Source organism: Leucopleurus acutus (assembly GCF_964270905.1).
Source record: "Leucopleurus acutus genome assembly, chromosome: 3".
Taxonomy (NCBI): domain Eukaryota; kingdom Metazoa; phylum Chordata; class Mammalia; order Artiodactyla; family Delphinidae; genus Leucopleurus; species Leucopleurus acutus.
The window spans coordinates 17,920,346-18,191,915 of NC_139145.1; the positions used below are offsets into that span (position 1 = coordinate 17,920,346).

The window sequence follows — 271,570 nt, forward strand, 5'->3', positions numbered from 1 at the left end:
GCAAGGATCTCATTCAAATTTGAGAAATTAAAACATTTACAGACAAGCAAAATCTAAGAGAATTCAGCACCACCAAACCAGCTTTACAACAAATGCTAAAGGAACTTCTCTAGGCAGGAAACACAAGAAAAGGAGAGACCTACAAAAACAAACCCAAAACAATTAAGAAAATGGTAATAGGAACATACATATCGATAATCACCTTAAATGTAAATGGATTAAATGCTCCAACCAAAAGACACAGACTGGCTGAATGGATACAAAAACAAGACTCGTATATACGCTGTCTACAAGAGACCCACTTCAGACCTAGGAACACATACAGACTGAAAGTGAGGGGATGGAAAAAGATATTCCATGAAAATGCAATTCAAAAGAAAGCTGGAGTAGCAATACTCATATCAGATAAAATAGACTTTAAAATGAAGCATGTTATAAGAGACAAGGAAGGACACTACATAAAGATCAAGTCAATCCAAGAAGAAGATATAACAATTGTAAATATCTATGCACCCAATATAGGAGCACCCCAATACATAAGGCAAATAGTAACAGCCATAAAAGGGGAAATCAACAGTAACACAATCATAGTAGGGGACTTTAACACCCCACTTTCACCATTGGAGAGATCATCCAAAATGAAAATAAATAAGGAAACACAAGCTTTAAATGATACATTAAACAAGATGGACTTAATTGATATTTACAGGACATTCCATCCAAAAACAACAGAATACACTTTCTTCTCAAGTGCTCATGGAACATTCTCCAGGATAGATCATATCTTGGGTCACAAATCAACCCTTGGTAAATTTAAGAAAACTGAAATCGTGTCAAGTATCTTTTCTGACCACAACGCTATGAGACTAGATATCAATTACAGGAAAAAAATCTGTAAAAAAATACAAACACATGGAGGCTAAACAATACACTACTTAACAACCAAGAGGTCACTGAAGAAATCAAAGAGGAAATCAAAAAATACCTAGAAACAAATGACAATGAAAACGCGATGACCCAAAACCTATGGGATGCAGCAAAAGCAGTTCTAAGAGGGAAGTTTATAGCAGTACAATCCTACCTCAAGAAACAAGAAAAATCTCAAATAAACAACCTAACCTTACACCTAAAGCAATTAGAGAAAGAAGAGCAAAAAACATCCAAGGTTAGCAGAAGGAAAGAAATCATAAAGATCAGATCAGAAATAAATGAAAGAGAAATGAAGGAAACAGTAGCAAACATCAATAAAAGTAAAAGCTGGTTCTTTGAGAAGACAAACAAAATTGATAAACCATTAAACAGGCTCATCAAGAAAAAAAGGAAGAAGACTCAAATCAATAGAATTAGAAATTAAAAAGGATAAGTAACAAACTGACACTGCAGAAATACAAAGGATCATGAGAGATTACTACAAGCAACTATATGCCAATAAAATGGACAATCTGGAAGAAATGGACAAATTCCTAGAAATGCACAACCTTCCAAGACTGAACCAGGAAGAAATAGAAAATATGAACAGACCAATCACAAGCACTGAAATTGAAACTGTGATTAAAAATCTTCCAACAAACAAAAGCCCAGGACCAGATGGCTTCACAGGCGAATTCTATCAAACATTTAGAGAAGAGCTAACACCCATCCTTCTCAAACTCTTTCAAAATATAGCAGAGGGAGGAACACTCCCAAACTCATTCTATGAGGCCACCATCACCCTGACACTAAAACCAGACAAACATATCACAAAAAAGAAAACTACAGACCAGTATCACTGATGAACATAGATGCAAAAGTCCTCAACAAAATACTAGCAAACAGAATCCAACAACACATTAAAAGGATCACACACCATGATAAGTGGGGTTTAGCCCAGGAATGCAAGGATTCTTCAATATATGCAAATCGATCAATGTGATAGACTATATTAACAAATTGAAGGAGAAAAACCATATGATCACCTCAATAGATGCAGAAAAGGCTTTCAACAAAATTCAACACCCAATTATGATAAAAACTCTCCAGAAAGTAGGCATAGAGGGAACTTTCCTCAACATAATAAACGCCATATATGACACACCCACAGCCAACATCGTCCTCAGTGGTGAAAAACTGAAACCATTTCCACTAAGATCAGGAACAAGATAAGGTTGCCCACTCTAACTACTATTATTCAACAAAGTTTTGGAAGCTTTAGCCACAGCAATCAGAGAAGAAAAAGAAATAAGAATCCAAATCGGAAAACAAGAAGTAAAGCTGTCACTGTTTGCAGATGAAATGATACTATACATAGAAACTCCTAAAGATGCTACCAGAAAATTACTATAGCTAATCAATGAATTTGGTAAAGTAGCAGGATACAAAATTAATGCACAGAAATCTCTTGCATTCCTATACACTAATGAGGAAATATCTGAAAGTGAAATTAAGAAAACACTCCCATTTACCATTGCAACAAAAAGAATAAAATACCTAGGAATAAACCTACCTAAGGAGAAAAAAGACCTGTATGCAGAAAAGTATAAGACACTGATGAAAGAAATTAAAGATGATACAAGTAGATGGAGAGATATACCATGTTCTTGGATTGGAAGAATCAACATTGTGAAAATGACTGTACTACCCAAAGCAATCTACAGATTCAATGCAATCCCTATCAAAATACCACTGGCATTTATCACAGAACTAGAACAAAAAAATTCATAATTTGTGTGGAAACATAAAAGACCCCAAAGAGCCAAAGCAATCTTAAGAAAGAAAAACGGAGCTGGAGGAATCAGGCTCCCTGACTTCAGACTATACTACAAAGCTACAGTAATCAAGACAGTATGGTACTGGCACAAAAACAGAAATATAGATCAATGGAACAGAATAGAAAGACCAGTGATAAACCCACGCACATATGGTCACCTTATGTTTGATAAAGGAGGCAGGAATATACAGTGGAGAAAAGACAGCCTCTTCAATAAGTGATGCTGCGAAAACTGGACAGCTACATGTAAAAGAATGAAATTAGAACACTCCCTAACACCATACACAAAAGTAAACTCAAAATGGATTAAAGACCTAAATGTACAGCCAGACACTATCAAACTCTTAGAGGAAAACATAGGCAGAATACTCTGTGACATAAATCACAGCAAGATCCTTTTTGACCCAGCTCCTAGAGAAATGGAAATAAAAACAAAAATAAACAAATGGAACCCAATGAAACTTAAAAGCTTTTGCACAGCAAAAGAAATCATAAACAAGACCAAAAGACAACCCTTAGAATGGGAGAAAATATTTGCAAATGAAGCAACTGACAAAGGATTAATCTCCAAAATTTACAAGCAGCTCATGCAGCTCAATATCACAAAAACAAACAACCTAATCCAAAAATGGGCAGAAGACCTAAATAGACATTTCTCTAAAGAAGATATACAGATTAACAACAAACACATGAAAGAATGCTCAACATCATTAATCATCAGAGAAATGCAAATCAAAACTACAATGAGATATCATCTCACACAGGTCAGAACGGCCATCATCAAAAAATCTAGAAACAATAAATGCTGGAGAGGGTGTGTAGAAAAGGGAACTCTTTTGCACTGTTGGTGGGAATGTAAATTGATACAGCCGTTATGGAGAACAGTATGGAGGTTCCTTAAAAAACTAAAAATAGAACTACCATACGACACAGGAATCCCAATACTGGGCATATACCCTGAGAAAAACATAATTCAAAAAGAGTCATGTACCACAATGCTCATTGCAGCTCTATTTACAATAGCCAGGACATGGAAGCAACCTGAGTGTCCAACGACAGATGAATGGCTATAGAAGATGTGGCACATATGTACAATGGAATATTACTCAGCCATAAAAAGAAACGAAATTTAGTTATTTGTAGTGAGGTGGATGGACCTAAAATCTGTCATACAGAGTGAAGTAAGTCAGAAAGAGAGAAACAAATACCGTATGCTAACACATATATATGGAATCTAAAAAAAAAATGATTCTGATGAACCTAGGGGCAGGACAGGAATAAAGATGCAGATGTAGAGAATGGATTTGATGATATGGTGAGGGGAGGGGAAGGGTAAGCTGGCACAAAGAGAGAGAGTAGCACTGACATAAATACACTGTGAAATGTAAAATAGATAGCTAGTGGGAAGCAGCTACATAGCACAGGGAGATCAGCTTGGTGCTTTGTAACCACCTAGAGGGGTGGGATAGGGAGGGTGGAGGGAGACGCAAGAGGGAGTGGATATGGGGATATATGTATACATATGGCTGATTCACTTTGTTATACAGCAGAAACTAACACAACATTGTAAAGCAATTATACTCCAATAAAGATGTTAAAAAAAAAAGAACAGAACTGTGAGAAGAAAATCGATAACTGCAGTTGAGATTTTAATGCCTCCTACTCAATAATAGACAGAATAAGTAGACAGAAAATCAGGAAGAATATTGAACACTTGAACAACATTACCAAGCAACTTAAACTGATTGCTGTTTACAGAAGAACATACAAGAACAGCAGAATGCACATTCATTTCAAATGCACGCTCAAGAACAGCAGAATACACATTCTTTTCAAATGCACATTCAAGATAGACTATATTCTAGGCTATAACACAAGTCTTAGTAAATTTAAAAGGACTCAAGTCACAGAAAGTATATTCTTTGACCAAAAAGGAATTGAATTAAATGTAATTAACAAAGGTATCTGGAAAATCCCCAATTATTTGGAAGCTAAATAATACACTTCTAAATAACTTATGGGTGAAAGAAAAAATAATCAAGGAATTAAAACATATTCTAATTTGAATATAATGAAAACACAACATATCAAAATATGTGGGATGCAGCTAAAGTGGTACTTAGAAGAAATTTTATAGCAGTAAATGCCTATATTAGAAAAAAAGTAGATCTCAAATCATATACTCACATTGATGACCTCAGCTTCTACCTTAAGAAACAAGAACAGCAAATGAAACCCAAAGTAAGCAGAAGAAAGGAAATGATACTATTCAGAGCAGAAAATAAATGAGGTATACAACAGAAAAACAATACAGCAAAACAATGAACCAAAAATCTTGTTCTCTGAGAAGATAAAAAAATTTAATCAACTTCTAGACAGACTAATCAGGAAAAAAGAGAGAATATGCAAATTACCAATATCACAAATGAGAGAGGTGACATTAATACAAGTTCTAAAGATATCAAAAGGATAATAAGGAAATACCATGGACAACTTTATGCCAATCAATTGACAATAGATAACATGGAAAATTTTCTTAATATATACAAACTACCAAATCTCATGAAAGTAGAAACAGATAACCCGAATAGCCCAATATCTATCAAAGAAATTGAAACTGTTGTTAAAAGCCTTCCCATCAGGAGTAAGACAAGGATGTCTGCTTTCACCATTGCTATTTAATATTGTATTGGAAATGCTAGACACTGCAATGAGGCAAGGGAAAGAAATAAAAGGCATTAAATTAAAAGGAAACAGTAGAACCATCTTTATTCAGAGATGACATGACCCCCTATATACAAAATCCTAAAGAATCCACAAATAAACTACTAGAGCTATTAAACAAATTTTCAGTAAAGGTGCAAAAATACAAGCTCAAGACACAAAAATCAGTTGTTTTTCTATATATTAGCAATTAACACTCTGAAAAAGAAATTAAGAAAACAATACAATTTATTTTTTACATTTATTCTTTTATTTATATTTATTTATTTTGGCTGCATCAGGTCTTAGTTGCAGCATGCGGGATCTTCGTTGAGGTATGTGGGATCTTTCGTTGCAGGGCGCGGGCTCTTTGTTGCAGTATGTGGGCTTCTCTCTAGCTGTGGCGTGTGGGTTTTCCCTTCTCTAGTTGTGGCGTGCAGGCTCCAGGGCATGGGGGCTCTGTAGTTGTGGTGCGTGGGTTCCAGAATGCGTGGGCTCTGTAGTTTGCGGCACGTGGGTTTTCACATTGAGGCATGTGAGCTCAGCAGTTGTGGTATGCAGGCTTAGCTGACCTGCGGCATGTGGGAACCTAGTTCCCCGACCAGGGATCGAACCTGCATCCCCTGTATTGGAAGGCAGATTCTTTACCACTGAACCACCAGGGACGTCCCTATTTATTTTTTAAATTAAAAAAAATTTTCTTGGAGTATAGTAGATTTACAAAATTGTGTTTGTTTCAGGTGTACAGCAAAGTGATTCAGTTATACATGTACATATATTTTTTAGATTCTTTTCTCATATAGGTTATCACAGAATATTGAGTAGAGTTCCCTGTGCTATACAGTAGGTCCTTGTTGGTTATCTATGTTATATATAGTAGTGTGTGTATGTTCACCCCAACTCCTGATTTATCCCTCCCCCCACCATGTTTCCCCTTTAGTATCCATAAGTTTGTTTTCGGTATCTGTAACTCTATTTCTGTTTTGTAAATAAACACATTTGTATGATTTTTAAAAATTAGATTCCAAATATGAGTGGTATCCTATGATATTTGTCTTTCTTTGTCTGACTTACTTTACTCAGTATGATAATCTCTAGGTCCATCCATGTTGCTACAAATGGCATTATTTCATACTTTTTTATGGCTGAGTAATATTCCATTGTATATATGTACCACATCTTCTTTATCCATTCCTGTCAATGGACAGAGGTTGCTTCCATGTCCTGGCTATTGTATAGTGCTGCAATGAACATTGGGGTTCATGTATCTTTTCGAATTATGGTTTTCTCCGATATAGGTCCAGGAGTGGGATTGCTGGATCATATGGTAGCTCTATTTTTAGTTTTTTAAGGAATCTCCCTACTGTTCTTCATAGTGGTTGTACCAATTTACATTCCCACCGACAGTGTAGGAGGGTTCCCTTTTCTCCACACCCTCTCCAGCATTTATTGTTTGCAGATTTTTTTGATGATGGTCATTCTGACCGGTGTGTGGTGATACCTCATTGCAGTTTTGATTTGCATTTCTCTAATAATAGTGATGTTGAGCATCTTTCCATGTGCTTTTTGGCCATCTGTATGTCTTCTTTGGAGAAATGTCTGTTTAGATCTTCTGCCCATTTTTTGATTGGGTGGTTTGTTTTTTTGACATAGAGCTGCATGAGCTGTTTGTATATTTTGGAGATTAATCCTTTGTCGGTTGCTTCATTTGAAAATATTTTATCGCATTCTGTGGGTTGTCTTTTCATTTCATTTATGGTTTCCTTTGCTGTGCAAAAGCTTTTAAGTTTAACTAGGTCCAATTTATTTATTTTTGTTTTTATTTTCATTACTCTAGGAGGTGGCCCCAAAAAGATCTTGCTGTGATTTATGTCAAAGAGTGTTTTGCCTAAGTTTTCCTCTAAGAGTTTTATAGTATCAGGTCTTATATTTAGGTCTTTATTCCATTTTGATTTTATTTTTGTGAATCGTGTTAGAGAATGTTCTAATTGCATTCTTTTACATGTATCTGTCTAGTGTTCCCAGCACCACTTACTGAAGAGACTGTCTTTTCTCCATTGTATATTCTTGCCTCCTTTGTTGTAGATTAATTGACCACAGGTGCGTGGGTTTATCTCTGGACTTTCTATTCTGTTCCATTGACCTATATTTCTGTTTTTGTGCCAGTACCATACTCTTTGATTACTGTAGCTTTGTAGTATAGTCTGAAATCAGGGAATCTGATTCCTCCAGCTCCATTTTTCTTTCTCAGTATTGCTTTGGCTATTTGAGGTCTTTTGTGTTTCCATATAGATTTAAAATCTTTTTGTTCTAGTTCTGTGAAAAATGTCACTGGTAATTTGATAGGGATTGCATTGAATCTGTAGATTGCCTTGGGTATTATAGTCATTTTGACCATATTGATTCTTCCAATCCAAGAACATGGTGTATCTTTCCATTTGTTTGTATCGTCTTCTATTTCTTTCATCAACGTCTTATAGTTTTCAGAGTACTGGTGTTTGTCTCCTTAGGTAGGTTTATTCCTAGGTATTTTATTCTTTTTGATGTGATGGTAAGGGAATACAATTTATAATAGCCTCCAAAAGAAGAAAATATCTGAGAATAAATTTAACCAAGAAGGTAAAAGACTTGTACACTGCAAACTATAAAATATTGTTGAAAAGAAATGAAAGAAAACCTAAATAAAATGAATGATATTTTATGTTCATAGATTAAAAGATTTAATATCATAAAAGTGGCAATACTACTCAAAGTGATCTATATATTTAATGCGATCCTAACCAAAATTCCAATGGCCGTTTTTGCAGATATCAAAAACCCATCTTAAAATTCATATGGAATTGTGAAAACAAAGCTGGAGAACTCACACTTCCTGATTTCAAAACTTACGATAAGCCACAGTAATCAAAACAGTGCAGTATTGGCATAAGGACAGACATACAGATCAATGAAACAGAATCAAGGGTCCAGAAATAAACCCATAGATGTATGGCCAGTTGATTTTTGAAAAGGGTGTTGAGATCATTCAATGGGGAAAAACAGTCTCTTCAGCAAATGGTGCTGGAATAACTGGATATCCAAATGCAAAAGAAGTTGGACCCCTTACCTTGCACCATATGCAAAAATTAACTCAAAATGGATCAGAGACCTGTATATAAAAGCTAAAAGTAAGAAACTCTTAGGAGAAAACATAAGGGGAAAGCTTCATGACATTAGATTTGGCAGTGGATTTGTAAATATGACACCAAAAGTGTGAGCAACAAAAGAACAAATGGATAAAACTGGAGTTCACCAAAATTAAAAACTTGTGTGCAGCAAATGGCATTATAAAGAATATGAGGGCTTCCCTGGTGGTACAGTGGTTAAGAATCCACTTGCCAGTGCAGGGGACACGGGTTTGATGCCTGGTCTGGGAAGATCCCACATGCCGCGGAGCAACAAAGCCTGTGTGCCACAACTACTGAGCCTGTGCTCTAGAGCCCACGAGCCACAACTACTGAAGCCTGTGTGCCTAGAGCCTGTGCTCCACAACAAAAGAAGCCACTGTGATGAGAAGCCCACACACTGCAACGAAGACTAGCCCCTGCTTGCTGCAACCAGAGAAAGTCCACACACAGCAACAAAGAACCAATGCAGCCAAAAAAATAATAATAATAAAATAAAGAATACTAAAAAGACAAATTACAGAATGGTAGAAAATATTTGCAAATCATGTGTCTGATATAGGTCTAGTATCCTGAATATATAAAGAACTCCTACAATTCAGCAACAAAAAGACAAACAACCCAATTTAAAAACTAAACAGGCAAATTACTTGAACAGACATTTCCCCAAGGAAGATCTGCAAATGGCCAACAAGCACATGAAAAGGTGGTTAACATCATTAGTCATTAGGGAAATACAAATCAAAACCACAATGAGATACCACTTCACATCCACAAGGATGGCCATAATCAACAAACGGAAAGTAATGAGTGTTGGTGAGGATGTGAAGAAACTGGAACCCTTGTTCATTGCTAGTGGGGATGTAAAATGGTCAGCTGCTATGGAAAACAGTTTGGTGCTTCCTCAGTAAGTTAATCATAGACCCAGCAGTTCTACTCCTAGTTATATACCTAAAAGAAGTGAAAACAGGTACTCAAACAAATACTTGTACATGAATGATCACAGCAGAACTATTCACAATAGCCAAAAGGTGGAAACATCCTAAAAGTCCATCAACAGATGAATGGATAAATAATTGTGGTATATACATACAATGGAATATTATTCACCCATAAAAAGCAATGAAGTACTGATATATGCTACAACATGGATGAACCTCAAAAACGTTAAGTGAAAGAAGCCAGACACGAAAGGTCACATACTATATGATTCCATTGATATGAAATATCCAGGATAGGTACATCTGTAGAGCTAGAAACAGATTAGTGGCTGCTAGGGGCTGGGGGAGGGCAGAGTTGGGAGCAACTGCTTAAGGGGTATGGGGTTTTATTTTGCGGTAATAAAAATGTTTTGGAACTAGATAGAGGTTGTGGTTACACCACCTTTGTAATTTACCATATTAACAGACTAAAAAAGAAAAACCATATGATCATCTCAAGGATGCCAAAAAGTATTGGACAAAGTTCAAAACCCATTCCTGATTAAAAACCCTCAGCCATCTAGGAATAGAAAGGAAGTTTCCCAACTTGATAAAGGGCATCTGTGAGAAACCTACAGCTCATATCATACCAAATAGTGAAAAACTGAATGTGTTCCCCCTAAGATCATGAAAAGGCAAGGATGTCCACTCTTATTACTTCTATTCAACACTGTACTGGAGGTTTCACTAGTGCAATGAGGTAAGAAAAAGAAATAAAAGGCACCCAGATTGAAAAGGAAGAAATATAACTATTTTTATTTGTAAATGATGTGATCATCTATGTTGAAATTCCTTTAAAAGCACTGTAACTAATAAATGAGTTTGGCAAGGATGCTGTGTACAAGATCGATATGCAAATATCAACTGCATTTCTATTTACCAGCAACAAGACACTGAAAATTGAAATTTAAAAATATGATTTACAATAGATAAAAAAGTACTGAAGGCTAAAGTTGAGAAAAGATGTGCAAGAGTACCTGGAAAAGTATAAAACATTTCTGAGTGAAATTAAGGATCTAAATAAATGTCTGTTCATACATCAGAAAATTCAATATTCTTGTCAATTCTCCCAAATTGATCTATAGATGGTAGAAATTGGCAAGCTGATTCTCAAATTTATTTCAAAATGCAAGGGAATGAGAACATCTAAAACTACTTTGGAAAAGTAGAACAAAGTTGGAGTACTTACACTTCCTGTCTTCAAGACTTATTTTAAAGCTATAGTAATCAAGAGAGTGGGGTGCTGAAATCAAGATAGACCAAGCGATCACTGGAATACAATAGAGAGGCCAGAAACAGAGCCACAAGTTTATGGTCAATTGATTTTTTAAGAAAATGTAAATGCAATTCAGTTAAGAAAGATGGTCATTTCAATAAATGGTGTTGAATAATTGGTTATCTGATGCAAAAAAACTGATATTGATACATTCTTCCCATCGTAAGCAAAAATTAACTCAAAATGGATCACAGATTAAGACCTATAAAGTTTCTAGAAGAAAATATGGGAGAAAAATCTTTGTAACCTTGGGTTAGGTAAAAATTCCTTAAGCACCAAAACATAATTGAAAAGAAAAAATTGATAAAGTGGACTTCATCAAAATTAAACACTCTGTTCTTCAAAAGACACTGTGAAAAGAATAAATGACAGTCACATAATAAGGGGAAAATTTATAAATCACTTACTGATAAAGAACTTGTATCCAGGGCTTCCCTGGTGGCGCAGTGGTTAAGAATCCTCCTACCAATGCAAGGAACACGGGTTCGAGCCCTGGTCCAGGAAGATCCCACATGCTACAGAGCAACTAAGCCCGCGCGCCACAACTACTGAAGCCCGCGGGCCTAGAGCCCATGCTCTGCAACGAAGAGTATCCCCCACTCACTGTAACTAGAGAAAGCCTGCACGCAGCAATGAAGATCCAACACAGCCAAAAATAAAAATAAATAATAAGATTTATAAAGAACTTGTATCCAGAATATGTAAGGAACTCTCAAAAAGTAATAAGAAACAAACCTGATTTTTAAATATGCAAAATATCTGAACAGACATTTCATCAAAGAAGATACACGGACGGCAAATAGGCATAAGAAAAGATGTCCAAATAATTAGCCATTAGGGGAATGAAAATTGAAACCACAATGAGATCCCTCTCCACAACTATTAGAACAGATAAAATGAAAAAGACTGACAATACCAAGTGTAGCAAGGATGTCGAGAAAGTGGAACTTCCATACATTGCTATGGGGTTCAACCATTTTGGAAAAGAATTTGGCAGTTTCTTTAAAAGTTAAACATGAACTTGCCACATTACCTAGCCATTCCACTCCCACGTATTTATCTAAGAAAAATGAAAGCAGGTATCCATACAAAGATTTGCATGTAAGTGTTCATAGCAGCTTTATTTATAATAGTCCCAAAGCATAAAGAACCCATATGTCCATCAGCAGATGCAATGGATACATGTATTTGATTTTTATTACTTTGTAACAAATACCATAAGCTTAGAATACAATTACCGAAAACTTAAACAAATTAATTATCTCTCAGTTTCTTTGGGTCATGATCCTGGAACATTTTGGTTGGGTACTCCGCTCAAGGACTCACCAGGTTGAAATCAGGGTGCCAGCAGGGCTGCCATCTCATCTAGGCCTTAGGTTCCTCTTCCTACTTCACTGCTGGCTGGCAGAATTCAATCCCTTGCAGTTGCAGGACTGAGGCCCTCAGCTCTAAGAGGCCACCCACCTTCTGTACAACATGGCAGTTTGCACCTTCATGGCCAAAAGGAGAGGCTTTAAACCTGTCTGACTTCCAGAAGAACCCAATTAGGTCAGGTCCACACAGAATAATCTCCCTTTTCATTAATTCACAGTCAACTAGCCAGTGACCTTAATTACATCTGCAAAATCCCTTCTGGCATATAATGTAACCTAATAGCCTAAAATCTCATATTCACAAGTCCCTCTCACTGGAGGGGAGGGGATTATCCAGCACATGTACCCCAAGGAGTGGGAATCCTGGGGGTCATCTTAGAATGCTGTCTACCACATAAACAAGTTGTGGCACATCCAACCAACAGGAATCCTGCTCAGCAATGAAAGGGAAGAAACTGTTGATACACACAACAACATAGATATACTTTAAAATAATTTTGATGAGTGAAAGTAGCTAGATGGATATTTTGATTGCGGTGATGGATTCATGAGTGTTTACATGTTTACATGTGTCATGAGTGTCTACTGTATGTCAGTTATACACATGTTTAAAAAAGAAGTTTATAAAATGTGATATTCAATAGTTATTAGAAAACATTTAAGTATGTTTTTCAACTTTTCAACTAATTTTTATGAAATTGAAATACAGATTAGTTATTTATGATGACACAATATTCAAACTGAGGTGTGCTATAAGCACAAATGCATATCTGATTTTAAAGACCATATGAAAAAGGAATGTAAAATATATCATTGGTAACTTTTACATTGATTACATGTTGGAATGATAATACTTTGGATATGTTTGGTTAAATAAACATAGTTGTTAGTTGTGTTACTAATCTTTTTTTTTTTTTTTTTTTTTTTTACAAAAAGAAAAGTATTCCCTTATTTCCCCTGTGTGGAAATGTGAAACATTTATTTTAGATATCAGACAAGAACAGAGAGAAGTAATCCAATTTTACTGCAGCAGTATAAAAATCATCCTTTCACCACAGTGTAAGATTTAAGTTAATCTGCACAAGGGTACACATTATATAAAATGTAGTAAGATTACTGCTGCCCTGCCAAGTACTTCCAGTCCCTACCCAGGTCCTACTGCAAGACTGGTGGTCCCAATAGTTTCATGGAAGCAAATCATTAAAAATAATAATAATAAAGCAATTAAAAAGACAAATCAAAATGCCTCAGTGACCATATATCCAACTCAAACTTTATCTATTTAAATGTTACATTTGCTTCCCACTAATAAATCTTTATTTCACTCAAACTTGAACAATAAATCTTCCATACTGAAGTATCTTCCTTGCCTAACTAATTCAAAGGAAAAAACCAAAATGATTAGTAAAGAAAAATGTAGGGATTAACACACCCTCTTGTTTTAAATATTTTTAAGGTTTAAAAATTGTTTAAAGTTTTAAATTTCTAGTAAGAAAACATTATCTGAATGAATACCCTAATGGCAAACCACTGTAAAATGTTTCAGCTGCATTTGGAGCAGAGGGGTAGGGATTATCTTCAAAGCACCCCAGCTTTCTTCATGAGAAGATCAGAGGTACACTGGTTTGTATTATTGCGACATCCATTAGGTGATCTAAGTTGCTTTTTCTTCAGCAGGGGCTTTATTTGTCAGAAGGGCATTATGCTTGACCTCCAAATTTGGCCGACAATTTACTGATGAGATTCATAACCTTTGGGTTGCTCTGATATTTTGACATATTTGCCGGGTTCTGAGCCACATCCTGGAAGGCCACCATAACTTCTGGATCCTGCATGGCTGCAAGAACCTCTGGATCACTAAGAATTTCATTGAGCCCAGGCATTCCTGCCATTCCAGGCATGCCCCCTCCCATTCCAGGCATTCCTCCAGGAAAATTACCAGGCATTCCGCCAGGAAAGCCACCTGGAAAAGAGCCATACTGAGCTCCTGATTGTCGTCTGGCTTCTTCCTCCCTCTGGGCTCTCTCATGTTCTTCCCGAGCCTTCTTGACCCTTTCTATTCTTTCTTTGATCTCTCGCTCTTCACGTTTTCGCTCATACTTTCTCCGATGTTCAGCAATTTTCTGGGCCCTTGGTTGAACTTCTTTCAGCATTGCACTAGCATCTTCATCATAATCCAGCTTACAGGCAAGGGCAAGATCATGGGCAGCTTCTTCCCAATGGCCCAAAAGTCTGTGTGCTTTCCCTCGCCACTTGTATGGCTGAGCAGAATCAGGATTTATTTCAATAGCTCTGTCACAGTCTCGGATGGCAGCATTTGGCTTCTGTAATTTGATGAAGACACTCGCTCTCTTGGCATAAAGAATGGCCAAACGAGGATTTAGCTTGATGGCATCTGTGAACAAGTCAATGGCTTTCTGTAGTTCACCATCATTTAGGGCATCAATGGCAGCCACTTTTTTATCATTTGCCTGATCCATCATCTCCTCAGTTATCTCTACATTTTCATCTCCCATTTCTTGAGGGGCATCAGTGTCTGGTTCAATCACACCTTCATTGTCAATTTCTAGATCACTCTCCTCACTTGATGGTTCGTCTGTCTTTATGTTTTCCTCCGCCTTCCTACTATCTGTTTTTTCTTCCTTGGTATTTTCTTCCAATTTAGTTTTATGAGTAGCAGGTGGTATTTTACCCCCCATGTTTGCGGGGGTCCATGGTCCGGAGGCGGCGGGAGGCAGCAGTAGGCGGCGGGCACGGCACAGGCTGCGGCCCGATCCCAAGCCCGGGCTAGCTCAGCGTGACCGCGTAAAGGCTGTGTTACTAATCTTAATTTCACCTTTTTTAATGTGGCTACAAGAAAATTTCAAATTACCCATAGGGCTCCATGATATTTCTACTGGACAGTGCTGCTCTAGATCAAACTGCTTGGTTAGGGAAGTACGGGGGATAGACAAACAAGTTCACTGACATCAGAAGGAGACCAAATTCAGAACATGGGACACTCTACAGGACAAATGCCCCCTTTTCTCTAAGAAATCAATGGAATGAAGACCAAAAAACCCCTAAAAATACCCAAAAGGTGGGGGGGGAGGACTATTTATAGAATAAAAGAGACTTAAGAGTTATAAAAATCAAGTGCAATGTGTGAAACTTCCTAGGATCCTGATTTGAACAAACCAACTATAAAAAATATTTCTGAATTAATTGGGGCATCTGATTATAGACTGGCTATTAGATAATAATCAGAAATTATTATTAATTTCATTAGGTGTGTCAATGGCATGATGCTAATAAATAAAATCCCTATCAGTTCCTTGATGCATATCATAGTTATGACAGGGGAAATGATAGGGTGTCTTGGATTTGCTTTAAACACCTAACAGAACAGAGTACAAGTAAAGGAAGATGGGCTGTGAGCTAACAGTGTGGGATCTGGGAGATGAATTCATGGGGTTCATGTTTATCCTATTCTTTACATGTTTAAGTTTTTGAGAATTTCCATAAAAAAAAAGTTTTACTACAAAGCTACAGTAATCAAAACAGTATGGTACTGGCACAAAAACAGAAATATAGGTCAATGGAACAGAATAGAGAGTCCAGAGATAAACCCACACACCTATGGTCACCTAATCTATGACAAAGGAAGCAAGAATACACAATGGAGAAAAGACAGTCTCTTCAATAAGTGGTGCTGGGAACACTAGACAGCTACATGTAAAAGAATGAACTTAGAACACTCCCTAACACCATACACTATAATAAACTCCAAATGGATTAAACATCTAAATATAAGGCTGGATACTATAAAACTCTTAGAATAAAACATAGGCAGAACACTCTTTTTTTTTTTTTTCGGTACGCGGGCCTCTCACTGTTGTGGCCTCTCCCGCTGCGGAGCACAGCCTCCGGACGTGCAGGCTCAGTGGCCATGGCTCACGAGCCCAGCCACTCCGCGGCATGTGGGATCCTCCCAGGCCAAGGCACGAACCCGCGTCCCCTGCATCGGCAGGCAGACTCTCAACCACTGCGCCACCAGGGAAGCCCGGCAGAACACTCTTTGACATAAATCGCAGCAAGATCTTTTTGGAGCCACCTCCTACAGTAATGCAAATAAAAACAAAAATAAATAAATAGGACCTAGTTAAACTTAAAAGCTTTTGCACAGCCAAGGGAACCATAAACAAAATGAAAAGACAACCCACAGAATGGGATAAAATATTTTCAAATGAAGCAACCGACAAAGGATTAATCTCCAAAATATACAAACAGCTCATGCAGCTCTATGTCAAAAAAACAAACCACCCAATCAAAAAATGGGCAGAAGATCTAAACAGACATTTCTCCAAAGAAGACATATAGATAGCCAAAAAAGCGCAAGAAAAGATGCTCAACATCACTAATTATTAGAGAAATGCAAATCAAAACTACAATGAGGTCACCTCACACCGGTCAGAATGACCATCATCATAAAAATCTGCAAACAACAAATGCTGGAGAGGGTGTGGAGAAAAGGAACCCTCCTACACTGTTGGTGGAAATTTAAATTGGTGTAGCCACTATGGAGAATAGTATGGAGGTTCCTTAAAAAACTAAAAATAGAGCTACCATATGATCCAGCAATCCAAATCCTGGGCAAATATCCAGAGAAACGCATAATTTGAAAAGATACATGAACCCCAATGTTCATTGCAGCACTATACAATAGCCAGGACATGGAAGCAACCCAGATGTCCATTGACAGAGCAATGGATAAAGAAGATGTGGTACATATATACAATGGAATATTGCTCAGCCATAAAAAAGAATGAAATAATGCCATTTGTAGCAACATGGATGGACCTAGAGATTATCATACTGACTGAAGTAGGTCAGACAGAGAAAGACAAATATCATATGATATCGCTTATATGTGGAATCTAAAAAAAGGGTACAAATGAACTTATTTACAAAACAGAAATAGAGTTACAGATGTAGAAAACAGACTTATGGTTACTAGGGGGTAAGCGGGGGGGAGGGATAAGTTGGGAGACTGGAATTGACATATACTCAATACTATGTATAAAATAGATAACTAATAATGACCTACTGTATAGCACAGGGAACTCTACCCAATACTCTAATGGCCTACATGGGAAAAGAATGGACACATGTATATGTATAACTGATTCACTTTGCTGAACACCTGAAAGTAACACAACATTGTAAATCAACTATACTCCAATAAAAATTAAAAAAAAAAAGTCTGTGACTTTCTCCCTGAAAGTCGCAGGGGGTCTGGGTGCCATGTGACCCTGGGCTGCCCTCCCTGTCTGAGCCAGGGGTGAAAATGGCCACAGGAAGGAATGAGGGCATTCCTCATTAAGGTGAGTAGCCACTGATCATATTTATTATATGCAATGTGCTGTTAATGACTCTGCTCATGAAATTGGTTATATATGGTGCAATAACCTAACTTGTTCCTTCTTCTTACACACTATTTGCAAAATATAAGTACATTTTCCCTGGCAAACATTTCAGAATTGCAACATGCAGACACTTAAAGTCCTTTTCTTCATCCAAAGTGCTAAAAGAATTTAGCTGCATTTATGCAGAAACATCTGTTCTCAAAGCATAGGCCACTGGGGGCCTGCAATTGACATCAGGGGAGCAGCTGTCACACACACTGTTGTCTCAGCCTCCTTAACCCTTTCGACAATCCCCCTTGCACACGTTCACACAAACCACCAAGTGTGCAATGTTTTATTCTTAAGGGGTTTGTCAGAGCAGCCGGTTGTCAGAACTCCTGAGCTGGGGAGCCTTCCCACATGACTGATGGATACTGCCATTAAACGTGAAGGAAGTGGAGAGTTCAATCATCCTCATGGAAATATGTCACAAGTGGATTGCACCTCCCGATCAGGGCTCCAGATCATGGATAACCTTCTCTGAGGATCAGAGCCAGGCACATATCCAAATCCGCCTGCCCAGGTGGTGTCTAGGTGTGTGAGTGTGCAGGGTGACCTGCCCTGCCCCTCGGAGCCTGGGGTCCTCCCTCTTGGCTCCTGTGCCTTGCTCTCTAGTGTTTTTGTTCTGCTGAAGATTGGCAGGGAAACTGGGCAGTGGCTGGTTCAGAAGGCCCAGAGAGCCCTCCTGAGCTGTGCTCCCAGCCTTGTGCAGGATGGCAGTGACAGAGTGGCCCAGTGCCTGTCCTCAAGCTGCTCACAGCCAAGATGCAGAGAGCAGGCACTGAGCTGCCAGGGTCTCTCGTGCCAGGGTCCTGGACCCTTGCTCCTTCTTCCTTGCTTACCTGACCACCACATTTTGCCTAACTGCTGTTTGATCTTCCATAGCAGCTGAGGTATAGCCTCCTCCTGGAAGGCTCTCTTGAGTTGACCCTGACTATGGCCCTCTCTCACCCACACATGAGGTAGGGGACACTGCCGCCCTGCACCTGCACCAGGGCCTGCTGCAGAGCAGTACCCCGGTGATCTGGTGGTTTGATTAACTTAGTGGTCTCCAAAGTAGGAAGTGTGTCCCCAGAGTAAAGACCAACATGAGGAACTTGGGAAGAAAATGTGAGAACTCCTTTTAACATTTTAGCATTCACTTAAAGTGATTTTGTTATGAAATGTTTGTTACATAAAAAGATTATCTGTAACATATAAGTTATGAAGCATGATAAAAAAGTTAGATGCCTGGAGGCCCTCCACCCAGTCGGGCGGTGGAATGTTGTCAACCCCTCCTGTGCTATCCTCCCAACGCACCCTACTTTCATCATTCCCACTATCTGGAATTTTTTTTTATCAACTCATATAACTTAACAGCAAAAAACAATGTTTTTTTTTTAAACAAACAATTTGATTTAAAAATGGGCAGAATATCTGAATAGATATTCTTCTAAAGAAGACATACAGATGGTCAATAGTTATATGAAAAGATGTTCAACATCGCTAATCATCAGGGAAATGCAAATCAAATTCACAATGAGATATCACCTCACAAGTGTTAGGGTGGCTACTATAAAAAAGACAAGAAATAACAAGTGTTGGTGAGGAGGTGGAGAAAAGGGAACCCTTGTGCACTATTGGTGGGAATTTAAATTGGTGCAGCCACTTTAAAAAACAGCATGGACGTTCCTAAAAAATTAAAAATAGAACTACCATATGATCCAGAAATTCCACCCAAAGGAAACAAAAACACTGACTTAAAAAGATATCTGCCCCCTCCCGTTCATTGCAGAATTATTCACAATAGCCAAGACATGGAAACAACCTAAGTGTCCATCAGTGGGTTAATGGATAAAGAAAATGTGGTATATTTATATATATACAATGGAATATTATGCAGACATAAAAAAAGAATAAAATCCTACCATTTGTGACAACATGGATGGACCTTGAGGGCATTATGTTAAGTGAAATAAATCAGACAGAGAAAGACAAATACTGTATGATCTCACTTATATGTGGAATCTAAAACAAAACAAAACAGAACAAAAAAGTTGAGCTCATAGATACAGAGAACAGATTGGTGGTTGTCAAGGTGGGGGTGGGGATGAGTGAAATGGGTCAAAGGGACAAACTTCCAGTTATAAAATAAATAAGTCCTGGGCATGTAATGTACAGCATGCTGACTATAGTTAACAAAACTGTATTGTATATTTGCAAGTTGCTAAGAGTATATATCTTACAAGAAAAAAATTTATCCCAGAAATACGTATCCCTAAACAATATACTGTATGGTTTAATTGCTTTTAAGTTTTATAAAAAAATGGTGTGTGGACTTCCCTGGTGGCGCAGTGGTTAAGAATCCGCCTGCCAATGCAGGGGGACACGGGTTCGAGCCCTGGTCTGGGAAGATCCCACGTGCCGCGGAGCAACTAAGCCTGTGCGCCACAACTACTGAGCCTGTGCTCTAGAGTCACGAGCCACTACTGAAGCCCGTGCGCCTAGAGCCCGTGCTCCGCAACAAGAGAAGCCACCACATTGAGAAGCCCGTGCACCGCAACAAACAGTAGCCCCTGCTTGCTGCAACTAGAGAAAGCCCATGGGCAGCAATGAAGATCCAACACAGCCAACAAAAAATTAAAAAAAAGGCGTCGTTCTGTACACAGTACTAGTGACTTGATTTTTTGCACTTACCATGATGGATGAAGATTACATCCATACAATGCTTCTAAGAGTCTGCTCTCTGACTGTTCATATGTGAGTGTTCCATAATTTCTTTTTCCATTTTCCTGCCAATGGAACATAGGTTGGTTCCAGTTATTGCTGCTTAGAGCAGGGGTCTAGGAGTACATCCACACACAATTCTCTTGGGGACACATCAGCAGTGGAACTGCTCCTTTGCAGGATATGCTACAAGTATATATATTCAACCTCACTGGATAATTCTCAGCTGTTTTGCAAACTGGTCGTACCAATTTACACTCCCACACATAGATCAGAAGGGTTTCTACTGATCCACATTGTCTCCAGCATTTATTACCACACATATTAAATTTGCTTATTGAATGAGTGTGCAGTAGTGTTTCTTTCTTAAATATTTGATAGAATTCACTGGGAAAGCCACGTGACATTTTCTTTCTGGGAAAGTTTTTAATTATAAATTCAATTTCTTTAACAGAAATAGAATTGTTCAGATTTTCTACTTCTTCTTGTGTCAATTTTGGTTTTGTCTTTCAAGGCATTTGTTCCTTTTATCAAATGTATTGATATAAACTATTTCATAAAAATCCCTTGTTATCCTTTTAATGTCTGTAGAATATTGATAAATTGTATTTTCGCCTAGTTAGTCTTAGAATTTATCAATTTTATTAACCTTTTCAAAAGGTTTTTTTCTCTACTGTTAGTTTTCTATTTCACTTATTTCCATTCTAATGAGAATGTTTATAAACAACCTGACACACCCTGCCTGATAGATAGTAAGCACTCAGAGAGGCACTCCTGGTTGAGCCCAGCTCAGCCATGAAAGTGGGCAGCTGCTTAGCATGTGGGTGGTCAAATGAATGGACAGACAGGTGGCTGAGCAGAGAGTAGAGGCCTCATAAAGACAGAAAAGAGGGCAGGCCACACTGCTTAAGAATAGCCCAGGCTGTAAACATCTCCGACCATAAACAGCATAGACCAAGTGCCAAGGCCCACACTGGCTAGATTACCCTGCAAAGTCCACTTAAATCCCTGAGCCTCTGTTTCCTCAGAGGAAAGGAAAGTAGACGGAAGTTGCTATGAGGCCACCGGTACACAGCTGCTGGCACTGTGCAGGTGCTTCAACCATCAAAGACAGAAGTGGCCATTTAATTACTATTTTTTAGCCAGACTCATGTACTTTTGAATGTTGCCTGGATTTAAAAACAAAAAATGAACAATTTACTGACCAAATTAACCAAGTACATAATGACTCTGCCGGGGCAATATTTAGCTGATTCCAAGAGGCTGCATTCCTTCCAGTCCTTGGTGAGATCCCTTGTTCATAAGGCAGGAATTCACCAATTAGGATGATCCCTGGTGCCAGGACTGAAAGGCCTTTAACTGACAACACTGGAGCCTGTGTTAGCTTTACTCAAAAATAATAAAACGAAGGTGACACCCCCCCACCCCAAGTTCATGGACCTTTCACAGGTTAGTCCATAAGACTCTTCCTGGCTAAGTTTATGTGGTTTGGCAGTTTGGGGTATACCTGGTGGTGCCTGGGGTAGTATGACCCTAAGGAAATCACGGAGATGACATGACACACACGAGAGGGCTCCTTTCTACAGGCCCCGGCCCCAGGGAGCTCTGCAGGGCAAAGGAGGGTCAGGCCACTTTTCGTCATCATTACCAAAAGTGAGGGATGCATGCTGGGTCACCAGGAAGGGAAGGGAATAAGCACGGAGTGGATGCCTCTTTTGCACCAGGCACCGGCATTATGGGCCCCATTTGGTGTTTGAAATCCAAAGTGATCCTGGGAGTGTAAGAGCAGTCACCCAGTGAGGAAGCAGTGGGTTCAAACCCCAGTCTCTGTGACCTGGGTGCCTTGTGCTATCTCTGGTTCCCTGGGGAATCTTTGGGGGCCCTGCATGAAAGGGGCATGGTGGGGCACCTTTGCAGAAAAAGAGAACCCTCTGAGGTAGAGCCAGGCCCACAGGGCCAGGCCCAAAGGCCAAGGGTGTATTGACAGTAACAGGAAGGAGACTGGGAATGATGCCTGAAGGATGGGAAGGGAAATGGAGGCCAGAGCCTAAAATTTCCAGAGGATGCCTGACGAAAGCCTTCAGCCCCAGGTTCCTCAGCCTCTCCCCGCAAAACCCCTCCCCTCATGCTCCTGGCAGATGCCCTGGCCTCCAGGAGGGCACGGGACACACAGTCCGAAGGTGACATGCATCACAGTTGGTAATTTTAAAGCAATTTCAACCCAAAACAGTTAACCTGAATCAAGTTTTGAGAAAGGAGTCCAATAAACCCAGGTTATCAGAGAAAATTCATGTAGATCCTTCAAAACAACAAAGGAAATATCAACCAAAAAATATGAAGAAACCATTGTGGATTAAACAGACTCTAACAGACACGACAAACAAGGGCAATACCTGATCACTGATTGGATCTTGGATATAAAAATAAGACCCATAAAACATCACTGGGGCAACTGTTGAAAGCTGACTATGGACTGTTTATGAGAAATGTGTTAATGTTAAGTTTCTTGAGTGTGATACTTGAATAGAGGTTTTATAGGAGAACATCCTTGTTCTAAGGGGATGCTGATGTCTTTAGGCAAAGGGCATGATTCCAGTAACTAACTCTTCAATGGTTCAGCAAAAGTAATGAGCAATGAGATAAAGCACATGCTCCAAGATATTAACAAGTGAGGTATTTAGGTGAAGAGTACATCATTCTTTATGAAGCTTTCCAAGTAAAAAGTTTGGGGAGATCTCTGGGCCCCCATAGTTAACAGCAATCAGCTAAATCCAAACCTCTCCATAAAGATGAACCAAAAGAGCAAATAAAAGCACCCACACCCAGGCCTGGAACATGATCAGGAGGCAGGCTGCTGCCTACCTGAAATTGGTATGAAAGAGACCCAACTTGCAGAGCCTGCTCCAGAGCCCGCTGGAATTGAGGGTCAGGCAGAGACCACGTGGGAAAGAGGAGCAGGGAGCTAGGTCCAAGACCTTAGAAAAAATAACACCAGAAGGAGAAAGTCCCACCTGCATGGGGAAATTCTGAGAGCAGGTCTGAGACCAGGGGGGATCAAGGCACTGAATACTAGGGAATTGAAAGGGGACAAAGTGTGTGGGACCAGAGGCGGCTGTCTTGGAACTGTCCTGCTTCTAGGAGATGTGGCTCTGAAGTAGAGGCCCTTGGAGGTTTGGTGATAGTAGATAGGAAGAAGTAGCATGGAAATTCAAGGACCTACAGAAGCAAAAGTAAACACAGAAGACACATAACCATCCCAAAGCCTTAAAGACACCAAGTAGGGATACTGCGCTTCTCTAAACCAACAGAAGAGGGAATTCTTGAACTAAGAAACCTGATGTTATCCATATGACCAACTCCTGCCTACATTCATTTTATTATTACCAGTCCCAGCTAACCTAAAGACATTTCTAAGTTAACAGAAGGTAACAGACAATACCCATACAAACCAATTTAAGGTTGACAACCATTTAAGAATGACAATCATTCTCCCCACAAATCAATTCACAGGGGAACAATTTAATAATGCCCCAACTTGAACTGCCTTAAGAAAAGATTCATATATGAAAAATAACATCTGAAGTATAAATTTGATATGGACCAAAAAATAGGTAAACGTGAAACTAGAGTTTCCCAAACTCAGGAAAGAAAATGAAAGACAAAATCAACTCAGAACTGAACACTAAATTAGAAGCTCTCTTAGGGAGAATAGATTTGACTGAAAATTTTTTAAATGCTCATTGAGGAAATGAATGAAAACAAGCACAAAACAGCAGTGAAGAGAACCATAAAGAAAGTGATAGATATAGAAGACAGGCAAAAAAAAAAAAAAAGATCTAGCATACAGACATATTACTGGAAGAAAAAAATTTTAACATTTAAAATTATTATCCAAGAAAACTTTCTGGAAATGAAAGAAGACTTGACTCTGCATAGTCAAAGCCCCCACTTATACTTGAGAAAACATCTCGAATGCTCAACTCCAAGACTTTTCCTAGTAAAATGATTAGACGTTAAAGGTAAAGAAAAAAATAATCCTTTGGAGCTCTAAGAAAAATGATCAAGTCACTCACGAAGGGAAGGAAGGCATGTTTATTTCAGACTTCTTGTCAACAACACGTAAGAAATACCATCCAGAGCAGCATTTTAACAAACTCAAGGAAAGAAAGTGTAGGTCAGGATCCTATAACCAGCCAAGCTATCCTTCAAGTATCAGGGTTACAGAAAACATATTGAACATGAAAGAAATCAGGGACTATTGAACTCATGAGCCCTTCCTGGAAAACCCATTGGAAGCTAAGCTTTATCAAACCAAGAGATGACTGGGGAAACTTTAGCAAAAAGAAATATTAGCAAACAGAATCCAACACCATTGTGGTGGACAGACTCTAGGGTGACCATGATCCCTATATCTCCTGGTATTCATGCCTTGGGTGCGGATGGAACCTTTGACATTCCTCTAGCCAACAGAATATAGAAAAAGTGATGGGATATCACCTCCTGATTCCCCTGCACAGGACTCTGTCTAGCAAATTTACTCTAGAGGCTCTCTTTGCTGGCCTGATAAAGAGGCCATGCTGGGGAAGCCCATGTGGCAAGAACCACAGGTGGTCCCCAGGAACTGTGGGTGGCCTCCAGAAGCTGAGAGCAGACTCCAACCACCAGCAAACACTTAAGCTGTCAGTCCTGCAACCACAAAGAACTGAAGTTGGCTAACAACCATATGAGTGGAAAAGCTAATCCATTCCTAGTTAAGCCTCTGGATGAAAACCCAGTCCTGGCTAACACCAGCAGGAACCCAGCTAAGCCACGCCTGAACTTCAAATCTACAGAAACTATGAGATGATATATGTGTGTTGTTTTAAGCCACTACATTTATGATAATGCATTACACAGCCATAGAGCAATAGATAGCTAATCCAACCATATCAAAATATATCATGCCTAGTGGTTTCTATTCCATGAATGCAAAGATGGCTTAATATTCATATTAATAAATTTTGTGTCTTATTGTTTGCCTCACTCTCATCCCAGACCTGATATTAGGAAATCCATTAATATCATTCATCTTATTAATTATGCTAAGGAGAAATATCATAATTGTCTCCACAGATGTCTTCAACAAAAATCTATACCCATTCCTTACTTTAAGAAACCACCCAATAAAATAGAAATTAATGGATACTCCATATATATATATATATATGTGTGTGTGTATATATATATATTCGTACCCTAAAGTCAGCATCCTTCTTAGTGGAATAAGTATTAGAGGTCTTTTTACTAAGGTCAAGAGCAAGGTAAGAGTGCCTATTATATCCAATATTTAATACTGAATTAGAGGTTTTTAGCTAATTTAATTAGATAAGAGAAAGCAATTAGATGCATAAAAATCAGTAAAGAAGTAAAACTATTTCAATTTTCACATGACAGAATATATGAACTATCTAACAGAGTCTAACAACAAAATAAATTTAATGAGGTAGATAGATATAAAATAATATACACGTAGACAATAAGAAGTTACAAGATATAATGGAAAAAAACCTTTTATAATAGCAACAAACAAGGTAAAATACTCATGAATAAACCTGACAAAGAATGTGAAGAAAACTTCTAAATGCTCCTGAAAGTGGTCTTGAACAAGTAAAAGGTTAAATAGTCTTGAACACAAAGGAAGACATTCCTTGTTTTTGGATAAGATGACTCAACTTCATAAAAACATCAATTATCCTGAAGTTATACATAAATTTAATACGATCCTAACAAGAGATACCAGCAACATGTTGGAATAGCTAGGAAATCCCTGAAATTAAAAGCAGTGGAAGGAGGATTAGCCCTACCAGATATCAAAACACAATAATGGGTATTGAGTTCAATCTCTTTCCTCTGTTGCAATAGTTGTAGATAGTCTTCCTTGCTGTTCATACACACACACACACACACACACACACACACACACACACACACACTGTAATTCCTACGTGTGAGACCAGCATATGATGGGACAGAGGTGTGAGACAGACTAGAAAGCCCAGAAATAGGTCCAACTGCATTTGGATGTTTAGTATATGATACAGGTGTATTTCAGATCACTTGGAGAAAAGATGGCCTTTTAAATAAATCGTGTTGGGATAGAGGGATAGACATTTGGAAAAAGATTACATTGGATCTGTTAAACTAAGTACAAAACCAAACGAGTATTGGAAAACATAGGTGAATTCCATTACAACTGAGTGTGAGAAAAGCCTTTCTAACTAGGATTCAAAATCTAGATGCAATAAATGAAGGATGATTAAATCAACTATCTAAAAATAGAAAGCTTTTAATGGCAAAACCCACCATAAACAAGTTAAAAAAAACCTGGGAGAAATAGTTGCAATATAACAAAGATAAAGCACTAAATAAATATCTCTAATATGTATTTTGAACAAATTTTTAAATCCAAGTTAAAGAATCTCCCCAAATGCAAAAGGAAATGGACAAAATATATGGACAGGCAATTCACAGAAAAAGGTACTCAGATGACTCGTAAACAAATGAAAAGCTGTCTAATTTCACTCATAATAATAGGAATGTAAATTAAGATGCACTGAAATACTATTTACTGGCTCTTAGATCCACGAGGGTGTGGGAGAAATAGACACTGTGATACCTTGCTGGTAGGAGTGCAAAATTTGGGAAGAGGGGAATCGAGAATAGTTAACAAAATAAATATTTATTTACTCTTCCTTCTTGGAATTAATAATATGCTTCCACAAACACAAGCAACCGATAGGCAAGGTTATCCATTACTCCACTATTTTTAATAGCAAAGGCCTGAAAAAAACCAAATGCCCATCCATAAGACAGTTGAATAAGTAGGGAACAGCCTCAGAATGGAGTACTATGTGGCTCTACAAAAGAATGAGGGAAGTCTCTGTGAACTGGTAAAAAGATATTTTTAACTGAAAAAACCAAGGCACAAAAAAGATGTACATGCTAACTTTTGTAATAATGCATGAGTGGCTTATTTTGCAAAAGAGACCCAGCAAGAATAAACCAGAAATGATTTCAAATGATTACCCATGGTATGGGAACAAGAAGGAAGAAACAGGGATGGGATTGAGACTTCTAAGTACAGCTTTTCTTCTTTTCTTTTTCTTTTTTTTAGTTTTGACCTTTGGACCATGTAAAACAAATGTTTTACATATTCAAAAAATAAAAGTATATCATAAAGACTAAAGGGAAAAAAACCCACCAAACTGTGTGCAAACACAAACAGATGAAACTAATGGTATATCAAATTGAGAACATACTCACATAGTGATGACTTTAACAGCCAAAGAAATCCTGAACTTGACCTGGTAGATTTTGATTGGTAGTGGTTTGGATGTAGTGATTCTGAAACTATTCTGGGTGTATTCTAGGATTAAGCAAATTATTACATATATTTGTATTCTGTGGGAACCAGGTTCTTACTGTGGGAGAAAGGACATGGAAACATTAACTTTTAGTTTTAAAAAAAGAGCTCTTGGCTCAGTCCACTGAGAAGGCCTAGAGCCAATGACGCAAGGTAGCAATGAGCACATCTAATGCCCAGATACTGGTTTCTAACCCCACTCCCAAGCCCCACTGAAAGACACCAAGGCTTCTTGAGAAATGGCTGACTCTAGGTCTGAGTCAAAGTACAAGTGAGAGCTGGAATAATATTCAAAAACTTATGGGAACATGTCAAAGGATGCAGAGACCAACCTGAACACCCAGCCCAAACAGCCAGCATCTCTTCTCTACAAATTCGGGGCAGGCAGGTACTCCTTCCCCTGCCGGGTGCAGGGAGATCTGAGATTGGCGCCCAGAAGGATGCAGGAAGTGGGGCAGTGCTTGAGACCAAACCAGTCTCTCTTGTCCACCGCAGCTAACAACTCCACCACCTGCCGAAGACCCTGCCCTTCTCATGCCCCTGGCCTTGCCAGGATGGCAGACTCCACATCCAGCAGCCAGTTGTCTCATCCTTGAAAACCCCTGCTCCCTCTCCTGCCCCCTGCAGTCCTCTCCACCCACCTCAGGGAAGTCCTTTCAATACTCACAACTCTAAACCCTCCAGGGTCTGCCCACTGCACCCAGAGGAAAATTCAAACTCCACAGCTCACATAACTGGCTCTGTTCCAGCTCCTCCCACCCACCACCTGTGCCTGCTTCAGGGGCCTTGCACCCTCAGATCTTTTTGTGGGAGTTCACATCACAGCCAGTGGTCACTGCTCAGAGACACACTCCCTGACCAGGATAAGGCTCCCCACCCCCCTCCCCCAGTCCCTACCCTAATTACCCGGTTTTATTTTCTTCCTACCACTTACCTTCTGCCATGACCTTGGTTTTTCCCTTGATTACTTGTTCAGCTTCCTTCTCCCACACCTGCTTGTAAGCACTCACTGGGGCCAGGAGCAGATACCATACAGTAGGAGCTCCATGGATGCTCTAGGCGAGTGAGCCAACAACCCCAGCCACTCCCCTGACTCAGTGGCTGGGGTATGGCTTTTGGAACCAGTCCTACCACCGTTGAAACCCCAGCTTTGCCACTTCATGGTCCTGAGACCTTGAATAAGTCCTGTCACCTCTCTAAGCCTCGGTTACTTCAACTCTAAGATGGGGACACAGCACCTGCCCTGCAGGAAAATCTTCCCAGGAAAGACACTTCTCTGACTCCTGAGGCTCAGCAGAACACCTGCCTCAGGGGCCCAGGAGGCAGGGGCGGGGGAGCAGGGGTGAGCCTCTCCACCACCCCAAGCTGGCTTGTCTGTCTTTTCAACATTTCTCCCCACGCTGAGCCTGGGGCAGGGTCGGGAGCCTCCCCTTGCCTCTTCCCCTCCCCGCCTCCCTTTCCCCACCTGAACACAGAGAGGAGTGGACTACGGGTTCCCTGGCCCTGCCTGCCGTCACTGAGTGAGGGACACACCCAGAACCCGGAGCTGACCCCACTGTCCCTGCAGGCTCTCTGGCGGCAGCATTGATCCTTTCCTCAATCCGATCCCAGCTTCAGAGACAACACCACCCTCTTCTCCCACAGACAAGGCCCTTTCCCTTCTTCGCAACCACTCGGCAGGTCAGCCTTACTGTTCCTATTTCGCAGCTCGGGAAACTGAGGTCTAGTGTTGTGGAGGCCTTGGGTCCAGGCTGGCTTTTCTTTCCTGCCACCCGAACAACTGAGGAAGCTTGCTGCTCGCGCCGAGTCAAGTGGAGGGGCGCGCGCGGCACAGCCGGGTCTCTAGCCACGGCGGCTGGGGGTGTGCCCTCCGCCGGTCCCCTCCCGGTCGCCACCCCTGCCCACGCACCCGCGCCCCTCGGGGCACACTCCCCGCGCGCCTCGCAGCCCCTCCCATCTTCCACCACCACTGCCGCGAGGGCTGCACACTCCCGCGCGCCGTGGCTTCACGGCCGGCCGGCCGGCCACGCGTACTGTCACCCGCGCGTCCACTTGTGCCCCAGGTCAACCCTGCGCGTCCCCGCGCAGCGGCCCGGACACCCGCCGTCCCGTCAGGCTCGCAGCCCCGCACCTCCGCGTCGCGACCTACCAGGCACTCGCGCCCCGCCGCCGCCGCAGCCCCTCCCAGCGCCCCTGCCCGCAGCGCCCGTGTCCCGCCCGGCCGTGCCCCAACTCACCGGCTCCCGGTGCGCCCAACCCCAGAGCCCGACCCATGGGCAGCGCCCGCCGCGCCCGCTGCCAGCCGCGGCGCTGCGGACCCGGGCCGCTGCCCGCTGCCTGCCGCCCGCGCGGCTCCTGGGCGCAGCCCGCCTTGCGCTGGCGGCCGGCCCTGTAGCAGCGCGGCGCGGCGTCCCCTCGCGGCAGCAAGGGGAAGCGCAGGGCGGGCAGGGCGAGGGGTGGGGCTGCGGGAGCCCCTGCCGGGCGGTCCCATTCCCATTCCCTCCTGAGGCCTCCCATACCCGAGGTGTCCCTGCTCACCAGGCCTCTCCTCTGCTGCAGGCCTCAGGGTCAAGGCCACACGTCCTGACTTGCATTCAGAACCCTCAGCTGTGACTCGCCTCCCACCCCCGTGGAGGGGGACCCACTACAAGCATCAGATGCCAACCCCCTCTGCCACAGCATGGCTCCTGCTGGACTCTGCACCTGAACTGCCCCCCCACCGACTCCCTCACCTGGAAAACCCCTGGCACCCTAAAATCTGGTTCACCTCTTTTCCTCAAGGCTAGGCTCTGGCCACCCCTCTGGACTCTCCTCCTGAGGTGGCTACTGAACTGTGGTTTGTCTGTGCCCCTGTGTCTGGTGGGCACAGGGTGGGCATCAAAGGTTGAGGAAGAGTGCTCATCAACCCCCAAGCGGCTTCTGTAGGGGAGGTGGTCCTGGGAACTGGCCCACTGGGAGGGTGGGTCACCACTGTGAAGACACTGGGCTACTAAGAGGATAACTAAGAGGATAACCGGTGTGCTATTTCACTTTTAGAATGGAAGAGGGCGCCTGAACAAGATCCAGTGACCTTTCTCAGCTGGCTCCACCTGGACATTAAATGTGTCCTGGTTTGTCCCAGTGTAGAGGTCAGGATATCTGTCTTCTGCTTTAGTCAGGACCTGCCTGAGGAGATGTGGCAGGTCACCCAACCCAACTAGCTTTAGCAAAAATAATTTATTGGCTCATGAAGCATTAAAAGTCCAGGTATTCTGCTTTCAGGAATAGTTAGATGCAGACGCTTAAACATTATGAATAGGAATCCACCTCTCCCATCTCCCAGAGCTTCTATGGCAGAATGGCCCCTAGCAGCCCTGGGTTGACACCCTCAGAAAGAGCACACGTGCCTGATATTCCCAAGAGAGCCCAGAGCTGACGCACGGGCTCTGAGGAGGCCAGTTCTGGCTATTTCCAAAGACCTGAAGAATGAGGGTTACAGGCCTGGGTGTTGCTTCCCTGGAGCTGAGGGTGAAGTAGCCCTTGTGCTAAGCCTGATGATGGAGCAGGGCTCTGCTCTAGCATGCCCCTGCTCTAGCATGCCCCAAGGGCTGTTTCCAGGAGACTGGACAAATGAAAACAACAGAGTCCAGCCAGTATCTTGCACAGTTGGCAAAACTGAGGCCTGGAGACAGCAGGCATCTGCCTGGGGCTCATAGATGTATTAGGGCAGGTGGGTTGGTTGAGCTGGGCAGGGAAGCAGCAGGGCCTTGTGACAAGGCTAGGGCCAGAGGCTGGTCCCAGTGAGGGTCATGCCTGAAACCAGTGCTGATGACCAGGCTGTGGTGCAGGGGAAGAAGAAACAGAGGCAGGTTGGGGGAGGTTCCCAGCACAAAGATTCACCTCAGGGCTTAGGCGCTAAGGCCAGTCCCGAGGCCAGTGGGTCTTCTCTGATTCTCACCCCATGCCCCAAACCCTCAGGTCAGGCCTCAGAGACATGCTGGGGTTCTAGGGAGAGAGGGCTGCATGAGAGGACTCAGAAGAGCTGGCCCACTCACCCGTGACACGCTGAGGCCCGAGCAGCACTTCAGGGCCCCCTCACAGACTGTAGCTCAGAGGAGGAGGGCCAGTCTCTCCCTATCCCACCCCACCCCTCTCTGTGAGCAAAGGCTTGGGGACCACTGAGGCACTGCTGTCATGCTGGGTGCAGGGTTGGGGCTGCTTGGAGTCGGGGCAGTGCTTGGTGTGGTGGAGGAACTGAAACCTGTGAACTTGCTTGTGGCCACAGCACATGTCCCAACTGCCTGAGTGAGGCAGGGCTATGCCTGGGACAGGGAAGAAGGCCATGTCTCCTGAGGTCTCCTGCATCCTGTCTCGCTGCCCCGGAGGTCAGGTATGTGTTGAGAGTACAGCATGTGCTGCAGTCACCACCTCCCAGCAGCTCCTTCAGCCAAGCCTCGAGGCCAGCAGGGAGTTCTGCTCTGAGCTGTCCCCAGCTTGGCGGACACTGGCTGCAGGTGCCGTGGCTAGACCCTGGGAGAGGTCTGGCCCCATGCAGGCACCACATTTTCCTGGGCCCCTCCCCAGCCTACCTGCATCCATCAAGTCCCTTTGGCCTGTGCTGCCCCAGCCTACCTTCCCACTCAGAATATGCCCAGGGACTAGTCCCCGGAGTGTCCGGTGTTGGGACAGAGGGTGAGCAATCCCGAGAGCTATCATCTCAGTCTACTCTGCCCCAGCCCCGCCTGGGACACACCTCTAGTGGATATTTCCTGAGGGCCTATGTGTGCTCTGCACCATGCCGGACTAGGATACCGCAGCGAGCAGGACATGGGGTTCTTGCCACCTCAGAGCCCACAGTTTAGGGAGAGGAGACTGAAAACTAACCACACAAACAAAAGAATAATAAAAATGATAATTGCAGAGAATCCTAAGTGCCATGAAGTCACCAATACAGGGTGAGGTCTTTGAGTGTGTCCGGGGCTACTTTAGATGGAAGGGCTCAGGTAAGGTCCCTCTTGACACATGGGGTTTGGGCTGAGACCCTAAGGAGGAGTCAGCCCTACAACGTCTGTGGGAACATTGTCCTTAGCAGAGAGGATAGCAGGAGCAAAGACCCTGTGGCCAGCTTACACTCCTCTTTTGTGAGAAAGACAGGAGGCAGTTGTGCCTGGAGAGGAGGAGAGGGTGCGGGAGAGTACAGAAGCCCAGGCGGAAGGGGCCAGGGTCAGGTCGGGGCCTCCTGGGGGTAAGGAGCTGGGACTCTGTTCTTTGCGTGTGGCCCAGGGGCGGGCTCCACCTCAAATCTGTCAGCAGCCCCTCTAGCCGGAGGTGTACTGGTCTTGACGCCCATGAGACCTTTCCCAGCAGCCCCAGTCACTGCCTTGGTTGCCCATGGTCCAGATGGCACCTCCCACCCACATACGGCTCTGGGACCACCTGAATTTGTCCCACCAGCCCAACACTGGGATGGCGGGGCTGGGGTCCTTGTCCACTGAGGAGGCCACTGCTGGAGCTGCTGCACTGAAGTACACATGAGGGAGGGAGGCAGGCAGGGGACATCTGAGAAGCACAGACCCGGGGCAGGGGCAGGGGGCTGGGGGACTGGGTGATGGGAAGATGAGGAGAAAGTGTGAGAAATCAGAGGCAGCTGGGGTCTGGCCAGGGTGGTTGGGGGATTTGCTGAGACTATGGGGCCAGGGAGCTATTAGGGGACATCTGGAGGCAGCTGGATCTGTGGGTGCAGTCTGAGGTAGGCCCTCATAGGTGAAGGAAGGAGATCCTGTGGTCCCAGCTGCTGTAGACACTCAGACAGTAGCCAGAGCCTGTGAGGGCCCCTGCAACATGTCTGCCCCAACTCTTGGCCCAGCTGGAGCAGGTGACTCAGGAACGAGCCTGACACCAAGCGGGCTGCCAAGCACCGGCACCAATAATCAGAGAACAGTGAGGACAATTTTGGCCTCTGGCCAGTGCATTTTATTAGTGAAACCCACAACTCATCCATTCTTGGATCTGGTGAAAACTCATCCTCTCCCGCTGCCCCCGAGGTCAGATCTGTGTTGCGGGTACAGCATGTGCTGCAGTCATCACCTCCCAGCAGCTCCTTGAGCCGAGCTGGCTCTGGTGAAAACTCTGCAAACTTACTATGAGGGCAAATCTCCAGGGGAAAGTCATCACATGGCCAGCCACTGGTGGGGGGTAACCGTTATGGACTGAACGTGTCCCACTCAAATTCATATGTTGATTGTGAATCTCTATATTGTACACCTGCAACTTATATAATATTGTACATCAACTATACTTCAATTAAAAATCTACTATGTATCATATAAATGAACTGCAAGGATATATCGTACAGTACAGGGAATATAACCAATACTTTATAATAACTTTAAATGAAGTATAATCTATAAAAATTTGGAATCACTATGTTGTACACCTGAAACTAATATAATATTGTAAATCAACTATACCTCAATTAAAACACAGTTCATATGTTGAAATCCTAAGCCCCAAGGTATTTGGCGGTGGGGCCTTTGGGAGGTGAACAGGTCATGAAGGTAGAGCCCTCATGAACAGGATTATCACCCTTATAAAAGGGACCCCACAGAGCTCCCTTGCTCCCTCTGCCAGGTGAGAACACAGTGAGAAGGTGGCCACCTGCAACCTGAAAGATGGCTCTCACCAGAACCTGACCATGCTGGTACCCTGATCTCAGACTTCCAGCCTGCAGAACTGTCAGAGAAATTTCTGTTATTTATAAGCCTTCTGGTCTGTGGTACTTTGTACAGCAGCCTGAGTGGACTAAGACAGTCACATTTAATGATTGTGTATAGACCAGGGCCCTGACCATCCACTGAGTCTGGGCAGGGATCAGGGAGGAGAGAGAGAGTGTGTATGCATGTATGCGTGTGCTTGTAATATGTGAGTGTGTGTGGCATGTGTAGTGCATGTGTGTGGGAAGTGAGTGTAGGTCTGGTCCCTATCACAAAGCTCCAGGCTTGGCTGGCTGAGGACAAAGGCTGGCATTACAGATGGAGGGGGGGGGGTCCCTGGAAGCGGGGCGGGAGATGAGGTGCAGGTGGTTCATGTAGGAGAGGATCCCAGGGAGCTGGGGAAAAGAGGGAGAGTGAGATAGGGAAGGGTGGACAGCCCATAAAAGGTGCATTGTTCAGATGGTTACTGTCATGGCTGATAAAGGCCTAGACCCTTTAAGGAACTGTACAGGAAGTGTCTCAGCATTCTCCTGCTGGGCAGAGAATTTATCCATGTCCCCTCTACTTCCAGGTTGCTCCTGCATGAAGGCTGAGTGTACAAGCAAAATTCCTGAGGCAGAAAAGCATGAGCTTGAGGCTGGCCACCCCAGCACACGCACAGTGCCATCCACCCACCTGTGCTGAATGCAAGCAGGTGAGACTGAGTCTCGGAGTACAAAACTTGCCTGCCACAGGCCCCCGTGGGACACTCAGATTCCCTCAGGTCACCCCCTTTCCCATCCCTCCCAGAGTCCCCTTGCCTGCAGGCAGCACTTCTGCCAGCTAGGTGGCATAGCTGGGGGTGGCCACCCCTGCTGACTCCTTTCACTGCCTACTGGTTCAGTGGCACGAGGAGCCCAAAGTGGCCCAAAGGAGAGACTGAGGTTCGGAGGAGGCATTATTGGGTCCTGGGGGCAGTGTCCAGCAGAGCCTAAATCTGCAGGCCTGGAAAACACCTCCTGAGGGTACTCAGCTCCCAAACTTAGGGGAAAGTATGTGACATGATGGGCCCACCAGGTTCTTGTCAGGGGACTGATGGCATAAACCTCCCCTTCCGTCCTAAGTGCCCTTGGCACCTGCCACAACTTGAGATCTCATTTATCCAAGATGTCAAATGTCACTGTGCTTAGGAATCACCTGGAGCACATGAGGAGAGGCAGCGCCCCAAGACCCCCATCAAGACTCAGGTTTAGGGGCCTAGGTGGCCCCACAGTCTGTGCTTGTAACAAGAGCCCCAGGTGATGCTGATGCAGGCAGAAGATGGGTCACACTTCAAGAAATGCTTATTAAAAAGGGTACAGGGTGGGGGCTTCCCTGGTGGCGCAGTGGTTGAGAGTCCGCCGGCCGATGCAGGGGACGCGGGTTTGTGCCCCGGTCTGGGAAGATCCCACATGCCACGGAGCGGCTGGGCCTGTGAGCCATGGCCGCTGAGCCTGCGTGTCCGGAGCCTATGCTCTGCAATGGGAGAGGCCACAACAGTGAGAGGCCCGCGTACCGCAAAAAAAAAACCAAAGGGTACAGGATGATCCCTCCCATTTTTGGTGGGCAGAATAATGGCCCCCACAGATGCCCAAGTCCTAATCCCCAGAACCAGTCAATGTGTGACCTTACACGGTAAAAGGAACTTTGCAGGTGTGACTTAGTTAGGACTTTGAGATGGGGACGTTACCTTGGATTATCAGGGTGAGCCCCATATAATCAATGGGTGCTTAAAGGCAGAAGAGGGAGACAGAAGAAGAGTCAGAGAAAGATGTGAGTATGGAAGCAGGGTCAGATGCTACTCTGCTGGTTTTGAAGACGGAGCAAGGGGCCAAGAGCCAAGGAATGTGGGAGGCCTCTAGAGGCTGGAAAAGGCAAGGAAACGAATTCTCCCCTAGAACCTGTAGCAGGAACCAGCCTTTCTGACACCTGCTTTAAGCTCAGTGAGACCCATGTGAGACTTCTGATCTACAGAACCGTAAGAAAATAGACTTGCATTGTTTTGAGCCCCTGTTTGTGGTAATCTGCAATAGTGGTAACGGGAAACTCGGACACCATTCCGCAAGAGAGGCATGGAGAAGGCAGGCAACTTATGCAGGTGGCACAACAGGGCGGGGGCCCAAACCCTGCATGCTTCCCATTAACTGCCCTGGGGGCGGGGTGGGAGGCAGGCAGGTCAGGATCAAGCTGCTGCCCGCTGAAGGGCCCACAACTGGGCAGAGTGGATGTGTTATGGACCCTCCCTGGGAGCTCATTTACAACACAGATGCCCAAGACCTTGGACTCAGAGGATCTGTGTGGGGCCCAGGAATCTGCATCACAGCATCAAAATGGTTTACCGACCTTCAATTGTTTAGAAGTTATCAGCAGAAAAAGCACAGAAGGTGGTTTTAGGACATCCAAATATCCCAAATGTGACATTGGCAACCTTGATCATGTAAAAGTGTGTGTGAGCAATGTGGCAGTGGAGCCCAGGTTTAACACCCATCTGGTCTAGTGGGACCCACAGAGGCTGCCACAGAGGCAGTGACGTGTGGTTACAGCTGCATTGTAGCAGGCTCACTCCAGTGTGGGGTAAAGGCCGGGCTGTGGCTGGACAAGAGTGGAAGCCAGGAGCCCCTCTAGGCCGTCACAGCCACTGCTGAGCTATCTGTTGGAGATGGAGCCAAAAGGATTGGAGCCTCCTTTACCCAGGCAACTTCTTGTCCTTAGTTGTCAGCTCAGCTGGATTAAGTATTTGTGTCTTATTAATGGGACACGGGAGCCTCTCAGCAGGCGTTTGCTGAAAATGAAGGAGTTGCATGAGGGGAAGAGGGAACAGGAGGGGTCCTGGAAGTGGGGACCCCTGGGAAGCATCCTGGCCCGGCAGAGGAGTCCCGACATAGTCCTGTAGAAGGATGCATTTTGATTTTGTGCAGAGGCGGCAGTGTGTCCATGGGGAGTGGGGCTTTCTGCCTCCAGCTAGGCTGCTGGGCTGTTTCTAGACCAGTGGGTTTGGGAAGAGCCTCGGCCAGGCTGTCTGCCTATGCTCAGCAGGGCTCAGCCTCGTTCCACAGGCCCACAGCACACACAAGCCCCAAGTCCTCTCACTGCCACCGCCACACCGCCTTAGTCTTTCCTGGTCTGATGGGTCCAAGGTGGCCCCTCACGGCTGTCACACCCTGCACTTCTCTGCTAGCTCACCCTCACGCGTTTGAAATTTGCTGCCTCCTGCTCTTCCCAGAATAGGCCCTGCCACTAACCAAAGGAAGCTCTTTTCTATTTAGTTTTCTGAGAGTCTAAAACCAAAACAAAAATACGTTATTTATTGAAACAGTTTCAATAAACACCCTTGCATTAGTGAATAAACAATACAATCTTGGATTCAGTTAGCATCTATGAAAAGGGCATAATCTTGATCTGTCTTTATTCAATTTTGGAATCAAGATTAATCCAGCCTCCTAAACTGAGTTGGGTGGCTTTGAAAATCTTGGATAAGTTAGTTTGTTTCTTGAAAATGAGTAAAAATTGATCTGTAAGATTAATTTCTTCTGGAGAGTATTTGGGGGTGGGAGGGTACCCTTTGATTACCATTTCACTTTCTCTGACAGCCACTGATCCACTCAAGTTTTCTGGAGGCCACCCAGAGCACACCCGCTCCTCTGGCCTCAGACCCCATTTTTGCATGCTCTCTGGCTGTGGGAGCTTGTTTTCTTCCTGCCTCCATTTCCCCGACTTTAAGATGGAGATGATACTGACCTCATGGAACTGTTGAGAAGATTAAATAAGCTCGTATGTGTGATGTGCATAGTACCATCATTCCTTGAGACAATTTCAGTGCTTTATATATCTATAGAAATTTGTCTACTTCTTGTAGATGATCACATTTATTAGAATACTGTATATTTTCTGTCTATAATAACTTCCCTTTTCCACTTTGTCACTTGCATATTATTTCTTGATCATATCTCTAGAAGTTTATCTAGCTTATTAATCTTTCAGATTTGCTGATTTTTTTCTCTCATTTTTATTTTCTAGTTTCTTGTCCCTGTCCTTATCTTTATTATTACTCCTTTTCCGTCTTTAGGCTTGCTCTGTTGCTCTTTTGTCAATCTCCTGACTTGAACATTGAACTCATTAAAAAAAACTGTCCTGTTTTTCATAAATGTATTTAAGCCTTAGCTGGGTCAAATTTGGCATGCAGTGTTTTTCTGAGGTCATGCACTTTTAGGAATTTCATAATTTTTCTTATGATTTCCTCTTTCACCTAGATTGCTTTTAGAGTATTGTTTAGTTCCCAGATATGTGAGATCTTTTCAAATTTATTTTGAAATTTATTGCACTATCACAGAAAAAGTTGTGTATTTTTAACTTTGGAATTTATTGAGGCGTCCTCTGTGGCCTGGTATATAGTCAATTTCCTTTAAATTCTATGTGTGATCAAAAGGAATTTGCCTATTGGGTATAATATTCCCTATGAGTCCAAGTTTAATAACTGTGGCATTCCAGTCTTCTAGATCTCTGCTAATTTTTCACTTGCTTGACCTGTCAATTTCTGAGAGGAGTGCATTCAAATTTCCACTACATTTTATAAGTTATTTCTCCCCAGGGTACTGTCAATCATTACACACACACACACACACACACACACACACACACACACACAGAGATTCTTTAGTAGGTTTCTCTGATGTCATGTGGACACATTTATCCACACGAATGCTGCCTATTATAAACACTACTAACATATCCACATTTAATAAAGTATTTATTTATGTATATTTCTATGTATACTTCTTTGTCTTTAAAGTACATGCATATACCTCATTATACACGAGTTTACAGACACTAAAAAAGTCTGGGGGACTTCCCTCGTGGCGCAGTGGTTAAGAATCTGCCTGCCAATGCAGGGCACACAGGTTTGAGCCCTGGTCTGGGAAGATCCCACATGCTGTGAAGCCACTAAGCCCATGCGCCACAACTACTGAGCATGTGCTCTAGAGCCACGAGCCACAACTACTGAGCCCATGCGCCTAGAGCCCATGCTCTGCAACAAGAGAAGCCACCGCAGTGAGAAGACTGTGCACTGCAATGAAGAGTAGCCTCTACTCACCGCAACTAGGGAAAGGCCACGCACAGCAACGAAGACCCAATGCAGCCATAAATAAATAAATAAATTTGTTAAAAAAAATCTGGTTGCATGTAAAAACAATCAATGGGGGGAAATTAGTGACTATATGCCAGCATAAATGTGTGTATACAGGAACATATGCATCTATATAAGCAAATGTGCATACAGGAACATATGCATCTATATAAGCAAATGTGCATGCATGCATGTATAGCTGTATGTATGCAGAGAAGGCTCAAGCACATGTGGTAAGATGTTAACCTTTGGGGAACTGGGGTGAGGAAAGGTATACAAGAACCCTTTGGACTATTTTTGCAACTTTTCTGTCAGTCTGAAATTATTTCAAAATAAAAAGTTAAAAACTTAATGAAGTCAGTAGAAAGGACTGGAAGGAATCAGCTTTAAGGAACTTCCCTGGCCACAGTTACAGCAATTTAAGTCTCCAAAAGAATGACTGGAAATACTCAAAGAAAGAGAAAGTCAGAAATATAAACCTTCTTGTGATACCATTTGAGGTAGGGATTGAACCCACACCTTACTCTTGAGCACTGGTTGCTGAAGGTAAGGAACAACACGTGGAGCCTGCCTTTCAGCCAGAGCTGATCTGGGAAGCTCTCCCTGAGACCAGAGTGACAGCGAATGATGTCAGTGGGATGGCTGAACTAAGCCATTGTAAAATTCCTGCTCATGGCAAGGATTATCATCTGGGGTTAACTGCATGAGATATGTGGTGGATGGGGCCCCTGCCAAAGTAAGCCCATGTGGATGACTTTCTAGTCATGAGAAAAACACAACTGTGTGACAGAGGATTGGACTGGCATCATCCGAACCCAGAGGTCAATTTTAGCATCAGTGACAGCGGGTCAAAAAGATATGAAATGTCTTCTGGTGTGAGTTCATATAAAGAACACACTATCACTTAAATGTATTATAACCAAAAGATGTGGGTGTATCTATCAAACCTTTGGATATGCATTCCAGATCCAAGAAATACTGGAGATGGACAGCATGGTCAATGCAACCCCGTGGAAGCAGCCACACAGAGCTAGAGAGTACACATCCTGCAGGCCAACCTGCCTGACAATCCTGGTGTCACGGAGGATTAAAAGATTCTTAAGAACATGACAACCAGAAACCAGATACCAGGAATGTAAGAGCTTCAACTAGATCCTGGCAGGACACACTAGTAAAAGGACTTTGGGGACACTAGGGAAATCCCAAGACCCTGGGTATTAAACCAGATGAAAACTTACCGACATGGACAGCTGGAGACCATTAACTGAAAAATGTAGGTTATAAAATGCATGTACAGTGTGACCTCATCTGGGCAAAAAGCAAAACAAAAAATCATCTAGATATGTATGTGTCCATAGAAAACTATCTGAAAGATATACAATAAAGTATCAAGTGGTCATCTCTGGATGGGGGAATATGTTGTGTTTAGTTTCTCATTCTTGATTGTGTCTTCACACATATCTCTTTTTATTTAAAAAAGGGAGCAGATGGGATGAGAGGAGGTGGAGAGAATGAGTATAGACTGCTCTTCATTTCCGTTGTGAAGGGGAGCAACTCAAGTTAAGCAGCTTTTTCTTTTTAACACAGGTGACATAAAGGTAGGAAGTGATGGAGCAGAGGTGGGGAGAGTGACGACACAGGACAGAGATGATTGTAGGAGTGAAGTTCCTGAAAGGGGCTGAGGGTCAGCTCCTGTGGGAGCAGGGAGGGTGGGTGAGGGGAGGAAGAGGCAGGCCTTCACTTGCTGCATTCTATTCCTTTGTCAAGTACCGTTAGGGAGCCATCTTTGAGAATATCTGAGAACAAACACGTACAGCTGAGTGTTCTGGTCAAGTAGTTATTTTTTTAAATAGCATCTTTAGTATGATAATTTGCTGCTTAAAAACACCCAAGAAATCAACTTTAATGTGGAGAGGTGGACAAACTTAACTATTAGTGAAATTCTGTATGCAACTCTAGCCCAGATTAAAATCAAAAATAAAAACAAAGTAGCCTGACTGCTATTAGCTAAAAAAAGGCAAGGTATGTTCAAGGTGATAAACTGTGCTGGATGGACACAATTCTGTAATCAACAGGCTACTGGAGGGCAGCTTGGCCCCTTGTGGAATCACAGTTGCGTGCACTTCAAAACATCACTTCTTTATTCATGTGGAAAGAAAATAAGGCCAACACTTGTTTCTACCCTGCTCCCCTGCCCACTCACTCACTTGTGGACACTGAGATAGCAACTGGTCACATTTCTAAGTGGCCACAAGATCTCAAAGGTGTAGACATGAAGGGGAAGCTGAAGCTCACCACCTTCTCCTCCCAAGAGAAAATAAAAGAATGAACTCTGAGAACCAGTGCCCGGTGCCAAACTCATTTCTTTTCTTGAAGTAAGTAGATCAGAGACACCTGCTGAAGTGTCTTCATGATTTCTTTGAGGTGTCCATTAAGATTCTTCTTCCTGACCTCATGGCAAGGTAACACTCCACATGAGCTGAATGACAAGCCATTGGGCTGAGAACCCTACAGAGGAGGCTGGCAAAGTGCTGGCCACATGGCTCCTGTCACTGTGACTGCTGGGTCTGCCTAAAGGCTCCATCCTGCCGCTCAAGGTTATTAGTCACCTTGTGGATAAATTTTCAGAAGGCCTGTTCATGCTCATAAAACTGACGGATGTCACAAGCTGGCAGACAGAATGCTTATGAAGAATGACAGAATCAGGATTAACTGCAACATCACAAAATCCAGTAATTTTGCTGGATTACAGGCTGCGAGTGTGATGTGGCTGTTAAAGCTAAGGCCACCTGAGACTGTGTTCATTAGTGGGGCCTTGTTTGGAGGGCGTGTGCTCAGGCTGTATCTGAAATACTACGTTCACTTCTGGGCCCATGTTCTTAGGGTGCACTGAGGTGGTGAGGCTCTGGGGGCTTTTTCATATGAAAGAGGGTTGGGAGAACTTTGAGTTTAAGCTAGAGAAGGGAAGTCTTGGAGCTCACTTTTCCAACTAATGTATTAAAGCCTGTCTCATAAAGGTGGATCAGACTCACTCTATTTCACCAGAAGGAAAGACGTGGGACCAATGGGTGGAAGTTGTGGGAACCAGGTTTTGGTTCAGTTAAAGAAAGAACTTTCTAACAGTCAAAACTACAAAAAATTCAGTGGGAGGAGCATTCTCTTCACTAAAACCATCTGAGCAGAGGCTAGATAACCTCTTCAGGTTGATTCCTACCCTGAATGGCAGTATGAACTAGAGAACCTCTTCATCCATTCCCACTCTCTATGAAATCTAAGTGTGTAGACAAAATAAAGCCAAGAATTTATTTCAAAACTCAGCACAGAACTACTTCTTTAAAATGAAGAGATTCATTTAATCACATCTATGTTTCTATGAAGTCTGTATTATAAGCCTATAGTTCCTACCCTGCACCTAAGTTCCATGTGGAAGGAATACTGTAAATGATCCATTTCACTGAACTGAGACTCAATATGCTCTTTTTGACACAGAACAAGAACACTGACTTGTGCTGGGGCTCAGAGTAAAAATGTCCCTATTTATACCCAAGATCTGTATGTAAAAGTGTCAGAACCACTAAGAGCAGAAAAGGCCAGCAGAACTCTCCTTCAGGCTCTGCTTCCCTCTAAGACCACAAAGCATCTAGAAGCTGCTTCTAGAAAGGGGCTCTTAACACGGTATCCACCAGGGTTCAGGATTCCTCAGAAAGTTTGGCAAAATTTTGTGCTCATGGCCTTTTTCTAAGGAGAGGATCACAGTTTTCATCAGACTCTCAAAGGTGTTCACGACTATAAGAAGAGTAAGATCTGCACGAGTGTGACAGCACTCTGAGGGCAATTCTGCTGCTCCCTTCCTGATGTGGGTCAGGGGCTGCAGCTTCCTCACTGTTGTGCAGGGGGTTAGAGAACTGATTCTGGATTTCCCTTCCAACACTAAAACCCCACAGCACAGAAATAGCACAGCAAACACCCTTGTTCACAAGGACCCCTGAGCCCTGAGGACACAGCAAATGAAAGGTTCCCAATGGCCATGACAGGCACATCCCTCTTAAATCATGGTCACATTTGGCTTCAAAGAGATGTCACTGGCCAATCTGTCACTGTTATTATGGATTTTATTACCACCTTTCCTGATTAAAGACCAAAAATATCAAATAACCACCTTATTGTCAAAGGTAAGCTTACACTTAAATTCACACAAGTAGCTACAGAATCTTCAGGAAAGTATATCCTAAGTTATTCTGAAATACTACCCCTTCTCCCACCAAAAAAAAATCCCACCCACCTACATGTACCATTTAAGTCAATAAATTAAAAGTATTTTAGTACTATCTACTCTGAAAGTAGGAAGGGGGTAAGATAGAGAAATGGAACCTAGATCATTTTCAAGAGAAATGTTTTCCTTTTCTAGAAACCTTTAAAATTAAGATTGATACTCATCCATCTGGAATGATTCTAGTCCTTAAAGCAGTGAAGAGAGTGAGCCATTGTGGGCCCTTCTATTCCTATGGTTTTAAGTAGTAAACATCCTAAAGTGCCTCAAAACCAGAAGCAAAATGAAAGAGGCTCATCCATGCACAAAACCACAAGCACAATGCTGGAGAGGGTGTGGAGAAAAGGGAACACTCTTGCACTGCTGGTGGGAATGTGAATTGGTACAGCTACTATGGAGAACAGTATGAAGGTTCCTTAAAAAAACTACAAATAGAACTACCATATGACCCAGCAATCCCACTACTGGGCATATACCCCGAGAAAACCATAATTCAAAAAGAGTCATGTACCAAAATGTTCACTGCAGCTCTATTTACAATAGCCCGGAGATGGAAACAACCTAAGTGTCCATCATTGGATGAATGGATAAAGAAGATGTGGCACATATATACAATGGAATATTACTCAGCCATAAAAAGAAACGAAATTGAGCTATTTGTAATGAGGTGGATGGACCTAGACTCTGTCATACAGAGTGAAGTAAGTCAGAAGGAGAAAGACAAATACCGTATGCTAACACATATATATGGAATTTAAGAAAAAAAATTGTCATGAAGAACCTAGGGGTAAGATGGGAATAAAGACACAGACCTACTAGAGAATGGACTTGAGGATATGGGGAGGGGTAAGGGTAAGCTGTGACAAAGCAAGAGAGTGGCATGGACATATATACACTACCAAACGTAAAATAGATAGCTAGTGGGAAGCAGCCGCATGGCACAGGGAGATCAGCTTGGTGCTTTGTGACCACCTAGAGGGATGGGATAGGGTGGGAGGGAGGGAGATGCAAGAGGGAAGAGATATGGGAACATATGTATATGTATAACTGATTCACTTTGTTATAAAGCAGAAACTAACACACCACTGTAAAGCAATTATACTCCAATAAAGATGTAAAAAAAAACAAAACCCACAAGCACACAAGCACCATTAACGATTTGAAGTAATACAAGGAAAGACTGACGGATTGGTGGATTCTTCTGGCCACACCTTGTGAGAAAACAATTACTCCGAATACTCGGTTTTGCACTGCATGTTTTTGAAAACTCAGATTCAGGAATCTGCAGAATATTTTCAGTAAGAGATCTAACAGAAATGTTTTGCTTTTCAATTTAAAAACATTTGCTAATATTGATTGAAATGATGACACTCCAATATCTACCTGTGTTCATGTTAAATCTGTAATCAGAGATGGTGATGTAGAAATACACAGTCAACTGTCACTTAAAAACACACCACAAAAATTGGACATGCTATACACTTCTCTTTTAAAATGTATTTGTATTATTTTCACCAATCAAAACACACATAATATATTTTATTATAAAACATTAGGCAATGTTACTTTTGAGATATGCAATCTGAAAGGTCACACCTGTGTTTACTACCAGTGTGAAACACCAGAGGAGTTACATTAGCAATCAACCAGACAAATTCATCATACATCATTACCATGACTTACACAGCATCAAATCTGGATTAAACCAGTATCCCATTCAGTGTTTCAACTATGGACTCTGGGTGTCAGTAAGGGGCCCTGCCAAGGGTTTTCTCCTTTCAGCACTGCGGCTCTGAGTTTCAGGGTGCAGAGATAAACACAGAGCCCTGTTTCCATCTCCTGTTTCCACAGCTGATCAACACTGAGCAGGATGTGTTTCGAGAATGCTCTCCTACTCTGACAGACTCTGTCTGCTCTCTGGAACCTGTACTTGAAATCAAGACCTGACATAGGGGAGGCAGTCACTTCCTTTTTAACAAAAAACTAAGTCAACAAACAAAACGAACCTAGTCCAAATTCCAGGCTAATAATAAATTACCTGGTTTATAAAAATATGTGTCCAAAATAGTTACTTCAGGGTTGTGTACAATATAAATTACAAAAATAAAATAGAAAAGATGAAAAATTGAGCATAATTTTTCAGTTCTTTATCCAACATCAGCATTTATCTATGGAGAGCAGTTTGAAACCATCTGCACTGCACCAGGGCCCTGGCACATCTCGGCTCAGGAGGGAGGACCCTGAAGTGGGGTGAGGTATTTCTATGGAGCTCGGCTGTCTGCAGCCCTGTGGCCTGTCCTAGGTGCACTCACTGATCTCTGATGGAAGGTGGTCTTGGCAGGAAACCCGTCCACACCATCACGGACTCCATCCGTGAACACACAGAGGAATGAGTGAGCAGAAAGCCAATCTGTGCGGCACCTAGCTCCACTTACAAATGACGCCTGGCTGAATGTACAATCACCCAGCGAAACCTTGATGCGCCCTCAGCATCCCTGTGCTGCATATACATAAGCCTAGGACAGATAATGTATTTTTAAAACTCTCACCTTTGTTTTTCTCTTTAAAGATAGATTTAGTAAAGTCTTTTTAAAGAATGTGTATTAGAGAGGAGGCCATTTTAAGATGTTTATATATGTATAGTGATAACTTGCTTCACAATACCATCAGGCCTCCAAAACCAAAATAATCCTAAGCCATGTAATAGGTGTTTCTGCCTCAATTCAAGTTAGTATTTCCATCTTATAGTTGAATGTGTCTAAACCTCACAATATAAAACTATTTATTACTTCAATATTAATTTTGTTCATCAAGGGTTCCAGTTTCCAGTGATAAGACCAATAAGATACAACTGGTGTAGAGATAATCATATATTTTAGATAATATTTATAATAAACTTTCTTATCAAAGTTCCTCCTCAGAACACATTCTATAGAATGTGAACAATGTTGATTCAATAGCTTCCAAAATAATTAAACACAAGATATGAATTTGTAACAGAATAAGCTCAAGGGAAAAGCATTATGAGCACAGGTAGCCGTATGTGACCATCATAACTCCATTTCTGCAATGACACTTCAATACCCAGTATTTTACTGAACTTTGAATGATTTCCATATCAGTCTGAAAGTATCAATTTCAGGTGAGCAGTTTAAAAATCAGAAAATGTTCAATAGTTAATTATTACCCTTTAGGGTATTTCCTCCATATCCCTCAGAAGTTTTTCCAGAACATTCATGGATTTCCCTTAGGAAAAGGAAATGCCTCCACAAAGTGGAAAACAAACCATAAACAGGCATTCTGAATCAGTCTGCTTCCTAAAACAGACCAAAGGGGGATTTATGTGGTTTCTTTCAGAGAAGAAAGTCGAGTAAGAATGCTGTGTTGGAAGAGGGAAACTCTGCCTTGTGAAATCACGTATCTCACCTTGAGTGACAGAAGGTAAGAAAGGACCCAGTCCAGGCTCAAGCAAAGCAAGCACTTAGTAAGTGACTGCAATCATCTTCAGTGATCACTTCATAAAATTCTACTCTAACAGCAGGTGATGGGTTCAAGAATCTATTTGCCATCATATTATTGACATAGGTATTAGGTGGCTAATAAAGAAGGTGAAGTTCTAGGTAGCATTTTAAATTAATAAGTCCAGAAGACCAAGAAAAAAGAGATAGGGAAGATAGGATTTTAAAGGTATATATGTTTTAAGCAGCACAAAACAAAACTTAAAATTTTATCATGCAGTAAAGCTGAATGTACAGTCACCCAGACTAAGACAATTTAGAGAAAACAAAGTGTCCTGGTCTTAGCAGTGGTAATTCTCAGCCCCAAACATGACAAATTTAAGAAAAGTTACATTTTAAATTTATAGATTTAATTATATTCCTTCTGAAATACGAAAGAAAATAACTCATACCCTAAAAGAAGGTAATATATGATAATATGATGGTAGCCAATTAATACACATAAATCTATTTTTCTGGACAGACACCAAATTACTTAAGAGGATTAAGAGACAATTCTAGAAGCAGCACTACCTTGAAGATTATTTGGCTTTATAAATACTGATTTCCAAAGTGCTAGAGGGCAAGTCTGAGCAAGCATTTGTGGTCACATGCATATAAGTCCCAACGGTTACTGAGGATGAGAAACTGTCACTATTACTGTACAACTTAAGAAAAAATTCATCTATTCTAATTGCTCACCTGAAATGACCTTGAACAAAATCTCTAAAAGTGTGGTTTGCACTTTTTTTCTTTAGACATAATCTGCTTCATTTTATAATCTAAGCAAGGCAAGCCTAGTACGACTGAGTAGGGGCAAGGCATCGTGTTTCTTACATGCAGAACATGGAGTTTTTCTATTTGGTTCCATCAACTCCCAAGTATTTCAGGCCCATGGAAGCGAGAGTTCCTTCACTGATGACAAGCTTGCTATTTCTAACTTATCATCGACAACCTTCAAGGGGTCCTGTTGAGGCATCCAGACTGCTGTCTGTGTCTGAGGCCAGCGTCTGCTCAGTGGACATGGATGAAATGTCATTGATAGACGACGACTGAGAAGGAGTGGCGTTGCTACTTACTGCTGCATCTGTGCTAAGAAAACCAAATATAATAAAATCTGAGGCACGACATTGCTGCAAATCCAGGCAACGAGACTTCAGGTCATTTCTCAGCTCTGTCCTTTTGTAGTTTCCTATACTATTAGTATAAACAAGAAGTTACTTGACTATATATTTTGAACTTTTCCTGGAGTCTTTCTTTAGGCTCAAAATCCCAATTATTCCTCCGTCTTTCCCTGCAATATTCTCTTTCTTCCCAGTGGCTAAACATCGTACATGTACTCATGTATAATCATGTTATTAACTTCTTTAAAAATACCTGCTGGTTTTAAAAAGATATTAAAAGAAAATTGCTGAATTTATCCTAAAACTATCAGTATCACAAAAGGCTTAAGCCCAAGTAGGATTCAAGTGTCATTAGACATTTCAATTATAATCATAAACACTTAGTCCAAGGAAAAAAGCATCAACCTTTGAAAAATTCTTTTGCAATAAAAATACCTTCTAAAAGAAGGATTACATGCAAATTAAAAAAGGAAAAAAAATTAGTGGACTCTTGTTCATTTTATTTTTGCTTTCTAAATCCCCAAAGCTGACATGTTAAGGCAAATGAAACTATCCTATTTCCTACTATCTATATTTTAGTCTGGTTTGAACAAAAACAAAACATCCAGGTTCCCAGAGGTAAGTCTTAAATTTGTGCTGAGTTAACAACGAGCACCTAAATTCGTATTGAAGTTATATAATCTCTAGACACTTGACACATTTGTCATGCTGAATATAAAATTCAAGAATAAGAAGCAGTCCAACATGTACTTACGTGTGTGTGTGTGCATACACTTTCCAGTGGGAGTGGAGTGAGAAAATAAATATAACTAAAGAGTTTTGTTTAAGTAGAACCCTACAGGACACCATATATACTATGTCTTTAATACTCATACAATTACCTAATTGTCAGACTTCTACCACTAAGTAAAACATGTAGAAAGATGAGAGAATTATATGAACAATTTTCTCAAAAGAAAACCCAATTCCATTTTATCTAGATTCACATTAATTTTTGTTTTTAACTGGTTAGGGGCAGTACAACGAGGGTCATGCACATTGAAAAGGCTTTAAATTCAATTTCCTTATCTATTAACAAAACTGACAGCAGCTGTTACAAGGATGAAACAAGAATGTTTATAATATAGTTGGTTCGTTGCCTGGCACAACAGTAAAATGTTAGCTGCCACCACCAGGACAAACCGAAAAGGAGAAGACTATTTCACATAAGGAGTTTTCAAATCCAATGCTGGTCAAGCTGGCACTTAACACACTGTTGCCACTTATAAAAAATGAATAGGGAAAGAAAAATATTATGCAGTCAAACTATTAAAGCAATCACTAACCTGAAGGTTGATCTTTCACAACACCATTCTTGCTTCTTTCTTCCCAATCCATTACTTCTTTGTAAATTAGCTCTTCAAATAGAAATGCAAGTTAAAATGCTTCATCAGTTTCTTTGCATCTCAAAATACTGCTTCCAAATCAATTGGAACCACTCCAAGGGCACTGTGATGTGCTATTTTTAATTGTGATAGACAATTAAGTAATATAGTTTACCTAGACCAAAATATAATTTGATCCATTATATCTCTTCAACCCAGCTATTAAGACAGCCAGGGACTTCCCTGGTGGCGCAATGGTTAACAATCTGCCTGCCAATGCAGGGGACATGGGTTCGATCCCTGGTCCGGGATCCCACATGCTGCAGAGCAGCTAAGCCCATGTGCCACAACTACTGAGCCTGTGCTCTAGACCCCGCAAGCCATAACTACTGAGCCCACGTGCCACAACTACGGAAGCTTGGACATCTAGAGCCCGTGCTCCACAAGAGAAACCACCGCCTGTGCGCTGCAACAAAGAGTAGCCCCCACTCGCCGCAACTAGAGAAAGCCCGCACGCAATCAAGACCCAACACAGCCAAAAAAAAAGACAGCCAAAAATGTATGGTAGCTCTGGATCCATGATGCGGGTTTTACAAAGTGGGGGTGAGGGAGAGAGAATGAGAGAGACACACAGAGGGAGAGAGGTGGGGAGAGAGGGAGGGAAAGTACTAGCAAAGTGGCTCTAACAGAACAGTTTAAGTACTGGATACTCTCACATCTTTTTGCACATGTTTTCCTCCATCTTTACTGTGGTTCTCCAAATATAACCCCTCCAGATTGGTCAGAAATTAATCTAATTACCTAAGTTTTTTCTTGGCTTCAATCTCAGTTTTCCTCAATTTTCATTTGTAAGAAAAACTAATTACCTATTAACTAAGCAGCTTCCTAAAATTTTGCTATTCATGAAATAAAATTAGCATATTGCAAGCAGTTAGTGAGGCCTATGGGTGTGTGCACATGCAGGTTGTTGGTATCCCTATATCCCGGGGAGGGGCTCTTGGGAAGGACACATCACCATGTTTGACTTGCGCTGACCATAGTTCTCAATTACTACTGATTCTTCTTTTTAATGAAAAATTTTTAGTTCAGCCTCTTTTTTACTGGTTTAGTTTGCTGTGGGTTGTTTGGTTAATCTTAGAGTGGTAATAATAACTATCTGCATATTTTTGATCTGCAATTTTCCCCAAACTCTTATTTTAAAACACATATATAACTACATGGCTTACAAATACAGCAGAAGTTCACATGACCCCAGTGGGGTCTCCCACGTCTGCTTTACAGAGACCTGTGAACTGGGGTTACTCAACAATTTGCAACATGTTGTCAAGGTAAGTGTGATACAATCACTGAGTTTAGTTTACAAACAAAGATTTGATAATGTAAGATTGTGTGAAAAAGCCTTTATTTTTCTCTTTTGAAGCAAATAATATGCAATTCATACACGTTCCTCTCTAATTCTGTTATCTTCAAGTTCTTTTTCTACTGGGAAATAGGAAGAGAGAGGATAAATGGGCTTCAGGGTTTCTCAACCCTCTCTTAGAAAGGCTATTGTCAAAAAGTGCAGGCAGGAAGCAGAGGCAAGTGTTTTTTCTTGATGCCACATCGAAGTGAAATTAGAACAGACTAAGCCACACAATGATTTCATATTTGCACAGTATAGAACACTTCACAGATACCTCTGCTTTGCCTACCTGTATACAATGTTGGCAACATACACTTTTCTAAAAATCTTGCCCCATTGCAAGAAATGTCATAAGTAACAATCAAAATAAGTTCCGTCTTTACCTTTCCATTCTTCAATTGCATGTTCTCTTTCTTCCAACTGGGCATCATAAATTTGAGGTGGTGGCTAAAAGTTAAATTACAGCTAAAGTCAATAGTTAAAAAAATAATGAGGCATGAAGAAAAAGAATCACTTTGTAAGACTTCTAAAATATTTATAATATGGATGTAGTTTCATTAAATACTTGGCTTATTAAAGATTTCTTTATAAGTACGATTTCCATCAGTTTCAGAATCAAAATAATTGAGGAAAAGTTAACCAAAAAAATAGAGCATTATAGTCCTCTTAATAATCACACTCTAAAGACATCTGCCCAAATGTAATTATAAAATTAGTAATCACAGGCTGCTTCTTAGAGATCCACCCTGGACAAGGTACTGTGCTATGAAATACAGAAGCTGCAAAACATATTTCAGGTTTATATTTCTTCCTGTTAGAACTCCCAAACTCAACCCCCAATTCATAAATGGACTGCTTCAAAAATTTGCTTAAAATCATGTGTTTATAAATCAAATTCTTTTCATATAAAACAATGTTTAAAATGGTGGTTAAATGCATAGGCCAAGACATAATAATGAGCATGCCACTATGTGGTTATTTCACTTCCAACTAAAGACCATCCATACCAATGCTGCTACAGAAAAATGCACATGAGCACCAAACTCAGAAGTGGAACCCCCCTAGCAGGTACCTCTGGGGAAGGATGAACAAACTTGTGATTTTCAGGAAGTTTCTTAGCCTGACTGGGTGCCTAAACAAGATGATGTAAAGCAAAGCCCAAGGCACAGTGCCAGGTACACAAATGGATGCCTAAAAAAGGTGATATTATGATCACACATCAGCATCTGCATAAATGAAGATAATTATATCACCACAGCATAAGCATGTTCACTCCTGAGGTACTCTGAGTAGAGCCCCACTAACAAGAGTCCCAAAAGGGGTTGTGAGCCATGTTACATGGCCTCGTTGTAATCAGGAGTCCTTTTAAATCTAGGACTTTATGTACCCATTCCAGACTAACAGACAGAAGGTCCAAGGAAATGTATGCCCTGCCTTTACACATAAGTCTTTTCAAAATAGATGCTTACCGCTTCTGCTTCAGCAGGGTCATACCAAACAGTGATATAAGGGTGACGCAAAGCTTCATCTACAGAGATTCGCTTGTCGGGATCTATCACTAACATTTTTGATAGTAAGTCTCTGGCTTGACTTGCTAGGGTAAAAACAAATATTAGATTAATAAAGTAATACCGTTAACCTGAAAATCACACAATAAAGAACTAAATGTGATAGCAGAGACAGAACAAAAATATATTAACTTTGAGAAATTGTTGATAGCTTCAAGATTATTAGAGTCTTTTTCTTTAACAGTAAGTCAAGCAGCCACTTCCACTATAAACCAGGCTTTCAAATGTGCTTTCAGCTTCTGAATTTGGAAGGGAGAAGGACAGGGCACAAGGCTGAGAAGCCACATCCAGGGAGGGTGCAGGAGCTAAGCTAAGGGTGTCACTGCCAAGAATGCAGGCATGAAGCAGAGGCAAGTGTTTTTTCTTGATGCCACATCGAAGTGAAATTAGAACAGACTAAGCCACACAATGATTTCATATTTGCACAGTATAGAACACTTCACAGATACCTCTGCTTTGCCTACCTGTATACAATGTTGGCAACATACACTTTTTTTAAAATCTAGAGATTAGTAGTTAGAAAAAAATCCAACAACTTCGATAACTTGGTTAAATATAAGGCTCACCTAGGTTTTAGCAATTAAAATTCACTAGTATAGGCAAAGAAGAGATGGGGCTTTTCTGAATGAGGCACAGTTTATCTTGATGTAGAGAGAAACAAATCTATTCTTTCCCTTAAAACACTTAGTGATAAGCACAGGAGAAGGGGAGAAGGAGCCTTTTAAAATTTCTGACTGTTCAACTGGGCTAGAATCTGTATTCAAGTATTCTTTATACCTGAAAACTGTTTGAATTCCATTTGCTGTAATTAACATAAGAGTCTTTCAGACTGATGTAAATATTTTGACCACAGGCTTCAGTTACGTCACTTTATTGAGGACAAAACTTCTAGGTCTTTAAGCTTTCTTTCTGAAATGCCTTCATTTTACCTGTAAATGACTTTGAGGGTTTCAACTATTTTGTCTCTCAATGTTCACAGGTTTTAGAATGCAAACATAAAGTGAAAGCTTCACCCAGTATAAGAAAAAATGATATCTTACTTTTAATTTTGTCTCGTTCAGATTCTGATGGGAATATCCAATCTGGAAAGAGTTCTTCAAATTTGATTCCAGGATACTTTGGTCTGTTTTCTACGTAATTCCTCACAGTTGGCTGAAGTTTCTTCATGAAATCTGCAGATGGTGTTCCTAGCTGCTCAATAACTTTATTCCACTGATCAATATCTAAGGAGTCTCTTGAGGAAAATACAACTGAAATGCCTTATATTCATATTACATAAAGTAGCATCATTCAAAGAAAAACTTAAATTATATTTATACTTATCAACAAGTAATTAACCAGGCCACCTCACTGGGTCAGCAGAAGCATTCTGAAATAATATTCGAAAAAGGTTTGGGCTCCAAGTTAAGACTATTTAAAAAAAACTCTGCATCTTTATAAACTCTGATCAGTTTATTAAATCAACACGATGAAGTCTATATGCCTTCCCATTCTAGATCAAAATAAAGTTATCTTGTAACTGAAGAATACTTATGACTGAAAGGCTTAAACATGAAATTAGGTAGTAATTATATAGGCAAATTGAAATCAGTTCTCATAATAAAACTATGTTAGATCTAAAGCTCCCTAAAGTAGAGAGACCTATCTGATTGCTCAATTTACAGCTGGGAGCCACCCCTGCGAGGCAGGCCTGGAGGGATGGGGTGCATGAGGGGGTGGGCAGGAGCCAAGGCTCTGGACTTTCTGAGCTCTCACCATGTCCTTTCCCACTGTAGCTGTGCTTACATTGAGCGGTGACAGCTTTGAGAGGTCATTCTGTTTTACTTGGCACTGACCCGGACCATCACTGCAATACAAAGGAGTGTGTTTCATTTCCTTTCAAAGTATATGACCTGGGTTTCAGACTCCATTGTGTATTAGACACTCACTAGGTGTCAGGCAGTCAATCTCCCTTGGGTCTCACCTTCCTATTTGTAAAATGCAGACAATACCAGCTTTGCCTCTTTCACTTGGGGCTTGAGATAACTGGCAGGATGAATGTGGAAAGGGATTCTATTGATAAAACCATAAAAATTATACAAGAGAACGCAAGCCAGAGGAATCAAATAAACAGCATCTTTAAAAAGTGACTAATTGAGGTATGTCTTAGAAAAATAAAATGACATCACTGTGAAAGAACCTAGGGAACAGACACATGTTCTTTAAAGAACAAAGGAGGAGGCCCTCTCGCTTCCTGTAATGTCTTTCTTCTTGCTGGTACACCATCCACTGGAGGATTCCATCACCAATCAAACAATTTTTTTTCTCCCATCTTAAAGCAACAGCCACTCTCCTTTGGCTGAACATCGTAGCTTAGCTACCATTCCCATTTGCAGCAAAACAGAGTTGTCTATACTTGTATCTCTAACTCCCAGTCTCTCATATTCTCTCTTAAACATCCTCTCATCAGGCTTTTCCCCCATCACTTCATGAAAACTGCGCCCATCAAAGTTGCAGGTGACCACCCCTCAATTCTCAGTCCTCACCTTTTTGACAGTGTCAGTGAGCCTCCCTCAGTAACCTGCTTCCTGGCCTCCAGGGTCCCTTGCTCTCTGGGAGGTGCCTGCCTAAAGCTTTCTCTTTCTCTTAGGCCATGTTGGGACAGGAGTTCCTTTTCTACCTCAGGTTACGAATCTAAAACAAATCTCTGAGAACTGCAATCTGGTTTCTGGAATCTTTTTCTATCTAATGTTGGAAAAAGTTAGCAAAATTGTCTTTGGAAAATGATGTAATCTCTGTGTATGTTCTGAGAATGACAGTAGGTGACGTTATACATAAAATTATTATTACTGACATTGCAAGATGTTAATATGTAAATTAAGAATTTTAAATTACTTAATAGTGTACCAAAGAGTTCCTACACTTTTCATTTCTGTACTTTCTGAAGAAAACCTTAATTAATTAAAGAAAGGAAAGTCACAAAATGAATTAAAAATTGAGACAAACTGAATGTTAAGTAGATACTTCTAATTATGTATCTTTAGGGCATTCCCTGGCAGTCTGGTGGTTAGGACTCTGCGCTTTCACTGCTGTGGGTCCAGGTTCAATCCCTGGTGGGGGAACTAAGATCCCACAAGACTTGTGGCATGGCCATCAATCAATCAATCAATCAACCAATCTTTAGAATACATCAACTTTTCCCTTTTTAAATGAATTTATTTGCAAATTAAAGATCTCCTTTTTTACATATTGAACCAACTGAATCTAAGGTAAGGCTATGGAAAATTGCTAGAAAATTTATTAGAACAAAATAAAATGCTGTATTTAACTTCACATAAAATCTGTGATGTGAAAAATGTCAAGGAAGGTAAATAAAATGATAGGAATAAAATCTTTTCATTCCAGGTCTGTGTTGTGAAGAATTTATATTACAAATAAACCAACCTCATAAAACTATAAAAAACTAAAATTACTTTAATAAAATACATATAAAACATGACTATATAACTTAATTTCTTTTAAAGATAACCATCAATCTGCCAGCAGAGACCACTTTCATAACAAAAAACAAAATCAAAAGACTAATGAAAATTTTAGGTGGTTAGAACACAAATGAAAAAGGGTATACGTGAAAAACCATGTTAGAGCAAAAAATATTGAAGATGGAAGAATATGAGGAATATGAGAAAAGAAAGCTATTGAAACTATCATATATCTATTCTCCTTTATGCTATATATCATTAATATGATTTGCTGACCACAGTATAAGTTAACTTTTTGCATTTTATATTTATTTAAATGTCTGTTAAACTTCCCCAGTGTGTCACAAAATAACCTAAGTGGATCTTCTAAAATTTTCTACAAAATGTCAGAAGAGTAACAAAACAAAAAAATGTAGCAAATATTGTTTCTCACAAACTTTTTACTTTAATCTTTTTCATTTAGGTCTTTATGTAGTGTGCTTCAGTTCTTACTTTGGAGGAAAATATTTTAATTCATCTTGGTAACTAATGAAATAGTATATTAAACAAATTAAACAAATTACAAATTATTGGCCTATTAAATTTAGACAACAACTTTCTAGATAGCTAAATTAACTGAATTAACTAAACAGAATTTTCATTTAAATATCAGAATACATTTGTCAAAGAGTAAATACATTTCTTATAAGCTATTTTTAATAAAATTAAGAACTAATATAAATTGGTTTAACTTAATTCTATGCCTCAATAAAATTGTTACAGGTAGTCAAGCAAAAAAGAAACATAAAATTGAACCATTTGGTGTGTGACACTAATTTAACAAACATAATCAAGACCCCCTTAGAATACAGTCTAGAATTATGACATTTTCCTTTTGACCTCCTGCTGCCCTTGGTATTTATGGAAAACATGGCCGGGAAGGTCCCCCGGGGAAGGATACGATCAGTGCCTTGGAATATCACACAACCTTTCACCAGCTCTCCCATGATGCAACCCACTGACCAGATATCAACTGAAAATAAAGTGAAATGACAAAATTATGAAGTGCCATGAACAAAACAAAGGTGAGGAAAAGGATTCTAACAGTGTACTAAACACACAAACAAGGAAAATAAATTGCTAGTAACGGGTGAACTTTTTTACACAGTATGAAATATTGCTGACCTCTATTTTGGCCTTCGGTTTGCAGCAATCTGGGCTTTTAGTGCCAAAGAGTCCAATACTTTACAGCTTCAGAAACAAACAAAGTCCCAGAAACAAGAAGTGCCTGTCCCCACAAAGCTGTTTCCAGGCACATGCCCACCCGTGCCCCCAGCCTTTGTGGTTAGTGCTGGGTCTCTCCCTGTGAAGGATACAGTCTCTTCCTGGGAACAGGACTTTATGGAGGACCATTTCTGCCATGATGCACCCGACAGACCAGATGTCCACTACCAAACACCAGGTGATTAAAACCAGCCAGAGACCCTCCAACACATGTCCTTTCTCAAACCCCCTCCCAAACAAAGACAAACCCAGCTTGTCAGCAGGACTTTTGTAAAATATGAACACCATGCCTCCAGAATGATCCTTTTTAAACTGTCAAGTCAGCAGGGCCTCACAGGGACAGGCTTGTCTGGGCTCCAGGTGAGGGCCAGAGGTGCCCCAGCTTCTGGCTGTTCACCATCTTCTGTGGGGGCCCAGCTGAATTACAGGCCTCAGGTGACCAGGCAGAGGGCTATTTATTGCCCCTGCTGCTGGGGGTGGGGTGAGAGAACTAACAGGGGACCTAATTTTCTCTCATGTCCACAGAGGACTGGAAGCCCACAGAGCTGTGTCTCTCAGAATGGGAGCACAGGTTATAAAACATCTGAATAAACTTGAAGCACAACTCATTTCAGATGACTTAGGCAAACTTTCAGATTCTTTTTTTTAACACGTGAATGTGATTTAGTTCTTTTTGACAAATTTTTCAAAAGTTAAGCTTCAAAGAGCTCTGATATTGCTTGAATAAGTTTTGCTGTGAAAAAAATACCAATTTTACACACAAAAAGCACATGTTGTATTATTCCATTTATATCAAGTTCAAAAATAAGCAAAATCAATCTCTGCTGCTGGAAATCAGGATAATGGCTTCCTTTGGGGATTGAGACCCAGAGCGGGGCTGGGGGAGGCCTTGGGTGCTGCTGGGGAGGCCTTGGGTGTGCTCCCATTGAGCTGCACACTCGGGATTTGCATACGTTTCTGTAAGTATGTTATACTTTGATAAACATTCAAAAATATTAACTTTAAAAGTGAATTTTTAAAGTGGATAATTTTAGCCAATGGAAATATAAAATTAATTATTTCTCATCTGTGAACTATGATAACCTATGTATAACACAGCCTCCACATTATACTTCATACAGTTCACAGGAAAGAGAAAAAAACTAGTGATGACGAACAGCACTATTTTTACACATCTCGGCCTCTTCCAGTTCTGTCTGTACTCACCGTTCTCTTTGTAGCCCATGCCCAGGATGACTTCAGGTGCCCGATAATACCGCGTTACCACGTAGGGGGTCATCATAAAGTTGGTGCATGCTGTGCGAGCCAGGCCAAAGTCAAGGATCTTAAGGGTACAGTCTGACTTTACTACAATGTTGCTAGGTTTCAAATCCTAGGGCAGAAATGATTTAAATTAATAAAAGGAACCAAAGCATGCTAAGTAAACAATCTCACATTGGTAAGGATTTGTGAGGTATGTGAGAGTGCTGGGAGAAGGAGAAAAGTTAGAATTGAACCCTGGGATTTTGGAACCATTTTGGAAAATCCTACTCTCATATTGAAACTAATACAAATCAGCCTAGAGAGGCCATATGGTTGCCCTTACCCCTGTGTGGAAACCTTCATGACACTCCTTTGCTTAAAACCTTCGGAGAACTTCCACAACGCCCTCTCCTCCCTCACTCCACGTCTGGTCATCCTTCAGTTCCCAACACTCTGGCTCTTCCCTGCTGTCCAATACAAATATAACTCAACCCACATGTGTAATTTACATTTTCTAACAGCCACCTTAAAAAAAGTGACTAGAAAAGGTAAAATTAATTTTAATAATATTTTCCTTTACTCCAATACAGTGTATTTCCAGAATATTCATTTTAAAATGTAACCAACATATAAAAATTATTAATGAGATATTTTACATTCTTTTTGTTTGGTACTGTCTTTGAAATCCAGTGTTTATTTATAATTATAGCCACATTCTGAGTACTTAATAGCCTCAGGTGGCTAGTGGCTATAATACTGGACAGCACATGGCTAGAATTCTCTGACCCTGGAATCTTCCAAAGGCTTCTTCTTTCCTTGGAAGAAGAATCCCATGATTACCAACCCCAACTTCCCACCCTTCCCTGGGACCTACCACTCCCCACCACACATACTACCCTCAAAGTCCCTCCTCTGCCCCTCCCAGCATGGGCTCTGTAAGAGGAGGCCTCAAGGGTCTCTCTGTGCTTTCAGCTCTTAGCCCGGAGTTTGGCACAGCAAACTCTCAGAAAATGTTTGCTGAGTGAATGTACACATCATACTCCACCACACTCTCAACACAACCTATCACTTCTGCGGTTTTTTCCGTCATAACTCTAGGGACTTTCTCCACGGTCATCCCCCACATCCCAGACCCTTCCTCAGGCCACAGGAATTTGACTCTTGCCTTGGACTCCAGCCTGCAAACTCACCCTAGAAACTATGACTTCTAAACAATCCACATCTATTCTTTTCACAAGTGCTTTCCAATGTGTAGCTACAACGTCAAACTGCCAAGTCACACCACACAGTAAGACCGTCACTTTTAGTGACGTTTCAGGCCCAGCACCTGGCTGAAACTTTCCAATCGATGTGTCACCAACGGGCATAGGTGTGTCTTGAGTGATGGCTGCCAGGTGTTATTGGGATAAGCAGAAAAACACTTAAAAATTACATCAGCTAAAATTATGTTTCATTACTGCTAAGCACTCTCTTTCTAAACATCCGGAATTCAGTAAAATATAACATAAATATATATCGCTTAAAAACATAATTAAAATTCCCACCAAGCCCATGCAGATGCACTGGTCCCTGGCTGGCCCCAGAGCACTTCTGCTGTGCATGTCCCGATGTGGAGATGTGCTGTGGGGAGCACTGCCAACTCACCCACAGCTGCTATTCTGCACAAAGGAAAGCAAGCGAAGAATCAGCCCCACGCTCAAACCAGTGACCCCTTCCTGTGAGAAAGCAGTAATACAGCTAAGGTAAAACAAACCAATCTGTTTCTAGATTCCTTTTTTAAAACCAAAGAGTATGGCAAGAACAGGCATTTCATAATACAAATTACTAACACATAAAATAATGCTCAACTTCATGAAAATTAAAAACCCAAATGACAAGGAACAATTTTTAGTCTCTCTTCTGGCAATGAGGAAAAGAATGGCAATATCCAGTGCTGGAGGAAGAAGCAGAAACAGACCCTTCCTTACACTGTTGGTGGGGACGTCAATAGGTGCTTTCTTTTTAGGAGACTGATGTTTTTAAAAATTTGAGACGTCTATACTTTACCACCAGCAGCCCCTGAAATCCAACCTGGCCCTGAACTAACACAGCGCCACATGAACAAGGATGATTAGAGTAGTGCCACCGGCCAGTCTGATGAACTGCTGTGTGATTAGTAGACATGCCCATTCCAGCCACCTCCACCTGTCAGAAAATTGTCCTCTTGCACTGATTTTGTTGGAACAATGCACTTTACTGCCATCTGCTGGAAAACTGTGATAATAAAATGCAAACCAAGCTGTCAAATGTGTGGCTTGTTGTCCTGGCAGGACTGGGAGAGGCAGCCCCGCCTCCCAACGCTTGCGGATGGGAAGGTGCTTAAAGAGGTCTCAGGGCGCCTGAGGGCTCCCCACATGCACAGCCGCTCTCCCACCAGTCTCCACACACAACCAGAAGAAGCTTTCCACAAACGAACTGGACTTGTAGTTTGAAGATGGCAGAGTAAAGACAGTTCTGCCCCTTCAAATCTTGAAAACCACTCCAAACAAGAAACACACATTAAAATAAAAATGACACCTAAATTTGGGGGCTTGACCCAGAGTGCGGGGATGGCATCACTGGGGCAGCCAATAAGGGTGCACAAAATATCTGCAACCAAAAAAGGGCAAGAGCAGAGGAGTGGAAGGTTGAGGCCGTTGCTATTCCTGGTCAGTTCTCGGTATAGAACCCACTGACTGAAGAGGTGTCCCTGCACATTGTAACAAGCGTCCACTGCCTTGATTTCCCCACAGGTACCTATGACCCCTTACTCAGGTGACTGTACCTGGGAACAGCAGTCATTTGGAGAAGTGTTAGACACAAGTTCTAAGTGGATACTGAAAGTCAAAGACCCAAAGCAACATCATGCCTCCTCTAGCTGGTGGTGGGGGGTGAGTTGTGGAGGCCAGGTAATAAATGGAGACTGGTCCAGATCTCTTCCAGCTATATTATGACACAGGCCTAGGGCAAAACTGTGAAAGAATATTGCTGTTCACCTCACATGAGTGTGAATGGTTTCTGATCGTCTTTTCTAATCAGTATGGAAGAATGCATCTGCCCAGTCAAAGGCTACATGCCACACCTGAGGCCTTATTAATCTGCTCTAGCAACGACACCGTGTCCAGCACAAGCAGCTGCAATCAGGACTACTGATCAGCTAAGGCTCGATGGTCTACATTCTCTAGCATCCATCTAGTTTCTTCAAGGGCTGGACTAGTGAATTAAACTGAGCTATGAGGGACCACCATCCTCGCATTCTTTGGGTTTTAATGGCAGCATTAATCTCCTCCATTCTCCCCCACCTCCCAGAGTTCAATAATGTTTTTGATGTACTATCTTGAGGGGGGCAGTTTCAGGTTTCCACTTGGCCTTCCCCATCATAACTCTTACCTCACAGACCAGAGAACCAATGTAGGGGTCACTCTGCTAAGAGTACCAACTGCCAACTGTATCAGTTCCAATCACACACTTGAGGACTGGGGAGATGACTGTTGGGTGGGTCCATGGACCCTGTGGCCCATTGTGAGCCACCAGACTTAGACCCCTCAGGAATGAAGGTCTGGGTCACACTCAGGTAAGGCACAGAGACCTGCCAAGGTGATGGCTGAGGGTATGAATAATGGAGAATGGAGAGAATGAGTACCTGTTGTGGCTCCAAGGTCAACTGTAGTGAAAGGGGCTATAGTTGGTCCCTTCCCCTCAGGAAGGGAGGCCCACAGGGAGCCTGAGGGGGCTGGTCCTGACCTGTGTGGAGAAGCAGAGCTGAGGGGGGCAAGGGTGGATGGTGGTAGCCATGAAAATGCGTACCTGGCTCTCTGCTGTGGGACTGCAACTGACAGACACCCCACTGAGGTACCCTGACCCTCCCCTTTGCTTATGACAAGGCCACACACCCCACAGTGGCTCTTGGCTAATGACTGCATGGGGAAGGAGGTCCATTCTTATGAGACACCAGATTCCTCGGACGGGCAGCTCCCAACCCTCCTTCGTGCCCTCTCTACTCCAAGGGGTCAGACTGGGCTGACCCCTGTCAGCTTCCCCACCTCCACTGACTCACTCCCTCTGTTCTTCCTCACAGGCCTTCTCCCCATGCATCTCTTGCATGTCTAATGCCATCGTGCTACACTAATGCCTTCAATGAAAAACCCCACATGCTCTATGGGGAGGGAAGGCAGCAGAAAGGAATAAATGACTTGGCTGAGTAGAGTAAATTCCAACCTCAGTGAGTGGCCCACAGTGAAATAATGTGGACCACAACACCTGGGAAGGGCTTAGGAATTGAACGACAAGTACTGTGGAAGGCAGGATGGGGCAGGGAGCAGGACACTGAGGGATCTGGGGTGGGGGAAGGTTCACAGAAAGGTAAAGGTAGACCTCCCAGATCCACACAGAGGTGTTGGTTCCTCCTTTACTCCTACTGGCCTATTATCTAGAAAAACTGAAACCAAGTTTCCAGACTCAGGCCTCAAGCACAATACCAACAGATCTGCTGGTATGAGGCACAGGAAGGGCATGGGTGAGGGGCCCAGCCTGAAGACAGGGTGCTGTAGCGAAGGTCTGCATTTTGCCACATGAGAACTTCAGCCCCACCCCACACAGCCTTTCATACCAGCAGCCAGACTGCTCTCCCTCAGTCAAGAGACCGGAGCCTTTTCTAGAGAAACTAAATGATGTCCAGAGAAAAGACCTGCAAACAGAGACACCTGTGGCTATGTGTTGCTCTAGAGAAAAACCCCTCATTCAACAATCCCAACCCATGCACTTCCACTTGGCCTTCTAATCCTTCAGTCTTAAATAGGACCAGTGACAAAAGGTCACCAGACGTTTGAGGAAAACCTCACACGTGACAGCGAGAGACCAAATGCACTAAAACAAACAAACAAAACAAAACAAAATAAAACCTCAGGGGAAAGGAAAACACTGCAGGCAGCAATAAGAAAACTTCAAAGGGACTTCCCTGGCAGACCAGTGGTTAAGACTCCCAATGCAGGGTGCATGGGTTCGATCCCTGGTCGGGGAACTAAGATTCCGCATGCCACACAGTGTGCCTAAAAACAAACAAGAAAAACCCAGAAAACAAACTTCAAAGAAATTCTAGCCTTGTAGAGATGATAGTGTCTCCATGCAAGAAGAATAAAATGCTATTTACCACAGCCAAGACATGGAAGCAACTTAAGCGCTTATCAACAGACGACTGAATAAGATGTGGTATGTGTGTGTGTATATGGAATTACTCAGCCATAAAAAAAGGAATGAAATACTGCCATTTGCAGCAACATAAATGGACCTAGAGAATATTATACTTAGTGAAATAAGTCAGAGAAAGACAAATACTATATGATATCACTTGGAAGCTAAAAACTGATACAAATTAATATATATACAAAACAGAAACAGACTCACAGATATAGAAAACAAATTTGTGGTTAACAAAAGGGAGAGGGGGGGCTTCCCTGGTGGCGCAATGGTTGAGAATCCGCCGGCCGATGCAGGGGACACGGGTTCGTGCCCCGGTCCAGGAAGATCCCACATGCCGCGGACCGGCTAGGCCCGTGAGCCATGGCCGCTGAGCCTGCGCGTCCGGAGCCTGTGCTCCGCAATGGGAGAGGCCACAACAGTGAGAGGCCTGCGTACCGCAAAAAAAAAAACAAAAACAAAAACAAAAGGGAGAGGGGAGAGGGGTATGGGATTAACAGATACAAATTAACAGATACAAATTAGGGGTATGGGATTAATAGATACAAACTACCATATATAAAGTAGGTAAGCAACAGGGAAATACTGTATAGCACAGGGAATTACACCCATTATCTGGTAATATGGAATGTAATCTGAAAAAATACTGAATCACTATGCTGTACACCTGAAACTAACACAATATTGTAAATTAGCCATACTCCAATAAAAAAAAGAACAAAATGCTATAAAAAGGAACTTTTAAAAATAAAAAAGAGCTCCAACTAACTCGTACTTCAGAGAAAGACAGAATAAAGAACACAGTAAAGAAGGTATTCTGAAAGAAATAATAAAAAATTTTCCAGAACTCTATGGCATGTTCTTCCAGACTGAAGTGCCCACCACAATTAATGAAAAAAATTTCCATATCAAGGCATATCATCCTAACATTTCAGAATACAAGAAATAAAGAAACTTTAAAAAATGTTTCCAGAGATAAAACAAAACCCAAAACAGGGCACTTGCAAAGGATCAGTAATAAGAATGGCATTAGAAAGTTCAAAAGCCATACAACACTACACAACAGGGTACTGTATTTACACCTTAGAGGGGAACTGATTTGTAACTAAGAATTTTCTATCCAACTGAATTATTAATCATGTGAGAGGGCAGAATAAAGAGTTTCAGCTATCTGAGGCCTCAAAAATTTTACTTCCCATGCATCACTTCTGGGGAAGCTATTGGAGGATGTGTCCCACCAAAACAAAGGAGAGATAGGGATCAGGAAGTGGGCTCCAACTCCAGAGAGAGGTGAAGGAAATCCCCAGGAAAACGCTGGAGCGAGGTCCAGGATAAGGTCTCTGCATCAGGTATGGGGGCAGCCAGTCCAGATGTGAGCAGGGCTGAGGCGCCAGGAGACAATCAAGGTGATGGAACAGCTAAGACATTTGGATACAGTGAGAGAAGACTTAGATACCTGGCAGAAACCTTAGGGTTTAATTAGCAATAAGGATGTGGAAAACTGCTCCCTCCTTAAAACAAACAACAAAGACCAAAACTCTAACAAATAAAAGACAAGTGTTGTTAACTCTAGGGACAAAAAGTTGAAAGGAAAAGAAATATAATCATGGTGTAAATATAGGCTTAGCTGTGAAAAGCGTTTATAGGGTCATGATGACGTAAAACACACTATGGACATTGATCCAAACCAATTACATTGTAACTATACTGGGAGGACAGGGGGACAGGAAAGGTGGCAGGTGAGGGGCACGATTGGTGAAAAAGAGCTAAGTCAGTACCTTATGTCCCAAACTGAAGAAAGATCAACAAATAGAGATCTCATCATATTATTTCAAGATATGGAGATAAACACCAAAATAACAGCTAAAAGAACTGAAAGAATTTGTTCTGGGGAGAGAGATATAAGAGGGAGGAGGTGGGGGCTCTTTTTTAGTAAGTATTTGTAAAACTATTTGATCCTTGATAAAAATACAAAATTCAGCAAGTTGTAGAACAATATATGTACAAGATGATCCTGTTTTTGAAAAATATAAGTTAAAAAGGACGTTAGTATAGACAGATATGTTGGTATTAGCATCAGTAAGAAAATGTGTCAGTGTAAAGTTAGGAAGGAAACACACCCAACTGCCATCACTGGCCTCCTCCAGGTGACAGTTGTGGGCTGGGGACTTCCATTCAATTTTTTGAATTATACAAGGTAAAAATTGGTGGGATTACAGGTGTTTTATTTTTCAAGTAATTAAATTTTATGTTTAGAACAAAACCATCTTAGTAAGCAAAACCGAATGTGTGTATTTATGCCTATCGTATAGTATACAGAAAAAAGGACAGGAAAAGTTCACAGAAAACCGTTAACAGGCTTAAAGGGATAACTGCGGTTCATCACCTCTTGGGACCTGGAGGGGTGGTGGGTGTGCAAACAGGTGCCTTATCTACCTTTCCCACAATGACCACGTGGTACTTTCACAGCAGACACAAAGTCTGGCAGACCCACAAATGTGTGAACAGGAGGGCATAAGACAAGGGGAGGGAGACCCAGTGGGGAGGTAAATGGGATGGAGAGGTGGTTGGCAGAATCATGCTGGGCAAACCAAAACTTTCTTGGACCTTCTGGTCCACAGGTATGGGCCTAAACCGCAGGGATGGAACATCACCTAACACAGGCACGTGCATGCTGCAGCTCTTACAAGACCCCCTAAAATGGGAGGATATTGCTGCCCCATGTATATCTGGGCCCAAGAGGGGAGATACAAGCAAGACAAACTGTTTCCTTTTACAAAATTAATAAGGCCTAACATAATGAAGCCTAATAATCTGGGAACTTATTCTCAGTTAAGACTTTAATACAAAATGTATTTAAGAGAAATTAGGAGTGCCTTAATTTATATAAAGGTTTGTAAATATTTTTGAAGAGAAAGAGAATGTTATGCTGGGAAATCTTTATTTTTAATTAAAAAGACCAATGTTACTATTTTTAAAGCAAGTTTGTCAACAGTATTTATATAATTTAAACTGAACACTTGGCGGCAGCAAAGGCTGTATTTTAAATGACTGAAGACTGGTCAGGACTCTTTGTGCCAGGCGCCCAACAGGCACTGGGAGGGCCAGGACTGGCCTCAGGCTACAGACCTCACTCAGGCCTCAGGCCTCATGCTCACAAGGGGCAAGAGTTTGGCCCTCTCTGGATTGGTGGGCTCTGCTACTGTGTTAGGTCTCTGATCAGTGGCTGTGATGGAAACAGTCTTTCCTGGCACCCAACAGATCCAAAAGAATTACTACTACTACACCATCAAAAATCTCTCTATTCTTTTTTGTATGAAAAGGCTTCATTGTTTTTGTCTCACTATCTTCTTCCCCCCCACAGATTTCAGTTCAGAGAAAATACAACTTCTTGCTGTTGAAACATAATATTGAAAGACAGTCTGTCAACAAAATTAGTATAGTAATAATTTAAGGAATGCTAAGAATGTTTTCAATAAAACTATCTCTGCCTCTAGTCTCACTCAACATTATAGTTGCTAAAAAAACAAACAAACAAAAAACCAAACAAAAAAACACAACTCTATCATAATCTGCCCACACAGCAGTACAAGTGAAGAAAATAACAAAAACTCATAAAACCAGCTTAGAGAATATCTCTCTGGTTTTTAAATATGTACCCCCTGACAGGCAACACCATCATTCAAATTCCAGCCTTGGCCTATTCAAAAGATCTGCCTGGAACCTTTCCGAAAGCTCCCACCAGTATGGCTGGGATGCTGGAGTGGTAGAATTTTACGATGTAAGCAATGAACACTTGGGCCATAATTCACATAAGACTTCTCAAGCAACTGTATCATATACTACTTGGCCTCTAACTTTCCCCCACCCCAAATCCAAATTCCTTGCTCACTAAAAATGGGATTTCAAATATGGAAAAACTATTAACACCAGGTAAATCTGGGTAAAGAGTAAAGTTCTTTGTCCTATTCTTGCAATTTTTCTCTAAGTTTTAAGTTACTTTCAAATAAAAACTTAAAAAAAAAAAGAAGTATTTTTCTGCAGTACTAGTCTGAACAGCTGGCTCATGCCTGCATCCAGGGTGGCTCACATGGGCCCAGGCAAACCAGGCATTCCACAAATGTCTTCTAATCTCAACTATATTTGGAAGAGTAACATGATCCCATAGTTTATTTGGATTTTCGACATTGACAAATTTTTAAAAAATATTATGTTCTTTTGTAACTGGAGATTATGACAACGAAATGATTGTGATTAAAAAACAAAACTAAACAATATGGTATCACTACTTACTCTATGAATTATACCAGCTGAATGTAGATGTTTAATACCACAGAGCATCTGGTAAAGAAGGTAGGACATTCTTTCATGGTCCAACTCCATATGAATAACCTGACATAAGTTAGCATCCATTAATTCCATAACCAAATACCTGGGGAAATAAATGATCAGCCATGTACACATGAAAATTATCCAAAATTCCTTTATGGTTATTAAACTAGAATTTTTATGAAATAGTAATAACTTACCACCTAGTCACTGCACTGGCTAAAGTAAAAAGATAACTTGTTTTCCCTAAACATTTATAAGGTATCTTGAAAAGAAGCAAATGTATAATGAAAGTTTGTAAAAGTTTTCAAAAAATGAAAACAACTAACAACAAAATGCCTTTCAAGTTAAATACAAAACAATTTTTATATCATAGTAAATAGAATCTCAAACATTCAAATTCTCCTATATTTAAACATTTTTGCTAGTGGATCATTCTTACCAATATAGAAACCATGCTGTTATTGCTCTCATCTTAAGAAAACTTTGACCTTACTTCCCCCACCAGCTACCATCCTATATTTTTGCTCCCTATGCAAGCAAAACTCCCCAAAGAGGTGTCTATACTTATCATCTCCAATTTTTTCTCCCATTTTTCCTTAATCCCACTTTAATCAGGCTTTTGCCCCCACCACTTTGCTGAAACTGTCCTCAAGGCTCCATGTCGGCCTTCCGTGTTGCTAAATCCAGTGGCCAGTCCTACAATCCTGGCTGACTGTGCCCTTTTCCTATCCCCAGCTTCTTACTGTTGAAGTGCCAGCACTCGGTCCTTGGTCTTCTTTTCTCTAACTGTACTTACAATCTTGGTGATCTCTGGTCTCTGGTCTCAAGACTTTAAATACCATCTATAGACTGACAACTACCAAATTAATACCTTCAACCCAGACCCCCTTGCTGAACTCCAGGCTCATTTATCTAACTGCCTATTTCACAGTTCCACTTGGGTGTCCAACAGACATCTTGAACTAAAACTGAGTTCCTTCTACCCTGCCTCGCAATCTGTTCTGACTGTAGCCTTCCACATCTCAGTTGAGAGCACTTTTATCCTTCTGGTGCTCAGGCCAAAACTCCAAGTGTTGCTCTCAGCTCCTCTTTCTCTCATACCACACATCCTCTCTAGGAGCAAACACTGGGGTTCTACCTTCAAAACAGTGTCAGCATCCTATCTCTTGCCTTTACCATCACTATCACCCCTCTGGTCTAAATGCAGCCATCATAATCTCACCTGAATTGCTGCAATAGCCTCCTGACTGGTCTTCTGTGTCCTACTTCTAACAGTGGGTTCTCGACCCAGAAACCAAGGTTATTCTTTTAAAACATAAGTCAGATAAGCTTACTCTTCCTGCTGAAAGTCTTACTGACTTGTAAAGGAAAATCCTTACAGTGGCCTAGAGGCCCAGCAGTGTCTGGCCCTGTCACTTCTTTGAACCCACCTCTTCAACTTTCCTCTGCTTCTTCTGATCCAGCCACACTGGCTCTTGCTGTTCTTATAACACACCAGGCACACTCCCTCTTCTGCTCCTTTACACTGCCTGTTCCTTCTATCTTGATACTACCTTCCCCCAAATATCTGTAGGACTAACCTCCTCACTTCCTTGAAGGCTTTCTTCACATGTCACCAATCCAGTGAGGTCCTTCCCTAACTACTCTACTTAAAGTTGCAACCTGACTCCTAACGCCCAGCACTTCTGAACCCCCTTACCCAGCTCCATTTCTTCTACAACATTTGCCACACATCCTAATGAATGACATCATTTCCTTATTTGTTATGTTGACTGTCTATCTTCCCTGGCTTTCCTGCAAGCTCTAGGAAGAAATATGACCACCTGCGATTCTTAAAAAATGAAAGGGATTTTTGCTGTTTTGGTCACTAAAGTATGCCAAGTTCAAGAGACTGTCTAGCACACAGTTGGCAATCAAATATTTGTTTGGTTTTTTTTTTGGCCTCACCGTGTGGCTTGCAGGCTGAAAGCATGGCGTCCCAACCACCACACTGCCAGGGAATTCCTGGCAATCAAATATTTGTTGAATGAATGAATGAATACATGAATAAATTTAGGATAAAGTTGTGTATTATATCTCAATAATAAATTAATATCTCATTTCATCATTACTAAGATAATTCTATTTCACATTTTGGAAGTTTAATGACTTACCCATTTCAAATAATAATTATAAACACCTAAACCCTACAATCTTGGGGACTAGAGAAAAACATGTTATATTTTATATTTCAGTAAAGGAAATCAGCAGCATTAATGGCACTGTCTGCTCTGAAGAATTATTTTCAGTCATCCTTTATCTGTTGTAGAAATGATAACCATCTAGGCACAAATAGTTGAATACTATTATTCATTTTCCTTAATATTTCTCTTCCACAGAGAAAAGTGGCTAGGATATCATTTAAAAATGTGTTCTCACCTATATTTCCTAAGTAAAAAAAGGAGTTACTTTCTTTTCTAAATTTTCACTCTTTGATGAGCAGTGTATTACTGAATAAAAATTATACTTACACATCTTGAAATTCTTCTAGAGTTTTCTGTGGTGTAAACACATTTAACAAACTAATTATCTGAAAAGAGAAAATTATATCTCAGCATGTCAAATGACTCTACTTGATTATAAAAATTAAGTTTAACATTAAAGTGTGTTAAAACTAGAAAAAAAATCACAGCAGAGCTTTGTATTTATTATTATTGTTATTGCTTTTACCAAAACATTCTATTACACAGCATTTGAAAAAAGCTAAATGATTAGGATTCTCAACTTGGAAATAATATGCACTTTTAATCAAATCACTTTTATGTGTCCCCAGTAACTTATTACTATAGAATTTTAACACATAATGTCTTTCTAGCTCTGAACATAAAAAAGTAGCAATTACAAGTAGAAAAACACTAAATAAAGCAATATGTTAACTCTGAAAACTTAAATACAATATCCAAATTTCTAAAAAGTTTTGAAATGTAAAGGCTAAGCTTATATTTTTGGTATGATAAAGATGAAATGCCTCATAGCATTACCTATTAACATTACCTTTATGTAAGGAGGATTCAAGAACGGACCCCACCACAGGCCTTGGTCCTGGCACCCCAATGGTTAAACAATGAATTCTGCTGCTTGAGCATCAAACACATGTCCTCAATCATTTCAAATGACTGAGGGAAAGATGAATTATTCAGTATATAGGATTGGAGTGGCTGGCTAGCCAAGGGGGAAAAAACTAGATTCATACTTCAATCTTTACACCAAGATAAACTCAAAATGGAACAAAAATTTAAATCTAAAACATGAAACCATGAAACATTAAAATATGAATAAACATTTATACAATTCTGGTGTAGAAAAGCCTTTTCTAAGCATGACAGGAAACCTAGGAGATTTGATTATGTTAAACACAACAACAAAAATCAGTATGACAAAAACAACCTAAATTAGGTCAGATGGAAAAGTGAGGGTTGACAGCTTTAATATACAAAGATCTTCTATAAATGCATAAGAAAGAAACCAACAGTCCTAGAGAAAAATGGACAAAGGCCATGAAAAACAAACTCTCAAGAAATAAAAATAAATGGCTAATAGAGATATGGAAAGAAAATCAACCTCACAAATAAAAATAAGGTATCATTTGTCATCTATCAGTTTGGTAAGGTAAAACAAATCAACAGTATGTAGCTCTGGGGTATTTTGAAATAAAAGACATACTCAGATACTCAATAAAAGTGTAAAATTGACAGTCTTCCTTGAGGTTAATTTGTCAGTATATATTATTAAAACCAAAAGTGTGCATAGTCTTTGACCCAGCTATCTTGGCCAAGGAATTCACCTGGACAAGTGTGCAAAGATGCAATGTATAAGGATGTTCACTGCAGCACTGCTTATAATAGCAAAAAACTGGAAACAATCTAAATATCTGATAATAGGTGATTGGTTAAATGAATAACTGTGCATCTGTACTATGTAGCCATTTAAAAAATGGTTTATATCTATGTTCATTAATGTATATGAGATCTAGCAACATTCCACTAGGGAAAAAGCAGGATGTGTAATAACATAACTGAGCTTATTTATGTATGTGTGTATATATATGCATAAGAATGCTCACCAAAATGTTAATGATAGTGGGTGGTGGGATTCAAAGATTTTTCTTTCTTGTTTATACTGTTTGAATTAAAAATAATAATAAACATATTTTTTTGTAACCTGAAAAAAAAACTTTTTTACTTTTTGTTTTAAACCTGTAAAATAAAGCATGCATTGGAGAATTTAAAAACAAACTCAAACCACAGACTCAAAAGATTGAACCTATCTTAGTTTTGTGTTTAATGTCCCTACACCAGAAAAATCCAGCATAAATGTTACAACAAAAGGAGCCATACAGAGTTGAGTGTACTTTTAAATACTTATCCCCCCCACCCCGTAACAAAAAGAGGTCACATGGGAGGGGATCTCCAAAGCCCCTGCCAGACTTAACATTTTATAATTTTATAACATAGCAAGGTTATCAAAATCATGTTCAAAATAATGCTCAGGCATCAGTAGTAGAACATAAAATGGGCCTGAGTACCTCATTTTCTAGAGATATACTGTTTTTCCTTAAAATTTACAATGCTTTGATTTCTGTAGAGATGCCAAGTACAACTATCTTGAATATAACATCATCTAATAACATTTATTTAAATAAATGTGAATATGTAAAAGCTACTTATAGAACAACGTTTTTCTAAAAAGTATTTGGATATTTCTCAATTTGCCAGGTCAATACTGTTGCCATTTTATACACAGGGAAACAGTGAAAACCAAATGGTTACAAGGTTAATTGACATTCCCATCTGTGTTGAGTGACCTAAATTCCTATGGACAATGATGCCTCTTGCTGACTTCAATATCTCCAATGTTGATTGAAAATTCTGTCAATAAAATATAACCATTTAAATAGTATTTTTATCACTAGTTTACCCTAGGTCTAAACTCATTGTATCTCCAAAGACCCAGATGATTATGGCAGCATTGACAACATTAAAGTATTAGAGGAAATATAGACATAACTTACATTTTTATGATTGACACATTTTAAGAGGACAAGTTCACGATAAGCTCTCTTTGCATGAGTCTGATTCTGAAAAGGACGGCTTAGTTTCTTGACTGCAACATTTATCCCAAGAACTGTATCAAAAGCAGCACTATAATTAAGAAATATAATAGGCAACCCATTAGGATGATTTTGGAATATACAGCAATGCAGAATGTACATTCAATGTATTATCTTTTTAAATGAATAACAAATAAGGAAAAATCTGCTTGCTTCCACTCTGGTACTTCTGCACATTAAGAGCAAGGTGAGTTGGCTAAGCGTGCAGGACGAACGGACTCCTCTGCAGAGGCGCCACCATGGCAGCTGAAGCTAGGATGGGATTCAGCAATCTTTGCACATGGACGTCTCATTATATTAGTTGAGATTATTATGTTCAGAACCAAGTAATTTAATACAGAGCATGTAAGACTGCCCAGAAAACAAAATCTTCAGTTTAAATATGCCAATAAGTTGAAAAAAAGTCACTGGTATCACAGAATGAAATATAAGTATATTTTGGAGTATCACAGTGGAGAAAATGGTTTGAACTCATGAGACGGATATAATAAATCTAGATTTTGATTGATTGTGTTTTTCCCAGATGTAAGAATCTAAAAGGAAAACAGAAGCCAAAATCTCAGTTCATGGTAAATCCCCAAGATACAAAATCCCTAACATAAGCAATTGCTATACATAAAATTCTGCTAGAAATACCTCCTCATACTACTATGGTTAAGAAATAAAATCTTCTAGGATCTTTGTTTCCAGAATCTCAAGTTCCCAGCTGAAATTTATGATTAATTTTCCTCCAAAAAATAGACAGGAAAAATTGAGTACCTTCTGTACTAGTTTCAAGCTAGCACTAACAGTATGATTGCTGTCACTGTTACCTTTTGGCTCCTCATCAGGGGTTAAAAGCTGCTAAAGACCATCTGAGAACCTAAGCACCATTTAAAATACTGTTTCTATTTATTTATTCTATTCAGTTTATAACACTGTTTACACTTATTCACTTCTATAAATTTTTTTTGCCAAAAAACCCAAACTTAATTCAATTTTAACTTTTTAAAATTAAAGGCTGTCTGCTGTAGCATTTGGTTAAGAATTATTAGAAGCTTCCTGTTACTTTGGAATTACTTTTTCTTTAATTCACATTATGTGTTCATGTATACACAGATGTAAAATCACATGCCCAGGGACTTCCCTGGTGGTCCAGTGGTAAAGAATCCGCCTTCCAATTCAGGGGACTTGGGTTCAATCCCTGGTTGGGGAACTAAGATCCCACATGCTGTGGGGCAACTAAGCCCGTGTGCCACAACTACTGAGCTCACATGCCGCAAACTGCAGAGTCCACGTGCTCTGGAGCCTATGGGCCACAAGTAGAGAGAAGCCCGCATGCCACAAGGAAAGATCCCACACGCCTCAATGAAGACCCTGCGTGCCACAACTAGGGCCTGACGCAGCCAAAAAAATAATAAAGAAAATTAATTAATTAATTAAAATCACATGCCCATATGCAAATGTAATATTCATATGGATTATAAAATGTCAAAAATAAATCTATTTGTGAAACAAATCATTAATTAATACATGCACATGTGATCTGTACATATATATATATCTATCTATCTATCTCAGTCTTGAGAATTTAAAAACAGACACACCTTTTTTGGTCTCAAAAGTTTTTGTCCAGGAGAAGGCGGAAGATGGCGGAAGAGTAAGACGCGGAGATCACCTTCCTCCCCACAGATACACCAGAAATACATATACACGTGGAACAACTCCTACAGAACACCTACTGAAGGCTGGCAGAAGACCTCAGACCTCCCAAAAGGCAAGAAACTCCCCACGTACATGGGTAGGGCAAAAGAAAAAACAGAGACAAAAGAATAGGGATGGCACCTGCACCAGTGGGAGGGAGCTGTGAAGGAGGAAAAGTTTCCACACACTAGGAAGCCCCTTCGCGGGCGGAGACTGCGGGAGGCGGAGGGGGGAGCTTCGAAGCTGCGGAGGACTGCACAGCAACGGGTGCGGAGGGCAAAGCGGGGAGATTCCCGCACAGAGGATCGGTGCCGACCGGCACTTACCAGCCCGAGAGGCTTGTCTGCTCACCCGCCGGGGCGGGCGGGGCTGCGAGCTGAGGCCGAGCGCAGGGAGAGGACTGGGGTTGGCGGCTTGAACATAGCCTGAAGGGGTTAGTGCACCACAGCTAGCCGGGAGGGAGTCCGGGGAAAAAGCCTGCACCTGCCGAAGAGGCAGGAGACTTTTCCTTCCCTCTTTGTTTCCTGGGGCGTGAGGAGAGGGGTTTAAGAACGCTGCTTAAAGGAACTCCAGAGACGGGCGCGAGCCGCGGCTAAAAGCGCGAACCCCAGAGACGGGCGCGAGCCGCAGCTGAAAGCGCGGACCCCAGAGACGGGCGCGAGCCGCGGCTGAAAGCGCGGAATCCAGAGACGGGCGCGAGCCGCGGCTGAAAGCGCGGAATCCAGAGACGGGCGCAAGCCGTGGCTAAAAGCGCGGACCCCAGAGGCGGGCGGGAGACGTTAAGGCTGCTGCTGCCGCCACCGAGGGGCCTGTGTGCGAGCACAGGTCACTCTCCACACCCCTCTTCCACGGAGCCTGTGCAGCCCGCCACTGCCAGGTTCCCGGGATCCAGGGACAACTTCCCCGGGACAGCGCACAGCGCGCCTCAGGCTGGTGCAAAGTCACGCCGGCCTTTGCCACCGCAGGCCCGCCCCGCACTCTGTGCCCCTCCGTCCCCGCCGGCCTGAGTGCGCCAGAGCCCCCAATCAGCGGCTCTTTTAACCCCATCCTGTCTGAGCAAAAAACAGACGCCCTCCAGCGATCTACACGCAGTGGCAGGGCCAAATCCAAAGCTTAGCCCTGGGAGCTGTGAGAACAAAGAAGAGAAAGGGAAATCTCTCCCAGCAGCCTCAGAAGCAGCGGATTAAAGCTCCACAATCAACTTGATGTACCCTGCATCTATGGAATACCTGAATAGACAACCAATCATCCCAAATTAAGGAAGTGGACTTTAGGAGCAAGATCTATGATTTTTTTCCCCTTTCCTCTTTTTGTGAATGTGTATGTGTATGCTTCTGTGTGAGATCTTGTCTGTATAGTCTTGCTTCCACCATTTGTCCTAGGGTTCTATCCGTCCATGTTTTTTTTAAATTTTTTTTCTTAATAATTAATTTTAATAACAATATTATACTTTACCTTCGTTCTTTCTTTCTTTCTTTCCGTCCTTCCTTCCCTCCTTTAGACAACGAATCATCCCAAATTGAGGAGGTGGTCTCTGACAGCAAGATTTAGGATTTTTCCCCATTTACCTCTTTTAGTGAGGGTGTATGTGTATGCTTCTGTGTAAGATTTTGTCTGTATAGCTTTGCTTCCAACATTTGTCCTAAGGTTCTTTCCGTCCCTTTTTTTTTTTTTCTAAATAAGAATTTTTTAATTCAATAACTTTATTATACTTTATTTTATTTTTACTGTATCTTCTTTCTTTCTGTCTTTTTTCCTTCTTTCCCTCCTTCCTTCCTTCCTCCCTCCCTCCCTCCCTCCTTTCTTTCCTTCTTGCCTTCTTTCCTTCTTTGCTTCTTTCTTTCTTTCTTCCTTCCTTCCTACCCTCCTTTCCTTCTTTCTTTCCTCATACTTCTACTAATTCCCTCTACTTTTTCTCCCTTTTATCCTGAGCCGTGTGGATGAAAAGCTTTTGGTGCTCCAGCCAGGAGGCAGGGCTCTGCCTCTGAGGTAGGAGAGCCAACTTCAGGACACTGATCAACAAGAGACCTCCCAGCTCCACATAATATCAAACGGCGAAAATCTCCCAGAGACCTCCATCTTAACACCAGCACCCAGCTTCACTCAACGACCAGCAAGCCACAGTGCTGGAAAACCTATGCCAAACAACTAGCAAAACAGGAACACAACCTCACCCATTAGCAGAGAGGCTGCCTAAAATCATAATAAGGCCACAGACACCCCCAAACACACCACCAGACGTGAACCTGCCCACTAGAGAGACAAGATCCAGCCTCATCCACCACAACACAGGCACTAGTCCCCTCCACCAGGAAGCCTACACAACCCACTGAACCAACCTTAGCCACTGGAGACAGACATCAAAAACAGGAGGAACTACGAACCTGCAGCCTGCAAAAAGGAGACCCCAAACACAGTAAGATAAGCAAAATGAGAAGACAGAAAAACACACAGCAGATAAAGGAGCAAGATAAAAATGCACCAGACCTAACAAATGAAGAGGAAATAGGCAGTCTACCTGAAAGAGAATTCAGAATAATGATAGTAAGGTTGATCCGAAATCTTGGAGATAGAATGGACAATAGATTGGACAAAATGCAAGAATCAGTTAACAAGGACCTAGAAGAACTAAAGATGAAACAAGCAACGATGAACAACACAATAAATGAAATTAAAAGTACTCTAGATGGGATCAATAGCAGAATAACTGAGGCAGAAGAACGGATAAGTGACCTGGAAGATAAAATAGTGGAAATAACTACTGCAGAGCAGAATAAAGAAAAAAGAATGAAAAGAACTGAGGACAGTCTCAGAGACCTCTGGGACAACATTAAACGCACCAACATTCGAATTATAGGGGTTCCAGAAGAAGAAGAGAAAAAGAAAGGGACTGAGAAAATATTTGAAGAGATTATAGTTGAAAACTTCCCTAACATGGGAAAGGAAATAGTTAATCAAGTCCAGGAAGCACAGAGAGTCCCATACAAGATAAATACAAGGAGAAATACGCCAAGACACATATTAATCAAACTGTCAAAAATTAAATACAAAGAAAGCATATTAAAAGCAGCAAGGGAAAAACAACAAATAACACATAAGGGAATCCCCATAAGGTTAACAGCTGATCTCTCAGCAGAAACCCTACAAGCCAGAAGGGAGTGGCAGGACATACTGAAAGTGATGAAGGAGAAAAACCTGCAGCCAAGACTACTCTACCCAGCAAGGATCTCATTCAGATTTGATGGAGAAATTAAAACCTTTACAGACAAGCAAAAGCTGAGAGAGTTCAGCACCACCAAACCAGCTTTACAACAAATGCTAAAGGATCTTTTCTAGGCAGGAAACACAAGAGAAGGAAAAGACCTATAATAACGAACCCAAAACAATTTAGAAAATGGGAATAGGAACATACATATCGATAATTACCTTAAATGTAAATGGACTAAATGCTCCCACCAAAAGACACAGATTAGCTGAATGGATACAAAAACAAGACCCTTATATATGCTGTCTACAAGAGACCCACTTCAGACCTAGAGACACATACAGACTGAAAGTAAGGGGATGGAAAAAGATATTCCATGCAAATGGAAGCCAAAAGAAAGCTGGAGTAGCAATTCTCATATCAGACAAAATAGACTTTAAAATAAGGACTATTAAAAGAGACAAAGAAGGACACTACATAATGATCAAGGGATCGATCCAAGAAGAAGATATAACAATTGTAAATATTTATGCACCCAACATAGGAGCACCTCAATACATAAGGCAAATACTAACAGCCATAAAAGGGGAAATCGACAGTAACACATTCATAGTAGGGGACTTAAACACCCCACTTTCACCCATGGACAGATCATCCAAAATGAAAATAAATAAGGAAACACAAGCTTTAAATGATACATTAAACAAGATGGACTTAATTGATATTTATAGGACACTCCATCCAAAAACAACAGAATACACATTTTTCTCAAGTGCTCATGGAACATTCTCCAGGATAGATCATATCTTAGGTCACAAATCAAGCCTTGGTAAATTTAAGAAAATTGAAATTGTATCAAGTATCTTTTCTGACCACAACGCCATGAGACTAGATATCAATTACAGGAAAAGATCTGTAAAAAATACAAACACATGGAGGCTAAACAATACACTACTTAATAATGAAGATATCACTGAAGAAATCAAAGAGGAAATCAAAAAATACCTAGAAACAAATGACAATGGAGACACAACGACCCAAAACCTGTGGGATGCAGCAAAAGCAGTTCTAAGCGGGAAGTTTATAGCAATACAAGCCCACCTTAAGAAGCAGGAAACATCTCGAATAAACAACCTAACCTTGCAGCTCAAGCAATTAGAGAAAGAAGAACAAAAAAACCCCAAAGCTAGCAGAAGGAAAGAAATCATAAAAATCAGATCAGAAATAAATGAAAAAGTAATGAAGGAAACAATAGCAAAGATCAATAAAACTAAAAGCTGGTTCTTTGAGAAGATAAACAAAATAGATAAACCACTAGCCAGACTCATCAAGAAAAAAAGGGAGAAGACTCAAATCAATAGAATTAGAAATGAAAAAGGAGAGGTAACAACTGACACTGCAGAGATAAAAGAGATCATGAGAGATTACTACAAGCAACTCTATGCCAATAAAATGGACAATCTGGAAGAAATGGACAAATTCTTAGAGAGGCACAACCTGCCAAGACTGAATCAGGAAGAAATAGAAAATATGAACAGACCAATCACAAGCACTGAAATTGAAACTGTGATTAAAAACCTTCCAACAAAGAAAAGCCCAGGACCAGATGGCTTTACAGGCGAATACTATCAAACATTTAGAGAAGAGCTAACACCTATCCTTCTCAAACTGTTCCAAAATATAGCAGAGGGAGGACCACTCCCAAACTCCTTCTACGAGGCCACCATCACCTTGATACCAAAACCAGACAAGGATGTCACAAAGAAAGAAAACTACAGGCCAATATCACTGATGAACATAGATGCAAAAATCCTCAACAAAATACTAGCAAACAGAATCCAACAGCACATTAAAAGGATCATACACCATGATCAAGTGGGGTTTATTCCAGGAATGCAAGGATTCTTCAATATACGCAAATCTATCAATGTGATAAACCATATTAACAAATTGAAGGAGAAAAACCATATGATCATCTCAATAGATGCAGAGAAAGCTTTTGACAAAATTCAACACCCATTTATGATAAAAACCCTGCAGAAAGTAGGCATAGAGGGAACTTTCCTCAACATAATAAAGGCCATATATGACAAGCCCACAGCAAACATCATCCTCAATGGTGAAAAACTGAAAGCATTTCCACTAAGATCAGGAACAAGACAAGGTTGCCCACTCTCACCACTATTATTCAACATTGTTTTGGAAGTTTTAGCCACAGCAATCAGAGAAGAAAAGGAAATAAAAGGAATCCAAATCGGAAAAGAAGAAGTAAAGCTGTCACTGTTTGCAGATGACATGATCCTATACATAGAGAACCCTAAAGATGCTACCAGAAAACTACTAGAGCTAATCAATGAATTTGGTAAAGTGGCAGGATACAAAATTAATGCACAGAAATCTCTGGCATTCCTATATACTAATGATGAAAAATCTGAAAGTGAAATCAAGAAAACACTCCCATTTACCATTGCAACAAATAGAATAAAATATCTAGGAATAAACCTACCTAAGGAGACAAAAGACCTGTATGCAGAAAATTATAAGACACTGATGAAAGAAATTAAAGATGATACAAATAGATGGAGAGATATACCATGTTCTTGGATTGGAAGAATCAACATTGTGAAAATGACTCTACTACCCAAAGCAATCTATAGATTCAATGCAATCCCTATCAAACTACCACTGGCATTTTTCACAGAACTAGAACAAAAAATTTCACAATTTGTATGGAAACACAAAAGACCCCGAATAGCCAAAGCAATCTTGAGAACGAAAGAAGGAACTGGAGGAATCAGGCTCCCTGACTTCAGACTATACTACAAAGCTACAGTTATCAAGACGGTATGGTACTGGCACCAAAACAGAAAGATAGATCAATGGAACAGGATAGAAAGCCCAGAGATAAACCCATGCACATATGGACACCTTATCTTTGATAAAGGTGGCAGTAATGTACAATGGAGAAAGGACAGCCTCTTCAATAAGTGGTGCTGGGAAAACTGGACAGGTACATGTAAAAGTATGAGATTAGATCACTCCCTAACACCATACACAAAAATAAGCTCAAAATGGATTAAAGACCTAAATGTAAGGCCAGAAACTATAAAACTCTTAGAGGAAAACATAGGCAGAACACTCTATGACATAAATCACAGCAAGATCCTTTCTGACCCACCTCCTAGAGTAATGGAAATAAAAACAAAAATAAACAAATGGGACCTAATGAAACTTCAAAGCTTTTGCACAGCAAAGGAAACCATAAACAGGACCAAAAGACAACCCTCAGAATGGGAGAAAATATTTGCAAATGAAGCAACCGACAAAGGATTAATCTCCAAAATTTACAAGCAGCTCATGCAGCTCAATAACAAGAAAACAAACAACCCAATCCAAAAATGGGCAGAAGACCTAAATAGACATTTCTCCAAAGAAGATATACAGACTGCCAACAAACACATGAAAGAATGCTCAACATCATTAATCATTAGAGAAATGCAAATCAAAACTACAATGAGATATCATCTCACACCAGTCAGAATGGCCATCATCAAAAAATCTAGAAACAATAAATGCTGGAGAGGGTGTGGAGAAAAGGGAACACTCTTGCACTGCTGGTGGGAATGTGAATTGGTTCAGCCACTATGGAGAACAGTATGGAGGTTCCTTAAAAAACTACAAATAGAACTACCATATGACCCAGCAATCCCACTACTGGGCATATACCCTGAGAAAACCAAAATTCAAAAAGAGTCATGTACCAAAATGTTCATTGCAGCTCTATTTACAATAGCCCGGAGATGGAAACAACCTAAGTGCCCGTCATCGGATGAATGGATAAAGAAGATGTGGCACATATATACAATGGAATATTACTCAGCCATAAAAAGAAATGAAATTGAGCTATTTGTAATGAGGTGGATAGACCTAGAGTCTGTCATACAGAGTGAAGTAAGTCAGAAAGAAAAAGACAAATACCGTATGCTAACACATATATATGGAATTTAAGAAAAAAAATATCATGAAGAACCTAGGGGTAAAGCAGGAATAAAGACGCAGACCTCCTAGAGAACGGACTTGAGGTTATGGGGAGGGGGAAGGGTGAGCTGTGACAGGGCGAGAGAGAGTCATGGGCATATACACACTAACAAACGTAGTAAGGTAGATAGCTAGTGGGAAGCAGCCGCATGGCACAGGGATATTGGCTCGGTGCTTTGTGACAGCCTGGAGGGGTGGGATAGGGAGGGTGGGAGGGAAGGAGACGCAACAGGGAAGACATATGGGAACATATGTTTATGTATGACTGATTCACTTTGTTATAAAGCAGAAACTAACACACCATCGTAAAGCAATTATACCCCAATAAAGATGTTAAAAAAAAAAAAAAGTTTTTGTCCAATGAGCCAAATGGACCAATTCTGAATATCTGAGCAGACTCATGCTTCCCCATTCCTAGTTCCAACTCCAGGAGGAGCTACCTTCAGTTATTCCTGGCTTTACTTCTTTTAGTAATATCTCAACTCCAAAGAATATACTTTTATCACTATTTCCTCATTTATCAACTTCAGAAATTAGCTATTTACTCCCCATTACGAACACTGAGGATTTAGTCACTTCATTGAAACCCCCAACTCCTCCTAGTTTTTTGTTCTCATGTTATTGTTATTATTATTTGTTGTTGTTGTTGGTACGCGGGCCTATCACTGTTGTGGCCTCTCCCGTTGCGGAGCACAGGCTCCGGACGCGCACGCTCAGCGGCCATGGCTCACGGGCCCAGCCGCTCCGCGGCATGTGGGATCTTCCCAGACCAGGGCATGAACCCGTGTCCCCTGCACTGGCAGGCGGACTCTCAACCACTGCGCCACTAGGGAAGACCTCTCATGTTATTTTTAACTTTTCCCTTGGTCACCCTTGTAACTTTAAATAACATGCCTAAACTTGCTGCATCAACTTTCAAAGGAACCTCTTGCTCCCCACTATGTAAAATGAGAATATTACACTTCATCTCCTTTTTCCTCCAGCTCTCTAATCTCTTTTCCTCCAATTTCTGTCTTAAATGGTCAAGTTTAATAACACATCTTTCAATCCCTATAATTAAATCTTCTGTGTTTCTTCCTTAGGATGTGTCTAAAAGTTGAAAATCGACTTACAGAGTGTATGTATGTATGTGCACACATGTAAACATTACTAATTTCAGAGCGAGGATTACATTTCATTTCTAAAGATCACATGACCCTTGCCACTCATAAGAGAATGTGATTGTTTCCAGCATTAAGGTTAAATGGATTCTCTTCTAACATTCCGTAAGTTCTCAAACATCATGCTGCTTTAAATTTGTTTTATTCTTAGATCGTGACTTTTTCTAACTTTTCTACCACAAGTTTCTAATAAACTTTTTTTTTCTTATTAAGAGAAGACAAATATACCTCTTTAGAGCTGTCACTAGTACTTCTTACCTCCTTACTCACATTATCTATTGTTTGGAATCTATTCCATTTTTCAGAAAGACATTTTTCTTGGGGTTTCAAGGCCTGATGTGTACCTATCGCCCTGGGATTTCTTTTCTCTGGCTTCCACTGTTTCTGGTGTTACACGTTCTTGTATTCTTTCTTGTTGGAATACACTCTCAAGGAATTTCCTCAGAAAAAAAGGGCATGGAAGATAAATTATCTTACTCTTCCTTTATCCTTGATTGATAGTTTGTCTTCTAAGCTCGAAATCAATTTTCTCTCAGAGCTCCAATGATTTCCAAAGTTGAGTGCTGTTGGTGAGAAGGCGTATGCCTGTCTGGTATTCATTCTTTTGCTTCCTTTTTTGTTCCTCGTCTTAATGATTTATTACAAAGAACCATGTTTTGTCAACAACCCCAAAGCGCTCCCCCCCACTAATCACTATCCTTCCTGCCGCCCAAAGACAATAACTACTTCTGACTTTATTTTTATACTATAATTAAATATATTTATTTGGCTGTGCTGGGTCTTAGCTGCTGCACGCAGGATCTTCAATCTTCATTGCGGCATGCAGGATCTTTTAGTTGTGGCATGTGGGATCTAGCTCCCTGACCAGGGATGGAACCTGGGCCCCCTCCATTGGGAGCATGGAGTCTTAGCCACTGGACTACCAGGGAAGTCCCCTACTTCTGACTTTTATCATAATCACTTCCTTGCTTTTACCAGCTAAACATGTATCTTCAAGCCCCTGCATCATTTATTTTTGCCTGGTTTTTGAAACTGTCTATGTCTGACTTCTTTCACTCAACATTATATTTGTGAGGTACATCCGTTGTTGTGTGAAGCTATAACGCATTCTGTGTCATCGCTATAATATTCCTTTGTTATGATTATATGACATAATGTTGATAGATACATTGGTTGTTTTCAGTTTACAAGCAAAAAACATGGTCATAAACATTCTTGTACATGGTTCTGGGCATGCATTTCTGATGAGTAGATAGCTAAAAGTGGTATTACATATAGTTTATTTTAGTAGATAATGCCAAACTGTTTTCTGAAGTGGTTTGTTCTATCAATTTCTAGGCATTTGATTTTTTTGTCGTATATTGACCCTGTGTCCTGCAAGAGGGCCAAGTTTAACAAAAGGGAGATCACAAGGGAAGGGGTGGGGGGGCACTAATCCAATCACGAGAACCCTTTAGAAGCAGAGTTTGTTTTGGCTGGTGGGAAGAGGGGAAAGTCAGAGAGATCTGAATCCTGAGAAGGACTAGACATGTTGTTGCCTTTAAGATGGAAGGGGGGTCACGTGAGAAGGAATGTGGGAGCCTCTAGGAGCAGAGTGGCCCCTGGCTGATAGAGAGCAAGGGAATGGAATGGAGACCTCTGACCTACAGCTGCAAGGAACTGGGTTCTGCGAAGAATCTGAACGCACTTGAAAGCAAATTCTTCCCCAGAGCCTCCAGATAAGAGCCCAGTCCAGTGACACCTTGATTTCAGCCTTGTGAAATGCCAAGCAGAGAACCCAGCGAAGCCCACCCAGATTTCTGGCCTACAGAACTATGAAATTATAAATGGTTGTTGTTCTGCTTTAAACCACTAAGTTTATGGTAATTTGTTACGCGGCAATAGAAAACAAATACATCCTCTCTTCCATATTTTTCTACCCTTTTGTCTCCCCAGGCTTCATTCTGGATACTTTTTTCCTCACCTATCTTTCAGATCACAATTCTCTCTTCAGTTATATCTAATATGTTTTTAAACCCACCCATTAACTTCATAATTCAATTACTATGTCTTATAGTTCTATAATTTCTATTTAGTTGTTTTAAGTTTTCATTTTCCACCAAAACTTTTTCATACTGTCTTTTATCATCCGGAACATAACATCATAACTCTTTGGAAGTCTGGATCCAATAATGCCAATAACCCCTGTGGATCTGTTTCTTTTCTCTGTTGTTTGTGCTGGATTTTGTGAATGTTGTCCAATCTCCTTGTGTGACTAGTTATTTCTGATTACGTCTTGCACCTTGAACTTGCAAAACTGTTTGCTATCTAGAAATAATTTGATATCCAGTATGATCTATCTTCCTCCAGGTAGAATTTACATTTATTTCTGCTGGGTACCTGGGGGCACTAGCAATTTGGGCTCACCTCACTTTGGGTTCAGCAAATGAGATGATGTGAAGTTAAGTGGCAGTTCCTGCAAGGGCCAGTTTCTTTTTGGTTCATCCTTACTTCTAGGATGCAGCCCTTTATCGGACCCAGTTAAAGCAAAGGAAGTTCACTAAGCCCCTTTAGAGGGCCCTGGACGCCAAACCCTGTCTCCTATAGCCCCACAAGGCAGTCCAAAGGACTCTAAGTCTCCCAGCTGCCCACTCCAGAATTTTCAAATGCCCTCAAGGGAAAGAACACCCCAAATCCTGGGCTCCTCTTACTAGGCTTCTCCTTCTCCAGATACTGGCCTAATAATTCTTCATTTACTTACTCGCTCTCTAGGGGCAAATGCTGAGCATGGGGGTAGGGGTGGGAATGTTGGGAGCCAACTAGCAAAACTGTTTCATAGACACACTTTTAATTAACATCCCTACTTCTAGCCACCCGTTTCATCTTCGTTTTTTGTATCTGGCATCTGTATACTCACAACCTCTTTGGAGTTCTACTATAGATAGGTTCTCTTCTTTGTGGCAAATGTCTTACCTACTTATTCTCACTTCCTCTGCAGAAACTTGTTAAATGCTCTCATATCCACTGATTACTGCTCTCCTGTCTCTTTGTTTAGGTGTCTGATCTTAAATTAGAAGTTCCAAACTATACATTTTAGAGGTGTAACTATAAAGACACAATGATTTGCCCAAGGTCACTAAGAACTACTGCTATGAGGATCTGAGCTGGACTTAGAACTCAGTTCTCCTGAATCATAGCCTTCCTATGCCTTATAGCATATATCTTCTTTATCACAAAAATTTTGTTGTGGACATTATGTTTATTTATATATACTAACAGAAAACAAAACAGTATAAGAACAGGCCAACATTCATGCTTGTACAGAACTAGAGGAAGCAAAAAGGGATAAGAGCTATACCAACCATTTCATGTTAAGGTTGTAACTGTCACTTCTAAGCATTGTCAGATCTAATATTACACTTTTTTTTTAAACACTTCATAAAAGATGCTCAACATTGTTGATTATTAGAGAAATGCAAATCAAAGCTACAATGAGGTACCACCTCATAGCAGTCAGAATGGCCACCATTAAAAAGTCTACAAGGGACTTCGTGGTGGCACAGTGGTTAGGAATCTGCCTGCCAATGCAGGGGACACGAGTTCGAGCCCTGGTCTGGGAAGATCCCACATGCCGCGGAGCAACTAAGCCCGTGCGCCACAACTACTAAGCCTGCGCTCTAGAGCCCGCAAACCCCAACTACTGAGCCCACCCGCCTACAGCCCATGCTCCACAACAACAGAAGCCACCACAATGAGAAGCCCACACACCACAATGAAGAGCAGCCCCTGCTCGCTGCAACTAGAGAAAGCCCGCACGCAGCAATGAAGACCCAATGCAGCCATAAATAAATAAATAAATTTATATATATATAAAAAGTCTACAAATAACAAATGCTGGAGAGGGTGTGGAGAAAGGGAACCCTCCTACACTGTTGGTGGGAATGTAAGCTGGTACAGCCACTATGGAGAACAGTATGGAGGTTCCTCAAAAAACTAAAAATAGAGCTACCATATGATCCAGCAATCCCACTCCTGGGTATATATAAAGACAAAACTATAATTCAAAAAGATACATGCACCCCTATATTCATAGCAGCACTATTCACAATAGCCAATACATGGAAACAAAGTAAATGTCCATCTACAGATGAAAGGATAAAGAAGATGTGGGACATATATACAATGGAATACTACTCAGCCATAAAAAAGAACGAAATAATGTCATTTGCAGCAACATGGATGGAACGAGATTATCATACTAAGTGAAGTAAGTCAAAAAGAGAAAGACAAATACCATATGATATCACTTATATGTGGAATCTAAAATATGACACAAATGAACCTTTATGAAACAGAAACAGACTCACAGACATAGAGAACAGACTTGCGGTTGCCAAGGGGGAGAGAGGTGGGAGAGGGATGGATTGGGAATTTGGGGTTAGCAGATGCAAACTATTATATGTTAGAATGGATAAATGACAAGATCCTACTGTATAGCACAGGGAACTATATTCAATATTCTACGATAAACCATAATGGAAAAGAATATTTTAAAAAAAGAATGCATATATACATATAACTGAACCATTTTGCTGTACAGCAAAAATTAACAACATTGTAAATCAACTATATTTCAATTAAAAAATTTTTTAATAAAAGCAGAAAAAAAAAGTTAAGCACTTCGTAGAACTGTTTCATAAAACAAATAGTCCTTACTACTTTGGTTAAACAGCTTGACATTTTAGAAGGAGAGAGAAAAAGTGAATATATATATATATGAAAGAAATGTACACATATTTTCCCCATAGAGCTTTAAAACCTTGAATTACTTAATTCTACTAATAACTTAATTTTATAAATACTTCAAATGATAAACATTTTAAAACTTACTTCCTAATTATTTTACTAACAGTTTTAATGAACAACAAAAACATAGAAACAAATAAATCAGATAACTGTAAAAACAATTCAAAATTAGGAGTCAGAATATTTTATTTGGACCCCAGCTCCTCCTTTTAATCCTGTATCAATACCTGCACTTTGGTTTACCTGCACACCTGTCCCTATATCTTTATCAAGCTCTAGTTTAAATAGATGATTAACAAGTTTTGTAAACCATTCATTATTGCTACTATGATATTTTACTTCTCAAAAATGTAAAAACACATGTATATTAGTTTCCTATTGTTGCTATAACAAATTAGCACAGATTTACTGATTTAAGACACAAATTTATTATCTTACAGTTCTGGAGTGTGTGTGTGTGTGTGCACACATGTGCACGTGTGCATCAATCAAACCAATCACATACTCCTTGGTTCGATCAGAGAGAAGGCTCTATTCCAAGCATGAGGTGAGATTATCTGAAGTTCCACAGATAAGTCTCAAAAGATCAGGGATAGTGTCAGGACAGGGACAGAAGAGCAGGGTTTCAGAGGAGACTCCAACCAGGAGATGCAGTGGGGACAAAAGTGATGGGCGTGGGAAAGAACCTGTCATATTTGCAGAGAAGGGACCATTGGAGATAAGAAGTTATCTAAAAGTTAGGGCTTGATGGTGGGTATACTCAAGCCCTTCCATCACTGATGAGGAAGAAAGGAGTCTAACTGGCACCATTCATAGTTTCTTGCTCTATCTACACAGCAGAACAAGGTAAAAGATCCTCTCCTTGAACCGTGTATAAAAAGAACACTTTTCTTTTAAGGACCTTAAAGCATAATGCCAATATCCAAGACTCTGTGCAAAACAGAGCCAGGAAAAAATCCTCTGAAGACATGTGGGGGAAGTATCACAGGAAACGTTTCTCTCTTGTCAGTCTGGGACTACCATTGCCTGCACCACCACTGCTGCAGTTCAATGGTACCACAAAGCCTCAAGCCTAGAAGGAAGGTGAGGAGTAGTCACCCACCTTCCCGGCTGAGAGGAAGCCAGCACAGGCTCTGGTAGAAAGTAGCAGTAAAGTAATAATGGAAACCAGGTCTCCAACCATCTAGGCCCAGCTCTCGTGACGGCACCTCCTCTAAAAGCCAAAAGAAAACATCCCAGAAGTCTAAGAATAATTTTCATAATTGCACAGACATTTCTAAAAGAAAGTATCAATAATCTGAATCAAGTTAACTAACCTCTTTTCCATGCATCAGTAAAGTTAACCCAACTAAAAGGTTTTGATCTGGTAATGAATAACTGGCTTGGGTTACAAAGTTAAGTGAATAATTACATCAAAGATCACAAAATAAACTCTAGCTGTGCAAAAGGCTCATTAAGAGCTATTTTAATCAGTTCAAAGACTTCTTTCTTGAGCAGAAAAGCGTGAAACCCAGTTTTTGATCCTTCCTTAAAATCAAAATTCAGGCTATGGAAGTGGGAATTTGCAAGACGTGAAATTTAGGATGGTGTTAAAATTTTAGCCTCTACATGTATGTGAGGTGAAAGTTGCTCATACAAATGTTAATAGAATTGTCATAAAATTATTTAAATGAAAATACTAAGAGTTAAGTGAAAGTACAGTTAAGACTATATCAATATGTAACGTAAGTTACAAGAAAATGACAACATATTTTAATGCATAATATAACATGAAAATATTACATATAATACTATAGTATCAGGGGTTAAATATCCATTAAAAATGACAAATATCCTTAAGTTAAGGCACCTTTCAGTTTACATTTTTTTTCAAAAAAAATTTTTTTAAGGGGGGATTCACATAAACATAAAATGAACCATTTTAAAGTGAACAATTCAGTAGCATTTAGCACATTCACAGTGTTGTGCAATCACCACCTTTAAGTAACCCCAAAAGATTTTCATCACCCCAAAAGGAAACTCCATACCCATTATGAAGTTGCTCCCCATTCCTCTCTCCCCCTTGCCCTTGTTACCACCAATCTGCATCTTTCTCTATGGATTTACCTACTTTGGATATTTCACATAAATGGACTCATATAATAATACTACCTTTTATGTTTGGCTTCTTTCACTTAGCATGTTTCTGAGGATCATCTATGTTGTAGCATATATCAGTGCTTCATTTTTTTTATGAATAATATTCCATGTATGTATATAACACAGCTTGTGTATCCATTCATTTATTGATGGACATTTGGGCTGTTTCCACCTTTTGGCTATTGAGAATAGTGCTGCTATGAACATTTGTATACAAGTCTTTTTTGAACATCTGTTTTTAATTCTTTTGGGAATACATCTAGGGATATTTACTGGGTCATGTAATAATTCTATGTTTAACTTGTTGAGGAACCGTCAAACTGTTTTCCACAAGTGGCTGCACCATTTTACATTCTCGCTGGCAGTGTATGAGGGTTGTAATTTCTTCACATCCCTGCCAATCTTTGTTATTTTCCATTTTGTTGATTATGACCACCTAGTGGGTATGAAGTAGTACCTCACTGTGGTTTTGATTTGCATTTCCCAAATGGCTAACAATGAGCATCTTTTCATGTGTTTATTGGCCATAAATCTTCTTTGGGGAAATGTCTATTCAAGTCCTTTGCCTGTTTTTTGTTTTTTTTTTTTAATTGGGTTGTTTGATGAGAACCTACTGTATAGCACAGGGAACTCTACTCAGTGCTCTGTGGTGACCTAAATGAGAAGGAAATCCAAAAAGGAAGGGATATATGTATACGTATAGCTGATTCACTTTGTTATACAGCAGAAACTAACACAACATTGTAAAGCAACTATACTCCAATTAAAAAAAAAAAGATGCTTTTACCTAAAAATAAATAAATTGGGTTGTTTGTCTGTTTGCTGTTGAGTTGTAGGAGTTCTTTATATTCTGAATATTAGACTCTTACCAGATACACGATTTGCAAATATTTTCCCATTTGTGGGTTGTTTTTTCACTCTCTTGACAGTGTTCTTTGATACACAAAAATTTTTAATTTTGATAAAGTCCAATTTCTTCTTTTGTTGCTCATGCTTTTGGTGTCATTTCTAAGAATTCAAAGTCATGACGCTTCCCCCTTTGTTTTCTTCTAAGAGTTTTATGGTTTTAACTCTTACATTTAGGTCATCGATCAATTTTGAGTTAACCTTTTACATGATGTGAAGTAGGAGTCCAACTTCATTCTTTTGTATGTGGGTATCCAGTTGTCCCAGCACCATTTGTTGAAGAGACTGTTCTTTCCCCACTGAATAATCTTGGCATCCTTTTTGAAAATCAACTGGCCACAGATGTATGGGTTTATTTCTGGACTCTTAGTCTTTAAAATTCTTTAAAAATTCAGAACTTTCCATCTTATAATTCTACCACTGCTTTTACCAGAGGAGGTTTAGCTTATAACTGTTTATTTGGGAACTTTCATTTCAAAACTAGAATTTTTTTAATGAAAAATATACACCCATAATGAGTAAATTCATTATTAAACACTTCTTTAAAAAACAAAGATAGGAAGTAGGATATGAAAACTGGAAATCAAAACTAATCTCTGAAAAACAGTATTTTTTAAAGTAGCATGTAATTTTATTGTCATTTACCATGCTGTAATGAAGTCATTAATTTTAACTGCAAAACCCTTGTAAAGCTCTCCATTATACAATTAATTATGAATTTCTAGTCAAGCTCTTAATGTGGTTATTACATTAAATGTCCTTGATATCAGTCTTGCTTAATTCCCTATGTCAAATTACCATCCAGTTCCAAATAAGAGATGGGTTATAAATCAAAAGAATATTTTACTGTCTAGAACTTTTTATTAACATCAAAGTATCCTAATATGAACCATCCATTCACTTTAAAACTTTCCTGGCACACTGGATTTAAGTACCAATATAGCATGTTATCAATTGGAAGTTAAGATCACCACTATTTTAGATGCAAGCCAGGCATTCCTTCCAAACAGCCCCTTCCCCCCTCATTAGTTTTTCTGGGAATCTCTGAACTACCACCTCCTCTCAGCTTCCAGGGCCTCTAACTACCTAAGCCAAAGAAAACAACTAACTTCCCTGATCACATATCTCTACAACAGAGGATCAATTACTAACCACTGATGCAGATTCTCTAAACTCAACATCTCTAATAAAAATATAAACTCTCCTACCAGACCATCCAAGAGTTCTCTTTTATCTTGAATCCCCTTTACCTACAAGCTGTAATCATTGGGTATTTAGCTTTACCACAGTTCCTTTTAGATGCAAAGACAATCTTGTTTTTACTAACCAAAAAAAGAAGAAAAGATTTGCCAAAAAACTAAGGGATAAAAAGCTTGGGAAGTGCTGATAACTGTAGTCTAGAAAACATGTGAAAAACTTTACCTTTAGCTGGCCAGTGATGTCGCGGCAGCTGACTGTCTTACCAAGCAAGAGACTAAGGTTCAGGGTCAGACCAACGGTTCTGACGTTCTGGGCTGGACACATAGTTGAAGTGAGACACCAAGGAAGAGACGGCCAGCCCAACCCCTCATACGGCATCCCTTCCTGGTTAATCCATGGGGTGATAATGACACTGACTGGCCTCATCCTGCCAATGAAGGGCAAGGCACTGCAATGACGGCGCCTAGAAATGAATAGGAGTGATTGGGAATAAAAGGGGGAGGGGGGGAAAGGTGGCCAGGATGAAGAAATGAATAAAACTCCAAATTTCTGTTACAACTCACTGTCATACCTATTACTCTAATATCATAATGACAGGGGGAATGGAAAAGAAAAAAAAGAGAAAAGAAACAAAGAAAAAAGAAAAATTGCTACCTATTTAAATTTACGCAGCATTCTAAGAATTTGAGCTTGTATCCTACAATCTGACTATATGTAACTAAAGCAAGAGGTTGATTCAATTTAGCTTATAAACCTATAGCAAAGAAAAGGGTATTTTTATCATCAGTGTTTCTAAATTCTGACGACTTAGATCTATTAAGTTTTTATTACAACAAAAACTCAATCTACACTACTGAAACAGACCATACTTACCAGACAATTCCTTGGGCTCCAGAACCAATTGGTTTCAACTGCTGGTAACGTTTTAGGACAGTGAAAGTTGAATCTGCCACTTGTACACTGTAAAACTGACTATCACATTTACTGTCACTCATGATGTAGTGTCATATAATATTCCGAAGAGCTGGCACAGTCGTCAGATTCCTTGAAAGAGAAACAGAATGAACATGGATTCTTACTGAAATTATACATGCATAGCTCACTTAATAGTGTTTCAAATTCATTGGTATATAAGACAATGTGGCTGTAAGTTGGTAAACTGAGTTAGACCAAGTTCTGAACTTAAGCAACATGCAAAAAATGCAAAGACATTTTAATGGTACAAGATTATCATGAAAGGAAGGAATTCTGAGACCCTGCATGACCACATCTTAAGGGATTGGATTAGGAAATAACCACCTTTGGAGAAAAGAATTTGTACATTTTTATTAGCCATGACAAGACTACATCACTATGTGATTCCCATCAGCTTGCTTCCTGTGGGACCAGATTACACCGTGCTGTCTCAACCAGATATGGAGGCACTCTGGAGATGCTGCAAAATGAACGTCTACAATTCATTCATGCAGAAAAACAAATGGACCAGTCTTCTGCTGTGTCCCCAAATTCAGGTTAAAGTGACGAACTAGAAAGCAAGTCCGATGCCAAAGTGATTGTAAAAGTGGTAAGTTAAAGAACAACGGGGTGTTGGAGGCCTGGTGACACCTGTGTGTGCCGTGGATGCTCCTGAGTGCGCTCCTACCTTGTGAGGTGGTCCCGGAGCCGGCCTACATTCCTAAAACCCTACATCACTAGTGGGCTTCAATACAGACAGCCATAGACGGAGAACTCTGTCATAAGCTACAGTCAATAACATGGACACTATGTTATCCACGAGGCATGAATATAAACTGGAAGCCCCAGAGCAGCCTTTCTGTGGTTTAGATAGTAGGCTGAGATTCCTACGCTGCAGGAGCCTGTATGATTTTATACAGAAAACAAAGCAAACAGAAATCGGCAGGCAGCTACCTTTACTCCGTTCCCTGGCTCTTGTCTGATAATGTTTATTCAAAAGTTAGCAAGCTATTTATATCGGTCATTTCTTAAAAATTAAAAAGCCAACAATAAAATCATTTAGGTAAATATTCTACACTGCTTACAAACACAGAATTTAAATTTTATTCTACAGCTTCCCCAAATTCCTGCTTGTTTGTTCTAACACCTAATATTTAATATCTACCCACTGAGTTTTTGGAGTGATGATATGTGTTTCAACACAATGATGTCTAGGACTTCCATTAAACATGGAAATTGATTAACAACAAGACTGAACAAAGAATTTAAATCAAATGAATAGTTTCTCCAACTGACTGTTGCTTCATGTTTTACCATTCTCAGGGCAGTGGCTGAGGCACAGCTGGTAGGCACAGCAGCCATTTTGACCAAGAGCCATTGCACACTGGCTGGGGATTGCGTCTGGGAGGCCAGCGTTGCACTAGATAAACTAACACACTGCTCACAACAACCGACAGGAATTATCAGCCCTGTGTTACACTGGAGTGACCCAAGGCTTAGTGAGCTGGCCAAGCCATGCTGCTGTGAGAAGGGGACCCTAAGCTCTAGGAGGGGAGGGATAGGTCTGTCTTGTTCATGGTGGCACCCTGTACTCCCAGGACAGGAGGACAGGGAGGGCCTGGCCCCTGGGACAGAGTGACCATTCAATATACCTCTGCTGATCAGACCCATAACACTGCAGCTAATGATTCCCTCACGATGCTGCTCTATTTTACTGACATCTGAAGGAGCATCTTTTTCTTAATTTATTTATAGTTTTTAAGAGGCCGAGACAATTCATCTCAACATTTACGGGGTATCTTTGTACAAGAAAGTGATAAATAATATAGAAGACATATATCAAGATCAAACAGGTATTGGTCTTGAAGCAGCCCCTACTTCACTATTTGGGGGAGAAGTGTGAGGAATGAGTCTATTATCTACATTGTAATATAAGTTATAAAGAGGTAAGGGCCATAAGCAAAATAGAAACAAAGCTGAAAGGCAAAAGAGGTCCTACCCACAAGCAGGAGTGCAGAAAACAAGAAGAGCTTCATGGAGGAGGTGGCATTTGCCCTGGATAGTTTTGCCAGAGACAGAGTAGAAGCACAGAACTCAAACTGACTGTGCTCAGACATGGTGAATTGCTCAGCTTGACTAGTGGAGTAAAAATGCAAAGGATCAGAGACAGACTCAGCGAGAAGGCAGGAGCCACTACAACCTGCTATTTCTTGGCCATGTTGTAATGCACCAGCAATACTGGTCATTCATAAAGCATTTCTTGAGCACCACTGTGGACCAGGTCCTTTGCCAGAACCTGCCTTCTGCGTTTCAAGCTTACAGAGAGCGTACACTGCGGGTATACTCAGAAGAGATCGGATGCAAGGAGAGCCCTAAACCCAGAAGAATGGAGGTTTAGGGTGAAGGGATAGGAAGTAGCATGTGCAGAGAGCTGGAGGTGCCTTCTAAGCATGACAAATCATTTGAGATTTGATTCTGCTGGGTCATGGGGGGAAAAAACTGGAGAGAAAACAAGGCCAGATCACCCCAGGCCCTGGAAGCCGCTCGGAGCCATCTGGGCCTGGGCCTGAGGGCTGTAGAGCCATCAAAGCACGAGAGGCATGGGTTCACACTTGCTTTTCAGAGAGGTCATTCGGGAAGCTGAGAAAGGGTTGGATTCGAATGGGTAGGACTCAAAACAGGCAGACCTGACAAAAATGGCAGGATTGTGGCAGGTGGAGAAAAGAAGGAAATGCACGGCTTGGAGGAAGAATGTACGTGACTTGTTGCCCTGCAGGAGATGGGGAGAAACAAAGGTGAAACAGCTGGAGGTAAGCAAGAGATAGCTGAGTTGGAAAGTACGGCTTTGGACAAGTTAAGTCTGAAGTGGCCAAGGGACAGTATGACAGGCCTAGGCTGCTGACCTACTCCAGGATCCACTCCTCCCTTCATTTTAGTAACAGAAGCCACCCTGTTCCAGCTGGACAAATGGCTACCCAACTAGAGATGACATCTGGTCACTTTCCTGGCAGCCAGCTGTGGCCAGATGACCAACCTTTAGCTAATGAGATGTGAGCAGAAGTGATGTATGCTACTCCCAGATCATTTTTTTAAACAGAAAGCTGCTTGCCTTTCAATCTATCTTTCTCCCTTGCTGTTGGCTGAGGGATCAGCAGTCATAGATCCAGGGATGGAAGTCACATGCTGAAGATGCTAGAGTCACCCACCAGCCTGAGTCTGGAATGACCTTGTGGCACTGAGGTGGCCCCCATTCTGGTCCACCTGCCCACATTGAGATTGGCACAAATTAATCTCAACCTTGTTGAGCAACTCTGGAATTCTCTCTGCTACAGCTGTTGTAACCTGTACTCAGACTGGTACAGTATTAGGTTAGCTTTTGTGAATTTGGGGAGTACATTACATTATTAGGTCAATAATTAACATAATTTCATCTCAAGATTTTAAATAATTTTAAAATTAAAATAAGTTTCCCTTATTAGGCAGAAAAAAAAAAATCACCTAAGACAGAATCTGTCAAAGCCACCTCCTCTGTCAATCTTGGGCTTCATGGGCTTCATGAGAGCAAGAGAAAGAACCCCAAACCAAACTAAGAAAGCATGTAATTTAGCTATTAATGAAATCAACTCTCTCTTGAGATTGTATTTCAACAAAATGGACCTCAACCTGGTTTCAGAAGACAATTGAGAGGTGTTAAGAATTCTTCATGCAACCACATTACCAACACATTAAGAATTCTTCATGCAACCACATTACCAACACACTGAAGGTGCAGTCCCTGCCTTAACTTCCCTCACCAGAAGATGCTGGTTCCTCACCTCGGTTCCCAGCAGTGGGACCCAGTGCCTACCGTGTTCACTGTCACTCGGCTTCTGCAGGTCTGCCTCCCTCTGCCAGGTCAGAAGCTCCTCAAAAGCAGGGAGGGCCTGTCTTCCCTCTCATAAGACATTGTTCAATGCCCACCATTTTTCCACTGAAAAAGCTCCTAGAAGAACACACTCTGCTCCTACAGACCTAACTGTGGTGAGTGGGTGCCTTGAGGTTAGGAATTGGCAAAGCCTTTGCTAAAGGCATCTGGCTCATGTCCACACTCTCCCCACTTACCATACTGCTTTGATGAATGCTTGTTTAATGAAATGCTCTAATCGAAAATCTCTATTTCTCCAAGACTGGAGACCTGTAAAATCTACCCACTCTATAAATAAACATTGGGCAGGAGAAACCTTCCTACCTGTTTAGAGCCTAGAGTAAGAAATGCTTTAAAAATTTTTTTCTCTACCTCTAGTATTCTAAATATAAGCAATTCAGGTACTATAAATATTAAATCTGATTAACTTTTCTAAATAGAAAAATTAGCTCTAACTACAGCTTTACATAGTTATAAAATTTTAAAGTGGGAAAGAACAGTGGAGAGCATACAGTCTGAGTCTTGTGGGGATGACAGCTACCATTTACTGAGTTCTCCTAACAAACTCCTGACGGCCTCCTGTGTGCCAAGCATGAGGTACCAGCTGTCAATGGAGTACTAATTGGACAGTCCCTTCCCTCAAACCACCAACTGCATATTTATCACACCACGTAGGAGGTGTCCTAGGGGAATGCACAGGCTGCATGGCAGAAGCCCAGCAGAGTAGTGTCCAGAGGGCAGAGTGAGAGAACAAGTGGAATGTGTGAGTGAGAGATGGATGTAAAGGAAGGCTTCCTGGAGGAGGCAAGACCTGCGTGCAAGTTAAGTATCAACCTAGGTGTGACGAAACAGGTACTTTCACACATGATGGTGAGAACTATAAATTAGTAAAACATTTTTTGGAAGCAAAATAGGTAATACCTAAGGAAAAATTTAAATGCACAAGACTCCTAACCTGGCAACTACAATTCTATAAATGTATCTGACAAATACATGTGTACAAATATTCAAAGATATTTGTGCAAGGATGTTTGTAGCACTGCTTGTAACAGGCAAAAAACTAGAAATAACCTAAAAAGTACCCTTGGAATGACTGAATAAATTACGGCACAAAAGTATAATAAAGCCATTAAAAACAATGCAGGGACTTTATGCATTGATATGGAAAGATGTCTAAGATATATAAGGAAATAAAGCAAGTTAAAGAAGACTGCATACAGTAAATTCCAATGTATGGAAAAATACACAAACACATGCACACACACACACACACACACACACAATATGCTAGCAAGTGCAGAGAAACAGTGGGAAATGAGACTTTCATTCTTGCCATTATAACTTTCTGTTCTTTTTTTTTAAACTATGCACATATTTCACATTTTAAAAACTAAACAAACACTTTTAAAAGAAAAGTTGCAAAATGGTCACTCTGACACCTTTACAGAGAATGGATTTGAGGCAGATGAGACTGGAGGCAGGAAGGCAAGTGGGCCAGGCTCTGAGTACACAGTTATACACCTTCTCCTAACAGCCTGTGAGGTGCGTGGTACTGTCCTCACTCTGCAAATGAGGAAACAAAACTGAGACAGTAAGGAACTTGCCCAAATTCTCAGCTGGAAAGTGGCACGGCCTGGATTTGAATTGAGGTGTATTTGACTACTATATCCATGTTTTTCCCAATATACTACTGTAATATCTCTAATTTTACTTAGAAAGTAAAGTGACTGTCCAAGGCCTGGTCAAGACCAGGCCAGAATAACGCAGATCTTCACATCTCATCTTGTTGTCTTCACCCCACTAAGACACTTTCTTCTGATGATGAAGATAATTCAGTGATCCATAGACTCAAACCTTTAATCACACTAATGTTTCAGAATACCCAGGACATTCAATATTTAAATTAACTGACTGCTGTGATTAAAAGCAGATTTTCACAATCACCCTCTTTGTTTCAATGCTTGCTGCTGAAAGTTTTAATCAAATTGTTTTTTCCTACTTTAATTCATATTAAAAATAGCATAGCACAACAACTTAATCTTTCTTGGATAACCAAAATCTTCACAGCACCTCAGGGCCATTCTTCTGAACATCAGTTCTTAAGTTACAGTACATACTATGATACAGAATTGGTTATTATGTCACTCACAGGGACGTGAGTGACTCCAGCAAGGATTCTTCCTGCCAGCTCCTTGTAGTTGTCAGTCTCCCCATCTCCAGGTCCAATGCCCGATACCCAGTGTTGTGAGTAAAGGCCTCATTGATCCCCAGACATACCAATAGCCAAAGTGCTCTCCCAGCCTCCATTCCTGATACCTCCAAACCACTGTATATATACCACATTAGAAAGAAAGATCTGTCCACTTGAAAACCTTTACATGAATGCTTATAGCAGCTATATTTGTAATAGTTCAAAACTGGAAACAATCCAGATGTCCTTCAGTGGGTGGGTGGTTAAACAAATTGCTGTATGTCAATACCATGGACCATCACCCAGCAATAAAAATGATCGAACTACTGATATACATTACAACTTGGGTGGGTCATAAGGGTATTATGAAATTTTAGTGACAATTTTTAGTGATAAAAGCCAATTTCACAAGGTCCATAGGACATAATTCCATTTATACAACATTCTTGCAATGAAAATTACCTATATTATAGAGATATAGAACAGGTTAGTGGTCACCAGGGGTTATGGATGGCGGGGGGCAAGGCGGGTGGTGTGGTTATAAACGGGTAGTACAAGGGAGATCTTTGGGATGATGAAATAGTTCTGTATCTTGATGGCAAAGGTGGTGATTATATGAACCTCCACATGTGATAAAATGACATAGAACTGTACAAGCATTGTACCAATGCTAACTGCCTGATGCTGGTATCATACTATAGTTACATAAATATACAACCATTGGTGGAAACTGGGTGAAGAGTGTACAGGACCTCTCTGCTATTTTTGCAACCTCTTGTGAATCTATAATTATTTCAAAATAAGGAATTAAAAGAGATTTGTTGAAAATATGCAGTCATCATACTGCTCTCCTGTTTAAATTCCTTCAGTAGTGACCGACTGCCTTGACAGTAAAATGCTAATTCTTATAACAGCAGAGGAGTTCTGCAGGGCCTCTGGCCCACTCTTCGGCACTATCAAACCACCTGGGAGCAGCAGACCCCAGCTACTGCATACCTCAGGTCTCTGCCTGAGCTGTCCCATCTGCCTGAGATGACTTCCCTCCCCCTTTTGCTCTCCTGGCCAAACTTCATCCTCCAAAGCCTAGTGCAAGCACCTGCTTCTCCTGCAAGTTCTCCTCTATAGGCTTTCCTTTCAAACTGTGCAGGGCATGTCCCTTTTTTGGCACCACATCATGTATTCATTTGCATTGCAAGTCTATCTCTACTTCTACCTGTGAGCTCCTCAAGGGCAGAAAATGTGTCTGATCTACTTCTCAATCCTTTACTAAGTACACAGTGGGTGCCCAGGAAATATATGTTAAGGCAAAACTAAGCAGGAGAGTAAATGTGGTAAGGCAGCTTCGTGCAATGGCTAAGATTAGGACTCTGGAGTCAGAGAGCAGTGGGTCTGCCATTTATCTGGGTGAGTGAACTTGGGCAAGCAATTACACTCATGCGTAGAACGGGAATAACTGCACAATCAACCTCAGAGGAAAACTAGCACAGTGTCTAGCACAGGGCAAGGTCTCAACGTCAGCTGACCTTAAGACACCCATTCTACTTATCCCAACAAATGTCTGCATTCTGCAAATGTGAATAAAAATCTGGTAAGTGCAAAAGCTGATGACGTGGTTAATACTGGTGAGCACCTCAGTGAAAGACACAATAGACAGGAGGCAATGCACAGAATTTACTTTTCATTCTAGCGTGTGGTAGGCAGATGATGTTTCAGGAAATTTTTGAATTTTTTTTTTTATACAGCAGGTTCTTATTAGTTATCTATTTTATATATATTAGTGTATATATGTCAATCACAATCTTCCAGTTCATCCTACAACCATCACTCCCCCTCCCTGCTTTCCCCCCTTGGTGTCCATATATTTGTTCTCTACATCTGTGTCTCTATTTCTGTCTTGCAAACGGGTTCATCTGTACCATTTTTCTAGATTCCACATATATGTGTTAATATACGATATTTGTTTTCCTCTTTCTCACTTACTTCACTCTGTACGACAGTCTCTATGTCCATCCATGTCTCTACAAATGACCCAATTTCGTTCCTTCCATTGTATATATGTACCACATCTTCTTTATCCATTCGTCTGTCAATGGGCATTTAGGTTGCTTCAATGACCTGGCTATTGTAAATAGTGCTGGAATAAACATTGAGGTGCATGTGTCTTTTTGAATTGTTTTTCTCTGGGTATATGCCCAGTAGTGGGACTGCTGGGTCATATGGTAATTCTATTTTTAGTTTGTTAAGGAACCTCCATACTGTTCTCCATAGTGGCTGTATCAATTGACATTCCCACCAAAAGTGCAAGAGGGTTCCCTTTTCTACACACCCTCTCCAGCATTTGTTGCTTGTAAATTTTCTGATGATGCCCATTCTAACTGGTGTGAGGTGATACCTTATCATAGTACTGATTTGCATTTCTCTAATAATGAGTGATGTTGAGCACCCTTTCATGTGTTTGTTGGCAATTTGTTTATCTTCTTTGGAGAAATGTCTACTTAGGTCCTCTGCCTATTTTTTTATTGTGCTGTTTGTTTTTTTAATATTGAGCTGCATGAGCTATTTATATATTTTGGAGAATAATCCTTTGTTGATTCATTTGCAAATATTTTCTCCCATTCTGAGGGTTGTCTTTTCGTCTTGTTTATAGTTTCCTTTGCTGTGCAAAAGCTTTTAAATTTCATTTGGTCCCATTTGTTTATTTTTGGTTTTATTTCCATTAATCTGGGAGGTTGGTCAGAAAAGATCTTGCTGTGATTTAAGTCAAAGAGTATTCTGCCTATGTTTTCCTCTAAGAGTTTCATAGTGTCCGGTCTTACATTTAGGTCTTTAATCCATTTTGAGCTTATTTTTGTGTACGGTGTTAGGGGGTGTTCTAATTTCATTCTTTTACATGTAGCTGTCCAGTTTGCCCAGAACCACTTATTGAACAGGCTGTCTTTTCTCCATTGTATATTCTTGCCTCCTTTATCAAAGATAAGGTGACCATATGTGCGTGGGTTTATCTCTGGGCTTTCTATCCTGTTCCATTGATCTATATTTCTGTTTTTGTGCCAGTACCATACTGTCTTGATTACTGTAGCTTTGTAGTATAGTCTGAAGTCAGGGAGCCTGATTCCTCCAGCTCCGTTTTTCCTTCTCAAGAGTGCTTTGGCTATTCAGGGTCTTTTGTGTTTCCATACAAATTGTGAAATTTTTTGTTCTACTTTTGTGAAAAATGCCAGTGGTAGTTTGATTGGGATTGCATTGAATCTGTAGATAGCTTTGGGTAGCATAGTCATTTTCACAATATTGATTCTTCCCATCCAAGAACATGGTATATCTCTCCATTTGTTTGTGTCATCTTTGATTTCTTTCATCAGTGTTTTACAGTTTTCTGAGTACAGGTCTTTTACCTCCTTAGGTAGGTTTATTCCTAGGTATTTTACTCTTTTTGTTGCAATGGTGAATGGGGCTATTTCCTTAATTTCTTTCTTATCTTTCATTGTTAGTGTATAGAAATGCAAGAGATTTCTGTGCATTAATTTTGTATCCTGCAACTTTACCAAATTCATTGGTTAGCTCTAGTAGAGTTCTGGCGGCATCTTTAGGATTCTCTACATATAGTATCATGTCATCTGCACACAATGACAGTTTTACTTCTTTTCCAACTTGTATTCCTTTTATTTCTTTTTCCTCTCTGATTGCTGTGGCTAGGACTTCCAAAACTATGTTGAATAAAAGTGGTGAGAGTGGATATCCTTGTCTTGTTCCTGATCTTAGAGGAAATGCTTTCAGTTTTTCACCATTGAGAATGATGTTTGCTGTGAGTTTGTCTCATATGGCGTTTATTATGTTGTGGTAGGTTCCCTCTATGCCCACTTTCTGGAGAGGTTTTTTTTTATCATAAATTGGTGTTGAATTTTGTCGAAAGTTTCTCTGCATCTATTGAGATGATCATGTGGTTTTTATTCTTTAATTTGTTAATATAGTGTATCACATTGATTGACTTGCATATATTGAAGAATCCTTGCATCCCTGGGATAAATCCCACTTGATCATGGTGTATGATCCTTTTGACTGCTGTTGGATTCTGTTTGCTAGTATTTTGGTGAGGATTTTTGCATCTATATTCATCAGTGATATTGGTCTGTAATTTTCTTTTTTTGTAGTACCTTAGTCTAGTTTTGGTATCAGGATGATGGTGGCCTCATAGAATGAATTTGGGATTGTTCCTTCCTCTGCAATTTTTGGAAGAGTTTGAGAAGGATGGGTGTTAGCTCTTCTCTAAATGTTTGATAGAATTCACGTGTGAAGCCATCTGGTCCTCGACTTTTGTCTGTTGGAAGTTTTTTTTTTTTTTTTTTTTGCAGTACATGGGCCTCTCACTGCCGTGGCCTCTGCCGTTGCGGAGCAACAGGCTCCGGACACGCAGCCTCAGTGGCCATGGCTCACGGGCGCAGCCGCTCCGCGGCATGTGGGATCTTCCCGGACCGGGGCACGAACCCAGGTCCCCTGCATCGGCAGGTGGACTCTCAACCACTGCGCCACCAGGGAAGCCCTGTTGGAAGATTTTTAATCACATTTTCAATTTCATTGCTTGTGATTGGTCTGTTCATATTTTCTATTTCTTCCTGGTTCAGTCTTGGAAGGTTATACCTTTCTAAGAATTTGTCCACTTCTTCCAGGTTGTCCATTTTATTGGCGTAGAGTTGCTTGTAGTAGTCTCTTATGATGCTTTGACTTTCTGCGATGCCTGTTGTAACTTCTCCTTTTTCATTTCTAATTTTATTGCTTTCAGTCCTCTCCCTCTTTTTCTTGATGACTCTGGCTAAAGGTTTATCAATTTTGTTTATCTTCTCAAAGAACCAGCTTTTAGTTTCATTGATTTTTTGCAATTGTTTTCTTCATTTCTATTTCATTTATTTCTGCTTTGATTTTTATGATTTCTTTCCTTCTACTAACTTTGGGTTCTGTTTGTTCTTCTTTAATTGCTTTAGGTGTAAGGTTAGGTTGTTTATTTGAGATGTTTCTTGTTTCTTTAGGTAGGATTGTATTGCTATAAACTTCCCCCTTAGAACTGCTTTTGCTGCATCCCATAGGTTTTGGATCATTGTATTTTCATTGTCATTTGTTTCTAGGTATTTTTTGATTTCCTCTTTGATTTCTTCAGTTATCTCTTGGTTATTTAGTAACGTATTGTTTAGCCTCCATGTGTTTGTGTTTTTTACATTTTTTCCCTGTAATTTATTTCTAATCTCATATTGTTGTGGTCAGAAAAGATGCTTGATATTATTTCAGTTTTTTTAATTTACCAAGGCTTGATTTGTGAACCAATATATGATCTATCCTGGAGAATGCTCTGTGTGCACTTGAGAAGAAGTGTAATCTGCTGTTTTAGATGCAATGTCTTATAAATATCAATTAAATCTATCTGGTCTATTGTGTCATTTAAAGCTTGTGTTTCCGTATTCATTTTCTGTCTGGATGATCTGCCCATTGATGTAAGTGAGGTGCTAAAGGCCCCCACTATTATTGTCTTCCTGTTGATTTCCTCTTTCATAGCTGTTAGCATTTGCCTTATGTATTGAGGTGCTCCAATGCTGGGTGAATATGTAATTGTTATATCTTCTTCTTGGATTGATCCCTTGATCATTATGTAGTGTCCTTCCTTGTCTCTTATAACATGCTTCATTTTAAAGTCTATTTTATCTGATATGAGTATTGCTACTCCAGCTTTCTTTTGATTTCCATCTGCACGGAACATCTTTTTCCATCCCCTCACTTTCAGTCTGTATGTGTCCCTAGGTCTGAAGTGGTTCTCTTGTAGACAGCATATATATGGGTCTTGTTTTTGTATCCATTCAGCAAGACTGTGTCTTTTGGTTGGGGCATTTAATCCATTCACATTTAAGGTAATTATCAATATGTATGCTCCTATTACCATTTTCTTAACCGTTTTGGGTTTGTTTTTGTAGGTCCTTTTCTTATCTTGTGTTTCCCAGTTAGAGGAGTTACTTTAGCATCTGTTACAAAGCTGGTCTGGTGGTGCTGAATTCTCTTAGCTTTTGCTTGTCTGTAAAGTTTTTGATTTCTCCATCAAATCTGAATGAGATCCTTGCTGGGTAGAGTAATCTTGGTTGTAGGTTCTTCCGTTTCATCACTTTAAATATATTGTGCCACTCCCTTCTGGCTTGTAGAGTTTCTGCTGAGAAATCAGCTGTTAACCTTAGGGGAGTTCCCTTATATGTTATTTGTCGTTTTTTCCTTGTTGCTTTTAATAATTTTTCTTTGTCTTTAATTTTTGTCAGTTTGATTACTATGTGTCTCAGCGTGTTTCTCCTTGGGTTTACCCTGCCTGGGACTCTCTGCACTTCCTGGACTTGGATGGCTATTTCCTTTCCCATGTTCGGGAAGTTTTTGACTATAATCTCTTCAAATATTTTCTCAGGTCCTTTCCCTCTTTCTTCCCCTTCTGGGACCCCTATAATGCGAATGTTGGTGCGTTTAATGTTGTCCCAGAGGTCTCTTGGGCTGTCTTCATTTATTTTCATTCTCTTTTCTTCATTCTGTTCTGCGGCAGTGAATTCCATCATTCTATCTTTCAGGTCACCGATCCATTCTACTGTCTTAGTTTTCTGCTACTGATTCCTTCTAGTGCATTTTTCATTTCAGTTACTGTATTGTTCATCTCTGTTTGTTTGTTCTTTAATTCTTCAAGGTGTTTGCTCTTTAATTCTTCTAGGTCTTTGTTACACATTTCTTGCATCTTCTCGATCTTTGCCTCCATTCTTTTTCAGCGCTCCTGGATCATCTTCACTATCGTTATTCTGATTTCTTTTTCTGGAAGGTTGCCTATCTCCACTTCACTTAGTTGTTTTTCTGGGGTTTTACCTTGTTCCTTCACCTGGTACACAGTCCTCTGCCTTTTCATTTTGTCTGTCTTTCTGTGAATGTGGTTTATGTTCCACAGGCTGCAGGACTGTAGTTCTTCTTGCTTCTGCTGTCTGCCCTCTGGTGGATGAGGTTATCTAAGAGGCTTGTGCAAGCTTCCTGATGGGAGGGACTGGTGGTGGGTAGAGCTGGGTGTTGCTCTGGTGGGCAGAGCTCAATAAAATTTTAATCTGCTTGATGGGTGGGGCTGAGTTCCCTCCCTGTTGGTTGTTTGGCCTGAAGCAACCCAGCACTGGAACCTACAGGCTTGAACTTCTGCTGCCAGTGTCCTTGTCCCTGTGGTGAGCCAAAGCTGCTCACTGCCTCTGCAGGAGACCTTCCAACACTAGCAGGTAGGTCTCGTTCAGTCTGCTATAGGGTCATTGCTTCTTCCCCCTGGGTCTTGATGCACACACTACTTTGTGTGTGTCCTCCAAGAGTGGAGTCTCTGTTTCCCCCAGTCCTGTTGAAGTGCTGCAATCAAATCCCGGTAGCCTTCAAAGTCTGATTCTCTGGGAATTCCTCCTCCTGTTGCCGGACCACCAGGTTAGAAAGCTTGATGTTGGGCTCAGAACCTTCACTCCTGTGGGTGGACTTCTGTGGTATAATTGTTCTCCAGTTTGTGAGTCACCCACCCAGCAGTTATGGGATTTGATTTTATTGTGATTGCACCCCTCCTACCATCTCACTGTGGCTTCTCCTTTGTCTTCAGATGTGGGGTATCTTTTTTGGTGAGTTCCACTGTCTTCCTGTCAATGACTGTTCAGCAGTTAGTTGTGATCCCAGTGCTCTTGCTAGAGGGAGTGAGCACATGTCCTTCTACTCTGCCATCTTCTCAGGAAATTTTTAGAAGACACCCACTTTCCAACATATAATAGTAGTTATGTTTCTGAGAGTTAAGAATTGGAAAAATGGATTTTCTTTTTTTCGGTACGCGGGCCTCTCACTGTTGTGGCCTCTCCCGTTGCGGAGCACAGGCTCTGGATGCGCAGGCTCAGCAGCCATGGCTCACGGGCCCAGCCGCTCCGCGGCATGTGGGATTTTCCCAGATCGGGGCACGAACCCGTGTCCCCTGCATCGGCAGGTGGACTCTCAACCACTGCGCCACCGGGGAAGCCCGGAAAAATGGATTTGATTCTAGAATCAGAGCTGGAGGATTTACTACCTGGGTTGCACCCTCATGCTTAGATATGCTGAAATCAAACTAGTAGCAGCATCAGTTTAGATATACAATATTTAAATAGTCAAACAAATTAAATCATTTACAATTCTGTAGAAATACATGTGTGTGTATGTTTATGTGTGTGTATATATATATTTTTTTCTTTTTTAAGGAAAAGGAGTTTTTTAAAAGCAATCATTCTCAATTATTCTTTCTCTTAAAATCATTGTAGGGGAGTGGAGATATGTTTTTTAAACAAATTGTTCTAAAAAAACCATATGTTTTTAAAACGAATCCCCAAGTTTTTCCTACACTGGCCTATGGAAAGACAAAGTAACAGGTGGTTTTCACACTGTTCATTCTCCTAATAGCTAAATAATTCAGCTATAGAAATATTCAAATAACAACTTCACAATGGGCAAGAACCCGTTTAACATAATGAGAGTTAATATTAATGTCTCTCTTTTTTTTTTTTTTTTTTTTTGCGGTACGCGGGCCTCTCACTGCCGTGGCCTCTCCCATTGCGGAGCACAGGCTCCGGATGCGCACGCTCAGCAGCCACGGCTCACGGGCCCAGCCGCTCCACGGCATGTGGGATCCTCCCGGACCGGGGCACGAACCCGTGTCCCCTGCATCGGCAGGCGGACTCTCAACCGCTGCACCACCAGGGAAGCCCAATGCCTCTCTTTTAAGGGGAAAAAAAAACTGCCTCATTTGTAATCCATATATCCTTAGAATCTATTTTTACTATTCCTGAAATGTTTCAGTGTATGTAGTCTTTGCTTAAGAAAGGGTCTAAGGCAAAATTAGCTGGGGAGAAAAAGGAGTAGAATACTTTATAGAATCCAAAAACAAAAAAAGAACCAAGAAACCAAATGACATTAAATAAAATCAAATCTGTTGAATTTCACCATCAAATGTTTAGTAAATTTCCTTAGCTGTAAGGAATTCCTATGCTAAAATGGAGACAATTCTTGCTCTTTTTTTTTTTTTGCAGTACGCGGGCCTCTCACTGCTGTGGCCTCTCCCGTTGCGGACCACAGGCTCCGGACGCACAGGCTCAGCGGCCTCGGCTCACGGGCCCAGCCGCTCCGCGGCATGTGGGATCCTCCCAGACCGGGGCACGAACCCGCGTCCCCTGCATTGGCAGGTGGACTCTCAACCACTGCGCCACCAGGGAAGCCCCGCTCATTATTTTGATATCTATTAATTTACATCCCAACATTTTCCAAAGAGGATTTGAGGCACCTTTTAACAATACTTTAACTGGCAATCCAAAGGCCAATAAAAAATGTGAAAAGATCTACAGTCCTTTCTAAAAAATGAGTTCTTGCCGGGCAAAAGGTATACAAACTTGTCCCCGAAATAATATGCCCTCTTAATGAATCAATGGGTCCAGGCACTGAGCATCAACAGCGGTTAACATCATAGTGTGAGCCAACAAGGACTACTTGCCTCTAGAGGAAGCGTGCACCCCCTTAGGAAGGCACCCTGGATCCAACCAAACCTCGCCTAGATCCAACTACAATTTTTCAAGAAATACAGAGGAACAAGAAATTACATTGGAGAGGTACAATCAGTAAAATCCCAATAATGGAAAAGCTATTGCTTCAACAAATAAACTACAAGGAAAAGAAAAAAAGAAATAAAGGGGGATCTACAGATTAAAAGAAATTTAAAAGACATATGAACTTATCACAATGTATGGACCTTATCTGGATCCTGATTCCAATGAAGAAACTATTAAAGAAACTATAAAATTTATGAGACAACTAGAAATTTGCATGCTGACTGGCTATTTGATGATATTAAGGAATTATTGCTTTTCAAAGTTTAAAAGACTCCTTATCTTTTAGAACATAAACTGAAAAATTCATGGATGAAATGACATCATAGTTAGGATTTGCTTGAAAATAATAGGTGGGGTGAGGTGTATGGATGGAATTAGGGACAAACAAGATTGGCCATTGAGTTGGTAATTGTTAAAGCCAGATACTACTCTGTCTACTTCCGTATATGTTTGAAATTCCTCATAATAAACAGTTAAAGACTGATGTTGAAACTAGTTCATACAATCACAGAAGGCCAAATACAAATTTAATTTTCCTTAATTCTTAGGGAAAATTATGTAAAAATGTCACCTTCTTAACCAAGTATAACTACATATTTAGATTGGAAATAGCTGCCCTACTGCCAAATCAATAGTCTTAAGAAAAAAATGTGGTTTTGTTTTACCTTAGGCATCATGAAATAAATTGGCTTACTCACTGTTAATTGCTTCATCTGGCACTTTTCTCTATCCAGAAATTTAAGAAATTTGATTTTAAATAGACAAATTGAGGTGTATCCTCTAACATTTATTTAGGGAGGCCAAATAAACATATTTTAATCTGTCAACAAATTATTTAAAGTGGTATCCTGAAAATTAAATCCTCAGGAGTGGATTCTCCTCAGGAGACTCAGGAGAATCAAAACTTTTCAGAGAAGACTATGCCAAAATAGTATTATTTTTAACCCTGCAGAATCCTTTTGAAGGGGAAAAAAAAGGGTTAAATGAAGGGAAACATTATCTAAATTGGATGTTGTTCTTCCAGAACAAATGAAGAGCCAAAAGAGAATACTCAGAGCTGAGGGACCCAGGAAAGAATGCTGATCTGGGGGATACCTGGGTTCAAATTTCACTTTCCAGCTGCTTGCTATGAAACAAGACTGCTGAAACTCTGGGAGCCTCTGTTTCCTCCTCTGCAGAAATGGGCTTCATAGCTGCTATCACAGAACTCCAGTGACAATTAAATGAGAGTACCTGGACAAATAGGGCCTAGCTCCTCTGGCCTTGGGCTACCTTTCCAGCTCATTGCAACTCTTCCCTCCTATACAACCTGCACTGGAGGTCGACAATCCTGCAACAAAGCTGAATGAGGTCTGTATTTTGCTTGTTTCACAGCATTTAAAACTTTAAAATTAGCTACTGCCAACATTTCAAAATCAAGAGAGTGTAGATACAAACGTCGAGTTCTGACTTCTTTCTAAAAATTGCTGGGTGAGCTGGGTCTGGTTCTCCAGGGTCCCCACTACTCCAAGCTCTCTTACACCTGGCCCAACAGGCTGATTTTGACCCCACATTGGTCTAAAGTTCTTCCTTCACCCTGCCCTTTCCCACTTCTTGCCTCCCCCACCTGACAAGTTTCTCATCACCATTCAAGGCTCAACTCCAGCACCAGCCATCACCTCCTCCAAGTTTCCATGGCACAGCCCCCCCTCTACAGCCAGCTGTCCTAATACTCTCTACATGTCTGCCTTCCCTACTGGGCTCTTGGGCTCTCTGGAGGAAGGGACCCTGTTGCTATTGCCTTTGTGTCCCCAGGGCCGAGCAGAAAGCCTGACCTAGATAATGTAGAATTCAGTAAATGTCTCCTGAATGTGTGGAAGGAAGTTACAGCTAAAACATTACAAAAATGTAAGATTTTATATCACAGCTTGTTCTGACAGTTACCAAATAAAGGGGTCAAGGACATTAAAATGTTTCACAAAATGAAAGCAAGTTTCCATCTGCATACTAGTTTCACAAGTTAGTCAGAAGTCACTAAACAAACATAAAGGAAAAGCAACAGGCGGGCAGGGTCATTCATTCATTCACTGGACTGATATTACTGAGTACTTACTGTGTGCTTTCTAAGCACTGGGGATAAAGCAGTGGACAAATCAGACAACTACCTGTTTTCATAAAGCTACATCCTAGTGGGAGAGACAGAAAATAAACAGGCAAATCAATAGAATAGTTTCAAACCAGATACTAGGAAGAAAATTAAACAACATAATGAGAAAGAATTACTAAGGGAAGAAAGAGGGTGGTCAAGGAAGGCATTGTGTAAAGTGAGACATCTGACCAGAAGAAGAACCAGAAGGAGCCAGCTGTGCAAAGATCCGGGAGACAACGCCAATCACTGGACACAGCAAGTGCAAAGGTCCTGAGGTAAACAGAACGTTCAAGGCAAGTAAGGTGGGTGGGACAGGAGAACGGTGCTCTGGGTTGGGGGAGTGGTGGGGGGTTGGAGGGGTGGGTTGGTGGGGTGGGGTGGGCAGGGCCCGCTCTGGCGTTGCTGGGCACTGAGTGTGCAATGACAAGGCATTGGAGCAGCGTTAGTATGGGGGACTATGGGCGAATGGGGAGGGGGTTCCTGCCACACTCAAACCAGCAAGGAGCAGTATGCCGCCCAATTTTTCACAAATGTGCACTGGGCTCCTGCCCAGGCGCTTTCACACACATTCATATAGCCTGACAACAACACTGTCCCAAAGGGCAGACATTTCTCCCACTTTGCTGAGGGGAAAACCGAGAAACATCAAGTGTCAGTGCCTTTGCTAAGGTCGCAGGAACCAAATCCCAGGCTTCTGAGCATCCCGGAGCAGGTGTGCTGCTGTGTGCCAAACAATCGGGGGGGGGGGCGCCCACAGACCCTACGGTAGGTCTGCCAAGGCCAGACTAGGGAGCGGGCCCTCAGCTTTGGGGTGCTGACAGCCGGTCGGGAGGGGTGACTGCGGCAGCCCGGGGGACGAGGGGCTGCGGCCGGGGTCACCAGCACCCCGCAGACCCCGGTCGGCCCCACAGAACCCGGTCCTCCAGCCCCGCGCTCCCCCTTCCCCGCGGATCCCGGCCGCGCGGCCCTCCCGCCGTCCCTCCCCAGCGAGGCTCGGCCCGAGAGTCCCCGCTGGGCCTAACCCGCCGCCGGGCTCACCTCGCCTCCCCGCCGCCGCGCCAAGAGGAGAGGGCAGGCGGGCGGACTGGCGGCGCTGCGCGCTGGCGGCTCGCGGCTCCGCTGCCCGGGGCTCGGCCGGCCGCCCCGCCCCGCTCTGCTCCGCTCCGCCCCGCCGCCGTCGCCGCTGCCGCCGCCGCCGCCGCCGCAGTGGGTGTGAGGGGCGCCGGAGCGCTTAGATCCCTTCCGGTCTGGCTCTCTTCTCCTCCGCCGCCGCCGCCGCAGCGGCGCTCGGCCTGACCGACCCGCGCGCCGACCAATCGGCGCGCGGTAAGTCGGACTGGTGCAGCCAATCGCGCGCGGGGTGGTGGGGACGAACTACTGCCGGGCGGCTCGGGCGGGGCGGCCGGCGGAGCCAGGGTCCTCAGTGACTAGTGAGCGGCGCTCGAAGGTAGCGCAGCAGATCGGATCCGCGCCTTATTGACGCAGGCACTGTTCGGCGAGCTAGCTGAGCTGTTGCCCCCACAGGGGCCCACGGCGCGGCGGCCGAACACGGAGCCGGGAGACGGTGGAGAGGGCGGGCTGGCGGGACCGAAAGCCGGGCCACAGGGCTGCAGGTGCAGACTGGCAGCGGCGAGTCGGCCTGGAGGGAGACGGAGCCGGTCCATTTGGGGGAAACCCGGGGTGAGGGTGAGGGTGAGGGCGAGGGCCAGCCAGGGCGAGGGAAGCTGGGGCCTTGGCGTCCAGGACCGGGAGGCGGAGGCGGCGAGGGAGTGGGGACGAGAGGAGAGGACCTTGGATTCCTCTGCTCACCGTGAACGAGTTTGTAGGGGTGCTCCCAGAAGTCGGGGACGGAGATGCGAGGAGGTGGCCATGTGCAGACAAGTATCCTCGGCAGGTCAGCGACAGGGCAGGAGAGGACAGGCTGGTGCTCCTGGGGCAGAGTTCAAGCTTCTGTCTCAGAGGAGAATGGCAGAGTCGTAAATGGAGGGAAGGGAATGCAGTGCTGAGGGCCCCTAGGACCTGGGGTTTGTTGACACTGACCTTTTTTTTTTCCCCCTTATCCTGATCACTTCATTTATTTATTTTTTAAACATCTTTATTGGAGTATAATTGCTTTACAATGTTGTGTTAGTTTCTGCTGTATAACAAAGTGAATGGAATCTTTAAAAAAATGGTTCTGATGAACCTAGGGGCAGGACAGGATTAAACACGCAGACGTAGAGAATGGACTTGAGGACACGGGGAGGAGGAAGGGTAAGCTGGGACGAAGAGAGAGAGTAGCATTGACATATAGACACTGACCTTCTTTTGAGGCATCTCCCACACCCCTCTAGCCTCTGGATCTGGTTCCAGCATGTCTGGAGTCATGTGAAATGATGGGAGAGGTGGTGTCGGATCTGTGTTTGGATGAGCAAGGCTGGAAGTGAGGCAAGGAGGCTGGACACAGTGGAGAAAAGCTCAGAGGTCCGTGGATGGGGTGAGGGGAATTGGACTTTGCGGATGGGGAGACTGGTGGACTGTGAAGGAGGAACAGCCCTCACAGGGTGGCCAGGACCACAGGGTGGCCAGGGCAGGGGCCAAACTTGGGGGAAGGAGCAGGACTCTGCAGAGGGGGGAGGTTAAGGGGCTGAGGGGCATGGAGCAGGGTGGCAGAACTGGGGGAAGCTGGCAAGCCTGTGACCCATGGCCAGGCTGGGGACACCAGGACCTCAGAAGAGAGGTAGGGTAGAGGAAGGGATCCAGGTGCAGTGTCCCCCTTAGGCCACCCCTACCTTGGCTACCAGAACAAGTTTTCTAAAACTGAGTATGGCCCATCCCTGCTTGAAATTGTAACTCCTGAGTGTTGCCTGATTGAGGAGGGCCCACCTGATAGGCTCCTGCCCACACTCAACCTTACTGCCACCTGCCCCAGGTGCACAACAGAAAACAGGGAGCAAAAATTACCACCATCAAGGATTATGGGAAACCGTCGGAGCTGTGGTTTTACGATGGAGCACTCATGGGTGCTTCTTCTCAGATTAGGAAGGAGCACCCATTCTCACACACAATCCAGCCCTGACTTTGCAGGACTCATCCCATGGAAAGTGAGTACCAAAAATCATTGTACACACATACAAACCTATATACATTTCCTGCTGAGTTTTCTGAAAGGATTCTGCTTTTTTCTGGCTTATGAAGTACAGGGAACATTTATGGACATAGAGCTGAGGTTACAGGGTGGGGGCCAGGGAGCTGGTCTGTGCTTGGAAGAGTGCACAGGATTCCGGTTGAGGCCAACAAGAGAGAAGATCCTGTCACAAGTGTGGTGAGAGCTGCAGGGGTGGGGGAAGGGGGAACACATGAGCACTGACAGCTGATCTAGCCTGCCAGGTGGAGAGGAGCAGTTGAAGAAGGCCTCCTGGACAGGAGGAAGCCCCAGCTGAGGCTGGAAAGCCAGCAGGAATGTTCTGGGCCAGTGCTTTAGGCAGAAAGCGCACTCAGACCCAGAGATTCAGAAGTGAGGACATGCATGCTATATTCAGGAAACCACATATCACCTAGTCTTGCTGGAGATGGAGAAGGGCGACTGGAGAGTTTTGAGGGCTTTGAGGTGTGTGGACTGGCACAGCTGACTGGAGGCCCATCGGCTGGCTTCAGCTCACTGATATGCTTTGTTTAACCCTGAGAGTTGTTTGTTTCTTTGTTTTTTAAGTTTTTTAGTTGCCAACATTTAAAAATTGGGAGCTTTCACCTTGGAAACACTCAATTGTTGGTTTCTCTTGAATAATTAAAGCTCTGGCAACATGGGGCCCAGATTCGCATAGTAGTCAGCTGGAACTGAGTGGCAGCTGCCCCTTTAGGTGAGACCCCTAGTTCACCACAGTCTCCACAACTCCCTATTATCCACATCTGCCTGCAACTTCACTCACCCCTTACCTAATAGGCCTTGGGGCATCGCAGGGTGGAGACCTGGCTGTGGAGGTAAAGGGCAGCTGTTGTGGAGTATTAAGAAAGGAAGTGAGCAGAGTGATTAGATGTTTATTTTGGAAAGATCACTAGGGCACATGAAGTTTCAGGGATGAGGGGCTTAAGACCACAAGACCAATTAGGGAGCTATTGCAGAGGTCCCTGTAAGAGAAGATGAGGTCTGGTCTGGGGCCAAGGCAGCAGGTGTCAAAAGGAAGGATCTGATTTTAAAACTGTTTCAAGACTTTAGGCAAATTCAAATTAAATTACAACCCACTATCACTACACACCCCACTAGGATGGCTGTATGAAAAAAGACAATAGCAAGTGTTGATGGTGATGTGGAGCAAATGGAACTCCCAGACACTGCTGGTGGAAAAGCAAAATGGTTTATCCACTTTGGAAACAGTTTGATAGTTTCAGATAACATTAAACACATAGCTGTCATACCACCCAGCAATCCCATTCCTCGATATATACCCTAGAGAAATAAAAGCATGTTCACACAAAGAGCTTACGTGAATGTTCATACCAGCCTTACTCAAAACAGTTAAAAACTAGAAACAACCCATGTGTCCATAATTCAGTGAATGGAAAGACAAACTGTGGTACATCCGTGCAGTAGGATATTACCTGACACAGAAAGGACTGGCCTGGTGGTGAGTGCACAGCACAGCATGGATAAGTATTAAAAACATGGTAAGTGAAAGAAGCCAAACATAAAACTCTACATGATTCCATTTATATGACCTTCTGGAAAAAGCAGAGTCACATCAGTGGTTGTCAAAGCTCAAGTGTGGGGAGGGGAATGACTCCCAGGGGCCATGAGTGAATTTTTGGGGATGATGGGCATACTCTGTTGTATTTTAATTATGGTGGTCCTCATATGACTATATGTGTGTCAAAACTCAGAATTGTGCACCTAAGAAAGGATGACTTTTAATGTGTGTAAATTATACAAAACAAACTTGATGTAAAGGAAAAAAAAAAACTGTTCAAGAGGTGGAATTGTCAGGTCTTACAGGTAGGATGTAGGGGTGAGAGAGGAGGAGTAGTCAGAGAGAAAAACCTGGCTTGGTTCTTGGCTGGGGACTTCTGCCCTTGGCCTGCTCATGCTTCTGCCAAGCCTCATTAGAGCATTTCTGGCTGCCCTTCCCTGCCCTTGATGCTGCTGCTGGCAGACACTGCCCACCTCCCCATCCCATGTGGGCCTCTTCACCTGGGTTCCAGTCAGGCTCTCCACTTAGTTGTGCTCCTCTGGGCAAGGGATTAGGCTCAGAGAGCCTCAGTTCAATGGGGAATGGGCATCGATGGTGAACCCAACCTGATGTGAGGACTCAAGGAGCAAAGTACCAAACGCAGGGTGCCGACCTTACACACGGGGTATGTGAGTGTTCTCATTCTGGCTGCTTTTGGCCCCCTCCCTCGACTTTGCCTGCTCTCCCCACAGTCCATTAACCCCTCCTCTCTCTTCTCCCCAGCCCTTACCAGGACCAGAGATGTGCCAAAGGATTCAAGTTAGGACTGTTTTAGTTGTGTGTTATAGAAAGCCACATTGCACTTAAACCAATGGGGACAATTTGGGGGAGTTTCCTGCACTGTTGCACCTGAGGGAGAGCGGGGGTAGAGCTGGCTTCAGTACTGCAGGCTTGAGAGCCAGGCTGAGGCCTTGAAAGCCAGAGGCAAGCTTTCTACCCATCCCATTCCTCTGTGTCAGCTTCCTTCTCTCCATGTCACCTTCTGCTCTTCCACCACCCAAGGGGAGTGACCCTCTGTCTCAAGTCAAGTTTGAAAACCCCCATGGGAGGACTCTGATGGCTCCCCCTTGCAGGGCTCCCACCCTTTGCTGGTCAGTCAGGCTCATGTGAGGACGTGGCAGGCGAAAGGGCAGAAAACAGCTGGAAAAGACAGAAGTCTGGGTTTTATTCTCTGGTAATAAGAAACAGGGTGTCTTATATACACTACCAAATGTAAAATAGATAGCTAGTGGGAAGCAGCCACATAGCACAGGGAGATCAGCTCGTGCTTTGTGACCACCTAGAGGGGTGGGATAGGGAAGGTGGGAGGGAGACACAAGAGGGAGGGGATATGGGGATATATGTATACATACAGCTGATTCACTTTGTTATACAGCAGCAACTAACACAACAATGTAAAGCAATTATACTCCAATAAAGGTGTTAAAGAAAAAAAAGCATGTCTGAGCTGGGGGCACAGCTGAAGGCATGGGAGCTGTATGAAAATGGGGTTGATCCATGACTGTATGACTGAATGCAGTGACCCTCAGCCCTCCTCTTCCAGGTTTCTCCCAGAGCACCAGCCATTGGACCCTTGCTCAAAGGCAAGGGACTGGAAAGCTCTTCTCTGTGAGTCTGACCAGCCCTGAAGCCTAAAGTAAAGGCTTGACCTCCATCCCCCCACAAGCCCCCTTCCAGATTGACCGGCAGTGAATCTTGGCATCAAAATAAGCCCCACTGTGTGCTCAGGACTTTCCACCTACCTTGAATCTGACTGGACAGCCCAAGGTCACATGGCAAAGAAAATTAAGACAATCAAACAGAAAACTGCATCTTGAAAGAAACAGAGACTATGTAGAGAAGAAAATTCCAAAGGAAAAAAAAAATCATTGCAGGCTTCAAAGAGTATGAAAAAATATTGCATCCTAGTAACAAGAACCACCATTAAAAAATTCAGCACACAAGTTATGTCTTGCTCTCTCAGCTGAGATGGCCTAGAAGCAATGACATCCCAGGAGTGAAAACACAGCCAGAGCCCAGGTCTTGTTTTCTAATGCCATTCACAAATAAAGGAAACCAGGGGTCCTTGGAGCAATGGCTGATTCTAGGGCAGGGGCAGGGAATATACAAGATGAGCCTAGCACAAGTTGTAGTGCAAGAAAGGGAAGTGCTTACAAAGTACACACACAAACGAGGGGTCATGTCACAAGAGCCAACTGAAAGAGCTCCCAATAGCCATAGCTGGAACAATTCAAACAACAAAATAAGTAACATAGCACTGGGTTATGACTCAAAGTGTAAAATAAATATCCATGAGTTTCATAGTAACAGAAATAAATGATTTAACAAAAAGATGGAGAACAGACAAATCTGTACTGAGTTCCAAATAATTTATGTGGATACTCCCCTCACGGAAGTGAAGCATAACTCCCTACTCTTTAAGTGTGGGATAGGCATGATGGCTTCCTTCCAAAAAATTCAGTATGGAAAGGGGGGAAAAATAGAGTACCCGACAAACACTACCTCAGTCAAGGGTCACCTGACATAACAGTGATAAAACATGTTGATAGTATGTACCCTTGATATGAAGTGATGAGAATGGCATTTTACTTCTGGGGTCTTCCTCCCCAAAACACAGAGCGCCAGTCTAACCACAAGAATAGCACCAGGCAAATCCAAATGTAGGACATTCTATCAATACAAAATACCCAGCAACAGTCCTCAAAACTGTCAAGGTGGGCTTCCCTGGTGGCGCAGTGGTTGAGAGTCCGCCTGCCGATGCAGGGGACACGGGTTCGTGCCCCAGGCCAAGAAGATCCCACATGCCGCGGAGCGGCTGGGCCCGTGAGCCATGGCCGCTGAGCCTGCGCATCCGGAGCCTGTGCTCCGCAACGGGAGAGGCCACAACAGTGAGACGCCCACGTACCGCAAAAAAAAAAAAAAAAAAACAAAAGAAACTGTCAAGGTAATCAAAAACAAGGAAAGTCTGAGAAACTGGCACAGCCAAAAGGAGCCCAAGGAGACATGTGATGTCCTTGAATAGGAAAGGGGAATTAGATAAAAATTAAGAAGATATGAATAAATTATGGGCTTTAGTTAATTTAAAATATTATATTTATATATATATATATATATTTATATATATATATATATATTCAGAGCCAAAAAAAGAGTTCTTGGAAATTAAATCATTTGGCAGAAATGGAAAATCTTGGTAGTAGACAGGTTGGGAGAGAAAATTGAAGAAATCTCCCAATGAGTAGAGAAAAAAGATAAGATGGACAATAGAAAGGATAAGAAATTACAGGCCATTCCAGCAGCTTCACCTCTGCAGTCCAATGCTCTACCCCTGAGCTATAACCCTCAGCAGCTAGAGAAACGGAGAGGCTAGAGAAACAAAAAGAAATCCATAAAAAAGTAACTCAAGAAAACATCCCAGACTTGAAGATCATGAGTAACCAGACTGAAATCAACACTAAATGAAAAGAGCTCCAAGGCACCTTTGTTGTGATATTTCAGAACACAGGGAACAAAAAGAAGGAAATAAAGAGGTCACTGACAAAGGCACACCAGAGTGACTTTGGACTCCTCAACTGCAATACTGGGAACAAGGTAAGGGAGCATTACCTTTATGATTCTGAAAGAAACATTTTTATCTGACCTAGAATTCTATAATTAGCCAAACCCTCAATCAAGTGTGAGTCATAAAGTCATTTCCAGACATGCAAGGTCTCAAAACATTTATCTCCCAGCATCTTTACTCAAGAAGTATGTGCTCCACCAAAACAAAAAAGGACTCAGAAGAAGGAAGACACAGAGACAGGAAGCAAGAGACATGAGAGATGAGGAGAGAATCCCCTGGAGGATGGTGAAAGGTGATCCCAAGGTGACAGCTCTGCAGCAGCTGTGGAGGGCAACTGAGCCACACTGCAGCAGTGTGACCTGGCACATAGACTGTCATCACCAAGACCCCCCTTCCATCAGTCCATCTTCTTAACCTGAGGACAGAAAGCCCAGGAGAACTTGGCCCAGATTCTCATCAGTACTTGGCTTGTCTTGACCATGTGCTGATGAGGGTCTCTCCCCTCAGGCTCTGATGAGGACACGCATATAACTCACAGAAGTTTCCAGCTTTTCCCTGAGAGCGGGAGGTAGACCACGATGGGCTCAGATATAGAAAGGACAGAGCAGCCCACTCTCACTGACCGGACTTCTGCTGCATGTCCAGCTCCTGGTCTACACTTCAGTCTTGCCAGGCACCTGACTGTGGAGAGCCCAGTGTTTTCCAAGACTCACTTGTGACCTTGCTCGTGAGTTCCCCAGAAAGGGCCTTGTCACCTCCCAGAGAAGCGGAGGTCAGACCATGACCGAAGACTGCTCCACTCACCTCCTCCTGGAGCCTCTGCCCAGCGGGGACAGTGCTGCCCACTCCTTGCATGAATGGTGTGTGCTTGCCCTCCGATTTCAAGACTAGGCAGTATTATTGTTTGAGTATTATTGTATGGGGTAGATACACAGGTAGAACTATAAAGAAAAGCAAGGGAACAATGAGCACAGAAGTCAGGATGGTCATCACCTCTCAGGTGTTAAGGATGAAATACATTTTTCTGGTCCTTGTTCAGATAAAAATGTTCTGGCTAGTTTGTAGTCTCCTAACCTGAAGTTGTATTGGTCATTGTTTGGTCAGGAAGACAGAAACCAGAGCAGGCATTTCCAACAAGACTTACACACTTGTTAATTTGTGAGAAGGGCAGGAGGAAGGTCAGAGAATGCCATCACAGCCCCTTGGGTTCCTGCCAACTCTCCAGAATTAGGATTTTGGAGGAGCCACAGGAAAGCTCTGCTGGTGGCCACCACAGCCTGGAGCACTGAGTGATGGGTGAGTTGTAGGGAGCCCCACCGTAGAGGATATTTTGGGGCCAAGGGCCACAACAGGACCTCCTGTCTGCCTCTGCCAGCACAGAAATAAGTTATATGAATGAGTGATATGAATTTCTCATTGAATAATATAATTTCTAAACTGTCTTTCAAATCTCCCAGAAGTGTCTCTCACTGGTGGAATTTAACCTGGAAATGTAGTTCCCAGGTTTCCAACCCCTGTGATACAGAGTAGAGCATAGAATAGGATGAAAAAGGTCACTGAATAGCCCACAGGTAATCCAGAACAAAGATCTGATGGGATTCTAGAGCTACACATACCAATTAGTTGCCATGAAGACACCACTCGAGCTGTCTGGGATAGCACTTTCATAGGGAGCCAAACTCCAACTCCACAAGAATTCTGTCTCTGGCTTTCTATCTTCCTGCCTGATTCTATTAATAAAATTGGTGACTTTATAGGCTTACTGGGGGAAAAAAGTACAAATTTGAGTTTCACCTCTGTATGCTTCATTCAGGCTCTGGGCAACCCCCTCCAACAGCTATTCAGTGGATTCTCATTCCAAAGTCCCAAATCTCCTGCATTTTGTTCCATTCTGTTAAAATAGTGCTCATTTTCATCCTAGAAGCACATAGGTCACGGGTGTGGCTACCAACAAACAGGGCTGCCCCCACGAGACACTGCTGAGTTTGTTTTGAGGAGCCCTCAAAAGCATGCGAAAAGAATGAGAATAACAAAAATCCACACGCACAAGACAAAAAAATTGTACTGTATTTATTGTCTTAAAATTGCATAGTACTTTGATTGTGCATGCTTTTAAATAGAGGGCAAGTTAGCCCTCTTGAAACTACTCTCTTGCATGGGATTTTTCAGGCTGTTTTACTATGGGCAGGAGCAGGGACCAAAATACTGCCTGATCTTAAAAAGAACCATGATCAGAGAGAAGTTGTCCGAGAGATTTAGATGAGAAGACACTGATGAAGGGAGTTGAGATTTGACAGGACTTATAAGAGGCATAGGAAGATGGTGGGAGGGGGTTTCCCTGAAGTCAGGGGACAGGACTCAGGAGCAGCCAAGAGAGGATGGGAAAGGAGAAAGGAGTCCAGAGGGGCAATGCCTGGTGCTCAAATCTGAGATGAATGCTCCCTGCCAGGACACTGGGTGCACTGGGTAGCCTGAGGGTATGGTCTGGACGTTACCTTGGCTACAGAAAGCCACATACTAGAAAAATAACTTAAAAGCTATACAATTGTCATTATAAATATTTTGTCTTTAAAACTAACTAGTGTTGGTTAAAAAAGGTTCACAGTTACTCTGAAGAGAGCTGTATCTCTATTGCACGGTATTGGAAAGGTCCACTCAGATCCCATGTGTAAACAATGATTCCCTTCTCCTCTGGCAACTTCAGGACACAGAGAAACACTATCTGCTGTAAGCAAAGCACTTGGGTACAAGGCACGTCAAAGCTGTCAAGCTCTACTGGAATCTACTCAGAACACGCAGAATGCCAGCTTTTCTTCCCACTTGATGTCACTGGGAAAGGTCTTAAATCAGATTAAAGGTGGTGATGGTCTTCTCACACTCTTGTTCTCATTCCACGGTTACAGACTTGGCCAGATTTCTGGGGAAGTCAACCTAAAATGACAGAAAGTAGCTGCTCAGGACCCCACAAGTCTCAGCAACACACTGTGTTTATAAAGCCTACTCTCAGAGTACTTGACGACAAGGAGACAGGTGTTCCTGGGCACCTCCAACCATGAGCTCCTTGAGACCTGCATCTTGGAAGCAGTTCCTTATTCCAGAAACTTCACTGAACTGTACAATGTTTAGTTTATGCAATAAATATTTATGGGGCACCTATGTCACGCAGTGTTAACACTATTAAAAGGATATGATTCATGCTATTAAAAACAGCTAGCTCAATTTGTACTGTTAAAAATTCACTTTTCTTGGAAGTAGATGCACTAAATTATTGGTTAAGGGTGGGGACCGGGAAGGAAATGTGACTGAGGATGGTTGATAAAGTAGCCTTCAACTTTATCTACAGGGTCTTATTTCATTTACAATAACATTAAAAAAGAGAAGAAACAAAAATGACAAAATGTTGGCAAATGTCAATGCTGGATGGTATATATACCATCGGATGTTTGTTATATTGTTTTTGGTATTGATATATATTTTTTAAAGCTTCTCAAAGTTGTAGTAAAACTATTTCTTTGCACACATACTTTCTGGTGAGATCATAAACTGGTTCTTTTCTGGAACAGAAATCGACAATATAGGAGTTCCAAAATGTTGAATGATTTGCTAGACTGAGGATAAATCTTCTAATGTGGGAGGAAGATGTATATACAAAGATAATTCACTGCAATTGTTATTTATGCAGATATTCCAAAAAATTAGAAACAGTTTAAATAATAGAAGACCGGTTAAGTAATTGTTAAAATCTGTGTTGTAAGACTGCAGTGGAATATTGTGCAATGATCAAGTGTTGCTTACAAGTTCAAGATGTGAGAAAATATTTGTAATATGTTAAAAAGGAAGTTATAAAAGTTCATCCTTGATATTATCTCAAAAAAATCTTTAAAAATGCACAGGCACAAGGAAAAGACTGGAATAAAATATTAAATTTGCTAATTAACATTGCCTCTGGGTGAGAAGCTTATGGTTTAATATGGCCTTCATACATCTTGCAGTTCCCATCTTGTTTTCAGGGGGTATAAGTTACTTTAAAAACAGTTATTTTAAATGTAAATATTTCTCTTATGAATTTTTATGCCAAATAAGTATTTAAGAACCAAATGGAACTCTGGGTTATGTCTCTCCCCTTTGCTGGGTGATGTGCAATTTTTAGACGTACGTCATATCCTCGGAGTACAGCCAGGTGGAAGGAGAGGAGCTGTAGTGGAATCACACTCAGGATGCCCTGGAGGCAGTCCACGGTGTGGGGCAGTTCGATTGTTTTATATGCAAACTTGGAACTTTCAGTGTCGTCCTTGGAGCACAGTATGATTGGGCGACCCTAAGACAGAGAAATGTGATCACAAGATGCAGATCATCTCTGAAAGAAGCAATCCCTCACACACAACAGAGTTTCTGAGATAAACATATTGCAATCATAACAGTGATCTTTTGCTTTTGCTGGAGTTATGGATGAGGTGATGTATCCGATTTGTGTAAAGGACAAAGAGTTTGGAGGCTTTTTTGGTGAGGTTCGTATTCTTCCCTGGTAGGGGGTCACCTCCTGCTGCGTTCATGCAGCACCCATTTGTGAGTGGCTCCAATGTGCTTTGCAAAGAGCAGGAGCTCTTACCCCTTACTCCAGGGGCTCATAGTCAAGTGGTGAGAAAACAAAAATGTAAATAAGCAAACCGATAAATAACAATGAATTTCAGATAAAAGCCATCTGGGCGGTAAAACCCCGTAACATGCTTGGGAGACAGTGGTGAGGTCCGAGGAGCTCTCTAAAAAGGAGACATTTGCATTGAGACCTGAATGATGAGAGGCCAACTCACCGAAGAAGTGTGGGAAGAATGTTCGGGGCAGAGAGAGCAGCCTGTGTTCTACAAGTTCTAGCGAATTATTGAAACTGAGGGGGTGGTGGGAACTCCTGAATTTGGATCCAGTTGGTCAGAAGTGTGGGTGGCCTAGGAAACCCAAAGATTGTAGCTAGTGGCTGAAGTGAGGGTGGTCTTGTGGAGGACAGTGCCCTTCACCTGTGAAATCTGACTAACTCTGGGTGGCCAATATCAGAACTATCCCCAGGGCTCTCCACCAGACCTCCTCTGGTCTCCATGCCTGGGATCCAGGACCCCTCTGGGCAATCTGGATCACTGGGCCTCACCTAAGAGCTTCTGTGGGCATGGCCGCAGGCTGGCCAGTCCCTTTCTGAATGTGCACCACACATGAGGGGCCCCAGGAGAGAGTGTGTGCTCACGCCTACTCCCCAGCAGGAACACCCATAGCTGGTGCCGGCAGACGGTGGGTGAGGCGGGCATGTGTGGAAGAGAACAGGAGGCATGTGTGGCAGAGAGCCCTCACCTGGCGGGCTGTGACCTGTTGCAGGGCATTCTGGCATTTGGCAAAGCAAGGATCCTTCATGATGACCATGATGACGGGCATCTGCTTGTCAATCAGCGCCAGGGGTCCGTGCTTCAGCTCCCCAGCTAGGATGCCTTCTGAGTGCATGTAGGTTATCTCTTTAATTTTCTGGGGAAACACGAGGTAGGATCATTGTCACACTGGGAAGACAGGGAGCAGATCAGCCAGAGGGGAGAAAGGGGAGGCGGGAAGGAATGATTCCAGGAAGCAGGGAGCTGAGGGCCAAGAGGCAGATGGACACATGGAGCGGTCAACAGCACTGAGGGCAGCCGAAAAGGCCAGGGCCAGGGGAGAGGGCTGGCTGCTGTCCAGAGCATGCACAAAGCCCAGCACACAGCCTGTGAACCCAGACCAGCTCTGGGACACAGTCACCCGCCTTGGATGGACAAGTCAGTGTCAATCTAGCTTTCCCCCTTCCCCTCTGTAGCCAGCCACATGGCCTCCCTAACAGTTATAATTTGTAATGATGGCATTTTATTCTACACCTTCATTCAATTATCTGATTAATCACTCCCCCAATTCTAGATCATTAATAACTTCCAAAGGGTTGCTCCAACTTAACTATCAAGCAAAATCACACACACACTGGGGTGTTAATGGAGTTTTCCCCCTATGTTTAGAGAGACACATTTTTTTTCAGTTACCATTAAACCCATGTCATTGAACTGGTGAGAGTGTTGAAGAAAACATTTCTCAACTCCCTAGAACTATTTATTTGGGTCAGGGAAACATTGTCAGGAGTGTGGCTCCATCCTGGATGCCGCAGATGGCTGAAGTGCTGGTACCCAAGTCACCACAGAGGGGCCACTGACTTGTGCCAGCAGCAGCGTAAAAGCTTCTTTCTTTCCCCCAAGACTAACTTGGAGACACAGCTGAATACTCATCTTTCACCAGCACACTCAGGAGCTGCAGCTGAGCACCCCACACCAGATGGCAGAGGCACGGGGCTGGGGCGCCAAAAGTGTGCCCCACCGAGGCATTGCCTCTATTACCCCTGAGAAGCAGTGTGCCTGGCCTCTCACTTCCTTTGACAGGGGTCAGAATATCCACTGGAAGGATGTGGGAGTTGAATCTCACTGCAGTCAGGCAATTCATGGCTTGTACCCCACACCCACTCCCCACTTCCTGTAATACTGTGAATGTTTCCCACAACTGGCATCGTTCTTCCAAATGGGGGTGGTGGTGGGGAGCAGCCACTTGTTCCCACGGGGAGAGAAGGGCAGCCAAGCTGAGTTATAGATGATACCCATGTGTGGGTACCAAATGCTGCCTCACCCTCCCCTCCCCTAGCACAATGCCCTGCCCTCCTTCCTGCTGGTTTCTCGGGGTGTCTCCTGTGACAGTCTCCCATTTACCTTGCTTGTTGATCCATAAACAGCAGGTGGATAGTGAGTAAAGGGCAAGCACTAGGCTCGGGTCCCTGGACATCACTTCCCACCCTCTCAGTAGCCCTGTGGTCCTGGCATCTTACCCCTATTCCAACGGCTTTCTCTCAAGCCGGTATGGATCTTTATAGCTGCAGTGGGCAAAACAGCCAATCACTGATATAAAAAATACAGGAATTTCAATGCTCATTCCTGAAGGATCCCAGCTCCCCTTGGAAGTTTGAGGAGTAAGAGGGACACTCTACAGAGACCCAACCCTGCAACTCTGGTCTGCCCAAATCCTCCCATGCAGACTGCTTGTGGCAGTGGAAAAAACCAAAGTCCAAATGGACCTGATTTCGAATCTTAGGCTGGTCACTTCCACTATGTAATTTTGAGCAAGATGAATTTTTTGGAGGCTCAGTTTGCTCCTGGGTAAAATGTAAACAATAACTGCCAGCCTCTCAGAAGATACTCATGAGGTAAGAATGAGCTATTCCAGATGGAGCCTGGTGCAGGTTGACACCTCAGGGGCTCTCATAAGGTTGCCCTGCCCCCTTTGTCTTCAGGAGATCAGAAGCCCTCATCTCCGTGTGGCCAGAGCTAGAATACCTGGTCAGTGAGCGAAACCCTCCCCTCCCCTAGCACAATGCCCTGCCCTCCTTCCTGCTGGTTTCTTGGGGTGTCTCCCATGCCTGCCATCATGCAGGGGCCAGTGGAGGTGGGGGTTGGTCAGAGGGGGCTCACCAAGGCTCCTTCCAGGCACGTGGCATAGTTATAGCCCCGCCCCATGACCAGGAGCGACCTCTGTGTGTAGAGCTCCAGGGCCAGGTCGTGGATCTTCTCATCCAGTGACAACACTTCCTTGATCAGCTCTAAGTGAAGCACATAGCAGAGGGGGAGAGCCAGTCACACCAATTATAAAACAAGATTCACAAAGAAAAGTCATGGTGTATAAGACAGGGTTTTAGAACTCACATCACTTACACACTTGCCTTCCTTGTATTAGTTTCAAAGGACTTTAAATGTAGATTATGGGAAATAGCTTGTGTTATCGGCCAGGATTTTATTGTGATGGTGATTCGTATTTGTGTTTATACTTTCCTGAGCACATAAGTAAGTAGGGAAGTGTTATTTCTAGCTCCATTTTACAGGCAAGGCAACAGAGGTTCAGAGAGGCTAAATCCCCAGCTGACCAGCCACACAGCTGACACTCCATACTAATGCCCCTCATCTGGGCCACATGCCATGTCTGGAAACAAAGCCAGTGTAGGTTGGACCAGCACTTCTCAAATTTTTTGGTCTCAGGACTCCCTTACGCTCTTAACATTTACTGTGAATTTCTAAAAACCTTTATTTTTGTGGGTTATAGCTATCAATATTTACCAGAATAGAAGCTGAGAAAATTAAAGATACTTATTCATTCATTTAAAAATAACAATAAACCCATGAAATGAAAAAAATCAGTGAGAAGAGTGGCACTATTTTACATTTTTGCAAATCTTTAATGCCTGACTTTTTCATAAAAGACAGATTCTCCTATCTGCTTCCCCATTCAATCTGTTGTGATATGTTTTTTGGTTGAAGTACAGGAAGAAAATCTGGCCTCACAGAGATTTGTAGTTGGAGAAAGAAGGCATATTTAAACAACTTTTTCAAATAATTGTGAATGTTCTTTGATAGTACACCAAACTTAAGAAGTGACAATTTCTTAAAAGGGTAGGTGCAAATGTGGAATCTGAGATCATATCAACAAACTTTTCCTACCTTGTTACATTAAAATGTATTTGTCTATCTTGCACTTATCTAAATGGGTCTTTTACATGCGCATAATTTTATAACACTGCATTGGCCATTTGCAAAATATTGGTTCACTGAGTTACCCAAATCTTCTAAAAATGGACACATTTCATTATAAAATATTTTTTTAAAAAGTCATATTTGTTAAAATCACTGTGATCTCATCAGAGATGTTTCTGAGTATTGGGAGGAGGTCAAACTCGAGCTGACAGCTACAAGTATTCCAGATCATGTTTCGGTTGAAAGCTCGAAGGTTATCATTAGCAACAAAAACTGTTATCAGGGGCTTCCCTGGTGGCGCAGTGGTTGAGAGGCCGCCTGCCGATGCAGGGGACACAGGTTTGTGCCCCGGTCTGGGAAGATCCCACATGCCGCGGAGCAGCTGGGCCTGTGAACCATGGCCGCTGAGCCTGCGCGTCCGGAGCCTGTGCTCCGCAACGAAAAAAAAAACAAAAAAAAAAAACCCCGAAAAACTGTTATCAGTTGTTTTTCTCAAAGTGTCAGGATAACTTGGTTCACTTTTGAGAAAATGTCTGCCAAGTACCAACTCAGCTTGTTAATCAATCATAGGGCGTTTTTCTCTGGAACAACCTCAGGGTGCTGCATACCTTCCATTTGTCACATAGAATATTAAAAAGTGTTGCAGTTTAATAAGACTAATGCATTTTACCATATCATCAAAGACATTCCTAAGTGAAGCTATGTGCATTTCTGTCATGGGAATAGTGTGATGCCTCTGCCTTGAAATGTGCTAAAGTGCCAGCGGCGGCCATCATTGCCTTTGCAGATGTTCACACAGAGAGAAAGGCAAAAGCATCTTATTCACTATAAATAACATATTACTAAGAAAATAGTTTTGACTGAAAGGGACCCCAGGACCTTTGGGTTTACATCTTGGTAACTGCCTAGCAGAATAGAGTCCTGTTTTTGCAGGATTATTATCTGGCTTAAAGTTAAGAAAGTTTTTCTTGTCAATAAATTTTCAGCATGTTGTCTTGGTCAGATTCAGACCCCTAGAGCTTGTATGGTTACATGGTGGCTTTCCCTCACTGCCTTCTCTGAGGTTTGCCCTTGGTTCCAGAATAAAGTCTGGTGAGACTGTGAAGGAGCAGTTTGGGCCAGGAAGAGGTGTGAGGCCATTCACTCCTTCTTATGTATTTCCTGAGCAACTACTGAATGTCTGCCCTGGCTGGACACCTGGCATCCAGCAGTGACTCTGACAGACACGGTTGTGTGCTCACTGAGCAGACACGGTTGGGGAAGACAAGCCAATTCACAGGAGGACAGGTAATTTCAGATCATGGTATGTGCTATAAAGAAAAGAAATGGGCTAATGTTTTTTAGAGAGATGGGCAGGGGATTAGTGCCCCTATTAGGGTGGCCAGGGAGGGTCCCGGAGGTGACATTTGAGCTGAGACTTGGGTAATGGGAGGCGTCAGTCATATGAAGAGCTGGAGGAAGAGGGTTTTGGTAGAGGAAAGAGCCAGTGCAAAAGCCCTGTGGTGGAAAGAGCTTGGCATTGCTGAGGATCAGAAGGTCAGTGAGGCAGCTCAGGGAGGGGGAGGGAGCTCGATGAGGTCAGAGGCACAGGGGCCCAGAGTGCAGGGCTCCGTGGCCTGGTGACAAGTGCGGACTTTAATCTTGGCTCAGTGGGGGCTGCTTCAGGGATTCAGTGGTAAGTAAAAGTTTTGAGGAGAAGGGAATGATTAACAGCATTGTTTATGGGAGAGAGTCAAGTAAGAGGGCAGCCAGGAACAGTCCACAGGATTTGATAATGAGCAGTTTAGCTCTGGAACATACCAGGTAAAGATCTCAGGCCATGGATGATCTCTCGCCTTCTGTTTTGTAGTGAAATGCGGTCTTCGGACATCATCAAACCAAACATCACCAGGGAGATGAACTGACTGGTGTAAGCCTGAGGACAAAACAGTGGTGCTAGCAGAGCCGGGGTGATGTACATGTGGTGACCACTCAAGACGAGACAGATTCCTGGGCTCCCCTCTTGGCCCCCTGTCCACCCACCCAGCAGAGGCCCTCCTGCGGGTGCCCACATGGCTCCTTCTACCTTGGTGCTGGCCACGCCGATCTCCGGTCCTGCATTGATGTGGACTCCGCAGTCAGTCTCTCGGGAGATGGAGCTGCCCACAGTGTTGGTGACACCCACGGTCAGGGCCCGGCGGTCCTTACAGTAGCGCAGTGCCAGGAGGGTGTCTGCGGTCTCACCTGCCACACAGGTCCTTCTTTTCAGCTCACAGGTATGTGGGTTCTGCCAGCCTTAACCCCCAGCCCCCAACTCATTTACTTCTGGCCCTTAGGCAGAAATTGATGTCCAGACACAGTTGGTGTGTGCTCAGAAAGGAAAATGCATGCTCAACAATTTTTCTGGTTGATTCTTTTTTTTTTTTAACGTAAGATGCTCTTTATTCAAGGGCTATGAATACCAAAAACACAGTTAGCACTTAGATCTTGAAAAAGGAGAGTTCTTTAGGTTTAAAAGTAAATAGGAAAATAAAACATTCATAGGGATTTGAATTTGAAGGTTGAAATTAATTTATCACTTCTCATTTTACCACTCAGTGTGAAGTGCATGTTCTAGGGGATGTTAAGACCTTTCTCATGAAAGTTGGTAAACTGTTCAACTGGATGGGGCCTCCATGTGGGGACCCTGACAGCACAGACATATGGGAGTCACTCGATCACTTGGGTGTTTAGTAATGCAATTAATGTGGTTCATTGTGATCATTTATGTAACTAGAAGATGAAAGCTGATTAGTAAGTGGAACTAATTTGGAAGGAATTTATTAAAAGTTTGTTCATGATTAAGTGTTGAATAGAACATTTAAGTTCTACAATTGATGTTTTCATGAAAAATATGTGAGATTATTTTTTCTAAAAATGGTTCAAGATTCTCTTGTCCGAGCTCTTCTCTAATCTAATTTCTCTTGAATATTAAGACAGAGTGGTTTATAAATACTTCTCCACTTTCTCACTTCCCATTTCCTATTCAACACACTACAGCCTGGCCTTGTGCCCTGGTTGATTCTCAGATTCACGATTTTGCTACTATTTATGTGGCGAGTGCTTGCTCATCCACTGTCTCACTGAACTCTCATGACAACTCTGTAGGGGGCATCATCCCCATTTTCCCTTGAGGATGAGGTACTCAGAGATGGAGCAAATCAATGCCTCACTCACTCAAGGCCAAGTAGCTGTGGGTGATAGTGTGGGCCTGGCTCCCAGTGCCCTTTCTCGGAATCTAAACTGCCTTATTCAGAATGGGCTGAGATTTAAGTTAAAAAGCAAGAATGCCCCTAAATGGTGTTTCTCAAACAGATCTTGTTTTAAAGGAAAACATTTCTTGTCCTAGTGTGTACTCAAATTATTTTTATAAAAAAGCTTAAATAGGTTCATGCACAAACCAGCACAAACTTCCTATGTTTGTAAGTCCTAAAGAACTCAAGCTAAATTAAATATGATCCAGAACATAAAACCAAACATTCAATGTTCACAGAGCCACCACTCTTGGCTGTGCTGTCCTAACTTCTCTGCAGTGCAGGCTGGTGCTACTATGGCCCAATTCTCCTCTCCTGTTTCTGCTCAGACTTGCGTCTAGTGCACTGGGGTGCTACAAGGCCTTCCCTTAGCGCCTATGGGAGCAAGGGAGCTCTATCTTCATGGGGTGCTCTATCTTCATCGGCAACATCCCCATTTTTGATACAGTTAAAAAAATTTAATGTAAAGGGGTGAACAAAGTGAAACTTTAAACCCCTTCTATGAAGTCACTCAGGAGGTGCCACTGCATTATTTTCACATTAAAACCACTTCTGTTCTTTGGTTAGTGGCTTCCACCAATTCATGAAACATTTTTAGGCTCTGATGGGATTGTAAACCCAAAGGTAACAGTGGCAACTGAAGTCAGAGGGCAGCACCTGGGTACGAGGTGGTCAGCTAGATGGTGGTTGTGTCTGTGTTAGTTTTTCTTAGCTTGTTACTGAAATGGAAATGGTATTGAAACTTCATAATGAAAGCAGTATAAAAAGATATTAGGGTATTGCTGTTAATGCTTCAATTGCGATAATGACATTGGTGTTATATTTTTTCTTTTATCATTTAGAGATACGTTCTGCAATATTTATGGATGAAATAACATGATGTCTGAGACTGACTTTAAAATAACACAGTGAAGGGGAGGGGTTAAAGTAGATATGATGACACAAGATGGGTGAGTTATTCCATAACATAACTGCTGAGCCTAGGTGCTTCTTTATGCAAGTCTCTCTTTTATAAAAGTTTGGGATTTTCCATAATTCAGTGTATAAAAATCCTCCTAGAGCTCATGGGGACTCCAAGCATATGGCCATGGATCATCTCCCTGACCCTCCGTCCTGCCTTGAGCTGGAGCAAACACCCAAGCCTAGTGTTAGAATGCCACCCAGGCAGGGTTTCCTGAGCTGAGGGCAGCCTGGGCTCTCTACACCTGAGTAGTGTCTCTCCATGCCTCACACTGTTGGGTTGCGTGAGCACTGTATGGTGCCCACACAGTTCTTGAAGTGACTCTCAACTAGCAGAATTAAACTTTCCTCTAATTTAAACCCAGCACACATTTCTGAGTATCTCGGTGAGTGGTCCCTTAAGTCCTGGACTTGGAACAGCAGGAGGAGGGAGAACCTGGCTGCATGGCCCTCCCCATAAAATGGGACAGTAGCTGATGGCTCTGAGGGTTGAATGACCCTGGGCATGAGAGAGTGTGGCACATGGTCTATGTCTAACTTCATGGGATGAAGGAGGGAGGGAGCTGCATGGTGTGTCACTGAGAGGACAGAGCCCTGAGATGAACTAGTGAAAACCTGTAACCCTTACCTGACTGGCTTATGAAAAAGCAAACGTCATCCCTGAACACAGGTGTGTTCCTGTCCAGAAAATCACTAGCAAGTTCAACCATCACCGGGAGCTCGGTCAGTTCCTCCAAAACTTGCCGCGTCTGAAGCCAACAAGAATGGGGACTAAAGTCAGTCATGAACAGTACAGGGACAAAGGTGGCTGGGCTTCTAAGACAGTTGATGAAATGGAACCTCTGCGTCCAGGTGAGCAGGGAACTTCAGGCATTCACAGGCCAAACTGCTGGAGAAATGGCTCCATGCCAGTTCTCGTACTGGCTCATGGCACCAAATTTGGAAGGCCAAATGCATGACAGCATTTAAGACTCATCTTGTCCTAGCCAACACTGCCTCCCAGGCACTATCAAGGGCCCAGCATGTTGCACTTACGGCCACAGCAGCATGGTAGCTAGTTCCACAGCCAATCACAATGAGCCGGCGACATCGTCTGATCTCCTTCAAGTGGTCCTTCAAGCCGCCCAGAAGCACTGCAGGACACATGCAGTGTGTTAATGCTGACATGACACAGGGATTGTGCATTGGCCCAGGGCTCGGACGAGGGATTACCTGTGTTGGTCTCAAAATTCACCCGACCTCTCATGGTATTGAAAACTGATTCTGGCTGTTCAAATATCTCCTTCTGCATAAATGCACTGAAGTTACCTGGTCAAACAAACATCAACAGGATGTCAATTTTAATGTTGTTACACTTTCACTGCTTAGCTTTTAATCAAGAAGAACAGTTGTTATGCAGTTAGTCACAGTGACACATGTAAAGGCTACTGCAGATTACAAAAGGTGTCTCCAGGTATTGTCCCACCTGATACTCATGGTGACAAGCCAGATAAGGTATGATTATTATCTTCAATGTGCGTATCAGACCCTGCAACTTGAGGGAGGGAGGGATGTAAGTAACAAATGCATGGCTGGCCTTCCTGGGCCACGCTCCTCTTAACAAGGCCAGAGGAAAGTAAAATGTTTTACTTCCCAACACCCACCTACTTAGGGGAGTACAAATTAAGCGAGCCTAAGGAAATAGGCAATTTTTTTAAAACCAAATTCCCTCCTATACACTGTATTAAAACAAAAAACCAAAAATCTTTTTAGCCACATATTTCTAGGGCTCTGATGTGAATGAAACCGGATGACATCTAAGACCCCCGACGGGTGCTGTGCCTGATGCCTGTCGACAGGTGTCCACAGACAAGGCGGGAGTATCCTCTGGGATACACACACGCATGATGCCAAGCATCACAGTGTCCCTGTCTGCTGCCCTCGGCAGAGAACTTGTAGAAAGAGTGCCACAAAGCAAACAGAGCAAGTGAGGAGGGGTCGGGCCATTGCAGATATGGATCAGGGAAGGCCTCTCTGAGGGGGTGATGTTTCAGGAGAGATGATCAAAAGGAGCTGGTCCTGTGCGAAGCTGAGTGAGTGCGATGACCCCCAGGGGAGTAAGCACTCCGCCTGTCTGAGTAACAGTGAGGCAGCCAGGGCGGGCAGGGAGGGGCACAGTGGAGAAGGGTTGTGCAAGGTGGGGCCAGGCTGTGTGTGGATGGCTGTGGGCTGTGGCAGGGAGTGTGGGTTTTATGCTGAGAACAGTGGGAAGCCATTGGAGGGCTTTACACAGCATGAAAAGAGGGTATGATTCACGTTCTTAAACGTTTACCCAGGTTGCCCTGTGGAGAGGAGGGTGTAGGGAGACAAGTGTGGGTGCAGGAAGATAGACTTCCCTCACAAGGAGAAAGTAGTCCACAGTCCCCCGTTACTGCAGGCCTCTCATCCAGAGAAGAAATGATGCCTGGGGTGTAGGAATGTGTCCCAGAGAATCTGTAAAGGGAGGTAGTTGATGGACTGGGGTCAGTTCAAGCAGGGAGACCTGGTGCCGGGGCATGGTCAGAAGCCCCTTTGGAGTAGCCAGGCCAGGTGCCCCACATCCCCTGAGATGTATGAACCACAGACCACCTGCAGCCCCACTCCGGTGCTCACAGCAGGCAGGAAGGCTGTAGTGCCCACCCATGACAGGGCAGAGAGTCTCAGGAGCTCCCCCACAGAGCACCTGCCCCATGAGGCTGCTGCACAGGAACCCTCAGAGGACACCTGCCTTTCATGATTTGCTGCAATTCCATCTGCAAGGTCTGTATGGCTCGAGATGGGTCATCACTAGCCGAACGCTTGACCCGGTGAATAGAGAGTTTCCCATCAGCCACTGCAGCAATGTCATCATCCTCAAGGAAGATGACCCGGTTGGTGTGTTCTATGATAGCGCTGGAGCAAGGAAAATATGGGTGTCAGAGATGGGGCCTGTCCTTGACAGTTACAAGATGTGGGTCCATATCAGTAACACTGAATAGCATTTTAGGATATGGCATACAAACATTGATTCATACCTCCCGCCCCTCCCCTCCACCCAGAATTATTTTGAAGCCAGTCCAGACATCAAATCATGTGTAAACATTTTAGCTTATAGCTCTAAAAGACAAGGATTATTTTTCACCCTACTACAATACCATTATCACATCTAAGAGCAATAGTTTTTCCTTCATATCATCAAGTATCCAGTATGTTCAATTTTCCCCAGTAATCTCATAGATGTCCTTTTATAATTGCTTTCCTCGAATCAGGATCCAAACAATGTCACCTTTGGAGAATGCTCAGGAACCAACACATTCTGAATAATAAAGGGAAAGAATGAAACATTTATCTTGCCTTTCCAAATGACCTTTCAGAATAACCACAGTTTATGAAGGCAAGTTTCTCTTTATAGGAGAAATATAGCTAATAAAGAAGGAATGATAGAATTATAATAATCAACTTACGAATTCCTAATCATTAATAGCCCTAATCAAGGTCCATCAGTGGCTACTGAAATGAAGAAATGAAAAGCTAAGAGCAGCTTTATAATGGATGGATAAGGCTTCTGATCTTTGAACCCCCTGATCAATTTTAACAGTACTACAAAAAGACAATGAGACATAGTGCCTCCTGATGGAAGGACACACTACCTATTAAATAGTCTTGCCAAAAAAAAAAAAAAAGCACACCTGAAGATCAAGCTTCTAGACACCTATAAACTTCTGTTTGCAGGAAATATGGTGAACAGAAGAACATGGAGGAGGCACTCAACAAAATCCATATAGTGGGAAACTCATTAGGACAGATGACTCCTTTTCTTATACACACACACACACACACACACAAAGCAAGAAAAAGCGGGGGGACTTAAAAGCAAACTATAAGATCTATCCACTAATGAAATGTGCAGTCATTGTGTTTATTTTTATAGTAACTTTCTCTGTGTGGAAATAAGAATTTTTCCCTTGAGATGGAAACAGAAAGTTTCTTTTAAAAATAAAATTGTTAGAAAAGTTGGTAAATGAAAAAGAAAGTTAGGTAATCAATAGTACAGGTGGTACATAGATATGGTAAAAACCATGAAGGTGGTACCTGAAGGACCATGGGAGAAAAAAACCCTCATTCTACCAAGTGCTACACTGACATGTGCCCTGTGCAGAAAAAGGAGCATTTAAAACTCCTGATGCAAAGTTAAAAAGAGAAATAATCAAGTTCTATGGTTCTAAGAGAGGTGTCTCCAGATCCTAGGGAAGAAAGACAAAGAAGGATGGAAAGCCACTGCACTGGAAAAAATATTTTAAACAATATACATTCTTTGAATAAAAAGCAGAAAACACAGGCAACAAGAGGAAGAAGTAAAAACGGCCCGATTCAATCTCCAGTAGATAAATGCTACTTACAAGTATTGTCCTTCAGACAGTGCTTAATACGTGTGTTTGTATTCACCTGTGTGTGTACATCTGCATGTTTAAATATAATTACTGTTTTAATTTACAGAATGGATGGCAGTCATCAAAATTACTGGCCCAGGAATTAGACCTGAGGTGGAATCCTCATCCCTGTCTCTTACCAGCCTGTGCCCTCGGGCAACACAGACATGACCCCTCTGAGCCCATCTCGGGTTCCTCTGCTTTAAACTGGGAGATGACCCCTATGCCTTCACCAGAGGTTTGTTGTGATTATTAAATGGGATAGTCTTGGTGAAGCCCTCAGCACAGTGCCCAGCCATAAGTGCACAGCAATGCTGGCCACTGTTGTCACGAGAGCTCTATGTGCCTTCGTACCTGAAACGGTCACCTTGGTCACTCTTATTTTTCAATATATGCTTTTTCATCTACACACAATACATTATAGAATCACTTTATTAAGTTCCAAAAACCTAAACAAACAAAATAATGTCAAGGATTTTAATTATAGCATCGAATTTACAGATTAAGAAGTCAATATCTTTAAAAATAATTTTTAATTATTAAATTAACTTTAAACCAATTAACGTTTTCAGAATAATATTAAGGCTTCCTACCAAGGAGTGTGGAATCTCTCCCTTTATTCAAATCTCTTCTTATTTCTCATGGTAAATTTCTGTAGTCTTCCCCAAACAGGTTCTTGGACTATTTTTATTTAAATTTATTTTAAGGGATTAAAACTTTTTTTTCAGCTCTGGTAAATAGATTACTTTTTTAGTTCAACAAAAGTTTGCTGAGAGCCTACTGTGCCAGTCACTTGTGGAGACATGAGGGGGAACAGGGTAGATATGGTCTCCTACCACCCACCTCACTGAGCTGACAGCAAAGTGACAACTGCTGGAATGTCGAATTTCTATACCTTTATACTCTGACCAGCCACAAGTATAACTTCTAACAGCCTTTCAAGTGGATTTTTTTTTTTTTTTTTTTTTTGCGGTACGCGGGCCTCTCACTGTTGTGGCCTCTCCCGTTGCGGAGCACAGGCTCCAGACGCGCAGGCTCAGCGGCCATGGCTCATGAGCCCAGCCGCTCCGAGCATGTGGGGTCTTCCCGGACCGGGGCACGAACCCGTGCCCCCTGCATCGGCAGGCGGACTCTCAACCAACGAATGCTTAGCTTTTTTTTTTTTTTTTTTTTTTGCAGTACGCGGGCCTCTCACTGCTGCGGCCTCTCCCATTGCGGAGCACAGGCTCCAGACGCGCAGGCTCAGCATCCATGGCCCACGGGCCTAGCCGCTCCACAGCATGTGGGATCTTCCCGGACCGGGGCACGAACCTGTGTCCTCTGCATCTGCAGGCGGACTCTCAACCACAGCGCCACCAGGGAAGCCCTGGATTTTCAAAGTATATAATTGTATTGCCTACAAATAATTCTTTAATCTCCTTTCAAGCATTTGTCTTTTTTTTTTTTTGAGAAACATCTACCATACTTCATTGAATATAAGGTAACATTGATTTTTTTTTTTACATAACAATTTTTCAATTTAATCAAATCTCATTTTTATAAGTAACTACTTCACAACAAGTTAACATGCTAAGGCAACATCAATAGATGAAAAAAGGTAGTCCCTGGCCCCAAGGAATGTTGCCCAGGAGAAGACAGAGATATATAAAAAATACAATACAGTGTAGCGAGTGCAACAATCAGGCATGCAGAAGTGCAAGGGTAGCAAAAAGAAGCATGTGATCACAACACTAAAAAGAAGTCTGCACAAAAGACATAATATGTAAACTGAGTTTTGAAAAATGAAGTGGGTTTCCCAGATGCCCCATAGGGAGAAAGGAATTCTTGGAGGAGGGAAAAGAATAATTCAATTCATATAATCCTAGAAGTGAAGTAGTCTATGGCAGGAGAAATGATTGGACACAGGCGTCATGAATACTTGTATGTCTGCATTTTACCAAGTCCATTCTAAAGGAAACTTTGAGGATCAACTCGGGGGTGGGGGGCCACGGGGGGACAGAACTAGTCATTCTTGTAAGAAACACTGGAACCAGTTTCTACCAGCCCACCAAAAAAACTACTTCAAAGGCAACATGGTATCACAGAAAGGGCTTGTTTTTAGTTCATTAGGCCTCACTTAAAATTCTGATTCCACAATGCACTTGCTTTGGGATCTTGAACAACACTCATAACCTCTGCAAATTTCAGTATAGTAAGTTTATGTGATTACCTTCATCTGTAATATCCCTGCATTGCAATCTTAATGGAAACTCAAGTTCAGGTCAAAGACAAGTTTCTCTGTGACTTCTCCTCTAAATTTTTTTTTTAACGTCTTTATTGGAGTATAATTGCTTTATAATGGTGTGTTAGTTTCTGCTTTATAACAAAGTGAATCAGTTATACATATACATATGTTCCCATATCTCTTCCTTCTTGCGTCTCCCTCCCTCCCACCCTCCCTATCACACCCCTCTAGGTGGTCACAAACCACTGAGCTGACCTCCCTGTGCTATGCGGCTGCTTCCCACTAGCTATCTATTTTACGTTTGGTAGTCCATGCCACTCTCTCACTTTGTCACAGCTCACCCTTCCCCCTCCCCATATCCTCAAGTCCATTCTCTAGTAGGTCTGTGTCTTTATTCCCATCTTACCCCTAGGTTCTTCATGACCTTTTTTTTTTTCTTAGATTCCATATATATGTGTTAGCATATGGTATTTGTTTTTCTCTTTCTGACTTACTTCACTCTGTATCACAGACTCTAGGTCCATCCACCTCACTACAAATAACTCAGTTTCGTTTCTTTCTATGGCTGAGTAATATTCCATTGTATATATGTGCCACATCTTCTTTATCCATTCATCTGTTGATGGACACTTAGGTTGCTTCCATGTCCTGGCTATTGTAAATAGAGCTGCAATGAACATTTTGGTACATAACTCTTTTTGAATTATGGTTTTCTCAGGGTATATGCCCAGTAGTGGGATTGCTGGGTCATATGGTAATTCTATTTTTAGTTTTTTAAGGAACCTCCATACTGTTCTCCATAGTGGCTGTATCAATTTACATTCCCACCAACAGTGCAAGAGTGTTCCCTTTTCGTCACACCCTCTCCAGCATTTATTGCTTCTAGATTTTTTGATGATGGCCATTCTGACTGGTGTGAGATGATATCTCATTGTAGTTTTGATTTGCATTTCTCTAATGATTAATGATGTTGAGCATTCTTTCATGTGTTTGTTGGCAATCTGTATATCTTCTTTGGAGAAATGTCTGTTTAGGTCTTCTGCCCATTTTTGGATTGGGTTGTTTGTTTTTTTGTTATTGAGCTGCATGAGCTGCTTGTAAATTTTGGCGATTAATCCTTTGTCAGTTGCTTCATTTGCAAATATTTTCTCCCATTCTGAGGGTTGTCTTTTGGTCTTGTTTATGGTTTCCTTTGCTGTGAAAAAGCTTTTAAGTTTCATTAGGTCCCATTTGTTTATTTTTGTTTTTATTTCCATTTCTCTAGGAGGTGGGTCAAAAAGGATCTTGCTGTGATTTATGTCATAGAGTGGTAACATTGATCTTAAGATCATGATTATTTTATATACTTCTAAGAAGTATATAAAAACTGTAGCAAATTATAATTCCCAGATGCCACTTACAGATGCTAAAATCTATAGAATAATTGCATGTCCTAGAATCACTGAAATAATATTAGCTTCTCATTGAAATGGTGCCCTAAGGAACACAGTTTGGGAAATGCTGACCTTTCGTATCAGCATTAAGTACAATGCTGGCTGTGGGCTGAAACAGGCCTTGCAGCCTGGGCTGTAGGTTCCTGTTACTTCACGTGTCCCAGGAGACCTCAACTGGTGTCCTCCCTGCTTCACAGCAAGGCCTTACCAGAGGCTGGTGGGAAAGAGGCATAATAAAGGTTTGGATAAAGGAGGTAGTAATGGTGGTGTTTATGGTGGTTTTCTATTTCAACTAGCAGGAAAGTGTTTTGGTCTTTTCTAAGTGTATGTGTGTGTATACATCTTTTGTACTAAAATGGGCATGAAGCCTACTTTCTCAAATTTCAGAATTACTGTTTGGTGTATTGATGAGAACATGGACTTTGGACCAAAACCCTCAATCTTGGCTCTGTCTTTTATGAATGGTCAGACTCTGGCAAAGGCAGGCAAGGTTCAGGAAGGACCAAAGGTCTGGAGACACTTGCCCCATCTAAAGGGAGCAGACTTTGAATGGCCCCAAAGAGGGTTGGGGGAGCAGTCTGGTGTGCTCAGATCTGCTGGTTTTTTAGAAAAGCTAGAAATTCAGATTTTTATGGGAAATTTCCCAGTTTTAAAATGTTGGCAACGAATTCCTTTATTCTGTACAGGCCCAAAACATTGTGTAGATCAGTAGACCTTGCCTTTGGCCACCAGGGCTGCTGATGACAGCCATGTAAAAAGTGCTCAGTGGGCAAGGATTCCCTCAGGAGGGCCACCGAGAGCTGAAATCTACCATCACCACTTCGCCTTGCTGACCCTTGAGAAAACAGCTCAAACGGGGGAGTAAGTAAGAAATGGGGGTGTTTAGCCAGTCATTATTGATTACATCATCCTAGGAAAAGACAGGAAACAAGGTGTAGCTACCTTGCATCAGAAGCAAAGAAGAATTCCACTGCTTTATCGCCTACAGCATGAAGGCAGGTCGAGCTGTCCAGCCTCTTCATCCTTGTTTTACAGATATTCTTCACATTCTCAATATTGCCTAGCAAATGAAGGAAAGGATCACAAATCCCATTAGACTATTTTCTTGGAACAACACGAAGAAGCCAATTTCCCCTTTGAATATGTGTGGGAGAAATGGGCAATTTTTAGCTTTGGCTGCATCAGCCAAATTGTGTAAAAGATCCCCAAATAGTAAGAGCACTGAATCGGCTATGAACAAAACAAACCAAATCAACACTCCAATCAGGGCACAGGTGCCTTTATATAACAGAACCACAGCAGCAGCTCCCTCAACTTGGGTATGTGCTTGAAAATATCCACAAGAAAAAGCTTTTGAAAAAATGGAGCCAAGTCCCAGTTGCAGGAAAACCTTTTGGACCTGGCCCTAGCAGAGTGAAGGAAGGCATCCTGCCTCTGAGGGGAGCTGCTGGCACCAGAACAGTGCTGCGCTGTTCAAGTCCTTCTCAAGAAACTTACGTGTCCTGTATAAGATGGGGATCTGTTCTGTGGAGAGTTTATATTTGCTCCTCACTCCAATGAGCAGGGGGCTGCCTCTCCTGTAGGGGCAAGAGGGAATCGAGTTACCCATTGCCTTGACACCCTGGGCCTGGCTGGATGTCCTCTGAGCACTGAAGAGAGGGTCCCCGCATCTAGCCCTCTCCCCAGTGCAAAGTGCTCCCAAGACATGCCAAAGTTTGTCCCAGAATTTATAGAGCCACTAATTATAGACATTTTAGAAAAGTAAAGCTTTACTGCTTCTTCACACTATCTTCTTCTGCAAACTAGTAATAACATGGTAATAGATTTTAAAAGGAGTTTCAAAATTTGATAGGGACCAACTGGCATTTTATAATTCTCTGATTTGAAAGACTTAAATTCCAAATGGTAAATTAGTTCCTGTCCCAGAAAAAAATAAAATCATAATATATTCACATAATTTCCTGCCTAGATACTATGACAGTCTGGTCCACAGGTGCATTCTCAATGGCTCCCCAGTGTCTTCACAATAAAGCCTGCAACCACAGGGCAACCTAGATCCTGCAGAGCTGGGCCTCTGCCCACCTCCCCACTCCCCACCAGCTCTCGAGTTTCATAGGGCAGTGTCCCTACAATCTTGTTTGCTCTTGTCACCCATGCCTGGTACACAAAAGGTGTCAGTAAGCACACACTGAGACTAGAAGAGCCTCAAGTCCCACCAGTGCCCCTCCCCATCACCATCCTGGCCTAACTGCAGATCCCTAAAGCGCCACAATCACTCTGGGCTCCTTGTCTTTGCTCACGCTGGTTTCTCTGCCTGCCTTCCCCAGGCTGACACCTGCTTCCCCTTAGGTCCCCCGTGCACTGCCTCCCAACCCCCATCACAGAGCATCATCATCTTCTGCCCTGCTCTGTCCTCCTGCACAACTGTCCAGTCCTTAAGTCAGGGGTCCCCAACCCCTGGGCCACAGTATCGATCCGTAGCCTATTAGGAACCAGGCCACAGAGCAGGAGGTGAGTGGTGGGTGGGCAAGTGAGCGAAGCTTCATCTATATTTACAGCCGCTCCCCACTGCTTGCATTACTGCCTGAGCTCTGCCTCCTGTCAGATCAGCAGTGGCATTAGATTCTCATAGGAGCACAAACCCTACTATGAACTGCACATGCGAGGGATCTAGGTTGCCCGCTCCTTATGAGAATCTAATGCCTGATGATCTGAGGTGGAGCTGAGGCAGTGATGCTAGCGCTGGGGAGTGGCTGCAAATACAGATCATCATTAGCAGAGAGGTTTGACTGCACAGAGACTGTAATAAACCAACTGCTAGAGACTCATATCAAAATCCTATTGGTCACACAGAAACGAAGACCCAACACAGCCATAAATAAACAAATAAATTTAAAAAAACAAAACAAAACAAAAAAACACTATTGGTGACTGGCAAGCGAAAACAAGCTCAGGGCTCCCACTGATTCTGCATTATGGTGAGTTGTATAATTATTTCATTATATATTACAATGTAATAATAATAGAAATAAAATGCACAATAAATGTAATGTGCTTGAATCATCCCGAAACCATCCCCCCTGCCACTGGTCCGTGGAAAAACTGTCTTCCATGAAACTGGTCCCTGGTGCCAAAAATGTTGGGGACTGCTACCTTAAGGGTAGGACCAGGTTGGGTGTCACTAGGTCCCCAGGGCTCAGCACACAGTAAATACTCAACAAATATTAGTTGGATGGATGGATAGATAGATGGGTAGATAGATGGTCAGATTGATTGATGGATGGATAGACAGATGGATAGATAGATGGACAGATAAATGGGTAGATAGACAAATGAGTGGATGGACAGATGGACAGATGGGTGGATAATCCACCCATCTGAATATAAAATTATAGGATGGCACTCACATGCCCACTTATGTGAATCCACACATTGCTGGGGGCCACAGGGCTCTAACAGAAGGACATGTGGGCTGACCCAGGCCCTCTCAGCTGATTCCTGGATCACACCTGGCATGAAGGTGATGAAGCTTGAGCTCTTGGCCTTCAAGGCCTCTTCTTTACTGGATTCAAATCAACATTCATTTTTGTTCCTAATTTCATGTTCATAATTTTGCATGCTTTTTCTAAAGGGAATCTCTGAAGTTGACCTGAAACCTGGACCTACCCTTGCTATACAACTTTATTTTTAGTTTGAATTTGTTGTCAATTTCTAAAAAAAGGTCTAGAGATTTCAAATAAAAATCCAACTTTCTAGTTTCTCTTTAAAAAAATCAGAAGCTCCAGCCACAGAGCTGGGGGTACATTCTCTGTGGCTAAGCCACAGTTGTCCCTTAGATAGAGTGAGCACCTTCTGTTTTGCCAGAGGCCCTTGTGCCTCAAGCTAAGTGATTTTATTTTATTTGTTACTGGAAATGTCAATGAGTTCTGCCTCACCTTGTGGCCACGGCTTCTCCGGGGTAGTGGATGCTCTTGAAAACCAATGCAAATGCGCCTTCCTGAAAAGACGGGAAAGGAGAGTGAGGAACAACTTACTCTGGCTAAGCTAGGTTGCTGCAGCTCAGCCCACTACCCCAGACAGCTCTCCCTGGGAGCCTCTTCACTGCAGGCAGTCCTGGGGTCACTCACTCAGGGTGCTGAATGTAGGACAGCTTGCGCAGGGTGATGTCAGGAGGGGAAAGTGAAACAGGCGGTACCACAGTCAAGTATCAAAGACCAGAACTTGTGGATTTCATTGTAAGCAATATAAACCTCCCTGTCCAGGCCCACAAGGAACAGTTCCCAGCTCTGTGATGACCTGGGTGGACTGCTGCAGTTAGAACCTCAGGAAATGAGAACCATAGTCAGGGGTCCTGCCCTGGGCCTCAGGGATGGTGCCTACTCAGGGAGCAATTGTGAGGATTAAAGGGGCTAATCCACGACCTAAGTTTAGCTCAACACACGTTAGTGTCTGGGTTCAAATCATGGCTCCACCCCTTAACTGGGCAATCACTGCAGCCTTCTTTGTGTCTCATGGTGAATGGAAATGAGAATAGTCCTACCTTGTATGGCTTCTGTGAGCTAATGCATTTTAAATGCTTAGAACAGTGCCTGACATATAGAGACACATCAGAAGTATGAGTTGTTACAATTATTTCTATGGCAACGACTGCCATTTGTGCTCTGTGCCTCAGCTTGTTGGTTTGTGCAAACCAGAGTTACAATATAGTTCTCCTAACTCAAGACTCCAAACGCTCTTCCTATTTAAAAGTTCAATGCAAAATTCTCTCCTACATTCTGACCATCCTGTACTAATCATGACCCTACTTGACTTTATGTACAGCCAGCTATAAATCTGGATTTACAAGGTTTGGAAAACTTGGCAGACCTCATGGCCTAATGCTATGGCCAGTTTGCCAACTCAGTAACACAACCAGAGAGACCCCAGGGCCAGCATCTCCAGGTCCCTAGGGCCTTTCAAACTGCCCAAAATGAAGGGGCTTTAGACAGAACCTGAGGAGCCTGACATTCACCCTGCTGGTTTTGTCAGCAATGAAGTAGGACTAAATAGAAAAACTCTTCCCGTTCTCTGCCAAAAAGAGCCCTGTGTTGCTTCAGATAAATCACTGAAGTTTAAAAGTGCCATCATTGAGAGACATTCCCAAAATTTAAAATTACAAATGGAAAAGAGAAAGTACTATGCTGCAAAACTATATTGGTTTACTGTATATTAGTTATGGGACAGGCTTTTATTTATAAATATGTCCTCTAAATTAAGGTCCCCCAAAATGGGAGTCATAGGGCAAAGGGTTTGACTTACTTTTAAAAAAAGACTGAAAACACCAAAGGGTCATATATTTTAAACCACAGTGTTGTACCCAAAGCAGCCTCTGACCCCAGATGTTCTAGATTCTCGGCCCTGAACAGTCTCCAAGCTGTCTCCATCTCAGGGGAGCTATTGGACAGCTTTGATGCTCAGAAGGATGGATTCTAGTAAGTCTGGAGCCCTCTCCTCCTCCCTCCACCATCCCATGGCGGGCCTGGGTCTGCTCTACCTCCTCCTCCAACGAGGTGTCTCTCTTGGACAATCCCTCCACAATATGCCTCTTTGCAGGGACCTTGTTCCATGGGTCCAGCCCTCCGGGACATCACCAATCTCTTTCTCCCACCTGGATCATTCATTTCAGCACACAGACATGATCTGATATCTCCTACCACAAAAATACAATCCTGCCTCAGAACTGCAACCCTCTCCCTTCACTGGGCCATTTCTTTGCACCCTTCTTCTTCTACAACCAAACTTCTCAAAAGTCCTCACCTGCTGTCTTTATTGCCTCTTCCTTCCTTCTAACTCCACTCAGTAAGGACTTGTGGGCATTTCTCCCACATGACAAATAACTGCTTTACTGAAACAGGAGGAAAGACTACAATTCTAAGTCTCCAACATCAGTTAAATTCATCTTGGGTATGTATGCACACAAGTCAACAATGCACACAAGTCAACTGATAAGATGACAACATGAACTGCCACAATCAAGGTCCCTTGTGCAACACACCATTGGTAGAAGCCACAGATCAGAAGGCCTATCACCATTTCAGAGATGTTAAAACAAAGCAAAGCAGTTTCTATTTGATGTTTACTACCAAAACCTCAGAACTTCTCCCAATTCTACAAGGATGTAACATTTTAAGGCCAGGCACTGTAGATGAGCCATCTTTAATCCTCAGGTACTTGGTGCAAGTTTGCCTAATAAATGTTTATAAAAACTGAAGGAATGAAGGGATGATTTAGATAAGTGAGACTTGTAACTCACCAACTGCTGAATGACTCTCTCAACCAGTGTTGAAAATGTAATGTCCTCAGTTTCTCTGTTGTCGAACACATATTTAATCAGCTTGGCGATGGTCTCTGTATCTGTTTCTGACTCAAACTCATAGCCTTTGCTTTCCTGGAATATTTGGTTGGACAGAGTGTCAGATAATGGTTGTTGTGCAATGCTGGCCTGGCCAGCTCCCTCTCCTCCCTTATGATTTGTCCTTGGAGTGACTTAAGGCAAGAACAAGGAAAACGGGGAAGGGATGAGAAATGTTTGCCTGAATCCCACAGCCTAACACAGCTGAGTCATTGTAGTCTTCCCTGAGATCATCCCGCCTCAGAAGCTTGTCCTTGCCATTAATCTGGACATTGCAAAATAACAGCAATCAGAATGATCAAATACATTGAGTCAAATCCACCCACCTCCCAACCAATACCACAACCTCTTCATACCTGAAACTCTCGCCGCCTGCATTCCCACCCCACATTCCATTTGGTGTATGAGTTGGTATGTTATTCAGTGCAGATACTTTAATAAAAAGAAGTTCATGTTCTTTTGATTCTGCTCTGACTCTGCAACGGTCTTTGAGGTAAATGAGAATGCCCTGCTCTCTCCTCCAGCAAGATCTGGGGAGGAGCCTGAGCTGGGGATGAGTTTTGGGTCTAATGTGGTGACGTGGCCAAGAGTGGACCTCAATCAGCTTCTGCCTTTTTTTCTGGAGGGAAATGAGCTGGTTGGAAAGTTTCTGGGAAAGACCAATACCACTTGACTTAGATGTTACCCAGGGGAAGTATCTTACCAGAAATTTCCTCAGGTCTTTGTAATTTGTAATGATCCCATTATGGATGACCACGAATTCTGGAAGAAAAGTTTAGTCAAGAGAGAAATGCTATGAAGAAATGAAGTTCAAGTCAGATGTGAAGAAAGACAATTTGACAGCTTGAAACCTACAAACTCTGCTCATACAGACACTTGTGTTAAGCAAACTGCATTTACAGGGATTAGAGCTGACATCTGCCATGACTGCAATTTAAACCCAAGGAAATAACACATTTCTCTTTTGATAAAAAGCATCCACCAACCTGGCCACGCACTGAGCTCTGACTTGTGGCCTACAGTAGCATGAAATAGGCTTTGGTATTTATGTCAAAAGGGATGATTAACCCTTCATTATCTATTAACTGTCTTCACAACCATCCCGTTCTCCATTGTTTTCATATCTATTGTGACTTTATTTCTTCACATTATTTTCTTAACCCTGTCACATTTTCTTTCATCTCAGCCTATTGTCTTAACTTCTCATCATTAATTTGTTTCCTAGAATCTGTGTTTTCTTTGTGAAAACTTCTTTGTGTAATTTTCATATGCAGTGTAGTTGCTGGGTATAAGTCTTCCTTAAAAGTATGCTTTGGGCTTCCCTGGTGGCACAGTGGTTGAGAGTCCGCCTGCCGATGCAGGGGATGCGGGTTCGTGCCCCGGTCCGGGAAGATCCCACATGCCGCGGAGCAGCTGGGCCTGTGGGCCATGGCTGCTGGGCCTGCGGGTCCGGAGCCTGTGCTCCGCAGCGGGAGGGGCTACAACGGTGAGAGGCCCGCGTGCCGCAAAAAAAAAAAGTATGCTCTTCAGATATCACTGATAAGTCGTTGGAGAAATTTTACAAATCTTTTCTTATTTCCCATGTTGTTTTATTTTCAATTACTCATCCTGAGTCATGGCAGGCATTTCCAAATTTGGGTGTGGGGGCAATCTCCTTGGAGCCTAGCTGCTTTGGGGACACAGAATCATTGTCTGCAGTGAAGCGGGGGTTCACCCTATCATCTCAGTGGGCAGGAGGCTGAGGTTGAGGTGGCGACATTTCAGGGCACATGGTCTCGGTACAGTGTGTTACCTCAGCCAACACTGTTGCTCCAGGGACCAGCCTCTGCATCTGGCTTGGGGTTTGGCTGGATGTATATCGTAGGTCCTCAGCACCGTGGGGTCTATTGTCCCCCTCCTGAGTGCAGGGTGCCTGATCCTGTAGTGGGGCGTCTCATGGCTCAGGGCATGGACCAGATGCAAGGAATGGTCCCCAGCAAAGAAACCTCACTACCCAAGTCTCTGACCATGTAGGTGTATGTATAGCCTGGTCCCTGTGCTATCTCTGGCTGCTCTGATGAGAGAAGTGCATGGGGCCCTCCTGTTCTCTCCGGGAGGCTTTCCTTTCCAAATCGGGCAGGGTGAGCTGCCTCCAGGCACTGCAGTGTCCACAGGGGCAAAGGACACTGACCAGGGAGGTGCTGCTCTCTCCTGTGGCCTGACTTCCAAGACAATTAATGGCAGTGAGGCGTGTCAAGTGTTTAGCTAATAGTAAATACCCTACAGCTACTCTTACTCTAATATGAGGCTTGGCAAGAACCTGCATTATGCCACATTCTGGAGTCGGCTTGGGGTGGAGGATCCCAGCTGACTCCAGAAATCACTCTCTCCACCGGACACCCTCTCGCATCATGCCCAGGTGTGGGTCATGGGTGCTTCTGACCTGCCCAGGCCCAACCCAGAGTGGAGACCCACTAGAAGGCCCAGTCTCCATCTCATATGCCCATGTGTCCTACTGCCAGAGGCCTGACACCCCTGGGTGCTGACCACAGAGTCCCTGAGAGCTACCAGTGGGAGCTCCAGACCTACCAGTCCTTCCCCCATGAGAGGAGACTGGGACATCATGTAAGAGAACCACCACATAAAGAATTGTCCTGGGGGCTCAGGCAAGTGATGTGGACCCATGAGCTGGGGCAGACATGGTGAGGGGGGAATTGGGAGAACTGGGTGGCCCTCGTTACAGGGACCAGGATTGGAGCAGGCACCTCAGATGTTAAACAAGATCGGCACTGCCACCTGCCCTGGCTCAGGACCACTCTCTTCAGGGGCAGGGATGGGTATAGCTGGACGAGGAAGGAACCCCAATCTTTCCTCAAGTGCCCAGCCCTCTGGAACACTCTGGTCCCTAACTGAGGAGCAGTGCCCAGGCCTTCAACCCTTTACACCACCAAGTCCCACTCAGGCTGGGTCCCCAGAGCCAAAGGCATTCATGGGAAGTGCCACTGTTTTCCTGTGGATGCCTGCAGGGTCAGCACTACCAGGGTCCAGGTTGAATTTGCCTCCTTTCTAGGGCCCAGTGCCAACAGTTTGGATACTCGGGGAAGACAGGGATGCTGAGAAGCCAGTTGTTGGTGGGTGTGGATCAACCCTGGCACAGGTCAGGGCCAGGCACAACCACTAGGACAGGGGAGCAAGGCTATACTACATACCGTTGCCTTTGTCTGAGCGCTGTGGGTGGCTGTTGACAGCATTGGGAACCCCGTGGGTGGCCCAGCGTGTGTGGGCAATGCCAAAGTGGGTCTCAAACTCCACTTTTAAGTCCATGCTGTCCTGTTCTAGATGAAGGAAAAATAAGTTTGCCGCACTTTAAGCATTGACATGGTACTGTTACATGAGGTGACTTCATTACATGAAGACACATCAGCTACACCAAAAGTACATCCCACCATCAACCACAAAGGCCCCATTCTGGAGAATTCTGCCAGACCCTTGCTTTAGTTAGTACTTATCAGTAATCTAACTCACTTAACTGAAATAAACTTACTTTAAAAAGAAAATTACAGGTCCCTACCATAAATGGAAAAGCAGTATCATTTGCCAGAAACATTAAAATACATAAGTACTAAATATTGAAAAAAAAATTCTCAGCACACCATCACCTGAAATAAACCATCCCACATTCTGGGAAACAGTTTTGCAACATGGACTTAACCCTCCTATTTTTCCATGCTTGGGTAGGTTAATATTTTTAGTCTCCAGTGCTGTTGGAATTAAAGATTTTAAAGTGATCCAGGCTGCAATTATTACTCTGACTTGGAATGTCTTTCACATACTGTAAAGTTCTTCATCAAGAGCCTTGACATTTCCTCTTTTCTTGACTAGCTGGATATGTCTTTCTTTGACTTCGTTATTATTTCCATCGATTGCCACACCTGTAACATAAACATGATTTTTTGTACTGGAATTTAAGTTTTGTCTCCCATGCTTCATTACAGGGAATGACCCTGGGTGAGGGCTATACAGAACTGTGGATTTATTAGTTCTTATTCCCCAGGCTTGCTACCCAGAAGAGAACTAGACAGTGTTAGGATATTGACTTGGAAAGAGGAGGCTGTGACTGTGACAGTGCTAACCAGCAATCAGGGAACATGTGCCTAGAACCCAGGCTGTGGCTGCCTCACCCCGGCTTCTAACCAGGGTAATTCTCGGAGTTTGCCTGCAGGAGAGGTGCCACCACGTCTGCCACCAAAGGCAGTGGGCTCATTTAAGGACATTTGTGCACTTTGCATTCTGCTACTTTAGCTGGTGTTTCCATTGCACTAGTGTTCCTGCAATCTTTCATCTGACTTGCTTTCTATTAAGAATTTATAGGAATATATAATTATCTGGCTCTCCTTTTTCTCCTAAGGCTGCTTAATTAAAAATGGGAAACAGACTAAATATCCACCTGTTATGTGGATGAAGGAGTAAACTGAGATAGGCATCCAGTGGAGGACTGTGCAGCCACTTAGAAAGATTATGTTAGGAAGTGTTTAGGATAATGGAAAAAAAACAATGTAAGTGCAAGAAGAAGAACACAAAATTACAGAATTGCATAATTATAATTAGATAAAACAATAAATATCTGCATGACACCTCTACCATCCCCAGACCCCAGACAACCACAGGAGGGACACAGATATTGATGGGGGGTGCTTGTGATGGATATTTTTTTACCTTTGTTTTTTCTTTCTACTTTTCTATAGAAATTTTCAAATTTGTTTAATGAACAAGTATTATGTTTATATGGCAGCAGCCTGCAAAGCCTACCTGCTGAGTCATAGCCTCTATACTCAAGCCGCTGCAGTCCCTTGATGAGGGTTTCAAAAATCTCCTTCCTTGTCCGGGGGACTCTGTAGTTCATGTAGGCGAAGATTCCTGTTAAAAGAGGGAAAACCATATGTTTATAAAACAATTGGTTCGTGTTTAGAAGAAAACACTTCTGGGGAAACAGATACCAGTGGAGGCGCATCGCTGAAGGGCTTCCAGGCTGCCTGCAGAGGAAGGTGTGGCCTTCCCCAGACATAATGGAAGAGCAGAACTCCCTTCCTGCTTCTAGAAGGACATTGTATGCAGCCCTCCTGCAGTGACAAAAGGACTCACAAAGCATGTGAAGAACACACTCACACACCATGGCCTTGCCATTCCACTGTGGAGAATTTCTCCTATGGACATACTCGAAGAAGACGCCTTTCATTGTGGCAACATTTATAACAGAAAAGATCAGCAAAACAAAGCAACCACCTAGGGCCATCTGGAAGTCCCCGCTATGTGTACTCCTTGGTTTGCACAGAACACACCTGAGAAGAGTCAAAAGGAGGTCACCCCAGCCTCCTGTGACAGGTAGGAACAGGGGCTGGGGCCTTTGCTCCACTTTCCACTTGGCCCTACTGCTTGGATTATTACCATCAATAAGCACTACTTTTACGACAGCAAGCATAAAATCATCTCTTGGCCTCATAGAGAATCCTTATCTTCAAGGGAGGCCCACCAGCCTAGAAGATTTTGTTTGGCTTTATTTTCTGCATTCATATATTAAAATAATATTTTCCCAAATAGGAAGAAACAGTCATCATTTTGGTTCTTTCCAAACTCCTCCACTTCCCTGCTTGAGACTACAGACCCTTGGTCTGTCTCTATCCTGCTCTGTGAGTGTCCCATCCCATTACCCCTCTGTCCTTTTGCCCTACACAGGAAAACCTCCCTTCTCAAAGTTCAGCTCCAACCCCACCTCCCAGGGCAGGCTTGTCCAGGCCCTGGCCAGAAGTGTTCACCTGCTCTTACATCCTGAGACATCTACATCCCCTGACAAGGTCACAGGCGTCTTGGCACATGGTCCTTGTTCAATAAACGTATGTGGATAGAATGACCATGAATCTGTATTAAGCAGGGAAGCAACAATATGGATCGTGAAAAGGAACTCATCTTATTGAGAACTCACTATATGCCAGGCACTGGGCTAAGCACTGCTACACAGGTATCAATCAAAGCTTGAAGCAGTCTTAGAGGTTGGACCTGCCATTACCCTCCCCTTACCTTCTGGAACTGGGCCAGAGTCAGGAGTGGAACCAAAGAGACCTGATTTTAGGACTTAAATGATACTAACCTCTGGGCAGCACTGCCTCGGGGATGAATAGGGTTAAAAGAAGGTTTATTTTCTCAATTTTAATTTTTAAATTTTATTATTTTTAAATTTTCTCAACATTTTTCTGGTATGACAGAAAGGTCAGCAAAATTTTAAAATTTCCAGATACCTGTACCTGCACTCCCATGTTCATTGCAGCATTATTTACAATAGCCAAGACATGGAAACAACTTAAGTGTCCACTGATGGATAAATGGATAAAGTAGCCATGGAATATATATGTAGTATTATTTTTATTAATTAATTAATTTTATTTATTTATTTTTGGCTGTGTTGGGTCTTTGTTAATGTGCGTGGGCTTTCTCTAGTTGTAGCGAGTGCGGGCTACTCTTGGTTGCGGGCTTCTCATTGCAGTGGCTTCTCTTGTTGTGGAGCACGGGCTCTAGGCGCACGGGCTTCAGTAGTTGTAGCACGTGGGCTCTGGAGTGCAGGCTCAGTAGTTGTGGCACATGGGCTTAGTTGCTCCACGGCATGTGGGATCTTCCTGGACCAGGGCTCAAACCCATGTGCCCTGCATTGGCAGGCAGATTCTTAACCACTGAGCCACCAGGGAAGCCCTATATATGTAATATTAATGGAATATCATCCAGCCATAAAAAAGGAGGAAATCCTGATGTTTGTGACAACATGGACGAATCTTGAGGGCAATACGCTAAGTGAAATAAGTCAGACAGAGAAAGACAAATACTGTGATCTCACTTTTATATAGAATCTAACCAAAAAACTAACTCATAGATAAAGAAATCAGATTGGTGGTTGCCAGAGATGGGGGATGAGAGGTGAGCGAATTAAGTGAAGGTGGTCAAAAGGTACAAACTTCCAGTTATAAGATAAATTCTGGTGATGTAATGTACAGCATGGTGGCTATAGTTAATATTCTATTGTATATTTGAAAGTTGCTAAGAGAGTAGATCTTAAAAGTTCTCATCACAGTGAAAAACTTTTAACTACGTGAGGTGATGAATGTTAACTAACCTTATTGGGGTAATCATTTTGCAATATGTATATACATATACACATACATATGTAATATATACCAATACATATATACATATACAAATCATTATGTTGTATATCTTAAATTTATACAATGTTATACATCAATTATATCTCAATAAAACTGGGAAAAATATTTGCCAGATATAAACCTTGGAGAGGGCAACCTGCCTGCAGATAACTAAGGGATGATCGTGATTATACAGCAAACCACATGTCATATCTCTGTAATATCTGTAATGACTCTAGGTTATATTCAAGTCAATATAGTATTTTTGAATGAATGATTAATCTAAATGATTTAAATTAAATGATTAAAGCAAATATTATACTCCTAAGCAGTAAGTAGGGTCACATCATAGAAATTTAACTTTCTAAAATTAATCTAGACACAGTCAAAAAATAGGCGATGAGATTATACAGTGCTAAAAATTATATTTTGCATTCTTAGGTACTGTATGCTACCGTACACAGGATATATTTGCACACAAGTATTAAGGGGCAGGGTTTATATTTAAAAACACGCACACTGTGGTTTCTGAGCAGTTACAGATGTTTTCTTTTAAAAATGGCCAAGGATAATTTTGGCGGTCAGCTATTTTTGTCTTCTAGGTCAGGTGAGAAGCGCTTCCCCAGCTTAGCATCTGTGCTTCAAGAGCTCACAATTTACCCTACGCTTCAAACCTAAACACTTCTGGTCAGAGGATGTATTTTTGTCACCTTACATATATATAAAAAAAAAGACAGCTACTTTTTAATGTAAATTTTTTAACAGCTTCATTGGGATACAAGTCACATACCATAATATTATCCCATTTAAAGTGTACAATGCAATGGTTTTTGAGTATATTCACAGAGTTGTGTAGCCATCACCATAATCTATGCTTAGGTAAAACTTTCTATAACATTAATTTTTCTGCAAAAAAATCAGGAAGTTCCCTGGAGGGATATGGTCAAATTCCAGTCAATGTAAAGAGCACATAGCTATGGGAGGTGGCTATATGAAGGATGGAGCAACTCACAAACCATTTTTGTAGTCTTTTAAACTGCAAAACTCTCCTGGCACCTTGGGAATTATTCTAGAATTATACCTGCACCCTCACAAAGGGGAGCTAACAGGCATTGCAGATGACACAAAGGCCCATACACCAACTCTTGTTTTTCTTTTGGTGGGGTGGGCTGGGTGGAGACAATGTATATTTCCAAAAGTCAAATTATTGTCTATTTTTCTCCCATAAGCATGGAATAAAAGATATATATTTTTTTATTCTATTTTGTTCAGTGGCCTTGTCTTCTTTGTTGGCTTTATGCCTTAAAAAAATAATATACAGTTTTATATACAATCTACTGTGTTCTTCAACTTCTTTTTATTTATTTGTTTGGCAAGAATTCATCCTCTTATTCATTCTTTTGAAAATATCTAGAGCCTTTTTCCTACATGGCATTCACTCTGTTAGGTCTTACAAATATCAAGGAAAATAAAACATACATGATCCTTATAGTCAGAATGAGAGGTGGTCATCAAACAAATATATGCATAAATTATTTTAAATGTTTTGAAAGGAAAAACACCAACTCTTTCAAATCCGAAATTCTTTTACAAGAGCGCTGTATGTTTGCCGATTCTCCCCTGCAATTCCCCGTTCTCTGGGCCAAACTTCACTTCTATGTTTATTTTTTTATTTTTTATTTATTTATTTTTTACATCTTTATTGGAGTATAATTGCTTTACAATGGTGTGTTAGTTTCTGCTTTATAACAAAGTGAATCAGTTATACATATACATATGTTCCCATATCTCTTGCATCTCCCTCCCTCCCACCCTCCCTATCCCACCCCTCCAGGCGGTCACAAAGCACCGAGCTGATCTCCCTGTGCTATGCAGCTGCTTCCCACTAGCTATCTACATTACGTTTGGTAGTGTATATATGTCCATGCCACTCTCTCGCTTTGTCACAGCTTACCCTTCCCGCTCCCCATATCCTCAAGTCCATTCTCTAGTAGGTCTGTGTCTTTATTCCTGTCTTACCCCTAGGTTCTTCATGACACTTTTTTTTTCTTAAATTCCATATATATGTGTTAGCATACGGTATTTGTCTTTCTCCTTCTGACTTACTTCACTCTGTATGACAGACTCTAGGTCTACCCACCTCATTACAAATAGCTCAATTTCGTTTGTTTTTATGGCTGAGTAATATTCCATTGTATATATGTGCCACATCTTTTTTATCCATTCATCCGATGATGGGCACTTAGGTTGTTTCCATGTCCTGGCTATTGTAAATAGAGCTACAATGAACATTTTGGTACATGACTCTTTTCGAATTATGGTTTTCTCAGGGTATATGCCCAGTAGTGGGATTGCTGGGTCATATGGTAGTTCTATTTGTAGTTTTTTAAGGAACCTCCATACTGTTCTCCATAGTGGCTGTACCTATTCACATTCCCACCAGCAGTGCAAGAGTGTTCCCTTTTCTCCACACCCTCTCCAGCATTTATTGTTTCTAGATTTTTTGATGATGGCCATTCTGACTGGTGTGAGATGATATCTCATTGTAGTTTTGACTTGCATTTCTCTGATGATTAATGATGTTGAGCATTCTTTCATGTGTTTGTTGGCAGTCTGTATATCTTCTTTGGAGAAATGTGTATTTAGGTCTTCTGCCCATTTTTGGATTGGGTTGTTTGTTTTTTTGTTATTGAACTGCATGAGCTGCTTATAAATTTTGGCGATTAATCCTTTGTCAGTTGCTTCATTTGCAAATATTTTCTCCCATTCTGAGGGTTGTCTTTTGGTCTTGTTTATGGTTTCCTTTGCTGTGCAAAAGCTTTGAAGTTTCATTAGGTACCATTTGTTTATTTTTGTTTTATTTCCATTTCTCTAGGAAGTGGGTCAAAAAGGATCTTGCTGTGATTTATGTCACAGAGTGTTCTGCCTATGTTCTCCTCTAAGAGTTTGATAGTTGGAAACACAAAAGACCCTGAATAGCCAAAGCAACCTTGAGAACGAAAAATGGGGCTGGAGGAATCAGGCTCCCTGACTTCAGACTATACTACAAAGCTACAGTAATCAAGATAGTATGGTACTGGCACAAAAACAGAAATATAGATCAATGGAACAGGATAGAAAGCCCAGAGATAAACTCACGCACATATGGTCACCTTATCTTTGATAAAGGAGGCAGGAATGTACGGTGGAGAAAGGACAGCCTCTTCAATAAGTGGTGCTGGGAAAACTGGACTGGTACATGTAAAAGTATGAGATTAGAACACTCCCTAACACCATACACAAACTTCACTTCTGAACTCACGTCAGGCACTTATGCATCTCTGGCTCTGAGACCCAGAACAGCCCCCTTGGTGGGAGGTGCTGCTGCCAGAGCCCCTGGTGGGCTGGAACTGGCTGGAACGGCTAAAGGGTCCTTGCCATCAGGACCACCAGCTGTGTCCACACCCAGCTGGGAGGCTTGGCAGCCACTCAAGCACCGTTTGGTTGATTACTGTGGTGAGAGGGGCTGCCAAGAAGTGGTTTTCAAGGTCTTTGTGCAAGAAGGCATAAATCTAATTTTTAACATGAAATCTCTTGCATACCAACCTCTTTTCAGTAAATTCTTTTAAGCACTGTCTCTCTCCTCTCTCTTGGCTGGATTCTCCCTGCACACCACCACATGAAAGTGAATAAAGCAGCACCTATACTGTGCTCTTATTATTTAAAAAAATAATGGAATAGAATAAAGCTGCTTTCCCAGGAATTTTGTTTGCTATTCATATCAGAATTCCCTTCTGGAATCCCATTCATCTGCAATAAAAGCTGCAGTGAGAATCCATTTTTTACCTATGAAATCAGTAAAGATCCACCAGTTTGACAACAAGTGAGAGTTTAAATTTGTACACTCTCTTTGGAAGGCAATTTGGCAATCTCTCAAATTAAAATGTACACATCTGTTGCACAAAGCTTCTGCACTTCTAGGAATGTCTCCAACAGATATCTGTGCAGAGATTCAACTGTGCATGCATTAGGATAGTTGCTCAGCGCTGTCTGTGATAGCTGAAGACTGGGGACAGCCTGATGCCTGGCAGGGCCCAGGTAAGTGGTGGCACGGCCACACGTGGCCACTGTAGGGCCACATGCAGGCAGCCCTATACAGAGAACAAGGTGAAGCTGTGTGTTCTCTTGGAAAACAGGCTACATCTCCAAGATGTGTCAAGGGAAAAAAGTGGCCTGCAGAACGTCTGTAAATTACCCAAGGTGGGGCAGGGAGACACATAGCGTGTTCCTGGAAGACCCAAGGAGCAGTGGTTGCCACTGACGGGCGTGCTGGACAGAAGGCAGAAACTCCTCTCCCACTGCATGTGTCCCTTTTGTACAGTCAGGATATTTTGCCATGTGCCTGTATGTAGTATGTTACCATGTACCGCTCTATGAATTAGAGAGTGGTGGGTACAGGATTGTCAGCTAGCCCAATCAACTTCACCGTGGCTCCCCAGCTCTGCTCACCTGGAGGGACAACAGCCATGAGAAGGCAGAAAGCAGTCTGAGCACACGGTCCAGTGCGTAAAAAGACAGGGTCAGGGTCACCCCGCCTGGGTTCCTCCTCCCTCGCCTGCTCACTAGTCTGTAACAGCAAGAAGCACAGAGGGTGGCAGCTATGGCCTACCACCTTCGCCAAATATCCATTTCAAATCCCAGCCCACTCCTTGCTTCTGCGTGGCCTGGAGCAAGTCACTGAACTCCCAGTGGAGCGTGGTGATGGCAGCACCTACTTCCTAGGGTTGTTGTGAGAATTCATGGGAGTCTTTGTAAAGCAAGAGGAACAGTGCCTGCTGCATAGTAAGTGTCTGTATCTGTGAAAATGGAGCAGGCAAAGAGCTTCCTCCTCCTGGGGAGCATGCAGCACAAATGCAGGTATGTATACAGCACAGAGGAAGCCCTTGAGAAATTATCATTAAATAAAACCACAAGGAAAATAGTACCAGTTTACTGGTATTTATTTTTGGCTTTCTACTTGGGGAAATGATGATTAAACCAAATGTGTGATCTGGTTACAGATTGATTAAGATGTAAATCAACCCATAAACATTTCTCTGGCCCACAGGGGCTTCATCACTGTGCTGCGTGCTGCGAAGTGCCAAGATAGACCAGTCAGGGGGCCTTGCAAGGCGAGTCATGAGAGGACATGATGCACAGGGACCACCCGACCCCTCAGGAGACTTGCAGGCAGAGAGGCTGAGAGCTGAGAGGTGGGAAAGGGGCAGAAGGCTCCTGGACCGGCTCTCTGCAAAGGTGGCCGACAGCTCACCCACAGGCCTTCTCCTCTCCCGATTTTTAGAAAGTTACATGGCCCTGTTTATTTCCTATATAGCACTTCCCTTCTTGTCTGTTGTCTGACTCCCCACTGGATTGTAACCTTCATGAGGATGGAGACCACACGTGTCTTGTTTATCTGTCTTATTCCTTGCTATATTCCCAGAACCCAGCACAGAGCCTGGTACATTTTAGGTGCTCAGTAACTACTTTTTGAATGAATGAATACATGAATAAATGAATGGATTTGGTGGGGGGCGTTGATCAGAGAAGGTGACCTTTGAGCTGGGCTGGAGACAGCCACCCTCAACCACGGACAAGCAGAGAGAACCCCCAAGTGTAAGCACGAGGGACAGAAAGGCAAGAGAGGTGGGTAGTGCTGAGTCTGGTGTCCCTGAGTGTTAGCTCCTTTCACCAGGGCAGTGAGGCACTGCTCTAAAGGTAACCCTAAGACACTCAAGCACAAAGGCGTATATGCCCCAGCATTACCCACCCCCAACCATCATGCACTGTGAGGACCCTAGGAATAGAGTGGAGAGCCTTCTAGATAAATGAACCAGGTCCTGGGGAAGGATCCCGGAACTCCACTGGGTGGGATTGCAAAGTAAATCACAACCACCACTATCACCACTCATGAAGTCTTTCCATGTGCCAATACTTTCATAACCTCATCTTGTCTAATCCTCACAATGCCTATATCCAGGCTGTGGTTCCCATGGACAGACAGGGCATCTCTGGCTCCAGGTCCAAAGAGTTGAGTAAATCACAACCAGGTCCACCTGATTGCAGGGGGCTCATCACTGCTGCCCCCCAAATTAGCATAAGACCTGTCTTAGAATCCTACTCCAAGGGATGAGAAATAGCTTGCAGAGGGGGCCTGGCCCATGGGGAGATGCCCATCTGGCCTCTGATGGACACACTCAGAGCTCCCCTGGTGAGGTCCAGGCCATGTTGATACACCCTTCCCTGACCCCTGGGAGGTCACTCCTTCCCCGGGACATTCCTGCTTCTAACTCCACCTTTCTCTTCCCATCTAGGCCCCTCCTCACAGGGCAGAGGCAACCACAGCAAGGCTGGCTCCCACTACACACCTCCCTTGACCAAGAGGGATGGCGAAATACCTCCAAGTTGGTTGGAGAGATGCCCAGCCCTGGGGCAGAGGCTGCCTTGGCCCAACCACTGCAGCTCAGTGTATACCCCTTGCCTACACTGCCATCCTAGCATCCAGAGCTTCGAAACAGCTTTTCAGGGTCCCACTCTTAAAACTGATGGGAAAAGTGAGTGAGAAAAGGTTCCAAAGGTAGAAAAATCCAGATAAATTCAGAGGGACTCCAGAAGAGACTGTAGATGTGATGCAGGATGGACACGAGCCCTTTAAGAAGGGACTGTGGCTCCTTAACCCAGCCCACCTTGGGGGGGTCTGGGAATTCTAATGTTCCCTCCAAATATGGCTTGAGAGATCATGTAGGAACTCAGGACCAAATGCACCACAGAGGTCCATCCATGCAGGTAGGGGAGCTTCGACCTTCAAGTGACAGATAATGACAATGACAAGATGGAGGGGCAATGTTTCTGGATTCCCAGCCAGAACTAGGATCACTGAACTCCTGGAACCTTCTCTACAACCCCTGGGGTGCTCAGGGTATTGGATGGGGGGAGGGATTGTTTGGGGCCTAGAGGATGAGGGAAGAAGGTCTAAGTTTACAGTGGGTGGGCTAGGGTCCACATTATGATTCTGTGGCTATCGTTTTGGAAAACTTCTCCATCTTTCCAAGAATCAGCTTCCCAATGAAAGACATTGCCCTCACTGTGACTGAGGGTGAACAGTCCCAGGCAGAGATACCACCTGTACCTCATACAGAGTAAGGCTCACTCCACTGGAGCTATGTCACCACCCAGCCAGGATGGGACCCTCTCCAGACCAAGGTCACTCTTTCCACCACCATCCAATGCTTCTCAGAATTGAAGAGGTTGACCTCCTTAGTCCGTGAGTCTACTAGAGATTAGGTAATATTCTAAGTCCCAAATTGGAAGACATGGCCAGTTGGTTTTATGCCTCATAAAATTCCTGAGTGTGTGTGTGGCATGCCAGGGGAGGCGGGCAGTATACCCTTCCAGGTGAGGCCCCGAGGAAAGGGAGGCCACTGGGCCAGGAGCAAGGGCTGCAAAAGGAGGCTGTGGCCTCTCTGGATGTCCAGGCCTCCCTTGTGCAGACTGGGGAAGGCCACTTTATTCATGAAGTGGGAAGGACAATTTCTGCTGCTTCCTCACAGAAGTAAGAGTAAAGGTGGAGATTGCTCAGCTGGGTCCTCTCACAAAAGCAGAGGAGTCCCCAGGCCTGGCTCAGGGTCAGGAGGGGGTTGGCTCTTCTGGGGACAGCCTTACCCTGTTTCAGGCCTCCTTGGGACTCCAAGGGTTCAAGTTACCACAACACTCTAATCCCTGAGATAACAGGGGACTCTGCTTCCTGCAGTAAATGTGGGCAAGGCATTTTTCTTTTTAATAGAAAATTCCTGGTGTCCCTGTCCCGTTAGGGCTTCACCAAAACAAAGGGGAAGCAACATACAAATACTCTTAATTGTACTTAAAAAAAACTTTCAAGAAAAAAAAAAGAAGTTCAAACTGCCAAATTCAGCTATGAAAAAGCCAGACTTTTTTTTTCCAGTGAAATATTTCCTTTGAAAATTAAAAAGAGGCAGATGACTAGATTAAATTACTTGGCTTTGTACCTAATGAATCTTCAGAACGTTCTCCCAAGAGTGTTTGTAACCTCAAGTTACTACTCCTTTATAAGCAAATTTTGCTAAATATAAAAATAACTCCTCAATTTAAAAGCACTATTTACTAATCTTATATCACAAAATGTCCAGAAGGTTTCTCAGAACTCGGGAAACCCCTGATGAATAAGACTGATGGGGAAATGGCATGATGATGCGGCGGGGGGAGAAGGAGGATGTGGAGGAGGGTGGAGGCCATGCTGAGCCCCTGCCTGGCTGGCTGCCCAGCTGGCCTCTCTGCAGCCCTCCAGAGAGTGCCATAAAAGTCCCATAAGTAGGGGCAGGGGTGTTAAAGAGCTGCTAAGACTGGCTCCGAAGAGCCAACTGTGTGCATCTCTTCCCAACTCCATGCTCAAGGACCTCATGCTGGTGACCTGAAATTAGCCACGGTGAGAGTATTCACACCATAGAAACTGGCAAACCAAAGAGCCGGTTGTTAAACATTTATCTGCACACTACTGTGTAGGGGGCTCTGTTTCTCAAGGCTCCTATGGCTTGGAGAGGCAACAAGCTAGGCGTCCTGACCCCAGAGTCTGTGCCCCATCAACTCCAGTCCAGTCTCTTCTGAGGCATCCATCCATGAACTGAACTGTTATAAGGAGGAAGGGAGTGTCAAATATGACAGGGTTCTGAGAGCCAAAAGAAGTTTGGGACAAAAGGATGAGCTTTCCCGAGCCAAGTAATCTCCCTGGATTGCTGTTTCCTCACCTAAGACGAGAGGCAAGCGAGTCCCCGTAAGCATTTGACAAGTTCTCCTGAAAGACTGCTGTGCAGTAAACACACTGTGTGTGGGTGCGGGTGTGTGTCCTGGCCCCTCTTGATTCTGGGGAATAAAACCATGCCTGTTTCTTGCAGAGAAGAGATGAGTGGGAAGGGTATCACGTACACACATGGAAAGCAAGATGCAAGATATTTATATGACATGGGAACTGACTTTTAGAGAAAGTATGAACACTATTTGGTCCATCTGGGTGTGTGGCATGATGCCAGTGAAGGACGGGTATTTAACTGATGCCTACATTCACCTTCTGACTGGGACCAGAGGAGTTGGGTGTGTGTGGTGCAGATGCTGGTAGCCCTCTGGTCAACATTCTTGTAGCCATCTGGGATTGGCAACACTGGACTATTCTTGCAGAAGGCATCTGAAAGCAAGAACCCAACTGTAGCAGGATGAATAATCGTCCTCAAAAATATTAGGTCTTAACTCCTAGAATCTATCTGTAAATGGAAAAGCGTCTTTATAGATGTGATTAAGTTAAGGATCTTGATATGGGAGACTATTCTAAATTATACAGATGGGCCCTAAATGAAATCACAAGTGTCCTTATAAAAGGGAAGCAGAAGGAGATTTAATATGGAAGAGGAGAAAGTGATGTTACCATGGAAGAGGAGACTGGAATGAGTAGCCACAAGCCAAAGAATGCCAGCAACCACCAGAAGCTGGAAGAGTCAAGGAACAGATTCTCCCCTAGAGCTTCTGGAGGAAGTGGGGCCCTGTTGGCACCTCCATTTTGGCCCAGTAAAACTGATTGTTGGACAACTAGTCTTCAGAACTGTGAGAAAATAGATTTATGTTGTTTTAAATCAGCAAGTTCGTGGCAATTTGTTACAGCAGTCAGAGGAGCTAATACAAAAGATGATGAATTCAAGGCAAGGGCTTTACCTTCTAGCAAAAACTAAGAATTTTTTCTTCTTCAAGTCTTTTTTTCCCGCCTCATAGATGACTAAGTGTAGTAATGAAGGACAGGGAAGATTTAAGAATTCATAGACGGGACATGCAATCCTTTTTGTCACATCCCCAAGCACACATGCCGCCATGCCCTTCCATATGCTGTGCCCTCAGCCTGGCACACCTATCACCCTCTTCTCTCTGTAGAGCTCATACTTGAAATCAGGCCTGTGACACTGTCCCAGGTCCCTCTCTCTCTTCTGGGGAAAGTCAGTGTCTCTGCTTCCACTGTGCTGGGGTCCCAACCTCAGACTGCATGGGGGCCATCAGGTACCATCAGTGAGTGGGGCAGCTGGGTCAGGGTGGGAGAAATGGGGAGCTTGCACCTGTCATCCCAGGGATCACTGTAAACTATTCAGAAACATGGACTCAGAGTTGCTCATCTTCGATTTTTTCAAGAGAAGTCAAAATCCTACCTATTTAATGTGAAACCTCCCAATTGTGTTATTTGGTAACTACAATAATTTTTAAAAAAAAAAAGTTTAAATTCTGTGCACCAAACAGAAAGGTGTCTGGCTGCCGGTTTGATATGGGGCTGCCAGGCTGCAGCTCGTGCCCTAGGTCTTCCCTCTATGGCAACATTTACCTCATGAGTTACTCTATCCCTGGTCAGCCTCTGGACTGCCCCTCCAACTACCTGCCCCTTCTCTGAGGGGAGGACCATGCCCACAGAGCCCCAGGGCCTGGAAAACAGGGCCTCTCCAGGAGCAGTTATTCTCTAGAGTGGGGAAAGTAGGGAGGGAGAGGGAATATAGTAACATTTTCATCAGCAGAAAGTCAGCAAAATGCCAGCAATTCCCAGATGTCAACAAAACCACCCATGAGTACCTATGTGTTGCTTCAGATAAACTCTCAGGTCATTAAAACTTTGAGGGTGATCTGCTTAGTGTGTGGAGGATCAACTAGAACTGGGTCCAGCTTCCTGTGGGAGAAGCAGCAAAGACAAGGGAGAGCAGGAGGCACTGTGAGCCCGGTCATCAGGAACTGATAAGCAAAGGCCTTTAGCTCAACCCCTGCTGACCACTGCGGAACCAGCCCCAGAGATCTGAGCTCTGAGGTGGCTTCAAGCCCAGCAGGGCTACAGCCAGTCCAGAGAAAAGACCTAAAACAACTGCTCAGACAAAGGTATGCACAGACCTCTCTGGGCCTCAATTTCCCCAAATGTAAAGTGAAGAGGTAAGTGGTTTATTCCAGGAGCACCTTCACAATTTTTGTACTATCCTTGTACCAAAAGCACAATCATTTCTTTAATATTTTTCTATAAAACTGACCAAAGTTTTTAAAACTTAAATAAATTCATTACAAAAGAAAACAAACATAAGGGAAAACTAGTATCACTTGCCATATATACACAGATCATAATCCAAAAAAAAAAAAAAAAACCCACAAACAAACTACACCAATGGGTTCAATTTTAGCCATCTGCTGCTCTGAGCTCTGAGCCCAGGACAGCTTCCTCCGTGCAAGGGGTGCTCCAGCAAGTGTCAGAAAGATGTTAAAGGCACATTAGCACCCAGCTGAGACTTTCTCTTGGCTACTTGAAAAGGAAATAACTTTCCCATGCAGGAATTCCACAAGACTCCCAGACTTCACTGAGGACTGGAGGGTGGGGTGTGCCAGCAGGGAGCCCTGTTGGGAGGACACAGGTAGTTACAAACCAAAGCTCATCCTTTCCCTAGGGGCCAAAAACACAGCAGCCCTTTAAGAAAGCGGAACAAACTCAGAATTGAGAGTCTGAGCGCCCCCAGGCTCAGAAGGACAACAGAGAAAGGTGGGTATACATAGGAAGCAGGATGGCTAGGGTGGTGGTAGGGGCGGAGGGCATCTGAGAGGAGGAAGGAGGGAAGCTGCTCATGCTGGAGGGGCAGACCCAGTGGGAGGGTCTTGGTGCACCAGTCTGGCTCTAAGACCACCAGGTGGCCAAGGGCCTTGAATGCCACACTAAGGAGTTTGGAACCCAAAGCTTCTTGGCAAAATTGCCACCTTTGCCTTATCTCTCTCCCCAGGAATGCCTACCGGCAGCCCTATATGTACATTACCAATGACACTCAGGAGTACTGACATTTTTGCTGAGGGTTCAGGAATTTAAATTGATGTCTGCTTGGCCTGGGGAAGGCTGCACCCCAAAAGTCAGCTGCCTGCTCCTTGGTCAGTCTGTCCTTTTTCACTTTTTCAGGAGCGCCTGGCCTCAGAAACAAGGCCTGTACAGACCTTGGCCCACGGCTCACTGCTGGCACACCCGACCCCAGCAGCCCTGAGCACGGTCAGACAGAGGCCTTTCATGGCTTCAAAAGTTCCACCAGGTCCTCCAGCCACAGGAGGCTGGAATGGGAAACTGAATCCCACTCAAGGAAAAAAAAAAAAAAAAATGCACAGTGACCTTTTGTCCCAGCAGAAGTTCTCGGCCCTCTCCCCAGCCAGCGGAGGCGGTCCAGCAAGGAGAGTAAGGAATTGCAGATGTGCGCGCAGGGCCGGGCCGCCCTCCCCACCGTCCCGCAGCCTTGAGGGACCGCGCCCAGTCACCGCGGTATTCGAGACGCCGGGGCCCGACCCCGCTCCCAGTCCAGGGCTCCCTCTCCCAGATTCCGCCCGAAGCTCGGCGGTAGGTGCTGCTTCTTCCCCGCGCCTCGCCGAGAGCTCTTTCCAGCGAAGAGGCGGCAATCCGGAATCAACCCTTCTAGGGACAAGAAGTTCATTTTGGGACGCGAAGAGGACGCACAGGCCCTTCCCGAGCGCACGAGGGGCTGCTCTCGACACCACGGGGACGGTGCAGGTGTGGTCGCCTCTCATCGGTGTTCACGATGGGCTAAGAGCCGCGTTGGGCACCCCGCGCCCGGGATGCGCGCTAGCTTGCGCCTGGCCGCCTTGTGGGCGACTTGGGGACGCTTTCCTCACTGGACATGGGGTGCGGACACACCTCTGTGTTTCGAGGGTCCAGGCCTAGGACAGGACCAACTCCCTCCCCTCTGTGCGTTCGAGAACGGGGTTGAGCACCCTCCCCTTCACCCCTCCTTGGGACACCCACTCGGCGGCCGGGGCAAGGGGAAGCAGGCCCAGCCCGTGAAAGCCCCTCTGTCGGGGACCAGGGCAAATCGACGCCCCCATCTCGCGCCATCTCCAGTCCCCAGGGCCCGGCTCTTGGGCCCAGGCTCTGAGAGGCCGGGGCGCCGGAACCCGCGGCCGCCACGGAGGGGGCCGCAGGTGGGCGCTGCACTCACCACACATCTTGGCCGCTCCTCACACCCTTGCCAGCTCTCGGCCTCTACTCTCAGCTGACACTGCACAGCCCCGTGCGCACCTCGCGCTCCTGGACTCTAGCTCCCGCCGCTCGGCCTCTGGCCCTTATAGCTCATAGCCCTCCTCCAGGGGCGGGGTCGAGGCGTGGCCTCCTCCCGCCTGCCCGCTTCCCATTGGCCCCCGGTTGTCGTGACAACGGCGGGCACTTGGCCCCCAGGAGTCTGGGCAGCGGGCTAGGGGCGGCTCCCAGGCGCAAGTCCCGGCTGTAGCACGTGGGCGTCCGGCGTTAGATTCTGGAAACGGGCCGGTGGGGGCAGCACGCTTCCTGAGTTCAGACCCAGACTCAACCAGTGAGTAGACGTGGGACCTTGGGCAGGGGACTGAATCGCTCTGCGCTTCAGCCTTCCTGTCTGTAGAATAGGGATAACAATGGAACCTACCTCCCGGGTCGTAATGTTGTTTAAGGCAGTCTGTGTAAGTCACGGAGTACAATATCGGGCATAATAACACGTGTTCCGGGTGTGCACCCCTCTGTGTGCCAGACTCCTCTCAGGGCACCAGAGACGCAGCACAAGGTAGGCCCAGAGATGGAAAGGGACTTTGCCAAAATTGGGCAGCCGAGGCGGTGTCAGAACTCGAACCTGGGATTTATTGCAGAGCCGGAAGTCGGAGGCCGGGATTCCCCAAGTTTTGAGCAAAGCTGGGGGAACCCAGGAAGCCGCCTCCTCCCAGAGGGGCGCTGGTTGACTTCTCCGCGCAGCTGGCCTGCGCTCCGCCGGCCTAATCTCAGGAGCCCTAATCTGGCCCCGCCGTGAGTCACAGATGCCTGCGTTCCCCCGCCTGGTTACCGGCTGCCCCCTCCCCTTCCCCCTGTACTTTGGGCTGGGTCTCACGAGGAAGGTCACGAGAACTGGCCCAACATTTGCGTACTTCGAAGCCATCTGGTGTTTTTTATTTTACTTAAAAAAAAAAAGTCCTGAAATTCTAAACAGATACTCTTCAGTTGTGTTAGAGAAAAAACGAAGCTTTTTACGTCTTCTCTAGAGCATTTTTCCTAATGTAATCCGTCTCTAGCTTCACAAGGCTCTGCAGGCCCTGGCAGGAGTAGGCATTTATTGCACACATTGGACCTTTGAGGAAACTGAGGCTCAGCGACAGTAAGGAGCGGGTTGGTTGAGTAATCCTGCTAGGAAACAGCAGAGCTGGTTCAGGAGCTGCCGCATTTGCTTCTCAACCTCCACAGTGCACTGTCAACTTTCACTCACTCGTTCCCTCTTTCCTAAGCAGCCGGCTTCATGCCTGTCCTGGTACTAGGGACCTAATGGTGAGTGAAAATAGATCCAGCTTGGGCCCTTGTGGCACTTAAAAAGTGGTGGGCAGCAGACACTTAGTCTAGTGTCACAGAGAGCCAGATGGTTCCAAGTGGGATATAAGGAGGAGGGACAGACCTGGCTGATGGGGAGGGTTCCAGGCTGCCTGGAAGTTGGCTGGGCCTGAGGGTGGGGCTGGTGCAGGTCAGTATAGAGTCAGGGCAGTTGCCAGAGGAAGTTAACAGACTTGAAAAGGGAGGTACTGGTATGTGCAAAGGTCCCATGGCTGAGGGCTAGAGCTTGAGTTGGGAGATCAGGCTGTTCTGCCCCAGGGCCTCTACACTCTGTAACTGCGGTGGGGATAGGATGATATTCTTAGGCCCTCTTCTAGCACCAAGACAGCAGGAACCCTGAGGTCCTAGCAGGGTCCACATCTGCCCCCTATCCTCCTCGGGGATTCACAGCTCTCTGGTGCAGAGGAGCATGAATGCTAGGACCCCTGTGGAGGTATCTGCAACTGCTGCCCTGCCTTGGGGACCAGCCCCTGAGAGACCTTTGGGAGGACAGTGGCCTGGGCCTGGCTACATAACCACTAGATACCCCTGGCCCTGGCATTGGTTCAGGGATTAGTGTGTGGCCCATGCTGGGCCCTTGTCAATCTGCTTATGGACATGGGAAAATCAGCAGAAAAGATGAGCTTGTCCCTTGCCCAGTGGCACAGCTGGCTAGAGGGTAGAGTGGTGATGCCGGGGACCTTCTTGTCACCTTTGGGGTTGGGTGGGGAGAGGCTGTCTGAGACTGAAGAATCCAGAGCAAAGCAAATCCCTAAAATGGAGAAAGATAAACATTTTTGGAGCCCTGGGTTCACCCGGGCCTGAAGCCAGGATCTATCGCTAGGCTTCTCAGTATCAGAGCTCAATAAATTACCATCTTCACTTGAGGCACTCTGAAGTGACTTCTATCATTTGCAACCAAGTAGAGTCCTGATTCCTTCAACCTGTCGGAACTGGGATCTGAGGCCCAGGGGAGCAATTAGGCAGCTGGTGGCCCCAGCCCATAAGGTCTTGCTGGCTGGAGCCCCTTCCTGCTCTCGCCTTGTGTCTGGGACCTGTCTGGTTGCAGCCCAGGAGTCCCCTGAGGTTTGATGAAATTAAGCAATCTGACCAAAGTCACAAAGCCAGGAAGTGGGGGGCTGGTCTGGATCTGGAGACCAAGGCTTGGTCCCTCTCAGAGGAGGGAGGATGTGGGACCATGCATAGACACCTTCCCCAGCCTGGCCCCATACCTGTGCTTCCAGAAGGGTGAGCCTGAGGAGCTGGAGCCAGAAGCCCACAGGGCGTGGTGGAGCAGGGCTCTGAGCTTACTCCCAGTGGGTGCTAGGTGTCTAGTGCCCAGACTGATCACCCTGGCTAGCTCTGACCCCACTTGTTAGGAGTGACCTTGACCCCTCTGGCCAGCAGGGTGGGACCTCACACTGGGATTGCAAACTGCAGCCACAGACATGGCTTCTTCACCTGCACATTTTTTCCAACCTCAAGCCAACTTTTATAGTCAGAAGATTTGCTCATTGATCTAGTTTCTCCCAAACAACCCAAAGATCTGCTCTCCTGCACCCCATACACAGTACAGCTGAGTCCCATGGCTGTTCTGGAAGACAAAGAAGGTGCCTGCTATCTCCTGAAGGCTGATATAAGCCCTGTTCAGCTGTTTTCCCTTTGACATTTCTGCTGGGGCATAGGGAGTGTTACAGGGTTGTGGTATGGTGAAGGCCACTCTCTAACTCCTGCAGGAGTTCTGGCTGGGCTGTTACTAGCTCCCAAGGACTCCCATCAGGGGCCTTGCCCCCCGTTTCCAACTGCCCCAGCTGGGCTGTGGCCACTGGGCAACCTGGGATGATGACCTGTTCTTCCTTATCTCTTTGTACCCCTCTGGGAGCAGAAATGCCAGGCAGACCTCGATATTGACTCCTTTTGTCCAGAGACCCAGCCCTGCCCAGAGCTGTGGAATACAGTGCTTCCCAAGCCTCGGGAGGGTCCAGGGAGCTGGGGATGCAGGGTACTGGTGCTTGCATCTGGGAGCCCTGTATTGGATCACTGCATCTGGGGGCAGGCACAAGATTCTAAGGGCACCTTGAGTGGTCCCCACAGCAGATGAGGTTCAGGGAGCCTGGGCCAGACCTTAGATGTCATACCTAGATGGAGTACCCTGACTCAGGACAGCTGGGCCTCGGCTCAGACTTGAGATGGGGAGAACAAGGAGCAGCAAAGCATGAGACCAGACCTGGTTGTGGGGCAGGAAGCCACCCTCCAGCCCTCCACCCCCTCCCTCCTGGGAGCTGGGGTAGGTGGATGGGGGATGAGTGGGGTACAAAAAGCCCATGGCTAGGGAGAGTCTGAGAGACTGGCCAAGGGCCAGGGTTCAAGGACAGCCAAAAATGGTGAGCTGGGTGGGAAAGTGAGGCAGAAATCCTTCCACAGAGGGAGGGCCTGGGGGAGGAAGGCCTCAAGCTTGGCTAGGGCATGGGAAAGAGGGAGGGTTGTGCAGCTCAAGTTTTGGCTGCCAGATGGTTCCACTCCACCCCCACCTCACCCCAGGTCTGAGGCAAGAGAAGACCACCCTTTCAGCACAGGCTGGGGCTGCACAGAGGTGACCTTCCTGAGGAGTTCCTTGGAGAACTTTTTTCACCTTCTCTCTCCTGCAGGTACTGAGGAGGAGGTCTGCCACAAGGCTGAACTTGTGTATTCTTTTATAATTGTAAGTTAATTTCTTAAAAAATAGGGCTAATTATAAATCTTTATAACTTCATTCTTTGGAAGAAATACATATCCATTTTAGGAAATACAGAATAAAAAAATTTTTAAGGGTTGATCACTGTCAACGTTTTATGCCACCTCCCTCTGCCCCCACTACAAACGCTCTTTTTTTTTGCATATATAGTCATTATTTAAACAACAACATGGCCCTATGTTGGGAAAACTAGTAAAGTAGTCTTGTTCAGGCTTCAGAGGCAGAAGTAGGCCTCTGACCAACCTGTGACCCTGCCTGGACTGCGTGCCTGCTCACACACAATTGTTATAAACAAGTCAAGCAGCACTTACGATAAGAAAGGGAGTGGGTCTTAGAACTTCTTGAGCCCTGGGGACCTGGCCAGTCCCCCCAGGTCTAGAAAATCTTGTGACTCACACGTTGAAACCAACAGCATTGTTATGATTGAATCAAAGCTGCGTTTTTGCGCGCAAACTGATGATAACAGTTTGCGACCTGGGATTATAAACGGAAGTCCCGAGAACTGCAATTTGAAGTCTCACCTGTGGGGTGGACACACCGCCCAGGATCCCTCCCAGTTGGGACTCCAGATTGCTGTTACGCGGGACTTCCCAGCTGCTGTTTGAATCTGGATGTAGGTGTCAGCCCAATCTGGTGATTTATACTCTGTTATGTCTCTCATACGTTTTCCCCTTCTAATGACTGTATATTGAAGTTATATAAATTAATAATCTTCTATTAAAAAATTAATTAAAGCTGTTCAGTTGTGTGAAACGAGTGGTTATTTTGCCAGCAGATCCAACAAACATTGAAACCAAAGCGGGCTTTTGGCAAAACACCTTACTGCAAAAATTGTTTCATAGCTGATGCTTGAATTCTGATTAGAAAGAATTTCAGATTGTCCTGTGAAGACTGGATTTGACCAGGGATGCCAGCCTTGTACCCGATGTACCTCTGGTGCCATTGCACCCAGAGAAAGCTGGGTCTCTGCTCTGCTTGGCCAGGAGAGGGTGTGGGTCTGTGCGGGATGAGCAAAAATCTGAGGTTGCATCAAGCATTGGCTGTGGGATGGCAGTGAGGGGTGAGCAGCAGGTCCACCCCACAGAGTGCAGGCCTTGGAGGCTCTCTGGCCAAGACACAGGAGCTGGTGATGGTAACGCCTGCATGGCACTACCAGAGCTCAACCCACGCCAAGCAGTATATTATTTCAGGCAAGCATCTCAGAGACAAAAAGGCACCAGATTCACTCTTCATCCCTCCCCCTGCTCTGTGCCCTGGGAAGCTGGCCTTCATCTGGGGTCCCAAGCCCTCTGACTTCTGGTTGGCTCTAGCCAGGGGGAGAAACTGAGCAGGAGGCCTGGGGTGGGGGGTACGGTCAGGATAGCCATCCTCTCCCCAAGGCCTCAGGTTCTGTCTGGTGGCCTCTCCCATAGCTGCCCTCTCTGGCTCCTGACAGAGTGGTTATGCTTGGGCTGAGTACCCCCTGAAGCTGACCCAGCCCTACTGGTCTCCTTAACCCTGCACATTCCCTTCAGGAAATGCTCTGAATCCCTCTGTCCAAGGGCACAACCCAGGGTGACCTGGGCTGTTTGAGTTTGCCTGGGACTGTTGTGGTTTTAGCACTGACGTTGCCACATTCTGGGAACCCCTCAATTCTGGGTAAACTGTGACAGTTGGTCACTCTAGCTGCCACCGATCCCTGCAGAGACTCTGATATGCATTCTTGTCTCCTTGCTTTCCCCTCTACTAAACCGAGATTAAAAAGGGCCCAGGCTGTGCCCTGGATTTCCAGTTTCTTGTGACCAATTAGAAGAGCTGGCCATCCGGGCCCCACGCTGAGGATCAGTTGCCCATCACTGAGTGTGGCAGTGTCCTGAGAAGAGGTTGACCCCCACATTCTCCCTGTCTCTCCTCCTAGGCTGGTGCTGCCTGTCCTACCTGCCTGGGTTTCCTGCCTGGCCCCAAAGGCAGGCGGGCCAGATACTCCTTCACACTGCTGATATCCTACAGCTTCCCAGGTGGGGGTGGGGGAGTGAAGAAGGGGGCTCTCCAAGGGTTAGTGTCCCTCCAAGTCGTTCAGTCTAGCAGCAGCATTTGTCTGTGATTCTTAGAGCCCCGAGAAAGGACGGAAGGTGGAGGTGCGGGGTCCAGGACTTCCCAGGTGCGGGGTCCAGGACTCTCCATGGAAAGTTTCATTGATGGTTTCCCTCTCCATCAGTGGAGAGGGGGTGCTTCTGGGTGGGCCACCCTGCAGGGCGATGGAGGGCATCCTACATAAGGGTCAGTCCAATCCCACCAGGCAGGGGACCGGACCCCAGGGCATTACTGGAGCTACTCCTGACCCATGTGTGTCCTTATTTACATGTTTGTTGAGGCAGTGGGATGTGAGACCTTCCCAGACCCTGCTGGCGCAGGAAGGAGACTTCAGGGAGGGACTGTCTGGGTGTTCACTAGGTAGGCAGACAAAGGTGCCTTCTGGAGTAACCGATGGGCAGAGGAGACATCTGGGCCTGTTTCCCTCCCCTTTGGGGACAACACCCTGGATTCCTCTGTGGAATTACCCCTTCTCTACTCTCAGCCTTTTGGATCACAAGGGCTGGCTTGCTACCTGGCTCCCGGGGTAAGCACATGACCCAGGTCTGGATAATGAGGACACCATATTCTGAACACAGGGGTGGGTCTGGGCTGGACAAGGGGCCTAAATCAGGTCTATGAGAACCAGTGAGTGTCATACTGGAGGAGTTTTGCTGGACCCATCAGAAAAGAGGGACTTTGTTTCCTGTGAATTTACTAAGGTATTAGAATGTAAGGCTGGAATGTCATTTGTAACCAGATTGACCCCGGTGGGGAAAATCCAGGATTGGAAATAAAATAGAGGAAAACAGATCTGTGCACGTGGACCCAGTTCTGCCTGAAGTTGTGCATGCCTGGACTTCTTAGGCACGTTGTCCTTGCTTGGGTAGGGGTCCTGCCTTAGCTGGTGAGGTTGACCCTTGCCCACAAGGACTACTGCCCTGTGTGCCCTCTCCTTGGCCCCTGCTTGGAGGGTTCCAGGCAGCCTGCTCATTCACTGAATAGGCATTCACTACCTTCCCGTGCAGTACACTGTGGGGGCAGGTCCTTCTGTCCTCCAAGTACTGATCTTTGTGAAATGCACTGAGGGTTCTCACAGGATGCAGGTAGCACCACCACCTATTTATATAACCTGTGAGCCAACTGTTACCGAAACTTCGACTTTCTGTGCAATATGGGGAGCTGGGGGTCTAACACCTTACGGTGCTCCAGGAAACCAGCTGCCAGAGAATGCAGGAGCCCTGGCTGGGTGTCTGTTCTCCACCTTTGCATTAGTGAAGTGGCTCTGTTGCTAGGGACAGAGATTTACTCTATGCAGCCTGAGCTGACACAAAGAAAGAACTTGATGCCTCTACTGGTGAAAACACCTCCTTCAGAGACAAGACAAACGGGACAATAAAGCAGGGCTCCCCATTTTGCTGGCATGGCAATGTCTTACATATGTTCTGAAATAACCCATCTCAAAAAATGCTCTTCCTTTTCCTGCAAATGGAAACCAGATTGTGCAGTTTTTAACTTCCTTTCCTTAACAATACTATATTTAGAAAATCTTTTTGATCTTAGCAGATATGAACACATATTATACACATATTTTCATTATGAAAAATTTCAAAAATAGTCTAATGAATCCCCAAGTACTTATCACTCAGAGTCAAGAATTACCAACATGTAGCTGACCTTGTCTCACCTATCCCTTCAGCTTTTGTTCTGCTGGAACAAGTACTGATATGATTTGATTTGTTTATAATTCGTTATGTATATTTACAAATAAAAACTCTATGACTTCAGTTCCATTATTACACCAAGCAAAATTAACAGCAATACCTTAATATTATCAGATACTTACTTATTTTCAACATTGATGTTTGTTGGAATGCAGTCAATATTCCTTGATTGTCTCAAAAATGTTTTTTTATAACTTGTTGATTCAAATCAGTATACTAACAATGTCTACACAGTGCCTTTGTGTTATACATCTCTAAGACTTTTAAATTTGTAATCCATAAAACATACAAAATCTCCCCCACACCTTTGCCTCCACCACTTGGGATGGTCTGAAACCAGCAAGTGTTTTTACACCCTGCCGGGCCCTGCGTAGCTGCTCCTTTGGATGTCTGTCTCCCGCCTGGCTCAGAGCAGACAGAGTAGGCTGTGTGGGGACCACATGCTACTGGAAAAGCAGCACCCCAGGGTCTGGAGCAGGCAGGAGATGTGGAGACCAGGAGGGAATGGAGATGCCAGTGCAAGCCAGAGGCAGCTGTGACAGCAGAGAAGACACTGGCCCCAGAGTTGGGCTGGCTAGCTATAAGCCCTAGCTTTCTGCAGCCTCATGGTGTGGTATTGAGTAAGGCAATCTCTTCTTCCATAAGATGAAGACAGCAGGCACTCTCACATACTGCCTGAGAAAGTGTCAATGAATACAACTTTCTAGAGAAAAATTTGGCAATATATATAGACAGGGGACTGGTTACATGAAGAGTGGAAAGTATCCACTATGAAACGGCAGCACAGGTATGTACAGCCTAGGTGGTTCAGTAGAAAAGAGGGCTACAAAGATGCTATGTAGTGTGTAATCCTTATTGTGTTTTGCTTCATATTGAAGCAAAGTTTTATTGAGATATAATTTTATTGATATAATTCACACGCCACGCAACTCACTAGTGTAAAGCATACAATTCAATGATTTTAAACTTATGCACAGAGTTGTGCAACCATCACCACAATCAATTTGAGAACATTTTCATCATTCCCTTCAAAAATAAAATCAAGAGCCTCCAAGGCTGGCAGGAAAGGCTCCTTGTCCTTAAGGCTTAGGTGTTCCTGGGGAGCAGAGAGGCTGGCCCCTCGCCTGGGAGTAGCAGTGTGGGTCTTCTGTCCTGGCTGGAAAGTGGCCGATGGCAGGTCTGTGACTCAGGCCTAGCTGGTGCTGTGAGTCTGAGGGTTGTGGGGCACATGCAGGTCCCTGAATTCTGGGGCCCTCAGAGGCTCATTGGGGAGGAAAAGTGCCCATGGGGTATGATGGGGCCAGCATCACCTATACCACCAGCTCTTCTTGGTGGTCCCTGGCACTTCCCTCACCTGCGTGCTTGCTGAGCTGAGGTCTTGGCCTTCTTGGCACAGCCTGCCTGGCCGGCCAGCGCCTCAGCAGAGAAGCTGGGGCAAGGAGAACAAGAGCCTCTGTGTCCTACAGGGGTGCAAATCATCCCATGTCCTGAAGCTGACTGGGCTCAGTCTGTGGAGTGAAATATTTTGGAAATGCTCATGGGTCTGCAGACACAGGTGAGCAAAAATAACTGAAAACAGGTTGACATCAGAATCCCTTGCCTCCAGCCGGGCATGTCCACGTGCATATGTGGAATCGTGGTCGAGACACTGATAACAGTTAACCACAGAAGCCTTTCCTAGAAGGGACATGCTAACCCTGTCTTAGCTCTCTAATCACACAGGCAGGTTGTGGTGACTGCCCCTGCCAGGGGTCCTGGCTATCATGTGACTTTGTGCCAGGTGCCTTTCATACCTGGCTGACTGAAGATGATTGGGACGTGACGCTGTGTTCTCTCATTTATCAACAAGGAAATCCCTATAATCCTCTGACTGGGCACCTTGACATCTCATTGTGATGGGACCTCTGAGGTCTCTGCTAAGCACAGGGCTCTTGCCTGAGCCTGCCTCCTGCCTTCTGTCACCAACCCTGGAGTCCCACACAGCGCAGGCCTCAGGCCTCTGCTCAGTTCATGGAGAAGGAAAATACCTCAAACTGGACGTTTGACGGAATTGTGTCCCCCCAAATTCATATGTTGAAGCCCTGACCTTCAGTGATGGTGTTTGGAGGTGGGGCCCTTACGAAGTGACCAGGTTTAGCAAGGGTCACTGAGGGTGGGATCCTCCTGAGGGATAAATGCCCTCACAAGAAGAGGAAGAGAGAACGTTCTTTCCCTCCATGCACATGCACCAAAGAAAAGGCCGTGTGAGGGCACTGAGAAGCAGTTGTCTTCATGCCAGGAATAGGGTTTTTCACCAGGAACCAGAAGAATCAAATCTGCCAGCAGCTTGATCTTGACTTCTAGCTTCCAGAACTCTGAAAAATAAATGTCTGCTGTTTAAACCACCTGGTCTACAGTGATTTTGTTATAGCAGCCTGATCTGACTACAACATCAGCTTAAGCAATAAAGAAAGGAAGTTTCCTGTTCCTGAAAGTAGATCCGGGGGCTCAAACAGTGTCTTCATGATGCTGTCTTCCACTCAGCCTGCCTTTGGGCGGTCTCAGGGCTCAGACAGGTGCCCTCTCCTGGTGGCTGGGGTCTATAAAATGAGCGACCCTGGTGAGGGGTGAGAAGTGAGTTCACTTCCCCAGTCATGGACCTGAACTGGGAGCTGGGGACTAGGGTTCAACCCAGAGCCACCTGGAATGAGAGGTAAAAGGGAAGGTCCCCAGATGGGAAAGGGGGAAGATGCTGGGTGGTCCACATCCATCCATCACACTTGCTGAGTGTCTGAGGGAGTGAGGGTAGGGGTGGACATACCAAAGTAAAATCTGAGGTGCTGTTACCAGACTACGGGCATGGCTAATGGGGTAGCCTTTTGTCTCTCACAAACTGGTAGGACAGGTAAGGCAGAAGAGAGGTATGTTGGAAGCCCACCCAGGTGGAACCAGATCTCAGGTGGAGCACAGGGGCCTGGGGTTTCCTCTGTTGTTGTTGTTTTGGGGGGTACAAGGAGAAAAGTTTATTTTACTGTCCAATTATTTTCTTAAAAAATTTAATTTTTTATAAAATACAACTTTTAGTACCATAGAAATGTTTCAACATCTACAATGACATATTATTACTATGTACAACTTCAAAAACAAATGCTTCCAACTTCAAGTGAAGTGATGTTGAACACCCTGACTATACTTAAGCTGTAGGATGGGCCATTTCCTAGATGGCCGATGTTTTCCTCAGCTTGGAAAAAAAGTATACAATTGAAAAATATAAATAAGATCTTCAATCAGCTGAGAATCATAAAAATGCTTTCTGAAGTTCAGTCAGAAGTTCAGAACTTCACAGAGGCTCAGTGGAAATCCTTAAGCAGAAGTGACGCAGTGGGCTTTGCACTTTAGAAAGATCTCTGCAGCAGTAGGAGGCTGGGTGGGTAGGTTCAGTGCAGGCCTGGGGTGACAGGAGAGGTGAGCGGGAGACCTGGGGGGTTGCCCAGGCAGAGTTACAAGAAGAGGATAGTGGGGAGAAAGAGAGCCTTGGTATGGCCCACAGTATTCAGCTCTAGAGGCAACGGGAGAATAATTTGCTGGTCTTTGGAATACAAGATGATAGCAGGGTGAGTGGGGTGAGGACAACTGTTTGGGCCCTGTTGAATCTGAGGTGACTGAGGACACCTGCACCCAGCAGAGGGGTCTATAAGTTGTGGGACATGAGTCTGGAGCTCAGAGAGGGGACTATGCTGGAGACAGGGTTTGGAGTTGGGGACTTGGATTTGAAGAGATGGAGGGTGTAAGGGGAAAGGGAGAGAATGCCAAGGAATCCAAATCCAGAGGTTTGATCAGACTTCTGGTGCTCCCTCTTGCTGGCCTATGACCCTGTAAGCCCCTTCATCTTCCTGAGCCTCGGTTTTCTCATCTGTAAAAAGGGGCTAGAAATAATAGCTCCTGTGCAGTTATGAGTACAGATGAGGATGGGCTCTGCAAACCATGAAGCATAGGGTAGGTGCTCAGAGGACAGTGGGGAAGCCCAGAGAGGGTCTGAGAGCTATAGCCCAGGCAGAGGCTAGGCCATCCATGGAAAGGGGTCTACTGTTGCTGCTGCACCATGATCTGAACTAAAGTGGCCCCAGCAGGGACCAATGGGTGGGGCTCCAGCCAGGGCAAGGGAGCATAATCACTGGGGGCTCTCTGTGGGGTCAGTGCCAAGGACAGTTGCAGAGCCACCCTATTGGCAGCTTTTGGAGTCTTATTTATCTTCTCCTAAAAACACAGCTGGGAAATGGAAGATCACTGGCATGGGGATGGGTGTTGGCCAGATGGCCTTTCTGTCACCCCTCCCAGATCAACAGGATTTTTGGATTTTCATCTTGTCATTAACAGATGAAGAAAATAAGCTGTGTGTTGCTTGTGTACAGAGTTTGGGTGAGTCAGGCTATGGCTGGCTTTGGGAACTCCGAGGCCTTCTGGGCCAATCCACCCATTGGACATATGGAGAGAGGAGCCAGAGAAGCTCAGGGCACTGTGCAGAGTCATTTGTCAGTTGGGGGGCCCTCAAGTGACCACAGGCTGGTGCTGACACTGGCCCTTCAGGTGGGGTGGCACTCCCAGGTTTGACACATGCTCCATCACTCCTCAAAACTATCCATGGGGTTTTCCCTGGTGGCACAGTGGCTAAGAATCTGCCTGCCAATGCAGAGGACACGGGTCCAAGCCCTGGTCTGGGAAGATCCCACATCCCGCATAGCAACTAAGGCTGTGTGCCACAACTACTAAAGCCTGTGCGCCTAGAACCCATGCTCCACAACCAGAGAAGCCACTGCAATGAGAAGCCTGCACACCACAACGAAGAGTAGCCCCAGCTCGCTGCAACTAGAGAAAGCCCGCACACAACAAAAGACTCAAAGCAGCCAAAAAAACACAAAAAACAAAAAGAAACTATTCATGGCCCACATTAGTTCAGAATGTTATCAGAGGGGTCCAGCATGTTCTGGGGAGTGTGTGTGTGTGTGCATGTGTGTGTGTGCACGCACACATGCATGTGTGAACTTGTGTATGTATTTGAGTGTGTGTACGTGTATATATATGTATGTGTGCATGAGTGTGTGTATGTGTATGTGTGAACAAAGAGCAAATTGGAGGCCAGGAGATGGTATGAAAGACCTCAAGGGCTGTACTCAGATGTGTGAGCTTGATTCTCTAGTGACAAGGAGTGGACATCACAAGAAGTCACTTTTTCCATCTTCAAGGTCCTGGTCCTTGCTCTTCCCTCAGCCTGGAAGTTCCCTTGCCATAATTACCACACAGGACTGGCTCATGTCACCCCTCAGAGAAACCTCCCCTGCCTGCCCCTATTAAAAGGGGCCACCTAATGGTCCTGGCTACTTGCCTGACACCCAGTGCTGGGCCACTGCTCACCCTGCTGCCTCTGGGAGTACAGGACTGAGTGAGCAAGGCTGGAGGTAGCCTCCCTGCCAGTGCCTTGCTTCCTCTGCTGTACTGGAGGGAGTTCCAAGTGGGGCCTGGACTGCCACTGGGATCCAAGGGGGTGGCTTCTCAGGCCTGAGAGGGTGACCACACATCTCTGACTGGACAACCTTGTTCCTCTGCTGTCACGCATTGAGAAGAAGCAAAGCTCAAGCCAGTGCTGAGAAGCAGCTTCCCAGAAGACTCTTCCTGCTGAAAGCTCCCAAGGGACTCTTCTCATGAGAGGGAAGCAGCTTCCAACCTGCTGGGTTAGAGTTGAATCCCTGCTCTGTCCCTAAGACCCTTAACTGCTGGCCCTTTCTGGACCTCCATTTTCTCATGTGAAATGGGAATGATACTTTAGCTTGATGAGTTTTTGTGAGAATTAAATAAGAGAAGGTGACAGGAATGTTGATGAAATTTTATGATAAATTTAAAGATTTTTCAAAAAGCAGAAGCCAAGAAAAATACTTTTCTGAGTACAATAAAAAGATAGTAAAAAAAAGAAAAAACTACTTGAAAATAAAAACCAAAATTCTTCTAAATAACCCTAGAAGAGGAATTAGAAATTGTGTAAGAATGTACATGTTAAAACCTGGGGGATGCATCCAAAGTGATATTCAGAAGAAAGTTCATAGCCTTACAAATATCTTTTCAAAAATCAGAAAGACGAAAAACCCTTGCAAGCAGGGCTTTCCCCACCCCACCACCGTTTTGTTCACTGATAAATCCCAAGAGGCTAGAACAGTGGGCAGAAGAAGCTGAGAGAATGGCAGAACAGGGAAGGCTCTGTGGTCAGGAGAGAGTAGGATGCTACTGGAAACTGAAAGGATTGAAAGCTCAGTGCCAGACTAGGTAAGGGGGCTGATGTCAGCTGGGTAGTCTGGACAAAGAATGAGACTGTCCCCTAGACTAGCCCAGCACCTTCTATGTAGGTCAACACATCATTTACTGTCTAGACTGAGCACCTGCCAACAAATGGCCAGCTGGTCCCTTGGGGAGTGGTGCCATGCCAAGGTGTTGGCACTGGCTCCTGTTGTTGGTAGGTAGGTACTCAGCAGTGGCAGTGGCCAGATCAGCCTTGGCGCAGCAAAGTCCATGCTGTTGAGTCCATGCATGTCTCCATCCCGCTCACCAAGGCCACATTATACATGGCCTCCACAGAGAGGATTTCCCTTCACCATGTTCTTTCTGGGTCAACTGGGGGAGGGGGTTGTAGGCGAGCTGCCATTCACTTTGTTCCGATGCTGGCTTGCTATAGAACCTATGCATGAGACAGGGCCTTTAACTCCCTGTTAACTGGTCATGGAGCAGCTCCCTGAAACACCCCGAAGAGGCAGGGAAGCACAGTGTGCCTTCCAGACCTGCTTGCACTTACCGGAAGGCTGTTTCATACATACAATTTTGTGATTTGTTGGGTCAGATAGCACTCAGTTCCTGATGGGTACTTCGGCTCATGTGGAACACTTGCTATCCCAAAGTCAAATGTACATGCTCTACCAGGGCCCAGCAGTAGGTCAGAAAGTTGTTTTCAAGTGGAGAATCATGTTGGCAGAAGAGGACATGGCTTTACTCCAGGACCCTGGCCTCTGTGCTGGGGAGGGCTCTTTCCTGTTCCAGGTCTCACTCACAACCACAGGTTACCCAGGAAGTGGTTGGAACAGTTATTCAAAGGTGGCATATGTTGCCTCCAAAATCCAAAGATTTTTACCTCTCTTTTTTCTGGTGGGTGAAGCAATGTATAGCAACTTACCTCTCACTTTAGAGGCATTGTCCAAGATCATCAGACACTTAGAAACTTTGCTTTTGTGGAGGTCCCTGAAGTTTCCCACAGTTTACCTCATACACTCTGGCAGGAATGTATCTTACTAGGGCTTCTAGGATGCTTGCTGCTCCCTGCCCTTCAGACCCTCGTAGCATAATGTGATCAGTGCAATGGACCAGCATTTTGTTTTGTGCGATTTCAAGAAGAAAGTGACATGGCTCCAAGGCATGTGAGGACAAAGTGCTTTGGGTTTTCTTTCTTGACAGGAATAGGAAAAACAAATGTATTAGCTGGATAATAGGCACCAGGAGCTGAGTTTATTTGCTCTGGTAAAGATACCACATATGGAACTGCATTCTCCACCGCCCCCAGCGTTTGCACTGAACACACAGATGAGTTAAGTGAGCATGTTGTGGGAGTCCCCACCCTGCATTTTTCAAGTCTTTGAGGGTGGGCCAATGCCTGCACACCCCAGTGATTCAGCATTGCTTTCAGTTTACTATCCTGGTGGGTTATGGGAGTATGCCAAGGCTCCATACTTAACATAATGGCCTTGAGTCAGAGAACCAATGTGGGGATTCGTCTAGGTATGAAACATGTTACTCTCACTCTATGCATGCTGGGACTTATGAAATAATGATTGGACCCACTATGAGATGGACCTAGCCAAGACTCCACCTATCACCTCACTTCCGTAAGCCCCACTCTAACCAGCAAACCATTTCAGGTCTCCAAGGGTTAACATCAGTTCATAGCCAGTATCAAATTCCTAGAAGGTCTAGGTACTTTCGCCCGGTGCATAGTTGCTCTGGAAAATGACAGTGAGTCCCACCGGGGAAGGCATAAGGGAAGATTTAAAGTATAATGCTGATATTTCAGAGTTCCTCCTCAAAGAACATGGTCTCTCCTTCTGTCCCGGCACTCTTGGTCTAGGAACTTGGTAAAAGGCCACGAATCCCCTCTGTACTCACTGGAGTTACATTTTGCCTATTAATTTCATCTCAAGGGCTCTGTGGTTGTTTACCCCCACCGCAGGTTCCCATGGTCAGATCACCCTGCTACCACTCTGTGCCTGTAGTAACTGTACCACCTGGATATTGTTATAGCTGATTACATGCTGTACCACCTGGATATTGTTATAGCTGATTACATGCTGCCACTTGGCTTCTGCCTCTCCAGGGTACCATTATGCCCACTGAGGGTGGGAAACCCAGTCCCACTGCAGGGTCCCCCTCTGTGCTGCCAGCCTGCCTAGATAGCCACCACCGAGCTTTCCAAGGCTGTGGGTGGCCCCTCACCAAAGCCTTACTTAGTGCCTTTGTGAAAGGCTTGACTCCAGGCCTTTCCAGGGGTGGTGGCTGGAGAGCGGTAGAGCAAGTTACACCTATTATGTGACTCCAAATGCCCATCTTCCTAGGCCTCCAAACTCTATGCTTAGTGTGCCAGGGGTTTCCAACTTTTCAACCATATTCCTTCAAGACTTCCATTGGCTAGCCAACAGCATCACTCTCTTAACCCAAGCAAGCACATTACTATAAGGTACATCCATGAATGAACAGGGACCAGTTGATTCTTATATATATTCTTACACTTAATGAATGCATTAGAATCTGTGCCACAGATTCTGTGCCTCCATATTCCTTGGGCTCCTGGCCATATGGATTGATTGGCAAGGCCATGTAACTTTTTGGGGGTTTAGGATCCCCCTTCTGAGATTAGGCCCTGGACTTCTCTATCTGGATGTAGTGAACTGTGACTCACTCTGGGTCCAGTGGTCCTGAGGGGTACAGGTATGCCCAGACACAGCCACTGAGAGGCCTTTGTGCAGAGGTGGTTACTTCCTGGAGCAGGAGGGTGCCTCTGTTGTCGAGGGAGACTTGGGGGGCACCTAGGGATTTCAGAGTTCAGTCTCATTTGCGCCTGTCTGACTGTCCCTGTACCATAGCTCAGGGTCCCCCTCTTCCCCACACCCTTACCATGTGTAACTAGTACCAGCAGTGCTGAGCATTTAATTGTCATCACAGTTAGGGCCCCAGGTGTGGGTTTCCCTCACATCTGCCTTGCTTCTCAGGAGATGACAACATCTTCAAGGCTGCTATGGAGCCTCCTGACCCTGCACCTGCATTCTCAGTTCTGAACTTCTCCTTGCCCCAGGTTCCCTCTGTAGCACAGTGCTTCTCAAACTGTCTGTGGGGAAGGGTCATTTAAAAAAATTTCCAATCCATTGCAGACCAGTACTTATGTAAAACATAGTAAAAATGATTTACAAAAAAAAGAAATTAAAAAACAAGACATAGGGCTTCCCTGGTGGTGCAGTGGTTGAGAATCTGCCTGCTAATGCAGGGGACACGGGTTCGAGCCCTGGTCTGGGAGGATCCCACATGCCGTGGAGCAACTAGGCCCGTGAGCCACAACTACTGAGCCTGCGCGTCTGGAGCCTGTGCTCCGCAACAAGAAAGACCGCGATAGTGAGAGGCCCGCCCACCGCGATGAAGAGTGGCCCCCGCTTGCCACAACTAGAGAAAGCCCTCGCACAGAAACGAAGACCCAACACAGCAAAAATAAATTAATTAATTAATTTTAAAAAAGGAATGATATTTAAAAAAAAAAGAAGACATAGAAAATATTAGATTTAGCATACATAAATTACTTTCAGTAAATATAGTTAGAACCAATATTGCCTAAGAAAAAATTATTAAAATCACAAAAATGAACCTTTCACTGAAAGTGTACTTACAGATGATTAATATAAAGAATCGCAACTACATTAATAACTCTGTCATTCTGCAACTGTAAATAAACACAAAAGAGTCCAATAATGATTCTTAATTTTGAAGCTTTTAAATGGACTTGCTTGTTAATGTATCTAATAGATTGAGTTGACACAGAGCTACACGTAGGGAATAATATACATCTAAGCTTTTTCTATTCTTTGCTTTAGTAATTTTAATAGTAGAGAAACCAAGGCAGTCTTACACAGAGGTATGTTGACAGAAATGAATGCAGAGATTTTAACGTGAGCAAGCTCAGGATGTCCATTTTAAACTTTTCTCTAAAATGGAGCAAGTCATGTCATATTTTAAAAATTCATCTGTAATTCTTCATTAATCAAAATCACAACAATTAATTCTACAAGTTATAGTTAACTTAAATTATCTTTCAAAGAAAGAAATGGATTCCATATTTTAAATACTTTCGGATTATAGAAAAGACTAATTCTAAAAACCCACACATGGTAACAAGGTTCTGCTCACACATTAAGGACACTCCTGCACCACATGTGACTCACCATGAGTCTCTGACAATTCCCCGTTAGGTCTATGCCCTGTGCAATAAGAACATTGGTCATACCCTTGTATGCACTTGAATGTTGCAGCTAGATCAAAATGCTACAAAGATTTCCAAACGTGCTCAATTTCTGAATTTATCTAATTTCTGACCAGCAACAATCAATCGGTGGATGGCACCAGTCTGTGGACAGAAGCCACATTTTGACAAATGATGCTCTAAGGTTGTTACTGTTCCCTGGATCATAGTTGCTAAGCAACTGAGTATCACAGCCACTTGATGCTCCAATGCCTTGCCCTCCACATACACTTATCTCATGCCACCACCAGCCATCCTTTGGGGACTCATGATGCCACTGCATGCCAGATATCCCACATCCCCCTTCTCCCTGGCAAGGAGGTGTGGTCTGTGTTCCTCGAATACGTAAACAGCTGGGTCCCAGGGACCACTCTGAGGATGTGTTTCCTGAGGTACATTCCAATAGGGTAAATTAAGGAGAGTTTAATAAAGGACTCCATCAAGGTGTGGGGAGAATGTAGGAAAGCCATGAGGGAGAGTGCAGAGCCCCAGGCTTTGTAATGGCAAGGTTTACCACCACCCTCTGCCTGCAGGAACAGGAGCAGTGCGCAGCATCAGAAAGTCAGAAGGAGGGGACTATGTGGAGGGGCTGCCAGCCAGGAACTATGACCTCTGGCAAAGGAAGACAGACAGCCCTGGGGAAGAAATACCTCGACCTGCACTCCCCACTGAGGAAGGCATGTGGGTTTATGATTTACACAGAGGTCAGGCTCTTGGAGCACAAAACAGGGTGCAGAGTGATTCTGCAGAGCAAACCAAAGTCACTGACACTCATTTCCTATACTTCTGAGCTCACAGCCGGAGATTTGGGTCTCCTACAACTTGTTTCTGAACCTGGCAAGTGTTTACATCATGCCTGTGGTGTCATTCCTTTGTGTGCTCCCTGTGTCTTGAAAAACTCAAGCCAGAGTTCTGTGTGCACATGATTTAAAAACCATGTGGAGCAAAACAAATCTGTAACTCAATATTGTTGCACTTTGTTCACCAATACCTCAACATTTAGAAATACCAATAAAACTGGGCTCATCCCCAGACTGTCCATCGTCCAAGGGAGAAGCTCACATCAAGTTAACCATTCATTTCCAGGGAATGAACATTCCTGCAACCTCCCTAGGGTGCAGGTCCCTGCCCCCATTATGGAAACCCTTCCCTCCAACCACTGGGTCTGACACAGAGACCAACACCACCCAGACTGCTGCTGGTGGGGGCTTGGGGACTTGAGAAGTGAAGGCTGTGCTGGCCCACATGTGGGTGGGCCGTGCAAAGCAGAGCCATGCAGACTGCAGGGGTGCAGGGACAAGAAGGGGCGCTGCTGGAGAGCTCTCTCTGAGGCTAAAGGCCTTTGCCGCTTCTCTGACACTAGAGGTATTTTATGTTTTTAGACACAAAGAGGTGGCTACAGACTCAGTAGATGGTGGAGCATGTCATTAGGATGTGGTAACAGTTTGGCTTTCCTTGAATTTATTTTCATGGTTACCTTCTATTTATGGACAATGGATCTAGTTTTATATTTAACTTATTGATCTAATATGGCATTTTGAAATAAGTTTATTTAAATTAAAACAAGGAGAGACATAAAAAAAAAAAAACCAGGTGGTGGGTAAACATGGCAAACTCTGGATATGGGCAGGCCTGATGGACTTGGGAGTCATTTGGGTGGCTGGGTCTTGGAATGACGGCCACATTGGTCTCCCCACTTTCACCCCGGCCCATTGCAGTGGTGCATTCATTTTCTGTGGCTGCCGTAACAAAATCGGTGACTTAAAACAACCCACAGTTAGTCACACACGGTTCTGGAGGCTAGAAGTCCAAAATCAGTTTCACTAGGCAGAAATCAAGGAGTCAGCTGGGTCACACTCTCTGAAGGCTCTAAGGGAGGACCCTTTCTTTCCTCTCCCATCTTCTGGTGGCTCCAGGCATTCCTTGGCTTGTGCCTGCATCACTCTCAACTTTGCCTTCATCTTCACATTGGCTTTTCCTCTGTGTCTGTGTCTCTACTTTGTGTTCCTTATAAGGACACTTATCACTGAATTTAGGGCCCACCTGGATAATCCAGGATGAACTCATCTTGAGATCCTCAATTAATTACATCTGCAAAAACTCTTTTTCCAAATAAGGTCACATTCACAGGCTCTGAGACAGGGACATATCTCTTTTTTGGGGAATCCCACTACAAGTGGGTCCCTCCTCTGCTTAGAACCACCATCTCAGCCCCTCCCTCCACTTCCTGCCGCTCTCCCACCCATCATTTCATCCAGTCACACAGAATGGCCAGACCCCTGGATGTTTCTGGAACATGTCAGCTTGTTTCCTCACACATTGCTCCCTGTGCCTGGTGCTCTCCTCACCCAGAATCCTGTGGGAGCCTCTCTCACTTCTCCAGGTCTTTGATCCCCTGTCACTTTCTCAATGAAACTTTTCCCTGAACATGGTGCTCAATAATGAAGCACCCACACACACACCCCCCACATCCCAGCATCTCCCCCCCTCACTCCTGGCTCTCTTTATCTTCAGAACAGAGCTTCTGTCAGCTGGCCACCCACTGGGTTTGTGTCCCTTGCCCATCTCCCTCATGAGAAGGTACTCCAGAAGGGGAGGGATTTTGGTCTGTTTTGTCCACTGCTGTAGCCCTAGTTCTAGAACAGTGTCTGATGCGTAGACACTGTTTATGTTGGTTGAAGAGTGCATGGGGATGAGATGGAGGGTGGAGTGAGGTTGAGGGGCCCTTAGGTCCATCCAAGCTGGATGAATGGGGGTGGAGACCCAGGACCTGCAGGGTCTGGTTGGCTGCCACGTCTAATCGCTCCTGTCTCCATGGTGGTCTGCAACAGGCTCTCTGTCCACCTTTTTCTCAAGAGTCATGCCTTGCTTCTTTTATTTTTCTTGGAATAGAAAGAAGAGGAAGAATCTGTCTGCTTATGCATTAAGATACTTCTTAATGGTTGCCCTGTGCTTCATTTTAGGCAAAGCTCTAAATAACCCGACCAGGGAACTTATATATATATATATTTTAAAATTAATTAATTAATTTATGGCTGCGTTGGGTCTTCATTGCAGCGAGCTGGCTTTCTCTAGTTGTGGTGAGTGGGGGCTATTCTTCATTGCAGTGTGTGGGCTTCTCATTGCAGTGGCTTCTCTTGTTGTGAGCGCGGGCTCTAGGTACGTGGGCTCAGTAGTTGTGGCTCGCGGGCTCTAGAACGCAGGCTCAGTAGTTGTGGCGCACAGGCTTAGTTGCTCTGCGGCATGTGGGATCTTCCCTGACCAGGGCTCGAACCTGTGTCCCCTGCATTGGCAGGCAGATTCTTAACCACTGCGCCACCAGGGAAGTCTGAGAGAACTTACCGTTTAAAATAACTTTTTCGTTTTCATTTATTTTTTATGAAAGCATGATTCATGGCAATAAATTAAAGCAAAACAAATAACAATAAAGAATAAATTCACTGAGTACTCTAAAAGGTATTTTCAGAGAGAACTCCAGTGAGCTTTTATGCTTCCTTCGTCTCTGTCCTTGGGGCGATATCTGTGAGCCAGGGAAGCAGCTCAGAGAACCCTGGAGCCATCCTGTTAACACATGTGAGGCCTCCTGGTCTGGAAACCCAAAGCCATTCCTTGCCATGAGCACAGAGACTGGTTTGAAACTTGGAACTCTGAGTCCCTGAAATAGAGAAGGTCCTGTGTCTGAGAATGCTGTGTTCTTTTTCCAGTTGAGTCGAAGGCTGGGCCAAACCCCTTCCCTCACTGGTAGGAGCCTGAGGTCTGGGCTTCACTTTTCTTGTGGAGGAAGAAAAGAAACTTTGTTCAGCCAAGTTTGCACACCTGGTCCTTTCAACTGTAAGTCTGCATCCCATGCCCGTGAACTTGAACAGGAAGTCACTGGGAAAGGTCTGCCTCTCTGGGGGCAGGAACAAGGCGCTGCCAAGAATGTGCTGGAGAAATAGGTCAGCACCCTGCGGGAGCAGGGAAGTAGGCAGGAGTGGGGCTTCCTATCCTGGAATAAAGGCTTCTACTCTGCAGCCCAGCAGGCTGGCCTCCCCACCCGCTCCTGGGTTCTCAGAGGAGGCTCTGCAGGAAAACACCTGCACCACTGCTTCCTCCCCATCTTTCCCAGGGCTGGCAAGCCCTAGGCCAAGGGCCCTTGCAGCAGGAGTCCCCGATTTGTGACCTTGCAGAGGTGGCCTCATTTCTGAGTCACAGCCTCCCATCTGTACAGTGGGCTAATAGTACCCCAGGTGTGGTGACAGTTCAGTAAGCCCTGGGTGAAAGGCACTTGCTTCAGGCTAGCCCTCCAGCCAGGCCAGAGTCTTGCTCTTGCTCTATCCCCGTGTAGTCTCTTAAACATGAACTCAGTTTGGCAACCAGAACATTTGGATTTCTTGTGCAACAAGGAAGTCCAAGCAGTGCTGGTTTTCAGGGCAGTAAGAGGGTCTGAGATGTGCGCCTGCTTCCAGCACCCCCAGGCCAGGCCTCAGTGCTCCTCCCCAGGTGCCTTCTCAGCTTGGCCCCCTGGGTTCCACTCCTGCAGCCACCTCTCTACTCCATCTTCTTGGTGGGTCACCTACCCCAATGACTCAGTATCCCAAGGGCCAGAGGAGGTCTCAGGAAGACCAGCAGAGCTCTGCTCCATCCCTACCCATGTCCACCTGGGGGTGCACCTTAACCTCCCTGAGCCCTGTGTCCTCTGTAAGGGGAAGATGGCTGTGTCCACTGCAAAGAACAGTGACCATGCAACCTGTAGGCACCCTCAAGATTTCTGCCCCCATCACTAGCCCCTGCAGGGACTGGCTCAGACCCCTTTCTTCTTTGCAGAAATATCCACATACCCCAAATCTGCACATCCTCCTATATTCCACTCCTGTTCCTTCTAGGCCTGGGACTGGGGACACTGTCATGCCCCCAACCTCCAGCTCTGTGTGCTTTTCTGGCTGGGTGCAGAAAGCAGGGGGGCGCCCACTGTTCACTAATGACTACCAGAGGCAGCCTGGTGCACAGTTGAGCAGCCAGACCAGGCAGGCGGTGGGAGCCAGGGTTGGCAAGGGAAGGGGTGGGGTGAGGAGAGACAGGTCACTTGAGAGAGGGGAGAAGCTATAGAAGGGTCATGTGGTTGGGATTTAGCATCCAAGAAGAAAGATCCAGATGTGTCTGCTGAAGCTGATGTTATGCTCCAAGGCCTCCTCTGTGCACCCCTCCCCTGCGACACTGTCTGTTGTTCCATGTGGTCCTCAGATGGACCCTAACCTGTCCATCCAGCAGCTGCATCTCAGCCACTTGTCCCTGCATACCGCTTTTCAGGCCATGCTCTCTGTGGGAAATATTCTACCCCATCCCTCTTTCAAGACTTACTCTGGGAAGCTCTCTGTGCCCATGGCTATTGGGATCACAGGTCCTGCCCCTCACAGAAAGTTCTGAGGCCTCCTCTCCTGGCCCACACTGTCTGCGGGCCAGTTTGCCCCAGGCTATAGCCTTCAAGGGGTTCTGGTGGAGTGGAACCCTCACCCCTCCAGCCTCCACCTGTGCTGTGGGCCCCGTGTCCCCAAGGCCTTCCCATCTCTTATGCCTTCAGACTCCTGGCCCCAATGAGGCCAGGGAATAGGAATGAGCACCTGGGGTTTAGAGTAAGGAGGGGGCAGTGGCTGAGTACCCTCGGTGCCCCAGATGGCTTGCTTATCTCTATTGGTAAAGTCAGCCCCTTTTGAACCACAAGAGGGAAGGTTGTTCCCCAAATGAAAGCCAGGAAAACTTTCACTCTAAGGAAGGTGCTTGTTAAGACTATCTCACTGAGTCACCAGGGCCAATGCAACATAAGCTGTTTGCTGAGAATTCTTGGAATGCAACCCTTCCTCTCTTTATTGTGGGAACTTTAGAAGACACCTCTGTGGGGAAAGGATATGAGTATAAAACTGTCACAGCTGTTTTGTTAACATGAGAGAAGAAGCTGGAGGAAATGGGATCACCAGGAGGTTACCATCACCATGGAAGGAAGAGTAGAGAGAACAGAGTTGGGTTCTTGGTGATATAGTCTGAATAACTAGAACAAGTCTCACCTGAAATCCATTCCTGGACTGTTCAGGTACATGATCTGATACATTCTTTTGCTATTTAGGTCAGTTTGATGCCACTTTCATCCCTAACTTAGACAATCTTGCCCTCTCAAACCAGGAGACAAACATGGGTCAAAGTGGGAAATGGGGTGTGCAAGAAGCTGGATGAAGCAGAAGCTCTTACTGAGAAGTGGAAAGCAGGGCCAACGTTGCTGGGAGCACTAGGCAGGGGAGAAGATACCTTCTTGGTGTCTGTGGTATCCACAGAAAGGGGGCAGTGTTTGTGAGTGTGCAGACTTGGACAAACTCCCAGGCAACAGTATTATGGGGTATATGTGGTTGGGAAAGGCTATAGAAGCCCCCTGACCCATAGGCTTTGGGAGAAAAGGTCTGCCCAGTGGTTCTGAACACTGAACACAACATATGGGAAACTTGAAGAGCTCACATAAGGCAGCCCCTGTTCTGACATATGCCCAACTTCCTGGACCCAACAGCTCTAGCTGCAAATGGCTATGCATGTTGCCCTGGCGCCTCAGGGCAGGGCCCCCAACCATGGGTAACTATTCCCCTGGTGGAAAGATCAACCTCTATGAAATGAGGCTAGGCTTTGGGGGAGGGAGGTGGCCACTTCAGAGCCTAAGGCACTGGTTTTGGCTGAGGGGCTGGCCAGCAGGGATGTGAACACAGGGAAGTAGAGTCTTGATGGCTTTGAAGACATCTGTGGTCTTTAGGTTTCAAGAAGGCTAGGTTTTAGGCATCTGGGTCAAGCCCCTAAAGATAACCAGGTGTCTTAGCCAGCCTGGGGGCTCCCAGGACATCATGGCCGATGCCTCATGCATTCTCATGTTGGCTGCATGGCTGGAAAGCACAGAACTGGGACTCCCTTGTGGCCCCCTCTCCTGCTTTCCTCAGGATTGACCTGCAGCAGGCAGGAAAGGCTGGGGCGGTGGCTTGTTGTACACAAAGCTCCACAGAGCCACTCTATCCTTACAGTGGGGTAGCTGGCTCCTTCGATACTTCTTTCAGCTGGAAATTGTATTCAGGAAATGACAGTGATTTAAACAAGACAAGTACATTTCTGTCCCACGTAAATGCAGCCTGGGCCTAGGCAGGCTACAGTTGAGGTGGTGGCTCCATGACGTCACCAGGACCCAGGTTTCTTCCACCTTCCTGTTCTACCATTCTCAGCATGTAGCATTCATCCTCAAGGTCAAAAGATGGCTACTGGGCCTCCAGCTATCATACCCAGTGTCTAAATAGAAAGAAGGGGGAAGAAACATAAGGAACAGAAACATGAAAAGTCAGCCTTTCTCAAAAGGCCCACCTACAACTCTTTAGACACCTCCATCTATAAGTGAGGCTGGGAAATGTAGCTTCTCACCTGGCCACATGAAGTGGTAGAGTAGGTATTTAAACTCAGTGAGGCTGGCTCCTGAGTCTGTGCTCTAACCACTACACTGTATAGCCTTCCAAAGGCAATGGTATATAACTAGAATTTAATATTTTTCATTTTGTTTTTACTTTGTTTTATGATTACATTTGTTTTATGACAGGGTGATAGAAAATTGAAACCAGTTACATACATATAACATAAATACATATATTATATATATACATGATACATATACACATATAGATACCCACATGCTTTTTCACCTTTGTGTAAATGTTCTCTGATCTTGAATAACTTCATTTTTGGAATAAACCGTATTTGTCATTACATATGTATTATACACATATAAAATTTATATTATATATATTATATATTATTTTATATAATATATTACATATAAAATATAATACAATATATATTTTACACTATATATATACATTGACCAAACAGGGCTTATTCCAAAAATGAAAATTTATTCAACATCAGAAAATATTTACATAAAGGAGATAAAGCATGTGGCTATATCAAGACATGTAACAAGGCATTTAATACAATTTATCAATCATTCCTAATAAAAATTTCAAATAAAATAAAGATAGAAGGAAAAAAATGTTAAACATATTAATCAGACATATTAATCAAAACCAAATATCATGCTATTTACTGATAGTTTGAAATCATTTTCATTAAAATTACCAAAAAAGTATATTTCTGTCATCACCATTAAATTCAAGCCTATTTTTTTTTTTTTTTCGGTACGCGGGCCTCTCACCGTTGTGGCCTCACCCGTTGCGGAGCACAAGCTCCAGACGCGCAGGCTCAGCGGCCATGGCTCACGGGCCCAGCCGCTCCACAGCATATGAGATCTTCCCGGACCGGGGAACGAACCCGTGTCCCCTGCATTGCCAGGCGGACTCTCAACCACTGCACCACCAGGGAAGCCCAATTCAAGCCTATTTTTGAGGTGCTAAAGAAATAATGCAAGAAAAGAAAATAATTAATTGGTTATATTTGAAAAAAAGGACAAAATTATCTTTATTTGCAAACAAAATTATTGTACTTCCAGAAAAGCCAAGACATTTTGGGAACAGACTACTAAGATTGATAAGAGAATTTAAGATGGCTGAAAATATGATATATTAAAAAAATCTGTTTTTTCTAAAACAGCTAGAAAAGAAAGCAAAAATGCATTCACGATAGCTTTAAAATCTTAGAAATAATTTTTAAAAGAAAGATACAGAACCTATATGAGAAAAACTATGAAACAGAATAGAAAGACACAAAATTTAACAGATAGAGAACACTTAAATTCTTGGATGCGAAAAATGTAATACCTTAAAGATGTCATTTTCCTCAAATCAGAATAGAAGTTTAATGTATTTTGGCTTTTGGGGGCTGGGGGAAAGAGATGGGAAGGGAGATAGGGAGTTAGACAAATGCTTTAAAAGCTTATAGCAAAGAGTAAGTTTACAAGGAAATTATTAAAATAAAAAGGTTAGGAGGAATTGACCTACCAGATGTTAAATCTTACTTTAAAGTCACTTTAACTAAAACAGCATGTTGGGAATGGCTCGTATTTATAGTCTGGCACAACAAGATGAGTGAGCTTCCTGTGGCCACTGGATATCTGAAAGGTGGCTGGCCTTGAGTTGCCAAGACCCAAGAGGGTGTCTGCAGGATGAATTTCCAGATCAGGGGCAGAGGGAGCCAAACAAGGAAGCATTGCCAGTGTAAGGAAACGGTAGCCAGATGTTGTTGAGAGAATCCCAGAGGCACTTGGCCAAGGAAATAATCAGCATTTGGATATCTGCCACATCCAGAGGGCATCAACACAAAGTAAAAATGGTACTTCTCCTCCCTCCTCTCCCACCCCTCCAACCCTGGGGGAGTCAGAAAAACATGACACAGAACAGTGAAGGAACTGGCCAGGCCCCCCAGTTTCTACCACAGGAATCCCAGCATGAGGCTGGCCCCATTGAAGTTCAGGGGCAATTTCCAAATCATGGAGAAAACAGTGTGGTGTGAAAGAGGGAGGTGCTTCTGCTTGCACCCTCTGGAGTGCATCTCTTTCCCTCCATCAGGTGCGATAGCTGTAATCATCCGTCAGTTCAGGCGTCTATTATGTATCAGTATCAGTCTGTGTATGTCTTAGTTTCGTACGGCTGTCATAACAAATTACCACAATCTGGATGACTTAGAACAACATAAATCTACTTTCTCACAGTTCTGGAGGCCAGAAGTCTGAAATCAAGGTGTCAGCAGGGCTGGTTCGTTCTGGAGTCTATGACGGAGAATCCATCCCATGCCTCTTCCAGCTTCTGGTGCCTGTGGGCAATCCTTGCTGTTCCTTGCCTTGTAGAAGCATCATTCCAATCTCTGCATCTGTCTTCACATGACTTTCTCCCCTCTGTACACTCTCTGTGTATCTTCTCCTTTCTGTCTTTTATAAGGATACCTGTCATTGGATTTAGGACCCATCTTAATCCAATGTGTTCTCATATCAAGAGCTTTACCTTAATTCCATATGCAAAGGTTTTTATTCAAATTTAGGTCACATTCTGAGGTTCTAGGTGGACATATCTTTGGGCAGGGGGGGACACCATTCAACTCGCTATAGAACTGTAGCATGTGTGTCAGTCACAGTGGCTGCCACACAGTCTCTCCTTCCTGTGAAAAAATATTGTGCCTGAAGTCTCCTGCTCAGTTTAGTCATCAGACTCAAGGGCAGTCATCTGCTTAGGGAGACTGTGGTGATGAATAGGCCAATCAGACTGGCTCCTTTCAAAATTTAGATTGATAATATGCACACGATGGTTGAGAGAAAGACAAGAACAGAGAGAGTTACCATTAGAAAGAGACCAAAGTGGTACAAAAAATACGAAATATGATAATATCAAAAATTTTAATGATAAATGTTCAAGATTTATACACTTAAAAATACAAGACATTACTGAAGGAAATTAATAAAGTTCTAAATAATAGAGAGGTATACATATTCATGGATTGTAAGACTCATTCTCGTTAAGATGTCAGTTCTCCTTAAATTGATCTATAAGTTCATTGCTATTCATATGAAAATTCCAGTAAACTCAATAAGCTAATTCTAAATTTTATATGAATACAATGAGCATGCATTACTTTTTACATCAGAAAAAGATGAAAGAACATTATTTCATAAAAAATAAATAAAATAAAATAATATTTATATGGAAATATAAAGAGCCAAGACAAACTCGAAGAAGGACAAAGCTGGAGGATTTACACTATGTGACATCAAGATTACTACAAAACTATGGTAATCAAGACATTGTAGTGTTGGTGTAAGGACAGACACACAGACCAATGGAAAGAACACAGACTACTGAAATAGATTAACACATATGTTTTCAACACAGCCTCCAGTGTAATTCAATGGGGAAAGGAAGATCTTTTAAATAAATGAAGCTGGGTCAACTGGAAATTTATATACAATGAACTCTGATCCCTTACCTTACACCAGCCAGAAAAAATTACTTTGAAATAAATCATAGACATAAATGTGAAAGATAAAACAGTAAAGCATCTAGAAGAAAACAGGAAAATATTTTCATGATCTCAGAGTAGACAAAGATTTTTAAACTGGATGTAAACACCACTAATCATAAGAGAAAAAAAATGAAAAATTTGACTTCAGTAAAATAGAAAACTTCTGTTCACCCACAAATACTATTAAGGAAGTGAGAAGGCAAGCCACAGACTGGGAGAAAACATTTGTAGTACGTATATCTTACAAAGGACTAGAATATATAGAACATCTAGAATTTATAAAGAGCTCCTACCCATCAAAAAAGAAAATAATAAAACCCAATAAAAAATGAAAAGAAAATTTTGAATAGGCACTTTACAAAAGAGGATATGCAAATGATCAATAAGTGTATGAAAATGTGCTTGGTTTCATTAATCATCAGGAAAATGCAAATTCAACGAAATACCACTACCCACCCCTTCGCATGCTTAAATTTCCAGGACTGACAGTACCAAGGGTTGATGAAGATATGAAACAAGTGAAACTCACATGCATTGCTGGTGGGAGTGGTAAAATGGTCCAACTGCTTTAGAAAACTGCTTGGTGGTTTCTGATGAAGTTAAACATACTGATAATTTATGACCTAGCAGTCTCACTCTAGGCATTTACCCAAGAAAAATGAAACCATAACTTAACACAGACTTGTACAAGAATGTTTATGCAGTATGATTCAATGTATATGAAGTTCAAGAACAGTTTAAATGATTATAGAATTCAGAACAGTGGTTGCCTCTGGGGGTGGGACAGGTACGGATTGACTACGGATGGGGCATGAGGGAACTTTCTGGGGTGATGGAAATGTTTTTATATTGATCTGGCTGGAGGCTACGTGGGTATAGGCATAGATAAAAACTCACTACCTTTGTACTTAAGATTTGTGCATTTTACTGTATGTAAACTATATTTCAATAAGGCAATAATAAGAAAGCAAGAACCAGAGAATAGCTAGACCCCCATACTATCTTTACAATAAATTCCTTATTTTTCAGCACAGCCTGACCTAGCCTCTGACCCTTGAAGACAAAAGAACTTGCTCTCAAGCTGTGAGGATCTGGATCTGACAGGCTTCTTGCCAGGGACCACAAAGTAACTGTCGGGCAGTTACTTTGGGCAGAGAGAGAGAGAGAGAGAGGGAGAGAGAGTGTGTGTGTGTGTGTGTGTGTGTGTGTGTGTGTGTGTTCCTATGTATTTATGCACATTTCTGTTTTGACCAGCAAAGTGTGTTTTAAGCTTTTTGAATGTCATTGCCTTTAGGTAGGACAGGCACACTCTTGTCTGTGAAGTCTGTCTCTCCATTGTCTGGCCCCTCAGGGCATTTTGCCTCAGGGCCAGCACTTGGGGGATGAAGCTCCAGGCCTGCTTGCTTCACCTCCTCTCTGGTGACCCCTGCTAGCCCCTTGCCCCCACCTGATCCATGCGGGCTCATAGCGCTCCCTGGTATTCCTCACTTGGGACTCTTGGCCCTGCAGGCACTTCACTGGGAGGTTCATGGGCAGGAAGGCATCCCCCTCTCTGTCCCTGTGATCATTCCTCCTGGCTGGACTCCCAGCTCTGTCTGCCCCAAGCTCCCCACAGACATGCTGAGCTGCAGCTGGGGCACCTCACAGCCTTCACCATGCCAAGCCCAAGAAAACAGTTCCTGGGAGGGTCTCTCGTCACGAAGCCAAAGTGCAGACAAACAGCTCAGACCCCATCATCCCTGCTGAAATGGGCTGCAAGGGTGACAATGTGTGATGCCAGAGAGTAAGTCAGAGGCTGGCTGAGCTGGGAAAGCGCTGTAGAAGCTCAGCAGGGAGGAAATGACGAGTGCTGTGTCAGAGCCTCGTAAACAAGCATGACTTCATGCTTGTCCCGCACACACCCCTCTGAGGTCATGCAGACCCCGCCTGTCCCCTGGGCCTGCTGCACACAGGCCCTGACGTCACGGGGCTGCGCACTTTTTGGGGTGGGCCTGTGGCTTGTGCAAGGATCATAGGAATGTGGGCCGCTCCGAGAGGACACACTGGCCCGGCCCCATGAACTGTGGAAGTACCAGTCACTTCTCTGTGCCAAATCTTGGCCTGAGTACCAGGCACACAGGAGGTAGCCCTTGTCCCTGGCTTTCAGGGCCTGGTGCGGAACTCAGCTTTGTAACTATCTCATCACAATACAGAGTGGGCGGCTGGTGGGACAACCCAGCGATGTCCAAGGCCCTGGGGACGCCCAGCAGAAAGAGGGAGTTCTTTTCCCCAGGGGTCAAAGAAAGCTTCTGGGAGGAGGAAACTTTTCAGCTGTGTCTTGAAGGAGCTTGCCAAAGAAAGCCAAGGAAAAGGACTCAAGAAGGGAGGTCAGGGAAGGCTGCTAGAAGGGGGAGGGCAGGTGCAGGGGCTGGAGGACTGCTGACCCAGCTGCCTCCGGCTTCCTGCCTTCCGCCTCCCAGAGAGACCCCAGGAGCCTCACAGATTCAGTGCAGTTGGGTATGCCTGGTTTCCTGCCCCCACACGCTCCAGAGCAAGCAGATGTAGGGATGACAAGCGCTGCCCGCCCTCTTGCTTCCTGTGATGGGGACATCCCTTACTCCCAGGCAGGCCCCTGAGCCCCAGTGGTCCTGACTGGTAGAAAGGTCTCTGTGAGACCTCTGACTGCACCACCCAGGGCCCCCAGATTGCAGAGCTCCCGCAGCCACCCCTCTCCCACGGCTGTAATTTCCAGGTGCTCCCCACCCTGACTGTTCTTTCCCAGTCAGGGGGCAGGCAGCCAACATCTCCCGGGTCGGATCAGGCCCCGATGTGGCTTCAGGTTCCCTGCCTGCATATGAAGGAGGAGGGTGAGTACCTGGCAGTGTAGCCCCCTACTCTGGGCCTCCCCTGCCACCCCTCACCTCACTCCCAGTCATCCTGCTCATGTCCACAGCTGGCTGGCAGGGAGAGCGACTTCCCCCATGCAGGACTGCGGACAGCACCTGCTTGGGGCCACAGATGGGACACGGTGGAGCTGGGGCTAGAGCTCAGAATCTGGCCTGGGAAGGCCCCAGTCTGGCTTGGCCTGCCTGGCACTTTTGGAGCATCACCTGGCAGCCTATGCCATGCAGTTAGCAGGTCCAGACACAGGTGTGTGCCAGAGGAGCAAGAAGCTGGGCCTGTGGCTGACCAGGGAGGGGAGTGAGGCCCTTGTCTGAAGGGGTGGCTGCTGCCTGGCTTTAGCCACCTGTGGCTTTGTGGGGCTGCAGTTCACAGGTGGCAGACCACAGTCCCCTTCCACCTTTAAAGACATGCTGGAAATTCAGATTTTAGACAAATATCTTCTGATATTAAAATGTTGGCCATCAGTTAAAAATGTTAAGATGCTCTGTGAGGACCAGATAACACAAATCTATGGCCTAGAGTGGCCTCCAGTGACCGTTACACCCTCTGAATCATGCAGCCTTTCATTAAAATTTTGCAACCAATTTATAAATGAGGCTACTGAAGCCCAGAGACCTGCGTGACTGCCCCCATGGGGATCCAGGTCTATACATTCTACGCCACCCGTTGGTCCCCTTGCCAGTCTGGCTGCCTCGTTGAAGGTTTGATAGTGGCTGCAAACCAAACAGCTGCAGCTGCTGCTGCTCCTGCTTGGTGCATGATACAGAGGGCCTTGTCAGAGTCCTGCCAACAATAGACACCTGGAAAGGGGCTTCCAAAGCCAGGCCTGGCACTCGGAACAGTCTGCAGGTCCTGGGCCTGTCCCAGGGATCCCGTCAAGGCTGAAATGACAGCAATGGGACCCACAGCCTGGACCTGTCTCAAGGAGGCTGCCAGGATCACCTTTCTGGGCCTTTCCTATCTGCTGCTCCTGACACACAGGGAAGGGTCCTGAGGACTCCAAGGCCATAGTGTCCCAAGCTGAGCTGTGGCAGCCTCTTGGGACTGAAAGTACACCTCTTGCCACTTCCCTCGGAGCAATTTTTGTGCTTCTGGCTGGAACCAGGTAAACAATTCTACCTCCTCCTCATCACTGAAATCAGGAGCACTCATGTTTACATACCACTCATGGTGTGCTATGAACCGTGCTAAGCACCTCTCCTGCACCATTTCACACATTCCTAGCTATGGTCTTCTGAGAGAGGTATCATTTTTGTTTTTGTTATACAGATGGGCTGACATTGCCTGTGGCAATACTGGAATTTAATGACAGAATCAATACTGGGACCCAGACCTATCTAGTCTCAGAGTCCTTGCTTATCAACAGTATGTGTCTTCCTTCCCACATAGTCCTGGGTTCAAGTCCTGCCCCAACTGTCACTCTGTATCCCTGAGCCTTGGTTTCCTCCTCTGTAAATAGGCTAGCAATCCCCATGTGCAAGTTTGTTATCAAGCTGTGAGCAAAGAATTAACACAGCAGGTCTAGTTGCTCAATCTTTATATGTCCTTGGGGGAGCCTAGAATCAAGAGTGACCCTTGGCCAATTCCTTGGAATGTGGCCCTCAGAATCTTCTTTTTGCTACTGATTGATGATGTTGTGTATGCCTGGATCAATGGGGCATTGCTGGAAAGTACCATCCAGGATTTTTCTGTGCAAGCATCAGGACAGCTGATGTATTGGGTGGGCCAAAATATTCATTCGTTTTTTTCCGTTAGATGGCTCTAGTAGCACTTAGTTGTCTTTAACTTCAATTGAAACAATCTTGTTAGATTGTATGTGAAAGCTGTCATATCAGCATGCATTTAAAAAAGACATCAAAATAGGTGAATTTTTGTCCTGCCATTTTAATATTGAAGATGGAAGAAAAAAGCAACATTTTCAGCATATTGTGCTTTATTATTTCAAGAAAGATAAAAATGCAACTGAAATGCACAAAAAGATTTGTGCAGTGTATGGAGAAGGTACTGTGACTGATCGAACGTGGTTTGTGAAGTTTCGTGCTGGAGATTTCTCGCTGGATCATGCTCCACAGTCGGGTAGACCAGTTAAAGTTGATAGCAATCAAATCGAAACAATAATTGAAAATAATCAATGTTATGTCACTTGGGAGATAGCCGACACCCTCAAAATATCCAAATCAAGCGTTGAAAATCATTCGCACAAGCTTGGTTACGTTTAATTGCTTTGATGTTTGGGTTCCACATAAGTTAAGTGAAAAAAACCTTCTTGCCTGTATTTCCACATACGATCCTCTACTTAGACGCGATGAAAACATTCCATTTTTAAAACAAATTGTGACGTGTGATGAAAAGTGGATACTCTATAACCATGTGGAATGGAAAAGATCGTGGAGCAAGCAAAATGAACTACCACCAGCCACACCAAAGGCCGGTCTTCATCCAAAGAAGGTGATGTTGTGTATATGGTGGGATTGGAAGGGAGTCCTCTATTATGAGCTCCTTCTGGAAAACCAAACAATTAATTCCAACAAGTACTGCTCCCAATTAGACAAACTGAAAGCGGCTCTCGACGAAAAGCGTCCAGAATTAGTCAACAGAAAACCCATAAACTTCCATCAGGATAATGCAAGACTGCACGTTTCTTTGATAACCAGGCAAAAACTGTTACAGCTTGGCTGGGAAGTTCTGATTCATCAGCCGTATTCACTAGACTTTGCACCTTCAGATTTCCTTGACTTCAGTCTTTATAAAATTCTCTTAGTGGAAAAAGTTTCAATTCCCTGGAAGACTGTAAAAGGCACCTGGAACAGTTCTTTGCTCAAAAAGATAAAAAGTTTTGGGAAGATGGAATTATGAAGTTGCCTGGAAACTGGCAGAAGGTAGTGGAACAAAACGGTGAATATGTTGTTCAATAAAGTTCTTGGTGAAAATGAAAAACGTGTCCTTTATTTTTACTTAAAAAACCGAAGGCACTTTTTGTCCCATCCAATATCTGGTTTCTTCTCTGGGATCCTGAGTGTTGGTTGCCAGAGCAGGATGTGCCTATGTGACCAGCTCTCTGTAAAGCCTGGATCCGGAGACTTGAATGGGCTTCTCTGGACAGAGATACTTCACACAGGTCCCTGTAGTTCTCTGCTACAGAGAAAAGTGTGTCCTATGTAGCCCCAGTGGGGGAAGGACTTGGAAGCCTAAGCCTGACCTTCCTGGACCTTATCTGATGCACATCTTTTTCTTTTTTGCTTTTACTTTGTGTCCTTTTCTGTAATAAACCTAGACATGTGTATAACCTGGTATTGAGTCTTGTGAGTTCTAGGATGGTCTTGAGACCCCTGAAAACAGAAGCTTAGAGGGAAGTTATGTAAAGTGTCACCCATGGCTGGAACATGGAGAGGGCCTCGGCAATGGTGGCCAGAATGACCACTTCTGGGACTTCAGCCTGTTTCCAGCTTTTCCTGTTGACTTCATCCTCTCCTCTGACCACTGGTGGGGTTTGACCTTGACCCTCAGCTCTGCTCTTTGCTTTCCTAACTGGATTTAGCATTCACTCCCCCATGACTTCTTCAGAGATACCACCAGAACATCCCGGATCAGGGCTGGGCCCTGTCCCTGGCTGGGGATACAAAGTGAAGATGGTGACCCATGACCTGATGGGTGAGGTCAGTCAGTTCCACAGCCCAGCCTACCCCTGAGAAGTGATAAGTTGTGTGGCCCAGGCAGGAGAGCAGACCTGCAAGGGAAGGGAAGGGTCCAGAAGGCTGTAAGATTTGAATGAAGCTCTTCCCTTTGCACTTTGCTGAAGCCATGTCTTTTCATGGTCTCCTGGGGCCAGTGCTAAGACACTGCTTCCCTGTCCCAGAAGGGGGTCAGTGTAACTGGTTTAGTTCTATGGGGCCAGAGTGCAGGAAATGGAATCAGGCCCTGGGAGGGTGGGGCAGGTCTGGAACCTGCGGAAGAAAGGAAAAAGTATGTGGACAGACAGTAAATATTGTTGAATGAATGAATGGTGTTAAAGCCCACCAGTCAAAGACCACCAGGAATATACAGTCATAGACAGTCTACAGCAAAGGGAGAGCACACATTCTAAAAGGACCATGGGAGCTGGGAGGGACTTGTAGAATGTGGGCTTGTGCTGGATGATTCTAAGGAGCATTTTGGGGAACGCAGATCAGCTCTAGACTGGATGCAGGGGCAATTTGGCGATTCTTAATAACATTTACTTAGGAGATAGGAGGAACAAAGAAGTTTAGAATTGTCATTAGTAAAGAAGCAGTAATCACTCAGGGATCCCAAGAGAGGGACAGTTGGTATTTGTGTGGCTGTGTGATCTTCTCTGTCTAGTTCTACCATGTTCATGGGGTGGCCTTGCCTGATTATTGTTGTACTCTACAGAGGTTGTTTGTGTTCAGTTGGGAACAATATAGCCTCTGCCAGCTGCTGGGACATTTTTCATGTTCTTGGTGCATCATCCAAGTGACTCCATATTTTCCTCTTCTCTGGGGCCACCTTTCTCTACCTCCTTTCATTTCTAGGTGACATAACCTAGGATGGTCCCTGCTGGCATATTTCTGAGAATTCTTAGGCGGTATGGACTCATTTTGGAAATTGGTGGCCCACGATGAATCACACTTCTCAGCGTGCATATCTTGCGCTGTCCATTTCCTCAGAATGTGGGCTGAGCCTGTGACTTGCTTTAACAAACAGAATAAATCAGAAGTGACTCTGGGCCAGTGACAGTCCTGAGTCTGAGGCCTCAGGAGGCCTTTCTACTTTTACACTCTTGAGAGCTGGATGTAAGAAGTCCGGCTTTCCTGCTGGAAAGCCTACTGGGAAAGACCACATGGAGGGAAGGAGGAGGAACAAGGAACTGGACAACAGTGAGAATGGAGGCTTCAGAAGTATGACCGCAGCTGAGCCAGACCTGCCAGTTCCTGGCAATTTGAGCCATACTAACTGAAGCCCCATCAGATGAATGAAGAAGCCATCCTGAATATTTGGCCTCAGCAGACATCATGTGGAACTGTACTCTGTCTGAACTCCTGATCCTCGTGGCCTTTATTTTCCTTTGATGAAGGTGTGGGAACAATATTTTGCAGTATCTTAACATTCTCTTAACTTTCTCTTACTCTACCATAGAAATGGTGGAAATGCAGTGATGGATTGTAGCTGGCTCTGGCCTCAGATATGGAGGCTGTGAGGAATAGTGCATTCTACAACAAACAGGTGAATGCATGCCCCAACTAAGCACAGCCCTGCTTGGCCTTAGGTATCAGTTGCCAGGTGGAAATGAGGACCACGGCTGCCCAGCTTTCAATCTGTCAAGAGAGGTTAGCGATTTCAGTGCATGTGAAATCTCCCAAGTTTTAAATTCTGACTCAACATGTTTTTTAAACTCTGTGTATATACTCTTCCTCCAAAGGCAAAAAAAAAAAGGAAAATCTACCTGCAGTTTTATTTTGGCTTGTGGTTTATCATTTTGTAACCTCTCATCTAGAGCAATGCTTCTCAACACTTTTACTATTAGAAAGTATTTTCATTAAAAAAAATCAAGCATTTCATGCTCCCTGAGTAGTAGGAACTCTTAGTTTTTTGTTGCTGTGTAAGAAATGAGCCCAAAGTTTAGTGGCTTAAAACAATATGTATTTATTATCTCACAGTTACTGTGGGTCAAGAATCAGGTGTGGCTTATCTGGTGTCACTGACTCAGGGATACTTACAAAACTGTGGTCAAGGTGTCTGAAGGCTTGACTGGGGAATGATCCACTTCCAAGCTCACACATATGGTTTTTGGCAGAACCTGTGGGCTGTTAGACTGAGGACCTCAGTTTCTCACTGGCTGTGGGCCTGAGGCCATCCTCAACTCCTTAGCACATTGGCCTCTTCATAGGGCAGCTCACAACACGGCAGCTGGCTTCACCAAAGAGAGCAAGAGAGAAAAAAGTGCCAGTGAAAGAGAGTGCGTGAGCAAGGTGATGTCACCTTCTTTTACAGCCTGATCTCAGAAATGACATGCATCACTTTTTCTGTGTTCTATTTTTTAGGAGCATATCACTATGACCAGCCCTCCCATTAAGTGAGCTACAGGACTGTTCTCACACCCAAATTCACCAGGCAGAGACGAGAACCAAAAGTGACAGTGACCACCAGTCACTGCAGATCCAGAGAAGGGCCAGAGCTTGCTCCCACAGCCATTGTCATGGGATAGAGGCTGATGTCTCAAAGCACCTTGCCTCTTGGGGGCTAGCCAGCCACCATCACTGGGATTCAACCCAAGGTCTCTTCTGGCAAGGTGGAAGCAAGTGATTATCACAACACAACAACTATATAGTTGACCCTTGAACAATGCAGGGGTTAGGGGTTCAGTGGAAAACTGGCTTATAGCCTTATAGCTGGACCTTTTTATCCAAGGTTCCACAGCTGTGGATTCCACCGACTGAAGATTGGTACATATTTGCTGAAAAAATCCAGGTATAAATGGACCTGTGCAGTTCAAACCCACGTTGTTCAAGGGTTAAAGGTAGTGGGGTGGGAGATGGTGGGGTACACCCACGCACTTTCGGAGTAAGTACGCATTAAGGCAACATTTTTGGATGTCAAAACATATTATGAGATTTAAACCTACGCCTTGTCTTGTTATCTCCCCTTCTCTGATACTCAAGCATGAAGACAAATCAGAAGATCACACAACATTCATTTTAAATGATCTCACTCTTTTGTTATAAAGCAGAAACTAACACACCATTGTAAAGCAATTATACCCCAATAAAGATGTTAAATAAATAAATAAATAAACGGAGAAAAAAATGATCTCACTTTTGTTTATAAATAAATGTATATGATATTTAAGTATATTCATATGATTGTCTCTAGGAGGTAAAATTATATGCAAATTTAATTTTTATCTGCATATTCTATGATGAAAATGAGTTACTTTTGTATTAAGAAATTATTTTACAAACACATATGTAGATTGTAGCAGTTTATTATTTAAAAACCACACATTAGAAGCATTTAAAATATTCAAGACTTGGGTTAAGTAATTATGATATAAATACAATAAACCTTTACGTGGTCATTAAAATTGTGCTTGCAAAAAATTTTTTAAAAGTTTTTAGCAGCACAGAAAAAATTTTTAAAGTTTTTAACAACACAGGAAAATCCTTATAAAATAAAAAATTAGGTATAATTTCATTTACACATTAAAATTTGGCTCCAATTGCAATGCGTGGAGGGTGGGGGTTTTCCCCACACCACCAAGCAATTCTCTGACAGCAACTGGGCGTCCTACAATTCAATTCAATTCTGAAACTATCTACCTGGAAATAGATTCCACAGTTTAAGAGCTCAGTCCCTCCAAACTACCCTCTGCTTCAGATGCCAGTTCCCAGTCTAGGTTGTTACCGGTACTTCTGACTGATTGGCTGCCATGCCACTTGTTGCAATGACCCCCTCCTTGGGCTGGATTAATTTGCTAGAAGGGTTCACAGAACTCAGTAAACTTGTTTACTCACTAGACTACGAGTTTATTACAAAGGATTTTAAAAGATACAAATCAACAGCCAATGAAGAGATACACAGGGGAGGTCCCAAATGAAGGAGCTTCTGTCTCCATAGAACTCAGCATGGTCACGCAGGAAAGTGTTCTGGTTCACTAACCTGGAAATTCTCCAAACCCCCTCATCTTTTGGGTTTTTATGAAGGCATCATTACATAGGCATAGTTGATTAAACATTGGCTACTGGTGACTGATTCAACCTTCAGTCCCTCTTCCCTCCCTGGAAATCAGGAGTTGGGACTTAAAGTTCCAGCCCTCTTCCAGTTGGGTCCCTTGGCAACCAGCTCCCATCATTAGGTGCTTTCCAAAAGTCACCTCATTAACAGAAACACAGTTGAGATGGAAAGGTACTTGTTATGAATAACAAGAAACCCATTTCAGCTTTATGAATCTGTTTTCAGGAACTGAGGACCAGAAGTCAAATATTTTAACAAAAGATGCTCCCATTGCTCTTATCATTCAGAAAATTCCAAGGGCTTTGGGAGCTGTGAGCCAGGAACCATGGACAAATATACTTTGATCATCATCTGAATGACCAAATACATATTTCTTATAAATCACAGTATTGAACATATGAAGTCAGTTGGACTCAATTTACGTAATCAAATCAACACAGTTGAGGCCACAAATACCAAATGTCTGGCATGCAGTACACACTCTACCAGTATTGTGTCAATTAATCCGTTTCTCCAGCCAAATCAATTAACTGGTCTGGGCAATTGGTTTGTGGGAGGCTGGATTTGACTGGGGGAGGCTGATTAGGTCATCTGATTGGGGTTTGAAATGCCAATTTGTTAGATTACCTGTATTTGATTGCCTTTGTTTGAACATTTTGAGTGATTCATGCAAATTGTGGTTAGACAGAAATGTTAGTTTATATGTGCCTAGGAACATACACTGAAAGAAATCCACCAAAGGGTAATAGTGGTTATCTCTGGATGATGAGATTGTGATAATTATATTTTATTTTTTATACTTGTCATAGATACTATTTTGTTCCTACATTTTTACTCTCTTTTGCCTGTGAGATGTCTCTGCCCATTGACTGTGACTCTACAGTGCTTCCCTCTAGGACAAGCATACTACCCAGGCCCACTGACATTGAACATGACATTGACTTGCTCAACCAATGGAGTGTGGGCACAAGTGACTTGTACAATGTCAGAGTAGAAACTTTAAAAGCCATTGTGTGGTTTGGCCAGATCTGTTTTTCTTGCTATGAGAAGAGCATGTCCCAATGAGACTGATCCTTCAGCCTGCATCCTGGAATGAAGATACACAGAACAGAGCCTGCTGACCCACTGCCAATATAAAACATGAGTGAGAAATATTGATAAATCTTTGTTACTGTAAGCCACTGAGATTTGGGGGATCATTTGTTACTGTAGCATATCTCAGTGAAAGCTGACTAATTCTTTCTACAAGTAATATGCATGAGATTTATAATCAGTTTCTAAAGTTATTAAAATACATATTACTCTCTAGGTATTTAGTGTTTTATTCTAAATCTTTTTATCTGTCCAGAGTCTGTGTTATGAAAAAAAGCCTTGGATAGTCTCACTAAATTAGAGTTTGACGACGACAGGGGTCTGAAATTTATCTGAGAATAATTCAAGTAAAGTAAAAGTTGTTCTGAGATCTTCTGCCAGCCTGACCCTATGAGGATGCTCAGAAGGAGTCTGCTGGCCCTGAGTGGAGCTGAAGATGGTCAAGAAGCAAGACGTAGGTATTAGAGGTTGGCATTATTTCTGCTTGCCCAGTACCCTCCCCACTTCTGGTAAAAATGCCCTTGTTTTTCCACAAGGAAGCAGCCCTCCTCTACAGTCAGCCCCAGAGGTCTGATGGGCTGACCCACTTCCCCCACTTCAGGGCTGAGTGTATAACCTAGACCTGGCCAGTCAGAGCAGTGAGACCTCCTGGCCTTGGCAACTGGCTCAGGGAGTCATATAGCCCTCAGCAAGCTGTAATACTATGTGTTTAAAAACCACTTTATTCTCCTCCTGTGCCAGCTCTGGCCAGTGGAATACGGGCAGAAGTGATGGATGCCACTTTTAGGCCTGCACCCTAACACATCTCTCACATGGGATATTCTCTCTTTTGCCTTTCCCTGATAACCATAAAGTCTCACATTGAAAATGGTCACAAAATGGGAGGAGCCTGGACACCTTGGTGACTTAGAGCAAAGCCCCCATCCCTCAAACATGTTGGACTGTAATATAAATAAGGAGTGACTTCAGGATTTACATGTTACCATGGCAAAGTCTAGCCTACTCTGACAAATATATGACCCAAACCCAGGCCAGACTATTAGAATTAGAGTCAGCTCTAAGGACTCTAGCTTGGAAAGAGTTACTCTCTTTTTCCTGGAATTGCTAAGCTACTATAGGATCTAAACCTGGAATGCTAAGCCCATCATTCATTCATTCATTCCACAAGTTTTTCTTGAACCTCTAAAATACTCCTGGCACCAGTCTAGTCTCATAAGCCAGGGCTACACAGTGGGGAACAGCAAGTCTGAGAATGAGGCTAACAGAAAAAAGCCAAGCTGAGAAACAGAGCATTGATTTAGACTGCTGGATCCACCCATATCGGTAACTACTTGCACTCTTTTTCTTAAACCATTTTTAGTGGGGTTTCTGACACTTGCATGTAATAAGTCATAACTAATTCAAGGGTAGTCCTGAAAAGAAAGCAATGTCACAGGTCTGTGTTGTCATCCAGATGGGCTCTTAGAGATAGGGTGCAGATATTGGCCCAGACAGAGCTTGCCAGAGCAGTCCGGTGGGCACACAAATGATATGGTGTGCAGGACTGGGCATGCCCTGGGTCACTGGAACACAGCCTCAAGGATGGGGGAGGGAAGAGCAGCCCTGGCACCGAAACTGCACCAAGATTTGCTATGACGCCCAGCCAGTGTTCCGACTGCTCAGGTCAGTTCCGCCAGCACTGACCTTGCTCCTGACCTCAGGCTTTCAGGCTGCTCTTTCCTGGGCTATGACTGACTGTGGGCTTGGATTTGACAAAAATCTGCAAGTCAAAACTGGAAGGGACAAAAATAAAAGTCAATTCAATTGCATCTAGCACATGCTTATAGTGCTCCTACTGTATTCCATTTTCATTACTGGTTTGGAAAAACTGTCTTAAACACTTTCTGCATGTTAAGGACTTTATCCTTTCTCCCTCCCTCCCTCCCTCCCTCCCTTCCTTCCTTCCTTTTTTCCTTTCTTCCTTCTTTCCTTTCTGCCTTTATTTTATTCAACAGTAACTGTACATAATCTCAGCCAGGCCCTGTGCTCTGTAGTGATCACTGAAAGATCAGTGGGACATAGGGGCCCTGGATTCACAGAAAGTGTGCTAGTTGTTAATGCTGTTTACTAAATATTTTTAGCTCTTCATCTTCTGGGCAGATGGTAGGGTCACACTTCCTCCCCTCCTTGTTTGAGTAGGTTTGAATGACTAATGAGTCAGACAAATGAGTTTGTGAATTTAATTGCTTATGCAGGATCTGCTAAAGCTCTTCTTCCCACTGTTATGGTGACTATTAATATTTCAAATGATGCCTGCTTCTTCAGCCTGAGTCATGGAGACAGAAAATACGGAGCAGAACCCATACATAACCCATTATAAACATGTAACATGAGAAAGAAATAAACTTTTGTTGTTATAATTCACTAAGAGTTTAGGGTTCTTTGTTATTTCAGCATGGCCTTCCCTATCCTGACTGATACACACATTTGCCAAAGTATGTAACATTGAGTAACATTCACGACAGAGATACTTCCATAGGGTAGCTCCATAGTTATACCAAGAATACCTCCTCAGAAACACTGGGTTCCTCCCTGGTTATAAGTCTTCTCTCCTGCTAGGGCCTCTGCCTGCATGCTTTTGCTCTTCCCACAGCAGATTGCAACCAACTTCTCATCAGTCTGCCTGGGGTCTGACTTCTGGACTGAGAAGGCCTGGGCAGGATTACCTGCCAACAGTTGGGCCTCTCTGAAGATGTATTAGTTTCCAGGGCTGCTGTGACAAATTGCCACAAACAAGAGATATTTATTCTCTTGCAGTTCTGCAGGCCAGAAAACCAAAACCAAGGCCAAACAGGGCCCACTCCCCTCTGAGGTTCTAGAAAAGAATCCATTCTTTGTTTCTTCTAACTGTTGGTTGATGATATCTTCCTTGGCTTGTGGCCATGTGACTCCAATATCTGCCTCCATGTTCATATCACCTACTCCTCTGTGTCTGTCTCCTCTTCTGTGTGTCTCTTATAAGGTCGTTTGTCATTGGACTTAGGGCCCACCCAGATAATCCAGAATGAGCTCCTCATCTCATGATCCTTAACTTAATTACATCTGCAAAGACTCTTTTATCCAAATGAGGTCACATGCACAGGTTCTAGGGGTTTGGTCATAGACATATCTTTTGGGGGTCCACCAGTAAAACCCTACATGTGTCCCTAATCCCAAAGAGCGGGGTAAGGGAATGTCAGAGCCTAAAACAATGACTCTTTTGTTTGGTTTTTACATTTTTATTTTAACGGAATGTTTAGGCAATATAAAATAGACAGTGAAAAGTAAAATAAGCAAAGCCTCAGGACTCTATTGCTTGAAAGGACATGGGCCAGCATCTGCACTAGTTCTCTTCTTTCCACCTGAGTAGACGTGGTGTCCAGGGCTGGAATGAGAATGTTCACATTATCAGGGTGCTGTCTTTTCCCCCCAACAGTACTTCATGTGAACTCTCCATCTGTCCAAATAGTCCAAAACTTATGCCTTAGAAATGATTCTGACTACTGAATGTGAGTTCATTATTACCTGGGTTATTTTAAGAGTGCTTAATGATTTTTTTTCTAATTTTACAAGCAATAATGCTCATTAGAGAAATGTTGGAAATGACCAAAAAGTGTATAAGAAACCTCCCCAAATCCTACCATCCAGAATTAATTGGTAAGATTTTGTTAAATATCCTCTCAGTATTTACTCCAACCATATATTTGTTGCACTTTATTCCCAAACCAGATTGGGGACATAGGTTCTGGTGAAGATGGAATAAGCACACTATCCTACCCCTCCACTAAATGCAATGAAAACTTTGGACAGAATGAGTGGAGCAGCTTGAGGACTATGAAAAACAAATGAGATGCCCAGTTTCCAGCCTGGAATGTAAGGAGCTTGGAAGCCATCACTCCACCCAAATGGCAAAAAGTTAAACAAACTGAAAAATCAACAAGTCTTCTTAGATCTGTCAGAGAAATGAGGTAATAGGGCAAACCACTGTCCCCCAAATTAGACAGACAGACAGGTTGATACACAATCAGAAATTACCAGAGTAGAAACTGCAGAGCAGAAACCTACAGAGGAACCAGCTCCTGAACTACAAATGACAAGTTGGAAGCACCGTGTGGACAAGTCTGAGAGTTAAAAGCTCCAGGCAAACCAGTCTTGCAGGGTGGAGGGGTGTTACCCATACTTTTGTGAGTTTTACCTCCAGGAGCTCTACTAGATTCTCACAGTGAATATCAGAGAAAAGTCCCCTTGAGCTTCCTGCAGAGAGAGGGAAAAGTAACCATTTTAAAATATGCCAGAACTCTCTGTTCTTCTTAAAAGGCCTGTCCTCAAGTGTAATTATTTTGCCAGAGCCTTACCTATTGGAGTTATCTGACTGATCTGGGGGAAGGAAAATACCTATTTTCATCTCCCTTTAAGCCTTCTACCTGGGGGAAGAGAAATACCCAATTCTATTCCTCTCTAGTCATTCTGTCCTACCTAAGGCAGTGAAAAACTGAGAAGGACTTGTGAAGTTCACAGTCCAGTGGCACAGGCTCACTTAAAGACTGAGACCTAATCATAAGACTATGAAACACTTCCCTCTCCCCTCACTCATTACTACCACATTATTAAAGGCCTATTTACCAGAATCTCTTTTACCTAGTCCATCATGTCTGGCTTTCAACAAAAAAGATTACAAGGCATACTAAAAGGCAAAAACACAGTTTGAAGAGATCAGACCCATACTCAGATATGGCAGAACAAGCATCAGACCCATACTCAGATATGGCAGAGATATTGATATTATCATACTGAGAATTTAAAGCAATTATGATTAATATGCTAAGGACTTAAATGGAAAAAGAGGACAACATGCAAGAACAGGTAGGCAATGTAAGCAGAGAGATGGAAATTCTAAGAAAGGGTAAAAAAGAAATGCTTGTGATGGAAATTGCTGTAACAATAATGAATGATTTTGATGAGCTCGTCTGTAGACTGGATGTAACTGAAGAAGGTATCTCTGAGCTTGAGAATATGTCAATAGAAACTTCAAAAACTGAAAAGCAAAGAGATAAAATACTGAAAAAAATGGAACATAAAATTCAAGAACTGTGGTACAAACTATAAGAGGTGTAACATATATGTAGTGAGAATACCCAGAGAGCGGTCAAGATGGCAGAATAGGAGGACCTGGGGTTCACTTCCCCACAAATACATCAAGAATACATTTACAAGTGGAACAATTCACACAGAGCACCTGCTGAACACTAGCAGAGGACCAGACACCTAAAAGGACAAGAAAAGATCCCTGCATAACTGTGTAGGACAAAGGAGAGAAAAAGAAAAAAGGAAACAGGATGGGACCCGCCCCCCTGTAGGGCAGCTGAAGGAGAGGAGAAGTTACCGCAGATGGGGAAGCCCCCTCACCGGAGGTGCAATACGCTGAAATGGCAGGGGGTGGTGGTGGAGGGGCCTTCAGGGGCTATTGGAAGAAAGTGCAGTGGCTCGTCTGTGGCAGGCAGGAAAGAGTGAGACTTGCATGGACGGTCTGTACCAGAGCCCTGTGTGCCCCAGCCTGAGACAGGTGTCTGCCAATGCAAGTCGGGGTTGGTTGGGTGCTGAAGCGTGGGGTTAGGAGAGTGGACCCGGGGAGAGGACTGCTGTCGGCTGCGTGGAGATAGCCTGAGGGGATGGGACTGAGGAGTTCTGCAGGTAGGAATGCTCCTGGAGGCAGCGTGGACTGCCTTGGAAGTGAGGCGCCATTGTTGAGTGGTGTGCAAGGGGCGGGGCCACCATTGTGGCCACTCTCCCCACACGCCAGCCCCTGCTTCCAAGGGCACTGGGAGAAATTCGAAACAGAGCGAGTGTGCGCCCCAGTCATAGGCACCTTATCCCCCTCCTGCTTGAGCAAGCACGTGCGCCCCAATTGGTTGCCACCTTTGGCCCCTCCCACCTAAGAAAGGAAGTGTACCTCAGTCAGTTGCTCCCTTCGCCACCTCTCACCTGGGTGGGGAGCAGACGCTTGAGGGTGGTCCACACGCAGAGGTGGGGCCAAAACCAGGTAGTGTAGGGGATGGTACTGGAAGCAGGAATGTGTTGTGAGATTACTTAGAGGTAGGAGCTCAAAAAACCATCTGATTCCATAAAATTATGTATGAACTCCTGGACTCACCTCTGATCTGTACATGTACACACATGAATCTGACTCTAAACAGCAAATCTATAGCTTTGAGATCTGAACCATATAGTAGACCATCATCCAGGTCCCAGATTAGCCACTGGGTGGTGCATATATAGGATAGGTATAAATACACTGCAAAAGCCTTGAAAACTGAACTGAGATTAGAACCACAACCCTCAGAACACTGCTAAAACAAACAAATAAAAACCAACAACATTCTCTACAGCATTTAAAAAAGGCTTAGAGTCCCATAATGTAATATTCAAAATATCCTGGAGACAAAAGTATTTGACATATGAAGAACTAGGAAAATATTGACATTAACTCACACAGGACAATATAATCAACAGACTCCATCCCAGAGGTGACACAGATGCTGCTCCAAGAAAACTTTAAAGCAATGATTATATTCATGCTCCAGGAGGTAAGGGCGAACAACTTTTGAAATGGATGGAAAGAAAGTCTCAGTGGATAAATAAAAGATACTAAAAAGAACTAAGTGGAAATTTTAGCTTTGGAAAATGCATTAGCCAAAATAAAGAAGTTCCCTGATTAGAAAAGGAGCCACTGAACCTGAAGATAGATCAGTAAAATTTATCCAAAATGAACAACAGAGGAAAAAATGTAGAAAAAATGAATAGAGTCTCCAGAACTTATGAAGAAATATCAAAAGGTCTAACATTTATGTCATCACAGTCCCAAAAGGAGAGGAGAAACAATGTAGAAAAAATATTTGAAAAATAATGGCTGAAAACTCCCCAAGTTTGGCAAAAAAAAAAAAAAAAAAAAAAATCAAGAAGCTAAGTGAATCCCAGACAGGAAAAACTTAAAGAAATTCACACCCAGATACATTATAATCAAACAGCTGAAAACTTATGTAGGGAAATATGTAGAGAAATATGTACATATACACACTAGCTGAGAGAAATAAAAATTCAAATGACTGCAGATTTTACATTAGAAACCATGGAACACAGAAGGTCATGGAAAGAATATTTTTATGCTGTTAAAGAGGCTGTCAACATTGAATTTCAGATCCAGCAAAAATATCCTTTAGGAATGAGTTGAAATAAAGACATTATCAGAGGAAAGAAAATTAAGATAATTTGTTGCCAGCACTAAAACAATTGCTAAAAGAATTTCTTCAGGCAGAAGAAAAATGAAATGAAAATGAAACCTGGAAAATCAGAAATAAAGTAAGAGTAACAGCAGTAACAGTAACAGTAACAGTAACAGAGTAACCTGGGTAAATATAATAGGCTATTCTCTTAGTTTCTTTAAAATATGTTTGATGTTAAAAGTAAAAATTATAGTATTGCCTGATGGGGTTTCAATGTATGTAGATGTAGATGTAATACATAAGACTACAATGTAAAGGGAGAAGGTATGGTGAAGTTTTCTATATTTTACTTGAATTTAAAATATTAATTCTGGGCTTCCCTGGTGGTGCAGTAGTTAAGAATCTGCCTGCCAGTGCAGGGGACACAGTTTCGATCCCTGGTCCAGGAAGATCCCACATGCTGCAGAGCAACTAAGCCCATGCACCACAACTACTGAGCATGCACTCTAGAGCCTGCGAGCCACAACTACTGAGCCCATGTGCCACAACTACTGAAGCCCATGCACCTAGAACCTGTGCTCCTCAACAAGAGAAGCCACCGCAGTGTGAAGCCTGCACACCACAACAAAGAGTAGCACCTGCTCTCCACAACTAGAGAAAGCCCGAGTGTAGCAATGAAAACCCAACAATGAAGACCCAATGCAGCCAAAAATAAATAAAAATAGATAAAAAATAAATACATTTTTTTAAAAAGAAAAAAATTACTTTAAAAAATTAAAAAATAAAATATTGATTCTGAGTAGACTGTGAAAAGCTAATTATATGTATCATAATCCCTAGAGTTACCACTAAAAAATCTATACAAAGACATATATAAGATAAATTAAATAAATATATTAAAATGGAATACTAAACATTTTGCAAATAATCCAAAAGATGGCATCTTTAGGCCAAAACCTCACTGTCTTAATTACTGAAGCTTTGGTATAAATCTACAAAACAGGGTTAGCTCTTCAACTTTGTTCTTTCCCAAAGTTGTTTTGACTATTCTAGGTCCTTTGCATTTCCATATGAATTTTAGAATCAGCTAGTTGATTTCCACAAAGATGTCTCCTAGAATTATGAACGAGATTGCACTGAATCCCTAGACCAACTTTGGGAGAATTGACATATGACAATATAGAGTCTTCCAATCCATGAACAAAGTATAGCTCTCCATTTATTTTATTTACATATTCTTTAATTTTCAGAAATATTTATTAGCAGAGTCAATATATAGGTTTTTCACATCTTTTTTCAGATGTCATATTTTAATACCATTTTAAATATTTGTTTTTAACTTTAATATCTGATTTTTCAATCCTAGTATGTAGAAACATAATTGATTTTTGTATATTGACTTTGAATTCTGCAACCTTGCTAAACTCATAAGTTCTGGTAGCTAGTAATTTTATATATTTCATCATATTTCATAGGGGATCATGTCATCTGTGAATCTTGTTTCTTGTTTCCCAATTTAGATGACTTTTATTCCTTTTTCGTGCCTTATTGAACTGCTTAGAATCTCCAGTACAATTTTGACTCTTGAGTGTGAACATTCTTTTCTTGTTTCTGATCATAGGGGGAAAGCATTCAATCTTTCACTATTACTATGATGTTAGCTGGAGGTTTTTCATTGAGTTAAGGAAGTTCTCCACTGTTCCTAGTTTGCTGAGATAGTTCTTATCAGGAATGGATGTTGGATTTTGTCAAATGCTTTTTCTCCATTTATCGAAATGATCATATGGTTTTTCTTTTTCAGTTTCTTAATATGTTGTACTAGTTTCCCAATATGGTGTCCTAGTTTCCCAGGGATTCTATAACAAATTACCACAAACTTGGTGGCTTAAAAACACGGAAATTTATTCTCTTACAGTAATGCAGTCTAGAAGTCTGAAATCAAGGTGCCAGCAGAGTCATACTCACACTGTAGGCTCTAGGGAAGGATCCTTCCTTGTGTCTTCTAGCTTCTCAAGGCTCCAGTAGTTCATTGTGTAGTGGCTGGATAGCTCCAATCTCAGCACACCTCTATCTTCACATAGCCTTCTACATGTTTGTTATGTGTGACCTCTCTTCTCTTCTTATAAAGATACCAGTCATTGGATTTAGGGCTCACCCTAAACCCAGGAGGATTTTGTTTCAAGTCCCTTAACTAATTACATCTGCAAAGTATTTCCAAATAAGGTCACATTCTGAATTTCTGAGTGGACATGAATTTTAGGAGACAATATTTCAACTCACTACATGTGACCAAATACATTGTTTGATTTTTGAATGTTGAATCAAACTTACAATTCAACACCCATTTATGATAAAAACCCTGCAGAACATAGGCATAGAGGGAACTTTCCTCAACATAATAAAGGCCATATATGACAAACCCACAGCCAACATCGTCCTCAATGGTGAAAAACTGAAAGCATTTCCACTATGATCAGGAACAATACAAGGTTGCCCACTCTCACCACTCTTATTCAACATAGTTTTGGAAGTTTTAGCCACGGCAATCAGAGAAGAAAAGAAAAGAAAAGGAATCCAAATCAGAAAAGAAGTAAAGCTGTCACTGTTTGCAGATGACATGATACTATACATAGAGAATCCTAAAGATGCTACCAGACACCTACTAGAGCTAATCAATGAATTTGGTAAAGTAGCAGGATACAAAATTAATGCACAGAAATCTCTGGCATTCCTATACACTAATGATGAAGAATCTGAAAGTGAAATTAAGAAAACACTCCCATTTACCATTGCAACAAAAAGAATAAAATATCTAGGAATAAACCTACCTAAGGAGAAAAAAGACCTGTATGCAGAAAATTATAAGACACTGTTGAAAGAAATTAATGATACAAATAGATGGAGAGATATACCATGTTCTTGGATTGGAAGAATCAATATTGTGAAAATGACTCTACTACCCAAAACAATCTACAGATTCAATGCAATCCCTATCAAAGGGCTACTGGCATTTTTCACAGAACTAGAACAAAAAATTTCACAATTTGTATGAAAACACAAAAGACCCCGAATAGCCAAAGCAATCTTGAGAACGAAAAACGGAGCTGGAGGAATCAGGTTCCCAGACTTCAGACTATACTACAAAGCTATCAAGACAGTATGGTACTGGCACAAAAACAGAAAGATAGATCAACAGAACAGGATAGAAAGCCCAGAGATAAACCCACGCACATATGGTCACCTTATCTTTGATAAAGGAGGCAGGAATGTACAGTGGAGAAAGTACAGCCTCTTCAATAAGTGGTGCTGGGAAAAATGGACAGCTACTTGTAAAAGTATGAGATTAGAACACTCCCTAACACCATACACAAAAATAAGCTCAAAATGGATTAAAGACCTAAATGTAAGGCCAGACACTATCAAACTCTTAGAGGAAAACATAGGAAGAACACTCTATGACATAAATCACAGCAAGATCCTGTTTGACCCACCTCCTAGAGAAATGGAATAAAAACAAAAATAAACAAATGAGACCTAATGAAACTTAAAAGCTTTTTCACAGCAAAGGAAACCATAGACAAGACTAAAAGACAACCCTCAGAATGGGAGAAAATATTTGCAAATGAAGCAACTGACAAAGGATTAATCTCCAAAATTTACAAGCAGCTCATGCAGCTCAATAACAAAAAAAACAAACAACCCAATCCAAAAATGGGCAGAAGACCTAAATAGACATTTCTCCAAAGAAGATATACAGATTGTTAACAAACACATGAAAGAATGCTCAACATCATTAATCATTAGAGAAATGCAAATCAAAACTACAATGAGATATCATCTCACACCAGTCAGAATGGCCATCATCAAAAAATCTACAAACAATAAATGCTGGAGAGGGTATGGAGAAAAGGGAACCCTCTTGCACTGCTGGTGGGAATTGGTACAGCCACTATGGAGAACAGTATGGAAGTTCCTTAAAAATCTACAAATAGAACTACCATATGACCCAGCAATCCCACTACTGGGCATATACCCTGAGAAAACCATAATTCAAAGAGTCATGCACCAAAATGTTCATTGCAGCTCTATTTACAATAGCCCGGAGATGGAAACAACCTAAGTGTCCATCAACAGATGAATGGATAAAGAAGATGTGGCACATATATACAATGGAATATTACTCAGCCATAAAAAGAAACAAAATTGAGTTATGTAGTGAGGTGGTTGGACCTAGAGTCTGTCATACAGAGTGAAGTAAGTCAGAAAGAGAGAGACAAATACTGTATGTTAACACATATATATGGAATCTAAGGGGAAAAAAATGCCATGAAGAACCTAGTGATAAGATGGGAATAAAGACACAGACCTACTAGAGAGTGGACTTGAGGATATGGGGAGGGGGAAGGGTAAGCTATGACAAAGTGAGAGAGTGGCGTCGGCATTTTTAAGCTACCAAACGTAAAATAGATAGCTAGTGGGAAGCAGCCGCATAGCACAGGGATATCGACTCGGTGCTTTGTGACCACCTAGAGGGGTGGGATAGGGAGGGTGGGAGGGAGGGAGACGCAAGAGGGAAGGGATATTGGAACATATGTATATGTATATACAAAGTTTCTGCTTTATTATAAAGCAGAAACTAACACACTATTGTAAAGCAATTATACTCCAATAAAGATATAAAAAAAAAACAAAAAAAACTTACCTTCTTGGGCTAAACCCCAAGAAGGCTAAACCCCCCATTGGTCATGATGTGTTAATATTTATTGTTAAATTGGATTTGCTAAACTTTTGTTTAAGAATCTTGCATCTATATTGATAAGGAATTTTAGTCTGGAGTTTTCTTTTCTTGCAATGTCTTTGCCTGGTTTTGATATCAGGATAATACTGGCCTAATGAAGTAGTTGGGAAACAGTCTCTTCATTTCAATTTTTTGGAAGCACTTGTATAGAATTGCGATGACTTCTTTCTTAAATGTTTGCCATAATTCCCCAGTGAAACCATGTGGGCCTGCAGTTTTCTTTGTGGGAACTACAAATTTAATTTCTTTAATGAATATAGTGCTATTTGGATTATCTAATTTTTCTTGAGTTAGCTTTGGTAGTTTGTGGCTTTCAAGGAATTTGTGTATTTCATCTAGGTTTTCAAATTTATAGACATAAATTTTTTTCATAATATTCATTTATTACTCTTCAAATACCTGTAGAAATCACTGATGATGTAAGCTCTCTCATTTCTGTTATTAGTATTTGAGTCCCCTCTTCCATTCTAATCAGTTTGGCTAGAAATTTATTAACTTTATTCCTCTGATCTATTGTTATTTTTTCACTTTATTGATTTCCCTTTGATCTTTATTATAACCTTTCTTTTTATTTTTGTTTAATTTGCTCTCCCTTTTCTAGTTTCCTCTTAAGTACTGCTCTACCTGCATCCCACAAGTTTTGATATGTTGTGCTTTCATTTTTATTCAGTTTTCAAAATCCTTTCTAATCTTCCTTTTAATTTATTCTTTCACATATGGGTTATTTAGAATTGTTCTATTGAGTTTCCAAATAGTTGGAGATTTCCCAGATATCTTTCTATCGTTGAATTCTAATTTAATTCCATTGTGGTCAGAGAACATGGTTTGTATAACTTAAATCCTTTTAAATTTATGAAGACATGAATCTCAAGGGTATTATATTGAATGAAGTTACCCTCAAAAGGTTACAAACTATACCAAAACCAGACAAAGATGTCACAAAGAAAGAAAATTACAGGCCAATATCACTGATGAACATAGATGCAAAAATCCTCAACAAAGTACTATCAAACAGAATCTAACAGCACATTAGAAGGATCATGCACTATGATCAAGTGGGGTTTATCCCAGGAATGCAAGGATTCTTCAGTATATGCAAATCAATCAACGTGATACACCATATTAACAAATTGAAGGAGAAAAACCATATGATCATCTCAATAGATGCAGAGAAAGCTTTCAACAAAATTCAACACCCATTTATGATAAAAACCTGTGGAGAACAGTATGGAGGTTCCTTAAAAAACTAAAAATAGAACTACCACATGATCCAGCAATCCCACTACTGGGCATATACCCTGAGAAAACCATAATTCAAAAAGAGTCATGTACCAAAATGTTCATTGCAGCTCTCTTTACAATAACCAGGACATGGAAGCAACCTAAGTGCCCATCAACAGATGAATGGATAAAGGAGATGTGGCACATATATACAATGGAATATTATTCAGCCATAAAAAGGAATGAAACTGAGTTATTTGTAGTAAGGTGGATGGACCTAGAGACTGTCATACAGAGCGAAGTAAATCAGAAAGAGAAAAACAAATACCGTATGTTAACACATATACGTGGAATCTAAAAAAAGAAAAAAATATTGGTCAGAAGAACCTACGGGGGGAAGGATACAGGGAGGGGGAACGGTAAGATGGGATAAAGTGAGAGAGTGGCATGGACATATATAAACTACCAAACGTAAAATAGATAGCTAGTGGGAAGCAGCCGCATAGCACAGGGAGATCAGCTCGGTGCTTTGTGACCACCTAGAGGGGTGGGATAGGGAGGGTGGGAGGGAGGGAGGTGCAAGAGAGAAGAGGTATGGGGACATATGTAGATGTATAACTGATACACTTTGTTATAAAGCAAAAACCAACACAACATTGTAAAGCAATTATACTCCAATAAAGATGTTAAAAAAAAGAAAAAGGATACAAACTGTAATGATTCATTTATATGACATTCTGGAAAAGACAAAACCATAGGAAGAGAGAACAGATCAGTGGTGGCCAGTAGTTAAGTACAGGGGCTGGGTTTTCTACAAGGGGGGTGGTGTGGGGGTGTTTTTTTGGGGTGACAAAACTATTCTCTATTCTAATTGTGCTTACGGCCAGACTTCCCCAAAGCTGGAAGCTGAACTTCCTCCTCCAATTACCTAGACATTAAACATGTCCTTATTTGACCCCTATGTGTGGGACTTGGCTGGGCAGTGTGGGGAACAAAGGAGGCCTATGCCCTGCCGCTTGTGGGGCATCAAACATGATTAAGTAGAGAAGCAAGGCATAAACACCACAGTATCCCAGTCTGATGTACCAAAGCCATGACTCTACATTCCATAGCTTGTGTTGATCTTTGACCTGAGACTTGTGGTGCAGAACCCCTGTCAAGCCGCTCTCAGGTAAAATTTTTCCAATTCTGTAATTTCTCAACCACCTCATGTTTTAAAACCAGTGCATTCATAGTTCTTCTCCCACCCTTCGGCCAGGGTGGCATCTAACTTCTAGGGTGCAGAGGTGATGGAGAGGAACTGATTTCAAGATGCCTACTGCAGTAGCCACTTTGGTTCCTCAGCCTTGGTGCCTTCTGCAGCTTTTGGGCCGCCCACACTCCCACGCTGACCCAGCCACATCCCGCTTCATTTGGTGCTGCTCACACAGGCCTACCTACCCCCTAATCCCTCCTGGAGCCCAAGAACTCTGAGTAGTTGCCCACATGTCTCCCTAGAGGCTGCACTCAAGCCCAGAGCGCTTGCTGCTCTCTGGTCTGCAGTGCTAGACTTGACCTTCTTGGTGGACTCCCAGGTCCTTGGACTCGTCTGGGAAGCAAGACCAGGTGTCCTCTCTCTCAGTTCTGGCCCAGCCTGTGCTCTGGGTAGCCCCCTGGGAGGTAGGGGAAGTTGAAATCAGGGTCCCTTCTCAGGGGCTCATACCAGCTGGTCTCAACTATACTTGCCTACATCCCCAGGAGGCTCCATACCTGCCTGGGAGACCTGGCCTCCTCAGCATCCTGCCCATTAAGGGCTCACACTCTGCTTTGGAATTGAACATCTTCTGTCTTTTGTAACTGAAGGCCTTGCTCTAAGAACCATGGATGATCCTAGCCATTGTTTTGAGAAGTCCCGCAGTAAGTACCTGACTGAGCCCTGTGACTTCATTTGGTCATTTCTCCAGGAAACACCCGCCTCAGAAGGCCATGAAGATAGACAGCTGCAGCACTGCCTGAACAAGAGATAGGCAGGGAGCAGGAAATACAGAGGAAAAAAATCCCAGTTATTCTGCCAAAGTGGTTTTGGAGACAATCGGTCAGAGATAGGTTTGAATACCTTACCTACTTCCTAACTTTGTGACCCCAGCAGCTTCCTAATCCTTAATCCTTGGACACCATCAGGGCCAGTCTGCAGTGAGAAGCAGTAGCACGTGGCCATCAGAGCCCAGCAGAGGAGAGGGACTCCACACGATGAAGGACTGCCCAGGTTTAGGGACCTGTGGGGTCAGACCATCTGCCGAGGAGCCATGTGACTTTGAAAAGGCCCCATTCCTGGTGTGAGCCTGTTTCCTAATCTGTAATACAGGATAACAATACATAACTCACAGGGTCACTGTACAAATCAAAAGAGATCATGTAAGCAGAGTGCACCTGGCAGCATCATCAGCATATCACTCCTGCCCTGATGATGACGGTGATGATGGTGATATTGACAATGACAATGACATTGATGATGTGATGATGAGAGCAATAACAATGATGGAGATGGTGACAGTGATGATGACCAAAGGGATCTGATGGGCCAGGGGTGAGAGACTCCTGAAACCTAAGAGGCTGAGACAGAGGGATCCTCCTTGTCCTGATATGAACCCCCTGTGTCACAACCTTGAAAATCTCTGGGGAAAGGAGGCAAATGAATAATCCTCATTGCTTCTTGGAACAGAGGTGTGTGTCTGGTTAGAGACCCATTACCAGGGCGACCTGGGCTCCCTCCTTGGGCTTATCTGGGACGTGATCGGTGCTGTGTTTGTCTAGTGGGCACAGCCTGACTGAACCCTGGTGTAGGGAAGAGACACTGGGCAGATAGTTGGGGCCACTGGGAGGATCTCTGACTCTAGACTGGGCAGTCTGGTTCAGACCCCCAAGGTGGCAGGGAACTACTTTAAACACTTTTGAACAATGTGTTTATTTGTGCATTAAAGAGAACATTTTAAATTCAACTTCTATACAACTTACTATACACAGGTATGTACAAACAGAGAGGATGGGCATTCTCATGTCCTGGATCTGTCTTGATGCCACCTCCCTCACCCTTGCAGCCCAGATGAGGATCTGAAGCAGCTCCTCACCCTGTCCCACCTGGGCCACGGGGAGTCCCTCTGTGTGTGACAGGACCTCCCTGCACAGCTACAGGAATTTGCTGAGCTGTTAGTGTTCCACAGAGGCTATGTTCCTCATGCCCTTTCTTCCCTCTCCCACCTCCCTCCTCAAACAGGCATCCATTTCTAACCATATGATATCTAACCTTTCTTACCTTTCTCTCCACGTTCTATAATCAGACACACACCCAGGTTTTTTGTTTTTTTAATTAATTAATTAATTAATTAATTTTACATCTTTATTGGAGTATAATTGCTTTACAATGTTGTGTTAGTTTCTGCTGTATAACAAAGTGAATCAGCTATACATATACATATATCCCCATATCTCCTCCTTCTTGCGCCTCCCTCCCAGCCTCCCTGTCCCACCCCTCTAGGTGGTCACAAAGCACGGAGCTGATCTCCCTGTGCTATGCGGCTGCTTCCCACTATCTATTTAACTTTTGGTCCATGTGACTCTCTCACTTTGGTCCATGTGACTCTCTCACTTTGTCCCATCTTACCCTTTCCCCTCCCTGTGTCCTCAAGTCCATATTCTACATCTGTGCCTTTATTCCTGTCCTTCCCCTATGTTCGTCAGAACTTTTTTTTTTTTTTTTTTTTAGATTCCATATATATGTGTTAGCATATGGTATTTGTTTTTCCCTTTCTGATTTACTTCACTCTGTATGAGAGTCTCTAGGTCCATCCACCTCAGTACAAATAACTCAATTTCTTTTCTTTTTATGGCTGAGTAATATTTCATTGTATATATGTGCTACATCTTCTTTATCCATTCATCTGTTGATGGACACTTAGATTGTTTCCATGTCCTGGCTACTGTAAATACTGCTGCAATGAACATTGAGGTACATGACTTTTTTTTTTTTAACATCTTTATTGTGGTATAATTGCTTTACAATGGTGTGTTAGTTTCTGCTTTATAACAAAGTGAATCAGTTATACATATACATATGTTCCCATATCTCTTCCCTCTTGTGTCTCCCTCCCACCCACCCTCCCTATCCCACCCCTCCAGGCGGTCACAAAGCACCGAGCCGATATCCCTGTGCCATGCGGCTGTTTCCCACTAGCTATCTACCTTACGTTTGTTAGTGTATATATGTCCATGCCTCTCTCTCGCCCTGTCACAGCTCACCTTTCCCCCTCCCCATATCCTCAAGTCCGTTCTCCAGTAGGTCTGTGTCTTTATTCCTGTCTTACCCCTAGGTTCTTCATGACATTTTTTTTCTTAAATTCCATATATATGTGTTAGCATACGGTATTTGTCTTTTTCTTTCTGACTTACTTCACTCTGTATGACAGACTCTAGGTCTATTCACCTCATTACAAATAGCTCAATTTCGTTTCTTTTTATGGCTGAGTAATATTCCATTGTATATATGTGCCACATCTTCTTTATCCATTCATCCTATGGTGGGCACTTAGGTTGTTTCCATCTCCGGGCTATTGTAAATAGAGCTGCAATGAACATTTTGGTACATGACTCTTTTTGAATTTTGGTTTTCTCAGGGTATATGCCCAGTAGTGGGATTGCTGGGTCATATGGTGGTTCTATTTTTAGTTTATTAAGGATCCTCCATACTGTTATCCATAGTGGCTTTATCAATTTACATTCCCACCAACGGTGCAAGAGGGTTGCCTTTTCTCTACACCCTCTCCAGCATTTATTGTTTGTAGATCTTTTGATGATGGCCATTCTGACTGATGTGAGATGATATCGCTTTGTAGTTTTGACTTGCGTTTCTCTAATGATTAGTGATGTTGAGCATCTTTCATGTGTTTGTTGGCAATCTGTATATCTTCTTTGGAGAAATGTCTGTTTAGGTCTTCTGCCCATTTTTGGATTGGGTTGTTTGTTTGATATTGAGCTGCATGAGCTGCTTGTATATTTTGGAGATGAAACTTTGTCAGTTGCTTCATTTGCAAATATTTTCTCCCATTCTGAGGGTTGTCTTTTCATCTTGTTTATTCTCTCCTTTGCTGTGCAAAAGCCTCTAAGTTTCATTAGGTCCCATTTGTTTATTTTTTATTTCCATTTCTCTAGGAGGTGGGTCAAAAAAGATCTTACTGTGATTTATGTTATAAAGTGCTCTGCCTGTGTTTCCCTCTAAGAGTTTGATGGTGTCTGGCCTTACATTTAGGTCTTTAATCCATTTTGAGTTTATTTTTGTGTATGGTGTTAGGGAGTGTTCTAATTTCATTCTTTTACATGTAGCTGTCCGGTTTTCCTAACACCACTTATTGAAGAGGCTGTCTTTTCTCCACTGTATATTCTTGCCTCCTTTATCAAAGATAAGATGACCATATGTGCATGGATTTATCTCTGGGCTTTCTATCCTGTTCCACTGATCTATATTTCTGTTTTTGTGCCAGTACCATACCGTCTTGATTACTGTATCTTTGTAATATAGTCTGAAATCAGGGAGCAGGATTCCCCCAGCTCCGTTTTTCTTTCTCAAGATTGCTTTGGCTATTCGGGATCTTTTGTGTTTCCATACAAATTGTGAAATTTTTTGCTCTAGTTCTATGAAAAATGCCATTGGTAGTTTGATAGGGATTGCATTGACTTTGTAGATTGCTTTGGGTAGTATAGTCATTTTCACAATGTTGATTCTTCCAACCCAAGAACTTGGTAAATCTCTCCATCTCTTTGTATCATCTTTAATTTCTTTCATTAGTGTCTTGTAGTTTTCTGCATACAGGTCTTTTTTCTCCTTAGGTAGGTTTATTCCTAGATATTTTATTCTTTTTGTTGTAATGGTAATTGGGAGTGTTTTCTTAATTTCACTTTCAGATTTTTCATCATTAGTGTATAGGAATGCCAGAGATTTCTGTGCCTTAATTTTGTATCCTGCTACTTTACCAAATTCATTGATTAGCTCTAGTAGGTGTCTGGTAGCATCTTTAGGATTCTCAAACAGTGACAGTTTTATTTTTTCTTTTCCAATTTAGATTCCTTTTTCTTCTCTGATTACTGTGGCTAAAACTTCCAAAACTATGTTGGATAATAGTGGTGAGAGTGGGCAACCTTGTCTTGTTCCTGATCTTAGTGGATATGGTTTCAGTTTTTCACCATTGAGAATGATGTTGGCTGTGAGTTTGTCATATAAGGTCTTTATTATGTTGAGGTAAGTTCCCTCTATGCCTACTTCTGCACGGTGTTGAATTTTGTCGAAAGCTTTCTCTGCATCTATTGAGATGATCATATGGCTTTTCTGCTTCAATTTGTTAATATTGTGAATCACATTGATTGATACGCGTGTACTGAAGAATCCTTGCATTCCTGTGATAAACCCCACTTGATCATGGTGTATGATCCTTTTAACGTGATGCTGGGTTCTGTTTGGTAGTATTTTGTTGAGGATTTTTGCATCTATGTTCATCCGTGATATTGGCCTGTAGTTTTCTTTTTCGTGACATCTTTGTCTGGTTTGGGTATCAGGGTGATAGTGGACTCATAGAATGAATTTGAGAGTGTTCCTCCCTCTGCTATATTTTGGAAGAGTTTGAGAAGGATAGGTGTTAGCTCTTTTCTAAATGTTTGATAGAATTTGCCTGTGAAGCCATCTGGTCCTGGGCTTTTGTTTGTTGGAAGATTGTTTTTTTTATAAATTTATTTATTTAGTTAGGTATTTTTGGCTGTGTTGGGTCTTCATTTCTGTGTGAGAGCTTTTTCCAGTTGCGGCGAGAGGGGGCCACTCTTCATGGTGGTGTGCGGGTCTCTCACTGTCGCAGCCTCTCTTTGCGGAGCACAGTCTCCAGATGCGCAGGCTCAGTAGTTGTGGCTCACAGGCCCAGCTCCTCTGCGGCATGTGGGATCCTCCCAGACCAGGGCTCAAACCCGTGTCCACTGCATTGGCAGCCAGAATCTCAACCACTGCGCCACCAGGGAAGCCCCTGTTGGAAGATTTTTTTGTTTGGTTTGGTTTTATTTTTTTGTGGTACGTGGGCCTCTCACTGTGTGGCCTCTCCCGTTGCGGATCACAGGCTCTGGACGCGCAGGCTCAGAGGCCATGGCTCACTGGCCCAGCCGCTCCGCAGCATGTGGAATCTTCCCAGATTGGGGGACGAACCTGTGTCCCCTGCATCAACAGGCGGACTCTCAACCACTGTGCCACCAGGGAAGCCCTGTTGGAAGATTTTTAATCACAGTTTCAACTTCAGTGCTTGTGATTGGTCTGTTTATATTTTCTATTTCTTCCTGGTTCAGTGTCGAAAGGTTGTGCTTTTCTAAGAATTTGTCCATTTCTTCCAGTTGTCCATTTTATTTGAATATAGTAGCTTGTAGTAATCTCTCATGATCCTTTGTATTTCTGCAGTGTCATTTGTTACTTCTCCTTTTCGTTTCTAATTCTGTTGATTTGAGTCTTTTCCCCTTTTTTCTTGATGAGTCTGGCTAATGGTTTGTCAACTTTATCTTCTCAAAGAACAAGCTTTTAGTTTTATTGAACTTTGCTACTGTTTCCTTCATTTCTTTATTTCTGATCTGATTTTTATGATTTCTCTCCTTCTGCTAACTTTGGGGTTTTTTTTGTTCTTCTTTCTCTAATTGCTTTAGTTGTAAGGTGAGGTTGTTTGTTTGAGATGTTTCTTGTTTCTTGAAGTAGGATTGTGTTGCTATAAACTTCCCTCTTAGAACTGCTGCATCCCATAGGTTTTGGGTCATCGAGATTTCATTTTCATTTGTTTCTAGGTATTTTTTGAGTTCCTCTTTGATTTCTTCAGTGATCTCTTTGTTATTTAGTAGTGTATTGCTTAGCCTCCATGTGTTTGTATTTTTTACAGTTTTTTTCCTGTAATTGATTTCTAGTCTCATAGTGTTGTGGTCAGAAAAGATACTTGATATGATTTCAATTTTCTTAAATTTACTAGGGCTTGATTTGTGACCCAAGATGTGATGTATCCTGGAGAATGTTCCATGAGCACTTGAGAAGAAAGTGTATTCAGTTGTTTTTGGATGGAATGTCCTGTAAATATCAATTAAGTCCATTTCATTTAATGTGTCATTTAAAGCTTGTGTTTCCTTATTTATTTTCATTTTGGATGATCTGTCTTTTGGTGAAAGTGGGGTGTTAAAGTCCCCTACTATGATGTGTTACTGTTGATTTCCCCTTTTATGGCTGTTAGCATTTGCCTTATGTATTGAGGTGCTCCTATGTTGGGTGCATAAATATTTACAATTGTTATATCTTCTTCTTGGATTGGTCTCTTGATCATTATGTAGTGTCCTTCTTTGTCTCTTGTAATAGTCTTTATTTTAAAGTCTATATTGTCTGATATGGGACTTGCTACTCCAGCCTTCTTCTGATTTCCATTTACATGGAATATCATTTTCCATCCCCCCACTTTCAGTCTGTATGTGTCCCTAGGTCTGAAGTGGGTCTCTTGTAGACAGCATATATATGGGTCTTGTTTTTGTGTCCATTCAGCCAGTCTATGTCTTTTAGTTGGAGCATTTAATCCATTTACATTTAAGGTAATTATCAATATGTATCTTCCTATTACCATTTTCTTAATTTGGGGGGGTTTGTTTCTGTAGGTCTTTTCCTTCTCTTGTGTTTCCTGCCTAGAGAAGTTCCTTTAGCATTTGTTGTAAGGCTGGTTTGGTGGTGCTGAATTCTCTTAGCTTTTGCTTTTCTGTAAAGGTTTTAATTTCTCCATTGAATCTGAATGATATCCTTGCTGGGCAGAGTAATCTTGGCTGTAGGTTTTTCCCTTTCATCACTTTAAATATGTCCTGCCACTCCCTTCTGGCTTACAGAGTTTCTGCTGAAAGATCAGCTGTTAACCTTATGGGGAATTCCCTTGTATGTTATTTGTTACTTTTCCCTTGCTGCTTTTAATATTTTTTCTTTGTATTTAATTTTTCATAGTTTAATTAATATGTGTCTTGGCATGTTTCTCCTTCGATTTATCCTGTATAAGACTCTTTGTGCTTCCTGGACTTGATTTACTATTTCGTTTCGCATATTAGGGAAGTCTTCAACTATAATCTCTTGAAATATTTTCTCAGTCACTTTCTTTTTCTCTTCTTCTTCTGGGACCCCTATAATTTGAATGCTGGTGCATTTAATGTTGTCCCAGAGGTCTCTGAGACTGTCTTCAATTCTTTTCATTCTTTTTTCTTTATTCTGTTCTGTGGTAGTTATTTTCACTATTTTATCTTCCAGGTCACTTATCCGTTCTTCTGCCTCAGTTGTTCTGCTGTTGCTTCCTTCTAAAGAATTTTGAATTTCATTTATTGTGTTGTCCATCATTGTTTGTTTGCTCTTTAGTTCTTCTAGGTCCTTGTTAAGTGTTTCTTGTATTTTCTCCATTCTATTTCCAAGATTTTGGATCATCTTTACTATCATTACTCTGAATTCTTTTTCAGGTAGACTGCTTATTTCCTCTTCATTTGTTTGGTCTGGTGGGTTTTTACTTTGATCCTTCATCTGCTGTGTGCTTCTCTGTCTTCTCATTTTGCTTAACTTACTGTGTTTGGGGTCTCCTTTTCACAGGCTGCAGGTTTGTAGTTCCTGTTGTTTTTGGTGTCTGCCTCCAGTGGGTAAGTTTTGTTCAGTGGCTGTGTAGGCTTCCTGATGGAGGGGACAGGTGCCTGTATTCTTGTGGATGAGGCTGGATCTTGTGTTTCTGGTGGGCAGGACTGCGTCTGGTGGTGTGTTTTGGGGTGTCTGTGAGCTTATTATGATTTTAGGTATCCTGTCTGCTAATGGGTGGGGTTGTGTTCCTGTCTTGCTAGTTGTTTGGCAAGGGGTGTACAGCACTGGAGTTTGCTGGTTGTTGAGTGGAGCTGGGTCTTAGCATTGGGGCGGAGATCTCTGGGAGAGCTCTCACTGATTCCTATTACGTGGGGGTGGGAGGTCTCTGGTGGTCCAATGTCCTGAATTCGGCTCTCCCACCTCAGATGCTCAGGCCTGACAGCTGGCTGAAGGCACCAAGACCCTTTTGGGAAGTTTGAGGTCTTTGGCTAGTGTTCAGTAGGTGTTCTGTAGGAGTTGTTCTACATGTAGATGTATTTTTGATGTATTTGTGGGGAGGAAGGTTATCTCCACATCTTACTCCTCCACCATATTGAAGGTCCTACTCACCCAGGGTTTTTTGTTGTTTCTTTTGTTTTGTTCACTTTACAAAAGTGGGATATTGCATTTCCTTCTCTGTATCCTGCTTTTCTCATGGAAAAGTTTACCATAGAAGTCCCTCCAAGTAAATTGTCTTGAATTTAATTCATTTTTCTAAGCTGCTTAACCTTCCATGAAATAGTTGTGCCACACATTACTGTATCTCTTCCTTATCGACAAGGAATCTCTTTTTTCCCACTGCTTGTGTTATACTAATTGGCAAATGAAGGTGGGGGGGGCCTGTGGTGGTGGAAGGTGCTGGAGGGAGAAGGTAGAGTTGATGAAGCTGGAGTTGTTGTTGGTGATTACGTTTCCATGTGCCAGGGACTGTATGGGGTCAGTCGCATGTCTCGTGTGTCACCTAGGATGAGCCCAAACTAGGATACAGAGCACAGCTGTCAGCTGAATTGCTGGCCAGGGGCCTTGTGCACTTATTTGCATGGGTGGCTGTCTTATTTGCACTTTTCTTAGTTTCTGGGGTTGCAGAGGCTTGGCGTGAGAGAAGGGTGCAGATGGAGGGAGTGGAGGATGCAGGAGGTACAGGTCTTTGGGGTTCCTGTGGGGAGAGGCAGAGGCTGAGTCTTCAAGAGACATTTTGTGAGAACTAAAGTGCGTGCTTTTCAGGTTACAGGTACCCAGTGAGGCAAGACAGGAATCGAAACAGGAGGCTGCAAACACATCAGTCACTGAAGACACGGGGGCCATAGTACCTGTGGGAACTGCTAGTGAGGGCTTGGGAGAGGGTGTCACTCAGCAGTCACAGGCTCAAACATGTAAGATGCCCCTGGAGGCCCCCAGAAATGCAGAGGACCAGGGCTGGTGTTTCCATACATGGGAGCCAGGCTTGCTTGGTGGGAAGGCTAAGGGGCAGCGTACAGAGTGGTGGGATGGCTGGAACCAGGGCTGGGCAGGAGCAGGAGCCAGGCCAGCTGGAGTAGGTAGCTTCAGCAGGGCACTGGGCTGTCTGTTCTCTCCTTAAACCCACAGGATTCAAAAAAAAGAAAGAAAGAAAACCCACAAGATTCATAGCCCAGGAGGGCTGCTCCGATTGGCCATGCCTGCCTGGCCCTTGCTCCTCGAGGCCACGGCAGGCTGGGCCCATGATCAAAGGTGCCACTAAGACCCATGGGGCATGGTGATTCCCCAAGTGAAAGTGGAGTACCATGACTTGAAGCAGGAGGAATTGACACTGGGGCACCTGTACTTCATTATGTCCACTTTACAGATGGGGATATTGAGGCACTGAGACGGGGAGCCATTTACCAAAGTTTGCTGTCTCATTTGGTTTCCCCAGAAACAGACTCTGAGACAAGGATTTGTGTACTAGTGTTAATAGTTAACTGAGTGCTGCAGTAGGTTATTTGGGTGCAAGTTTGTGGGAAGCACTCTGAGGGAGTGAGGAAGGGAGAAACATCCATAAACAGTGTGTTAATGAGCAGGCTACTGCTGGGGCTCAGTCCCCTGGGGACCTTCCAGACACTTGGAGGCACACTCTTTGAGAGGTCCCACTGAGCGGCAAGGAGGCTGGGACACTGACACCCCCACTCTCATCCTGGTGGGGGGGGCACTTCCTCAACATCTCAGGCCTGCCCTACCCAGAGGCAGAGATATGTCTGGAATAATCAAATGACCTCATAGACCGACACCTGGGCGTGCCATGTGACCTTAGGATAGGCCTTGGCTGTGGACAGGGCACCCACTGGCAGTGTCTGTACAGTTGCATTCCTGGAAAGGGGCGGACCAGGGGATGCAAGCGACAGCAATCAGCCTTACTCTGTTATCATGCCCTACTTCCCGCCTCATATCGAAGTATTTTATATATATCATGTAGTTGCTGGTGGGGGCCAGTTGGCACCTCCTCTCTGCAGGGCAGTTTAACAATGGGCCACTTTAGATGTGAGGAACAGATGTCCCCCCACAAGACTCAAGCCACAGGAGTGAACGGAAACCAAATTTCAGTGTCAAAGTTGTCAGAGGGCCTGAGAAGATGCTGAGCACCTGGGCTCTCTCTTCTTTTTTACTTTGCAGCTTCATTTGGTCTGTTAGTCCTGCCCCAGCCCTCCAGAGCCGCAGGAGCACCCACTTCAAGCTGCGGTCCAGGGTCCAGAGCATGAATCAGGAAGGAAGATACCTTCTTGTGAGGGAGGAAATCTCTCCCCAGGCTCTGCCTCCAACGGGTGTCCCTGAGGCCAGATCTGGGTCTGTTCTGACCAAGGTGGTGGTGTTGGCTTGGGGTTGGTAGCACCTCCTTACACCCTGGCCACAACCTTGATGTGCACTGGACCTGGAAGAGTGACCCTAGACCGGGCCTGTGGCAGCCAATGCACCAGTGTCCCCAGCCCAGGGTTAGAGTCACCTCGAGACTTCTCCATGGCACAGGTGGACTGGGGAGCCCTTCCCAGCACACACTCAGCCAGAGTCTAGACCCCTCAGTCCCCAGTGTCCTTATCCTTGGGAGGAAAGCCAGGGAGAGAAGGCCTAGGGCAAGAGCCCCAGCCACTATGCAGGAGGGCCTGCTGCAGGCCTGGACAGGTGTTGGGAGCCTGGCACGTTTCCTTGTTTGCATTTCCCAGTGCTCGGGGTGCTAACCAGGGTCTGGGGTCCAGGGAGCTGTCCATCCTGGTTTCCTCTACCCCTGGAGCATCCCCAGTCCTGGCAGCCTCTATGCTGAGGTAACAGCAGCTACCACGAAATCTCTGAGCAGCTTGCCATTTATATTGTTAAATTAATTTTAAATACTCAGGTAATACATGAATACATTTTTCTTATGCAAATGAAATTATTTCAGTAAAGCCAGGACTCCTTGACCACTTGCCCCTTGCCGAGTCTCAGGCCCCAGGTAACACTGTTTGGATTTGCTGACTCTCCTTGCTGGTCTTCCCTATGCATTTACAGACGCGTGCATCCACCTGTAGCATATGCAAGCATCTCTGTGTGTATGTTATAAATAGCATAATCTGTTCCTATTTTTCTGCAGCTTGATTTTTTCAACATCAACCGTCTTGTCGAGTGGAGTATATGTTAGTGCATGCTTCTCTGCCGTTCATCTAATGGCTGCTGTACTCCCCAGTATGACCGACTGGCTGGTGGAGTGTTTCTCCTACTGATGGATATTTGGGGTCTGGGTAAGATTCTGCAGTTCCCTTCCTTGGGTTAGATGGTTTCTCCTCCATTATTGTAGGGCATCTCTAAACCCCTTTGGCTCCTTCTTCGCTACCTGCTCCATGGCTGGTTCCTCCACTGCCTTGCCGCAACTTTTATCTCTGTGCGAGCGAGCCCACATCTCCACCTCCAGTGGGAACCTTATCTGGCCACCTCTACTGGACTGCCTCCGGGCATAGCTGCCAACACACTAGCCTCTACATTTCATAAGGGACAGTGGCCAATAAACAATTGTTGAGCCAGACACTGTTGGTCATGCTGTGTCCTTCTAGAAGAAATTTTTTTTTTTTTTTTTTTTGCGGTACACGGGCCTCTCACTGTTGTGGCCTCTCCCGTTGTGGAACACAGGCTCTGGACGCACAGGCTCAGCGGCCATGGCTCACGGGCCCAGCCGCTCCGCAGCATGTGGGATCTTCCCGGACCAGGGCACGAACCCGTGTCCCCTGCATCGGCAGGTGGACTCTCAACCACTGCGCCACCAGGGAAGCCCTAGAAGAAATTTTTAAGGGCAGCCTTAGGGGGGCATGTTTACACACCGAAGGTTTCCTCGATCGCCACTGTGGAGGGCAGCCAATGCCAGGGCCAGCTGTGATACATGACCCAGCCTGCACCTCAAGGAGGAGCCTTGCAGAAAGCAAGAAACCTGGGTCACATCCTGCCCTGCCTCTTCCCAGCTCTGGGCCCCCTTGCCAGTCAGGACCATATCTGAGCCTTGAGGGGGAGATAAAGATTCCAGTTAAATGACACTGCAAGGCAGCCCAGACAAATTGGGAAGGAGGGGACACTCTAGAGGATGACTCATCTGGCTCATGCAGTAAATCAAAGGCAAGAAAAGCAAAAGGGTGAGGAGCACTATAGATTAAAAGAAATTAAGAATTATAACATCCAAATATCCTGTATGGTCTTTGTGTGAGATCTTTTCTTCCCAAAAGAAAAGAGACTTTATTTCCGAGGCAACAGGGAAATATGATCGTGGATTGGGCATTAAATGACACCAAAGGCTTCTTGATTACTTAGTGTCATAATGGTATTTATGTAGGAAAATGTCCTTATGAGGTATATAGGGGATTTTAGGATTTTAGTTATTTTCTGTAAGATGTCTAATTACCAGTGGCCTCTTTATTCATCCATAGTGTAAGAATATTACAAGAAGCAATTTTTATTTCTAAAAATGGAAGAATAAAGCTGTTTGCAAAAAAATTGAAAAATTAAATAAGAATCAAAGTCAGTAATACCGTAGTGAAACCAAGTATATTCATTTACTGATAGTGAGAGTGTACAAGCATATGGGAAGATAATTTGGCAATAAGCAGCAAGAGCCGTAAAAATGTTTGTTCATATCCTCTAGCCCAAGAATCTCACTTCTGGGAATTTACTCTGATGAAATAATCCAAAAGAGGGGGAACCTCTCACAGCAAGGCGTGGCTGTTTGACTTACATACTTTGGCTTGATGGCGTTGGAAAGCAAAGTGCTAAGAGCTGTGTCGCAACTTGGAGGCCTGAGCAATGCACTGTGATTACAGCCACACGAAGGCACGTGTGCCTGGGGTCCATGCCAGCAGAGAGCCAGAAGAGTGAGAGTGCTGCCACGTCTGGGGAAGGGGCAGCCCTGCTGGGAAGCAGGAGCTGGAGGTTTTTCCAAGCTGGTACCATGCTGTCTTGGCCACAAATATAACTTCCTTGGAAATGGATTGTGAGCCTGGAGTGGCTTGTGATTATTCCCTTGTTGAGAATCCAGCACAGCGACTTTCAATAGGGCAAAGCTGGGCTTTCAGGGGTACTGGGAAGCCCTGTCCTTGCCCCATTTCTCCCAAGAGCCCTTCTCCGCCAGTCTTGGAACTCTGACAGGCTTTCCCCGCTAGGGTGAGATTGTCAGACCCTCTCCTGAAATCTTGGGTGGAAAAGGAGGGGAGGAGTGAGGGCCCATAGAGGGGAGAGGGAACAGAATAAAGTAGACTTACTGGTTTAGGTCCTTGGCACAAGTTATCCTGCTACCTCAAAACCTTAGAATGAGGCATGGCATAAAATCTCTCTTCACCATTTCTTCACCATAGTCTACAGTAGATATTATTATCCTCATGTCAAATGGGAAACATGAGGATACAGAGGAAACATGAGTCCACAGTAGATATTATTATCCCCATGTCAGATGGGAAACAGATGAGGAAACTGAGATTGGTAATTTCACTAAGTTTACTGGTTTCATGTGTAAAGCTGAGATGCTAACCCAGATCTGTGTCTTTGGGGTCAGGCTCTGGGGAGCAGGCACTGAAGATAAACAGACATGAAGAACCAGCCCTCACCAGGTTGTCTCTCTCTACGGTGTCCTCTGGGACTTCTAGAACAGGAAACTGAGGCCAAACCCTTACAGGCGTGCACAGGTGACTGCACTTCCAGCTTCCTCCATTCTTACCCCATAATCTGATTTCAAACCCTACTGTCAGGGTTCTGGGCCCTTATGTCCCATTTAAGTATGGATTTAAGGCTTACAGAGCTTTCTGCTGATCACACTTGTCATCTCTGAGGGTCTCAGAGAGGAGACTTAAGAGATGGGTCATGTACAGGGTCTTCCACAAGGAAGTGGAGGAACAAGGACTTGAGCCCTGACTACTGATCATGGAAGGGACGTATCATAAGATAGATTCGTATTTTACTTTTATTAAAAATTGTGGTAAAATACACAAAAATTTACCATTTAAGCCATTTTAAAGCATACATTTCAGTAGCAATAAGTATATTTATAATGTTCACCCATCACTACTATCTAGTTCCAGAACTTTTTCATCATCTCAAATGAAAACCCCACACCCATTAACAGTCACTTCCCATTCTTCCCTGGCTCCAGCCACTGGAAACCATTAATCACTTTCACCTGACAACCACTAATCTGCTTTCTATCTCTATGGATTTGCCTATTGTGGATTTTTCATTAAAATGGATTACAATATGTCATCCTTTGTATCTGGCTTCTTGCAGTTAGCATAATGTTTTTCAGGTTCATCCAAGTTGTAGCAAGTGTCAGCAATTCATTCTTTTTTTAGATGAATAATATTCCATTGTATTCATAAACTGCCTTTTGTTTATCCATTCATCTGTTGGCAGACATTAGGTTATTTACCCATTTGGGCCATATTGAATAATGCTGCTATAAACATTAGTGTACAAGTATTTACTTGAGTACCTGTTTTCAACTTTTTTGGGTATATACATAGGAGTGGAATTGCTGGGCCATATTACTGTATGACATTTAACTTTTTGCGGAACACCAAACTGTTTTCCACAGTGACCGCATCATTTTCCAATTTCTCCACATACTCGCCAGCACTTGTTATTTTCTGTTGTTATTATTATTATTGCCATCCTAGTGGATGTGAAGTGGCATCTCATTGTGGTTTTGATTTGCATTTTCCTAATGATTAGGGATGTTGAGCATATTTTCATGTGTTTCTTGGCCATTTGTATACCTTCTTCTTCTTTGGAGAAATGTCTATTCAAGTCCTTTGTTCATTTTTAATTTTTTTTTTTTTTTTTTTTTTTTTTTTTTTTTTTTTGCGGTACGCAGGCCTCTCACCACTGTGGCCTTTCCCATTGCGGAGTACAGGCTCCAGGCGCGCAGGCTCAGCAGCCATGGCTCATGGGCCCAGCCACTCCGCAGCATGTGGGATCTTCCCGGACCGGGGCACGAACCCATGTCCCCTGCATCGGCAGGTGGACTCTCAACCACTGCGCCACCAGGGAAGCCCCTTTGTTCATTTTTAAAATTGGATTGTTTGTCCTTTTTGTTGAGTTATAAGAGTGCTTTATATATTCTGGATATTAGACCTTTATCAGATATATGAATTGTAATATTTTCTTCTGTGGGTTGTCTTTTCACTCTCTTTTTTAAAAATTAATTTCTAGGGGCTTCCCTGGTGGCGCAGTGGTTGGGAGTCCGCCTGCCGATGCAGGGGACGCGGGTTCGTGCCCCGGTCCGGGAAGATCCTGCATGCCGTGGAGCGGCTGGGCCCGTGAGCCATGGCCGCTGGGCCTGCACGTCCGGAGCCTGTGCTCTGCAATGGGAGAGGCCACAGCAGTGAGAGGCCCACGTACCAAAAAAAGAAAAAAAAAATTAATTTCTAAATTGAGGTTTAATTGAAAATTAAGAATTTTCTATACTTAAGATGATTAATTTAGATACAATTTGATGATTTGATATACACTGGGAAATAATCACCACATTCAAGCTAACATATCCATCTCTTCAGATAGTTAGCATTGTGTGTGTGTGTGTGTGTCTGTGTCTGTGTGTGGTGAGAACACTTAAGATCTAACCTCTCAGCAAATTTCAAGTATACAATCAAGTGTTGTTAATATGGTCACATTGTTATACTTTAGAACTTTAGTACTTATATATCTTGCATAACTAATATTTTGTACTCCTTGACCAACCATCTCCCCATTTCCTCATCCCCCATCTCCTGACAACTACCATTTTATTCTCTGCTTCTATGAGTTCAACTATTTTAGATTCTACATGTAAGTGAGATCATGCAGTATTTGTCTTTATATCTGGATTATTGCACTTAGAGTAATATCCTCCAGGTTCATTCATGTTTCCATGTTGTCACAAATCACAAGATTTCCTTCTTTTTTACGGCTTGAATAATATTCCATGTGAGACATATATATATATAGGTATCTGTATGTGTATATATATATATATCTCACATTTTCTTTATCCATTCACTTGTTGATAGACATTTAGGTTGTTTCCATAACTTGGCTTCTGTGAATAATACTGAAATGGACATGGCAGTGCAGATATCTCTTTGAAATTCTGATTTCATTTCTTTTGTATATTTACTCAAAATTGAAAGATTGCTGGATCATAAGGTAGTTCTATTTTTAATTTTTTGAGGAACTTTGTAATGTTTTCTATTAAGGCCATACCAACTTATGTTCCCACCAAAAGTGCACAGGGGTTCCCTTTTCTCCACATTCTCACCAACACTCGTTATCTTTCATCTCTCTGATAATAGCCATTCAACAGATATAAGGTGATAACTCCCTGTGGTTTTGATTTGCTTTTCTCTAATGACTAGTGAAGCTGAACATCTTTTCATATACCTGTTGGCCATTTTTATGTCTTATTTTGAGAATGTCTATTCACATCCTTTGTCCATCTTTCAATTGAGTTATTTGGTTTTTTGTTATTGAGTTGTTCATGTTCCTTTTTTATTTTGCGTATTAACCCCTTATTAGAAATATGGTTTGCAAATATTTTCTCCCATTCCATGGATTGCTTTTTCATTCTGTTGATTGTTTCCTTTGCTGGGCAGAAGCTTTCTGGTTTGATGAAATCACACTTTCTTTTTGGTTTGGTTGCCTGTGTTTTTGGTGTCATTTTCCAAAAAATCATTGCCTAGACCAATGTCAAGAAGCTTTTCCTCTATGTTTTCTTCTAGTAGTTTTATGGTTTCAGGTCTTACGTTTAAGTTTTTAATCCATTTGGGCTTGACTTTTTGTGTATGGAGTGATATAACTATCCAACTTCATTATTCTGCATGTGGATATCCAGTTTTCCCAACACTACTTATTTAAGAAATTATCATTTTCCCATTTTGTATTCTTGGTACTCTAGTCAAAGATCAATTGACTGTAGATGTTTAGACTTATTTCTGGGCTATCTATTCTTTTTGTGGTCTATATGTCTGTTTTTAATGCCAGCATCATACTGTTTTGATTATTGTAGCTTTATCACATATTTTGAAATGGGGAATTGTGGTGCCTCCAGCTTTGTTCTTTTTGCTCAAGATTGCTTTGGCTATTCATGGTCTTTTGTGGTTCCATATGAATTTTAGGATTTTTTTTCTATTTCTGTAAAGAATGCCATTAGGATTTTGATAGGGATTGCATTGAATCTCTATATTGCTTTTGGTAGTATCACAATCTTAACAATATTAAGTCTTCTAACCCATGAGCACAAGTTGTCTTTCCATTTATTTATGTTTTTTTAAATTTATTTCAGCAATGTTTAGTAGTTTTCAGTGTGCAAGTCTTAAACCTCCTTGATTAAATTTATTCATAAGTATTTTATTCTTTTTGATGCTATTGTAAATAAAATTATTTTTCTTAACTTCCTTCTCAGATTGTTCAGGCTAGTATACAGACATGCAACTAGTCTTTGTATGTTTTTGTTTGGGGGTGTTTTGTATCCTGCAACTTTACTGAGGTTTTTTTTTTTCTTTAGTCCTAGCATGTTTTTTTTTCTTGATTCTTCAGGATTTTCTACACTTAAGATAGTGTTATCTGTGAATAGAGTTTTACTTCTTTTCCAACTGCATATCTTTTTTTCTTTTTCTTGCCTCATTTCTCTTGCTAGAACTTCTAGTATAATGTTGACTAAGGCAGCAAAAACAAGTTCCTTGGTCTTGTTCCAGATCTTTGGGATCAGTTCTCTGTTGAATATGTTGTTAGCTGTTGGGTCTCCATATATGGCTTTTATCAATTTGAGAAAGTTCCTTTCTCTTCCTAGTCTTTTGTACTACTGTACGGTCAGCATTTTTTATCATGAAAAGGTGTTACATTTTATCAAACACCTTTTCTGCATCAATAGAGATGGTCATTTTATCCTTTATCCTATTAATATGGTGTATTGTATTGATTTTCATACAGAACCATTCCTGGGACAAATCCTGCTTGATCATGGTGTAAAACCCTCTTAATAGCTGCTGAATTTGGTTTACTAGTACTTTGTTGAGGATTTTTGCGTCTGTTTTCATAAGAAATATTGGTGTATACTTTTCTTGTTATATCTTTATCTGGCTTTGGTATCAGTGTAATGCTGCCCTTATATAATGAGTTCAAAGTGTTCCCTTCTCTTCTATTTTTTTGGAAGAGTTTGAGAAGTGGTGTTAATTCTTCTCTAAATGATCAGTGGAATTTACCAGTGAAGACACCTGGTCCTGAACTTTTCTTTGCTGGGTGGTTTTTAAGTATTAATTCAATCTCTTTACTTGTTATAGGTCTATTCAGATTTTTAATTTCTTCTTTAGTCAGTTGTTTGTGTTTCTAGGAATTTGTCCATTTCATCTAATTTGTTGGCATACATAGTATTCATGGTACGTAGTATTTTTCTATAATCTCTTAAATTTCTGTAATGTTGGTAGTAATGTTCTCATTTTTATTTCTGATTTTAATAATCAGCGTCTTTGTTTTTCTTAGCTAATTTAGCTACAGGTTTGTCAATTTTGTTAACCTTTTCAAAGAAACAACTTTTGGTTTTGTTGATTTTCTATGTTGTTTTTGTATCTTCTCTTTCATTTCACTTCACCCTAATCTTTATTATTTCCTTCCTTCCACTATCTTTAGTTTTACTTTGTTTCTTTTCTCACTTCCTAAGGTTGAATGTTAGGTTATTGATTTGAGACCTTCTTTTTCTAATGTAGGTTTCTTTTCAGCTATAAATTTCCCTCTGAGCAGTGCCTTTACTGCATCTCATAAGTTTTGGTATTTTGTGTTTTCATTTTTATTTATCTCAAAGTATTTTCTAATCTCCTTGGTAATGTCTTCTTTAACTTATTGCTTAAGAGCATGTTGTTTACTTTCCACATATTTGTGAATTTTCCTTCTGTTATAGATTTCTAGTTTCATTCCATGTGGACATTCTCTGTCCTAGAGAATGTTCCATGTGCACTTGAGAATACTGTATTCTGCTGTCATTATATGGACTGTTATGTATATTTTCTCCTTGGTCTAGTTGGTTAATACTATTGTTTAAGTATAGTTGACCCTTGAACAATACAGGGGTTGGGGCACCAACCTTCCACACAGTTGAAAATCCACATATAATTTTACAGCCAGCCCTCTGTATCTGCAGTTCCACATCATGGATTCAACCAACTGCAGATCATGTAGTACTGTAGTATGCATTTAGTGAAAAAAAATCCACATATAAGTGGACCCATGCAGTTCAAACTGAGGTTGTTCAAGGGTTAACTGTATGCTATTTATTTATTGATCTTCTGTCTCATGTTTCTATCATTATTGAAAGAGGTGTATTGAGGTCTCCAACTATTATTGTAGAACTATCTATTTTCCCTTCAATTCTGTCAATTTTTGTTTGGTATGTTTGGGGGCTTTATTGTTAGATGCATATGTGTTTATAACTGTTATATCTTTTTATTTTTACAATTTTTATTGGGGTATAGTTGATCCACAATGCTGTGTTAGTTTCAGGTGTAGAGCAAAGTGAATCAGTTATACATATACATATATCCACTCTTTTTTTTAGATCCTTTTCCCATATAGGCCATTACAGAGTATTGAGTAGAGTTCCCTGTGCTATACTATAGGTTCTTATTAGTTACCTATTTTATATATAGTAATGTATATATGTCAATCCCAATATCCCAATTTATCCCCCAACCCTTATCCTCTGGTAACCATAAGTTTGTTTTCTGCATCTGTGACTACTTCTGTTTTGTAACTAAGTTCATTTTTACCCTCTTTTTAGATTCCAAATATAAGTGATATCATATGATATTTGTCTTTCTGTGTCTTACTTCACTAAGTATGATAATTTCTAGGTCCATCCATGTTGCTGCAAATGGCATTATTTTGTTCTTTTTTGTGGCTGAGTAATATTCCATTGTACCCATCTTCTTTACCCATTTTTCTGTTGATGGACATTTAGGTTGCTTCCATGTCCTGATTATTGTAAATAGTGACGTGGTGAACATTGGGGTACATGTATCTCTTTGAATTATGGTTTTCTCTGGGTATATGTTTAAGGGTGACATTGCTGGGTCATCTGGTAGTCCTATTTTTAGTTTTTTAAGGAACCTCCATACTGTTCTCCATAGCGGCTGTACCAATTTACATTCCAACCAACAGTGTAGGAAGGTTCCCTTTTCTCCACACCCTCTCCAGCATTTATTGTTTGTAGCATTTTTGATGATGGCCCATCTGACCAGTGTGAGGTGATATCTCATTGTAGTTTTGATTTGCATTTCTCTAATAATTCTCTAATATTAGAGATGTTGAGCATCTTTTTATGTGTTTTTTGGCCATGTATGTCTTCTTTGGTGAAATGTTTATTTAGAGCTTCTGCATTTTTTGATTGAGTTATTTTTCTGATATTGATCTGCATGAGTTGTTTGTATATTTTGGTGATTAATCCCTTGCAAATATTTTCTCCCATTCTGAGGGTTGTCTTTTTGTTTTGCTTACATTTCTATCATTATTGAAAATTGTGTATTGAAATCTCCAACTATTATTGTATTGTATTTTTATTTATACAGTATGCCTGAGAGCTTTATTGTTAGGTGCATAGGTGTTTATAATTGTTATATCTTTTTGGATAGATTTAAACTTTTAGCAGTACATAATGCCATTCTCTGTCTCATGTAAAATTTTTTTACTTAAAGTCTATTTTTTCTGATATTAGTAGAGTCACTTCAGTTTTCCTTTTATTTGTATTTCCTTTTATTTGTATTTCCTTTTATTTATTTCCTTATTATTTGCATGGAATATCTCTTTCTATCCTTTCACTTTCAATTTTTATGTGTGTCTTTGGATCTAAAGTGAGTCTTTTGTAGACAGCATATAGATAGATCACTTTTTAAAAAAATCCATTCTGCTACCTCTACCTTTTAATTTGAGAGTTTAATTCATTTACATTTAAAGTAATAACGATAAGGAAGAACTTAATGTTGCCATTTTTCTGTTTATTTCCTTATGTCATACCTTTTTTGTTCCTCAATTCCTCCAATACTGCCTTCTCTTGTGCTTTATTGATGTTTTGTAGTCTACTATTGATTCCCTTTTTATTTCCTTTTCCATACACCATGTAGTTAATTTTCTTAGTGGCTGCTTTGGGGATTACAATTAACATGTTAAAGTTATAACAACCTAGTTTTAATTAATACCAACTTCTTTTCAACAGAATACAGAAACTCTGCTCCTGTATATGTCCATCCCTCCCCTTTTATTATTTATTTATTGTCACAAATTGCATCTTTATACATGTGTGCTCACTTACATAGATTTATAAACATTGTTTTATGTATTTGTATTTTGAATCATATAGGGAAAAAAAGAGGAGATGCAAACAAAAAGTACAAATATACTACCTTTTATATTTACCTATGTAGTTACATTTACCAGTGTTTTTTATTTCTTCATATGACTTTGACTTACTGCTTATGTCTTTTCATTTCAGTTAGAAGAATTCCATTTAGCATTTCTTGTAGGACAGTTCTACTACCAATGAACTCCCTCAGCTTTCCTTTATCTAGGAACGTTTTAATTTTTCTTTCATTTTTAAACTATATTTTTCTAGATAAAAAATTCTTGGTTGACAGTTTTTCTTTTCTTTCAGCATTTTAAATATGTCAACCTTCTGGTCTCCATGGTTTCTAATGGGAAATAACCTATTAATCTTATTGAGGTTCCATTATATGTGACTAGTCACTTCTTTCTTGCTGCTTTCAAGAGTCTCTCTTTGTCTTTGTTTTTCAACATTTTCATTATGTGTGTCAGTGTGGATCTCTGAGTTTATCCCACCTGGAATTTGTTGAGTTTCACAGGTGTGTAGATTTACGTGTTTTTATTAAATTTGGTAAGTTTCTAGCCATTATTTCCTCAAATATTCTTTTTGCTCCTTACTCTCTCTTCTTCTGAGACTTCTATGATGCATATGTTGGTATGCTTTATGGTGTCCCATAGATCTCTTAGGATCTGTTAATTTTTCTTCATTCTGTTTTCTTTCTAATTGTAAGACATTTAGTTTATTTGAACTATTTTTAAGTTCTCTTATTATTCTTCTGTTAGCTCAAATTTGCTTTGGTCCCCACTAGTAAATTTTTCATTTTAGGTTTTGTGCTTTTCATCTCTAAGTCCATTTGGGCTGCCATAACAGAATATCATAGACTGGATGGCTTTTTTTTTTTTAAGCATTGACTAATTTAATCCTCACATCCATGGTGGCATTAGTACTTTTGTTTTAAATTAATTTATTTATTTTTGCTGTGTTGGGTCTTCGTTTCTGTGCGAGGGCTTTCTCTAGTTGTGACAAGCAGGGGCCACTCTTTATCACGGTGCGCTGGCCTCTCACTATCACGGGCTCTCTTGTTGCGGAGCACAGGCTCCAGGTGCACAGGCTTAGTAGTTGTGGCTAATAGGCCTAGTTGCTCTGCAGCATGTGGGATCCTCCCAGACCAGGGCTCCAACCCGTGTTCCCTGCATTAGCAGGCAGATTCTCAACCACTGCACCACCAGGGAAGCCCCTGGATGGCTTTTAAACAAAAAAAATTTAGGAGGAATTCCCTGGCAGTCCAGTGGGTAGGACTCTGTACTTCCATTGCAGGGGGTATGGGTTTGATCCCTGGTGGGGGAACTAAGATCCCACAAGCCACGCAGCACAGCCAAAAACAAACGAACAAACAAAATTTACTTCTCACAGTTCTGGAGGGTGGAAGTCTGAGAGCAAGGTGTCAGCAGATTTGGTGTCTGATGAGAGCCCACTTTTTGTTTCACAGACTAACATCTTTTCACTATACCCTCACATGGTGGAAGGGGCAAGCAAGCTCTCCAAGGTCTCTTTTATAAAGGCAGTAATCCCATTCATGAGGGCACTCTTTTTCCTCAAAAGTTCCACCTCACATTGGGGATTAGGTTTCAACACGAATTTTGGGGGGACAAAAACATTGAGTCTAAAGCAATGTCTAAAATTTCGATTTGATTCCTTTTTATATTTTCTATTTCTTTATCAATATTCTCTATTTGTTGAGACATCCTTCTCCTGGTTTCCATTCACTCTTTGTCCATAGTTTCCTTCTTTTTTTATTTTCCTTTGAGTATAGTTATGACAGTTAAATTAGTATTTTTCTAGTAATTCCAATATGTATGCTTCCTCAGGGACACTTTCTGTTAATTTTTTTTCTTGTTAATAGGCCATAGTTTTTGGTTTTTTGAATGACTCATTTTTTTTGTTGTTGTTTAAAAAAGTGGGCATTTAAAATACTATGCTGTGGTAATCTGGAAATCAGATTCTACCTCTTCATCAGGATTTTTTGTTGTTGCTTGCTGTGAGTTTCAGCTGCTTGTTTGTTTAGTGACTTTTTAAAACTACTTTTGTAAAAACTGTATTCTTTGTTATGTGTGGCCTCTCAAGTCTCTGTTTCTTTAAGTTAGGCATCAGCTAGTGGTTCAGTAGAAATTTTTTCAGATGCCTTGAGCTGAGAGAGAGAGAGAGAGAGAGAGAGAGAGAGAGAGAGAGAGAGAGAGAGAAGAAAAAAGAACAAAATACTGTTCAGGTCTTTGCAGATTGTCTCTGTGTTGAGGCACCCTGTCAATGCTTAGCAAGGTCATTTACAACTTCATCTTGGCCTTCACTTCATGCTTTTGTGAAGCCTAAGGTCATCAAGAGGTAAAAGCTTAGGGTCTTCTCAGGAATTTTCTAAGCACAAATCTTTCCTTGGGTATACACAAGGTTTTTTAGGTCCCTCATTATATGTGGGAGCTTTTCAAAGCCCTTATTCTTCAGAGTATCTCATCTTCCAACTTTCTTCCCAGGTTTCTGGCATGTCTATTGTTTGCCCCAATTGTTATTTTCTTCCTCAGGTGATAGCAACTTGGTTCACTTGCCTTTCAATGTTTTTGATGAATATCCTCAATGCAGCCACTTCTCCACCCAGAGAGTTTGAAGTTGGCAAAACAAAGGCAAGTCCCTTGCATTTGTCCTTCAGGGAACCTCATAGATACGTCAAAACAGGCAAACATACATCCTTGGGAACAGGGTTCACTCTGTTCCTGGATACCACACTGGGAATGCGGACTGCTGTTTTCAACTACTGCCACTCCAAGGAGGGAATTTGGAAAGGGTATGTTAAACTGCCACAAAGCTCTCCCATAATGTTTCAGTGGCCTTTCTTTTGGTTAGGCTTTTGCTTGGTTGCTGTAAATATTTGACTATTTTCTAGAGTTCTGATAAGGTTGCTTTTAGAAATTTTTGCCAAGTTTTTTCAGTGTTTTGGGGGAGGAATGGACCCCCAGAATTTCCTACTCTACCATTTTCTGTAATGCCACCCATATCTTACTTTTTAAGAAACTGTCAAACTTATTTCCAAAATTATTACACCATTTGACATTCCTACCAACAGTTTTGAGAGTTCTAGTGTCTCCATATCTCAGCCAACACTTGGTATGGTCAGTCTTTTTAATTCTAGCCATTTGTTCAGATTGTCTCCTATTCACCCTGTTGGCAAGGGAGGGAATCCCACCTCAAATAGCATGAGCTGGCCGAACACATGACACCTAACACTGGACAGATGAGACAGACAACAGTTTATTAGTCACATATACTCATAGCTCAGGGGAAGAGGACGTCATATGCCATGCAGGGCCACATGGGGCCTGCACTCAGGAGCAGAGTGAACCAGCAGGGGCTGTGGGACACAGGATTTGTAGTGACAAGAGGGTGGACTGACCCTTTGCTCCTGTGGGAGGCTGTGATTGGCTTGTTTGAATAACTTCATGGGCTAGCAGAGAGATGAAACCGCTTAGGCTGTGGACTGGGTGGGGTGTAGCTGGTCTAGCTGATAGAGGAGCTAGCTGGGTGGGGAGCTTTTCCCTCTGGATGGGGGCATGTCTGACAAGAGCAGGGAATTCACAGTTAGGCCTTTTGGTTCCCATGAGGCTCAAAGATGTCAAGTCCTTATAATACACCATTCAGTTAGGTGAGTGTTGGCATCACATCATAACTTTAATTTGCATTTTCCTAATGACTGATGAGGTTGAGCAACTGTTCACATGCTTATTTGACACCCATATATTTCTTCTGGTGTAATGACTGACTGAATAGATCAACTCATTTTCCTACACATGAACAAGGTATATGCTTCCATTTAGTTAGATCTTTTAAATTTTTTGTCAGCAATGTATTGTTGTTTTCAGTGTACAGGTGTCATGCATCTTTTGTTTGATTTATTTGTATTTCACTTTTTTGTTGCCATTAAAAATGTTCCTTTAAAATCTTCAATTTCTTACTATGGAGGTTCTAGCCAGTTCATTAAGGCAAGAGAAAGAAATAAAACCAATCCAGATTGGAAGAGAAGAAGTAAAAGTCTTTATTCAGAGACCACATGATTGTCTATCTATGTAAAATCTGGTAGAATCTATAAAAAAGCTACTGGAACTAATAAATAAATTTAACAAGGTTGTGGGATACAAGATCCAAATACAAAAGTCAATTTTATTCCTATATATTAGCAATGAACTATTGCAGATTAACATATTAATTCTCCTAAAATTAACCTTTAGATTCAATGCAATCCCAATTAAAATCCAGCAAGCTGGGAGTTCCGTGGTGGTGCAGTGGATAACACTCCACGCTCCCAATGTAGGGGGCCCGGGTTCGATCCCTGGTCAGGGAACTAGATCTCACATGCACACCGCAACTAAGAGTTCGTTTGCCACAACTAAGGAGCCCACATGCCACAACTAAGGAGCCCTCCTGCCACAACTAAGACCTGGCTCAATGAAATAAATAAATAAATATTTTTTTTTAAATCCAGCAGGGCTTTTTTGTAGAAATTGACAATTTAAAAAATTGTAAAATTTAGGAAAATATTAAAATCACACAAAATAGTCAAAATAACTTTGGTAAAGAAGAACAAAATTAGAATACTATCACTACCTGATTTTAATACTAGTTACAAAGCTATATAATCAAAATTGTGCGGTATTTGCATATAGAGAAATAGACCAATGGAACATAATAGGGTTGAGAAATTAGACTCACACATGTATGGAGAACTAATTTTTGACAAATATGTGAAGGCAATTCAGTGAAAAAAGGATAGTTTTTTTCAACAAATGTTTCTGGAAAAATGGGATGTTCATATTGGGAAGAAAAAAGCCCTCAACATATACCTCACATCTTACACATAAATTAACAAAAAATGGATCTGAGACTAAATGTAGAATGCATAAGTATAAAACTTCTACAAGAAAACACAAGAGAAAATATTTGTGACCTTGAGTTAGGCCTAAGGCTGAGTAATTAACTATTTTCCAGTTTTATATATTATAAATAAACCTAGGTTTTTAGTTAAAAATGCTAGCTTGACACACACATTAGACCTCTGCTCCATATAAACATCCCACTAAAATGAAAATAAGCAGGCTTTCAAAAATGCAAAGAATAGCAAATTAAACTCAAAGAACATAGGAGGAGGAAATAATACTGATAGGAGAAAAAATGAATGAATATAAAAGAAGCATACACATAGTGAGAATTTAGAAACCGAAAATATTAGCTATTAGAAGATTATGACATTTATAAACACCTAGAGAGATTGATTAAGAAAAAAAAGAAGACACAAATAACAAGTAACGAAAAAGGGAATGTTACAACATATTCTTTTTTATAAATAAAAATCATGTATATTTAAGGTATACAATATGATGTTTTGATATACAAATCATAGTGAAATGATTACTACAGTTAAGCTAATTAACACATTCTTCTCCTCACAGGGTTACCCGTGTGTGTGTGTGTGTGTGTGTGTGTGTGTGTGTGTGTGTGTGTGGTGAAAGCACCTGAAATTTACTCTCTTAGCAATTTTTCAGTATTCAATACAGTATGATTAACTATAATGTGCATACTTGATTTATTTATCTTACTTAACTGTAACTTTGTACTCTTTGACCAACATCTCATTTCCCCCACCACTGCCCTGCTTCTGGTAACTACTATTCTCTCTGCTTCTATATATTCAACAGTTTTAGATTCCACATGTCAGTGATGTCATGCAATATTTGTCTTTTTGTGTCTGGCTTATTTCACTTACCATAATGTCCTCCAGGTTCATCCACATTGTCACAAACGGCAGGATCTCATATTCTTTAGACATTAAAAATATCATAAGATGTTATGTAAAACTTTACGACAATAAATTTGAAAATCTAGATACAATAGATTCCTGAAAAAAGCACAACCGAAAATAAGTTGTGCTAAGTACAACTTAGCAAAATGGAAAGAATAAAGAATAAATAGAAAGAATGAATAGAAAGAATAGAAAGAATAAATAGAAAATATGAAGAGTTTAAATATTAAAGTGATTTAATCTATAATTTAAGACCTTCTTACAAAACATTGCAGGCCTAGTTGGCTTCACTGGTGAATTGTCCCACACATTTAAGGAAGAAACTGCAATCATCTCACTTAACTCTTCCAGAGAAAAAGAGGGAACATTTTCATAAGAAAAGGTTACAGCAGGTCTGGACCTCTTCTTCAGAGAAGTAAGCCTGCCTGGGAAAATGGCCTCAGTTGCCTTCCTCAGAGCATTGTTTCCTTGAAAGCATATGGAGTATAGATACAGGTAGAATGCCGCTGTGCACCAAGAATTGATGACGGACCCTGATTACTGCGGATCTTCAGTCTGTGTGACTGTGTCCGGATCAGGAGACCTGTGAATTGGCATGGAGGCCAAGGGCCCAAGTGACTGGAGGGAAACCAAGGCAGTGGCTTCTCTGTGTTGAAGTGTGATAGATTTGTATCGTGTCGAGTTAGCCAAACTAAAACTGTTTCCCAGAATTTCCATCCCTGCATAGTTCCAGGTTATCATGGGTCTTGTCTTGTTCTTCATGCACCGACCTCAGCTTGGAAGCCCTGGGCAGCTGGCACACTCTGCTTTTGGCAGAGATGGAGGTGGGCTGCAAGGACTAACAGGAGGGAGGAGAACCTGGGGCCCTGAGCCAAGGCCCTGCCCTGCACTCAAGATAAGAATCGACAGAGCTAAGGGGAGAGGGTGACAAAGGGGGCCACCCCATCCAGCTGTTGTGCAAGAAGAAAGGAATGTCTCTGGTCAAATTTCAGGGCTAATGGGAACTGTTTTCTGGTCCTGGCTCAGCCCCAGCAGGCCCCCTCCTCACTGGCCCAGAAGATCTGAAGTATGGAAGGTAAGAGAAGCATTTCTCATTGTCAGGGAGAAGACATTCTCACCCCAGTTTACAGACAAGAAAACTGGAACTCAAGGAGTCAATAAAGCAGCCAAAGGACCAGGCAGGTGGGAGCAGGCTCGAAGCAGCCCAGGGTTGCTAACTGCTGACACTGGGCTGTGGAAGGAGGAGCTGGATGGGCTCATGCTGGGAAAGGGCAAACCTCTGCAGCAGTTGTAATTACTGACCTGGAGAACAGGAGGTCTGAGAGTCGGGAAGGCCGACAGGAGTCAGGGGCACAGAAGCCAAGGTGAGCTTGGGCCAGCAGGGTCAGAGCTGTGCTGTGGACTGACCCAAAGGGCATGGTCAGGTCAGGAGGCAGGGCATCGGAGTGGCCCAGGAGTATCACCTGGATCCCACTCAGAGGCCTCTGGGGCTTCCTGGGCCCGACATGGTCACCCAGTGTTTGAGGCCCTCTGCGTTCACATCCCTGAACCCCTCCAGTCATTCCCATGATTCTGCCTTTATAGGTCAGTCTCTTCTCTCTCCATAAGCACAGTTCCATCTCATCTCACAATTGACCCCGCCTGAAATAGTCTGTACTTACAAACTACAGCTTACTAAAACCCTGAGCTTCTGTCCCCTACTTCCAGCTTTATCTCAGGAAGGCCTTCCAGGGATCATTTCCTGACCACTCCTACCACAGGAACCTGGAATTTCTCTGGATCCTGGAACATGTCAGTGAATCACTCAACACTGGCAGAAAAACTAGTGTATGCTGGGCACTCATGGAGAAAAGAGCACCCACCATCCTCACTTCTTGGAGCTGACAGTTGTGGGGGAGACAGACAAGCAGGGGAAGGAGCAAATATACCATGGCAACTTTGACATGGTGATGAAGGGAATGATCAGTGTGCTGAGAATGGAGATGAGAGCTGAGGCCTCTCTGAGGTGGGGAGGTGGGGAAGGAGCCTGCTATAGAAATCTGCTGGCATTCCTGAGTGGGCCTGAGATGCAGCAGGAAAGTAGGAGGCTGGTGCTGCTTGTTGGGGGGAGAGGTCCAGGCAGAGTGGGACAGGTTGCATGTGCTGAGGACCTGGTAGCACATTTGGGCTTTGTTCTTAGATCAATAGGAAACCACGGGTAGACTCCTGGGAAATGTGTAGGAACCATTTGCGTTTGGGAAACTTACTCTGGCTGCTGGGAGTGGGGAGAATGGGAGAGGTTAAGACTGGATCCTGGGACATACCTGAGGCCATGGCAGTCGTCTGGTAAAGATGACGTTCTTGGACCAGTGTGGTGGCGGTGGGAATAAGAAGCAAATGGATTTGGGGAAATCCTTCAGTGCTACCCACCCTTCCAGACGGATTTCATCTGCACTCAGGACTTAGCCATCACAGGTATGCTCCCAGTTCCCACACCCTGCACCTCTTGCCAGATCCGGACCTACTCCCAGGATCCTCCCAGACACTACACCCAGGCGTCCTCAGGCACCCCTGAATCCCATAGGGCCAAATGAAACTTACATAATCTTCCCCCACCCCCAACCCCCTGCTCACTGCTGGTTCCTGCTTCTCCTCTTGCATCCTCTATCAGGGTGATGTCACAAAAGACAGAAAACTAGTCAGCACTCTAGACCAGGGCTTTCAGACTTTAAGGTACACATAAATCACCTAAATACAGGTTCTGATTCAGCAGTTCTGGGAGGCCCCAAATTCTGCATTTCTGACAAATCCCCAATGCTATTGGTCCTCGGAGCCCAGTTGGAAGAGGGTGGCTTTTGGTCTTCCCTCTCCCTCATCTCCCCCTCCACATTCTGAATACTTCCTGAATCTGTCCCCTCTCCCCTTCTCCTACCACACCTGTGTTCAGGTCCCATGGTCTTTAACCTGGATTGTTTCAGCACCTCCTGACCAGTCTTCCTTTGGTTCATGTTGCTAAGTAGTGTTCCTAGGAGAAATCAAATGTTCCATGAGAAGTATTACTTATCCAGGCGCCTTGGCCACAGTTGCCAACAGGGTTATGACCAAGGGCAGGCTGCTGTCCAAGATGCTCCTTACCACTCATGCTGTACAAGCCTGGAGGATGTGCACAAGGCGGAGTCCTGGAGGGACTATCAAGATCAAAGCCAGGAAATGGACTCTAATGGGGTCATCCCATCAACCCTCTGACAGTGGGCCTGAAGGTCCTGAGCCAAAGCAAGAGAGAGCCTTTTTTGTTTTTTCCGTTTTTTGGGTTTTTTCAGTGTGGAAATTTAATTTATTTCCCTCCCAAGTAGCCAGAATATACATACCCTCTTAGCTCTGAGAAATGTGATAATGAAAATACCAACAGGATCGATCATACATTAAAAAAAAGAAAGAAAAGTACATACTGCACAGGAAACATCCCTCAGTCCACCCTAACCTAGTAGTGCAAGTTAATGGTATGTTTCTGGCATTGTCACCTTTCACTTGATTTATAATAATTTTACAGGACATATTTAAAGCAAAGATTTTTATTTTATTTTTTAACCCTAGCAGATTTTTTTAAAAAGAGGTTATATTAAATGACAATACATTCTGTTTTTTTTCTTTTTTTATTAATTTTTAGTGGAGTATAGTTTCTTTACAATGTTGTGTTAGTTTCTGCTGTGCAGCAAAGTGAATCAGTTATACATATACATATATCCACTCTTTTTATTTTATTTATTTATTTATTTATTTTTTGCGGTACGCGGGCCTCTCACCGTTGCGGCCTCTCCTGTTGCGGAGCACAGGCTCCAGACGCACAGGTTCAGCGGCCATGGCTCACGGGCCTAGCCGCTCCGCGGCACGTGGGATCCTCCCGGACCGGGGCACGAACCCGTGTCCCCTGCATCTGCAGGCGGACTCTCAACCACTGCGCCACCAGGAAAGCCCTATTTCTTTCCTTTTTATGGCTGAGTAATATTCCATTGTATATATGTACCACATCTTCTTTATCCATTCCTCTGTAAATGACAATACATTTTGAATCGGGGTAAGAAAAAAATTTAAAACTGCAAACTTCTATCAGTTTACTAAAAATAAAAATAGACATAGAATTATGGAAATATAGGTTGACTATTTCCACTATGTAAATTTTGAAAGGCTTGCAAATTATTTTTCAAGTTTTTTTTTTTACATCTTTATTGGAGTATAATTGCTTTACAATGGTGTGTTAGTTTCTGCTTTATAACAAAGTGAATCAGCTATACATGTACATATATCCCCATCTCTCCTCCCTCTTGCGTCTCCCTCCCACCCTCCCTAATTTTTCAAGTTTTTAAAGTACATCTTAATCCCTCAGTAAAGTATACCTATATTTGCTGGGTGCTAGTTTCTGGGAGGGAAACCACCCCATGTGCTCAATCAGTGGGTTTCAGATTTTCGTAGTGTGGACTAAAATCACTTGTTAAAATACAGATGCCCTAGCCCCCAAAAAGATTCTGATTCTGTCTCCCTTGGGGAGTTAGTATTTTAAAAGAAAAAAACAAAAGCAATTCAGGAGATGCAGATGCCCACCCAACTTTGGTGCTGGCTGCTCTTCTTCACTGATGTCAATGGCCCCACCTGGCGGTCTTAGGGTGAGTTACACGCGCTCCTAAAGGGAGGTTACCAGTGAGTCCCCTTCTTGGACATGGGATAGGCTCGTTACCACAGTATCTCTTCTAATTTTCCCCAAAACTCCTTACATGTGATATCCTCATCCTGTTTCACTGATGGGGAAAATAAGACTCAGAGAATAGAGGTGACTAGCCTTATCGTGATGATCCTTTTGCACTATCTACAAATATCATTATGTTGTACACCTGAAACTAATATAACGTTATTTGCTAATTATACCTCAATAAAAGAAAAGGGAAAAAAAGGAAAGAGAGTGTTGACAGTTAAAGATTTCCACAGAGGATGCGGGAGTGTGTGAATTGGGCTGCAGCAGAACCTCCTGGGACCCTCAAGCCCACCCAACCCAGGGGGAGTTCGGGAGCTTAGCTGTCTGTGGGGCCCAATAGTACCAGGCTGGCCAAGGCCGGGGCACCTGCCCTCTCCCAGGACAAAGTCAGCTCTGTGGTGGCAGCTGCCAGCCAGCAAGCCCTGTGCACAATATACTGGTTGTTTCTTCCCTGTACATGCGAACGGAAGAACAGGAGCCACCTGGCACTTGAGGAAAAACTAATTAGAAGCCTCATATTGCATTTTTTATCCTCACCTAAAAGATATCCACAACTTGCTTTTTTCTCTCGGTGTGGTTTTTGAGATTTACTCATTGTAAATAAATCAAGTAATTAAGTTTTTCAAAATGCCTTTGTATGCACGTTTCACAATTTATTGAATGACATTTAGGTTGATTTGGTTTTGCTTTGTTTTGGTTTCTGCAATTACAAATAATGCTTAATAGTCCTGTGACTTTGGAAAGTTACTTTGAACCTCTCTGGGCTTCTGTTTACAGAAGCTAGGCTTATAGCTACTTATCTGTAAAATGGGGGTAGCAGTAGGTTTGTGATTAGGATTAAATGAATTCATAAATGTAAACAATGTGTCTCAATCAAGGGCAATTTTGTACCCAGGGAAAATTTGGCAACGTCTGGAGACATTTTTGGTTGTCACAACTTGGGGAAGGAGGCTGCAGCTGTTACTGGAATCTGGTAGGTAGAGGCCAGGGATGCTGCTAAACACCCTACATTGCACAAGACAGCTCCCATGCACAAAGAATTATCCAGCGCAAAATGTCAGTATCACCAAAGTTGAGAAACCCTGGAATAGTGCATGGCGCAAAATAAGCACTCAGTGAATATTAGTTATTTTTCAAGAGTGGCAGTGAAAATTCTTTTTCTTATTTTCTATATACAAGCATGAGTCTCTCTCACAGAAACAATCACTGCCTACAAGTACTCACGGAACACTTACCAAAATTGTTTTACTCATCCATAAGGAGCACCTCAGTAAATTTTAAAATATAGCAATTGTGCAGAGTACTTTCTTACCAAGAAGCAATAATTGAGAATATAATTACAAAAAGAGAGCTTCTTCCTGCCCCACCCTTATTCTCTCATACCTACTAGAATTCCAAAGCCACCAGAATTTTATTTTTTATTTGTTTGTTTGTTTTGCGGTACGCGGGCCTCTCACCGCTGCGGCCTCTCCCGTCGTGGAGCACTGGCTCCGGATGCGCAGGCTCAGTGGCCATGGCCCACGGGCCCAGCTGCTCTGCGGCATGTGGGATCTTCCCGGACCGGGGCACGAACCCGCGTCCCCTGCATCGGCAGGCGGACTCTCAACCACTGTGTCACCAGGGAAGCCCCGCCACCAGAATTTTAAAATTTAACAAGTAACTATTTTTTAAAAGGAGTAACATAGAGTGAAATATTAATTTATAAAGTAATATTAATAATAATATTATATATTAAAAGATATAGAGTACAACCAAAGGAAAACACAGGAAAAAAAACCCACAACAATCTTATGAAATTTTATAAAATCCAGAAAATTTAAAACAAATGAGGTAAGCATTCACTCTAGAAAGAAAATAAATAATAAAATAAATACCAAGAGTAAGAGGAGGAAATTAATAAAAATTTAAAAAGAAATCAATGAAATAAGAAACAAAAATAGCCCCAATAAATAACTATTTTTTGAATGCCAGTAAAATAGACAAAACTCTGACAAATGCACCTTTAAGGGGGAAGAAGCTAGAAACAGAAATGAGCAATATTGGGAAAGAATATGACCTTAGATTTATAGGAGATTATAACTGTAAGAATTCTGTTTGGATAGAGTACTGTCTGTATGTATTTGATTTCACTGCCATGAAAACCACAATAAAGGGATGAAAAGAGGTAAATAAACCCACAAAAAGAAAAGGGGGAGAATTGAGAGGGAAAAACATCAATAAAAATTTGGAAGCTAGAAAGCAGATATTTGAATCATAATTGACTTACATTCCAGATAATCAAAACAATAAGCCAGGAGTGAGGAAAGCTGAGAAACTTGATTAAAACCTCAAACTAGATTAAAACCCTGTACCACAACATGGACCATGTGATCCACCAGCAGCTGCAGATCAGCAAAGCCCCTTGGTTACACCAGCTTCCACGCCACAACCAGTGCACAGGTGATGGTGATATCTGCTTGCAGCAGCAGCAAAGTCTTGGTGTGTCCTGGATAACACTCTACAACCAGGGACTAGTTGGCCCTGCAATGGCACCACCAGGAAAAAAGCTATGCCTCCCTGCCCTTCACCTGGTGGCCTAAGGTGACCCAGGTCCAGTATCTTCTGTTGTAGACACCCAGAAATAGCAGGTAAACCCAGTAAGCACCTCCTGCCCCCACAGACGGCACCAGCCAGTGCTGAGCAGGAGCCCAGCAGTACCAGAAGAACAAAGCTGACCAGAATGCATGGCAGGGCTCAGAAAACTAAACTGTCATTGGAACTAAAGTCTACAAAAGTAGACAGAACCCACAGACAAACCTGGTGACTGCCTGATAGCATGGAAGATTGAATGGGACTGAGAGTTCCCTCACATAACAACCCAAATGGAAGGGTGCTATAGAAAGTCACTTGTCATACCAAGAGGCAGGAAAACCACTATCCAAATGAGAAAAGATAATCAAGTGAGGCCAATACTGAGATGAATCAGATGTTGGAATTATCTGACAAGGATTTGAAAGCAGCTGGCATAAAAAAATGCTTCAACAATCCATCACAAATTGTCTGGAAACACATGAAAAAATAGAAAGTTTCAGCAAAGAAAAAAGTTATTAAAAAAGAATCAAATGAAAATTGTAGAACTGAAAAATGCAACATCCAAAATTTAAAAACTCACTGAATAGACACAACAGTAGAGTGGAGATGACAGAAGATAGAATTAGTGAACTTGAAGACAATCTGAACAACAGAGACTAGACTGAAAAAGTAATGAACAGAGACTCAGGGACCTGTGGGTCTATATTAAAGGATCCATATAATCAAGTTTCCAGAGGAGAGGAGGAAGATGTGGGACCAAAAAGGCATTCAAAGAAACAATAGCTGAAAATTTCCCAAACTTTGTGAAAGACATAAACCTCCAGATTCAAGAATCAGAGAGAATCCAAAATATGAGAAACCCAAAGAAATCTACACCAAGACACATCATAATTATACTTCTGAAAACTAAAAACAGAGGAAAATATCTTGAAAACAGCTAAAGTGAAATAATGTACTACCTACAAAGGAACAGCAATTCAAATGACAGTGGATTTCTCCTCTGAAACCATGGGGGCCAGAAGGAAGTGGCACAAAATTTTTCAAGTGATGAATGAAAAACTGTCAGCTCTGAAGCATAAATTTGGTGATACTGTCCTTCAGAAAATAGGAGGAAATAAAGACATTCTCAGATAAAGAACATCTAACAGAATTTACTGCCAGCAGACCTATCCTTAAAGAATGGCTAAAAAGAGCTCTCCAGAAAGAAAGGAAATGATGACAGAAGAGAGCCCTCAGAAAGGAAAGAAGAACAATAAAGAACAATAAAATTAGTAAACAGAAGTAAGCACAATAGATTATCCTTCACCTCATGAGTTTCCTTTATTATATTTTATGGATGAAGCAAAAGTTATAGCACCACTGGGTGTTATAACTTTTAATATATCAACAGTTGCTTTAAATGTAAATCGTCTAAATACACCAATTAAAAGATAGAGCTTTGGGAAAAAAGACAGATATTTGGAAGAGTAGATTAAAAAATAATAACGCAACTATATGTTGTTTATAAGAAATTCATTTCAAACATGATGACAGAGGTAGGTTCAAAGAAAAAGGATGGAAAAAATAGTATCTCCAAGCCCAGACATTCTCTCATTGGAGTATTTTACCAAACATTCAAATAATTAATAACTGATTTTAATCTATTTCAGAAAATAGGAGAGGAAGGACACTTCCCAACTATTTTTATGAGCCTGTATTATTCTGACCCCAACATCAGAAAAGATAGCACAAAAAAGAAAACTACAGACCAATATCCCTCATGAATTTAGATGCAAAAGTCCTCAAGAAAAATTTAGCAAATTAAATACAAGAACATATAAAAAGACGATACACCACAACTAAGTGGGATTTTTTTCCAGTTATAAAAGTTGGTTAAATATTCAAAAATCAAGGATGAAGGTCATATGATTATTCCAATTTATGCAGGAAAAACATTTGACTAAATTCAACTACCTAACCATTCATGGTAAAAATTCTCTGGAATAAAAGGGGATTTAACCTCACAAAGAGCATCTACAAAATCAATAGCTAACATCATACTTAATGGCATGACCTTTCCTCTAAGACTGAGAAAACAAGGCAACGATGTCTGCTTTCACCACTCTTAATCAACATAATACTGGAATTTCTAAACACTGTGACAAGGCAAGAAAAGGCAAAAAAAAAAAAAAGTCATACAGATTGGAAAGAAAGAAATAAAACTGTCTCTACTTGCAGACAACATGATTGTCTATGTTGCAAAATTCCAAGGAATGTATAAAAATCATCTAGAATAAGTGAGTTCAGTAAGATGGCAGGATACAAAGTTACCATGAAAAAGTACTTCTATATACTGATGACACACAAGTGGAAGCCAAAATTAAAAATACCATTTAGAATTGCTCCAAAGAAATGAAATACTTAGGTATAAATCTAACAAAACATGCACAAGATCAGTATGGTAAAATTTATAAAATGCTGATGAAAGAAATCAGTGAAGACATAAATAATTGAAGATATATACCTTGTTCAACATTTGAAAGATTCAACACAGCAAAGATGCTAATTCTCCCCAAACTGATCTACAGATTTACCACAATCTCTATCAAGATCTTAACAAACTTTATTTTTATAGATACAGAAAGCCTTATTCAAAATTTTAGATGGAAAAGGAAAGGCCCTACAATAGCCAAAACAAAGTTTAAAAAGAAAAGTAGGAGTAATCATTCTTTGAGATGTTAAGCTTTTACTATTAGCTACAGTAATAAAAACCGTATAATATTGGCAGAGGGATAGTCATATAGATTAATTGAACAGATAGAAAATGAAGAAACAGACCTACACAAATATGTTCATTTATTTTTAAACAAAGGAACAAAGCATTTCAAAGAGAGAGAGATGAGCCTTTCAGTAAGTGGTGTTGGAGCAAGTAGGTACCCACAGCAAAAACAAAAAACCTTGAACTAATCCTCCAATTTTATACAAATTTTAACTCAAAATGGACCATGGACCACGAAAAATGTAAACCTTCTAGGAAAAAACTAGGAGAAGACCTATTCAAGACCTAGATTAGGCAAAGAGTTCTTACCTGAAAGCATGATCCATAAAAGGAAAATTTGATTAATTGGACCTCATAAAATTTAAAACTTTTGTTGAGAAATTGACCCTATTAATGAATATGAAAAGACACATTACAGACTGGAAGAAAATATCTGCAAATCACATATTTAACAAAGGACTTGTATCTAGAATATACAAAGAACTCCTCAAACCCAACATTAAAAAGACAATCCAATTTTTAAAATAGGCAAAAGAAATGTGTAGACATTTTATCAAAGATAAAGATATATGATATACAGTTGGAAAATAAGCACATGAAAAGATGTTCAACGTCATTAGAAAAGTGCCAAATAAAACTATAATGAGGGCTTCCCTGGTGGCGCAGTGGTTGAGAGTCCGCCTGCTGATGCAGGGGACGCGGGTTCGTGCCCCGGTCCGGGAAGATCCCACGTGCCGCGGAGCGGCTGGGCCCGTGAGCCATGGCCGCTGAGCCTGCGCGTCTGGAGCCTGTGCTCTGCAACAGGAGAGGCCACAACAGTGAGAGGCCCGCATACCGCAAAAAAAAAACCAAAAAAACCCCAAAAAACTATAATGAGACATCACTACATACCATTGAGAATGACAGAAATAAAAATAGTAATAACACAAATGATGGTGAGGATGTGGAGAAACTGGGTCCATCATACATTACTGGTGGGAATGTAAAATAATACAGTGTAATATAATTTTTAAAAATGCTGTCTTGACCCAGTTTTGAGGCCCTGGCTAGAGGTTGGTCAGTTCTCCTTCTTGAGCAGCCAATTAAGCCCATACTCCCAACTATTGAGTTTACTGGGCTTTCATTCATACTATTAGACACTATACACCTGCCCTAATCACCCCAAGGCCGGGTACCATACAACCAAGGACAGACCCTATGCCCCAGGGCTGACTGAAATTACTCAAATTATCCAGTGCTAAACCTGCTTACCTTGCCTGAACCATTCCTTCCTGCAGAAACCACAATAAATATGCTTGCCCACAATTCCCCCGTCCCTCTGCCTCCTAACTGACCCTAGTACTTCCTTGTGTGGCCCTGTGTGAAGTGCTCTGTTCTCTCCTATTGAACTTTGATTAACCATTTTTTCTCTCTTGACCTGTGTCTGGCCTCACCATATCCCACTCAAAGTAATATGATTAAAACATACAGGTACTCTGGAAAATAGTTTGGCAGTTTCTATTAAACTAAAAATGAAATTACCATATGAACAGCAATTAGTCTCTTGGGCTTTTAGCATAGAGAAATGAAAACTTGTTTTTATGCAGAAACTTCCACATGAATGTTCTAGCAGCTTTATTCGTAATATCACCAAAATAGAAATGACCCTAATGTCTTTCAACTGACGAATGTTTAAAGAAACTATGGCACATCCATACCATGGAATGCTATTCAGCAATAAAAAGGATGGAACTATTGATAACATGCAACATCTCAGATGAACATAATGGAAATTATACTGCACTAATCTCAAGAGGATACATACTGCATAATTCTATTTATATAACATTTGTAAAAGAACATAATTATAGAGATTAGTGGCTAACCAGGCCAGGGCTGGCTGTGGAGGGGAGGATGTGACTGTAAAGGGGAGCACAACGGAGACTTGAAGTGATGGTACGGTTAAGTATCTTGATTACAGTGTTGGTTCCCTGAAGCTACACATGTGACAAAGTTGCATACAGCTACACATGCACACGCATGCATGCACACATATGCGCACGAGTGCATATACTAACTGGTGAAATCTGAATAAACTCAATGGTTTGTACCTAATGTCAGTTTTCTGGGTTTGATATTGTTCCGTAGTTTTGCAGGATGTAAATATCAGGGGTGGTAGGGTGAAGGGTACATGGAACCCCCTGCACATTTCTTTGCAACTTCATGTGAATCTATAATTATTTCAAAATGAAAAGTTTTTTTTAAGGGGAAAGGGGACTCCTGTGAAGGAAAAAAAAAAAAAAACTTCAAAATCTTCAAAGGTCTCAGAAATTGGCATCAGCTACAGCTGCACCTGAAATTTATACTTTTTTTTTAAGTGTAGGGGAGGATAAAATCAAGAAGGACGGGAGAAAGCACTTTGAGAGGAAATTAGACCTCAGATTCTCTCCCTCCCTCTGCTTAGCCAGGTGTCTGCCCCTCCCTACTCGGAGGGTTTGTTTTCTGTTGAGAGTAAAGCAGAGGGTTTTCTAGATATTTATTCCTACTCAACTCTAAGAATGCTGGCAAGTAAAGGGAGGGTGGGAAATTTCATCTTTGTGCTGGAAAAAGAGTTATCCTGCAGTCCTGGTACAACTTCTCTCTTTGGCCTCCTATATATCCATGTGCACCCTTCTTCCCATACACAGAGCACTCTCCCCAAGGGGGCAACATAGAGGCCAGTGTAGCTCAGAGTAGCCAGCAGGTCCCAATGTGGCTTCTTGTGGTCCAGTAACCTGGGAACTAAAAGACGACTGCCTCCAACACACAAAACATATAACTGTCGGTAGGAATAGGACAATTGTAGCAAACAAACAAACACAGTCTAATTCAGAAAGTGGGAGGATGGTAGACATACAGTAGTCACTGGTTCTTGCCCACTTGGTTCTAGGAACACCACAGTCTCCCTTCTCTGGAAGTAGTGTTATTGATCAGCCCACCTAGCAGTCTTTTGTCCACTGGCTTCTAAAGCTTTGTCCCTGCCTTCTGGCAGTTATATTTTCTTTCATGGTCACATAAGACTTGGGAATTAAAGCATCTGCTTCCTGCTGGTGCATGTGTGGGAGATTGGGCACATCTTTGGGGGTTAAAAGATTATAGAACTGTAGGTGGTCTCTTTGACCTTTCCCTAAAAAACCTAGTAGGCTTCCAGTCTATTCTCATCCTATTAGTTCCATGTGACAGTACCCATAGCCAAAGGTCTGCCTGGACATAGTTTTTAAATTTTAAGACTTGCATCATCTGCCTTTGTGGTCTGCTCATTACCCAATTTCATGGCTTAATGAATCTGAGGCCATTTTTAAATTAATCAACTTAGTTTGTAAAGCAACACTCTCAATCTACTTTCTGCCAGCAAGCTTCTGGTTTCTGAATGGCAGGGCATCAATCTTATCTCCTGCCAAATATTACCATGATTTTGGAGGAATTCAACCTAGAACTGGTGTGGTGTCTGCTCCATGAAATGTTCAGAAACCAGGCTTCTTTCAGCTCCCTTTCTTATTCTGATATCATGGGCCTCATTCTCGTGGTCCAAGACAGCAGCTCCACATTCTAGGCAGCAGGAAAGAAGAAGGACTAAGGGGAAGGTTGCAGCAATGGATGGGGCCTTCTTTGGGGACAGGAAGAATAGGTGCCATTTGTTGGAAGAAGCATAAATGGGGATATTTGGTAGTCACAGGGGTGGATGGTGGCAGAGATATTTATCTGCTCAAAAAAATTCATTTTTTCCTTCCATTGTTGCTGAGAAGCAGCTGCTCAGATGGAACTAAGTTATTTCCAAGCTTGTGAAAACCTTTCCCAAGTCTTCTTCACATTTGGTGGGGATATGTGACTAGTTCTTGCCAATTGAGTGTGAGGAGAAGTGCTGTGAGTGACTTGAGGTTGAGCTAGTTAAGAAGCATTTGTGCTTTCTCTGCATCTCTCCTCTCTTTACCAGTGGATACAGAGGTCTCCAAACCAAGGGCAGGAGTTCTTGACAGTTTTTATGATATGAGCCTCTTGGCAGACACCCTGTTCATAATAATGTTTTTTAAAATGATAAAATAAGGGGGGGGAGGGATAAATTGGGAGTTTGGGATTGACATATACACACTATTATATATAAAAGATAACTAATAAGAACCTACTGTATAGCACTATTCAGTGCTCTGTAATGACCTATATGGGAATGGAGTCTAGAAGAGAGTGGATATATATATATGCATAACTGAATCACTTTTCTGTACAACAGAAACTAACACAACATTGTAAATCAACTATACCCCAATAAAAAATTAATTAAAAAAAGCATTAAATAAAATACTGGGTTGGCCAAAAATTTCCTTTGGTTTTTAAGTAAAAATAAAAGACACATTTTTCATTTTCACCAAGAATTTTATTGAACAATATATTCACCATTTTGTTCCACTACCTTCTGCCAGTTTTCAGGCAACTTCATAATTCCATCTTCCCAAAACTTTTTATCGTTTTAAGCAAAGTACTGTTCCAGGTGCCTTTTACAGTCTTCCAGGGGATTGAAAGTTTTTCCATTAAGAGAATTTTGTAAAGACTGAAATAAATGGAAAGCCAAAGGTGCAATGTCTGGTGAACACGGCAGATGAATCAGAACTTCCCAGCCAAGCTGTAACAGTTTCTGCCCAGTCATCAGAGAAACATGCGGCCTTGTGTTATCCTGATGGAAGATTACGCGTTTTCTGTTGACTAATTCCAGACGCTTTTTGTCAAGAGCTGTTTTCAGTTGGTCTAATTGGGAGCAGTACATGTTGGAATTTAATTGTTTGGTTTTCTGGAAGGAGCTCATAATAGAGGACTCCTTTCTAATCCCAGCACATATAAAACATCACCTTCTTTGAATGAAGACTGGCCTTTGGTGTGGTTGGTGGTTGTTCATTTCGCTTTACCCATGATCTCTTCCATTCTATATTATTGTACGGTTCCACTTTTCATCAGCCGTCACAATTTGTTTCAAAAATGGAAAGTTTTCATTATGTTTAAGTAGAGAATCATATACAGAAATACAGTCAAGAAGGTTTTTTTCACTTAACTTATGTGGAACCCAAACGTCAAAGCGATGAACATAACCAAGCTGGTGCAAATGATTTTCAGTGCTTGATTTGGATATTTTGAGTATGTTGGCTATCTCCCAGGTGGTAAAACGTTGATTGTTCTCAATTAATGTCTCAATTTGACCGTTATCAACTTCAACTGATCTACCCGACTGTGGAGCATCGTCCAGTGAGAAATCTGCAGCACGAAACTTCGCAAATCACTTTTGACACGTTCGATCAGTCACAGCACCTTCTCCATACAATGCACAAATCTTTTTTTGCATTTCAGTTACATTTATACCTTTCTTGAAATAATAAGGCATAATATGACAAAAATGTTGCTTTTTTTCTTCCATCTTCAATATTAAAATGGCTACACAAAAATTCACCAATTTTGAGAAGCTTTTTTTAAATGCATTCTGATATGACAACTGTCACATACAACCTAACAAAATTGTTTCAAATGAAGTTAAAGACAACTAAGAGCTACCAGAGCCACCTTAAGGAAAAAAAACAGATGAACTTTTAGCCAACCCAATACAGAGGATTACAAAGGAAACCAGTTATATTGAAATAGTTACCAAAATATTTTGAGTGTTATGACATAATAGTATTTATGCATTTAAATAGCATGTTAAATGCATGTTCTACTGGTGGGTCTAATATCTACCACATTTTCAAAGTCGTAAATGAGTGAAAATGATATTTCTAGATATACCTAACATTTTCCTTTAGGATGATGAAACTGTTTTAGAAATAGAGAGAGATATGGTTGCACAACATTGTGAATGTAGTAAATATTACTGAATTGTGCACTTTAAAATGGTTAATTTTAAGTTATGTAAATTTTACCTCAATTAAAAAAAGAAAAAATGAAATTGGAGGAAATGATCTCTATTGTACAATTGTGAGAGGATATGAAAATATCAGGCTGAGGTTTGTCATTGGTTATAGTCACATCCTACTGTGGTTTGTTATTTAGACTCAAAATGGCCGGAAAAGCTAAACTTGACCCATCTGGGTTTGCTGCACCCCTCCCTGATTTCTATCCACAGATCTCTTGGGGGTACATGGACCCCAGAATGAGAACCCCTGTCCTAGGGGATGACAGAGCCGTAAGAGGAAAGGCCCCTGAGTCACTAGTAGGAAGAAAAATCACCTGCTGAATGGTTACATGAGCAAGAAATTTTTATCTTTATTAGAGAAGCTAGTATTATCCTGAGCCAATACACTCCTATTTCTGCTTAAATTACTTCAAGTCAGGTTTCCAACACCCTATATCCCATAATAAGCAGCAAAGTAACAAAATATTTTTTGTCCAGGGCAGTATCAATGATTAATCTGCCTGTAGGCCTTAAATCAAACAGCCCTAAAGGCTGCCCTACATTTGGACTTTCAGTGATGGGAGTCAGTAAATATCCTTATTCGGTACGCATGTTTGAGAATGTTTTGGTTTGTTTATTTTATTTTGTTATTTAAGGCCAAAGCCTTGTAAACAATTCAAATCTTTGAGGAGTGTGGCTGGAGTCGGGCCAGGGATGAGACCTCCACTTTCTTATTCATGCCTTTCTGTAATTTAGTCTTTTTTTTTAAACCATGACCACAAATTATTTTTATCACAATGAATAAGGTGGTTTAATCTTAGGGAAAAAAACTATATATGGACAAACTTCAGAGATATTTTGGGTTCAGTTCCAAACCACTGCACTAAAGCAAATATCAAGTTAAAGTGAGTCACACAAATTTTTTGGTTTCCCAGTGCATATAAAAGTTATGTTTACACGGTAGTGTATTTAGTGTGCAATAGCATTATGTCTAAAAAAATGTACATACCTTAATTAAGAAATACCTTACTGCTGGGACTTCCCTGGTGGTCCAGCGGTTAAGACTTCACCTTCCAATGAAGAGGGTGTGGGTTCAATCCCTGGTCGGGGAGCTAAGATCCCACATGCCTCGCGGCCAAAAAACCAAAACATAAAACAGAAGCAATATTGTAACAAATTCAATAAAGACTTAAAAAAAATTTTTTTAAAAAAAGAAATGCCTTACTGCTAAAAATTGCTAACCATCTGAGCCTTCAGCAAGTCATAATCTTCTTTTTCTAAAAAAATAATTAATTTATTTTTGGCTGCATTGGGTCTTTGTTGTGGTGCATGGGCTTCTCATTGCAGTGGCTTCTCTTGTTGCAGAGCATGGGCTCTAGGCGCACGGGCTTCAGTAGTTGTGGCTTGCGGGCTCTAGAGTGCAGGCTCAGTAGTTGTGGTGCACGGGCTTAGTTGCTCTGAGGCATGTGGGATCTTCCCGGACCAGGGCTGGAACCCGTGTCCCCTGCATTGGCAGGTGGATTCTCAACCACTGTGCCACCAAGGAAAGCCCAAGTCATAATCTTCTTGTTGGTGGAGGGTCTTGTCTTGATGTTTATGGCTGCTGACTGATCAGGGTGGTGATTGCTGAAGGCTAGGATGGCTGTGGCAATTTCTTAAAATAAGACAATAATGAAGTTTGCCATATTGATTGACTTCCTTTCATGAACCATTTCTCTGTAGCATGCAATGCCATTTGATAGTGTTTTGCCCAAAGAAGAGCTTCTCTCAAAATTGGAGTTAATCCTCTCAAATACTCTTGCTGCCTTATCAACTAAGTTTATGTAATATTCTAAATCCTTTGTTGTCATTTCAAGAATCTTCACCAGGTGTAGATTCCATCTAAAAAAACCATTTTCTTTGCTCATCCATAAGAAAAAACTCCTCATCCATTAAGTTTTATAATGAGATTGCAGCAATTCAGTCACATCTTCAGGCTCTTCTTCTAATTCAAGTTCTCTTGCTACTTCCATAACATCTGCAGTTACTTCCTCCACTAAAGTCTTGAACCCCCTTAAAGTCTTCCATGAGTGTTGGAATCAACTTTCTTCAAACTTCCATTAATACTGATATGTTGACATCTTCTCATGAGTCATGAATGGCATCTAGAATGGTGAAACTTTTCCAGAAGGTTTTTGATTGACTTTGCCTTGATCAGACGAATCACTATCTATGGCAGTTATAGCTTTATAAAATCTGTTTCTTAAATAAGAAGACTAGAAAGTCAAAATTACCTCTTGATCCATGGGCTTCAGAATAGATGTTGTGTTAGCAGGCATGAAAACATTAATGTTGTACATCTCCATCAGAGCTCTTGGGTGACCAGGTGCTCACTGTCAATGAGCAGCAGTATTTTGAAAAGAATCTTTTTTTCTGAGCAGTAGGTCTCAACAGTAGTTTTTTCGGTAAACTGTGATTCAAACAGGTGTGCTGTCATCCAGGCTTTGTTGTTCCATTTATATAGCACAGGCAGAGTAGATTGAGCATAATTCTTAAGGACCCTAGGATTTTTGGAATGGTAAATGAGCATTGACTTCAAGTCACCAGCTACATTAACCCCTAATGAGACAGTCTGCCTGTCTTTTGAAGCTTTGAAGCCAGGCATTGACTTCTCCTCTCTAACTATGAATGTCCTAGATGACATCTTCTTCCAATATAATGCTGTTTTGTCTACATTGAAAATCTGTTTAGTGTAGCCACCTTCATTCATTATTTTAGCTAAATCTTCTGGACAACTTGCTGCAGCTCCTACATCAGCACTTGTTGCTTCACCTTGTACTTTTATGTTATGGAGACGGCTTCTTTCCTTAAACCTTGTAAATCATCCTCTGCTAGCTTCAAACTTTTCTTCTGCAGCTTCCTCACCTCTTTCAGTCTTCATAGAATTGAAGAGAGTTAGGACCTTGCTCTGGATTAGGCTTTGGCTTAAGGGAATGTTGTGGCTGGTTTGATCTTCTATCCAGACCATTAAAATGTTCTTCATATCAGCAACAGGGCCGTTTCACTTTCTGGTCGTTCATCAGTTCACTGAAGTAGCACATTTAATTTCCTTTAAGAACTTTTCCTTTGCATTCACAGCTTGGCTAACTGTTTGGCATAAGAGGTCTAGCCTTCAGCCTATCTCAGCTTTTGACATGCCTTCCTCACTAAGCTTAATCATCTCTAGCTTTTGATTTAAAGTGAGAGATATGTGACACTTCCTTTCATTTGAACACTTAGAGGCTATTGTAGGGTTATTAACTGGCCTAATTTCAATATTGTTGTGTCTCAGGAATTAGGGAGGACTGAAGAGAGGTATAAAGACAGAGGAAAGGCTGGTCAGTGGAGCAGTCAAAACACACACAACACTTATTAAATCTGTTGTCTTACGTGGGCCCAGTTCGTGGTGCTTCAGAACAATTACAAGAGTAACATCAAAGATCATTGATCACAGATCACCGTAACAAATATAGTAACAATGAAAAAGTTTGAAATATTGTGAGAATTATCAAGCATGACATAGAGACATGAAGTGAGCAAATGCTGATGGAAACTGATGCCAATAGACTTGCTTAATGCAGAGTTCCCACAAACTTTCCATTTGTAAAAAATGCACTATCCTTGAAGCACAATAAAGTGAAGTACAATAAAATGAGGTATGCATTTGCAGCTGGAGCTGTTAGAATCTAAGCCTGTAGATGCTAGTGGCCATCTTTCCTGCCTGGTTGCACAGTCCTTGTGAAGCCAGTGGGGAGGAAAGCTGAGTGGAGGGTGGAAGAGTGAGATTGGATTGATTCTTTTTTTTTTTTTTTTTTTGCGGTACGCGGGCCTCTCACTGCTGTGGCCTCTCCCGCCGCAGAGCACAGCCTCTGGACGCCCAGGCCCAGCGGCCATGGCTCACGGGCCCAGCCGCTCCATGGCATGTGGGATCTTCCCGGACCGGGGCACGAACCCGTGTCCCCTGCATCGGCAGGCAGACTCTCAACCACTGTGCCACTAGGGAAGCCCCTGGATTGATTCTTGTTGATATTTTAAGATGTCTGAACTTTTCAGTTATGTGATACCTGAATACATAAATGACCTCTTTCTTCATCAAGCCTATTTGAGTTTGGGTTTTATAACTTACACAGGGAAGTCTTGCCTAATATGAGGGGCACTTTGATCTGGATCTGGAAAGGCATTTGGTGGGGTTCTCTTCAGATATTCAGAAAGAAGAGGATGTGCACAGGCAGGGCCACCATTGGTTCCTTCTCTGTGGTAGCTAGTCTACTGAGATGGCCCCAAATAAGTCTCTCCTTCCCTTTATGTGCATGCAGCTCCTGCACTGTTTATGTCCTCTTCTCTTAAATCTGGACTGGGCTTGTGACTGTTTTGACCAATAGAATACAGAGAAAGTGACATTCTTCAAAGGGTCTTCCACTTCCTCTCTCTTGGAGCCCTGGGTTGCCATGAAAGATGTTCAGGATAACCTGCTAGAGAGAAGCCACAAAGAAAAGTGGGAGGATAAAACACTACAAAGGGAGGGCTTGCTGGGGACATGGAGGTGCCAGAATCCAACCCCAGCCACCATCTCAGTAGAGGCATGAGAGACCCCAAGTGAGACCTGGAGCACTAGAATAATGAGATGTAATAAACTCATGGTTCTATGCAAGTTTTTTTGTTATGCAACTGGACTTCCCTGCCCCCATACACATGGTACCAATCACAAAAAGTAGCTCCTTCTGGGCAGATGAATTACAAAAATTCACCCCTCTCTCCAGGCCGGAGCAC

The 271,570-nt window shown here is 42.8% G+C and overlaps 3 protein-coding genes across 4 annotated transcripts; all 3 read right to left on the bottom strand.

Annotated features, from left to right (window-relative positions):
- Nucleotides 1–13,249: 13,249 nt before the first annotated feature.
- LOC309960302 (hsc70-interacting protein-like) lies at nt 13,250–14,941 on the bottom strand (the record flags this gene model as incomplete). The annotated part of the gene is made up of 1 exon (XM_082836979.1): nt 13,250–14,941. The coding sequence occupies one exon, from the start codon at nt 14,939–14,941 to the stop codon at nt 13,943–13,945; it is 999 nt and encodes a 332-aa protein (XP_082693105.1). The 3' UTR covers nt 13,250–13,942.
- Nucleotides 14,942–45,415: 30,474 nt separating this feature from the next.
- MAPK9 (mitogen-activated protein kinase 9) lies at nt 45,416–112,648 on the bottom strand. 2 transcript variants are annotated; one of them, XM_082837157.1, is made up of 12 exons: nt 112,488–112,648; nt 93,505–93,675; nt 73,417–73,546; nt 70,877–70,935; nt 68,328–68,466; nt 58,785–58,950; nt 57,256–57,327; nt 53,895–54,077; nt 52,756–52,880; nt 51,670–51,733; nt 49,846–49,917; nt 45,416–48,483 (listed from the first exon to the last, which is right to left on the bottom strand). In XM_082837157.1, the coding sequence occupies exons 2-12, from the start codon at nt 93,624–93,626 to the stop codon at nt 48,341–48,343; spliced, it is 1,275 nt and encodes a 424-aa protein (XP_082693283.1). In that variant the 5' UTR covers nt 93,627–93,675; nt 112,488–112,648; the 3' UTR covers nt 45,416–48,340. The 2 variants fall into 2 exon arrangements, with proteins under 2 accessions (XP_082693283.1, XP_082693284.1); XM_082837158.1 differs by having other exon boundaries at nt 48,346–48,488.
- Nucleotides 112,649–121,822: 9,174 nt separating this feature from the next.
- On the bottom strand, nt 121,823–167,270 carry GFPT2 (glutamine-fructose-6-phosphate transaminase 2). Its single transcript, XM_082837163.1, has 19 exons — nt 167,171–167,270; nt 151,771–151,878; nt 150,795–150,893; nt 150,171–150,296; nt 147,686–147,744; nt 146,884–147,018; nt 144,527–144,588; nt 142,089–142,168; nt 141,534–141,651; nt 135,254–135,417; nt 133,720–133,815; nt 133,543–133,640; nt 133,136–133,256; nt 130,341–130,498; nt 130,076–130,190; nt 127,223–127,350; nt 125,052–125,219; nt 123,871–124,032; nt 121,823–122,645 (listed from the first exon to the last, which is right to left on the bottom strand). The coding sequence occupies exons 1-19, from the start codon at nt 167,175–167,177 to the stop codon at nt 122,601–122,603; spliced, it is 2,049 nt and encodes a 682-aa protein (XP_082693289.1). The 5' UTR covers nt 167,178–167,270; the 3' UTR covers nt 121,823–122,600.
- Nucleotides 167,271–271,570: the final 104,300 nt, after the last annotated feature.

Bases quoted from the DNA above. Each gene is read 5' to 3' on its own strand.
- GFPT2 (XM_082837163.1), bottom strand. The intron at 150,297-150,794 runs GTATGTGAAAGA...TCCTTCATCTAG, and splicing joins TCTTGATGAAGAACTTTACA to AACAGGACAGCATGGACTTA. The intron at 144,589-146,883 runs GTGAGTTACAAG...CCGTCTTTTCAG, and splicing joins AGAGAGTCATTCAGCAGTTG to GAAGGCGCATTTGCATTGGT.
- MAPK9 (XM_082837157.1), bottom strand. From the start codon at position 93,626: ATGAGTGACAGTAAATGTGATAGTCAGTTTTACAGTGTACAAGTGGCA. The intron at 73,547-93,504 runs GTAAGTATGGTC...TCTTAATTATAG, and splicing joins GGAGCCCAAGGAATTGTCTG to TGCTGCTTTTGATACAGTTC. The intron at 54,078-57,255 runs GTATCCTTCCCC...GAGACTCCTTAG, and splicing joins GATATTCCAAGGCACTGATC to ATATTGATCAGTGGAATAAA.